The following is a 284,230-nucleotide window of genomic DNA, read 5'->3' as shown; positions in this document are numbered from 1 at the left end:
GATCAGTGCTGCTTGCCAGTCAATGCCTAAAATGTCAAGCGAAAAGCTTTAGTAACATGTTTCAAAATGCTTGTATTTCTCAAAGCCATTTTTATATTCTTTACTATGCAAAGATTGTTTTCAAACAGATGTAAAATTTAACTGACAATCAAGGCATTTATGTGGACTACATAACAATGGTAGATATCATTAAGGGGACAGATATAAATGCTTCGAAAGCCAAAATGCAATTTTTTTAGAAGAAATTTCAAAAATTTCTCTTCCTGCTGACTTAAATCTATGTACACGTTTAATACACAGAAGCAAAGACAGAAAACACATAAGAATTCTTCCTTAAGAATTCTATATAGAAATTACTTATTGGTGTGGTTGGAATGTAAATGGAAGATGTTCAAACATGAAAGAACTTACAAGAAATCAATTTCAATTTTAGGGTTCCTGAATTCTCTATAAAAAACACTTAACGGTAAGTGTTCTAGCACTCCAAACCACTCAACAATTGGCACCTTACATTCCCTTTCCCTTCACCCCATTCCACAAAAAAATTTCATCGGCAAATTTTCTTTTGAATTTTAATGCACATTACTTGAAAATGTCCCTAAAAATTAACATAAAAAATCCAGCTCTACGTTCACTTATCATATATCTATTCAGGTAGGCTCGTGGTATTATCAAATACGTGATTGAATACCCCTCTAAGAGTCAACTTACGCTAAGGGGCAGTTTTTCTTAAAGAACAAAGGAATGCCACATCATGACGAGATTCCAAATATCAAAACAATGTTCTACATGATATTAAAGAAACAATATCGATTTTGATGACGTGAAGTTTTATCTATATACTTTTGACTTGCTTTGTTCCTTCTTGTCAACTTCGAAGAGGGAAAATTGTTTGAAAGAAAGTTTTTTAAATGAAATGACGTAAACTTATTCAAATGATGAAACTAAAAATCTAAAAAATGAGTTCTTTGCATTTTAAAGAGGAAACAAAACAACCTTTTCTGCTTAAATTTTCGTTTCAAACCAAGGCAGAAACTCGATGGATCAAAGTCTAAAGAGTTCAAGTTGGTAAGTAGCATTAATCCATTTATGAATCACAAGAGCGAAACAGGTCATCTTTTCTAAGCTTGTTACTTCTTCACTACGGAAGGTTGATTTCCAACGACTTTGAGTAATCTTTTAAAGTCATTTCTATATATACAAACATTTATAAAACAACTGTTGTCACAAAGTTGACTTTTACGAGCTCGTGATATGCCCAATACAATTCGGCTGATTTTGATGTGGATCCCTTCCAACAAATTTGAATCACACAGCCGCCCAGACGATACATCAGGCTTGCTAATGATATTAAACGTGTCAACATTGTGATAATGGTAATCTGGATTGTGGGTATCTTATGTATCTTTTCCAGGAATCAAGTACACGTTAATTGATAAGAGTGCAAGGCCGCACATAAACTTTAACCATTAGCCAAATACAATATAACGTCTTATCATACTAGAAAATTACTGTCTCTATTTCTGTAAAACGTTTCATGTAGTCTGAACTTTCAAAATACTATAAACAGCTTCTTTTTTGTAAAATGAATTGCACTCCTTGTAGAGAAGTTTCCAGTATTTGTTTACTGCACAACGTTTTGTGAGGCCTTGAAACTTTAAAATATTACGATATATCTTCTAGAGATTAAAAGTCACTCATTTCCAACTGCCTACCATTTCTTGGGCCTTGAACCTCTAGATTACTTTTACACAACAACATCTCGTGATTAAAATTCACTGAAATACGACAATTTGTGGTTAAACTTTTTTAGTATTTCATACTGCCTACCATTTTGTGTGGCCTTTAAGATACTTTTCGCTACAACTTCTTGTGAAAGAATTTCACTGATACGCAACTGTTTGTGGTAAAGACTTCAACATAAACTATAGTAATAAGACAGCCTTACCAAGTTATTGCTCAACTATTCCTAATAAGATATCTAAAAAACATCGATAGGTACCATTCAAATCGATGTAAAATTATTGTTCCATTTCAGTGGAAATATGGTTTCAAGGGTACATTTTCACGAGAGAAAATTCTTAAGATTGAATGAGACAATGACATAGCACACAGAGACGTAAACAACATTAAAGCTGTTTTCTGTCACCTTTTATAAAATATATAAGCTGTATTCTTGATCTGGATATTAGAGATACCAAGACGCCACTAAAAAGTTTTTTGGCTGTTATGTGAAATGCAGAAAAAGTCAGTTTAAAGGGTATATCAGAGGAAAATGACGAAACCTACAGTACCAAGCACTTTGCTCTTTTCTGCAAATTATGAAACATTCTTGTACTGAAAGACATTTGGTATAAAAAACCTTCTGCCAGATGGCATCAGAGCATGTTAAATGTTTTCATTTCATAAAAGGTGTATAAAGAAATGAAATGGCAGAAATGAAGAGAAAGATAACGGTAGATGGCAGATTTCAGAAGATATCTCACGCACTTTTCACTTGTCTTTGCTTCATGTCTCTTACTGTTTTTCATTGTAGACTATCAACACTCTTCGACCATAGAGAGTGTCCTGACGTAGAAACATCGTTAGCACGGAACAAAAAATGATGTCAAGTCAAATACTAATTAAACAGGTGAAAACCAGGACAAATTTTATGTATGAACATCAGAATGTAGGATTTTAATTCAAACCAGCTGCACCACTTTTGCAATGATTTGCCTTCACTATTCAGATGCTGTATCATAATAGATATCTTTACGATAGCGAGCCCTGAAATGGCGTGAGATTTTGACAATACGAAGACTGACGAGGAAGCCTACATAATAAGTTTATTTTCTATTTATGATGCTCCATTCATTAACACGACACTGAGCATTATCCATGCTAGGTCACTGGCAAAATGGATCAATAAAATCAACATTTTCTCTTAAAAACTTTAAACGAGAGTGTTTAATCACTCAATAAAAGGAACCCGAGTCGTCAACTATACACAAAGCTATCAATCAACCTGAATACTGCATTGAAATTTTGTCTTTCAGCCTTGACTTTAAATCGTCGAATGAGGAAGGCTAGAAAGAAATTCTACTATCTTATTTTTCCGGAAAATCGCAGCTAATGATAATCTAACTCAGTAGAAGAATGAAGCATATATCTCCGATATCTAACTGTTTGCCTTTTGATGGTTTGTTTATCGCATTTTGAGATATACAGTATTTAAATAAAGCAAAACATTTTATCTCAGCAAGATCCTATCGATTTCTCATTAATATGTCGTTTGCAAAACAAGCTTAATGTCTAAATTCTTTTATGGAAATTGAAGAAACAAAGATGCTACCTCGTGAGCCTCCTAATCGTCCGTTCTCTGACGTGCATAGAGGCAAAATTCGACCTCCAGACTAGATCATAGTAATGAGTCTATTGTGATAGCAAGATGGTTTAAACGTTTATGGGAAACAGGTCGCACAGCATTTGAGCGAAATAGGATCTTTATTGTCATTTTCTTCAACCTGGCTTCTTTCAGGAATATTTCTTTTGACTTTTGTTGCCAAATTGGATGAATTTTTGTGGCAAGAGAGAATGACGTAGATTTTGGGCACAATTTTCTTCGCTATGTTCAAGGATTTGAAACGACTTCAAAATAACGGTCACTCGACAAAAGAACCACCATCAAATATCATTAAACATATGTTGGGTAATTTTCAAGAACTATCATGAAGCATTTAATACTGAAATACAAGGCACTGTCTTACAAAATACTGCCATAGAAGAAACTTTCATACAAGACACTGTCACAGAAGACACTGTCTCACGAAACATTGTCTTATAATTCATCGTCATACAAAACAAAATCATAGGAAAAACTTTCATACAAGTCACTGTCACACAAAACAATTTCCCAGAAAACACCGTCAAAAATCATCATACCAGAATATGTTGGATGATATTGAGGAACTATTATACATAGGTCATACACGACACCGTCATGCGAAACACTGTCATACAAAAAACTGTCATACGAAAAACTGTCATACAAGACACTGTCATGCGGAACACTGTCATACAAAAAACTGTCATACGAATAACTGTCATACAAGACACCGTCATGCGAAACACTGTCATACAAAACACTGTCATACAAAAAACTGTCATACAAGGCACCGTCTTACAAAACAATTTTATACAAAAAACTGTCATACGAAAAACTGTCATATAAGACACCGTCATGCGAAACACTGTAATACAAAAAACTGTCATACGAAAAACTGTCATACAAGACACTGTCATGCGGAACACTGTCATACAAAAAACTGTCATACGAATAACTGTCATACAAGACACCGTCATGCGAAACACTGTCATACAAAACACTGTCATACGAAAAACTGTCATACAAGACACCGTCATACAAAACAATGTTATACAAAAAACTGTCATACGAAAAACTGTCATATAAGACACCGTCATGCGAAACACTGTAATACAAAAAACTGTCATACGAAAAACTGTCATACAAGACACTGTCATGCGGAACACTGTCATACAAAAAACTGTCATACGAATAACTGTCATACAAGACACCGTCATGCGAAACACTGTCATACAAAACACTGTCATACGAAAAACTGTCATACAAGACACCGTCATACAAAACAATGTTATACAAAAAACTGTCATACGAAAAACTGTCATACAAGACACCGTCATGCGAAATACTGTAATACAAAAAACTGTCATACGAAAAACTGTCATACAAGACACTGTCATGCGAAACACTGTCATACAATAAAACGGTCATACAAGACACCGTCTTACAAAACAATGTCATACAAAAAACTGTCATACAAAAAACTGCCATACAAGACACCGTCATACAAAACAATGTTATACAAAAAACTGTCATACGAAAAACTGTCATACAAGACACCGTCATGCGAAACACTGTAATACAAAAAACTGTCATACGAAAAACTGTCATACAAGACACTGTCATGCGAAACACTGTCATACAATAAAACGGTCATACAAGACACCGTCTTACAAAACAATGTCATACAAAAAACTGTCATACAAAAAACTGCCATACAAGACACCGTCATACAAAGCAATGTTATACAAAAAACTGTCATACAATAAAACGGTCATACAAGACACCGTCATACAAGACACCGTCTTACAAAACAATGTCATACAAAAAACTGTCATACGAAAAACTGTCATACAAGACACTGTCATGCGAAACACTGTCATACAATAAAACGGTCATACAAGACACCGTCTTACAAAACAATGTCATACAAAAAACTGTCATACAAAAAACTGCCATACAAGACACCGTCATACAAAACAATGTTATACAAAAAACTGTCATACAATAAAACGGTCATACAAGACACCGTCATACAAGACACCGTCTTACAAAACAATGTCATACAAAAAACTGTCATACGAAAAACTGTCATACAAGACACTGTCATGCGAAACACTGTCATACAAAACACTGTCATACAATAAAACGGTCATACAAGACACCGTCATACAAAACAATGTTTTACAAAAAACTGTCATACAAAAAACTGCCATACAAGACACCGTCATACAAAACAATGTCATACGAAAAACTGTCATACAAGACACTGTCATACAAGGCACCGTCATACAAAACACCGTTATACAAAAGGCGAACACAACAAAGATGGTGAAACAAACGCCGTCAAACTACATCATACACATGTCGGATGATGTTCAAGAACTGTCATACACCGTCAAACATTATCAAACACCGTTATAGAAACTAACGCCAAACATTATCATCACAGAGCTACAGTACACCATATTATTCTATTTTTGTGAAGAGAAAGCATATATTGTTCTTGGCGATTGTCTAATACACGAATCTCGCAGATCACACAAATTCTATTATCATTCTCACTTGGGAAATCGTTCAGTACTTGAAAGTGAAATTTGACAAAATTAATTTAAAGTTTCTCAATGCTCTAATATCCCACAATCTGAGATGCCTCAGTATGTAAGCAAGTATATGCTTGAAGCCATTATTTGGCCTGACTCACAGGTGTTCGTTTGCTATCGATTTGGTTGTCCAGTTTCCACCAGACTCCAGTTGCCTGGCGCGAATAGCTTTGGCTATTGACTGGTTGAACCTAAGGCGTATTATCGTTTAAACATCAACATTGTATATTTTTCAGAAATTTCGCGACCTGGCGTCCGTCAATTGGAGGTGGTGATAAAAAAAGAGAAGCTTTTAACCAGACCTATTGCCATTATGTTGCGAGAAAGGTTTTTAAAGTTTTGCTATTTTGTTGTGGGATGCAGGAACATACTTCCAAACTGTGACAAAAACAATCAATTAAAGTAAGATCTCATAAACAGAGTTTTGATAACTTCCACACTTCTTTAAGATAGAGAAGTCAAAAAGCCAAGAGATATCAAAAAGACAAAGTTGAATGTGTCTGATAACCTGACAAAATATAGACTAACTCTCTTTAAATAGGGCTAGTATGACATGCCTTGTTCATTTAATAAGCAGATTGGCCAGTTAATTATGTACCACCTATGTAGTTAGAGACATGCAGACATTATATGAAACCATATTGGAGGGACAGCGACAATAACTCCTTCTTAGTTTAAATCATCAAGAAGTTGAAGTACTAAATTTCATTTAGACTATAAATGGCATTTTTTTATTGGCAAGCTTGAACTCTTATATATGTATGTCTTCTTAAAATGAATGGGAGAGACAATTGTAAAATGACTGAATATTTTCACAAATGTCGCCAAACAATGGATTAGCTTCTCGAGACACAAGGTATCTTATCACAGTTGATTTCCTTGAAGTGTCAACCACATTTCAAGTTTCTTTCTTTATTTAGCTTTCATCCTGTTTGCTTCTTTCTGAGATCAAAACGGCTGTCGAAACGACCGTCTCAGACAGCTGCTGCTAATTAAAAATCACTATAAGATATTTCCGTCAGCCAAAAGCTTCATTTAAGTTTTTCCTATCAAAGGATGCCTAAATCAGTTCCATTTAGTTTGTTGAGTCATAAGAGCTTTCCTAAATTATATCATTATTTCAATGAAATATAAGGCACATTGGCGACCGAAAACTGACACTTGGCGCAACTTCATGTCTGATGAATAAGTGTTATGACAACACAAGATGAACAAACAAACCTCGAGATGACATCTCATTTGATTTTGCTGTCAGACTTGCTACAATTCAATATGAACATGTCTTGGTGCAAAAAGGCATCGTCTCGACAGCCAAGTAGCTTTCATAACCTGTTTGTCACCAATAGTTGCCACTCTTCTCTTTATTCAGTCATCATTAAAGAAAGAGACTGATGGTTCTGGTTCTAGAAATGACCAAAAACATTCTTTTTAAAAGTTTTGTAGCAACATATATTGGCAGAGACACGACATAAGATAAAAACTTGAATCCACGAGCCAGTTATTGAAAGCTTTATAAAAAAAGCTTTTTGAAAATAGAGTATATATTGCCGCAGACTTTATATTGAGTAGACTTTATAGACTTTATAATGATATTGAGCCATTATATTGAGCACTATACTTTAAAAATGTACACACTTTTGCGTAATATTGATTTTTTGAGAGCTTCAATTCCAGACAAAAATAGTTGAGACTTTTCAAGAAAATTTTATGCTTTCTTTTTCCTTTGAAAAATAGCTTTTCCCTCTCCCCCAATTCAATGTTGAATGCATGGTTTCGAAGCAAAAATGATAGAACTACAAATCCAACATTGCTTCGGGGGAAAAGGGGGGGGGATTGGGGGTTCGAATTTACAGGGCAAGGTAAAATAGAAAATTAAAAAAAAGCATTTTGTCTCAACCTTTTTGTCCGGGATTGCTTGATAGTAAGACGTTGTTCCTTTTTCCACTGGTTTCATCAGTTGGAAATTCAAGTGGTAAGCTAACAATTTTGTCACGTCACTTTCGTAGCCTATTCTGAATTGTTAGGGTAATTTATAGTGTTATTAAGGTTAGGGTTATGATTGTTACAAGCGAAAGTATAGTACAGTATCCTCTCCAATTAGCGGACACCATCGGGGCAAATGCAAGTTGTCCGCTAATTGGAAGTGTCCGCCTTTTGGAAAGTTTTGTAATGTAAGTCCAAAATTTGAAAATAGACCCGAGTTTTGTATCTAAAAGGTTTGATCAGTGGTGGTGCCAGGGGAGGGCTGGGGGGGGGGGGGCTACAGCCCCTCCGTCGGAAGCATCTAGCCCCCTATCGGAGGAAACTTTAGGTTATTGTTGGAGCAAATTTGATAAAATAACGTACGAACACTGCATATACTGCATATTTCAGTCATTTTAGCCCCCCTGTCGAAAGCTCAAACCCCTCTGTCGGAAGATTTCTGGCGCCACCTCTGGGGGTAATCTGGGTAATCTGTTGCTATTGGGTTGAACTTAGACACTTAAAAAGAAAAAAATTACCAAATTGAACGTAACACAACTTTTTTACAACATTGGAAAGAGGTCGAATCGTGGAGGTGGCTATGGTCTGGAGATTCCAGTAATTTACACTTTCATTGACAAGAAAAGTTAGTAAACTGGACTGTAAAGAAGCTTGAAGCTGTAAAAAGCCAACTAGATTGTCAATTGTCAAAGTGTTAACTGATATATATCTGAACAAATATTCATTTGTCTCAGTTTTTAGTTCGCTGGCTCCTACCTTTTTGTACTGTCCGCTAATTGGAAAGAAAAAAAAGCCAAATTGACTATTTTGTGCACAAAATATTGTCCGTCAATTAGAGTGTCCGCAAATTAAGTGTCCGCTTTTTAGAAAGTTTCTTATGAGACTTTGAATAGGAAAACGATCGGGGAAAAAAATTTGTCCGCTAATCAGAGGTGTCCGCTTTTTTAGAGTGTCCGTTAATTGGAGAGAATACTGTAATAATCGGACCAATGCACGAATAAGTTCTGTTTACACCATTATAGCGGGTTGAATGAGCCCATGTGTTTGTTTGCAGTGTAAGTGCAACCTACCCGTGTTGAGCCCGGGTTACGACAACCAACCACCAACCTCTGAGTATAAATTGAACCCAGCTTACTCTTTAAAAGAAATATTTTATACATAATACAGGGTTGGTCCAGCGTTCGTTTTCTGCTTTTCGCGCGTTTGAATGTTGATAGGTATGCTTTAGCTCTTTAACAGGGTTTGAAGCTAGTTAAAGGTCCATATTATAACTTACAACAGTAATTTACAAGTTATTTCTCTAGCCAGTGATAGTTAAGATTAATAACTTAAAAATAAAAGCAGTAAATATTTGAAGATTTGAAGAGTTTGCATTTACTTTTTTTTGTTGCATTTTTTTGCATCAGGACTGCATTTTCTTGGCATTTGTCTCAAGCTCAGGAGTCATATTTATGTCATATATCAGTAATGTTATCTAGACATTTTGAAAACAACTCTAAATATTTTGTGGTAATCTTTGACTTTGTGGTTGATATTTTGCGATGTTTCTTGTTCGAGCAAATTTTGATGATTCACGCTATGACATTCACGCTATGACAAATTTTTGTTAAATTGTCCGTAAAGAGATCTTATAACCAAATTGAAGGAAAGACGTCATCTTTCATTTTGCCAGTCAAAAATCAGTCAGAGAACTCAAAATGCTTAACTTATGCGTAATTAACATTGTATCTGTCATCTATTGTGCAGTATAGTAAAAATGAGAAATGGAAAAGAGGGATGACTTCAAAATAAGGAGCTAAGCTAAGTAATTGATAACTCGACCTCAGATTGGACTTTGACATAAACAAATTAAAAGAAAGCACTGGACCCATTCGTCCCATGAGCATATCTAGACCAGCAAATAGTAGGTTCAGACATACCAAGGCAAAACATACCTTTTCTTTCAGTTTTCATACTTATCTATTTGCTTTTCCTTATTTTGATAAGGAATAATTTAATTGTTTGGGAAAAATATGTTTTTCTTGATAGTCAGTAATATTTAACACTTTTCCATGATGTTTAGTTCAACAAGAGAAAATGCCAAGATCCCTAACTGCATAAAGAAAAACTTTATTTCAACATAGGAAAGCCACGATTATTCGATTAAGTGCCTACTCCAAAAAGCACAAGATGAGATGGATTTCAAAGTGTCAAGTGAATGTTTAGTGCATTATATTAAAAAGAAAGGAAAGCTGAAAACACAAATTACATACTACACTGAAAACACAACTTATCTTGGTAGGTTTTTAACTATACTAACTACGTATGACAGTTCGTGAAATTTCACAGTTCTTGAACTTCCACTACCAACTACACATGTACGATGATGTTTTGAGTTTTTTGTAAGACGGCGTTTTGTAGTGCCACCCACCCGCGGTGGATGGGCAATCCGAAGTGTAAACCAAAATGGCGTCGAGTAAATCAGGGCTCAATCACAAACACCAATTTTGAGGCGCTTTCAAAAGAGTTTTTTTAAGAAGATTCCTAATTTTTTGAATGAGTTAGCTCCAAACCTTGTGAGTTTCTGTATCTTTAATAAGCACTCTGTAGATTAAGCACCCCCATGAATAATCACCCTCTCTTATTCAAGAACCAGAAAATATATTAAACGCCCAGGTCCTTAATCAAGCATCTACGGTTTGAAATTCTGTCTCTTGACCAAAAAGAGAGCATTTTACTGCAAAACAACCAAGGAGTTATTCACAGAGCTTCTCGAACTTCTTAACAAAGCCCCTTGTTCCATTTCAATATGTGCGGTAAATAATGAATTGATCATTTTTATTTTAGATCGCTTTAACAGTTGCTTTGTGACACTATTCTACTTGAAGAAACATCACAAATTAAAAAGGTCTCAACTTTGTAAGTTGGTACTATTAAAACTAATATTTCTCTGATGAATTTTCATTCAATGTAAGGAAGAAGCTTCAAGGTAAAGCAATCAGTGCTGGAATCCATTTTAACTAATTTTGAGTTGCTATTTTGTTCAACTTGGAATAGAGAATCCAATTTTATGTAAGACTTAAGCAAACCCAGGATCATAAAAGGTTAGCTTTGTGGTCAAACTGCAAAGCTGATCGATATGAAATAGTAGTGAAATCAACGAACAAGTTTGGAGAACTGCTCAATTTTTTATGATTCTAAGATAGGTAGTAAAGTCTCCTCTTAGTTTGGCCTCACATTTGGTTCGATAACAGCCTTCGTTTGCGTAAGTAAAATAAGACAATAAAGTTATAAGTATCCAGACTACACAAAATACTTCTTTAAGTAATAGCTATGAAACCTCAATCCAGAACAGTAAAGACTGAAGGCACCAAAAAGTTGAAACAACAATAATTTCCAGTTCCAAAAGTAGAAGCAGTTTTAGTTGCTTTATACAAATTTTGATACAATATTCTTTCTTGTTGATTGAATCAGTTAAAAATTTACATGGTCAAGTAACAAATCTTCTACTGTGGCTAACAAAACCCTTTTGCATTGTGTAAGATTACGTCACCGAATCAAGGATAACGGACTTTAAAACAACTTTGCTGACATAAAGGAGATTTCTGATCTTTACTCTTTACTATAGAATCAAATCTTGATATTTTAGCAAAAAATTCTCCATAGGTGTAACTGAAATTATTTCAAAGCACTGAAAAACTTAACATACTAAAAATGGATTTGAAAACAGTAAAAATTTTAAAACAAACTCAAGCTTTTTGTAATTAATGCTGGCATGTAAATAACATGTGTCATCGCGCTTTTAATTTGCTTATTTTGATCAACAATCCAGTTCATAAACATGTAAAAAGGAATAAACACAGGATAGGCTGTCCGCCGGCTTCTGTGAATTGTGCAATGAGAAACATATGAGACAAGGTGATAGCCAGGAACAATGCAAAACGACGACGAGAATCTCATACTGTATAATATAATTCTAAAATAAATTTGATGTATACTAATAATTCACCCCGGCTTACTAGGTTCATCAAAGTAAATGGAACTACCCTGTATGCCGGGACGAAATGCGCAAAATCAAGTAAAAGTATTGCAAATTGGCTAAGATATGGTAACAGGGGCACAGCCTCCTTTCAAGTCAAACCTCTGTGATATTGTATCTGTTCATAACTTTATGAACAGAGCCAAACTATCAGGACTCCGTTAGAAACTTCAAAGCCTTTCATTGGCCATATCTTACCCGATTTTTAACCTAATTGGCCAATTTTGCATATTTGGATGTATTTCATGGTGTTCTTTTAAGCTATGTGGTCAAAAATAAAAAAAATAGAAAACGTCTTTTTGATGTCCCACTTAGGAATTGAATTCGGTATATATATATCCTAGCTTAGATTTTTTTATTACTATACAAAAGTTCTTCAAATTTATTCACAATTTAATCACACAATTTATACACATGACAAGAATACAAGAAACAACTAATGGCTAGATAAAATGAAACTGTTGCGAAACTGAATATGTGCGATCTGCAAGATGATGTGAGAATTGTCGCAAACATACACAATTTGATGGAAAAACTGGATGTATTTTTGAAGAAGAAAATAGCTAAACAAAGTGAAGTAGGTTTCGAAAATATTTTGGACTCTTGATAGAATAAGACCCTGTTTACACGAGACCTACGGTGGCCCATAACTGCCACGCACTTAAATTAAACTGATTCGCATACAAACAAAACAGATTCACATTGAAACAAACCCATTCACGGAGAAAGAAAAACCACTCACACAAAATGCAAGTGAGTCGCACAAAAAGAAAAAAGACTCGCAGAAAAATGGAACTCGTCACACATATTTAGTTTCAGTCGCACAAAATATAACAAATCGGACATAAAACAGAATAAGTCAAACAATTAGAGAAGAGGTCGCACTTAAAGAAGAATGGGTCACACGTTGGAAAAGGGTAGGTTTTTCATTGAATTAAATGAATTTCTGTTCAGCCTCGGCCATGATGTTTTGCCCAAACTGCGGGAATTTCAGAGACAAGAGCCACTTTTTCATCACCGGAATAGAATAATATGCGCGTATTTTTGGATCATTGGGACTGACAGCACTGACAGTTAGATATTATAGCATAATATTAACACTCAACTCCCTTTTTTTCAAAAGAAAGTTCAATTTGATCACAGAAAACATGCAGACAGACGGGAAGTCCAAACTTAGCTAGTTACCCGGACTGCAGTGTACGGCAGTTTCCTACAAGATCTCGGGTGGGCAAGAGCAAAAATTCAAGTGTATAAATGTACTCTTTGGCATGAGTGTATACTTCTAGTGTACACACAAATATTAAGCTCTTGTATATACAGAGAAGTTAAGCGAAGTTAAGTGTATACAAATAACTTCGTGGGAAACTGATTCGGCGAGAAACTGATTTAGAGGGAATGTGGTTGAGACATACGCATACACACAACACAGCCCTGTTGTCAGAGCGTACTTCTCGAACACTGATCCCGAACCCCAATCCCTACCAGCATGTGTGGAAACATGAGAGACCCCCGCAGAATAGTACGTTAATGCATTCCTGTCTCGCAAGGGGATCAACTCGGCTGTGACTTGAATTGAATTGATGTTCTCGCAAAAAGATGCAGACGTCATGATTGAGAGGGTGTTCGGATGTCACATCCCCAATAACGTCTTAATAGGACATTTCAAGTAAAATATTTTGAGGGGTGAAACGTTTTATGCAATTCAGATGTCTTCTTGTCTTAAATCAACAAAGAATTAGGCAATAGAAGTTGCCGCGTACGGTGACTTACTCACTTTTGTGCCGTGCCTCAATATTTTTAATTTTTTTGCTTTGAGCCTTACACAATTCTTGAACTATTCTAAGCAACACAAGGTGTAACTAAGTTGCAAGACTCAAAGAAAAGATACGTCTATTAGCATAAAGTGCAAAACTCGCATTTGTTTTTCTTTCGAAAAAAACTCAAGTAACCAAAAAAAATTAATTCTTGATAAAGCTTGATCCTTGCACTATTTTTAAATCATTTCTTTAACTTCAGCGATTTTGAGCCTTGATATTCTTATAGACTATATTCTTGTATAAAAAGAGTGTATGATATTCCTGCAATATTTTGCTTGTGTTCCAGACCCCTAACTTGAAAGTAGAGGTCTGGAGCACATGCCATAAAAACTAAGCAGACTTTGCGGTAATCAGTGCCTCCTTAATTCAAATCAGTGCCTCCTTAGGTAAAAGAGTACCTTTTGTCCAATTTCCCTAAAGGTTTTACGGAAAAACCAGCAACTGCAATAACGGTTTTTATAAGAAACACAAAAAGTACACTGTTACAAACGAGCTTCTTTATAAACGAGCTTTGTTAAGGCCGGTTTAGATTACAATTATTTTTCACTGTTTGACTCATAAGCGCGACCCTTTTTCTAATCGTGCGATCCATTCTGCTTTATGTGCGATTTGTTTTATTTCGTGTGAATGAAACTAAAAATGTGTGTCGAGTTTCAATATTGTGCGAGTCTCTTTTCCATTTGGCGCAACTCGCTTGAATTTTTTGCGAGTCATTTTTCTTTTTTGCGTCTCGCTTCAGTTTTGTGCCATTAAAAATTATTTTTGTGCGACTTGCTTGAATTATGTGTGAGTAGTTTTTCTGTCAGCGGGAATCACTTTGTTTCAAGGCGAATCTGTTTCGTTTGTATGCGAATCAGTTTATTTTAGTGAGTGAAAGTTATGGTCCACCGTAGAGACCAGTTCCAAAAAGATCCGTATCCATTTGAGTTCTTGATCACACGAGACCTGCCTAACCGTACTAATTTGAGATCACCTAACCGTACTCATTTGAGTTCACCTACGAAAGCGCACTTATTTGGAGCCGGTCTCATTTGGTCTCGTGTAAACATTCGAAACTGGATCTTTTTGAGTACGCTACCGTAACGAGGGTAAATTCTCCGGCGACGGAGGCTATAGCAAGAGGAAGCATTTTCGATTGTTTGCTTTGGCGCCCTTTTTACCCACCATAGTGACAATCGCCAAGTAACAAGTACGCTCTATTCATGGAAAAATCGTTCAAAATAACGTTAAATTTGATGTCAGTTTTATGTGCGCACTCTGCAGCAGTCAGCAGTGGTTTCTTGTTCGCAACCGTAACAGGTTGGTTGCGTTAGCAGAGCAGAGCTTAAAACGACATGATCGTTTTGCACAAGCTGAGAATTGAAAAGAAATAGATGAGAAGAACTTTCTGGACGAGGCCTTGGAGCAGTGGCGGATCCCGAACAAATTTGAAGGAGGGGCAGTTGGTAGTGGGGGCGCTGAAAAATTTTCAGAATTGGTGATGAGAGTACGCTATATACAACAATTTCAGACCTTAACTACTCTCTATTCACCTTCTAAATGAAATTTTCATAATTATTGTGCCAAACCATTTCCAAAAACGGGCGCCAGACTTGCTTCAACTAAGCGAGGGAGGGGTAACTGCCTCTAATTGCCCCCCCCCCCTTAAATCCGCCACTGCCTTGGAGCACAGAAACCTGGTGGAGTAACTTTAGAAATATAGCGAAAGCGAAGCGAATTTGGCGCCTTTTCACCCTTGTTGTCAAGGTAATAGGGGCCTTCGACTCGAGTGTTTTGAGCTTTCTTTCACAAACGATCTTGAGTTCAGGTCTCGTGTAAACAGAAAGTGTAAGTGTAACTTTTTTGGAGACGGTCTCGTGTGAGCAGGAGGGAGTGAACTCAAATGGATACGGATCTTTTTGGAACCGGTCTGTTCGGTTTTTGACATTTAACTATGTTTTTAGCAGGACAAGCAATGAGAGCAATGATTTTTTGAAGCTTTTATCTAGCAAAAAATCGTTTTTTTATTATTCGTTTCAGACAAAAAGCTTAAGTAGGTTTTGAAACGTTTGCTTTTCAAAGCAAATTTGAATTTTGTACCATCATAAATTATTGAAATATACTAGGAAAAAGACCCTGTTTACCCTAGCCCGATCATTTTTTCACCCCCAGAATCTATCGTAAAAATTTGGACAATACATTATCCAAGAACAAGATGTAGCCTAAAAATTGTAGTAAAATTCAAGGCAGTAAAGATATTTAAGGTGATTCTGTACTTATTGGACTTGATAAGGAATACTTATCTGGGCCGAAAAATAATATATAACACTTGGCCAAGGCAATGGAGGCTAAGACAAAAATGCTATTGTAGGGGGGAATGTATTAAAAGGGAACCAGGGTCAACATTATGTAAATCAAATCACAAGGAATTCACAAGAAGGGGAAAACAAGACAAAATTGAGGGAAGCAAGAAGTCCAATACCCGATCACAGCTTCAATTCATGAGTTGCTGTAAGTGCACATTGGGAATAAGAAGAAAATTAGATAGAATGAAGCAGCATAGAGAACCTTAAAGTGTATATAAGAGCAACCAATGTACTACAAACCGACGCAGTGCATTTCTGGGGCTTCAAATCCGAGTCTCTTGACCATTTTTTGGCTGGTAAAATGACATCATTGGCTGATGTCACATGCTGATACCAAATTGTTTAAGATTATAATGACTTATGTTTTTAGAGTTGGTTCCATGCTCAGACCATTTGTAGCTCTAGCCAGAACGTCGCAAAGATACCTCTGCTTATTCAAACGGCAGTCTTTATTTAATAAGAAAAGACTAAAAGCTTGTTTGCAGCGAATACCTTGAAAATTCGTTCCCTCGTATGACAACAATCTTAGCAACTGTTTTGCAAATATTACGACTTTGATCAAGTACCTACTATATAAAATGTATTCTATAGAGCTAATGAACTAAAAATGGATTACAGATTGACAGAAGTAACTTCTGAGTTTTTATTTTAAGATAACGAATTTTGCAGTCGCTAGACAATAGTCAATATTTTCTGCTCTTCGTCTTTCATAATCTTCAACAGGAGAATATGGCGAATGAGGTCATGATTTTAAAGACACATTTTTAGCTTGTCAGTTACAGCCCGAAGATTATGCTACCGTATAAGAGAAGCAAATAAAGCAAAATGGAATATATCATAGTAGTGTTTATGCTAATAAATAAAAACATAATAGCCAAAGGTGTACTGATTCGAAAAAAATACAGAGCCAAATTCAAATATGTAAAGATCTTTTCAATCGTCATCAATTTCGTGTTAATTGCTAGCAATAGATTCAGAAATCACTAGTGGCGATTACGAGCATGATACAGAATGCTAAGACTTGAGTCTAAAATGTTGACATATTTGTTTCAAACAGCTGTGGGAAAAGTGCTTCATCATATTCATCAAGATCCTCTGATTTTAGATATCATCTGGAGATCTGTGTTGCGCTGCTCTGTGTCGCTTTTGTCACTCTGTAGGGCTCATTGTCACCCTGTGTCACTCTGTGCTGCGCTGTGTCACCTTTAGTCGCTCTGTGTCATATTATCTCGTTATGTACGGCTCTGTGTTGCTCTGTATTTTTCTATGTTGCTCTGTATTTTCTATGTCGCTCTATGTTGCTCTATGTTGCTCTGTGTTGCTCTGTATTTTTCTATGTTGCTCTGTGTTGCTCTATGTTGCTCTGTGTTGCTCTATGTTGCTCTGTATTGCTCTGTGTTGCTCTATGTTGCTCTGTGTTGCTCTATGTTGCTCTGTGTTGCTCTGTGTTGCTCTGTGTTGCTCTGTGTTGCTCTGTGTTGCTCTGTGTTGCTCTGTGTCGCTATATCTTATTCTATGTTGCACAGTATCACTCTGTTTTGCTTTGCTTTGATCTATGTCCCTCTGTCTTGATCTGTGTCACTATGTGTTCCTCTCTATCACTCTTAATTATGCTATGTCAATCCCTGTTTCACTGTGTACCGCTGTGTCCCTCTGAGTCAGACTAGGTAGCTTTGTGCCAAAGACATTTTTTCCTTCTACGTTTTCCAAAATAATCAAGTTCATTTCAACTTCCCTCAGTTGAAATATGCAATTAAGACAAGCTCCCAAATGAAATGTGCTATTCGATGACTCTATAGCAGGTTTCTCAATCTCGCAATTAAAACACATAAAAAGCCTCCAGATATGACAGAGCAGTTCCTCTAAAGGCCATGAAACTCTGTCTGTAGTATCTCTATTTCAGAAATTCCCATTATTTATTTTTCTTATAGTTTCCTCTAGCAATCCCAGAAGGGATCCTTTGTGATTTCTGATTCCTCCGCGAATACATTATTTGAATCGCCATCGAAAGTCTCTAGCCTAACCTCTTCTTCAGAAGATTGTTCAAGCAATGCGTAGACCTACAAAAAACATGAGAAGCTATATGAGATATAAACGTATAAACCCATAAACAAATGCACCCTTGAACTTAAAAGCTAGCAATGATAGCAAAGTCCTTCAAAAACAGTCCCATTGAAATTTTCAATTAAGGTGTAAGAACATCAAAGTTCATAAAAGTGTATTTAGACAACATTCACCTTGTCTAACGCTGCTTTGGACCTCATAGTCTCCTGCCTCTTATCCTGGCAAGGAATATTTTCATTTCTATCCTCTAATGTTGATCTGTCTTTTGTTCCAGTTACGTTCATCTTTATCAATTCTGCTCGGATCCGCTTGAACCTGTGAATATTTCGTTTGCTCTCTCGCTCCAGCATCATCTCTGCCTTTTTTTCCTCAGCAGCCCGCATTTTTTCCTTTAGTGCTTCCTCTGCATTCAAACAAACTTGCTTTTCTTTCTCGGCTGCGTTTGCCTTCGCCCTTTCTGTGCGTCTGGTTTGTCTAGCAGCCTTTCTTTCCTTTCTCCTCTTCAGTCTCTCTTTCTTGTCTGCAGCTTTTCGCTCCTTCTCCTCAATTTTTTCATTTAACAAGCGTTGTTTCTCGGCTTCGAGTCGTCCCAACATCTCCTTTGAAAGGGCAGATCTTTCTCGTATCCTTTCTGTCCGGTCTCTCAAGAGAGCATCTCTTCTCTCCACTGCTTGCGATAATCTAGAAAGTAAATAAATTAAGTTAAGATTGCTATAACTCTAAAGGTTTCTTTGTCAACAGTCCTAAAGCAAACATCGAGAGACAGACAATTTTCTTCACTTACTTTCTTTCGATCTCCTCTTTGGTGAATGTGGACAGCTCCGGCAACCTGCTTACCAGCATTCGCGGCCTACTCGCTTGCTGATCCATCGATAAGCTTGACTGTGGTCTATTCAGCATGTCCACTTCCAAAAGTTCAACATTGAAAGCGACAGATCTCGCATGACCGACTTCGTTCCTTTTTACAACGATCTTGCTCTTTACCGCCCTCCACTCTTCGAACTCTTCATCTACCGGCAACGGCAACTTAGCTGATGACGATTCAAACTTGTTTGGCTCAATTAGAACCAGTTCTGCAGACGAATTGACATCATCGTCGTTGCAGCCTTCAATTAGAAGATCCGATTCGTCTTTCAATTCATTTTCGCTAACCAACTTACGGTTGCTATTCTTTAGCGCTGCGTCTTGCGCAAGCGATGTTGTTGCCGCAACAGCATTTTTATCGTAACAAAGCAAGCTTCGATACCACTTCTTATTAGGACGACCTCCTGCTTTCAATTCAGATTCCTTCTGTCTTACGTTTAAAGGCGAAACTTTGTTGCTTTTCGAAAAAAGGTTACCCATTTTGATTCGTAATAACAAATGTTCAACAATGAAAGTAGTCAACTTCTTTTGACAATTGGGAAAATTCCGCGCAAGTATATAATAGTATGTACATTCCTTCTATCAAACGTCAGATTCATCTGTGTCTCGTTATGATTAATTGTTACGTCATGAGCTGATAAGGGAGGCTGCAGCGCCAATGACTCTTGAAAAACTTATCGAACATCATTATTTGTCATTATTATTACTAATACTTTGATTTAAAGTTGGCTGTTCGAAATAGCTAAAAATAAAAGCTGTGTTCAAAGGAAATACATAATAATTACAAAAAACCTAAACCATATAAAAAGTTTTGCAAATCCTACAGTTGCAATGTTTGCATTTTGTTTTCTTAAGATGTTTTTTAAAAACAGTCAAAGAGGCTGAAGTTTTCACTTTTATAGGTAATTTTGCCCATATTTTTTTACCCATGAACCTTACGATATATGTACCATAGCATGTGGTTCTCACTTTTTGTAGTTTTAAATTGCTCGAGCTTCTTGGTTGATACGGCATTGCCTTTTCCTCAAAAATTTCCATCATAAACGAGGGATTCAACTGATACCTTGTTTTGTAGATTTCAACCATGAGCAACTGTAGGTTCTTCTGATTTATAGATACCGAAGTATCATTTTCTAACAATTTCTCGTAAGAAGAAATATTTTTTTTCTCGTAATTTCTCGTAAGGAGAAGAGTGAACATACAATGCCTGCTATAAATACTTGGAACACCCAGCACTTTGCGTTGTATTTGATATCTTCCCGAAAAAATGTTTACTTTCAACCCCCTTCAGCGTCAGACTTTGTTGTTAGTTCAGACAAATATCATACAAGTAACATGCAAAAGCAGATACTCCAAAATATTCTACGCCGTTCTAAAGCAGTCCAGCATTGTTCACCGAGGGGGGGGGGGGGAGAGGGGGGAATGGCTGAATTTGACCTTGAAAACTGACGGCATTGTCGCAAGATTTTGGGTAGACATTGTAGCATATATATCTTTATCTAGCAGAGTAGAATTGAACTTACTGAGTTCATATTGCAACTTTGATTTTCAAGCTAACTGAGTCACCAGGCATCCTGTTCGTCATCAAGCACAGCTAAATGAGAAAAGCAAAGAGCAACTAATAATATATGAAATAGTGCTTTGTGATAACAAAATTATCTTACAGTTGCAACTGTCCTGCTTTGGTGAAATTAAGCCAAATACAATGCTTGTGAAACATAAGAGTAAATGGAAGGCGTATCTGCAAAGCAGTGTATTTGGAGAATGTGATTTGGAAAAGCAACTCTGAATTGCAGATGAATAAATTATACATAAGACGAAGAGGCATTACTTTGAAACGCTATTACTGAGAAATTTTATCTGGATGCCACAGAAGAGCTTTGCTTCCACCGAGGAAAAACACTTCCGCTTCCAATCAGTCAATCCAATCCAAGTCTATAATGAGTTGAATCGTCTTAAACGAAAGAAAACAGTGGGTGTCGATAATTTTCCATCTGGAATGCTAAAAGACGCGGCATCTTTTGTAGCTGAACCACTGACCTACATCGTCAACATGTCTATTGAAACAGGTTTGGTACCATCCGACTGGAAAATAGCAAAAGTTATTCCGGTGTTTAAATCAGGAAGCAAATCAGACTTAGATAATTATAGACCCATATCAATTTTACCAATTCTGTCGAAATTGTTGGAAAAGTTCATTCACAAACAGCTGATTGACCATTTGGAAAAGAATTGTATGCTGTTCAACTTTCAATTTGGTTTTCGTTCCAAGCGCTCAACAGAATTAGCAGTGACACTCTTGACTGATCATATACGAAAGGAAGCTGACAACGGCTCCCTCACAGAGGCCATCTTCATCGATCTGTCAAAAGCTTTTGATACGGTCAGTCATTCAAGCCTTCTAAACAAGCTGCCTTCCTTTGGGATTCATGGTACTGAGTTAAACTGGTTCACTGACTACTTGTTTAACCGGAGCCAGTTTGTTCAAAGTAATGGATGTGCCTCTGATATCACGCCAGTATTTTGTGGAGTACCACAAGGATCGATTATTGGTCCTTTGTTGTTTATAATGCATTTCAATGCGGCTCACACTGTTCTACACAATTCTAAAATCATAACATACGCTGATGATACAGTAATATTTGTGTATGAAAATGAACTACTGATAAACTTGAAAAAGGGAAAAACAGAATCAATGATCTTTGGCACAGCTAAACGACTAGGTAAAACAGAGAAGAAGGAGATGAAAGTTGAAATAAATGAAACATCGATTGCAGGGACTTTAAGTTACAAATAGCTTGGAGTACATCTAGATCAATCATTGAACTTTGCAACCCACTTTGACAAGGTTTTTAAAAAGGCTACAGGAAGATTAAATTTGCTTCGACGCATTAGGAGCTCCATTGACTCTGCGAGCGCTGAAAAGATCTATCGCACCATGATAATGCCTGTTTTTGGATATTGTGGTTCGCTGTCCCTCGGATGGTCTACATCATACAAGAGAAGAATTGAAAGTCTTGAGAGTAGTAGCCTTGATGTTATTAGATCGACCAAGGTTACGTCTGTCAGCTTGCGTGTGCCCAGTATCAATGCAGGAGTGAAAAGGAGGTCCTGTAATTTGGTGTTTGATACCTTACAAGGCAATGTTTGTGATGCAATGAAAGATTACTTCGTTATAAATGCTCATGGGAAAAATACTAGAAATGACAAACATCTAGCCAAGTTGCCTCAAGTGAAAACAGAATTTGGACGCAAAGGTTTCTACTATCAGGCAGGAAAGGAATTTAATGACTTGCCACTAAGTGCAAGAAAGATTAAATCTAGAACTATTTTTAGACGATTTTTAGAAACTCATTTTATTTGATGTAAAATTATTTTATCTTTAGATTGGACTGTATTGAACTTTTGTAATCCGTTTTTAGATCTTACCATTAATTTATCAAGTATCAGGACCCTAATGATAACAGTACATATTGTACTGATAGGTTATCCTGTTAAAACATTCGATTTTATTATTATTATTATTATTATTATTATTATTATTATTATTATTATTATTATTATTATTATTATTATTATTATTATTATTATTCAAAGCTCAGTTAACATCTCAAGGCTTCATCATTTCATTCCTGCTTGAGCATTTATATACAAAGTTAACCTCACTCTGGTCTGCAGCTCAAAGTAAACTTCCAAAAAACATCTTCAACTTTACGATAAGGTATCTCAACAACACACTTGCCACAAGGAACAACCTCTGCTTATGGAAAATTAGCTCTTCTCCAGATTGCTCATTCTGCCTTCAGCCTGAATCACTTCTTCATGTCGTAGCTGGATGTAACAAATACCTTGAGCAAGGGCGTTTTACTTGGAGGCACGACTCTGCCCTGCACTTCATTGCATCGTCATTTCAATGTATCCGAGATGTATTCATTTATGCTGACATTCCCGCTTATTTATCACCATGTATCATAACTGGCGATTCGTTCCGTCCCGACATGCTAATCAAAACTGCTTCTAACTGTCTGTATGTCATCGAATTAACTGTTGGGTTCGAGACTAACCTGGACAATAACGCTTCGCGTAAAGCTGAGAAGTACCGTTCCCTTCTAAAGGAACTACGCCCTAAGTTCAAAAAAGTAAACTTTGTTAATCTATCTATCTATCAGCTGTCTCGGTATCTTTGGTAACTCCTGTGATTCTTTCATCGATATGTGTGATGAACTAAAACTTGACTACCAACACCGTAATTTTATAATTAAAAAACTGTCAGCAATAATTATACGCACATCCTATTATATATTCTGTATGCGCAATAAGACTTGGACAAACCCTGAACTGCTCTCCTTCTAAAGATTCTTTGCACTCATATGATTTATTTAAATGTTATAACTTTTGTAAAATTAGTAAACTTGTCACCAGGCTAGCCGATAGTAACTACCTGTAAAGTGAGGTTACTGTTGTAAGTAGAAGAATATAAAATAAAAAATGTTTTCATTATTATTATATAAATCTTGGAATAATCCTGAACTTCTTCAGTTCTAACGATCTCTGCTACTGACGACTTCTAAAACAAACAATGACGAACATACTTTTTCCTTTTTTTGTTAATTTCTTTTGTTTGTGCTTGTAATAGTCTTTTTCTTTGTAAACCCAGGCTAGCCAATTGCAAATTACCTTCGTAATAGTGAAATTTGTAATTGTAATTTAAGTTGAATTGACAATGAAATGTTTCCATTATTATCATTATTATTATTGTTTAAATAAGCCATGGACAAATCCGGAATTACATCCTTTTTAACTTTAGTTGTTTTATTTTTTTTTCTCAGTTTTTCCTTTTACCTTACGATTGTTATAGTTTTTTCTTGTAAAACCAGGCTAGCCAATTGCAAATTACCTTGTAATAGTGAGATTTGTAGTTGTAGTTTAAGTTGAATTGAAAATGAAATGTTTCCATTATTATTATTATTATTATTATTATTATTATGTCAACTAGCACTACAACAGATGGTACCAAACTAGCAACTAGCAAAATAAAAAAGTTGAAGAAAAGTTAATGTTCTCAATATGTCTATTAAATATATTTTCAAGGCAGTGGCGGAAGCTAAATCACGCATTGGAAGTGAAAATTAGCAAAACATCGAATAATCGACTCTTCTGAGAGATGACTACATATTTATCAGAACATTTTAACTACGATGATTAGGCCTAATCGAAAAAAAATAAAATATTATTTGAAAGTTAAATATAGATGTTGATAGCCATTTTAAGTTGCGGAATCGAGAAAAATCCTCAAATCTCATTGAAGTGTCAATGTTTGCCTCGAAAACATTTGAGATTTTGCGGATTTCTGTAACAAACTCAAGGGTTGAATTTCAGATATTTTTAATGGCAATATTGCAACCTTGTTAAACGAGTTTTATTAAAAATAAAAAACTAATGTTTTAATCCAAAAAAAATATAAATACTCAAAATATTGGCTTTTGCTGCAAATCGAAAAAGCCTAGTATCATTGTCAACATTGAGGAAAGTTCAAAACTCTAAAAAATTTTATGACTTTCAAAACTATTTTTATGATAATTCAGAGTCATAAGATACAATTAAATAAAATTTGAAGATAATATCGCTGATCCTGTGGCAAAAATTTTTGTCAGTAAAGTTGCTATAAATAACATCATTTTTCAAAAGTGCTAGAAGTATCTAAAGTGTGTAAGGGCTCTTAGCTAAAATTTCTAGAAATAAATTTTCTGGTAACTGCTCTAATCTACTGCATCATTGCTGTGAGACGAGAAGAGCTCCCATCCCGACAAAAGTTTAAACACATTAACAATCTTTGCTGTAGGAAAAAAAATTGATTAGCCTACAGTCTGAAAAATAAAGGCTTTGTAGAAATTTTTTTTACAAATACCACTAATATTGATTTTGGTTTCTAAAAGATAAAGAGATTGTAAAATTTTGATGTACTTTTCCAGAAGTCTGGCTATTATCTATCATAAATTTTGCCTATAAACACTCATTGTTGAAAAAAATTGACCAGCCTTCAGTCCGAAAACAAACGTTTTGTAAAAACCTTTTTACAAATACCACAAATATTGATTTTGGTTTCTAAAAGTTATAAAGGTTGTAAAATTTTGATGTACTTTTCCTGAAGTCTGGCTATTATCTATAATGAAATTTGCGTATAAACTCCCATTGTTAAAAAAAAATTGATCAGGCCTCAGTCCGAAAACAAAAGTTTTGTAAAAATTTTTTTACAAATACCACAAATATTGATTTTGGTTTCTAAAAGTTAAAAAAGGTTGTAAAATTTTGGTGTACTTTTCCTGAAGTCTGGCTATTATCTATAATGAAATTTGCGTATAAACTCCCATTGTTAATAAAAAATTGATCAGGCCTCAGTCCGAAAACAAACGTTTTGTAAAAACCTTTTTACAAATACCACAAATATTGATTTTGGTTTCTAAAAGTTATAAAGGTTGTAAAATTTTGATGTACTTTTCCTGAAGTCTGGCTATTATCTATAATGAAATTTGCGTATAAACTCCCATTGTTAAAAAAAAATTGATCAGGCCTCAGTCCGAAAACAAAAGTTTTGTAAAAATTTTTTTACAAATACCACAAATATTGATTTTGGTTTCTAAAAGTTAAAAAAGGTTTTAAATTTTTGGTGTAATTTTCCTGAAGTCTGGCTATTATCTGTCATAAACTTTGCCTATTAACTCTTGTTATTGAAAATTTAGGTTGTATTTGGTGAAGGCTTTAAGACATTGTAGGACCACTTTCTGCCTAGTTTGAACAATGAAATCATACATCGTTTAATCAAGAGTGATATCTGTGTTACAGAGAAGGGCAAATGCTAATCAGCAATGGCTTCAAAAAGTTACAAAAAGCTATTTTATGTGTTGGCATTTTCTTTCTTTCTATTTCATTAATTTTCATATTTTGCTATTTCATATATTTCCTATTGAAGGAATGAATCATTTCTAGATACTGCAATGTTTACTTTTAACGTTTTAATTTTTATTCCAAAACGCTTTTAATACAATTTTACTCAAGAAACATGCTTTTCTCTTTCAATTAGGTAAGGCAATGTCTGAGATCATTTTTATCTCGTGAAAGGCCTCGAGCAATGCTGAGAAAATGTGTCAGCAACTTTCGTTTTAGTGTAATTCTGTGACGTTTGTACACTGACATTCAAAAAGTATAGAGCCTTAGATAAACAAAATTCTAGTGTTGAATTTTATTATGATGCTTATAAGTTTGAATTATAACCTTTGAACTTGAATCATAGCCATGAAAACGTAAGAACCTCGCGAATTATTGCATATATTAGCAAAGTAAGATCACAAGTTAAATGGCCTAGCATGAGTAAAGTCAGATGACATTAAAAGTTCCTCAGAATTAGGCCAACAAACCCAAATACTTTATGATGCATATGCATAGCAAAAAATTGTACACAAGTAACTATATAAAACATATTAGGTTTGCTGAATCAAACACGACAATATGAAGATGGTTAATTTTAGACTTTCACCCGAGCTGTGTTTTTTAACTGCTAAACATGCAAAGGTCAATATGATGAATAATATTTTGTAATCAATGGGTATTTTTCCATAGGTTCTTTGAAGATAAACATTGTTATGATTTTCTAGATTTTTTACCTTATTACAAAATGTAGCTTTTTTCAAAGGCATTATAATACCACAGAAGAGACCTTTCATCTTTGCAAGCGTCTTTGGCATACCAACTCTCGGTAGACTTTTTCGCATCTCTTGTATTGACAAACTTTTTTTGCATATGGCAAAATCTGTCATCTTGAGCAGACGATAGTTGACGAAATTTAGATTATTGTTCGCGTTATTCTATTAAAAAACAATTTTTGACATTTCACTGTTTAGTTAGCTCTTAATTTTTGAATTCTCCATGTTGGCATTCCAAGGTCTTAGAAATTTCTATGGTTTATTTTTTTCGAATCAATTGTCATCCCAACAATCTTCGAATAGTAAAAAGTAAAAATTATATGCAAATGTACAAGAAGGGATTAAAAAAGTCTCCAAAAACTCATTTCATGAAAAGCCTTCGAAATTTCGTAGGTGTCCCAATACTTTTTCAAACGAATCACATTTTTGCATTCAGTCTTCCATTCTTACAAAAGAAAAATAAAGGATATATGTCATATGAAAAATAGGATCTATTATAGCATGTTTGCTATGCGTGGAGACATTTTTCTATTTCTTCAAAATCCCTCTTTTGAATGAAAGATTGTTTCGAAAATATTAATCATTTTAGGACAAAGAGAACATTTGTTTCCCTATTGATCCTTTTTCTATCATTTTAATGTCATTTCCAATATCGTTTTGAGGAATACAGCTTTGCTTGCTAGTTTTATCGAGGCAATTATGTAAAGGTACCACAAAAGAAAATAGAACTAAATCGCAAATATCATAGGAATGACTATTTCAAAAAATAGTTGCTGATACAAAAAATGAAAAAGAATGAGCGTCATTTGCTTCACCACTCTTTCAGTGTTTATTAATTCAGGATTGATTGTTTGCTATAGATTCATCAATCCCCATTAACGATTACAACAGAACCCAAGCGATAATATTCAAATAAAGAGTGGCATGGCTCGAGTTGCCAAAAATTCACCAATTTATTTTAATGTAGATATGGTAATAATATTCTTTAACGTTCATCATATTTATCAACGTCGTTTGCATTTAAATCCCCTATCTTCTGAAATTTAGCGTCAATTTATGAGTCTCTGTGCCCCTCTGAACAATGATGCACGGCTTTCTATCATTGAATGTTGCTAGTTGTCACTTTAGGTGGCGCTCTCTGTCACTTTATACCATTCTATGTTGCTCTGTGTTTCTCTGTAAAGCTCTGAGCCACCGTCTGTCACCCTGTGTCACCCTGTGTCACTCTGTGTCACTCTGTGTCACTCTGTGTCACTCTGTGTCACTCTGTGTCACTCTGTGTCACTCTGTGTCACTCTGTGTCACTCTGTAAGGCTCTGTGTCATAATTTTTTGCTTTGTGTCGCTCTATGTTACTCCGTGCCACACTGTGTCTCATTTTGTTGCTTTTTGTTGCTATGTAACGGGCTGTGTCGCTCTGTGTCTCATTTGGTTGCTTCATGTTGCTATGCACCGGTCTGTGTCACGCTGTATTGTTCTGTATCGCTTTGCTCCATTCTGTGTTACTCAGCATCACCCTCTGTTACTCTGAATGGATATCAACCTGCGTTGCTCTGTGTCACTCTTCGTAGATCTATGTTGCTTTGTAATATTCGGAATTGCATTGCCCCACTGTGTCACTCTCTGTCTTTCTGAGCAGCTCTGTTTCACCCTTTGTTGGGCTGTGCTGCTCTGTTTTGCTCTAAAGAACAGTGTCCATCTGTGTCAGTCTGCCACCTTCCGCCTTTCTATGTTTTCAAGATTAATCAAGTTCAGTTCATTAACACTCAGTTGAAATGCAATTATTTCAAACCTCAATTAAGTCAAATTGCTATTCGATGTCTTTATTGCAGAACCCCTCTATTTCATCATTAAAAAATAACGTTCCTTCAAAACCTTCCAATTGTCCTAATCCAGATCCTCTTAGAGCTCTATTACCCCATCTGAAATATTTTCATTACTGAAAATCCCATTTATTATCTTTTTTATATTTTCCTCTAGCAATCCCAGAAGGGATCCTTTGTGATTTCTGTGATTTCTGGTTCCTCCGCGAATACATTATTTGAATCGCCATCAAAAGTCTCTAGCCTAACCTCTTCTTCAGAAGACTGCTCAAGCAATGCGTAGACCTATAAAAAATATGAGAATCTATATGAGATATAAACATATAGACCAATAAACAAATGCAGCCTTAAACTTAAAATCAAGGTCTTTTGCATGCAATGATAGCAAAGTCCTTCAAAAACAGTCCAAATAAAATTTTCAGTTAAGGTTTAAGAACATACAAGTTCGAAAAGTGTATTTAGACAACATTCACCTTGTCTAACGCTGTTTTGCACCTCATAGCCTCCTGTCTCCCCTGGCCAAGAATATTTTCATTTCTATCTTCTAATGTTGATCTGTCTTTTGTTCCAGTTTCATTTAGCTTGATCAATTCTGCTCGGATCTGCTTGAACCTGTGAATATTTCGTTTGCTCTCTCGCTCCAGCATAATCTCTGCCTTTTTTTCCTCAGCAGCCCTCATTTTTTCTTTTAGTGCTTCCTCTGCATTCAAACAAACTTGCTTTTCTTTCTCTGCTGCGTTTGCCTTCGCCCTCTCTGTGCGTCTTGTTTGTCTAGCAGCCTTTCTTTCCTTTCTCCTCTTCAGTCGCTCTTTCTTGTCTACGGCTTTTCGCTCCTTCTCCTCAATTTTTTCCTTTAACAAGCGTTGTTTCTCGGCTTCGAGTCGTCCCAACATCTCCTTTGAAAGGGCAGATCTTTCTCGTATCCTTTCTGACCGGTCTCTCAAGAGAGCATCTCTTCTCTCCACTGCTTGCAATAATCTAGAAAGCAAATAAATTAAGTTAAGATTGCTATAACTCTTAAGGTTTCTTTATCAACACTCCTTAAGCAAACATCCAGAGACAGACAATTTTCTTCACTTACTTTCTCTCGATCTCCTCTTTGGTGACTGTCGACAGCTCTGGCAACCTGCTTGCCAGCATTCGTGGCCTACTCGCTTGCTGGTCCATGGATAAGCTTGACTGTGGTCTATTCAGCATGTCCACTTCTAACAGCTCAATATTGAAGGCGATAGATCTCGCACGACCGACTTCGTTCCTTTTTACAACGATCTTGCTCCTTACCGCCCTCCACTCTTCGAACTCTTCATCTACCGGCAATGGCAACTTAGCTGATGACGATTCAAACTTTTTTGGCTCAATTAGAACCGGTTTTGCAGACGAATTGACATCATCGTCGTTGCAGCCTTCGATTAGAAGATCCGATTCGTTGTTCAATTGATTTCCGCTAACCAACTTACGGTTGCTATTTTTTAGCGCTGCGTCTTGCACAAGCGATATTGTTGCTGCAACGGCATTTTTATCGTAACAAAGCAAGCTTCGATACCACTTCTTAGTAGGACGGCTATTCGTATTCATTTCAGATTCCTTATGCCTTACGTTTAAAGGCGAAACTTTGTTGCTTTTCGAAAAAAGGTTACCCATTTTGATTCGTAATAACAAATGTTCAACAATGACGGTAGTCAACTTCTTCTGATAATTGGGAAAATTCTGCGCAAGTATATAATAGTATGTACATTTCTTCTATCAAACGTCAGATTCATGTATCTCGTAATCATAAATTGTTACGTCATAAGCTGATAAGGGAGGCTGCAGCGCCAAAAACCTTCGAAAAAATTAATCGAACCTACAATGCCTGCTATGAATACTTGGAACGAACACACAGCACTTTGCTTTGTATTTGATATCTTCCCGAAATGAAAACCTACTTCCAACCCCCTTCCGCGTCGGACTATGTTGTTAGTTCAGACAAATATCATACAAGTAAGATGCAAAAGAAGATACTCCAAAATATTCTACGCCGTTCTAAAGCAGTCCAGCATTATTCCCTGTGATAGAGGGGAATGGCTGAATTTGACCTTGAAAACTGACGGAAGATTGTCCCAAGAATTTGGGAAGACATTGTAGCATATATATTGAACTTACTGAGTTGAATGTTGCAACTTCGATTTTCAAGCTATCAGAGTCACCAGGCATCCTGTTTGTCTTCAAGCACAGCTAAATGAGAAAAGCAAAGAACAACTAATAATATACGAAAACGCACTTTTTGATAACAAAAGTGTCTTACAGTTGCAACTGTCCTGCTTTGGTGAAATTAAGCCAAATACAATGCTTGTGAAACATTAGAGTAAATGGAAGGCGTATCTGGAAAGCAGTGTATTTGGAGAAAGAGATTTGGAAAAGACAAATCTGAATTGTAGATGAATAAATTTTACATAAGACGAAGTTTCTTTGAAGTAGTGATTCTATCAACTAGCACTACAACAGATAGTGCCAAACTAGCAACTAGCAAAAAAAATTGAAGAAAAGTTAATTTTCTCAACATACCTATTGAATATATTTTCAAGTCAGTGGCGGAAGCTAAATCACGCATTGGATGTGAAAATTGGCAAAACACGTGCCCCTTCTAATTTTTGTTCAGAAAGAAAACTATTTATGAAACTATTTATCAATTTTGAAACTGGTAATCACAATTAAATTCAGTTGATAATCTATTGAAACACATACGAAATAATTTTTAGCTGCTTGTTTAAAATCAACATTGTTGATCAGAAATTTTCTTGAAGGTTTTGAATATTTTAATTCTTAATGAATATTAACTAGACTTTTAAGGACTGATGTTGAAGGAAAATACTGTGCATGAATCTTTATGCAAACAAATTATGTGTTGTTCAAAACTTAATAATTGTTATAATATTTTTGTTGTTATAATTTTTCATTCGTTTTATGTTTTTCTCGGAATTAAAAATAAATTCTATGAGATTTACAAAAAGAAAAGTAATGTGGCTTGACAAAATCTATGGTATTCTTATAAAAAACAAATGTAAGACACAGAATTAAATTTCTTTTAACAAACTGTAGTCTTAGTGGGATCTTAATTTCTCTTAATTCCTGTTGTCATAAATTTCTCTAAGCGACAAAATTTGCTAAAACATTGAAGTGGCATCAATCTATTCACCTAATAGAATTATAGATATATGCAGAAAGTTTTAAAAGAGTCAAAACAAGTGCTATAAAAGCTCTAATTGACCCACTAGATTGTTTTTTCACTAATTGTTCCAATATAGGTGTTGCCTTTGTTTCGATATAGTATCTTTTCAGGGATTATTCTAACGTGGTTTTGTTACCCTTTTTTAGTGTTGTAAATTTGATCGGTGGCGTTGTGATTTTAATTTCGTTGGTGTTGTAAAAAATTTGACTCACTTTTCGCAGAGTATAAGGAATCGTTTAGTAAAACTAGAAGAATTTCAAATCAAAACAAAAACTTAACACAACAAAAGAATTATAGTAAATAGTCAGCAGGGACGGATTTAAGCAACAATGATTGGGTGTTAGACATTAATTTGATTTCTGTACACACCCTTCAGGTCACTGGTAAATGAAAGATTCACCCATTTTTAAAATTCAGTTTTTACCTTTAAAGTAAAGTATATAAAAAGCAGTGGCGTAGCCAGAGTTGGAAGGTTGGATGGGCAAAGAGGAGAAAATTTTTGCTGATCACAACCTTCAGAATTTGGGAAAACATCCTGTTTTGAAAATCCGTTTGGAAAAGCTATGGCTTTTTCACGTGGCAATGAATGGCTAATCAAACAGTCATATGTAGCTTTTTGTGACTGACACCTACAACTGTCTGTTTCTTTCACAAATCCCTTAACCTTGGTGCCAGAGAGAGTCAAAGGATGAAGAACGGGGGAAAGGCATTGCGAATGAGGCTCTGGCACCCAGGGTACAATTCCTCTTACGCTTATATTCTGAATTGTGTAAGGCGAGACGAGTAGAAAGTGATTTACGTGTAAAACTGATTTTCTAAAGTAGCCAAAAAACAATAAACAGTATTCAAAAGTTCGAAACTAAGCCTGTTCACCTTGAAGCATAATTTGCAAAATCTCTGACAAGCATTTCAGAATCCAGGTTCTTTAAGGATTGAAGAGCTTTAGTATTTCAGTTTCCATTTTATGTCTATAAAAAGTAGAGTACTTTTCTATAGAGGCCCTGAAATTAGGGGATACTGTAAAACACTGTGTAAAGGGACGCTGCTGATAATAAGATAAATAAAGTAAAATCTTGGTGTTACTCGGGGATGTTTCTGCCAATAGCGTCTTTTTTGGCTGAAAATCCTGGGTGAGGGATATTTTTGTCTCCTTTTTTCTGGCAGAGGTATGCCCATCGAAGATACTTTTTCCAGAACAGGTCATATTTGTCATTAAAATTAAAGCCTTGTCCATTTTATACCTTTCTCACTTAAAGCTTAAATTTGGAATTAATTGTCTTATATTACACATATTACACATATTTATCTCAATTAAACATATTTAATCTGATATAATCGACTCTTCTGAGAGATTACAACATATTTATCATAATATTCTAACTACGATGATTAGGCCTAATCGAGAAAGAAAATATTATTTGAAAGTTAAATATAGATGTTAATAGCCATTTTAAGTTGCGGAATCGAGAAAATCCTCAAATCTCATTGAAGTATCGATGTTTGCCTCGAAAACATTTGAGATTTTGTGAATTTATGTAACGGTCACAAGAGTTACATTTCAGATATTTTTAATGGCAATATTGCAACCTTGTTAAACGAGCTTAATCAAAAAACAACAACCAAATAATGTTTTAAATCCAAAAAAATATTGAAACTCAAAATATTAGCTTTTGTTGCTGTCTCAAATCAATAAGGCCTAGAAATATTTTCAACATTGAGCAAAGTTCAAAACCCTCAAGAAACTTTTTATGACTTTCAAAACTATTTTTGAATTAATTCAGAGTCATAAGATAGAATTAAACAAGATTTAAATTTAATATTGCTGATCCTGTGGCAAATATTTTCGTCAGTAAAGTTGCTTTAAATAATATCATTTTTCAAAAGTGCAAGAAGTATCTAAAGGGTGACATAAGTACCTACAATTCATAGAAATAAATTTCCTGGTATGGCTAGCTGCTCTAATTTACTTCATCATTGCTGTGAGGTATGTAAGGCGAGAAGGACTCGCATCCAGACAAATGTTGAAATACATTAATAATCTTTGTTGTACGAAAAAAATTGATCAGCCTTCAGTCTAAAAACAAAAGTTTTGTAGAAATTTTTTACAAATACCACTAATATTGATTTTGGTTGCTAAAAGTTAAAAGGTTTGTAAAATTTTTGTGTACTTTTCCTGAAGTATATCATATTATCTATCATAAAGTTTGTCTATATTTTCTTTCTATCTATTTCATTACTTTGAACTTTTTGCCATTTCATATATTTCCCATTTAAGGAATGAATCATTTCTAGATACTTCAATGTGAACTTTTAACGTTTTAATTTTTATTCCAAAACGCTTTTAATTTAATTTTATTCAAGAAACATGCTTTCCTCTTTTAATTAGGAGATGACATGTCTGAGATCATTTTTTTCTTGTGAAAGATTTTTAGCAATGCTGAGAAAATGTGTCAGCAACTTTCGTGTGACTGTAGTTCTGTGAAGTTTGTACACTTACATTCAAAAAGTATAGAGCCTTCGATAAACAAAATTTTGGTGTTGCATTTTTTTATGTTTAGATTCTCTAAGTCTTTATTCATATAATATTTGTCCATGTCTTCTTGAAAAAATGCTTATAAGTTTGAATTAAAACCTTCAAACTTGAATTATAACCATGGAAACGTAGGAACCACGCGAATTACTGCATATATTAGCAAAGTGAGATCACAAGTTAAATGACCTAGCATGAGCAAAGTCAGATGACATTAGAAGGTCCTCAGAGTTAGGCCAACAAACCCAACTACTTTAGGATGCATATGCAAAGCAAAACACTGTACACAAGTAACTATTTTAGGTTCATACAAGGTTTGCTGAACCAAAAACGACAATGTCCATATGGTTAATTTAAGACTTTCACTCTCTGCAGACGTCGTTGACATACCAACTCTCGGTAGACTTTTTCGCAGCTCTTGTATGGACAAAACTTTTTGCATACGGCAAAATCTGTCGTTTTGAGCAGCCGGTAGTTGACGAAATTTCGATAATTATTCGCGTTGTTTTATTAAAAAACAATTAATTTTTTAATTCTTCCTGTTAGCGTTTTAAGGCCTACAAAATTTCTATGGTTTATCATCTTCGAATCACTTGTCATACCCAACAATCTTCAAATAATAAAAAATACATTGTAAAAATTTTATGCAAATATACAAGAAGGGATTAAAAAAGTCTTTAAAAACTCATTTCATCAAGAGCCTTCCAAATTTCGAAGGTGTTCCAATACTTTTAGAACGTAAATGCACAAGAGTCACAATTTTTGCATTTGGTTTTCCATTCTTACAAAAGAAAAATAAAGAAAATATGTCAAATGAAAAATGAGATCTATTAAAATATGTTTTCTATGCCTGTAAACATTTTTCTATTTCTTCAAAATCCCTGTCTTGAAAGAAGGATTGTTTCGAAAATATTAATCATTTTGGGACAAAGAGAACATTTGTTTCCCTTTTGATACTTTTTTCATCAATTTAATGTCATTTCCAATATCGTTTTGAGAAATACATTTTTGCTTGCTAGTTATATCGCGGCGAATATGTAAAGGAATCACAAAAGAAAATAAAACTAAATTATAAATATTAAATGAATGATTATTTCATAAAATAGTTGCTGATTCAAAACAATTTAAAAGGAATGAGCTTCAAATATGTCACGTCCCTTTCAGTGTTTATAAATTCAGGATTGATTGTTTGTAGTAGATTCAGTAATCCCCACTAACGATTACAACAGAACCCAAGATATAATATTCAAATAAAGAGTGGCATGGCGCGAGTTGCCAAAAATTTACAAATTTCTTTGATGTAGATGTGGTAATAACATTTGTTTAACGTACATCACATCTATCAACGTCGTTTGGACTAAAATCCCCTATCTTATGAAATTTATCCTCAATTTATGTCTCTCTGTGCCACTCTGAACAGTGCTGTGCGGCTTTCTATCGTTGAGTGTTGCTAATTGTCACTTTAGGTGGCGCTCTCTGTCTCTCAATACCATTCTATGTTGCTCTGTGTTCCTCTGTAAAGCTCTGAGCCACCGTCTGTCACCCTGTGTCACTCTGTGTCACTCTGAAAGGCTCTGTGTCAGTATTTGTTGCTCTGTGTCGCTCTATGTTACTCCGTGCCGCACTGTTTCTCATTTTGTTGCTTTGTGTTGCTATGTAACGGGCTGTGTCTCTCTGTGTCTCGTTTGGTTGCTTCATGTTGCTATGCACCGGTTTGTGCCACTCTGTCTTGTTCTGTATCGCTTTGCTCCATTCTGTGTTACTCAGCATCACCCTCTGTTACTCTGAATGGATATCAATCTGCGTTGCTCTGTGTCACTCTTCGTAGATATACGTTGCTTTGTGATGTTCGGTATTGCATTGTGCCACTGTGTCACTCTCTGTCTTTCTGAGCAGCTCTGTTTCAGCCTTTGTTGGGCTGTGTTGCTCGGTTTTGCTCCAAACAACAGTGTCCCTCTGAGTCAGTGTGCGACCTTCCGCCCTTCTACGTTTTCCAGATTAATCTAGTTTAGTTCATTCACACTAAGTTGAAATATGCAATTATTTCAAACCTTAATTAATTCAAATTGCTATTTGATGTCTTTATAGCAGAACCCCTCTATTTGACCATTAAAAAATAACGTTCCTTCAAAACCTTCCAATTGTCCTAATCCAGATCCTCTTAGAGCTCTGTTACCCCATCTGAAATATTTTCATTACTGAAAATCCCATTTATTATCTTTTTTATATTTTCCTCTAGCAATCCCAGAAGGGATCCTTTGTGATTTCTGTGATTTCTGGTTCCTCCGCGAATACATTATTTGAATCGCCATCAAAAGTCTCTAGCTTAACCTCTTCTTCAGAAGACTGTTCAAGCAATGCGTAGACCTATAAAAAATATGAGAATCTATATGAGATATAAACGTATAAACCCATGAACAAATGCACCCTTGAACTTAAAAACAAGGTCTTTTGCATGAAATGATAGCAAAGTCCTTCAAAAACAGTCCAAATAAAATTTTCAGTTAAGGTTTAAGAACATACAAGTTCGAAAAGTGTATTTAGACAACATTCACCTTGTCTAACGCTGTTTTGCACCTCATAGCCTCCTGTCTCCCCTGGCCAAGAATATTTTCATTTCTATCTTCTAATGTTGATCTGTCTTTTGTTCCAGTTTCATTTAGCTTGATCAATTCTGCTCGGATCTGCTTGAACCTGTGAATATTTCGTTTGCTCTCTCGCTCCAGCATAATCTCTGCCTTTTTTTCCTCAGCAGCCCTCATTTTTTCCTTCAGTGCTTCTTCTGCATTCACACAAACTTGCTTTTCTTTCTCGGCTGCGTTTGCCTTAGCCCTTTCCGTGCGTCTTGTTTGTCTAGCAGCCTTTCTTTCCTTTCTCCTCTTCAGTCGCTCTTTCTTGTCTACGGCTTTTCGCTCCTTCTCCTCAATTTTTTCCTTTAACAAGCGTTGTTTCTCGGCTTCGAGTCGTCCCAACATCTCCTTTGAAAGGGCAGATCTTTCTCGTATCCTTTCTGACCGGTCTCTCAAGAGAGCATCTCTTCTCTCCACTGCTTGCGATAATCTAGAAAGCAAATAAATTAAGTTAAGATTGCTATAACTCTTAAGGTTTCTTTATCAACACTCCTTAAGCAAACATCCAGAGACAGACAATTTTCTTCACTTACTTTCTCTCGATCTCCTCTTTGGTGACTGTCGACAGCTCTGGCAACCTGCTTGCCAGCATTCGTGGCCTACTCGCTTGTTGGTCCATGGATAAGCTTGACTGTGGTCTATTCAGCATGTCCACTTCTAACAGCTCAATATTGAAGGCGATAGATCTCGCACGACCGACTTCGTTCCTTTTTACAACGGTCTTGCTCCTTACCGCCCTCCACTCATCGAACTCTTCATCTACCGGCAACCGCAACTTAGCTGATGACGATTCAAACTTTTTTGGCTCAATAAGAACCAGTTCTGCAGACGAATTGACATCATCGTCGTGGCAGCCTTCGATAAGAAGATCCGATTCGTTGTTCAACTCATTTCCGCCAACCAATTTACGGTTGCTATTCTTTGGCGCTACGTCTTGCGCAAGCGATGTTGTTGCCGCAACAGCATTTTTATCGTAACAAAGCAAGCTTCGATACCACTTCTTAGTAGGACGGCTATTCGTATTCATTTCAGATTCCTTATGCCTTACGTTTAAAGGCGAAACTTTGTTGCTTTTCGAAAAAAGGTTACCCATTTTGATTCGTAATAACAAATGTTCAACAATCACGGTAGTCAATTTCTTTTGACAACTGGGTTTATACTGCGCAAGTAAATAATAGTACATTTCTTATATCAAACGTCAGAATTATCTGTGTCTCGTTATCAAAGATTGTTACGTCACAGGCTGATAAGGGAGGCTGCCGCGTTGATATAAAACAATTATGCGACATTAATATTTTGTGTTCAATTTTCGGCGTATTTTGCCCGGTGAAACCCGAAAAAAACATGAACATTAATTCTAATAACAGAAAATTTGAATAATTTATCAAACCCACAAGGCTTGCAAAAACTATTTGGTATTTCCAGCAATTTGCGTTGTATTTCATATCTGTATTTTTTCCGAAAATAATCACTACTTTCCTCTTGAAATTGTTGATAGTTTAGAAAAATTTTATACAAGTAATGCAAAAGCAGAAACCTGCAAACATTCTACGAAGTTCTAAAGTAATCCAACATTGTTCCCTTGGAGAACGTTTATTGACCTTGTAAACTGACGCCAGTCTTCCAAGAAATTTGAAAGGCATTGTAGAATATATATAGAAGAGTAGAAATGAAATTTTTGAACTTACTGTTCAATGTTGCAACTTTGATTTTCAAGCTAACTGAGTCACCAGGCATCCTGTTCGTCATCCAGCATAACTAAATGAGAATAGCAAAGAACAACTAATAATATATGAAATAGTGCTTTTTGATAACCAAAGTGTTTTACAGTTGTCATTGTCATGTTTTGGTGACACTAAACCAAATGCAATGCTTGTGAAACATTAGAGTAAATGGAAGACGTAACTGCAAAGAAGTGTATTTGGAGAAAGAGATTTGGAAAAGGCAAATCTGAATTATATATCAATAAATCACATTTAAGGCGAGGAGGCATTACTTTGAATTATTAGCACTACAATTTAGCAGTTCCTATAGATTCTCATATAGATCCAACTTGATCAAAATCTTAAAGTTGATCGACTTCAAACAGTTATCAAAACTTATTTTATTAGGTTAAGAAAAATGCTCCAGCAGCAATGACGGTTTCTCGATTTGCTGAGCAAAGAAAACTGGCATCAGTCTGGTTTCTTAAGATGCAGTAAAGGAAAAGTAAAAGCGGATGCGGATGTATTCGTAGAAATGGTTCTAGTTGGGAGAAGAAAATTGGGATTATCGTCGGACAAAACTCCGTTGCCAAAAGATGAAGATAACGACGATTGGAAGGTGGGAGAGAGGTTGTAAGAAATGATGAAAAACATGCAAAAGTTGTTGCTTTAGATGTTTTACTGGAGGACGAAATGCTAAACAGAACGAAGTTGAGCTTAGCAATTGGCGAACAAACGACTAGGACAGGAAGACCTCATTGCCTGAGTTGAAAAAAGTTGAAAAAGAGGAGATCAAGAAAAACTGAATATACAAGTTTACCTTGTTTTTCAATATTTGTACGTTGACCGCATATTGAAAAAAATTAAGAACTGTTTATCTTATCACAGCTTATCTTCTTTCTATGTCATGTCAAGCATTAGAAATAAAGGATTTTCTCTAATTTCCAATGGTTGACATGAGTCATCGATCTGTTAGGATCAAACGCACTGCTTTTCATGAGAAAAAAAGAAAAATACGAGCAAAATGATTTAGAAAAAAAAGATACAAAGGACAGAAAGAGAAAAGGCTGTGTGAAAAAGTAGAAGGAAAATGAGTAATTAAATCAACGCAACGGAGACAGAAAAAGCGATCTTGTCTTTTGATATTTGCTCAAGGGACGTTGATTAAATAACCTTAAGAGTTATAGACATTTATTTTGATTCAATTACTTTCCATATCATGTTGAACAATTTTTTCCTTGAGAACTTATCAGAAAGAATACAAGGCTCTGCCTTTTTAAAAAAGATGTTATCAAGGCTAGAAGCAAAGTTTAGTACGAGAAAAGATAAAGAAAGCAAAATGCTTTAGAGAGGTGAGAGAGATTGAACAGATGCAAGGCAAAGTTACTAGGAGAAGCGGACGCACATTGTAAGTAACCGAAGAAGGAAAAAAAGCGAGAGAAATGTCTTATTTTTTGACTTTCCTTCCATAGACACTTTATTAGTTTTATTTCTTAATCATCTCAAGCCCTTTAGAGAAGAGATGTTCTCGAGTAAGACGATCAGAAAGAATTTGACAAAAAACTGTCCTTTAAAAAGAAGTCGTACCCTGGGTGGCTGAGCCTCAGAGAGTCTAAAAATGAAGAACGGGGGAAGGGGATCCCTCTGGTACCCAGGGTAAAGAGGTTCTTGCCAAGGCTAGAAAGAAAAAAACAACGCTTGTTGAAAGAAAAACTGAGGAAAAAAAGCAAAATGCCACAGAAAAGAAAAAGAGAGAAGAGGGAGTAAAAAGAAGAGAGAAAGAATATGGAAAGGTACGTAGATATGGCCGATTCTGTAAAGCTCTAAGCCACCGTCTGTCACCCTATGTCAGTGTTGCTAAAATGTTTTAGCCATTTTTCTGTGTGTACAATAATTTGAAGTTTATTTAGTATTCTGGGTAATTTTTCTATCCAATAGATGCTGCAAAGCTGGGAAATATGAAGATTTGATGGCTCATTTATTTCAAAGCGTTATGATGTTTGCAAAGAAGGTTCTAAAAATTTGACCCAACTTGACAGAAATCGATAGAAACTTGTAGCTTTGACATAATATCAGAATTCACCCTTCCCTTAGATTTGGAGATATTTTTTAATCTGAATGACGAGATTCTATTCAATGATATTTTCTGTGTTTTTTAAAGAACTTCGACGCCCTTCCAGTATCCGTCGATATTGTGATCTGAATTGCGTTATAAGCGATATATGATGATATTCTTGTTATTGCGTATTCAAAACGAGACCTTCCCTTCATGTAGCAGTTGACTATTCTTAAATCCAATATGCAAGTGAAAAGGTCAATGCCAATAAAAAATATATATAATCAAATTCTTTTACAGAATAATCTATCAGTGCAAAAATGTTATCAGCGTTATCGCTAGATAGAGTCCTGTTCCTAAAGTTAAATGAAAAGTAACAGTGACTATTATTCGTCTTCTTGTTGTTAACACCAGGACTGTTTTTGCCTTTCAAAATATTAGGGTTTATTCATGTCCTGATGATCAATTACTTTTCAGGTTTACAAAGAAGAACAGCATCTATTATTTCCTGCTTATGTTCAATTAAATTTCAAGTCAGATATCCTATGATCTGGATTTGGCAATCTAGCCTTTTTCTCACTTCTTGACTGAAACTTCAAATAATAAATTTGATAGTACTAAAATGTTTTCTCTGAGATGCAACGTAGTATTTGATCAATTCTATCAAATTTTTTATGGATATTTATGTTTAAAGTAAAGAAAAATTGGAATTTGTTTCCATCCATCTTTGTTTCGATCAATCACATCTTTAGAAAATTAAGTGTGCGTGTGAGTGGGGGACTGGCAAAATGCTCTAATTTTTCCACAAACTCTGTACCCGAAGCTACCCCCTTTCCTCGATCACTGTGTCCCTGATGGAAACAGTGGCGGTGCCAGCTACTGCAAAGTGGAAGGGCAATGGGCTTTAGTGAGACCACGCCCTTTTTGCCTCGTATCAGTACTCTGAACCAGAAGAGTTTTTCTTAGGCGGAAATATGATCTACCCCCACCTACCGCTTTCTAATCAATTTCTAGAAAAGGAGTCCATGTTTTGGCAAAAATTGGGGAGGGTTAATTACCCCAATACCCCCTTGGGGCCACTACTAGATGCAGGAATTATTCGAACGTGGTTTTGTTGCCGTTTTGTGGTTTTATGAATCTAATTTGTGGTATTGTGAATCTAATTTTTGGTGTTGTGATTTCAATTTTGGGGTGTCGTAAAAAATCAACCATCTTGAGTATTTTTAGGCACATGTAGAAGTCGTTGGTAAAAACAAAAGGAGAGTCAAATTCCCTTGCATACTACTCCTTTAATTCGTCTTATTTTGTCTTCAATTTTATTCAGTTAGTATGCTGTAGCTTTAAATGTTTGATATTCTGTAGTAATGTATTAACTTGACTGTATTGTATGTAGAGGAATTTTAAAACATGACACTGAACTGAACTGAATCAGCTAACAATAGGCAGGGGCATCACTTGAGGGGGGTATAGGGGGTAGTAACCCCCCCCCCAACATAAAAAATTTGGCCTTGTTGCAGGGCAAAACCGATTCTGGCAGGGCAAATATTTTCTCCCAATTGATCTGCTTTAATGTTATACTTATGTAACTGTATCGAGAAGGTAGTTTATTCTTGGAAATTGTCTGCTCAAAAACTAACACGACAAAGACTACCAGTGACACGAAATAGGGATTGTTAGTGATAGCATTGTCTGGTGGGAATAGTTTTCTAAATTGGTTCTGATATTCTTTTACTTCAGATTTAAGTGTGGTTGATATTTGTGCCTTTTTTAAAATACCAACCGGACATTGCAACACTGCTATGTGGCGGGAGAGATCTGGAATCCAGTTTGTTGTTAAAGTAGTGTGTAAGTAACTTCATATACAGGCACATTTGGGGCTTATGATCAGTATGCTTCTTTACAACTGGGTTCCCCCTCATCCCTGCATACAAGGATAATGGCAGCAAAAGTGTATCAATGAATTAAAGCGTTGTTTGTAATACAACTGAATTCAAACTGAACAACTGTAATTTTGTACGTTTTTATTGGTATAGTGTGGCTGTAGAGGTATATAAAATTCTTCACATAACAAATAATACATTTCTGCACATATATCGCGTGTGGAACATTTGAGTTTAATATATTGTAATATGTGTTGCAGGGGTGTGGCAGTGAGATGGGTTGCAATAAAATGTATGACACAAAATTAGTTGTAGATTAACCAATCTCCAAGATCATTTTGCCTTTGTAGGACTAGAATGGGGGATTTGAGACCATTCTTTGTGCTTTGCAATAATCTCAGTGTGTTTTAAAAATATTTTTTATATGGATGGTGCGATTGTCTGGTAATCTTATTAAGGGTAAATGTGGCCAATAAACGTTGCAAGATCATTGTTTCCTGTTTTGTGCGGTTTAAGAAGTTTTGACTGTGACTTGGTCGAATTGCTGAATTATTACATTGATCTGATATTCCCTCATTATATTTGAGAATAAATAATAAAATTTGTTTGATGTAAAAAAATGCAGCCACCAACTCCCTCCCCCCCTCCCCCCCACACACACACACACAAAAAGTATGGAGTGGCGCCCCTGGCAACAGTTGCTGTCTCGCGGTCTCGGTTGCAGATACCACAGCACAACAACAATTAGACAGAATACCACAACAACAATCGCATAACAAGAAGAAGTTGCGTCTTCGCATCATAAAGCTGTTATCACGATAAAAACTTTCCTGCGATCCAGATTCTAAAACTAGAGAAATGGTGTGACTAATAATTGACGGTATGTACCCTATAGCGCTTCCAGAATATAATCTTTAAGTCTGGAAATGAATGAGTGAAAGCATAGAGTAGAGCTGTTTTTTAGGCCATTTCACTTAGTGCGTTGATTTTGTTATCAGTTTGAGGATAATTTGTCACCCCGATTTGCCTTTGCAATATATTTATAGCAGTGAGGATCTTACCTTGATGGCTTTTAATAAGTATGTTTTCAAATCCTTTTTGAAAGATCGAATACACATAAATATAGACTTCAGCTCTAAATGTCCTACACTTGCATGTCCTACATTTAATGATTTGCGACGCCATTAGCCAGTTATGGGAAAACGGCAGATTTAGCCAGTGCCTGCAAATTGCACAGGTGTTTTAAAACCCTCATCCTGCCAAGATATAGCGTCCTTTTATCTCTAAATTGTTGAATTTTGATATGAATTACAACACTTGAACATTGCCAAGAGTTTCTACATCAAAATAAATCATATAATTTCACCCTCTATGCACCATCAATTTTTACAACTTCGCAGCACCACATGTCGTCAAAGAACTTTAGAATTCGATGTGGCATCGTGAAACCCTGAATTGCCTATTCAATGTTGGACAAAGAAATGCTACTATGCATAGGAAGCTGTTAGTTTTCCAAGAGATTTTTCATACATAAGACATTGCTGTTGACTTGGCATAGTCTTGGTATTGTATTTCAACTGGATAAAGAAGTGTAGACATTTTTAGACAGATTTAATTAAATCAGTATTTGCATTTATCTGTAAGCAAACATTGCTTCTCTTGGATGTAAAAGCTGACCAGTTATATTTTGTCTCAAAATATTATAAAATAGTAAATAATATGTCAATACTCACACAGTAGTTCTGTTTTTATTGTAGCTGGTGAATATGTAGCCAGAAAGATTCGCCAGCTTTTCTCAAGATCTGGCAAAATTGATGAAGATCATACTGGCCAAAAATATGCATCTTGTGGTGGCAGCTTTAGCAATAACACCAATTACAGCTCTATTCCAGATGATGATACCCAACAAAGAAAAGATGATAGCTGGGAAAATGGTCTAGAACCAAGAAATGAATGCTCTCTCAAAGCAAGAAATAATGAAGATAGTTGCAAAAAATCTTCATGATAGTATGACAATCAAATTAATCTTGCCAGCGATAAGCAGGTTCACAAGATAATTTGATCTTAAATCAACTTTAAAGACTTAAGAAAATGTACCTTTAATATCTTAAGCACCTTGACCTAATAATGGCAAATATCACTTAATAACTAAATGTGCTTGCAAATTGTTTAAAAGATTAATATAAAAGCAAGATAATGAACACTAAAACCTTGAGAAAATTTATTTTAATTTTGCAGGCCTTGATGGCAAAAGAAGCACAAAAATCATAAAGATTCATAACTTTCGCCTTACAATCTCTTCCAAGTCCCTTTTAGTATCATAGTTTTAGAATTTGCTCACAATTTTTTTTATTATTAACCCTCATTTAATAGGAAATTATTTTAAAACTAAATTATCTGCTTTTTAGCATCTGCCAATATTTATTTTACTTATAAAAATTAACATATATGCACTTTAGGTACATTTGATTTGTTAGTGCAGTTTATGAAAGTTTCCTTCTCAACTGCATAATTGCAGGTAAAGAAACTTGATTTCATCACTGCTTAGCTACACAAATTTGTTGTATTTTATGTTCAATATCTATTCTAAAGTGCTGTTGTTAATGATATAAAACCAAGTCAAGTTTAAAAGCTCTTAAGGGTTGTAGAGAAATCTTAAGTGGTCTTCTTAGGTATTTCAACCAAAACTAAAACACACATTTTATTGCAGACAAAAAAACTGTTGCAAAGCAGTTCCAAAACTGTTCAAGATACCTTTATAGCTGTGTGCTAAAATTATTTCAAGCAACAAAAAAGGGGAAAGCATATTTCACTGCGTATAAAAATGGAATTATTTTTCAAAGGTGCCCGGAAAATGACATCATTGCAATTCCTGCAAGGATCTCAATTTTTAGCTAATTAAATGCTTTTGTTAGCTTTGAAGAAGGAATTACAAGGCATTTTCATCTATAACAGTTTTGCTGCTATAAGAGGCCCATTACAGCCAGAGATCTCTGGAAGTTGATCATGATTTACCATTTTGAGGAATTTCAAAACTATTGCAAAGAATATTGATTTTAGGATCAAATTTAATTATTCAAAGAACATTCATCATAAGCACTAATGGTTGTAAATGAAGAATGATTCACTGAACAAGAATTTATGATTTTTTTAAATGCAACGCATTGAGAAGAGAAAGATGACATTTCAAAGCAACTTCTTAAAATGTATCTAGAATAAGACAGGAGAAAGAAAGTTGAGAAACTAAAAAAAAGTTCCCAAGTGTTAGATAGTGCTAATGAAAGCTAGGGAAAGGAAAGCATTGAAGAAGGTGGAAAGAAGTGAAGAATTTGTAATGACAGCAGTGACAGTACCTTTGAGAAAGACAGCTAAAATTTCGGGAATACAAAAATAACTTCTTTCCGGGGTTGTCAGAAGAAAAACATAATTAATTGTTTAAAAACATTTTGTGGACTATTCATTGTTTTTAAATTGCACAGGCAAATTATATTTTTCATGCAGAAATCTTTAGAAAAAACTAGTCTCAGTTCTAATAACTCCGTCAAAACAGAAAATTTAATTGACATTTCTTTTCCAATAAATTATATATGTTTCACAGTCCTTTTATCCTATCAAGATCATGCAACATAATAATTTATTTTTCTTCTGGCTAAGAATAGGTAGGTATAGATTGGTCAACTGACAAAAGAGAAAGGGAACCTTTTTTCTGGTACAGAACTCGAAAATGGCTTTGAAAAAAACAAACATTTCACAACAAACTATAAAAGCTATTTTGTCTGACGCTCATCAGAGTATAAAACATCAGAATAAGGGTCTGAAAGACCATGGTTGAAAATATATAACCAGTTGTGGATCGAATTAGGCTAATAAGAAAAAAGCAAGCACATGGCTGGCATAGTTGTTCAATCAACGCTGTTTGCCTATAGAAAAATTACCACTGGAGTCCAAGAGGGAAAACAAACTATTTCTGTCTACACAATGGCAGCTTTTTTGTTCGTATGTAGATGGTCTCCAAAACTGCTAGATGAAAAGACGACCGGGCTCTGCCCATTATCTAAAATTTCTTTATTCTCAGACGAAATTCGTATTTCAGATAAAAAAGCTTTTAGTAGTATGTTGTGGAATGTTTGCTTTTTTCAGAGCCATTTTCAAAAGAGAAAGTGGTGAGAAAAGATATCTAAGAAATCACTTGGTTTTGGACATATAATTTATCTAATGAAAATAAACCACATAAGCACTGCAAATTTATTGCAAAGCAAAAAAAAATATTAGATAGTAAACTTCAGGACTTGTACTTGCCTTTACCTTACAATTTTGTACATTTAAAAAGTTTGTTATTGTTTCAAATTACATTGTCAAAATTAAAATAAAAAAGTAAGAGTTGGCAATGGCAAAATTGTTGTTTTGGAAAATGTTGTTTGCACACCACAAAATTTTTAAAGAGGGGTTAGCATCATGGATGAAATTATGACACATTTGAAATTCTAATAGGATAAATGTAATACAGAGAACAGGAAGAAGACAAGTTTAAATATATGTCTACGTATCAAAGCCTTTTCTAATTTCATTTAATTTCATTTTAATTCAAGCAGACAATTAGATAACAACAAGCAAGCATTAATTGCAATTTTACATATCAAATCAATTATTGATTGTAAAAAACTTTTTTGTTGTTGAGAATATCTGGAGATAACTCAAAGAGATTTAGGCCAGGAATCTTTTTCATAAATTGAACAAAATAAATAAGAAATTGTTGCAAAAAAGAAGTGTCAATGAATTTTGAGAATTTCTTAAACAATGCCTGCATTTGTATTTTTAATAAAAACATTGGAAGGATTGTGTTGGGCATATTCTATATGAAATATTCAATTCAGTATGACACTGACAAATTTTTGCAATTTTTTCATGGAATTGTTTTCATAATACCCTCTTTGTTTCTATAAGCAAACACCGGTTTTTTCAGAAATTTGTGTCCAAGAAGTTAAATTATTTACCACTTTTTACCTTTAGAAACATGTAAAATATCATCAAAGACAATTACACAAGGGGCATTTTTGCCAAGGAAAAGCTTAGTATCAATTTGACCTGACTTGAACTTTTTTCAGGAACTACTTATAAAATTCAAATTTTTTCGACAATCAAAAATATTGGTCACGCAGCACCCCTGGGCTCACACGAGGGTAATGCCATATTTCATAATAAACACTTGATGTAGAAAATCAAAGTGAAGGAACTACCTACCTTGCAAACTTTAACTCTTTCCAAAGCTCTTGAAAGACAAGAAAACTTCTTGGTAAAACTTCATTTGGAAAGTATACCACAAGAATCCCAGGTTGCAAATACAGTTTCCACTCGTCAGGGAAACATGCAGGAAACAAAACGAATGAAAGCGAGGCTATAATATGCGCGCGAAAGGGTCCAAAATGCAGAATTGCTGATGTGGCATTTTAGAATAAATGTCATGATTAGAACAATTATTTATGAACATTAAATGAAGAAAAATCCCTTTAAAAGAGATTGGTAGCTGTAAAAATAAGTGGCCCATTATTTCAAAAGTGTTAAGAAAGGAGGTTCTGATTTGCAGGGGTTCTAGCATCAAAATGTGTGTATTATTTGTTTGTATCTACTTGCTTGTAGATAACAATATGCTGAAACATTTATTAAACACATGGGCATTAACTTTAGACTATCTCGTGTATACTTTGAAGAACTCGATTAAATTCATACATACACGTGGAAGCCTGATGCAGGAAACCTGTCAAAAAATCTCGTGTCTCTATCTAATGTTATTTATAAATAGGTTGCAAAAGCTAATCTCATTTATAAGAAGACCCGATTAAGGGTTTTTCGGAAGAGCTAAATCTCCATTAAATTCCTTCATCATATATAAGTGTTTCTTCATTTTGATGTCAAGACAACTTTGAATACTTTAATCAAGATTAGAATATTATTAAAAATTTATAGTGTGTAACAACCATCATTGTCCAATATCTGGATACAAGGCTTTATAAAAACTAACAGTAAGCAATGTTTTGAATGTACATTGCTGTATACAATGGTTTAGAGCCATTAAGCTGTTTTTGCTCTAGGTTTTATATAATTTTATTTTGCCTATATAAAAGTTTTATGTAGCTAGCATTGTCTTACACTGTTTGATCCGATTCAATTTAAATAAAAGCACTCGTCTTTAAGACAGATTGCAAGGTAGATAGCAAATTCAATACGAAGTAAAGGAATTTCTGTGAAAAGCTGTAAATGAGATTTTCACGCTAATTTGGTGGTCTGGCGATGTTTATAACACAAAAGGAGTTTATTTAGGAAACTTTTGGAAACCAAAAGCCTGTATCATGGCAACTGAATTATAAAAAAGGAAAAAAACCCTGGATGCAGAGCTTATCCTAAAGCTGTTGCCCTTCAATAGCTCATTGGCAAGTCTGTGTGATGAAACTGGCTTTTGCTTTGAATGTAAATGTAAACTCTGATGAACAACTAAAACAGTACAGCATTGATATTCTTTGTCCACCCATTGCTTACAAAACTAAAAATGCTTTGAAAATGCCAACGACGATTGGTAAAGCCCGATCGTCGTTCCACCTAGCAGTTTTGGAATCTATCTTTATAAGCACGAAAAAACCGCTACTGTATAGACAAAAGGAGTTAGTTTTCACCTTAGGACTCCATTGGTAACATTCTCAATAGGCAAGCGGCACTGATTGGTCAACCTATACAGTCATGTGCTCGTGTTTCTGATTGGCCTATTTCGATCCACACCTGGGTATATATATTTCCTAGCGTAGAGTTTTCGGTCTATGTTCTGACGTTTTAAACTCTGAAGAGTGTCAGACGAAAAGCTTTAGTTTACTAAATGTTTGCTTTTTTCAAAGCCATTTTCAAGCTTTGAATTTTCCAAGCTTAGCTTTCTTATATCGAGTAGATTGTTTTACAGAGTGACTGCTAGAGCTCGAGTATATTTTCATTAGCCAAGGCAGGTCTTTCCAAAATAACATTGGTTAATATTCTTAGAAAGACCATCTTACTTATAAGAAATTGCTAATAAATCTATCAAAAATGATTTTGTCAGTGGCAGTGAAAATTGCCAACACAATTATATTGCAAGCAATTATATAATGGCAGTCAGCAAATACTGATAAAGATAGATAAATACTGAGCTGAACGCTAAAGAGAAATGCAGAACAACGAAGACTTGAGAGGTATCAAGCATAAATCTTTGAATTCAAATTTGAAAATTCTGGAGGCAACATTGAAATATATTCAGATTTCTGAAAGGTTCTAGTAAGCAGTTTTACAAATCTTCTCCCTTATATAATTTGTCTTTTGCTTCTTTGTTTTGTTTTGTCAATGTTATTTTTTGTGCAACTTGATCATTGCAAGTGTCATTTGTTATGAGTAATCTGTAACATGTAATTTGTACCATTTCATGTAATTCCAATTTGAATATGTTAAATGTACTAGTTACAGGGTTGCTATGACCGTAAATACTCGAATTGCCCCCCCCCCCTCCTCGAATAAGCCCCCACCCTAGAACTACAAATTGTCAATAGGCTCCTCCTTGAATAAGCCCCCACTGCTGCTGTAAATTCTCGAATTGAACCCTCCATTTGATGATTTTTGCCATCTGAGATTGCCTATGGCGTTTTATTGAATTTATACTTTTGGTAAGAATTATCTTTTTAATATATCTACAATAATTTTATAAGCCCCCCTCTCGTATAAGCCCCCCCCCTCGAATAAGCCCCCATCCAAAAATTTCAAAAATAAATAAGCGCCAAGGGGGCTAATTCGAGGATTTACGGTATTTCTATGCTCCCTGAGGTATCGTCTTGTAGTTTGTTTGTTTTGTAAAAATTTTACGAGAATATAAAAAAGCGAACTACAGCATATTCCGTACAAAGCAAATTGCGTCACCTACCAACCCGGCTGTAGATGTTTTGGCGCCACTTCGTGCAGCTGATGGGCGCGACCCTCATTGTTGGTGACCAGTTGTTAGCTACAGCGTTTCCAGGATGGAGAGCTGAGTTGAATCTGCGACTCAAGAGTTCAGATCGATGGTATGACGTGAAGGGGAATTGAGCCCGGGTCACTTGCGTGGTGCTCAACGGGCTATCCATTGAGTCACAACGGGCTATCAGAGCGTTTCTAATGCAAATATTCCTCTTGCTGAAAACGCATTTCTCTTCAAAGCTAAGTCATATTATAGCAACATTGCTTCTAAACACCAGACAAGAAGTAACTTGCATCTTCAATATTTCAACGTGAATTCAACAAAAATTTGAAATTCTAGCAAAGTGTTTTGAAAGAGGGACGGATATTTGAAAACCAAGCCAAGTAAATAGTTGCACGCACATTTTGATAGCAACGATGGGATAGAAATTATTTATTTGACAATAAGGTAATTATTACTGACTCGATTGGCATAGCAATAAAAGCTCTTTCTAGGTTTATTATATCAAAATATCAAATAATAAAAGTTAATGTTTTCGTTCAGTCAACTATAACCTGAATTGGTTATTTCCATATCTAAAAGGGATTTACTTAGCAGTGAAGGTACTTAACTGTAAACAAACGAAACTATAAAAAACTTGAAAGTGCTAAAATCACCAAAATTCTAAAATCTCGATTTCTATTCTTGAGCGTAATTTATTATCAAAAAGTGTTTAGCTTTTCAAGTTTCTCAAACAAGGTGCCATATCACATGCAGGTGCAAGCAATTTTGTAATTCATCTAATTCAGAAAGATCATGAAAATTCAGAGATTTGATCGTAGAAGGATGCTACGTTTGACCAAGAACAACGAACAGCTTAGATACTTTTACTTCTTGCTGTGTCAACTGTTTCTTCGAGAGGCTGTCCTATACTAGGATTGTTTACACTAGAATTGTATTGTATTGTATTGTATTGTATTGTATTGTATTGTATTGTATTGTATTGTATTGTTTTGTATAGATTACTTGATGTTAGTTTTTACAATAGTGAAAACACATTAATTAAGACTAACATAAAGCAATTTCAAGGATTGCATAAGACAGATTACTTACTGCAAAACGAGCACGCGCACTTGTTTTCAAGGAACCAAGTTTTGATCAAATTCTTGAATTGTCTAGTATTTTGTGCTGTCTAGAGTGACAACTTCAAGCAGTCAACACAACACACTTTTGTATATAATGAACTTTTCGATATAAGACGTTAACGAAACTTTAAAAGATTTACGAAACTCGAAAAAAGTAACCACTCCACTTTGTCCATGCATACTTTCAAGATAATGCCAATTAACAAAAAACTTTTGACAGCGATAGAATTCCTCTACTACAGGTACGTGCTAGCGCAAGTTTTAAAAACAAAGAGGCTTTTAAACATTGCTTCCAATCTTTGTTCACTTGATCATATTGAGGAATATGCTGGAATTAATTTGCCCAATCTGTGTACATGATAGTTGGACTAGAGGCCGCTTAGATAAAGTCAATTCCAGCCCCCATTTTGTCGTATACTTCTAACTTAACATTTTAATTTTGTCTAAAGTTTCAATGCCTGCATTGCAGTTTAATTTTTTAAAAAAGATAGCTTTTTACTTAAAAGCTAGATTAGTAAATGACTTTAAAGTTATTGAGCATCTTGTTTTTAAAATTAGCATAGAACAACAGAAACAAAGCAATGATAGTTTGTGATCGCTATCATAAACAGATTCAATGGTAATTCTTCTAATATTAAAAAACCAAGGAAAAAATGACAGGCTTTACATGTATCTCATAACAAAACCAATCAAAGATACCGTCCTTTTTCACCTTAATATAAAAGCTAAAATACTTCAAATTTATTTAGAGAGACTATAATCTCAAGCACCAACCCCGGGGCTCGCTATTCCTAAAAAACGATGCTGCAACAAAGACAAAATATGAAAAATATGTATCATTTCTATTTGATATCTAAAAATTTACTAAATTGTGGTCTTTTTTAGGTAAACTCGGGATTAAATGCCAATTAAATTTCAAACTTTCGTTCTATTTTGCTATTGAAAGTTATTTGCAGATTCTAAGTGCCTGTCTATATGAAGCTAGGTTTTCCGACATGCATACAAATTCAGTATTATCCCGGCTAAGTGTTAATAGAAGACAGGCAAATACCGCCATATAACCTGGTCCTAACTTTTACGGCAGTGAATTTTAGAATAATGTAAAACCATCATCCAGACAAATAAGGTTTCTAGAAATTCAAAATCTAAATCGTACATCATCATGAAAATTAAAGACACTATTCATTGGTAAAGGCAATCTACAAATGCCATAACCAACTTTTTGGTATAATACTACAGACTTTATGTCTCCACACAGGAGAGAATGCTTGCCTCAACGAATCTAAACATCACATTCCACTGATCCATTTCTTACGTGAAGATTATGTCCATTGTGTTGATACTTCACTGCCCCTGATGAATGACTATAATTGTTTAAGCCTGCCTCTTCTCCATGCACCGGTAGCATGCTTGATGTTTCATTCGAGGCCGTTGTGGTACCGTTGCAGATTCGATGGATAACATCATCACAGTTGCGATGTTCATCTGCACTGCTGTTTCCCCTGTGTTTTCCAGATCTCTTTCTCTCCTTTCCACGCCTTCTTTCCTCTTGTAAGCCATGACTGGTATTGCAATGTTTTCCATTTGAATAGCTATTGTTAGCCTTTTCAGCAGTTTTAAGTAAAATCATATTTGAGTCCAGTGTTGTGTCAGAAACACTGCCTTCTCCTGTTACATCTCGGAACTTGTCAGAAACTGAAAATTAAAAATGTGACTCTTATCTAAACTTTTGAGGAAAAAACTAGCCCCAGATCTCTACCTAAGAAATAGAAGTTAATCTAGTGCTACTGATGGTTGCTTTACTGCTTAAAACTATCGATCTAAGTTGCGACCATTAGACAGCTGTTGGAACTACTCTCGTAACTACTCTCGTAACTATTTTCGTAATAACTACTCTCGTAACTATTTTCGTAATAACTACTCTCGTAACTATTTTAGTAATAACTATTCTCGTAACAACTCCCGTAACTACTCTCGTAACTACTTTTGTAACTACACTCGTAACTACAACAGACTTATACTAAAACTATTAATTGCTATCAAATTTAGCAGTTGTCTGATGATCGCATTAAGGGTAAACTTGGAGTAGCAACTCAACGTCCAGTGCATTAGATTCCTAAGTGCATTCACATCTAAGTTTGCATATATTTTTGTGCTTTGCTTATATCTAAGAATGCATGTAGAATACAGCTAATAGAGTAAGAGAGAATCGTTTTACTTTTCTTACCGTTTTCAATAGTCAGTGGAATAGTAACAACAGCTGCATCGTTTCCACTAAAAACAAATGAATAGAATAGCTTAGAAAAATAGACATTCTCAGAAATGAACCTTGTCTGCATACAGTAAAGACAGATCATAGGAATTTTACGGAAAAAGCTAAGATTTGATTATCAAAAATTGAATCATTTTGAAGAAAAAACTGTTTCTCTTCCAATTAGGAAAGTATGCATGTGATTTCAAAAAGATTTGTTATTCTCTAATTAGTTTGTTTTAATGTTTTAATGAGTATTCAAAAATTAATTCAAATCGCTATAGTAGCAAAGGAATGGTATTAACACAATTTATGTTGGAATGAACGAAATCTTCTTATATCTTTTGTATCTTTTGTAATTTGTATCTTTTGCAATTTGCATCTTTTGTAATTTGTATCTTTTGTAATTTGTATCTTTTGTAATTTGTATCTTTTGTAATTTGTATTTGTATATTGGTTTGTGTTCAGTTCATCTAAATGCTAATAAATAGACTTTTGAAATTATATTAAATCTTGGGAAATTAGAGATTTAAAGTATATTGCAGAAATTTAAGACGTGTTGTGTGCATGAATGAACCTCAAGGCGTTTGTTCAGAGACTTGTTATGTGCCATGTTGAAATTCAGAATGGAGCTAAATTCAAGCGAGTTACAGCCGCTTTCATTTACAAACTGGCTCCATCCATTCAGATTAATGCTTAAACAAAAACCTTAATTTATTTGAAAAAAGCACGGAGATTTCTACCTTGTTTCTGGCTTTGATGTTTTGCTCCTCTTCTGCCTCTTTCTACGACTGCATATCACAACAACAATAACTATTGCAACTATAGCAACCAGAGCAAGTGCAACAGCAACGCCTGCGATGGTACTTGTTTTGTCATCCCGTACAGCTTTGCTGTAGCCAACTTTTCCTTGGGAGTTTCTTGATTTCTAAAATGAATTATGGAGCTTAGTTACTAAAAAAATTGTTTAAAAGATCTTAACCTATCTGAAGAAATAATGACTCAAAAATAATCTAGCATTTCATATCATAGTTAGAATTATCTTTACCCAAAAGTGATTTTTCTCTTGAAAAGCTCTTAAATAAATAAAGAAAAAATACCACATTTAAAGTAACACAATTATGACTGTAAAACCTGAAATTTAAGAGAATATTTGAAATCGAGGAGAGTTATTCTAAAAATATGCAATTGGAGTTGGAGCTGTTAAGAGGGTGAAGAAAAGAATTCCCCTCTATGAAAAAGCTATTAGTATCAACTTGGTGATCGTAAGAGACATCTTGAAAGATTGTTCAACTTTTATGAAATGTTGAAATTGAAAGTAAGAGCCAAGTCTAGCAAAGATTGTGACGCATACTTTTTATGAACTGAACTTTCTTTAAACATGTTATATTTCTTTAATTTTGTGAAGTCGTTCTTGTATTGAATTTGTAGCATTTTGTATTTTAGATCTATGTTAAAATCCAGATAATTTCCAGGTAGTCATGATAATTTGTTCATCTTTGTAGTCTTGTAAAGTACTTCTTTGGTTTGTAATTCTTTAGTGTAATAGAATCGAGAAAAAAAACATTACGGAACACGGTGCAAAATAAAAAAAGGGCTTAGTATGTTTTTAATTATTTTCTGATTTCGAAACTTTCTGTCTTCTTATACACTCTTTCTTTCTGCGATGTTTTAAGCAAAGTTTCAGAGTTACTGTGATTGCAAGTAAACTTCCAAATCTCGTATCCTCTCATTATTATCATCATAAGTGTTTTCGTTATTATGAATGTGTATTTTTCAAATCAAACAAAATTCTTTGTTATGAATCATTGCTGCAAAATATCAATCAATTGTTGAATACAATCTCTAGAAAATTAACTCTTTTTATTTCGTGTTTATAAACAGGTTTCACAATTTTATCGTCAGTTGACAAAGCAACCTCGTCTTTTTAGACCACACTTAAAGATTTTTGTTTTTCTTAACACAGGCGGCTTGTTGGCATTACAAAAAATAAATTCAAATTAGCCTTTGTCAAGAAAAACGTTAAAATGCAGGTTCCTGGAAAGAGAATGGCTGACGCATTTCATTTGCTTTTCCCATTGAGTATCTGCCGAAATTATATAGATCTGAATAGGTCGAACCGGACTTGTTGGAATTGTTAGCCTCAGAATACCGCCTCTCTCGCAAGCCCTGGCCAAACGAGCCAACATTTCGCCCAACATTTAACCCAACATCTTTCCCAACAATGTTGGGAGTTGTTAGGAAGGCTGGCCAAACGATCCAACAACTCACCCAACATTTGGCACAACCGTTTTTGGGACACTCGGATTGAGTCCAAGACGACCTAAGCCTGCCATCCCTTGTATATGCCCACTGTATGACTCTCCTTTAAACATCCGAGGATTCAGCCATGATGCTTTTAATTAACTTACCACCTCCCAAAAATATAATAAACCCGTATTCAAATTTGCTAGATTTACCAATCTCTTTGGAAAAACAGGACATCTAGCTGTGATAAAGATCACATACTAGACTGGTAGACCATCAATCAGAAATTACTTTTACAGTTTCCTACCTTTCGGAGCAAAGCTGGACGTAATTTCTACCAAAATGTGGATTTAAACGAGCCAATTCGAAAGGTAGTGTGCATAATTGATTGGGATAGGCTAATGAGCGAGTCAGACCCTAGATGTGGATGGAAAATTTTCTGAACAGTTTGCTAACACGATCTCCATTTATCTTGAATTTCAGACGCATGCATTTATCTTGAATTTCTTAGAACAGTTGAGCTGATAATTGTTGTTCAAATTTTGTGATATATTGCGTCATTCAAATTAGGTAGCTTTGAAATGAGCAAATGACCTTGAGATGCTTGGTAGAAGGAAATTTTTTTTCCTACTTTCATCTCCATGTTTATTAAAGACATCATTCATTTTCACGACGCTTGATACGAATATTTGCCTAATGAGACAGCATTTGTTTCACTTTTCTGCAAGGAATTTGATCAGAATAGCAAAATCGTGGCTTAGAGCAGCACAAAGCAAATGCTAAGCTGTTCGCCAAATTCGCTTCTAAAGCCAGCCTGCTAGTCCTGAAAGCGATGAAAATGTTTTCCCAACATGTCTGTTATCTCCATCGAAGTGGCTGAGGTCAAAGTAATCAATGTTGAAATAGAAAGAAATTCCAGCATTTCCATGGAATTAAAACGATTAATATAAATTATGAATTTAAGGAGGATTAACAGCGATAAATTATTCACAGTAGATAAGGCAATGAAAAATCTTCCAAAACTTAACAGTAAGCTCGTGTGCGGATTTGGTTTAGCAAGATGTCGTTTTAGAAATTCCATCACAACCTAAATTTTCTACATTTGCCATTTCAAACGACTTCTATATTCACAGAATGCAAGACACTAATTATGCAGGCAAAGCCTTGGTATAAATAGGTATCTGATTTAGGTGTTGCCAACTCACACATCGATTCCAGACAAACAAAGCTTTCTATATCACTAGATACTGAAGCCTGTTTCATGTTGCGATTTCGAGAACAATATAGACAAATTATCTGACAAAATTGATTAAGCTTTATTATGACTTTGACAGCAATAAATAAGGATTTTGATGATCTCATTCATAATTTGCCTCAAGCTACCAGTCATTTAGCATTTTGATTGTTGAAAAAGTCACCTCCATAAACAATCTCTAGTCATTAGGTTTCTTATAGCCTTATGCTACGTTCACACTACTCCGTATTCGTTTCGCTCTGTTTTCGTTGATGAAAACGATGTCCGTTCACACTGATCCGGTTTTCAAATGAATACGATGTGAATATGATAGGTGTTCACACTACTCCAACAAAAACGCTGTTGAGGGCATTTTTGAAAAGAGGCGTTCACGAATCCTCAACAAATTGGCGTCATTATAAATGAAATTAAATAAAAGCAAATCGAGAAAAAAATTGTTGTAACAGCTACCAGTCCATTGTGAATTCTCTATTTCAAATACTTTTTAGATTTGGTGTGCTAGAAAGCACGTATTGCCGGTGTTAGCGTATTCAAATGTCTCCGTTTTGGCGTTCACACTGAAAACGGATCGTATTCAATACGCACCGTATTCGAAAGTATCCGTTTTCATTAGCGTTTTCAAGCGACTCAGTTTTCACAGCAGAGTAGTGTGAACGCAAGGCAAAAACGGACTAGTTTGACTACGTGTTCATTTGAAAATGGAGTAGTGTGAATGGGCCCTTTGGTTGCCTTTACGATGCACAAGCATTTATTGGCGCCAACTTTCGCGTGACGATTTCTGCTATACAGAAACCATGATCCAATTAACGAGTACCAACCAACCAAATGGTCGATATTCTTTGTCCTTAATAAACATTCAACAAGCCATTTTTGGAAACTTTTTGTCATTGGAAACATGATCATTTCTTTTACAGTGTGATTTCTAATCAATAAAGTTGATAAAATCATGATCAATTAGTTACGCGAAGACCAATCAATCGTAACCTTCTTTGCTTATAAGCTGAAATCTAATCTTCAGTCAATGCCACTAACTTTGGTATAATGCCGTAGCAGCTCTTCAAATGTCGTATTTATCTTTATAGGTCGGTTGTTAATGCGATAGTTTTAGTTATTATACCACTTGAGAGTGTCTTCAGCTGCATTTTATTTCTTTATAAAAAATCTTTTTACTCATTAGAACAATTTAGTAATTGATTTGAAACTTCAGTAGTCCCTGATGCTAGTTATTGCTTGTATACTGATTAGTACGACAGAACGACCGTATCCAGTGCTCAAGAATATTGTATGAGATGTTGCGTTTCTGGAAATGCTTTATGTCAATACTGAAGGCATGATATGAAAAATTATCACTATGTCAGCTAGAACCAACCATGTGGCTTCATATCACATTTATTGCTTGTTATAAGTCGATTGCAAAATACGACGAATACTTTAGCTGAGCCAAAAGGCATCACAAAGTATCACCTATGATCACTAAATATAACAAAATTACTGTTAACGCCAAATCAATGTTTGATCGTAAGGTATCACCATCATATCACAAAATCACTGTGATCAAAAAAATCACAAGATATCACTAAACACTCTAGCTGCTTGCTATTAGCCGATCACACAATACTGCTAATTATTCAAGAGAGCCACTTTGCATTGCAAATGATCATCTTTGATCGTAAAGTATCACCATCATATCACAAAATCACTGTGATCACAAAAATCACAAAATATCGCTAAACACTCTAGCTGCTTGCTATTAGCCGATCACATAATACTGCTAATTATTCAAGGAGCCACTTTGCATTGCAAAATATCATCTTTTGTCGTATAACACCAACATCTTTTAAATTCATGCAGTAATACTCAGCATGGTGGCATTCTTTTGCTGCCTGAAACCCCTTTCAATCAAAGCATCCCTTTGCACTCTATTTCTTAACCACGTGCTCTCTTCGAGCAATGTTACGGTTATTCAAAATAATCTCTTCCTAAGAAATACTGACTCATCAAACTATTACAATAAATTTCTAGCCATTAAAGCTAATCTGAATGATTCGTTTTCAATAAACTTTACAAATTTCGCTCTTATCTCCGTTCGTTTTACCGCATAATTTTCCCGTACTAATTAATTCCAAAGATAAAACATTTGTTTATAATTAGCTCGAAAATATAAAATAAACTCCGTGAAACATCGTAGTGTGTTTTCCACATAATCTCATCTCCACATTCTAATCAAGCGGATTCTTTATTCCACTAGGCAACTGGCAATAAAACTCGAATCGATGATCAAAGAACGACAGCCACTAGTGAAAGTTTGGTTAACCATGCTGAGTTCATTTTTGCCATAAATTTGATCGCCTCACCTCGAGATTACAGTTTTATAAGTGATTGGTAAGATTCCTTGGAAAAAAATTTCTCTCAAGTAAGACGATTAGGCATGGCTCATGCTGTGTAATAAATCGCTGGCAAAACCAAGGAAAACTTTAAATGAAAAGAAGCTTAATATGCTGCTGCTCCTTACTGACATTCAGCCTAACGTGTTTTTCACATTCCATGATTTCATTCCTCTTTTGTCTCTTATGCAGTTGTACTAGAATTTGTGGCTACAGGCAATTTACCGGGATTTCTTTAGCTTCAGAAATGACAGAAACATACACTCCACGAATCACCTTACAATAAATTTGATACATATTTATGTTGTTTTTCACGACTAATCCACTTTCTCAAAGCTGCTTTTCCCGGATTATCCAATAAAGAAAGCGGGTCTTTTTACTCGTTATGCCTCTAACTCAGCTTCGCCCTTCACATCACAATCATGCTTTGAGTTTCAAGCTGTAACCTCTTCACTAGTGATATGCAAGGTATTATCACGGTTAAAGTTCAGGGGGGGGGGGGGGATCCAGCCATTATTCTCTCCGTCTTTAGACAATGCCGGTTTACTTTGAAATGACGAGGTTTTCGGGAACGAAAACTAAAAAAGCAAAAGAACAGCTCAAACTGTTGGGTGATTCCAAAGTATTTTGGCAGGCATTTAATGCATACATAGAATACATAAAAATGTTGTATATGTTATTCATTTGTTATTATATACATGTTATATATGTTATTCATTCAAATGCAAATGAAAAGTTGCTTTTTACCATTGAGATTCTCTATCAAAAAGAAAATCCCGATGTGTTCATCGGACAAATTTTAAAACATTTCAGGGACGGAAAATACTTGCAGAAAATTTTTTACTTCGAATCTTGAACAATCACCGGAAAGGCTAAAATCTGGCACCTCAAATTCTCGTTTTGCACACTATAAGCACTCTATGTTGCTTTTGGTACAAAACCTAGTGAAATATTTCCAGCAGACAAGAAAAAGTATTTGGCAAAACCATTTCAATCAGAAATTGTTTGATTCCATTGTTATCTTTCTAACAACTCTTCATATTAAAAACAGTTGATTGAATTTAACCTTGTGTATAATTCAATAAGTAAACTCAGTGTCATGCACTTAATTTCTTCTCCTAAGTCAATACCATTATCAAATAGTGTCCAGAAAGCTAAGATTGAACCAAGCAAGTCGAATCGATGCTACTGTCTTGACACCTAATGAGGATGTTGAAATTGCTGTAGGTTGTCGCAATGTAGTTTAAAAGCACTTTATCTAAGCTACTTCACTGTGAGATGAAGTAAATAAGAGATTCTGGCCCAGCATCTGTTTAGATAAAATAACTCTGAGGATTTGCTGCTGCAAAAACATCAGTAAATTTGTGGATTTGAGGCTTGATCCAGAAAAGCTCATTTTGATTTGCACAAACAGCAATATGTGAAGCTTTTAATTTTTGCTTGGCGTTTGGTAAGGCTTTGGGTTATTTAATAATGTTGCTTATAAAAGTAGGTGCAATTAACACACTTGAAGTTATAAATTGGACCCTAAGGGCCTTATCACATGAGAAGACTCGGTCCGCTTCACCGGGCTGGCTCGGTTTGCCGGAATCTCACTTTGAGTGACAAACTCTCACAAAACGCAACTTGCTATCACATGAGAACCGGGCTGGCCCGGATAACCGAGATCTCACTTCTGGCAAGTGGGATCCCGGCTAAACGGGCTGGACTTTTGCCATATGATAGCTCCAGCACGGCAAAGTGGGCTGGAAATACTAGAATTGCGCTTATTCCCAACAGCATATTGATCCACCATTGTTCTGTGCAATCAAGATGAAACAAAATAGTTATTTTCTTCTTCTCCATTTTTCGTTGGTTCAACATTCTTTTTCGTTTCAAAGGGCCTTCTTTTTGAGATAAAAGTTCACGTTGAATGCTGCCTGGTATTTGAATTATTGTAGCCTCCATAAAAGCAATAGACTGTGATTGCCATGGCATACTGCTTGTAGAAATGATAAAGTTGAAGCTACAAGAGCCGCAGATATGTTCTCCTTGTTGTCAGCCATTTTTTAAATCTTGGCGGTCAACGTAAAGAACGTAACCAGGCAAATGTCACGTGGCTTTCTTCAGCCCGTCAAAGCGGGCTGGGAAAACTTCATATGATTGCGAGCTGATTTTAGCCAGGTTAACCGAGCCAGCCCGGGCAGCCAGGCTCATATGATTGTGGTTTTAAGTCCCAATAAAAGAGAAGATACTAATATTTGTAAGGCATTCTTGGACCATGTTTGCGAGGCACTATCAATGGCCAAAGTCGTCAAATACTGACGAGAAGAGCAAAAGAAATGCGCATAGTCTTTGAAGATTTCTTCCCAGCTACTATGGTATTCTACAAGGCGGGTTGAAGCTTATTTCTAGAGACTTGACACATCCGTTGATAGCCATATAAAATGTTCGATTCGCACGTGTTCATTTCCTCTTATGGTCTTGAAGCCATTTCCAGAGATCCGAAATTACCATGTCACGCGATAGTCACAGAAATTTTGAAAGAGTGTCAAATATTTAACTTTATTACGGTATGTAGGTCATTCATAATGCCTAGTGTTGCTTGCGCATTGAATATAAGCTGTGTCAGTGAAGCGCCGCTTCCGTTTTGCATCGTGTAAAATATGTAAGTACTATGGTGGAGCAGATCGAAAAGGCAATCGGGTATCTCTTTAAAGGAGTATTGGTCGTTAATGATGATTATTCAATCGTGTGAAAATGAAGCCTCGTTAAGATGTTTCTAATCACAATAAATCATTTGCAAGAACGATGCGTCCATAAACCACTTGGTACTTTCTTTGCATATAGCCGTGTGTATCAGTTACGTTTAAGATATAGAAATTGGCGGCGATTTCATTTTTTGCGCTTTTGAAAGTTTGATTGCTATAAATCCACAGTTATATTGATGCGATTGATACTCGAGAGGATAAATACACACTAAACTAGCTATATACTTCAATTTTTCGTGACGTCACACTTGAAAACTCTATATTGGGTAGAATCATGCAGCATAATGTCCATCAGTGGACTGTCTTACAATATTTACTTAGCTCCCGCCCAATCTGCTTGCTCTAAAACGTGCTTAAGAGCATAATCTCATCAAGATTTATAAAAAAGAGAGGATTTCCCGTCAGCTTTTCATTGCCAATTCTGGTTTCCTTGAGAAACAGTCAATTCATTTCTTTATCTAATAAAAAAACGAAATAATTGACTTGCCTTTGACTAAATAATTTGCAATTTGCAATGAGAGATGCTGTGAATCAGAAACACCAAACACCTGTTTTTGGATTCCATTGTCATCCACAGCTTGAGACAACATCGAGGCTAGACTTGCTATTAAGTTCGATTGAATGCATTCATATAGGCCTATTTTTGTTCGAGTTTTGCATCGTTAGATACGCGAAACATTCATCCGGAAAAGGCTGTACGGAATTCATTCTGTTCTTAAGAATCCCATCTTTTTTTCATTTTCCAAAAAGGACTTTATGCATGTTAGCTAAAGCACTGAGCTGCCTCTGATACAGGAAACCTGACTCATTTTATGCCCAACTTCTATTGTATATATCAATTGACGTATCTTTTACTCTTTTACTGCATATATCAATCAATGCATTTATTGATGTATATATTTGTAATACGTTTTTGATAAAATCTAGAACAGTTTTGGTTTTTTCAGCACTGTCGTGGATAAAGATGGTTTTGCGTTTTATAAAATATGCTTTTGTGAATTCTGGATGCAACATAAATCTGCAAGTCTTCGCAGGTGAACCCTATGCATAAGTAAATCCTCTAATGAGGTCTTTATATAAATAGCTTTAAAAGAGTCGTTACGAACAATGATTGCTATGTAAACATTCTTCCCTTTGCATAAATATCGAAAGAACTTACATTAATGGTGGGTTGCCAGGCCTGTAAAGTTGTCTTGACTTTTTCAGTGAATGGAACATGTTTGGTCTTTTTCCCTTCAGTTTTATGTAGAACATCGATAGTCGTGGTTGGCCGAAGAAACGATTTCTCTGTGATGGTAGATGCAAACCTTTTTCTTTTGCTATCTGAAATCCCAAAAAATTGATGGCATTAAATGTAAAAGTATAATTTTGTTAAACCATGGAGTAAGAATAAAAACAATCCTTTAAATAAGAATATGCATAGCTATTGGGTGCAGAATAAAAGCTTTCAAACAAATTTCTCCTTTAGTTTAATCTTCCTAACACTTTATTACTACAGCGTACCTTATAATTTGAAGAAATTCTATCGGAACGCTTCTTAGCTCTCGACTTAGTCATCTTTATATAATTCTAAATTAAGACGGTTAGACACACGAAATTACAATTAAGGGCTAACAAAGAGCCTTTGAGTAAAACTCATAAATTTTTTTGCACTAGCCATTTGAAGAATTTTTACTAGATTTCTAATATCTTTGCCAATATCCTTCGCGAGGTCTAGGGCACTGTGGGTCATTGGAAGAGGGGAAATACCCCCCAAAATGTGACAAGATGCCATTTTCAGTCTGGATCTGATAAAACCATTCTCTTAGATCAAGCGATGCCCAGCCTGCTATAAGGCACACAGTTACACGTCTCAAATAGATACGAAATCAAGAGAACATGATCATCACTTCCTCTACTCTACATTTTTCATACATACAGCGAGGCTGGGATTGATTGAAATTTTTTCCAATGTATGAGATATAAGGTATATGGTATAAGTATTCATTATCGTAAATCAAGATCAGGGTCAGACAGTGGGAAGCTCTTCTAAACTTTTCTCTTGATTGAAATTTTTTATAACTTAGATAACAAAATTATTAATAGAGCCGTTTTTCAATGAATGGTAGATTTGTAATTTATTGCTACAGTTATAATGCACTCGAGATGACAGAAAAAAGAACAGTTACACAATGCCCTACAAATAGTGAGCAATGTTTTGCAACCGTCTTGTGCAGTTTGGTGCTGGGCACATCGGAATTGATTCATCTACGATGATAAGATCTTACAGACACGAACATCATTTAATCAAATTCTTGATAACCTAGTTTATTATGGGATCATATATACAATAAATAATCTAATTTAAGGTTTACCCAGGCCTTGTATGATATATCATCAAATGAGGGTAAAGAACAAAATGATATAACAAAACCACTAAATTTGTCAACCCGTAGCATGAAGGGCACCATTGTGGTCGAACAGAGATTCGATTATTCCGTACTTTGATTCAACACTATTAAGTTTAGAAGATGAAAAGAATGGTTTTATGGCGCACAAGTGAAATAAAGCCAGAGACGCCTAAGGATAAAACATAAAATGCCTTTATTTTACAAGATTCTAATTATCGGTCAGACTGTGGAGGGTCTCTTGAAAAGACCTGACTATGATATGCATTGTAATTTCAATACCAACCCAACAACTGCAGAATCTGTCTCTACTGCAAATATATTTTGAATAACTCTAACCATCATTGAATAAAGGAATATAAACAAGTACTTTTATATATTGTGTTAGAAAGTCAGTATAGGTATGAAAAGGTGATTCTTGCTTGTCATTGAATTAGCAAAAAAATGACTTTTACAAACATGAGAAAGAGATAAGCTGGTTTGCAGAAAGAATTTACAGAACATTGCCAAGATTTGTACGACAATTTGTAGGTCAAACTTTGAAATGCTAGCCAAGGTATATGATAAAATGATTTCAAATGAAAAGAGTTTCTATCTTTAGATCTTTAAGCATCAATAGGTAGGTATCTAAGCTTGCATTTGGAATTACCATCCTCAATGTTTTGCTTGTACGCCTATAGACAAATGCAGCTGAATTTGTCCTTCAAAATTAATCTTAAGAAAAGTCTTCGATAATTCGGGTAGTGATTCTTCCACCACCTTACTTGAAAATTGCGACAGTCGAAGGCCAATTTTATGATAATGTGCCTTAATGATAACTTACATGTCTCAGGCAGAATATACAAATTAAGAAGCCGGATAGGTAAATACAACTATTTACTGCCAAGAATCAGAATCATTAATCAGCCGAAGGATAGCTACATGGCGAAGGATTTTTTCTCTTCTCATCCAGCCACAGCCCCCTCTCTCTAACTTTGCGGAAGAGTTGATGTTGTGTCTCTTCGTTTCTTATCTGCTATGCATAATCGATTTTACCTTCGTTTTTCTGTACTTCGTTTGCATTCGTTGGATGCATCAATTTAAACTAGCATTTATTGGTGTGTGAAAGCAATTAATTGTCTATAAAATATTCAATCAAGGAGAAATTGGTTAATCAAAGCAATTTATAGGAACAAGCATGCCAAAAGAAAGAAAATAAATTTTTCGTACAGCACATATCTACTGTAATAAAAAGCTAGACAATGAATAAGATCATACTTATAGACAAAACGTATTGTCGAGTGTGTACTAATTTCGGCATGGCGTTTATTCGAAGTTTTGGCCGGTTTTGAGGTGAGGACAACGACTGTAAAAGTGAGGAAAACGACTTTCGTCATCTTCTCGAGTGAAAATTGCAACGCAACTGCTATGAAACACGTTTCACTCAGCACATCAAGAAAGATGCTGTAACTGTTAATGTTCACAGGAATCAGTCTCCATGCTGTTCTTGTCCCTCCCATCAGCGCAGATAGAAAGCTGATAAGATGTTCTAATAAAGTTAAAAACCAGCGAAAATCACATGGATTTATCTAGGTCAGTTTTAACAAGGCATTAACAGAAGGATTACTGCTGTCTTAGCGAAATTTTAGATGCAGAGAGAGAGCTTCGTAAGCAAATAGCTCGAACAGTTATTCCTAGTAACAACAAGCTTAGTCACTTATCGTTACAAACATGTTTTAACTATGTTTTGATAATTTTCTTGCTTAATCTAAGACTCTTTCAAGATTAGGCTTTGCAAAACCGTTGATAAACATATTCATTTTCATCTTTCAAAAACCATATTTTCTGGACGAATAACGTAACATTGAAATACCTGAGTCAATACACCAGCTTCTATACTAATTACATTAAATCAGCGAAGCTGTAATAGCAAGACATTAAATGAATGCAACTTTAGAGCACATCAAAGGTAATATTGGACATGCATAATTTGGCATTCTTGAGGATTGGTACAGACAAACAGTCATTAAGAGAAAACCTTTGGCCATGAATTTTCTTAAAGGCCAAAGCCATAGGAAAGTGTTTTCAAGTCTACTGATTATGTTAAGTCTTCAAGATAACATCTTCAAAAACGCAAAAGAAGAGAAGAAGGAATATAGTAAACGGAAATAAGGTAAAAATGAAAGATTAAATGAAAATAGAAGTTCAAGACAAGTATTAGGAGAAAGATCGAGAAGATTGAGAAAAAGAAGAAGAAAATAAAGATGAATAATAAGAAGAAGAACAACAAGAACAAGCTACTTTTCTCTTCCCACTCCATTTAAGACTTTTCTTTTCTCTATGTTCGTTAATCTAACTTGCAAAGGAAACAGGGTAAGAGATTTTAAAAGGGGAGGATCAGGATGAAATAAAGAGGATTTGATGATCTAAATAGTGTAAAACAAGTAGTTTAAATGCTACAGATTTTAATGCAAGTGTTAATTATCATCTGTATACTAACGAAACTTAGCTTACAAAAGGATCTGTACGCGATTACAGGTGAGGAAGCCTGAGAAATCGCATTAGTGGATGAATAAGGTCATTGTAGTTATCGATGATCGTCGCAAGGAAACCTTGTACAGTATCTATGTGGTTAGCAAAAATCAATTGCGTTAAGCGGCTGATGCATTTTTAGTTTATTACAGAGGATCTAAGCGAAATTGAATTTAACATGATTTGAAACCTGATGATGATGATGATGATACTGCGAAGATGAAACAGTACTTACAATCAATCTTTTGCAATCATTACAAAGAAGGAAGAGGACAGTTTAGTTCAATTCTAAGATTCTACGTTTAATGAATGCCCCAAGGCTCACCTCAGATCAATTGAAACTTTCTTTCTGATGATTCTCAAAGATTATCCATACAGAGAAGAGTAAGACAAGACTGTGCCTTGTTTTCATATTTATTTAACCTCTATAGTGAAGAAATTGGAAAGTACAGCCTAAGCCAATTAAAAAGATCAGAGGGTTTTCTCATTGATGGTTGCAAGTTGAATAATATAAGAGTTGCAGATGATAAAGCATAGATTGCAAAGTCAGACGAGAGACTACAAAAATATATAGTGACTGTGAGAAGAGAGGACTGTCAATAAATGTCATTTCACCAACAATGGGAAAATAGACTGACGGCTGCAGAGTTATGGTTTGATAGAAGAATGCTTAGGATATTTTAGATAAAACGTGTGTCAAATGAGGAGATTCTGAACAAAGCAGGGACTGATGGAACTTTATTGGAAGTGTCGAGCAGAGCTTCTTGGGGCATATGATGCTCAAGGGAGTATTTTGGGGGTATATATATTGGAGAATGTAGTGCTCACAGAAAAAATAGAAGGAAAACAAAGTAGAGGAAGGTCAAGGCTAACTAACTTCAACAGTTGTGTTTGATAAGACGGAGTTGTGAGTCACCCATAGGAAAATAAACGCTACATGTCAGAATTCAATATCAAATATCTTGCTGGAAGCTCAGGCCTGGGAAAAACCTGAGGATAGATAACAGATGCAATTAACCCATACGCGGAGGAAGCTCGGACGGGCCCTTTTAGGGGTCCGGGTTCTCAGATTTTTATCCCAGAAACGCTTTCGTCTGACCATTGACTTTCAACTAACGATACTGCTCTATTTGTTAATCAAATGAAGAACCAACAGCAAATTACCTAGGCCGTATTGTCTGTAAGTCTGCAAAAGTTTTGAGAACTCTACACAGAACTCTACGACCTTATTTAAAATTACAATTTTAAACGTGGAAAGAGCTACCAAACAGTGGCAAACGTGTAGATAATTTTGATTGGGTTACATTACATAACAGACTGCACTAGTTAACTATATTGAGCAACACCAAAAGCTTCGTTGGCGAACTAAGAGATACCAAATCACTTTTTGTTGCCCGATTACTATAAAAATATCAAAGTCGATCTGCATAAAAAGTGGTTAGTTTTATTGAATGTTATTTTTACTAGAAAGATTAAGGGGCTGATAATCTCATAACAAGACATTAAAGAAATTTCTGCTTTTCAATTATAGCGAAGCCTGAACAACTGAAAGAGGCTAAAGAGGCTGGTTCTTTGCAAATAGATGTTTAGAAAATAGAGTTAAATCTTTTCATCGAATCAGCATTGAGAGTTGTAAGCGTGTTTGGCCAGAGCAAAAATAAGTTTTCAATAATGTAGAGTAGGTCGGTGTATTTTTTCATCTCAAGATAAAAGAAAATCAGGGGAAATAAGGAACGCGTTGGGAGCAACATGAAAGAAAATTTCGATCGCTTTACTGATTGCTAAATAATTTCGAAAGCTGGCCAAATATTACCTAGTTATGAAGCAATCATTCGAAAAACTTGTTTTTTCATATTTCAAGATAATTTGAGTGCAGTAGGTTAATCGGTGACTTTCTGAGATTTATCTTAACAAAATATTTCTTGATGTAAAGGGGATTTGTCGCAGCTCACAAACAAAAAGAACTCTTTTCCAGCTACGCTATGTAATACATCGATCGATTTGAATAACTTTGGCATTTCGCAATTATGTAGCTGCTCTGCTGTCAAATATCATACAATAGATTTCATTGATTGTAATCCCACGCTTGATCAGATTGTCTCCTAACTCTTTCTACTAAACCAGAGAGCTAAACCCCAACTAATTGTAAATACAAAATCCCATTTTCCTCTTAATTGAATCTTGTTGCGAAATCGGTTCTCTGCGTGCATCAGATTTTCCCCACAACATAAAACTTAGGTCAACATACCTGTATTCTTTGGTTTCTCAGCCTTTTGAACTGTTGTGCCACGAGATGTTGGTGCAGCTTTGGAAACAATGTCTTCGCTGGTCATCGTATATGTTATATTCCCAATACATCCATCGTGGGCTTTACTGTAAACTTTAAAATCTTCCAAACAGCAATGACAAACGCAGCACCTATAATTATTACAGCAAGCTCGCCTTTGGAAGCAATAGTCTGTGTGACAAGCCGGCTTGCGGTACTGGTTATTCACCCTTGGGTTTTTGAATTTGTGCTTCAACATCTCGGATCCCTCTTCGTACTGACTACGCAATAAAAAGTGTTCAATCTATTGCATGCACGTCATCTTTCTCAAGCCAGTATTTCTCAATACACACACGATGGCTTCCACAACACACAATAGCAAACAATGTACCTGGCAAGCCTGCTCTATATGAAAAATCGTTATGATTCACTGTAAAACGAATATTGCTCTTACGACCTTAATCCGACTGGCCGACCACTTGCAGGATATTTCCTTGTAATTATGTTTTTTCTAGCATTGGTTACATCAATTCCCACGTGATGTGTTTTTAGTAACCAGTCTCTTGCTGATAGTCTCAAAGGGTCGGCGACACGTTGCTTATGTTATGCTCTAAACACATCTATTTGAATGCTACCAAAATCGGTGATTTGTTCGTGTACAATAGTCAACAATCGCCAATACAATATTTACACCTATACGACAAAACACGAAGGTGCTGCAGGGTTTTGAGACCGTGTGCGGTAGCTTGCTGATGCTCTCGAATATCCACTTGATCTAAAAACCTAGAGGGTAAAAAAACATGTAATGAGGGTAAATGAAAAATTCGAAATTCGTTCATTGCAAAAATCAGACTGATATCAACAATCTTTTCTACTTCGTACATTTGGCAGAATTGTAAGAGAACTGTCGATTGTCGAAACTTTTATACACTGTTTTGGATGTTTTGCGAACGTAGAAGATTGTTTTACATAGAGCTTTTATTTTCACAAAGGTTTGAGTAACCAATCTCTTCATTTAGATTCAGAGTGGTCTAAGAGAAATAACGACATCAATAACAATCAAACCGACTTTAAATTACAGTTTTCACTTTTAGTTAGAAGTAAAAGATGGCGACGATCACTTCCTTTATCGCAATTAGCAATCTAGTATTCTGCCTAATGTCTTCGAAGTAAAACGGCTTTTAACTCTTACGATAAACTACAATACGTTGTCAAGGATACTGACGCTGGAAGAAGTTGATTGCAATATTACTAGCTAACACAATCAGCTTTGAAATAACCAAGCCTTCGCTTTATCAACTATATGGACTTTGAGCGTGGAAAACGTTTAAACACTTTCAAGCAAATTGTTGTAAATCGTAACGCAACACAAGCTGTGTCAAAACTAAGGTAGTTGTCAAAAGTTTGAGCAGCCACATACATAAGTTGACTGTCTTAGAATGTCATTCCGTTTTCAACAAATAATTGAATCAGACGTTTGAGTTTTTAAAAACTTTATATAATACCTTAAATCTACCTCAAGTACTTCAGCAGGCATGCAGCAGTATCTCGAAGAAGCTCCTCGTTGCCAACCAAAAGCCACTCTTTTTAATAGCTTTTATTCGACGTCAAGTGAACGCTTTCACCATTTAACATGCTCAACAACGAGATGACAATCCGTTCGAGACTTCTAGCGTTTGTTTTTCTCCGTAGCCGATCTTGTTCGCGTATTCCAGCAAGTCCGCAAATCACTCATACAAGCAATTGTTTCGTGGACACAGAATTATTGTCAGAACAACGCTGGGACGAAATGAGATTATTGTGAAGAGAAGGCCTTTCATCCGTTCTGTATATATCACTGCGCGCAAAAACTTAGCATTGAAATCAGGTTAAGTGAATGACAATAACACAGTGGCGACCAGACACTGATAAGGTCTCGAATGAAAATAGCTTGGAGCTCTAAGTTCAACTGCAGCTGATAAGCATGCCCTGTGGTATTTCATTATAAAGTCCTTCACTAGGTCATTGGAAAGAGGCTCATCTTTAATTACTTAGATTTGCATACTACTCCGAGTTGCTTAAATTAAAGACAAGCATTTGCAAGGATTTCTGTACAAATCGTGCGAATCTGAAAGCTTTTGGAGAAAATTAAAGAAATAATAAAGTTACGAATAGTTGAGCAGATGTTTTAGTGTCTTAGAACGAGCTTAAACGTCGAGATTTCTTTGTTATTTTATAGAATTATTATAATTTCCCTTCCACAAAACCTCGACTTCTAGCTCCCCCTTCACATCTGCACCCGTGTTCTGGACTCTTAGGAGATATCAACTGTCGCTCTGACATATGAATAATCTAAAGTGATCTTTCTCTTCGATATGCCCTTGCTTATGGCTACATTTTTTGTATTTGATTATCTGTAAATCATCGAAGTGTGCCTATGGTGTGCCTCAGAAGCGAAGATGGTAGATGGTTCTTTGTAAATGTTGCAATCACTATCAAAGTGCTCAGAAATTCAAGATAGCTTCTACACATGTATTCACCCTTTCCCGTCCCTCTTCAAACAGTGTTTCCATATTGCAAAGTTAAGACATACTTCTGTGACAAACCTTTCTACACGATCAGTTCCACGACAGGGACATAGAAGCAGGGACAAAAATAGAAAACGTAAAATTTGACGATATGTTGGATATCAAGGGGATTTTTGCAGACAATGTACACTTTTTCATAATTAAAGTAAGCTAGTTTTGATACTGAGGTTTCGAGAACAAAATATCATAACTGGATCATTTAAAAGAGAGTTAATTTTGGGCAGTATTACTATATTGACCATCGGGTTTTGTATAATTCAAAGAATCGTACTCAGTACTCACGATTTCAAACAAGGGAAGATTTATGGAAGCTATAGGTTTTCTCTAAAGGTCGTGGATTGGGAGGTTTTTTAATCAAAGCTTTTAGTTATGTGTCTAGCATAATCAAAACCATTTGTTCTGGAATCGATTGTTTAGTTAGAAATATCAATTACGATAAATATGATGATATTTGCCTTAATATTCACTTTAATGTGGATTATTGTTTTCCTTGAAGAAAGCACTTTGGCCTTTGCTGAGAAAGGGTTGAGTTGATATACATCCTATATTCTTAATAAAGTATCTTTAATACTTTCTCCAAATTCTTTGGTCGAATGGCAGTCTATGTATGTTGCATGTCAGCTAACTTTGCTCAAGACCATTTGACGAGCCTCAAGAACATTTGTTATAGCTTTAATCGCCCATATTTCTTAAAGTGTATTGCAACGGATTGAAAAGTTATTCTATCTTCATCTTTTCGGCCACCTCTCGCAGACAAGAAACTTTTTGCCATACCTTTGATAAATTTCAAATTTCTTATGTTCATGTTATGCTTGAAACGATTCTTTAGTTTAAGAAACAGATTCAAGTCTTAAGAGAATCGTTATTGGAAACATTTTATAGTTGTCAAAGCTGGCTAAAATATTTCATTGTTTTAAACGCAAGCCGACAGAAATCCTGTTTGGATGCGATTGTTGCAGTGACTTTGCTTGATCAATAAATTGTGACATCCTTATGAATCATACATCACTTATGCCCTGAACAATTGATCAAGTTAGATAGCGTGTAGCATGCTTGATGTTATCTGCACAATTAGATATAGCTTGATTTGAACATGCAATGCAATTTCCGATATTTATAAACACACTGTCGATGTGAAATTAGGATAAAGTAACTTCCAACGACATATTCAGATTATGATAAACTCGGATTAAGACAATTCAGATTACTAGATAAGATTCCGTTACTAGCCGCCTCGAACCTTTGTAGCTTAACATTGCCACGCGTTATATATGATATATTTTGAATAACCAAATGCATCGGAACAATCTGATATTATTGGTGTCTCTTCGTCTCTATTGAACGTGACCAGGCCATTAGCGTTTCAACGGGTATTTCTGCCAGATTACGTTGGTCAAATCAACCAGTGGGTCCCCAAGAACAGTAAGTAGCTTGGTAAGCATTTTTTTCTTTTTTTCGTACCAGCAATAATTTGAATTTTTCAAATGGATATAATGGACATGGAACATTATCAATTATTTCTTTAAATACTTTTCACAATCTCGTACCAATCAAGTATTGGTTAGTTTGGCGCTGGAATCTTCTTGTGTTTCCTACCGGTGGCAAAACTCCATAGCCTTTAAGTGGCCAAAGCCAACAAAATCTTCAAACTGACACCTTGTTATCGTAAAGGGTAAAAGCAAGAACAGAGGAGGGATTGATAAAAAAATTCTAGTTTGACACCCCGGAGAACCCCATTCAAGGGCTACAGTGAGATTTCAGCTTTACATATCTCCATTGTCTCTAAAATTCTAAATAACCCTCTTCAAGACCGTATTAGTAGAGTTTGTTCCCACTACGTAGAAACATATATTAGCTAAAGTCTAAAACTAAGAGGTGGACAGTCCGAAGGATGGCTCTTTGAGAGGTCAGCTGATAAACGAGAATGCTTTTGCCCGTTGTAAAAGATTGATGTTACGGAATTTGGGACAGCATCACTTTTTCCATTCATGCGCTAGGTGGGAATATTCAAGAAAAAACTTTATCAAGGTGTCCCTTATTGTCACCAGAAATTTCGATCTGCCTACGGTATAAAATCCAGAAATCAACATAAACTTATCTATAGAATTCTGATAAAACATAAGATACTAAAATTTTGAATGTGTTGGTCGCCACATTTTGCTTGAAATCAAAAAGGTACTATCAGACATCAGGTTGAGCAAGTACACCGAACGCTTTAAACTTAAGATTCTGTAGAAGAGTAAAGCGGAAAAAGGTCAATCGATTTCTAATTCTGACATGCCTAAACATTTATTTTTTGTTAGAGAATAGTGGAGTGAAAAGAGTAAACCCATGGGCTCCGACGCGGGTTTATTCTTTTCAAGGGAAGGAAGAAGGGAGAATTGAACAATCATATTAATTAAAAGATTTTGAAAAATGCTCTATTGTTTTGCAAGAATGTTGGGAGCCATGGTTCCCCGGCCCCCCTAGGCTGGAGGTCCTTGAACAGAGATCTTTTCTTGGACATCTACAAATAAAGTTTTTGAAAAAAATGCTCCGTCTCTTCCTTTCAAGTCACACGGACGTAGCTGTATTGAGAGAACGGTTTCCATCCGTAAAAGGCAGACCCCAGTCAAATTCTTTTCCCGCTTTTCTTACCGGCCTTCTTGGGTATCCCTCTATATTGCCTTGAGGGTGGCGAGTAATCTTTGTGAAAAGTAAGACGAACAAATCGAATCCAGAAAGGTATCATGTGTTGCTGGATGTCATATTGGTAGGAGAGCGTTTCTTGGCCCTAAGCGAACTATGATTCGTTAACGCAGACAAAAAACTCCTCGACGTGTATGAAACGTGGATTATCGGATTATCCTATCGGATTCCCTAGTTTCGCCGTGACGTTCAATAACTTATTCTTGGAGTCTGTTCGCTTCAAGCAGTTTCGACGAGCCTTGTATTTTCCCATGGCACTGCTCTGTTTATTTTTCTTTCCTTTATTTCAAAAATTGAAAAAGCTCACTTTCAGAATGACGAAATGATTTCATGATTTCTTTCTAATGGAACTGTCTTTTCCGGAAAATAAGAATTGCCGAGGAAGGGCTGTTTCAAACATAGTGTTGATTGTCTTTGAGGACCTTGTTTAGGAATGAATTCATTCTCTTTAAAAGAACAAATAAAACTATACAGCGGATGCTTAAGCATTTGGTCAAAAACCGCCATGATTTTCTGCGTTTTACAAATCAAAAAGTCTGACTTCGTAAACTGTTCTGCAGACTGAACCATAAAACTAAGATTATATTATAAGCACAATGTTTTATGACAGAAAATTAACAAGATTTTTTGCCTACACGTTGATTTTCTATGCTAGCTTATTCTATAATTACCTTTCATAGTTGAAATTCTTAGAGAATTAAACAATTTCCTTGATGAAAGTCACGTAAAGCCCTTGTAACTTTCGATGTATTTCCTGTTGCTCGTTCCAGAACGATAGCATAATAACAGCAGTCTTTCTTGCACCAAAGCTAGAAAAAATATTCTATGAAAGAATATTTCGCTTCTAAAACTTTCTTGATGCTTATGAAATTACATTAACTATCAGTTTTGTATTGGATAGGTATCAAAGTAAAGTATTACCTTTTATAATATACGTCTTGCTTTTCAATTCATCCGCGACCGTGCTGTAGAAATACTCTGCTTCGCTTTGTGTTCAACTGCCTGCCGCTACAAAGAATTGAAATCTATTCTCAGACATCTAGCATTAAGATTTGCACCAATGTGCTACTTGCAGCCGCATAATGATTTATGAGGAAGCAGAAATCTGTGCCCAGATTAAGCTCATCTACGGTCGAGATCGCAATCAACCTCTGCGGTGGATAGGTTATTTGATCAAAGTCGACCGTGTTCACGCTTTCGTCTTTGGGCAGCAAAGTCTACTCGCTAATGAAATTAAATTTGTATCTATCTTGAAACCACTTTTTAATGAAGAACAATCACAACCGATTTGAAACTTCTAATTCCTTGCGCTGCTCGCCTTAATGAATTTTATTTTTAAAATTGCAAGCTTTTTACCGTATAAAAAAGCCACAACCTTATCCTACATAGGCCCGGACTGATCTTCAATCAAGCCAAAGGTCTCTAGATATTTGTGGAAATTTAACCTGAAAATGCTTTGGATTTCAGCTCGAATTCGCAGTGTACACTAAGTGTATGATGACAGATTTAACGAGAGAAACTTGGCCTGGAATAGAGTTATTGACGATGAGAAACAGAGGCTTTGGTATTCGCAACATTGTTATTACTGATAACGATATAGCTAAAACTCCACCAAGAAACTCCATCATTGGAAAATGAGATTTTATTATATATTTGACGGGAACGTTATTTTTTTGGAAATAGTGACTAGGGCCCCACTTTAATTTTGATTGCATCATTCTCAACACAACAGCAACTACTCCATATAAACTCATTGATAGACCATTTTTAGTTTGTTGTAGTAGGAAAGGCAATATTGGGTCAAAATTAAAGAACGTTAACCTAACCTTGTATTCAGGTAAATTTTTGTCACACCCAGGGCCGCCGAGAGCTTTTCTAGACCACTGGGTAAATAGAAAGATGGGCCTGTGATGATGTCATTACAAATGTAATTGTTTATGTTGTTATTGTCTTTGATGCCCCACGCTTCTCGGCGGGCCTGGTCACATCCCTAGTTGAGTAATTTCGACGAACACCCCCTACCAGCCAATTATATTAAAGGCCTGCTTAGTGATGCCTAGGTCGCCAAAGGGACCCCTTTGTAATCACGTTCTTTTGGATTTATGGTCAACTTATGGCTCTTAAGCAAAACTGCTTTCTTACGTGATTCACGATTTAGATCTAATAAATTCAATCCCTCATCAGGGATAAAGTAAGTAAACCAGCCTGTTATAACATGGATTTGCAGAACAATAAGCCGAAGCTTGCATTTACTAACGGAAATATCACAGTATAAAAATAACAAAAATCTTAATTAATATAAATTGAAATAATTCTAGGTAATGGTTATTTGTGTGCTTGCTAATATTAGCTTGCTCTTATAAATAGTGCAAAGTAACTGTTTGTATAAACATTGTTTACATGACTTGAAATCGCGGCAAACGGTGAACTTCCTAACTTGAGGTCAAGCAAATACCTCAATGATCATCTGATCCAGTGTTAGCCGCTCTTCTTAATGAGAGGCTAATGTTTTTAATGAGAGGCTTGTCAGACTAAGCATCCCATACATTGAAGGACGCTGGTGAAAAAATTATCAAGAAAATTCGGAATTCAAACGGAAGAAAAAAAGGCACTCAGGCTTTACAAGGCATTCTGAGATGAAGTCCGAGTCCAAAGCAGAGACCGGACAGTAGTCATTGTTAAAAAAACAGTCTACTTGACACGACTACTCGAACTAACAGAGGCAAAAAAATTTTCGATGATTCATGCCTTGAGTTGATCAGATTTATAAGGTTTCCATTTTAATGAACAACTATTTTATTTTATTATATCTTAGATTCAATTTCTGTACATAACTTATCTTTATCTCCCACATTTTATGCTATTTGTAAAACATATGATATACAATATAGTATCACATGTTTTGCACATAGTACCAAAACATATAATGCAACTATATGTTCCATATGAATACACTTGTAACTTATAACACTTGTATTCGGCCTAGAGTATCACATCCTTTTGCCACACTCTCTTTAAGTGGCAAAACTGCAATTCAAGTGATTAGTATTGCTGCAATATGGCAGAGTGTACGATTTTTTAGCCCTAACGATTCGAAATTTGAAAAGTTAATTCAAGTGAAACGATTGCTGAAATGGGCAGAATAAGAGAAAACCAAATTACTCTAAGTTTATTGCGTCTGATAAAAACTTATATTTTAATTTTTCATAGATGAGCACTAGGAACACTCATCTAGAACGCAAAAGGGTGTGGCAAAGGATGTGATACTCTAGGAAAGCATTTCTTGCCTGAGCTCAGTTCACCACATTGACAATTTGACTATGTCATTTGACTTTAATAGAAAGTGTTTCCGGGAAATAATGCTTTTATTAAAGCAAAGCCTCTGTGATAGAAAATTGGTGTAACCTGTTCCAGCTATTTGGATATTTTCATATTCTTGATCCAATTTGGATTTCCTGCTCACGTACAGAGCCGTTATTGTACCGCGCTACCGGGTTGAGGTTCAGAGTTAATCATGAACCTATCTGATCATGGAAACTAAATGACACGGCTTCATCCTGTATCAAAAACATACCTTGAGCACGAAAACCTCAAATAACTGTTCAAATGATCTCGTAAGTTGGTGTACTTCGAAATGCAAAACATAAGACAACTGTCGCCGAGATCCGATCAATCAAAGATTGTAGTAAGTTTTGTGTAGGAGGAAGCTCGGAAATTGTCTACCATAATTGGCCTATGCCGACTTTAAGTCGAAAATCCAACTAAACTTGTCCCTTCAAGTGACACTGAGCCAAGGATCGGGGCGGTCTGGGAATCTCAGAAACGTTGATTTCTAATGATTATTCTAGTAACGTTTATTTTTGTACAAGCAAAAGAGTTTGAATTAGATAGTTTTAAGGAGAACTTGTTTAATAACCGGAGGATTTCATTAGTTTTACATAACACAATCAATGCAAGTAGAATGAATGGATACAGAAAACTGAGAACACCAAATCAACGAATCAACAGTAGTCTTCCGTGGAATATAATACCCGTTGCTCGTCGCTAATCAACGTCCTCACACAGTTAGTCCTCGTACCAACATCCCCGTATAAGGATCGGCAGCCTGCCAGCGAAGATAATATTTTCTTCTTTGCCAACTTCTTATAAATATGGCGAAATTTGAGAAAATTCAACCATAGTTTGGAGTATGTATATTGTTTCATACTTAATAAATATATATTTATTTCTTGGGGCATCCTTGTTTACTACGCAGCATGATCCTTGAATTCAAAGATGCACTTGGACAACAAAGTATAATGAAAAGAGCTTCTAAATGGACTTAAAATAAATCAGCTTGCCTTATTTAAAATTGTTTTCTTGGGAAACTAGACACCCCGATGCAAAAATTAAGTTACTTTTAAGCGGGGACTCACTGTATCACAGAGCATTTCTTTCAGTTTGAAAGCACAGCGGAACCCTTCCTTTTCTGTTCTGTTACATTCAATGAGTCAGCCAACAAACTTGTGTGATTACTAAAATGATCTTTTGAAGAAGGCGATATCATTTAATCAGTGGATTTAAAGAGATGTGGTGGCACAGGAGCTGGTGAGGGTTTTGTTCTCTTGCTACTAATAAACAGACTCAAAACATCCTCCATTATTTTTTCCATGTTGTCAACCAGTGTCTTTTCGAGACACGATCAAATACAGCCAATCCGTTCATCCATCTGGTCTTTCTCAACATCGACTGTTCTTTTTATTTCCTAAACAGGTCATGTAATTTCCTGTTTTAGCTAGATCTTCATCTCATAAACGATTATTGAGGCTTTATCTGTGAACATTTTCGCTATGGTATTTCTAGGTGTTTTGATGTAACGTGTCACGCCTACCACGCCCAACAAATGCCTCCTGAAGAAATCATACATTCGGATTTAAGAGTCTGGAAGCTGGTATTCAAACAGTTGTTATTTGTGACTTTGATTATGTGAAGATAAAAAATAAATCTTTTTAGCAACGGCTAACAGTATCGAGTTTAACTGCAAACGACTTTGCTGTCTAGCACATTATTAGTTTTAAAACTTTATGCCGTCATGAAAGCAAGAGTAAATGGATTTGAGATTTATAGGCAAATTCAAAGGCTGATATGAGGGTCAAGTCCCCATTTGCGTAACTAGACGAGGTATCAGTGGCGGCGCCAGCAACTGAGCTTTGGAAAGGGGAAAAAGTTATAAATCTAGACCGCACCCTTTGTACTGTCAGAAAACGCCTTTTTACAAAGAGGGAATGCTAATTTCACTAACTACGAACTTCCATACCAAACATTTGGTTACATAAAGGCTGTTAACATATAACCATAGTACTTTGCAAAAAAATTACCCCTCCCACAACATTTTCTCGTCGAAATTGGACGAAATACAAAAATTGCTCCTTCTGAGAAGTAGGTGGAAGGGCGAGATGTGCCCCCATTATAGCATGGGAATTGTCTAGTTTCCATACTGCTCGACCTGTTAGTCATAAATAAGCATGATTAATAGTCAAAAATTAGTATGATTAATTATTTCAAGTAAAGGGTTAGGGCTATGGTTAGGGTTAGGGTTAGGGTTAGGGTTAGATTTAGGGTTAGGTTTTGGTTAAGGGTTAGGGTTAGGGAAAACTAATTACGTCATCAGGTCGAACAGTATGGAAACTAGACAGCTCTTATAGCATGTTCTATGATTATGGGTTGTAGCCCCGTTTCCATAGTAAGTCACATTGTCATTCATCACCGCTGAAGATCCCTCATTCTCTGACAAGACAAGCCATCTTGAAACATCATTGCGTTTCAAGACTCGTTGACCTTGGTAGCTTAGACCTTAGAAATCTGCTTCATTAGCAGCTTTCACTTAATTTTAAGATCCAGATAATTAAATATTCGTAGGCGTGTTTATTTTTACAGACAATTCATTTTCAAGGTCACCCAGGAAAAATTGATGAAATCGGATTATCGTTCTCGCAGCTTTCCAGGAAATTCAGTTCTTCAATGGCCGATCTTATTCAGAGTTAAGATAAATTAGGAAAAGGCAATGACTTGCAAAAGTACCACAAGCGGTGTCAAGAATTGCCATTTACCAAGCTAGTGCTGGCTAAGAAGTGCCCTATTAAGGTCATTTGAAGACGTGGCATTTGTTCAATTAGATTGTGTGCATGTATAGAACCATAGAATAACGTTAGCATCTGTATAGAATCATGCCTTGCAATAAGGTTGAGGTTTTCTATGCAACATGAACTAGAACCTAGCATTTTGCTAAACATTGAACAGTATTTTAAGACGAAAGAAAGTTCAATTAAACTTTTATTCTGTGTTTCAACCTATACAATCTATTTCTTAAATTTGTTACCTTCAACACTGCAAGTTTTTAAGCCAGGATTTATGGATATGAAAATATGTAAGATGGGATGAATGTTTGACAAATAGGCGGAAAATATTAGTGCACCGAAAGTAAATAAATAAGATTTAGCAACAGCGGCGTCGAGAGAGGGTGGTCCGGGCCACAAGGAAACCCAGAGGAATTTCATAAATGTGTTGGGCATACAAATGTAGTGTATTTACCCCAAGGTCTGAGATGGGTCTCAACGGCACTGGTAAAGCGGCATCTCACACGTATTGAAAACTTATGTAGAAACCTCTAGCAATACAAGGTAATGTAAAAATTCAAAGTATAGCATCATTCAACGGACATATGATTGTATAGTTATAATTCACACTGTACAATTGTGGCGAAACCAAGAAAAGGAAATGCGAGGGTGTATATGTCTCGTATAGACTGTGACTATGGTGAGTGTCTGCAAGAGAGGACACTCCTTGGTAAAGATCATGAAATAGTAATGTATCCTCCGGTAAAAAACACAGACAACAGAGACTTGATTTAGAATCTGGTAGAATAAAATACTTTTATCCAAAAGCCAGGATTCCATTTTTTCTAAAGTTACTTGTGAAAACAATCTTTCGGCGATTTATATGTATTTTCGTAGTATGACTTTACGATAAAAAAGAGAAAAGGCCAATTTAATTTGAAACATGCTCAATTAGCATTAGAGTAAAAAAGATAAACAACAAATGAACAGGATAAACTGACAATTACCTTAAAATTGGTGTATTTCTGCTTCAATTAGATTTCTTTGCAGTTTTAGAGGATTAACAATTTCTTGTTTTCTTCAAGGTTTTGTTCACATCTGAGGACAAAATCCTCCCAAATGCCTTCAAAGCGGTAAGCTGTTTGCATATAAACATGAAGTAAATCCTTTTGTGAGTTTCCAACAGAAATGTAAATTATGCATGAGAAAAGCGCGGCAATTTTTCTGAATGTACAAGTCTCAATAGCCACATCTTATGGTTACAATAGACCCACCTTGTGTATACAAATTTGAGGAAGTAGAACCCTGGAGCTAAGAACAGAGTAGATTGTTCAACTGTGGACTTAGATATTGAATGTCTCTTACATCGAGATTGACAATATGAATATTAGTGCATTAAAATATTTCTTTGGATAAATCTTTAGATAGCAACTGTAAGAACGGAAATTTCTTTATAATACCATTAGTAATGACATAAAATCGTTTATTTATATTACTGAACATCAACATATTTGCTTTATATTTAGTTTTTGTCTTGCGTTCTACAAAGAGCAGGAAATCGCTGAGTACAATACAAGATATTTTGATTCATTTCTTGCTTCCAAAACTTTTTATAAAAACATTTTCAAAATTATGCATTGGATTGTTAAAATGTCTTGTGAAAAATAAGACAACAATTTATGCATTGCTGTCCAATCATGTCAAAACTGCAAAGACATGTATCCTTATTGATTTACGCTTCCAAACAACTAAGTTTCTAGGATTCATCGAAGAGGGCTAGGTCCTTCTTTGGTACACGCCCTTAGAATTTGCCTGAAGGCATCAACAAACAAGATAAGATCATTTGAAAATAAGAATCTGCGGAAATTTTTTAGAAAGTTAAATCTAGAAAAAAAGAATATAGCTAGAACCCAACAAATTTGAATGTTTTCTTAGGGTATATAACATAGCTATTACGCTCAACTATTACACTTGACTGTTACCCTTCACTGAAAAGGACAGCCGCAAGTTGCGCTTACTAACTGTCAAATCATGGTAGTCATTCCCATCCTATCTTATATTCGAAAGCAATACTGTTACATAGATAAATATAGTTCAACGATTAAACCAATAATGTACGTAACCCCTCAGGTATCGGGATTTTGCCAACCCCTTTTCCCACTGCAAGTTAACAATTTTAAAGTAAATCTTCAGGAAAGGTTTGTACACAACACTGGTGCCTCGATATCAACAGTAGATATCACTTACCAAATCAGGACACTATTGAAGAGGATGAAAAGAATGCAGACCTGTTAAGTTGAGACCAAATCAACTGAAGTTGGATGTTAGATAGTGATGGAAGCGCCCATTTTTGAAATTCTGTTTTTAACTTTACGATAAAAAATAAACTAATAAATTGAGTGATTTTCTTGCATTTTTTGTTTCTAATGACTACCAAAAGATGCTTTTTACCGAATCGAAGCAGATTTTGGAGAATGATACAAAATCGTCATCCACTGTCGCAGAACCCCCCACACCGGCACCCCACGGTAGATCTTTTCCTGGATGTTTATGAATATTAGCAACTGTTTGCCAGCATAGTCATATTGCTAGTGACTTATTTCCTCTCTGCTTACTTAGCCTCACAAGCAAGATCAAGTATTTCGAAAAAGTAGCAGACTTAAAGTATGTATCCAGGATTAACGGATGGTGAGAAACTAACAGGCTTCTTTCTGCAATCAACACACGGTGAAATGCAAGGAGCCTGGAACAGAGTCCCCTTTTAATATGTAAGTTTATTTTTGGGGGCAATATCGAGCACAAACAGAATCAGACCACCTACAATGAATTCAATATCGTGCGATGAACCTCGTGAGCGATTTACCCTGTCTGGCAGAAAGTATGACGATTTCTTTGCTTGAAAACGATTTTCCTTACCATGTGCATATTTGCTTAACCTTTGTTTAGTAGTTCAAACAGCAAAGCTGCATGCAACTGTTTTTGGAAACTGGCAGGGGACAGCAAGTAATTCCTGAGCAAAGCCTTTGGCAATGTAACCTGGACTGTACAATGGCCTACAATATTTTCAAGCACAAATGCAAAGATATAAATAAAAGAGTAAAAGGAGATTCGAAAAGGTGATTGCAGGAGAATTTATACAAATAAATTTTTGCTATGGTTTTCTCTATAGAGAGTGGTCTTCAATCGTTTTCTTGGGTTAGTGGATAGGCTAATCCTTTTACCTTAAATGGATAGGAGTTCATCTTTAAAGTGCTCACGACCCAATCAATAAAAAGACATCCATTTTTCGTGATTTACTGTATCTACAATCCCGGACAAAAATAGTTGAGACTTTTCAAGAAAACTCTATGTTTTCTCTTTCCTTTGAAAAATAGCTTTTCCTCTCCCCAAATTAAATGTTGAATGCATGATTTTGAAGCAAAAATGATAGAACTACAAATCCAACATTGCTTCGGGAGGAAAGGGAGATTCGAATTTACAGGAGCAAGGTAAAGTAGAAATTTACAAAAGTTGCATTTTGTCTCAACATTTTTGTCCGGGATTGTAGTTCGCTGAAAGTTTTGCAATGCCCTTATAAAATTTTCTCTTCAGAATCTTGTTCTTTTTGCCTCCATTTTTTAAAACTGAAAATGGTACATATGCACATTGCTCTTTTGCGCGCTATGAAAGTGGCTGCGCGCTATGAAATTTCCAGCTGGTTACTGTTAGCGAAATGCAGGAAAATATCAAATAGAAGTATGCTAGAAATTTTATTTCAGTATTAAAAGGTAAACCGCATACCAGCTCACTTGAAGCAACACGGTATGGCCGCAGCGCAAGACTGATCTCATGCATATAATTACTAAGTATTATTTTATATTAATCATTTCTGTGTTTATATCATATCACTTCCAATAAGAGTGTTACTCAGATACTTCTAGCTTCGATACTTTTTATAAGAAAAACAAGAAGGTGTCATTACGGAAAAATTCTAAACCTTTTCAAGTCCTATTTGAGCTCTAGAAACTAAAAAAATTTTAAATGTGAACGATTGTTAATGAATGAGCGCCAGCTTCATGTAACTGTCAGTAGCTAGCTTCAATTATCTGAAAGCAGCTATCATCTCGCAAAAGCCAAGAACTTACCCCAATTCTTAAACACCTCTCTCTGCTCTTTACCTCCTATACTATCTGTCCTGAAAACTAGTAAACACTTTACAATCAAAAAATAAGGACAGGTCTGAATCCACTTTCATTATCTCTGAAAAAATTTAGACCATTATCACCAAACAACTCTTTATTTTCCTTGAAACTAAAAAACCTTTGTTCTGGTCACCAACAATGGCGGCGCCAGCCACTACGCTCTGGGGGGACAAAACAAAATATTTTGGACCACGCCCCTTTTAGCACCAGAAAACTCCCTTTTACTAACAAGGAACGCAATTTTTACCTGAAGGGAACGCCCATTACTCACTTTTGGCTATGTAAAGGCAGTTTGAAAATCATAGGATTACATCACAAAAAGTACGTTGCCAAAATATTACCCCTCTCCCAAAATTTTCTCATTGGATTTAGACGAAATGCAAAATTAATCCTGCCAAGAACTGGGAGGGACGTGTCCCCCCAGTCCCCCCCCCCCCCCCCCGTGGCGCCGCTACTGGTCACCAATGTTTTTTTCGTCAAGAGTTGTATTAATGATGTCAATTACCAAAAAATCCAATGTCGAAAATTTTGTTGGGTTGACTTACGCTGGAAAAAATTTTGGTCATATTTTTTTAAATTTCGGTGTAAATTTTGGTAAGAACTTAAAAAATTTCGGTGGAAAGAAAAAAATTCGGGGAGTAAAGAAATGAAACACTTTCTTTTAATTATTTCTATCATAGAGAAAGGATTATTTTTTATTATAGAAAGAAATAATTGAGAGAAATTATGAAGATCCGCTAGAAACATCAGTTTAGCACATGCATAAAGAGAAGTCAAATTTCTTGGATGTAGAGGGCGAAAGAGTAAAGATGAGCTGTGTATCTTATTTGTTGATGACAAAGAAGAACCAGAAACAGAAAACTGATTTGTATGGGAAGTATAGTAATACTCAAATAATATCAAGAAACAAAATTTTTGTAAAATGAGTGTAAAATGGTGTAAAATGAGATTTTTCTAACATTTGAAAATTTCGGTAAGAAAATATTCGGTGGGATAAATTTTCGGTTGCCCTGCTTCAATCACACCGAAATTGTTGGTACTTGATGTACGCTATGCTTGCTTGGTATTCTGCTCTGGAATCCTTTGGTGGCACATAGTTATCTCTTTTAGCATCTTCAAGGCCTTTGGTCGTGTCTGGGACACCCGTCTTCTTTATAAACTTTCTATGTTGTATCTGTATCACACATGTATCAGGTTGACCTTTTGATAGCTTTCTTTCCAGTCCTCATTTATTTTCACCCGGTGTCCTACAGAGTTATGTTTAATATCCCGTTTTATTTATCGTCTTCATCAAAGATCCGCTTTCTTTCATCAGTGTTCAGTTTTTGCCGATGTCACTTAACTATCTTCTTGCTTGACAAAAAATTCTCCCTTCTTAGCAATTATTCCCTCTCTTCCTGTCTTAGGGCTTTGTTTTAGGCCCCCTAGGCACCTCCATTACACAAAACAATAAAAAAAACCTTCGATCTCCGCTTGAGAAAGCTTCCGATGCCCCTTTACGAGTACCCCTTCCTCATCACGCTTGTTTAATTGACTAAAAGGATCCCATTAACGGTTTCTTGTCGTTGGAAAGAATAAAGGATAGTCTGTGCTTAACTTTAACAGTTCTTAGAAAGGCAACAAACCTCAATATGAACATAAATTACACTTGAAAATTCCATTAATGACAAGTTTTCTGGTGAAAAAGCGATTCTACAACTGTTTTGAAGCACTTATGAACCATATACAGCAAACATAGTAGAACTAGCCATCACAAAAATCTTAAACAAAGCTCTGAAATATAAAATTATTTCTACCAGGTACCAGGTACCAAAACTCGTTGTCTTGTATTGCTTGAAAATGCCAGTTCAAAATTTGATTAACAAAAATGCCTACCATTCAGTGTTGTTCCTTTCCTCAAAGCAATAAACCCATGTGTGGAACACACTCTTCAAAAGGCAGATCTTGAAATGATATTTTGTTTCTTCTTCCAGGTTTTGGGAAAGATCACATCCCGCTGATCTTTGTAGTGCAGATGTTCAATACTGTATCGCGAAATTTTCCTTTGTTAGAAAAACTGTACGCTCAATTTGAAGTCGATTCTTTCTCTTGATCTCCTACCATCTCATGCATATTTGATAATTCCACCCATGAATTTCAGCAGTTTTATCTCAATGTTTGGATGTTGATATTGTAGCGTTTGTTATCTGCTTTTCTCAACTGTCGTCTTTTAAGCTTTCACGGTTTAACATTGAGCAGCAGCTGTTAAAGCATATTTAAAACTTATTTTTTATTCCATATGTCAACCTGTATCTAAAAGATAGTTTGGATATCTTGCAAATGCTTGCGAAATTGGACACGGTTTAAAATGTTGTTGGTTTGAAGTTTCACTCTATTTTACAGCTTAAGCTAGCAAGATTGTCAGGCTATTTATGAGCATGCTGATGACATGTGTTCCCCTTACCATCGTGGTTATCAACTTGAACTCGTATCAATGGCAGCGTATTGCTTCAACAAGAATTTTCACCCAAATCAATGGCTTGTACTAAAAATTTAGGTTTGCATTTATCTACTCATCAAAAGCCAATAGTTTAACCAACCCTTTGATTTTTAAAGACAATGTCGCAAAAATTTGTTCCAAAATTATATCAACCACCAGTATAAGTTGCTCAAATATCGCTGTAGGTGTGGTAAACGTCTATTTAAAACTTTTATATCATAGAACAGCTTTCTGGAATAGCCTCCCAAAAAGTCATGGACCAGGATCCAGATTGCACTGTGTGTACTCAAACACACATGGCTTAATTTGAAATTATGGTTTGAACCTCTGCAGGCAATACTTTCGAAAATAGGCAACTGATATTGGTTTCGAAAGATTTAAGTAAAGCAACAAATTTAGAAGAAACAACGTAAAGAAGTACCACTGACAGCACCATCATAAAGACATTTTGCTCATGTTATTTTCTTTATGAAAATGATACTTCTTAAAATGAAACTGAAATCCTTGTTATCGGAAACATATCAGTGTCGTCGGAACAAAGTTTGAAGGGAGGACAGGGCTGAAAGAAGAGCAAGGGTTCTTTTGCAGCTCAAAAATTACCTTGTTATAATGAAGGAACCAGAAATAGCATGGTAAGTTTTAGAGGCTGGATCCTCTCTAGGCTCCCGACCCTATCCGTTTCTAAAAGCCCTTCATGTGTCCACTTAGCTGAGGCCATAACTTCGAAATAAGGGACCGCGCGACAGAGTGAACATACCGCTTGATAAACTATGCTTTTGAGACTAACAAGAGAAGAATAAACATAGGATTGTAACAAAAGTCCGTCTTTTTAATCGATTCTTATTTGCTGCGATATTAGGTGATTTACTTATGAAGGGTTGTAATTGGATACCAAAACGATGGGGGGTGTGCACTCCTAAGATTGTTTTGGTGAACCGGCTTTAGAAAAAAAAGCTAAAAATGACACCCGGCTTTAGAATTTCTGGAAAAGAGAACAAAGGAAAACAAAAGCTTTGGTGCCAGTTCCCATAGTTGCCAGAACACAGCAAAAACAATGGGTGGGCAGCTTCTTTGCTGTTATTTTTGAATAGAAAAAAAACGAAAATCAGGCAACCGGCTTTAGATTATATCCTTTTGAACAGATACCTGGCCTTAGAATAAATTGCTGAAAATGATACCCGGAAAGACGGTGCACATCCCGTCAGCAAAATATACTAAGTACCCCCCCCCCCCCCTCCCGGGCTGATTGCAAGGGAAAACCAAGAAAAGAAAGATACACTGAAAGAACTGTAAAGAGTTTCGAAAATAAAGATATTACTGGATTGAGAAATATAAATTAGGGTAGAGATATTTAAGCATCAATTGGCCATTGTCTAAGAAGCCAAGGGGATATTGAAGCGGGAGAAGTAGGGAAAGTTGCAAAAGTTATTTGCAGAAAGGAATTTACAAAGCCATCTGTCACCTAGTATTAACTAGAGCTAAAAACTTGACCAAAAAAGGACAGCATTTGCAAAATAACAAAAAATAAGTTACAGGAACAGAAACAGAACGAACTGAACTATACGATGACTAGGCACAGAACGGATAAAATTAAAACAGTTGAATTGGCAAAATTCCGTCGTAACATAATTACCTTGCAGTTATCGAGGTATTTCATTATGTGGTGGACTGTATGTTTTGCTGACCAGTGCAAATTAGCATCAACAACCACAAACACTGGAATGTCTTGGGTCAGTCTCTGTTCTGAATAGAGGGTGGTGTGTGTCATCGAAAAGATAAGAAAATCGCAGCAATTGTAAGTTTAATAGATACAACTTAGAGTTATTAATATTCATGCGATCTGTAATCTATGCCGAAGCATTCAGAGTAGAATTAAGTTAGCGGCCTTTTGAACAAGCAATATTTTCTTTTCCGTCTTAGCAATACCTCCAAAGCGCTTGCCTCCTTTGTTTGGGCCTACTGCTAAAATACCGTTTTGAATCCGAACCTTGGAATTCCATATGCATGACCATTAAAAATAGGATTGTTCATTTTGGTAGGAGAGCTTGCTCTGGACTGAAGCGAATTTTAAGATAATTAATCTTGCACCAGTCTGCATAAGCAGTGTTGCGTTGTTCATTTTTCACACACCCAGTCTTCCCAGCCCAGGGTGTCCCAGGACAAACAAAATAATATGAGCGAGAGCGCCAGAGATACATTACAAGTGCTAATTCATGCAGAGATTGTTTTCCAGCATTTTCCAACTGAAACAGGGATAGATTCCCGTCGTGAATATTGTTTCTGTAGTACAACATTTTCATTATAAAGTATGTTTGTGCCTTGTAAATTTGGAAAACCATGTTTGTATCTAGCCATCACGTGCAATGCATGCAACAAGGAGTATGTTTATGCAAATAAAATGTAATCTCCACTGGTGCAAAATAACTGTTTGAGCTCCACCCCAGACTGGAAACTTTGTTACGCAACCGAAAGATATTGCCAACACATTCAACTGCATGCTTTTGCATATTGGCCACGCAAAATCGCCAGATAATAACATTTCCCAATATTAAGGGTAAAAACGTTAAAAAAGTTTATGTTTTCAGGCACGCAGTCTCAAATTTTCAAAGTAAACTTGACCACGCAAAAGACAAAGTTTCCAGTCTGGGCTCTACCATCTTTTCTTCTCATACTCTTTGTCATTTCTTTTATCAGGGTCATCTCTAACAATAAAAGTTGGGTACTATACAAATGCCATGTATTTGTAAATTGCACTTTTCCTTGGCATCAGTTTTTTTGCCATGCTTTTTAAACTTGAGTAGATGAGAGATGAAAGGTTTGAAGAAACTTTGGTAAATGGCAAAATCTCGAGATACCCCTACCCATGGTGGAACAAAGCCACCCCTGTATTTTCTGTCTCTCTGTGAATGTATTGTCACAAAATAAATGGTTGCACCCACAAAATTGTGGCAAACTCAAAAAATGGGTCGGGGGGGGGGGGGGGGGGGGGGAGTGGGAAGGGATGGACAGGTTAGCGTGTCTTCCAGGTGAAAATGAATCAAAAGACTTGGGTCCAAACGGAAATAAAGCACTTTCAAATATTATTGTGTTTTCCAATGATTCTACTCTCAGATTGTTGTATAGGTTTGTATTTTCTATGCATAGAAATAAATGTTTTCATTTGAAAATATGTTCTTGTAGAAGGGGCCTTAAAAGTAACTGGATATAAAACCGAGTATAAAATGTCATCAAAAGATTAGTGGCATAAACTCTTGTACAAATCTTGTTTGATAATATGATATATAATAATATTATGGTCATTTGAGAGGATGGTTTAAGTATGATCAACAATATTTTAAAACAATATTTTGTTTTGAAACTATATTGTTTACATTTTAAGGTGCTCAATGAATTGCTCTCCATGGTTTTTTAAGGTGCATTTTAGGCGCTGTGCTTGTTCAAGCGCTTGCTGGGCAGGGCCTGTATTCTTTATAATTTTCTCTATATATTGAACATGTATTTTGTATTCTTATTGGCAGACTCTCATTATTTTATTTCAGCATTGAACTTAAGGAAAAAATTTTCCTTTGACTACAAGACTTTTGATTTGAATTATTGTGAACAGTGCTCTGTACCAATTGCATTTAAAAATGATTTAGCCAGACACAGATCATTTAATTATTTACGTTCTTTTGGTTTTTTCAGTGACAAACTTAGAAGAAATGAGTGCCTCACATCCCCCATACCCTCCTGTCAACTATCAACAAATGGCTTCTGCAGCACCAGGCTCCTCTTATCCACCACCAGGATACCACCAATACCCAGCTCAACCCCCACAGCAGGAAATTGCAAGGCCTGTCTCTCAAGTAGAACTGCATATATCTTGCAGGTGACCCTTGCTTATAATATATTTATATATTTATATCATCTGAAATATTTATATCATAATATTTATGATGTTTTTCATTGTTGAATAGGCCACAATATGCCTTCACTTTCTAAATGGCTTTAGTGAGTTTGAGAATATACACCATTTAATCTCAATATAGCAGCCAACAAAAAATATCTAATGATTTTTTATTTGCTTTTATTCTTTGCTTTTATTCTTTGCTTTTATTCTTTGCTTTTATTCTATTCCTGTAACTTATAACAAAAACCTCCAATCTAGGGATCTACTTGATATGGATACATTCTCAAAATCTGATCCACGTAAGCAATTTTTTCATTATGATGCTATCTAAAGTTGTATTTTTTGCATCTCAACCAATTAGTGCAAGTTCTATGATGGGAAAGCTTTTTGCATAGTGATTATTGATGTTATAGAAGTTTTCAATCACTTACTGACTTTTGCATTTTCGAATTTTGAATAAATTGATTTTGGTAAATTTTAATTGATAAATTTTGTTCCACTATTAGACATTACACACTAATTTCATATATGAATACAGATGAATGAATTGTTTCATACTAAAAAAAAATTCTAAGACAACAACAAATCAATATCTTTTCTGATCATAGTTGTGGTTATGTACATTTTGGATAAAGCATCTAAAAACTGGAGAGAGGTAATTGTTACTTGATAAAATACAAATAAATGAAAATTTTGTGCTTCGTTCTTGATTGCTTATACAAACTGTGTGTATGTTATCTTATGATTTGAAATTAATAGCTTTTTACACAACTTTTCATTCTGGCAGTTAAGAAAGAGGCTTATATCATTTGCATCATGTGTATTTCGACCTCAGAAAGTACATGTGTTTCTTGAACTGAGATAATTAAGTGCTCTTGATGTTCCCCAAAAATCTGTTCTGCATCAAAAAGCTGTCAGTGAAGGCTCTGCCCTTCTCTAAAAGATCACCAGCTGTATTTTTAGACCCCTGATTCTACTTATTTGATGCCAATGATAAAAATTGGCAATGACTGCCTTTTAAAATTGTGCTGGTTGCTGAAAAGACCATTATGGTTAAATAAAACTGTGAGATTTGCGTGAAAATTTAATTTGGTGACAAACCCGCGGTGGTTCTACCTTAAAAAGCTAGCTCTTCATATACCGCAAATATTTTACTTGACCTTTTGTGTTTAGATTCTAAATCGATGATACAAGTAATCAGTATGTGATAATTTTTAACAACTTTGTCGAATTGCGACTTAAGGTCAACAGGGCTGTTTCCGGCTGTGCTTTTGATAGAGCGATTAGATTGACAAGAACTTAGCAAAAACTTAGATTGAAATTTAAAAATCTTGTATAAAGTGCGAGTGACAGAAAATCTGACAGCATTTGGTAAAATCAAGAATTAACAAATACTAATACATCGGATGAAAAATTTCTATGTTTTTCTCATCAAATCTTAAATGGTTCGTTGAATTTGTGTACAAACATCTGCTGACTATACCTAATCGATTTTGCCGTATTTCTCTGTTTTGATTCACCCTTATCGTATTTTCAATATTCTATGAGTATTGATTGTCAACTTGACAGTTATATTGAAGATACACGAGAGGCAAAACTCTACGATATAACGTACTGACGAGTCATTCCGATGTTTTAAGGAACTGTATTCAATAGAATTTAATATCTGTGTAGAAAATTACGAGTTTATTAAATGTTCAATAATAAATGAAGTGGAATTTCAATAGATTTGTTCAAGAAGGTACTGTTTGTACACAGCTTTTTAGGAGAAGAGTGAGCATATATTTTTGGCATTTTGATTTATGGAGTTGCCTATGTATGCCATGTTTTCGTTTTTGTCTTTTAGTATGGACGAACAGAAGTGATAATGAACACATTAAATCCAGATTTTGTAAAGGCGTTTGTGATCGATTACTACTTTGAAGAAGTCCAGAAACTACGATTTGAAGTGTTAGTATGATAGTTTGTTACAGGTTGTTTCAAGCGGTGGTGCGCTGCTGTCGGTATTTGGAGACATTTTTTGAAAGACCCCTTTCTTGTACTCCTAATTTTGCTACACCCCTGCTGTTCCGTGCAGTTCATTTGTTTTCAATTCCGATCTGATAATATCCCCTAATCTGTATGGTTCATACACCTATTTAATGAAAAATACTGTTTTATAGTCTTTCATGGAGCGTTCGATGCCAATCTTTACATCAAAGTGTATTTATACCTATTTACAGAGTATATGAATATAGTTTCACGATACGTCACAGAACTGAACACAAATTAAGCAAAGTTACCCCCCTGAAATTGGAAAATTTTAAAGTTTATATATAGTGGACCTTTTCTATCGTTAGCTGCTTTAAGCTGCAAAAGAACCCCTATTAGATTAACTCTTGTTCTGGCTTTAAGATTTCATTGTTTATGTTATCGGCGATGCTGATTTTAGGGCACAAATTATCTTAGCTTATTTGGTATTGGAGTCCCACCCTGAGATCCATGTTTGAGTTCCTTTAAGGCTGATAAAAGTTTTAAACAATCAAACACATAGTGCATTGTCTCTCATGGTGCATTGGAAAATATGAAATCTAGCAAAATTTTGAGCATTTTCTGTAATCTGGTTCTACGTTTTGTGAATCTGCACCAGCCAAACTAGATTGCATTTATTTTAAAAATACATTAAAGCCGCAAGAAACAGTGTTGAAACCATGATAGTAACATCATATTAAAACGGATCATTATCTTTTTCATTTCATTAAACTTCTTCCAACCACTAATCTTTTCTAAATTATTTTCCTGGAACGATCTCACCATAGCATATTGAAGCTCTTTGGTGACCCACCCTTGATGTGATTTTTTAAGAGGATATTATTATTCCCCAGTTATAAAAAAGAATGCTTTGTTTATTAATGGAAACGAATACAACCGATTTTTATTTGTGAATTATTTGTTTTTAGATATGATGTTGATTCTGAGTCTTCAAATCTGAAAAGCCATGTAAGTAACTGATAAAATTCTGAGTTTACAGAAGCATAAGGGGTCTTGTCTCTCTTTCTTTGTTAGACACAGTATTGTACTTTGGCTTAAAAGTAAAACATTTTTTTGCCGAGTTAGTTTTAGATATAAGCAGATAATAAAACTTTATTCAACAGCAACTCCACTGGTAAAACCCTAACTTCAAATTTTAGCCTGAAAAGGTTTTCATGTATAGGAAGACTAATTTTTAAATTTTAGCCTTAAATGTTCTTATGTATTGGAGGCCCAATTTTGAAATTACTGTACTCCGCGAGCACAGAAATACGGGGGTTTTTCACTGAACTCCTCGAGCACAGAAGGCCTTTTAGACATATATTTTGTTTTTGCTAAACTTTATGTCAGCACCATTTTGTAAGCGTTAAATATTTCTTTTTTAAGGATTTCATCGGACACGCCGAGTGCACACTTGGCTCGATATTTGGAGAAAGCGGAGGACGCTTGCAGACGAAATTAAAGTATTTTGAGCATTATGCATTTCGATATTTCCTCTGAATTATGTTCCAATAAAGAAACCACTCACCTGTTACTCTGCTATCGTGAATTTGTCTTTAAATTGTTCCAGTTTGTTACTTCATTTTGACTTTTTTGGATGCAGGTTTTGTCTCATGTGCATTATCTTTCATTGCAGCAATCCAAAGCATGCGAAGTGTGGCTTTATCATTGGTGAGTTGACTCATGTAAAATCTCTTTGCGTTTAACCATCTTTAGAGAAGCGACATGATGTGAAGAATGAGTCTTTCATACATTAAGTTTGGCTCACCCTCTCTGTTTAAACTAGCAAGATAGATACAAACTCCTGAAATTTATGCATGTTTCGTGTCCTTTGTAAAGTCTCTTAAAATAGTTCCACGAAAACGAAAAATGCATAACATTTTTAAACGATTCAGAATACTATAAATAGCTTCAAGTGGCTTAAAGTCTTCTCTCTGTTCTACTATTGTAGCACTGTACCATTGGGAGGTTTAAGAAGCTCCCGTGAAGGAACGGGAATGCGTGAAAAGTTGGAATGCCTCCGAAAGGAGTAAACAAAGACCTTGTAAAACAGAAATGTACCATACAGGCGCTTCGCTTTCAAAGGAATTTTCGTTGTGCCGAAAATCCCATGTGTCGTAGAATGAAGAGAGCTACGTGTTCACTTTTTATTTGATTTCAGGAAAATGCTTGAAATTAAATAAAAAAAGCCTAAAATCTATGTAAAGCTGTCCGTAACTAAGCTTTTTGCAGCTTTTTTCATCTTAAGAAAGCTGGTTGAAAGAATCATACAATCCTTGGTAAAACCTACAGGAAAAACACAAAATAGTGATCCTGCTACTATTCCAGGCCTATTAACTGCATACACTGCAACACAACAAAAACGACGTTTGTTTTCAGTTTTTCGTATCTGATTTTACCTCAAATTTGTGATCAGTAGCCATGTTTTCAAATCACCAGCTTTCAAAAAAACCCAGCATTGTGTGGTAAAAGGTGGGGCCTACAATGCTTCGCCATGTTTTAGAAAAACACGATTAACTGGTCGAAGTCTCTACCAGTGATCTTGACTTGATATTACCTCATTTATATATAGATCAACCACAAAACGCAAACTTAAGCCTTGTAAATGAGTAACTGCCACCCTTTTCTTGAGTTTAAACTCTCATTGTGTAGCTTCTGGAATCTTGAGATTGTATATCGAAGGATCAATCTGTGGCGATGTCAATGAACGAGAATGCAGAAAGCTCATTGCTTTCAATCAATTAACCTTTGATATCAGAAGGTGAAGCTTCTCATATCATTTTTTTATCATTCTTATATCTTGACTTTTTTTATCATTTTTCTGATTTTCTATAGTTTCTGCCGAGGAGCTTCGATCGTGCAAGGTTAGTTTTAATATCCTTATTCAAAAAGGTCATTTCCTTTAGTGTTAGTCTTTTTGATATACATTTACCACACGCAACTCTTTCCTTTTTAGAATGACTAGTTGTTTTGATTTCTCAATGATTTATACTTTAAATGCAATAAGTTTTATCTGTTATTCTGTATGTTAAAGATGATCACACATTAGGCCATTTATTCGTCACCGAACGGACGGAAAGAGACCAGAAAATGCAAAAAGGGGAAGGTCTATTCAAGTTACCATTGCAGATACATTGTATATTTGCATCGCTACTGAACTCTTGAATGAACCCCATGTCATTAGCTTCAGTAAAATCTGCAGACTATTTCTGTCACAGCTGATCCATTGCGATTAGATATTGAAACACAATCTAAAGTTACATTCAAGCTTGTTCTTAAGAAAACAAACGTTTTCTTTTTGAAGACGAATCCGGATTATCACATATGAGGCCATCTTTTGATGTTGATCAAAGAGTACTATTGTCCTATCACCAGCTCTCTAGGTCAAAGATGAATAAGATTAAGCCCCTGCAAACGAGTTTGTAATCATGTATTATTTTTTATCTCCACGCAAGTGGGGGTCTAAGCCAATGTTTTGATAGCGCACTCCAGGCATTTTAGTAGCATTAAAACTACTTTTGGCCTTTGAAAGTGTACAAATTTTATGCTAAGGTTTTGATCTTTTTCTTCTGCAGAGCTACATTGTTTTAAAATTCTGTAAATCTGAAATACTTATATAGTACTGAAACAAGTTGAGGGTATACTTAAAGAAAGACGAAGGTTGCATGTTATACTTTGGTGTAGTGTATTTCCCTGCCAAAAATTAAAACCTTTTAGTGATGATAGACTTTAAAGAACAATAGCACAAAATGAATAAACCCAAAATCAATCACCATCTCCCGCTAAGCACGATAAGAGCTATTGCCTGATTTGGAACCTTGGTCCTGACAAAAAGGTCATTGGCTTGTCTCGTTGAAAATCTTTAAGGAATACAGCCTTAAAAATATCTTGAATCTTTCTTTCGTAAAGGGTGATGCAGTCCGTTCTGAGAAATGCTGCTGTTGGATTTAGAAAAATTATGTGTGCCAATCAATAATCAGTAGATCGAAAAAAGATCAACTGTTATGATCATTTTGTTTCTGACAGGACAGTACTCCTCCCTGATGGTAGCTGCTAGAAATTGCAGCTCCTGAAATGTTTTCATGCTGAGAATAAGACTTCTAGCTTTCGGGGTCTAGAAGCTAATTGGGACTGCTGCCCTGGCAAGGATTTGAAATCTGTTAGACTCCTCCCATACCCCTTTTGCATCCCCACTAAACACCTTCTACGCTCTTTTTGACCATTCCCGTACCCTTCACATATCCCACTTAAACTTCCCCAACACCCTTCTTAAACTCTCTCATACATCCCCCACAACGCTCCCACATCTTTCCACATCTCTCCCACAACCTTCCATTTCCCACAAACATCCTACCACACCCTTCCCACATCTTTCCACACGCCTCCCACATCCTCCCACACGCCTCCCACATCCTCCCACACCTTTTCCATATCCTCCCACTCCCCCAACATCCACTTCCACTCCCTCACTGCCCTCAAACCCAAATCTCACACCCCTCCCACACCCATCTCAAACCCCTCCTACATCTACTCCCATTCTCTCACATCCACGTCCACACCAATCTCACTCTCCTCTCACCTTCATCTCACACCTCTCCAACCCCCCCCCCCCCCCCCTCACAATTAATTTCCCACCTGTGTATGAACAATATGACTACGTGCATAGATCTTTTTTCCACTAGTTTCTATCAAATACACCCTTGGCCGGCGATGGTATTGAAGCCTTTGGAAGGAACCAGAACCAAGTCATCAAGGCCCATGGTATACATTAGAAGGATGAGTTCCTTCTTCTTAAAATATCTTCGGACTTGCGGCCTAGCAAAAAGGGCTAACGCACGGGCAAGGACCACCTGTGGCTACTAAATTGCTTTATGTCCATTTGCTTTTGGATAAAATACACAATACATGGAACATTCTTGTGGTTTGTAAATCATCTTACAAAAATCAATATATATATTTATTCCATACAACTGCTTTCTTTCAGGACATTGTGAATTTGCAGTTTTGTGGTCGTAAATTGGATAAAAAGGACTTCTTTGGCAAATCCGATCCATTCTTAACGATATCAAGATGCAATGAAGATGGAAGGTGAACACCTTTTGCAGTGCTTCAATATTTTAGCACCATGACGTTTAAACAAGAGAACAGTCAAATAAACTAAAAATGAAACAGAGGCTGCATTCAGAGCGCTACCATAGATCTTTAGAGTGCTTTGCAGCTTTTTGCTGGATAAGGAAGTCTTTCAAGTCAAGACTTCGCGTGCCATTTCTTTGAGTGCAGGGGATGAAATTATCACGATGAAACTGTTAGGGGCATTGATCCTCGGTCCCTCAATGGCTATACTTCTGATATGTAAATGCTTTAGTATTTCATTGTTACATTCAGGCAATTCCAGATTTTGGGCAACTTTTAACAATTAAAATTATTTTGGCAATCTCCTTTGGTCTGTTATTTGGTTTTGATTATGATCCTCGCATACAAAAGATATATTCCCATCGACCAGTAAGGAGGGGATGTAAAACTTCCATCTACATGTCAAGATGTGATAAGAAAAATTAATAACTATATGCGATTTTAGTACAAATATGTAAAATATTAGTGTATAAGAATTGGAATAAAAACTTTCATTGCAAGATGATTGGTATTTGTGTGGAGACCTTTTGTCATAGATATTCTACTATCACGATTTTGCTTCTGAATGCCCACGTCTCAGATTCATTCTTCATTGACAAAGCTGTACCAACTTAACTTAACTTAGTGAAGACTGGTTTCAAGCTGTAACTACGAGTTACTCCACAAACTAACATGCCTTCACAAACTAACAAACTAACTCCAGCACGTTAATGATCACCGCACGTTAGCTCAGACTGCTAACTTATCTAGCTAACATGACAGCAGTTTTTGAAGATTACTCATTTTATCATCAGTTAATATAGAAAATATAAATCTTTCACAAACATTGCTGCTTCTTTTTTCTAAGCTAATTTTTGCATTTCATTTCAGCTTTTCAGTTGTACATCGAACAAACGTGATTAAGAGTAACTTAAACCCAACCTGGTCACCTTTTAGAATTGCCTCAAGAACGCTGTGTAATGGAGATGATGTCAGGTATCATTCGATTAATCTTTACCAAAATAGACGTCGGAAATTATCGTTTAGTTAAATACGATTTTGATTACTCAGCGCAAGAAAGCAATAACATATAAAGATCACAGCTAAGGGATTTTGTAGTCAAAGCCCCTAGCTATGCATGTTAAATTCTGGGATAACTTATTCAGAAATTCCATTTAAAGAAACAATTTATTAATGCACGGAGTCCTTCAATTTTTCAATATTAGTTTTATGGTTTTTTAAAGCTTGTCAAGACGTTTAAGGAAATCTTGTTCAAGTTATATATGACATATGATTATCGTTGTCATATGACTTCATCTATTTATGAATTGATTACATGTCATTTTTCCATTGAAACAAAACTAAATTATTAATCAGGTAATACTTAGTTGTATTATTATCTTTTGTTTAAGATTTCTTATATGAAATATCATCACGAGCTTCAAGCTTTGATGTGTTGAACAGGATGGTTCTGAGTTACGTTCTGTACAGCATCGATTATTATTTAACAAATCGGTACATAGTTTTCATCATTGCCTCATGTTTTGACAAACTTTTTCTTTTAGCAGGACACTACTTATTGAGTGCTATGATTGGAATAATAATGGAAGGTACAGTTTCAGAATAACTAATTGCATTGACCATATTTCTCTGTAGAAAACTTACAGAACGTGAATCTTGTTTAAAAAAAGTAAAGAAAGTTTCAATTAGTTTACGGAATTTTATTCAACAGTTTATAGTTTTTAAGTGTGAAGTTTGGTTAATTCATCTCTGGTTGCTTTCTTTAATTGCTTTTAGCAATTTTTTTATTCAAAGTTTCGCAGAAATTCCAAAAGTCATAATTTTCCGTCTTGATTTCCTCTCTAGCCATTCTTTAATTGGAAAATTCGAAACATCACTAAGCCAACTGGCTAACTTTCGCACAGGAAAAACATCTTACGAGGTACTCTTTTCATCATTTTAAGATTAATTTATCGATTATCATAGATATATTATATTAGAAAAAACAAAACCCATCCCCAAAGAGAACAGCCACCTCGGTCTTGCAAATCTAAAATTACAACTAAAACCTGCGATTCTGCTATCGGGCAGCATTTGCTAGAAAACCCAGATTGTGCAAAAAACTATAATGGCGACATGTTCCGGATTATTGGTAAAGCCCGATCGTCGTTCCACCTAGCAGTTTTAGAATCTATCTACATAAGCACGAAAAAACCGCTACTGTGTAGACAAAAGGAGTTCGTTTTCACCTTAGGACTCCACTGGTAACATTCTAATAGGCAAGCGGCACTGATTGGTCAACCTTTACAGTCATGTGCTCGTGTTTCTGATTGGCCTATTTCGATCCACAACTGGGTATATATATTTCTTAGCGTAGAGTTTTCGATCTATGTTCTGACGTTTTAAACCCTGAAGAGAGTCAGACGAAAAGCTTTAGTTTACTAAATGTTTGCTTTTTTCAAAGCCATAGTATCGATTATCATAGATCTGTTTTGGAGTTATTAGATAGATCTAAGCTAGAGTTATTAGAAAAGGAGTTGTAAAATTTATATTACCAAAACAAGCTATTAAAGGTTGGAAATCCCACCCCTTCATTGTTCATTATTTAAAAATCTATCTACCTTTCAATACTTATAAAAAAAAAGTTACCAATAAATATTAAATTCCTCGACTTATTTCCAGTTGTAAGTTTTCTCTTTTGATTGGCACTCAGTACGCTAAGGATCACGGGTAGAAAAAGCCCAGTTTCATTTTTCCATAGGTAAGCTTTGTATCTATGCATATGTGTCTTTTTATAACTATGCATTTGAAAATGGCTTTTTTGAAAAAAGCAAAAATTTTACAAGATATTGGCTAAAAGCTTTTTCGTCTGACACTCCTCAGAGCAAAAAACGTCAGAACAAGGGTCCGAAAGAACACGATGAAAAATATATATCCTGGTTGTGGATCGAAATAGGCCATTCAGAAAAACGCAAGGACAAGACCGGTATAGTTGACCAATCAGTGCCGAGTGCCTTCTGTCCACACAATGGCTGCTTTTTCGTTTGTATGTAGATTGATTCCAAAACTGCTAGATGGAAAGACGACCGGGGTCTGCCAATTATCCGAAATATGTCGTCATTATAGAGTTTAGCACAATCTTGGTTGTCTAAAAGATGTTGACCGATGGCAGAATCACTTGTTTTAACAGTGTTTCTAGACCTACAAGATCGAGGAGGCTGTTCCCTTTGAGGGACAGTTTTGTGTCTCATGTTGGAAGGAACATGCTGTTTTATCCTATCCCCCAATCTTTGGGTTGTGCGTCCTACGTAGCCAGAATCACAGTTTCAAATAAACTGGGCACTTTGCGGACCAAACTTCTGAACAGCCATTGTGTAGACAGCAGGAGTTCGTTTTCTCTCTTGGACTCCACTGGTATTTTTTTTAGGCACGCGGCACTGATTGGTCAATTTACCGGTCTTATGCTTGCATTTTTCTGATTGGCATATTTCGATCCACAACTGGGTATATATTTTTCATCGTTTTCTTTCGGACCCTTACTCCGACATTTCATGCTCTGAGGAGTGTCAGACGAAAAAGCTTTTAGTTAATATGTTGTAAAATTTTTGCTTTTTTCAAAGCCATTTTCAAGTTCTGTATCGCTAAAAAACTGTTCGCATTAGAATAACGCGCACTACCGCATTTCACCCGCGTATGCACCCCATGTCGACATCCTCTTTACCGCGAGTCTGCTGCTCATTTCTTTCGGTTATATTATAGTAAGCACTCAATTGTAGAACGTGGTATGGATATTTGAAGTCAATAACTTCTTTTATTAATTCGACTTGTAGTTTGCTTTTATTGTCTATTGCATGGATTCCTGCATGGATCCTTAGTTTCTTTCCTGTTTTTAGCTAATAAATCCGAAATATAAAGCAAAGAAGAAGAGTTACAAGAATTCAGGATTGGTATGCTAACATTTTATAAATAAGATCTTGTATTTTCTTATTCAATTTTTAAAAAAATGCTTTTAGCAAAAATCGAACTAATCTTTGTCACATGCATTTGCATCGAAGCCTAATTATGACTGGCCTCAGCAGAACCAAAGTTGTAGAGAAACGTTTGTTCTCTGGGGAAACAGCAGGATAGACGTTTTAAGGCTAGATTGTTTGTCTATTGTTGGGGAGGTGTCCGATATTGGGAGGTGTCCAATATCGGGAGATATCCGATATGTAGTTTTGTCTGTTACCAGAGGGTTCACCCAATATGAAAGTAGGCACTATGTACTTTCAGTTATTCGTTCACGATAATAACACGCTCTGCAACCCACTTAAGTGGTAAGGAGATATTGCGGGTTTTTTGCCATGAGGCAACCAAGAAATGACAAGATGACAGTTTTTGACAAGAGGACTTAAAGTCCTTCTAGCAATGGCTCCCTTACAATTTAGGCTTTCTTTGATGGATTGGCTTTCCCTTGGATTTCTTGTTCACTGCCATAGTCCCTGTTTCTTGTTCCCCGTTCCTGTTTCGTCTCTAAACGCCAAGTTAAACGAGTGTTGATTGGGGGCATAAAACAATTGCCTATTTCATCATTCAACCAAATTCTTCGGGATGCTGGCAACCTTGTAATTGGTACGTATAATGAATCAGTATTAACTGAATTTTATTGTTCTTATTCACTGAAATATATCACCGTTCGTGAATTCTTCAGACCGAATTTAATTTATCTACAGATAAACGTCATTGACTGTAGAATAGAGCAAAGACATTCATTCTTGGACTTCATAAAGGGAGGGTGAGTTCTTTGTTTTATAGCTTTGGTTCTAAGTATTTTGAGTGCCGGACCAGAAAAACATCCGGATTTTCTTCGGGTGCCACTGAATTCAACTTTTACATAAATTGTTTCAAAAAGCTTCTCAAAATGAAGTTCACATACTTATCAGGCTGAATTAGAGATTGGATGAGCAAGCCAATTATTTCGTGTTAGATTCTTTATTCATTAAATCTGTTTAGTGTGAATATCTTCATGAAATGCGTTTTGGAAAGGTGGATGATAGAAAGGAAAGAGGGATAACATTGGAATTTCAAAAGCCACTTATGTCATATATCATATTTGAAGTTTTTTAAGTAATGTTTTGTCATGATTTTCTTTTACAGGACAGAGTTGTGCTTTGCTGTTGCAATTGACTTCACAGCATCAAATGGTAATTTTTACAAAATCTCGAGTTTGTCTCTTTAGGACTAATTGTATTAGATCAAAAAGTCTCAAGAATTTTAGTTATACGAATCAAAGCATTTATTAAAATTTAAGTCTTTTCAAGTAATTTTTCAAGTATATATTTTTTTATTTTTGAATAAAGATGAATCAAAAGCCGCGTAATAGGTTTTGAAAATTATCTTTCTTTATCTCAATCATATCAAAATATATATCATGTCTTTTAATCAAAAACTTACACTTAGAAGTTTATTCAGTGTTTTTTTTTATTTTCCATTAGTATCAAGTATTTGCTAATTTTGAACAAGAAAAGAAGCTCCATTTTGTTTAAGGTTGCCAGATACCAGCCCATAATAGCCCCAGGAGACGACACAACCAATGATTCGCTACTCAAATACAATTTGTCATATTACAGGGGCACCTAGCAATCCGTCGTCTCTTCATTATATCAATCCATATACGCCAAACCAATACGTGCAGGCATTGAATTCCGTTGGTGCCATCATCCAGGATTATGACTCGTAAGATATTCATATTATTTGTTTAATTTTACTTTTTTGAACTTCCTGTCATTCTATAGCCATTTATTTTTTCGTAATCTTATGTGGGGTTATTAGAAGCCTAATAACAACAGCCAATTCCATAAGGAATATGCTAAGAGGGTGTAAGCGAATGCCTTTTATTAAGGGTTTCAACTAGAATTAATGTAAATTGTTTATATCAAAGCAATTAGATTGAAGTTTGAATTTGGTATGCAATAGTATGTAGATTGTTATCACGGTAGATGAAAATGCATTAACTTTCAAAAGGTACTCAAAATATTGTGCTTCATGGACCAATTTTTGTGATTAGAAATTTTAAACAATTTTTGAGATTTAATGTTGCATCAATACATTCGTCGATCGCTGATGCTAGACATTTGTGTTTATAATATGGCTACTCCAGCAATTACAAATCCTGTTAGAAAGTAAATCAATTGAGTATTCAAATTCTCATAGGGCACTGAAATTTTCTTTATTATCTAGTGACAAGCTGTTTCCTGCATTTGGATTTGGTGCGCAAATTCCTCCAAATTTCCACGTTTCACATGAATTTGCTTTGGTGAGATAGCTTTAACATTTGATAAATACCTTATAACTGGAATGAAGAATTTATATGGCTGACAAAGATCAATTTTAAAGGTCGGACAAAGCCACCCCTCTCCCCCTTGAAACAATGCGTGTACAACCTTTCTTTGTACAACCTGTCAATATTTTAAAAGTTTGAGGTCAGTTAACACAGACGTAACTAAATCCTAACTGCTCTTTATCAAGGAAAAACTGTTTTGAGAAAAATATTTTAAATTGTGTTGAAATCTTTTTTGTACTTGGATTCAAATAGATCTATTTTCTGTAGAATTTCAATCCCGGGAATCCGAACTGTCCAGGTGTCGATGGCATCGTTGCTGCTTACTATAACAGTATCCACAACTGCAGATTATACGGTTTGTTTTAATTTTTTCGACGTTGTTATCCTTTCTTCCAATGTAAGCCCTGAAAGTCTAAAGTTTATTTCAAATTTCGTTCTGTTGCAAATTTCAAATTATCAACTTTTTTATCTAAACCAGGTAACGAAAATTCTCATTTTTACCCATAGAAGTTAAAAATTATGACATTTTATTAAGAAATATGATATAATATTAAACCTTACTGTTTTCGCCTTCTTTTAAAATTCGAAAACAAATTCCTAGTCCTTTCTTCATGGTTTAGTAGAGAGATATTCCCTTCACAATAACTGCATCAAAGACAATCATATCTGCGCGATATGATAGATGTAAAGGAGGTCTCTCGCTAAAATTTCCACTTATTCCCAACCTCAATAATGTCTCTGTATAATAAGAAAAAAAAGGAAGGAAAAGATAAGCAAATGCTCATTTCAACTTTAAGACCGAAGAAGAATTTAAATTTCCTAAATGTTTAAATATTATTTGAGGAAGAAAGGATCAAGTATGTTTAAGCTTCTATTTTGATTAGACTGTCTAATTTTTTTTTTAGGCCCGACCAACTTTGCTCCAGTTATCAATAGCACTGCAAGGTATATTTTTCTCCCTTTTCAGTCTTGTTATAATGGAATACATTTTACCGTTTTCGAAATATCAATGTTGGCTAATTCTTTTTCAAATGGCTTTGACAAATGCATATTGTTATGTTTGCTTTTTTCAAATCCATTTTCAAATTTTGAACGGCCAAGAAATTTTTCACATTGTTCAAGCAGAAGTACAATTATTTATTTCTGTATAAAACTGTCCTTTAAAAGTGACGCAAGATACCAATGAGTTCCAAGAAATCTTAATCAACTCATGGAGAAAAAACTTTTAGATACCGGTTTGCTGTTAATATCTTCTTAGATATGAAGAAGTTAACCCTCCCCCTTGTTGATAGAATTTACCAATTACATATTATGAAAAGCTAATTTTTCTGCCTATCGAGCTCATGTAGTATGTGCCTTCAAGATATTTTTTATTGATATTGTTTCTTGACTATGTTAAGTTAAATAGTATACGTTGTATAAATAAAGAGAAGAAAAGTCTAAATGCGGAAAAAAAGCTGGAGCTTTTAATTCCTCTTTAAAGAAAAGTGTAAGCAAGTGTTATTGCGAAGAAGAGGTTTTTTAATGGACGGTCGAAAGCAGCAAATCGATTTTTGTCTTAATTTTGGCACTCTCCGCCGCAGAGGCAGCAACCAACCTTCTGTGGCAGCAACCAACCTATTTTTGTCAGGGCTAGAAGTAACTCGTTTGAAAGCTCGGTTGCCAACAAACGCCTCTGCGATGGAGAGTGTAATATTTGTTGCATATACATTGTGAGCATGCCATCTTTGTGATTCATTGTTTCCATTCGGCCTTATTTGCATATCACCGCTTCCAGTCTGTCATGACATAATATTAGAAAGGTCGGTCGTGCAATGTTTTTCGGATGTAAATGTAATTGAAAACTTTAATATACGCAGGATTGCAGAGATGAGTGCGAGAAACAAACCAGGGTCTCAGTGAGTATTTCTCGTTATAAGTTAAATAGCACTCGGCAGTCATTGTAGCCATTATTGGACCTTGAAGGGACTCAGAAATGGATAACTGGAACTTGAACTTAAAAATTGTATTTACAACTTAAAAAGAAACTTGACGGAGCAATACGTAGCTTCCTTCTAATTTCCTCTAAATGTTTTGATTAAAACCTAATGAAAACAACTATGAAAAAGGCAATTTTATTTTATTTTATTTAATTTATCTTCTTGCTTAGAGCTGTTAATGCTATAACTGAAAAAGGGTAGCTTTTTAACAATACCACAAATTAATTCTTTAAAGGTCCTTGAAATTTTCAAATTTCTAAAATTTGCCCAGATTACCAAAGGTTCTAATGAAAACGTTGCTAAGAGAGTAATTTCTGATTTTGCCTCAATTTTCGCCATGACGTTATCCTGTGATATATTTTGCCTTTGTGTTTGTCCCTGTATCAGAATGCCTCTATGTATCATATTAACGGTTATTTTAAGGTACTACATTCTCCTCATTATCACTGACGGAATAATCACCGACATGGAAAGGACCAAAGACGCAATTGTCAAGGTATTGAATAGTCTAGCCTCATAACCCAATGTTCTGAATCACCTTTTAAAAGCTGTGAACCTCAGTGAAAGCGCAATGCTACTCTGAAGGCCTGCCCTGTTCTTAGAATCTCATGCTTTCGGTACCTCTGGTGTGTCTCTAATGAGGTTTCCTGGTCATTTTATTCTTAAATAAGAGCTTCTGAAAACTCTTCAGTATTTAATTGTACATAAAGATTCCCCACTTGCACTTAAACTTAAGTTCGTTTGTGCGTCAAAGCTAAGGCTTTTGGTGGAAATTAAATTTCATCCGTCTATTCTGAATTCATCTTAGCTTTTGGTAGATTCCCGCCATTTTTCAACGATTTACTGACGTAATCTGTTGATATGCAGGCAGTTGCCTAACTGACATGCATAATCTAATAACAGTGGCCAATGTCACGATTTTACTACCATTATTAATCAAGTACTAGCGAAGACTTTGATAAAACAACAATTCTTGCTCTTTTTAATTGCCAAAAACTTGTAAAATTGTTCGATTTTTGTAATACACTATTCATTATCAGGCAGCCTTGCTACCAATGTCGATAATCATCGTCGGTGTCGGGTCGGATGCATTTGAAGGTAAGCAGTTTCATCAGCAATTATGACTGTTATAATTTTATTGTTATTATAATGAATATAATCCGACGGGTGTATCAGCTTTTCCAAACACGGTTTTTAAGAATTTTTTTCGAAATTGTTATGCCCCTCGTTATAACCCGTCTCCTGGGAAAGTTTTTGCGGTTTTTTTTGCTCAAATGTAAATAATTTAGTCGTCGCTTAATAAATATACCCTACTGCTTGAAAGTGGTGGAGTATTATTTGTATAGTATTTTAGTATTTTATAAGGATTTTCAATGAGTTGCTGGTGCTGTATGGGGGGCACACATTAAATGGGGGCACTTGGATCATTTGTTTCGATTCTATAGAGCAGTTCGTATTTTCAACAAATAACAAAGCTTTATAACTAGACTCTCCAAGAGTGCTGTTTGTTTCTTCAATATCTTCTTACAAAAGCCTTTCCAACAAAAGGACATTTTAAAGTGGGGTGTTTTTTAGCATTTCAAGATCAGTGAATTCATTCGAAAGGGCTTTAAAATTTGGGCCGTTTACAGGAAGTAATACGGTATTGCTGTTCTTATAATTCAGTTCTGCTCACTGACTTTATAGGTTTTTACTGATAAATTAACAGTAAGATTTAATATAAATCACGATTTTCCAGCTCTTCAATAGAAGTTTATGGTATATATTGACATGATGTCGTGAAATAAACTGTAAATTGAAGTGTTTAGAAATTTGAAGAAATCTGTAAAAGGTTCCTATAGGCTCCAACTTGTATTAACAGTTAGGTTCCTAGGTAAAGTTACCTAACTTTTATATATAATACCTATAAGGAAGATGGTAGCAGTGGATGGAAATTATAAATAATTGTTATTTGCATGACAATGAAAAAATACTTGAATCCCATTTTCATATTTATCACAGCAATGGAAGAACTTGATGGGGATGAGGTTCGGCTTTCTGCAAATGGCGTCAGTGCTGCTCGCGATATAGTTCAAGTAAGCCTTTTTCTGCTTTATCAGGATTTGAGTTAGAAGTACTTTGGAGAGGTTGGCTTGTAAAAGGGCCTAGGTGAATTGACTGGATAGCAAAAATGGTGATGGGGTTAGTAAGATACGAGTAAGGAAGAAAGAAAGAAATAGGGGGAGGAAAGGACGGAGCCTTACAAGCGGAGAGGTCCAATGAAAAGAGGTTGGAAGAAGGAAGGATAACCAGATGGCAAAGAGAAGAAAGGTACAGGGGCCTAACGGAAAAGCGAGAAGATAGGGGAAAGAAAAGGGGCAAGAAGAAAACTTGATATTTTGTACGCAAATAAGAAAGCAAAGAAAGCAGATTTATTTTATCCCAAGAATTGAGATAAGAATCTTGATTTCAAAATGCTTTGCTTTCTTTTTATGACAGAGCTTGGAAAATATAAGGAATGTAAAGATGGTCACACATGCATTTACTTGTGTTCTGAGCTTTTAGGACTACTCTCGTTTGGTCTTTAACTTCCCAAAAGATATTGCATGTTATACATGTGGCTTTGAATTTGTAAGGTATTCGTAAATATATTTTATGTGTTATTACAAATCCTATGTAGGTGATGTTGGCAGCAAAATAACAATTTTCTTTCAACCAACAGTTTGTGCCATTTCGAGATTATTTAGGAAGGGACAACCAATATGATACAAGTAGTGGTGAACGGCTGGCCAAAGACGTCTTAGCAGAGCTCCCTGGGCAGGTTGAGGAATATATGACCATGAACAAAATTATCCCAAAGAAAACTGGGGAATCGTAGCCATTTCTATTTTTGTAGCTAGAATTTATTTTGCACACTCATATACGGTATAATCACGCAAAACTTTTGCATTCGTTATTAAAAACTATGTAATGGGTATTTTCTGTAACGGGTTATAATAGCATTACAAATATATTGGATATTTACACTACAGTAATCTGAATTCGGTTGTTAAAGGGTTGTATCTTTAAAAGTAATCTAAGGGCTGTATTCTTAAAGACAAATAATGTAACGTAGCTGGAATAGCTTGCAAAATCTTCCCGTGTAAGTTAACGTCTGGTAGAGACATCAAAGCAGGACTTTCCAGATGAGCTTACCCTATACTTAAGGATGACCTTATGTCAACATTTGGAATAATATGCTCCCAAATTGCACTTAACGTACATCCTTGAAGTAGGAGGACTTATGGTCTTGTAAAAGAACAAGTTATTTGTCGACAAACTTTCCCGAAACTTACCACAAAAATTGTGGACTTCATCACCCTAAAATCCACAATCATAAACATACCTGTAGAAAAAAAGACCTAAATACTTGATATGCAGTAAAAAAATATAGTGCAACTTTCCACCCCATCTCGCCATTCAGAGTTTTTCGGGGGATTGGAGAGATCTCACAATTATGCTGGGGAGAGGGTGAAAAACCCAACACTTTGTCTCTAGGATTCCGGATGGTTCCTATCCCATGGCATTATATGAAGTGGGCTTATTTATGCGTTTTATGTAGATGCTTTTTAATAAAAAGTAATAAACATACATCTAATTTCATAAACTTATACTGCAATTCAATATTTTTGGAAAAAGATAATGGCTGGTTGTTATTGTTGCTTAAATGTGTAGCAATTGTAGCCTGTAAACTATATGATAAAAAAGTCACTTATTTTCGATCGTAATTTATTCTTTATAAAATTTTTTAACGCTGTGTTTGCCTCTAATTTTGTAGTTTAATGGTACGGCTTTATATATATTACTCCATGTAAGCATTCCATGGAATTTCTCAAGCCATTTCTTTACATCGATTAAATTTGGCGAATTATAAAGAGGATTGATCTAGCGCTGCTCCTGTTTAGCAAATCAAGGGCAGACTCTGGCACGAAAAAATAGTAAAAATTTTCCATTTTAGTTGCTTTTGAGAGTGGAACAAATTTTTTTGTTTTTACGGTGTTCTTAAAATTTCTACAATGGGTCAACTAAGCGAGTGACGTAATAAGAGCCATAGTGTTTCTACATCGAAAAAACATTATTATTATTGTCAATTGTTTTTTCAACTTACTTATTATAACATGCTGTCAAATATGGATATGCGCACACGAGACGTACACATCAAAGACATGGAGATCATCTACTGGAGGGCATTATTAAAATGAAATAAACTGCAAAATTCTAAAACTGCAACTTAATGTGGAACCAAATAATTTCATATTGAGTGAAGAGTCGGATGCTTGAGAGCTTTACCTTCGAAAAGGGGTCCAAAGCACTGGCCATCATGAATGAAGCTAAGAACTCATAGTTGTTTATCACGTGACAGATATTTTAAGGCCTCCTTTACAAGCACAAGTAAAAGGGCTCGCGTTAAACCATTTGCCTCTAGTTAAACCCGCAACAAAACTCACAACTTGTTGCTTAACTCCATCAAACAAGCAGTTAAATGAGGCCGATTCAGTCCACGCAGAATATTTTCATGAATAGAAGAACTCCAATAACTATGCTTTAGTTTCTTGATTGATGCTGCCATGTGAAATTCCTATCCTATTGTGCAACAAGCAACGAGAGAGTCCCCAAAATGAATCCGTTAGTTCCGTTAGTCACCGTTATTTCCAATTGTATTCTTAAGAAGTATGATGGGTATGAAGCAAAAGTACTTTTGAAAAAAGCTTGCAGCATGAATGACCAATGATTAATTTTGCTCGCTATAAATTAAACTTCGAACTTTTATGTACGGAGAATAATTAGGTGTTACGGCAGAATATTTAAAGCATTTGCTTCAGATAAAATATTTGAAGTGCCTTTTTGCATTGAAACAGTTGAAAAGAAAATATGCCCTTTAAAACAGCGAGTGGATACACGCCCGGTGGATACAAGCTTTGCTTTTGAACAAAGGTACTTTTGCTTCTTGAAAATAATCATGCTTTAATACGTTGTTGATAGTAAGGGGTTACGAACATAGATTGAAGCATATAAGCTTTTGAATACTCCAGAAATTTCCAAACTGAATTTTGCTTGAAGAAGTTGATTGTATGTATAGAGACGTTTAAAGAAGCCACAGTTACTTGAGAAGGTTTCTTTATGGCATATTCTGTTGGAAAGTGATTTGAATATAGTAGACATTGCATGTTATGAGATATTAGAACTTTTAATTAAGCCTATCGTTGATATTCAAAATTTTACCCTGTCTTCTTTTAATCATTTTTAAAATTGGCACTTCAAATATATTCATTCAAATTTATTTAAAATGAATATACCAAGGCCAATTGTAAAGCGGTTTAATAGCTAGAGTTTTAACGTGTATCACAAAGTTTTAGATTTATTAAATTGATCAACAAGAATCGGTATACTTGAACATTTAGCAGTTTCCGTCGAAGAAAATTTGCAAAGAAGACAGGTTAAATCAAAGGTCTTTTATTTTCTTAGGAAAAGTTATTCAAACTTTTACTTTTATATTAGACATCGATATCTCTGTATCAAACAATAATTGCATAAAAAAGAAAGGGTGTCATTTTTTGGCTTTTATGGATTTCCAACGATCGTGTAGAAGAAGAAAATCGTCGAAGCGAACCAAAGAGTACATTCGTATCAGGAAAAAAGAAAACATGAAATGAGAGACTAAATAGCTGAAGGGCTTAAGCAATAAAAGGCTCAAGAAAATGGCCGCCCAACACAACTCTAACTTCGGTACAGGCAACATCTAAAACACACCCACAAAAACTTGCTAATTCTCTGCATAAATTGGGAAAATATTCTCCGTTACTGAAATAAAGCTACTAACAAACTAATTTATAATTAATGACAAGTTCTATTGAAAATATGTCCTCTCGATACCATTTATAATTTAACTACGATAATTAAGGTGCTTAAAATTGAGTTAACGAAAAAGAGAAATATTTCTATTTGTTTGAATGATTTTGAGCAGCCTTGAGCAGCTCACTCATTACGTCATAGACTAAATTTGTCTCGTTTGAGTTGTGAAGTTTTCTTTGTTTTGCATAAGCATCCAAAGTGGATTTGATTAGGGTCAAAACCTCGTTTTCACCCTGGTGAGAGTCCAGCCATGAAGAGTATTCTGATAATGTCCATCCAGCAACCTTAAATTGCACAAAGCAATCATATGAGGGAAAACTTTCTCGTGATAAAAAGCGGGAAGCTAATTGAAACTCAAACCGCTCAGCAAAGCATCAAAGGTAGTCTTGCCACTTATGTTGGACAAAACAAAAGGGTACTTTTAACAATAACAACCACGTGTCTTTACTTGCTACAACCACCACCGTTGATCGAGAAAAAAAATTCTGAAAATAGTTTTCCACAGTTGGAAGGAAAAAGCAGTAAAATGTATGTCATCAATTCCTGGCAAAAAAAATAGGCTATACGCTTGGAGAAGTGGCCACTTGAGTAAAAAACATATGCATGGCAGGATTTAGATTGGCCTGAAACTGGAGATTTTCCATAAAAAAGACAAGAGCACATGTAAAAAACTTCGCAGTGTATAAAATGTAATAACTTACTATGTGGGGAGGTCTCAAATCCAAAGGTGCTTTCGAAAAGAGGAAATGCAGGACAACAGTGTATGGAAGTGCTTCACCAAGAGCTGGGTTGCTTTGTATCTCGTCCAAGGATTGAAACAGCAACGGCCTAAAACGAATCTTTTTCAGTTTAGCACGAATTTAACAACCAATACTCAAGCCCAATATGCTAGACTTAACTTCTTGAAATAAACTCAATAAACGGTAGCTACTCTAAGCTTCATATTCATCAGCAGGGTAGCCTGACTTTGTCAGCGTTGATAAAAAAACGGTTTGCCATTAAATGTGCAGACGTTTCTGTGTACTAAATGCAATGTGTAGTCAACGATTCTGTGTGATCTAGAGTATTTTTTATTTAGTACTCCTTGCAGAATAAACATAATTGCACACACTTCAGTGTGCTAAGCTGAACGGTCCTAAGTTGCAAGCCTTACACATTAAACGATACATTGATAAAGATATTATAATCTTTTAAAGTTTAGCAGTTAAACAAACATGGCAACACTTAGATGAGTCTTTGCACAAAACAAGCATAACTTACTAGGAAACTGAAAAACATGCATCGCAAGACAAGGAAGAATAAGCATTTCAGGAAAAAATTAATGCTTTTTGATGTTACGAAAAGTCGCTCGCGTAAATGATTATTCTGCACACATGCTGCGATGGCCTCAAACATCGAGAAAGAAATGGCTAACGAGTTTGATTATTCGATTGCTGTGTGAAAACCTTAACTGCATGCTGGTAAATGGAAATTGCACGAAAAAGCAATGCAAGTTTATTCCTCCAGAGAGTTTTTGAATAGAATCTCTGAATTCTCAAAAGGCATTAAAGGCTCTTGTGCAACCGGCATGCTTAGCGGTAGCTGTCTTGAGAAATTGGCTTTATTTGTATTTTCATGTAGTACGATATTAGGCCGGTTTTTTAATTATATTTGCAAAGCATACCAGCTCCGAAGGAATGTTTAACAAAGTAAAAGAATTCGACGCAATATGTCGCGAGTACCACAACTAATATATCGTAGAATTGAAGCCTTTCATGTTTAAACGGCAATATTTTTCCGCGAAAACAAAATAGCTAATAAAAAAAGTTGTTCGTACAACAGTCTACTGCATGAACAAAAACACAAGCGAAAAAAATTGAAGAAACTTCTGGAAAATTTCGACAAAGGGTTACTTACAAATGAAGGTAAACGACAGCATTGGGTGAGAAAAGAACTTTCAGACAAGGGATTACCATGCCTTGATATCAGGAAATAGGGGTCTTGTCTAGAAATAATAACATTTGAACAAGCTCTTCGTTCGATTGATGCTTCATTTCTATTAGAGATTAACTGTGCAAATTTAACTGAAATCGCTTACAACTAGTTTAGAGAAGGCTAATTAAATTTAAAATTTAAAACACTAGCTAAAAAATAAGCATTCCAAATGACGTCACACTTACCTGAATGCCCTCAGCATTTTGTAGGCAGCGCCTAGATCTGATATTCTTTTGCAAAATGGGGATACAGCAAGCTCCAGCTGAAATAAATTTAGTTACTATATACCAGTAAAAAAAGAAGAGCAAAAATGATAGTCTTCCTTCAAAACTTCTCGATGCACAAGAAGATCCATGCAAAATGCGGACAAAAACAATCTAAAATTTGTAAGATGAATTGCACTAAAATCTAAATATTACTACAATAAATTGTACTCAAAAGAGCTTGACTAAGAGCCCTAAGCCCAGTCCCATCATATCAACTAAACTATGAAACAAGAGCAACACTGTATAGACATCAAAGTATAAAGACAGACCTTTGAATACACGCCGAGGGGCAATAGGCACCGACGCCCCCTAAAAATCAAATATTTGCCAAAAGTGTAAAGACATCAAAGTACAAAGACAGACTTTCGAATACACACCGAGGGGCAAGAGGCACCGACGCCCCTGAAAATCATATTTGCCAACAGCGTTGATGTTCAGAATCGTTTCAAGAAATTCTCAAAAAAAATCTTTCCGACTATCGATTATCAGAGCTTTGATATAGCGGTTCCGTCCTCTGCAATCATTTACAATAGCAAGTTCATTAATAGTCATTGAATGGGAGAGAAAGGTTTTGAGTATCTAGAATTTTAAATGGGAAACTGCTGACGTTTCAAAAAAGACCCTTTAACGTAAGTTTCATCCAATAATTGACTAGATTAAATTATTTCATTGGCGGCTTTGTTTAAAATTACAAATGGGATCACAGTTAGGGTGTTGTCTCACCCTGCTAACACTTCTTAAACTGCTTAAAATCATTTGAGAAATAATCCCCGCAACGGTACCACCATTTGGAGCTTCTAAAGACTCTCGTTATGACACAATCCACTTATGAGGGCAACTTGCGTCAAAGGGAATTTGGCCACAGAAGTGCCGCACACTGACAGGTGGACTAAATACCAGCATAAAAACACAAAAGTAACTTGCCGATGGCCCCTTAACAGAGACCTAAGTACGTCTAACAACAGTTTTTCAATTCCGCAAATAGTTTAAGCAATGTGCTTATCTAGCAACAACCAACGTTGAATGAAGTCTAGACAAGGTAAAAATGAGACTATGTATTCAGTACACATTAGACCTATATGGACAGGTTGACGCCCTTTAACCACTACTTCAATAGGAGTACGAATGCATCTTTATCATAGGGATGCATTGTCAAGAGGGCAGAAAAGAAAGAAACGAATTCACTAAAATGGCAGGCAGGAGAAGTTTGTACCTAATACTAAGACACTTCTTGTTTGTTTACGTATCAGGCCTTCGGTAGCGGTCGGGCATGGCAATGCTGACTACTCTAGTGTCTCTTATTAGCACCCCCCCCCCCTCCTTCTATTAAATTTTACAAATCTGTCATGACCAGAACAGGCAATTTTCACTTGTCAATAATTCCCTTTGTTATGTTATGTAGTTATTTTTTAATTTTCATAATTCGCCTTCTTATGTTTGTCTATCTTTATCTCTAACCATCTATCCATTATCAAGTAACCAGTGCCGCCATCCTACTAATTTCATTACCTTTTAATTAAAAGATTTACCAACATCCACTCCTTCTATTAGCTCCCCTTTGCTATTAATGTTTACTGACATTTTATTGAAAATTGGCCAAATCTGAGAAATGTAAGAGTTGCTCGAAATATTTGTATTTTGCTTATTTGGAGCGATTTAAGGGTTTCAGCATTATCTAGCATTATCCCTGGTATTCTATAGCATTAGCTAACATCCGAAGGGTTTGTGAATTTAGAAAATTTTCGATATTTTTCCAAGAGATTATAAACTGCTTTTAGCGTTGTTTCCACAGAGTTTTCGAGGTTTACGGAGGAAGCCCGACTATTGGATTCAATGAGTTCATTGCAGATCTTTCCGAGAAAATTTCAAGGCACGTGGAAGATATTTAAGAAACATTTTAATCACTTCAGTTGGATTTGTCACCGGTTATTCGATATAAAGAAGCTTTATTCATTTTTTCAAAAAGAAATCCTGTTAAACGTCCCTAGTTCCCAATTATTTTTCCGAGGGGCAAAACCTCATACAGAAAGGTTTTGCCGAAAATCCACAAATATTAAACAACTTGTAACGTGCCAATATAAGCAGTTTTTTTCCTTGTATGACATTTTCAGCCTGTTTGTCTGTCCTCCGGCAAACAGGCATATTTAAAAAATCGATATACAACTATAGCAAAATCCTGATAACTTGAATCCCCGATACTCAAACATTCGCTACGTCGAACTGACATTACATCACCCTTGCTCAATACATTCATATAAGAAAGCACCTGATAACTCAAAACATTCGCTAAGTCGAACTGATATTACATCACCCTTGCTCAATACATTCATATAAGAAAGCACCTGATAACTCAAACATTCGCTACATCGAACTGAAATTACATCACCCTTGCCCAATACATTCATATAAGAAAGCACCTGATAACTCAAACATTCGCTAAATCAAACTGAAATTACATCACCCTTGCCCAGTACATTCATATAAGAAAGCACCTGATAACTCAAACATTCGCTACATCGAACTGAAATTACATCACCCTTGCCCAATACATTCATATAAGAAAGCACCTGATAACTCAAACATTCGGTAAATCAAACTGATATTACATCACCCTTGCTCAATACATTCATATAAGAAAGCACCTGATAACTCAAAACATTCGCTAAGTCGAACTGATATTACATCACCCTTGCTCAATACATTCATATAAGAAAGCACCTGATAACTCAAACATTCGCTACATCGAACTGAAATTACATCACCCTTGCCCAATACATTCATATAAGAAAGCACCTGATAACTCAAACATTCGCTAAATCAAACTGAAATTACATCACCCTTGCCCAGTACATTCATATAAGAAAGCACCTGATAACTCAAACATTCGCTACATCGAACTGAAATTACATCACCCTTGCCCAATACATTCATATAAGAAAGCACCTGATAACTCAAACATTCGCTACATCGAACTGATATTACATCACCCTTGCCCAGTACATTCATATAAGAAAGCACCTGATAACTCAAACATTCGGTAAATCAAACTGAAATTACATCACCCTTGCCCAATACATTCATATAAGAAAGCACCTGATAACTCAAACATTCGCTACGTCGAACTGACATTACATCACCCTTGCTCAATACATTCATATAAGAAAGCACCTGATAACTCAAACATTCGCTAAATCAAACTGAAATTACATCACCCTTGCCCAGTACATTCATATAAGAAAGCACCTGATAACTCAAACATTCGCTAAATCAAACTGAAATTACATCACCCTTGCCCAGTACATTCATATAAGAAAGCACCTGATAACTCAAACATTCGCTAAATCAAACTGAAATTACATCACCCTTGCCCAATACATTCATATAAGAAAGCACCTGATAACTCAAACATTCGCTAAATCAAACTGAAATTACATCACCCTTGCCCAGTACATTCATATAAGAAAGCACCTGATAACTCAAACATTCGCTACATCGAACTGAAATTACATCACCCTTGCCCAATACATTCATATAAGAAAGCACCTGATAACTCAAACATTCGCTAAATCAAACTGAAATTACATCACCCTTGCCCAATACATTCATATAAGAAAGCACCTGATAACTCAAACATTCGCTAAATCAAACTGATATTGCATCACCCTTGCCTAATACATTCATATAAGAAAGCACCTGATAACTCGAACATTCGCTACATCGAACTGACATTACATCACCCTTGCTCAATACATTCATATAAGAAAGCACCTGATAACTCAAAACATTCGCTAAGTCGAACTGATATTACATCACCCTTGCTCAATACATTCATATAAGAAAGTACCTGATAACTCAAACATTCGCTACATCGAACTGAAATTACATCACCCTTGCCCAATACATTCATATAAGAAAGCACCTGATAACTCAAACATTCGCTAAATCAAACTGAAATTACATCACCCTTGCCCAATACATTCATATAAGAAAGCACCTGATAACTCAAACATTCGCTAAATCAAACTGATATTGCATCACCCTTGCCTAATACATTCATATAAGAAAGCACCTGATAACTCGAACATTCGCTACATCGAACTGACATTACATCACCCTTGCTCAATACATTCATATAAGAAAGCACCTGATAACTCAAACATTCGCTACGTCGAACTGAAATTACATCACCCTTGCCCAGTACATTCATATAAGAAAGCACCTGATAACTCAAACATTCGCTACGTCGAACTGAAATTACATCACCCTTGCCCAGTACATTCATATAAGAAAGCACCTGATAACTCAAACATTCGCTAAATCAAACTGTTATTGCATCACCCTTGCCTAATACATTCATATAAGAAAGCACCTGATAACTCAAACATTCGCTAAATCAAACTGATATTGCATCACCTTTGCCTAATACATTCATATAAGAAAGCACCTGATAACTCAAACATTCGGTAAATCAAACTGAAATTACATCACCCTTGCCCAATACATTCATATAAGAAAGCACCTGATAACTCAAACATTCGCTACGTCGAACTGACATTACATCACCCTTGCTCAATACATTCATATAAGAAAGCACCTGATAACTCAAACATTCGCTACGTCGAACTGATATTACATCACCCTTGCCCAATACATTCATATAAGAAAGCACCTGATAACTCAAACATTCGCTACATCGAACTGACATTACATCACCCTTGCTCAATACATTCATATAAGAAAGCACCTGATAACTCAAACATTCGCTACGTCGAACTGACATTACATCACCCTTGCTCAATACATTCATATAAGAAAGCACCTGATAACTCAAACATTCGCTACGTCGAACTGATATTACATCACCCTTGCCCAATACATTCATATAAGAAAGCACCTGATAACTCAAACATTCGCTACGTCGAACTGACATTACATCACCCTTGCTCAATACATTCATATAAGAAAGCACCTGATAACTCAAACATTCGCTACGTCGAACTGACATTACATCACCCTTGCTCAATACATTCATATAAGAAAGCACCTGATAACTCAAACATTCGCTACGTCGAACTGACATTACATCACCCTTGCTCAATACATTCATATAAGAAAGCACCTGATAACTCAAACATTCGCTACGTCGAACTGACATTACATCACCCTTGCTCAATACATTCATATAAGAAAGCACCTGATAACTCAAACATTCGCTACGTCGAACTGATATTACATCACCCTTGCCCAATACATTCATATAAGAAAGCACCTGATAACTCAAACATTCGCTACGTCGAACTGACATTACATCACCCTTGCTCAATACATTCATATAAGAAAGCACCTGATAACTCAAACATTCGCTACGTCGAACTGATATTACATCACCCTTGCCCAATACATTCATATAAGAAAGCACCTGATAACTCAAACATTCGCTACATCGAACTGATATTACATCACCCTTGCCCAATACATTCATATAAGAAAGCACCTGATAACTCAAACATTCGCTACGTCGAACTGACATTACATCACCCTTGCTCAATACATTCATATAAGAAAGCACCTAATAACTCAAACATTCGCTACGTCGAACTGATATTACATCACCCTTGCCCAATACATTCATATAAGAAAGCACCTGATAACTCAAACATTCGCTACGTCGAACTGAAATTACATCACCCTTGCTCAATACATTCATATAAGAAAGCACCTGATAACTCAAACATTCGCTACGTCGAACTGAAATTACATCACCCTTGCTCAATACATTCATATAAGAAAGCACCTGATAACTCAAACATTCGCTACGTCGAACTGAAATTACATCACCCTTGCCCAATACATTCATATAAGAAAGCACCTGATAACTCAAAACATTCGCTAAGTCGAACTGATATTACATCACCCTTGCCCAATACATTCATATAAGAAAGCACCTGATAACTCAAACATTCGCTAAATCAAACTGATATTGCATCACCTTTGCCCAATACATTCATATAAGAAAGCACCTGATAACTCAAACATTCGCTACGTCGAACTGAAATTACATCACCCTTGCTCAATACATTCATATAAGAAAGCACCTGATAACTCAAACATTCGCTACGTCGAACTGAAATTACATCACCCTTGCTCAATACATTCATATAAGAAAGCACCTGATAACTCAAACATTCGCTACGTCGAACTGAAATTACATCACCCTTGCCCAATACATTCATATAAGAAAGCACCTGATAACTCAAAACATTCGCTAAGTCGAACTGATATTACATCACCCTTGCCCAATACATTCATATAAGAAAGCACCTGATAACTCAAACATTCGCTAAATCAAACTGATATTGCATCACCTTTGCCCAATACATTCATATAAGAAAGCACCTGATAACTCAAAACATTCGCTAAGTCGAACTGATATTACATCACCCTTGCCCAATACATTCATATAAGAAAGCACCTGATAACTCAAACATTCGCTAAATCAAACTGATATTGCATCACCTTTGCCTAATACATTCATATAAGAAAGCACCTGATAACTCAAACATTCGGTAAATCAAACTGAAATTACATCACCCTTGCCCAATACATTCATATAAGAAAGCACCTGATAACTCAAACATTCGCTAAGTCGAACTGAAATTACATCACCCTTGCCCAATACATTCATATAAGAAAGCACCTGATAACTCAAACATTCGCTAAGTCGAACTGAAATTACTTCACCCTTGCCCAATACATTCATATAAGAAAGCACCTGATAACTCAAACATTCGCTAAGTCGAACTGAAATTACATCACCCTTGCCCAATACATTCATATAAGAAAGCACCTGATAACTCGAGCATTCGCTAAGTCGAACTGAAATTACATCACCCTTGCCCAATACATTCATATAAGAAAGCACCTGATAACTCAAACATTCGCTAAATCAAACTGATATTGCATCACCCTTGCCTAATACATTCATATAAGAATGCCCTCGATAGCTCGAACATTCGCTAATCCGGACCATTTCATCAGTCCCTTGGAGGTTCGAGTTTTCGGGACATAACTGCATTAACCTGAATTCCTTCATGAGAGTCAAGAAGACAAGAAATTAAATCACAAGAACAGAGATTGAATCACAAGAAGTTAATCATCACCTGTGCCATGTCATTAGTGAGTTTCATTTTGCCTGTTTCGGAAATATCGTGCAGGAGACTTGCATGACGCACAAACAGAGTCAAACAGCGTGCAGCAACCGGTTTTAACGATTCTTGCAAGACATCTTTGCACTCATACATAGAGAAGTAGTCATGTTGTATCCTTTGAATGAAATTCTACAAAAAAACAAGTAAATATTCACTTTTAAACTTTTAACAGCCGATGTTAAGAAAAATAGGGCTCACGAACGGAAAAGGAAAAAAGTTCCTTCAAGTTTGCCTTGAATTAAAGTTGCTGTGGGCTGAGTAGAAGACTGGTCGACTGGTGCAGGGATTGTGTCTCTAATTAGTATTAACACGGTTTCTTTCTCATAAAAATAACGACAATGCATACAATATTTTTTAAAAGCATTTGGGACCTCACTATGATTCCCTTAAATATCAAAACCCTAGGCCTGCCGATATTTGATTCCTTTTACATGAGGTAGTTCCCTTCAACACTGACAACACTTCTCGTTTAGCAAAAGCATTGTCCATTATTGGGTATTTTCCAAAAACAGGAAAAAAACAGAACATGAATCGAATCAGTTGTGATTGATAAGCATCTCCAATAACCGATATACGCAAAGCCCTGTTAGCATGGTTGAACGAACGAGTTACGTGGTATGCACAACAATTTTAAAATTCTGTACCCTTAAAACAGCATTCATTGCTGACTTAAAACTAGCTGTTTCATCAAAGAAGTACAGGCCAGGGAACCAGATTTCAATAAACTGACCATCAATCTCCAAACAAGGTAGCAGTTTAACGTTTGAGTGCAAAAAGAGTGGATGATATCAGCAATATATTGAATTATCTAAAAATGAAAAATGAGGATTTACCCTTATATCTTTGATGTAAGAAGATGAAGAAGAATCTCCTTGGTCATCGACATCTTCAACAGCTGAATCACTGTTGGTGAAAGAAATATTTTAGTAGCTACATGAGTCATTTGATCTCTTGCTTGAGAACAACTTCATCAAATGTGTTATAAAACTATCGAGTTACCATCTTATCAAGTTTGTTCTTCAACTTCTTCCGAATTAGAAGTTAGATTTGCATTCATTAGGCCCTGAAATGCAACTTGACAAGGAGATATGCGAAAAACTTGACACTGAGAAATGCAAGCTGACATAAAAGTTGCATTATCGTGACTGTATCATCTAATAAAGAATACAGCAACAAAAGAAAGACATTTAAGAAGATAGTTTATCACAAACATATCAATTTAAACAAATTATTGAAAGAAAACATCTTTGACCGGATACCATTCTTCTTTGGCAAAATTCATGAATAATAATAAAACCTGAGGCTCATACAATAGTTTCACACAAATCAAAGCACTTCTGTCTACTCTAGAATATTGAGAATATTACAAGACCCCGAAACAAGGAGAGAAGATAAAATGATAAAGAAAGTAGATAAATATCAGTAAAAGTAAACCATTGAAAAATGATATGTACAGTATATGGCTATGATGCTTCTTTTCTCAAAACACCCAGTCATCCTCCCGAGGCCCATCGGCAACAAACTCAACACACAAAGAAACCACAAGATCTTACATGAGGTCAAGAAAATTCTGAATTTAATCATATCCTAAGCCAACCTGATAAAATTTTCTGTATGAATACGAGCCATCTTGTTTTCTAGTGACGTCATCACAGCATCTAGTAACAAATTCAGCGTGGTTTCCATAACCAGAGTTACGTTCTAAAACAAATGAAATTTTTCGCTTTCTGATAATCTTGCATTTTTAAGCTCTGTTGCATACCTAAGAGAATCTTTGTAAAAATAAAACACCGCGGCATCCTTAAAAAGCAAAGAACAAGCATGCATGGGAAAACTTAGGAGCACAAGATATGGAGGAGAGCGAAGAGTTAAAGGCACATTTCTTCTTTGCAATCGATTTAACCGCAAAGCAGTACACTTAACTTTACTATACTACACAAAGGCTATGGCGGATTAAGTTATCGCCAGTCATCTGTCGGCACATGTTTCTCTGGTTGGCACACGCCAAAAAGAAGTATTTAATGCTAGTCTCTTTGGTTTCTACAAAACTGTCAAGTTTAAGCAGCTTTCTTAATCTGTAACCAAGATTCAAGTCTGGTTGGTTAAACACCTGTCTACTATTATTTTAAAATAAAATTTATTTCTAGAAAATACGTGCCTTAACTGACTGTCCTATAGCAACAACAGCTGCACTCGGAGCATCCTCTAATGTTGCTAGCACCTGCAAAACAAAAAGGCCTATATATGCTTGTTCGCAGTGTTTTGGTTTCTAAAATGCATGAACAAGTCTTCTGTCTTGTCTTTTAAGTATTGTTCTAACGTATACATTGCCATAAGGATGTTACTTTGAATGCAGTTTTGAATAAAGTAAACAATGTAAGAAATTTGACAAAATTGTTCCATGAGAATCGCGAAGCACAACAAAGGATACGAAATTGCTGATGTCCATATGCTCAAATAATTAACGACTGCCTATTACAGCGGAATTACTCCCTTTGTGATCATACTGTGCTAAAAATCCTTCTCAATGGTCAAGAAATCTTAGACGGACAGCTAAAATGACGTCTGTTTCAGTTGACTAGCAAAGGCAAAATACAAAAAATTGACGTGGTAAAAAAGCCTGTAGAAACGTCAATTTGCAATCAGAAGAAATCATCTTCCAATAAAAGCTTTCTTGAAAAATTTGATTTAGTGAATGAAATCTTCTTGTTCTTCATCTCTAAGATTCTGAACAGATGGTGATGACATTTTACACCCACCTCCCCTCCCGTGCAATGTTGATATCTCTGCTGCTGAAATACATACGCTCTAGCAAACATTTTATGTGGGGGGGGGGGTGAATTTTGGACTAAATATGCATTCTACCCTACGCGTGTTTAAGAGTTTGTCTCAACAGCAATGTTCAGGATTGTAGACAATAAAAACATGCAAGTTTCACTTGATGTTTGTTTCACGTTTAGTAGCTGAAAAGGTTTGTAATGAATTAAGGGAAGGCTTCTGGACGGATTTGACCTACGTGATCTGAACAGGAATTTACACAGCTTGACGCATAAGAAAGTAAGATGGGCTTACGTTTCTTTCACAAGATTTTGGCTGCATTCACAAGGTTTTCAATACTCCTTTAAAAGTTTTTTGAATTGTGGTAGAAGTGCGGGAATGTGGGAATACCACCCAAAATAGAGATTTTCAGGGATTAAACCAAAATTTTGAAATTTCATCAAATCCCATAAATCTTTAATCTGATTATTTCTAGCAAAAAGAATGCATCAAATTTGCGTGCAATGCAGGTTTAGTTGACAAATTTAAGGTGGTGCAAAAGAAAACACTTCAAAACATGCTAAAGCTTTTCGTCTGAGCCTTTCGGGAAATAAAAACAACAAAATATTATGATTGACAATTTTGAGTTAGAAAGTAAAGTTACCTGGCTGAGGATTGAAATAGAAATATCAGAAACGCGAGGACAAGGCAGGTAAGGTTAGCCAATCAATGCCGCATTCCCATAGGAAACAAATTACCGATAGAGACCTGGATTTTTTGGATTTGCATCCTTGAGTAAAAGGAATGCAATCCTTCTGAATGAATGGAAGGACTCGCCTGGCATTGGTAACAAAACATAGACTGACAGAAAGAAACATTGTTTATTGGAAAGTTTGAACTGACTTTCAAATTACAAGGAAATGGCAGCGAACAATGGCAGTTTTATTTGCTTTATTTGTCAGTTTTATTTAAAAGTGTTTCTTTGCTAACGGCTGACAGAAAGAAACATTGTTTATTGGAAAGTTTGAACTGACTTTCAAATTACAAGGAAATGGCACCAAACTATGGCAGTTTTATTTGCTTTATTTGTCAGTTTTATTTAAAACTGCTCCTTTGCTGAAAATGTCTCCCTTCCAACTAGCAGTTTTGGAATCGATCTACATAAACATTTTTTCTCACCCCTGGACCCGATTGATAATGTTATCTACAGGCATTCGGCACTGATTGCACAACTTTAACGGTCCTAAGCTCGAGTCTCTGATTGGCCTGTTTCAATCCAAAACCAGGTATATATATTTCCTAGTTTAGAATTTTCGACGTATCTTCTGACATTTAATACTCTGACGAGCGTCAGACCAAAAGTGTCGGTACTAAACAATGCTCACCTGATTAAGGCCACAGCTAAGTTGATATAGAGAGTTGGCAACTTCTGCATTGAGTATCTGTGCGTTCGTCAATCCACCACTTAGTTGGCTAGCCTCTGGGCTTGCAGTTATCTTTAACGAAAAGTATAACATTAACAGGAAGTCCATAACGTTTATGAATGGCGTCCTTAAAATATCACTACAAAGTATTAATTCTGACGCTTCAAAGCATCTTTAATCAGTTTGATATTCCCATATATTCGTAAATTTTGAAAAATTCAAACAATGAAAACTCCATCAACGTACATCTTCAAACAACGGTTACCCTACACATCCTACGCATATAAATATGTTCCCAAACTTTTCATCTCCGATCAAAGCCTAGATGAGAGACCTCCAAACAAGGAGCACTCTCCTACAACGAACTTCAACTTTAGTCAGATACATATCCGACATACGCTAGTTTCGGTAGTCGGATATCTATCTGTCCTCAAGGATCCGCAATACGAGATTTTGCCAAAAAACAATGAAGGTCTAGTGATATTCTCAGTTATGTCTCAAGCCTTTACGTTTAAGTCCTCGTCCGCATAGCTCTTTTCCCAAACTTTCCAAATTCATAAGCCCTAAGAGGAGGGGGGGGGGGCTAATTTGAAGTTTTACGGTAAAAGCGATATTCCATGTGAAACAACGTTATGGACTTCCTTAGCACAGGTCCAGCTAAGGTGTCACTTTAGCAATAATCAGGAACAGGAGATGATTGTTGACTCCGCAATAGATATGCATAAAGGACCAACTTTGAAAGGGTAGACGTACCCTGGGTTCCAGAGCGTCAAGTGTAGCAAGTGGGGCGTCGAGGAAGTCTTCCTCTCCTCCTCCGCACTCTCCCGCAACCCCCTATTTCCTCGACGCCCTACCTGCTACACTTGACGCTCAAGAACCCAGGGTAGGGTAGACGGCGAATGATAGATGCATGCTAGCAAGGATGTATTCAGGAGTTAGTCTTAACAACTGTGACCAAGGATGTAGATTCACTGCCACACTGAACAGCCCGTGTCATATAATAATGAATAGCCCGCAATGCAGTCCACGGAGAAATGCATGCCAATACAGACACACTAATTACACCGGCAGATCAGCAGAGCGTTCGACGTAACCGCAGACAATATTTTTCGGTAATGTATTCATAAAAAACCACTAGGATTAAAGAAGCTTTTACCAAAAATGGGATTGAGCAATGATAATACGTGGGGTTTATTAATAACAGGCTAACATATAAACGGCATTGTGGAAAAAGGTTTATCGTGGTAATTATAACAGCAACATTTACCTGGCTTGAAAAATCAAAGTTTGATTTTCAAATTCAAATTCTTTCAAAGTTGCCACAGACAAAAACCAGTCAGCAAGATTAGAAACTTCCATGGTTTTGTAAAGGATAGACAAAGTGTCTCTGAATTTTTGATTTCGTATCGATGACCAATAACATTCAAATTATGGCTATGGTTAGTATGACTACAGCCAGGTAGGAAGTCGTAAAATTTTAACAAGGGGGGCCCTACTGCAGTGTGGGAGGGTCATGGGCGTGGTTTGTGAGACCACGCCCCTTTGCCTCGTTTCAGTGTTTTGTGCCAAGTTAATTTTCCTTAGGAAATATGATATACCCCTACCTAACGCATTTTAAGCCCTGACAAAATGGCTAAACATATCACTAAACATTTCACTCAACTTTTATTTAGTGAAGTTGAGCGAAGTTTAGCAATGGTGGCAAAACGTGATTAAACGCTGCACTAAACTTAACTCAACCTTTTTTGAACTGTAAGCTGTCTATGACGCTGTTGGTTTGTATAGGAACTTGCATAGAAATTTGCTTTTTGTTTATTTTGTTGCATGCACAAGCAGTGGATAAAAATAAGAATTGGATGAAGCGACGGGGAAAGAAGACTTTTAAGCACAAAGTTGACTGTTGGAGAAGACACAGTAGCGTACACCGAAATATGCAGATGTCTCATAAAGGCTTTTCTGGTCACGTAGAGACAGGAAAACCAAGGATAACCGACGAAAACCTTTGGATTTCCACAGCTAGAGCTGTTCTGTGAAATAATTTGTGAAAAGCCTATAAATTCAATAGTGAAAATAGAGAAAATGCTACAAAATATAGTCTACGGCGCGAAAAGGAAACAAATGATGACAACGAGCGATATTTAACATATCAAACAAAGATATTTAACTGCGCTGATACTCAAGAAATGAAATATGTTGAGTTTTTGGCGATTATAAAAATATTCCACGCGTGGATTGTAACTTTAAAAAGTTATTATCATACCATTTAGACAGAGCCTTGCAGCTATTTTTTACATTTAGCTAAAAAGCATAATGTAAAGCCATATTGTAATATTTTCCGAAATCGATAATCCTGCCGAATGTGCACAACATGGGACTATATTGATGACATTTTAAAAGGAATCGATAAAGCTATAACCGGTTGTGAGGTTCGTTTTAAGGAACATTTGCCTCGAAACGTTCCACATCAAAATTTAAAGTTATTGGCTGGAATAATAACAAGCTCCTAGCATCAACCAATAACAACGAATGCTCAAAAGAGTTAATTTGATAAATTTTGTACTTTTTTGACGATAAAGTTGTTACAATATAGATCAACACATTGTTATTACAGACAAAGTTATTACAACATTGTTTATGGATGCTTTTGACACAAACCCCTTCGCCATCCTAGTTATTGTAACCCATTGAGAAAGAACCTTTTTCTGCTGGATTTCCTTTCTCCAAAACTGGATTTCCTTTCTCCCTGTACTTGAGAAATTGAAAATCTAGGCACTGGATAATAATTCCACAGAGAGAAATTGCGCTAATATGACACTAGAACCATGTGCCTTTGGAGCCACGCATTATAATTCGATGAACTTCTGAAATTTCCTAAATACTAGACGATTAACTAGTTGTATAGGGCTACTCGGTAGTAATGTTTCTGTACTTTTGCAAAATATTTCAAGCCAGTTTGAAAATAAGGGTAAATCTATATGAAACTTGAAACCTCTGTTTTTGTCTCAGCTGTTAGCGAAAATTACGAAGAATATAAGCCTGTACATGATCGAATGATCGAGTAAGAATAAAACTAAGATCGAATGAAATTGTCCTGATCATATAATTGCGTAATTCCATTGCTAGCAATGTAGATGACCAGATTGTTTAGCTACAGCACGTGTGAACGAATTTCAGGCTTCATCGCAGGAATTGCCGGAATACAGTTCAATCCGTCAAATAAAAATGCAAGAACAAAAACAAGCGTCGGTCTTATCAAATAGATAAGCGAAGGCTGAAAACTGAACAAAAATTCACAAAACGTACTCTGTTTCGTTGTACCTCCATAGCGGCGTTGCAAATTTTTCTATACAGCCACAACGCCTTTGACGATAACAGCTGCGTTTGACTGTTCCCAATCGTTGCGACAATGCAAATTGACGAAAATTTCGTATTTGCGAAATAAACAGTTTCTATAAGAGAGGAGCATAAAAGGAACTGCGATTCTGCTTTAAATCTCGGCTGTCCTTGATTGCAAGTGAAGTTCGATTTGAGGGAAGAAATCAAATACGGCCTAAACAAAGAGCTATGAGAACGCGAGAATGTATCTGTACTGACTAAAGAAGATCCTAAATTAAAAACAATTGGCAAAGGACATGTCATGGGAAAATAAAATCGTGAAATTCATAAAGATTTGCAGGTGAATTTAGAGTTTGAGAACATATTTTGAATTAAGCGCCGAAAAAAAGCTCGGCTTGAAAAGTCGAAATCAATTGTTGGTGTTCGTTGGCTGCAAATGTTCTTCAAAAGATGGCATGACAAAAAAGGAATGTCGTTCAGAAAGCATGCGGGATAATTTCCATGAAATATTGAAAAAGAAGAATGCATAAGCTGGAAAAATGATAAACTATTAATGACATTTTAATGAACAAGAAATGAAGGTTATATGAACAGGAATTGAATGATTGAAAATATAATGTTATAAATGATTAAATATGAGGGCTGTTTGGGGATGGTAATTAGCGAGTGACGCTTTTGTGCAAGGAAAAATTTACAAAACCTTTGTTTAAGAAGCAAAGTAGAATAAGCTGGCAAAGTCAGTTGTGTGCTTGCTGAAGAGTCTCGCAGGGACTAGCTGCTCGTTCAAGGACTATTTCCTCATTCAGGGACGAGCTGACATTTGAAGCAACGGTACAAATACCATTTTTGCACTCAAACCAGGCCATGTAGGTAAAGAGAAGAAAACTCAGAAAATCGATCGTAAGTGAATGCATATGCTTGGCTTTTTGAAAAAGATTTGGCTTGCATACGAATTGATAAAGAACAAGTAGCTGAACGCAAGATGCAGGCTACCTATCTCAAAGGAGTGCTCCAGAGGAAAACGACGCTGAATGATTATGACAGCCTTTACGAAGGAGCAAAGTTTTTGAAGGCTCAGAACCAGGAAGAAGGTAAGGTAGAAACATTAGAATTCAGTCCTTTAACAACGTTTGTAAAGTATCGTACACGAAAATTTAAAGGTCTTTGGCTTTCTATGGGACCCTGCATTGCACAATTTGGTCTTCAACTTCATTATAAGGCGTTTCATTCGCGTTTAACTTTTTTTAGATCAATATAAAATTGTATCGCAGCAATCTACATAGTACGAGCACAAAATCACGGCACAATACAACATAATACAATACAATGTAATACAATACATTGCAATACAATGCAATACAAAACTAAACAAAAGAATACAGAAACTGAATTTTAAAGGAAGAATGTTTCCCATAAAGCTATGTTTCAAAAATGATGTTTTATTCGTGAATTTGTTACAACTCCGTTATGTAAGAAAATGCAGAGGATGCGCAAAACCGCAGCCATGGAGGAGCATGCATTAAACTGTGCTCCGTGTACTTAGACGTTCGTGCACCTTTGAGCATGGAAAACAAAGTCGATCAAATTTGAAGACGAAAAAGAATTAGACAAAACTAGGATAGCATAACATAGGAATCTAAACGTTCCTATTGGCAGAAAATCGCAGTATTGATTCAGCAGGGGATCAATTTAAGCCCATTTATGCCAGTGACTTTAAGGCCTTGTTCCTCTACATCTATGTTTACTAAACAATAATTAAACCTAGCTAATTAGATTAGTATTAGCAACCATTTAGATTTGAAACTGATCGAGATAGTTCAAGAGCCAAATTTTTCTCTGGGCCTAAAATGTGCCGTATCAGAGAACTTTTGATTAATATTGCATATGAGATAAAGCCAGAAGATAGAAATAATTCATAGCGAGATTTTCAGGAAGAGAACAAGCACTTTTATAATAATGCCTAAGAACAGCACTGGTTGGAATTATCAACCCTTCGTTTGCGTGTAGAACTGGCAGCTGAAATTTGTATGCAAGAAGAGCATCGCTTATAGCCGAGCTTGGTATAACAAAGGTCAAGGAGCTTCTGCAATACCCTTTCTCTTACAGGCTGAGATTAAACAGTCGAGTGGTTAACGTGGAGTTCTCAACAAAATCTATAGTGAACGGCAAAAGAGGGCGGAGCTCTAAGGAAACCTTTTTATCAAAAACACGAGCATTTGAAAACAAGGAACCACAGCAAAGATGATTTCATTCGCCAAACAAAGGCAGATGTCCACAGCTTTAATCATTAAAAAAGCATATAGCGGAACTTTTACTATGGTAAACTTAGTGATTGATTGCATGAAGGGGTTTATTCAAAGCAGTGATCAGCAGATACAACGAAGATATTTTCATCGACTTGAAAAAGAACTTACTTTAAGCCAGCCGTTCAACTAAAACTATATATAAGATAATTCCTCGGAAAATACAAATGTCAACGGAGAACAGAATACACTGTTTTGATTCTGTAGAGCAGATTTATTACCAACCTGATCTCAAAGTCAGTTCCAAGCAAAATTATAGATAAAGATAATTAACAAAGAGCGTGTGTGCAGAACGGTTTTACGCCTGATCAGGGAACATGTGGTTATCCAGTGCTGGAAAAGGGAGTATTCGAATAACATCACGATGTACGTATGATTTCATTACCTGCTTCACTGAATGACAAACACGTGAATCAGATTAATCAGTGTCTCATAATATGTAAGAGATTATCTTTATTTTTAGTGTGCAAGAGTACTTTAGCAGCATAACATTACAGGTCAAAGTCACACATCGATCTCATGATTCAATTGCTAGTTTGAATATATGGATAGTCAATGTAGTTCAGCGTGTTGTACCTCGAGAAATGAGCAAAAATTAATATAGTAAAATAACGACTTTATACACGAATGAAAGATAAGAACGATGTTTAGAGCAAGAGGAGTTACGTTCGAAACGTTGTACTTATCGTGTACAAAATCGGTATTTAATTGTATTAATTTTTGCTCGTATGAATATATAGGATTGACTGTAATGAAGGTATCGTAATGTGCCTTTTAACACTGCAACAGCGTTGAACACGAATGAGAGATTTGCAATTTTTGGTTCAGAGTGAATTTCGCTTGAAGAGGACTTCACAAAGTGAAAATCAAAAACTTTTCATACGAAGCACACGTTGCACGACAGATCATTGAATTACAAAATTTATTGTTAGCCTACGCATATATTGAGACTGGATGCAGCTAAAATTCCACATTTTGGTTAGATATGATGCCCTCTTTTCCGAAAGACAATGACCTACGTCGTTACAATTCGACATCTGGGGAGCATCAAGCTTACATCAAACATTATGGCTCCTAAGACAAAACTTCTTCTATATCTACATACACTATATCTACATAAACCATAAATTAGGACTAAATTAGAATTTAAGGGAGTAACACTTAATGATTTTGCATTCTCAGCACTGATCAGAAAACTGCATAAGTGGTGTTGCTCAACAAGGCTCTTTACTATGCCCGTTTAATCAAACTTTTTGTTAAATTATATAATGACATCCTTGAAGAGATTAAGATATGCTAAGTGTTCGAGATTTAATTTTGATTCACAACTGACAACTGCTAGACAAAGCTTTGTTGTTTTAAGTCTGGAATCAAACAAGGCTAAAAGCTAGCTCTTGTTAAAAACTAGCGTTTCGTTGAATTTTTATGAATAGATAAAATAAAATAAAATTGTTTGCCAAAGAACTAATCATATCACCCCGATTAAAAAAAGGCATGCTTTATTGATATGCAAAAATGGTGATTTCAGCTAACAATAAACTGTTTTATTACCTAAAAACATTTAGATTGAATTCAAGAAACTTGCGACACCAATGCTTAAGTCAATAATCTAAAATTTCTTTCTGAAAATAAATTGATAAAAAAATGATACACAAAGCTCAAAAGTGAAGCTCTTCTCTTGGCTACAACTTTTTATGCTCAACGGAGAAACTTTTATCTTGGCAGACAGTTATGTCCGATTTGGACATGTTCAACCGTATCAGGTGAATACAATTTAGTTTTGAAAATTCAGCCTATTACAGTTAATAAAAATCCGGTAAGCTATATAAGGCCAATCAACCCTAGCAACACTTGTATTCATACAGCCTAATAAATTCACCATATTCGGATTCATGCTAGACCAATAAGGCTTCAAGTATCACCAAAATAGAGTCAAATACAGCCTTCGCGGGCTCGATGTTTGACTCCTAGGGGTAAATGCTTGACATGATTCACTATGAGTCGTAAAGCTTGGTTTGGAGATGGCAAGAAATGGCGGAAACCTGCCATACTGAAGCACACTTATTCTTCATATTCTTCAGAGTATAAACGTGAGTTTATGACCGAAAGAATGCAGAACATTTTTTATGCATCCAAGCGTGGATCGAGAACTTGATTTGGAAGCCCAACAACTATAAAAAGGGACATATGAGAGAAAGGCAGGTCTTGGGCTCTTCATCAAAATTCCGAAAAATCTATATGTTAAAAACGCAGTCTATGTAACCTTTATTTTGGGGGTTTTTCTTTCATACTTTTGACAAATCGATAATCAGTTTCTATGACGTCATGTTTAATCACGTTTCATCGTTTCTATGCGATTAAACAAGAACTTGAACATTGCTTGTGAAGATGAAGATGCAAAGAATATTCGCATATGCTAAAATCAGGTTATTTGTTACAGGCTAGGAATATTTTCGAATATCAAAACGAACTGCCCGCGTAATCACTTCATTTAGCCTGCTAAAATTTCAATTTCACTTGATCCTTGCAATAAAGTATTGCTGCAATTACGATTTAAATCAGAACTCTTTTATTAAACACAACATTCCGGTACTCTATTGTGTCAATTTATTCCTTTCAAGCAAAATATAGACCTAGAGCCTGAAAACCTAAACGATATGACTCTTGAAGAAGATAAGGACGTCCAGGCTATTTGATAATTGAAATCTCAAAAGTTTATTTGCGAAGATAAAACACAGCCGCATTGAAATGTTGAATTTGTTTGGATAACATTAAAACAGAATAGAACTCCTACGCATCGACCATATTTACTTGCCGGCAAAATCGAGCAGTAGCAACGAGACAATCAGAACTCTTTACCACCGACCACGAAAAACATGCCATCTGCGAATTGACCGGTGTTCTGTACTTCAAACAGAGTTATGTACTACAGGCGATAGCGAAGAAGAGCCCGGGAAGCTAGAAATTCTATTAGTTCTGATTATGGAATTAACAACGCACGCTCTGAACAAGTATGAATGGTAATTACCTAGTTCTTTCAAGATTAAAATTGGCGGTCATACACAAAACAAGGCAAGTTGAGTTAAGCTTGTTTGGGTGGAATACTGATAAACAGTTATTTAAATTCATATAAGACATGGCTATAGTTTTGATTTGAAGCAGAGAAAATCGGCAGCCGATTTTATAGGGAGAATTTGTTACCTAGAGAGACTGTGCATGATGTTAAGAATTTACGTTGACAATCTTATCTGAAGTCGTCAATGTAAAGAATTCATGCTGAGCTACTTAACATGCAGTGCCTGTTACTATGGCTGGACAAGTTATCAGGGAGCTATGACTGGTTATAAAGCAGTGGCGCAGAGAGTGCTTGAGCAGCCAAGAAGCGAATTGGTATTGGAAAATGATGGTTAGAGTGTGCAGAGTGGGCGTCGACCTTCAGAAAAGACGCCATGCAGGCGCTCTGAGCTGATAAAAGAAAACATTGGTAAATGATTCGTCTTGGTGCATGACGTTATTTTCATGGCATTACAGCTGAAGTAAAAACAATCTAACAATCTACGCAAGAAGAGAATAATTTAATTCTAGGATCACATGACAGTAAACACAGCTTTGCGAAATTTACTGTGGTGTTTTCAAAACGTCGAGATTCATATTAATCCTCTAAAGAAATACGACGATATTTCGGCAGAAACATTGCTGAATTTTCACATATATGAATGCTTCACAGCAGGGGATGGTGCTGAGGAAGTCTAGCAACCGATTGATCTCAGTTGCATGGAAAAGAACGCAAATGAATCGAGCAGATTGCATGGAAAAGAACGCAAATGAATCTTTGTGATTTATGCTCTACTTTCTTAAGAATTAGAAATAGATAAATACTGGCCATTACCAGGGACAAAAAACTTGCTGCTTGAGGCAATAACCATTGAAAAAATCGATGAACAAAACATTTTCCTATCGAGGAGTTGTTTATTGCGATCAACATGGAAAAGGATACCCTTTCAATGAAAATACTTGCATATTCTTATTCAACGTATTCGTGGCATTAAACGAAAGCTACAACAAAATTTGATTAAAATGCATTCATGTGAGGCAATGAGCAGATTATGACGTCATTATTTGATACACAGTTTCTATTTGAACATAGAGTTGGAATAGGAACAGCAAATTGTTGGATTATGCATTGCAACCAGCTGCTTGTATATTGGCTTTTTTGTGTGTATGGAATACTCTACCCTTGAAGAGTCCAGCTAACACCGTGATTCAGGAGAGCGCAAATTTCATCAAATTAAAGATATCCGCTTGTTCAAGATGTGGTGAGCGTTCTTTGAAATCAAGAATTTGCAGAACAGGGTTATATAACTAAAAACTCATCAAAACAAGTGAAAAAGGATATTCAATAATCAATTACATTAAGGAGTTTAAAGAAGCATCGAAGAAAGACAGTAGTACGGTATACAAAATACTTTGGATTGCTTCATACGACACATGGTTGCTACAAGAAAACCTGTTAGGACAGGTAAGTGGGCGGTGTACACTAAAGCACTAAGCAAATTTAATATTTAACTAACAGAGAAACATAACTCGACAATGCAGCTGTGTTTGGAATGCTTCAATAACATGATTAGACAACAAAGCTCCGTAAACTTCACACGTTCCCCTTCATAAAAAATAAAAGTCGAATAATTTAAGGAGTGGGAGTCTGCTGAATTGAAATAATAATATGACAAGCCAAATCAACATATTATGGGTCTAAAAACTATAAAGAAATTGGAAGTGCGGTTTTAATACTTAAAATGTTCATCGACATATAAAAATTATACTTTTCTTATTTCGATATGACTCAGATTTTTGATATATTTAAACTGTGAATGCATCAGAAATAAATTTGACATTGGTATACAAGGTTCTTAATATTTTGGTTTTTAAGAAATATATTTCAAAAGGTTCTCTAAAATATCGCACAAAGTTTTTTCTATGTAAGTCTTTTTTTTAATATTAGTATTTTAGTAAAATTGCACAAAGTTCTTTAATATTTCTCTGGAAAAATTTTTAATATTGGTTGAATATTGCAAAAGATTGAATATAGCAGGTATTCTGTTTTAGTGAAATATTTTGATTAAGGTTTTCAATATTTTTTCTACAAGAAATATATTCGATGTTGGTTTGATTATTGGCAAAGCTTTATATTTTCAAGTATAGAAATAGTATAAAGTTTCCTCTTAGGCCGACTTTAAAGACCTCCTCTAAATTCCACTGTTCAGAAGAAAACGATCTGTGATATACTTCTTTCATACTGGTTTTGAAGGAACTCAAAATAATGCTTGTAGCAAATCAATTTGATAATATGAGCAGCAAAGACTTTTATCAACATTTTGTCAATTATTCAACAGTAATTATCACATAGTTAATGTTAATAAATAATAAAAATATTAAAGGGGCACTGTTACATTACAAGCTACCACTGTCTATGTTTTATAGACAAAATTTGGAATTACTTTGACAGTGCATATACTGAGGTTTTGGAGACCTGCTTGCATAAAATATATTTGATAAGATTGCAAACACTTTGGCGCTTAATACGGATGAAATCTTCATGAATTTAGACTTTTACAAAGTCGGTCTTCATCCCTACACAGACTCTGGAAATTTTTTGCATACGTCAATAGCTGTGAATTGTAGGCAAGTTCATCAGAAAATCAATCCCCATAGTTTCAAACCGTCTTCAAAGTGAATACCACACACTGCTATGGTGGACTTAAATTACGTCAGTGAAGCTGTGAAGTGTCTGGTTTCAGCGCAGTTTACATCTGGGCAACCATAACATCTTCCCCTAGCAACTGCAAAGCTGTGGCTATTACAGCACAGTTACAAATATCTCGGCCCTTGAATGATATAATTCCAAGGACGCAACAACAGTCTCAACAAGGTACAGTCGACTCCGCTTAAATCCAATCCGCTTAACGTCACACTACTGTTCAAAGTCACTTAAAATTCAGACCAAACTACGCAAAACAGTTCAGTTGAAGCTCTGTTTACAGTCACACCCTGCTCACTGTAACTGATTTTAAAGCAAAATTGGGCGTGACTATAATCTGAGTATACTGTAGTCGGAGAGACACATATCAAAGCACTATTTAAAGTCTGACACAGGCTTTATATTTTTTTTGGAAATTGTGGGGTACAGTCGAGGATGTTGGTTACGATACGTTTGAAAAATGGGTACAAGTATAAAACGCAAAAATGAAATGTGTCATTAGCAATAACTTCAAATATTTTTGGGATTTTTGGGAGCTCTTTCGTACAAAATCATTATAACTAACGTTCAGTTGTCTCTTATGGACCTTAATTATTATTGAAAATATTTAGCATAAATATTTCTGCTATCCTTCCCAACCAATCATATAATTTAGGTATATATTGTCATGTGATCAATTGATGTCATTTCAGAAAACGGGCAGACAAGCTCCCTGGCATGTTAGACTTCTCAGATCTGTGTCTTATGCTCTACCATCGACTAGCACCACTTCAAAAAATAAGGGAACTTGACCGCGTAGCGAATTACAAGGGGCAAAGAAGACAAATAAACCCCTTGCTTCTCTCTGCAGTTGCATTTGGCGTGGTTTAGAGTTTAATAAAAAGAGACTTTTGAACTAAAGACAAGAATGATTAAATGTATTGGCTACGAGAAGGATAAACAAAGAGATGCTGCGCAGCTCGCTGACTGACGCAACGAAAGACTTGTAATACGTCAGGATATAATTAATGATAAACAGCGCAAAATAGAGAAGAAAAATAGCAGAGCATAAATTAGTCAACAGGTTCATCAACTATCATCAAGCCGTAAAATAATCTGCGACGAATATCATTCCAGAACAGGGCCTATGTGTGTATTTTCAAAAGAGGAAGCCGAGTTCTTTCATGAATATTTACTAATTTTTTTGAAGTTTATTCAAAGAAACTCGACAATGATCCGATGCGGCCACTTAAAAGAAAAACCGTTTACGTGAAACAATATAAAGGAAAATTTCAATCCCAGTTCAAAGGATTAATTGCACGGTAAACTGACAATGGATTGTAAAATAAAATAAACAAAAAAAGCTTCTAGTTATAAAAATCATATATTTTTCATAAGACGGTATGCTGCTGTAAGCATTTAGTAGGTATACATGCAGATGAAAAACGTAAATCTTGATCTGAGCTAAAGATTTGAAAACAAAGACTTGGAAATCATATCTGCAAAAAAATAAACACAATTATTGATGATAAACTCAAAATCCAATACCGGATTCCTAAACTTAGACCGCATTTCCCAAAATGCTTTGTTAACAAAGCCCGCAGAAGATAATCCTACTTCTATAAAAAGAATACACCACTACAGGAATAATTTCTGGGAGTTAAATGAGGGCAAATGACATCTTTACACCACTACAGGAATAATTTCTGGGACTTACTTGAGGGCAAATTACATCTTTGTTGATCAAAACGCAAAACTGAGATTCGGCGATCCCTATAAATTTCTAGTAAAGGTGGTCGTATATTATTTTGTAGCCCATTAATATACAGCTGCGTGGCTGCTCGAAGAAATCTACTTGCACAATCACGGCCCTCACGATAGTGGAGATGAGTTTGTCACCTTCTATAGTCGTATGAAGCGTTGTTAGTGAATTGCTGCAGTTTTCTGCCAACAGAGCAAATTTCTGCTTAACTGAAAAATCAATCCTAAGTCACACCTACGGAAAACATGCCACAACCATATAGGCAAACCTTTTACGCTACATGCACCCCTCAAGTCAAATTAATACCCAAATACCCTATGTAAACCTGATTCTTGCAGGATTACCGTGGTTCCTGTGACGCCGGCAAACTGAGTCATACCACAATATTTCGAAAAATCTTCAAAATTACAAATGATTATTCTTATAGCGTGTAGTACTTTCATCTGCAATTATTCAAGAGGGAATTTCTTTGCAAATCTTTGAAGGTTGGGATGTCCAACGGATGAGAAAGGTTGTGTTAGAAAAAAAACTTCTACTTTTCTAGGCATTGATGGCGAAATAATTGATGGCTTCTTTCTTCTATTAGCTAGGAAACAAGCATTATAGGGAAGCCTACTAATAACCGAAATTTTGTATCAAAACTTCCTTTAGGGGCTCAAGCTCTATGCAAAAACCTCTCTGCAACAGGCAATGCCACACAAAAGAAAATTCCCTAGAACGATGACCTTACAATGGAAGTATCCTTACAATGGGCATCTGTGAACAGCATAAAATCCCTCTGCAATGGACATCTCCTTACAAGATAGCTCCTTACAATTGACATCTCCCTACAACGGACACCTTCCTAAAATAGGCACATCTTTCTTACAAAAACCTCTCTACAAAAAACAATACGCTACAACGGACAACTTCTTACGACAGACAATTCCCTACAAAGAACACCTCCCAAAAACGGACAACTCCTTTAGACGCAAACAGCTCTACAGCGGACGGTAGCTTCGTTACGTAATTTTCTTCGTCGCCTTCAATGAATGAAAAAATGTCCTTTTGAAGCAGGTGTTATTTGTCTACCTACTCCAGCAAATCCCCATTTTTCTAATAAACCTTAGGTGCTTAGAGTTTTGATTGCAATAACCCAATTATATCCATAGTTACTAATAGATGTGAGTGTCATAAATAAAAGGTTGAGTTGTGCATTTCAAAGAAACATCGATTAACTGAACAACAAAAATATGAGTCAAGTTGCGATAAGTGACACTAATCAAGGCAAAACTTGTTTTAGTCAAAGCTATCTTTCTTTCAAAGATGACAGGAAAAAATGAGATTAAAATCTTCATCAATTACATTCCTTGAATGGAAAAACCAACGAATAAACTTATTGATTAGTAGCTGCTGCTAAACAGGCATTCAGGCCTTCTTAGCTAGAATTTCAAACCTTTCGAATTTCAAACTAATTCGAAATTCTCCAAGATGCAATCTCTGCTGCAATCCAAGCATAAGAAAATTGACTCATTGGAAACCATTGGCCTTTTACAAGCCTACTCAGACTGTAGAAAACCAACTATTTTCTGATATTCGCAACATATTCGCAACAGGGTCTGTAGGCAAGCCATGCAACTCGCACAATATTTTAACAACAGCGACAACAAGTGCGGTAGCAGCAGCAAAAACAACAGTACCGAGCAATGAATTAAAATGTAGTTTAACGTCTGCGTAAGGTTCGAAACCAAAAGAAAAACTCTTCCTTGATTTCAAAGACAGGTGTAAATTGAACGATACGCATGCTTTAAGAATTCCAAATAAAGATTCAAAGAAATCAAATAATTCTAATCCACAAGCAAACTGAAGACGCGAAAGGAGGCCAAAATTCATGGTATTGAATTTCGTTGCAGACCTTTCAGTAAATTATTCACGTGCACCAAAAAGCAATTAACAAGAATCTAAAAAACAGCAATATTTGGTATTTCAAGACAAAGGTGTTCCTAACCGTTTCTAGGAATCCTGGAGCCTTCAAATTGTAAGAAACTAAAACGTTCTTTTAACCTACATTGTATAATAATAACAGCAAACGTTCACTCTAAGTCAAGTAAAGCACTTCTTCATAGAAAGACCATATTAAAATCTTCATTCAGAAATGAGACTTAATTTGGTTTTATCACCAGCCTCCAAATGTTTTACCACCAGCTTGATGCCTTAACCATTCCTACAATCGTTGCCAAAAGTACTTGCAGCACCGAGCAATTTGCGTTGCATTTTATATATTTCATTACTTTTCCGAAAACAAATACTACTTCCGCCAACTTCCCCCAAGAACAATGTTGATAGTTTAGATAAATATCATACAAAAGCCAGCAGAAGGCACTTCCTAATTCCCTAACCAGTTTTATAGTAAACCAGCTATGTTAAGAGGGGAGGTGGATGACTGAAATTGGCCTTTGAAAACTGACGTTTAGGACTTCTCTCATAAGCAAGCCTTCATAATTTTTCTGCAGGGGCCAAGCAGAAGAAGCAAGAAGAGGGCGAAGACATCGAGAACACAGGGGAAATCAGCTTAAAGCCAGCGTTCAAAACACTGACGTTTCGGGTATTGGCATTAATTATATACATGTGCCTTGGGGCCTTGGTCTTCTGTGCCATTGAATTCCAAGATAACGACAAGACGAAATGGGACAGAAAGACTGTGCTGTTAAGGTCAATGCTTAAGAGAAAGTATAACATAACCAACGAGGAAATGGAGAAATATGAAGAAGCAGTGGCAAAAAGGCAGATCGAGTATAGAGCAAGCCATCATGAATGGTCATACTATCAATCACTGTATTTCGTAAGCACCGTTACGACAACTATAGGTGAGTCGGTTATAAAAGCACTTGTCTTTAATTGATTTCAAGTCATAAGTATTACGTCGGCTGGGTATCATATCAGCTGATTTTAATCACTCTCAAGTCAGCTGTAAGCTTTAATCACTCTCATATTGGCTAAAAAGTACGATGTTTTTGGGCTGCACCTGTAAACGCGTAACAAAACGTTTCTTTAACAGTGATGAGAGTGCGAAAGTATAAAAGATTAGAAAAGACAAGGACGATGTCAATTTTTTTTAATTCGATGTGTTTCTTAGATATCGTAAGATTAGGATCTCACTAATGCCATTTTATTTGGCTAAAACGCTGTCAGAGTTGCCACTAGGAACATACTACAAACTAAGTTAATTTTCTTTTCGATGTCACACCAAGAAAAATAAGGCAAAATTCACAGCAGATTCGACAACATAACATTTTCCGAAGGGCAGCAGTTGAATTTAAATTACATCCTTGATTTGGGTAAAATACATGTTTTGACGTATCACAATGAATGACAGTTTTTTGGAAGCAAGAAAATAACTTGCCTGGTATACATGCAGTCCTATTAAAAATCTATCATGCCATGTCTTCCATTCCACCTACCCTTTCGTTGGTTTTTCTATGTTGAAAAAAGTCGTCAGTGAATTCATTCATACATGCATAAACGAACTTCTTTTCCCGGTACAATGACGTTTACATTAACTACTAGTTCCTTGTGATTCTTAAAAAATAACACGTGAATACACAAAAAATAATTTAGACATGAAGGAAGCTATTTTCATATATGAGCGGGTAAAATATAAGATACCCGTCAAATTCCTGCTTCATTAAGCTTCTGCTTCAAAAAGTCAAAGAAAAAAGCTGCCAAGCAATTTATCTAGAAAGTTTATTATCTAGCCCCACGCAACAGCAAAATTCGAAAGTAAAACTCTCCTCTCCTAACTTCATCATAATATCCCGGCCTGCTAACCAAATTCCAATTCGATATTTAACAATATGCATGTGCCGCCATGATTATCTCTTCTCGTTTACAGGTTATGGCCATCTGACACCACAAACGCAAGCTGGGAGACTATTTCTCATCGTGTTTGCAGTTGTTGGCATTCCAATAAATATACTCGCATTGGCTACAGTTGGGGAACATATAACAATCGGAATATGCTTTGGAATATCGAGACTGAGCAGACTATGTTGTAAAAGACGGACCGTCCGCCATATTAATATCAAGGTCATGATAGTCTCGATAACATTAATGGTTTTCATGCTATTCATCGGTGGTGCATTATATGTTTCCACGGAGCAATGGACGTATATCGATAGCATATATTATTGTTTTGTTGCCCTGGCAACCATAGGGTTTGGAGACCTGGTACCAAACGACGGCCAGGCCCCGGAGACGTCCTTCGAGAAAGCTCTATGGGGTCTACGTGCATTGTATATATCGATTGGGCTCTCGCTTGTTTCAACTGTGTTTACAGCGATATCAAATGCAATCGAGGAGATCAACGCACTGCTAGGATGGTCAATGAAAGGTAAGAGCATTCAAGGTAAATGTAATCCAACTTTCAAACATCTGATGCCACTTTTCTTCAGAGTCTATGGGAATAGACAAATACTAAAGTGGCTCAAGCTATCTGTCAATCAACATTCAGCCAATCAAAAAGCGCGATACCACTCACACGGTCACCGATTGGCTAATAGTTCAATGAAAGGGGTTTAAACCAGAATTGCCTTGTGTATAATCTAATAAATCTGATCTGCAAAAGTTTAACCCAATCTTTGAATACTCATATGCAAAACTTACAAACAAGAAAATGATTAAATGTTACGAAATGATTTTATTGTGTTTAGAAGGTACAATCTTGGCAGAAAATAGCTGAGACTTTTGAACGAAAAAGGAATTCGCCTGTTTTTTTTATATTTTAAAGCTGACCTAAATCCCTCCTCCCCCCCCCCCCCTCCCGACGTCAATGTTTGTTGAGATGATTACAGCATAACTAGGGATACATGCGGGCTAAACTAATTTCATTAGAACATTGATTGTGGGGGACGGGGGTTGGATGTTTTTTTATTTTCTGCGAGTGTTTCGGCATTTTTTGCCAGGATTGTAGCTAGCTGAAGATATCTTCATTATTGGCCATGAAATAGTGGATAAAATGCTTATGTTTCATTTCTTGTTGATAGCAATGGCATCTCCATCAGGTTTTGATGAAATGTAATTCCTTGGATCACGCTGAATAAACAAAATCGCGGAATTTGAATTTTCTACAAAATATCTTGAAATCTAGTGTGATGTTGAACTGGGAAGAGCCTTGCAGTTACTTCTTCTTTTTAGCCTTGTTTACCAGATATAGTTAAAGAAAGCTGCTGAGTTATGCTATAGTTCACACTATATCAACTATGGTTATGCTTAAAGATAAATTTACAGAGTAAAGTTTGCGAACAATATCTTTCTATCGATAGGCGAGGACAAGGAGCAAAGACGGAAACTGAGTACCGTCGATGGTGAAAATGTGCCAGGGCTAAAGTCACGTGCAATAAAGCTACCCAATCATATCACATATCGGACAGCAGTCGATGAAATGCATGACAACCTTGGTTAGTGACCCTGTTTGTCTTTATAAACGTATCTATGTACCATAATTACAAATTGTTATTCTTGAATTTCATGTCAGCATGCTGAAGTATAACATATCGTTGACCATGAATCTTTTGCAGCGATAGTGTTCATTCCAACAAAGCGTCCGAGAGCTACAAAATTTCACCCGTAACCGTTGTAAGCATACAGACACATTTGTTTTATGCCGCCTAAAATTGAGTAAACTCCCAAGCTTTCAAAGAAAGAGTGGAATATTATGTTATCGTTGCCAATCGTTGCTATTAAAAATAATTTTCAAAAACAAGGCATAAAATTTTCAGATGGAAGTTTCGATGGTAAAAGGTTTAGGATACTAAAATATCCGTATTTCATTCTTTTAGCAATTCAGCACAAAGATATCGTCCTTTAAGGTTCTTAGTCCTTTAAGTTCAAAATGTTATTCAATGAGAGAGGGCAAGGATTTCAATATTCATATTTGAATTCTAGCTTCTGCATTGCCAATGCCCGGCTTTCGGCCCAGGTCGGATGCGAGCTGTAACAGTAACAAAAACACAAAGAACAAATTACTGCATGGAGATTTGTCTCGCAGTGCTGGCCGAAAGAGAGACAGTAAAGGCGTGGTCACCATGAACAATACGCCTAGCAAACCTCCAATAAAAGAAAAGAGTAAAATCGACTTAAAAAGGCCGGACTCGTCGTCACGAAGCAGTGCTGATATAGCGATTGATCTAGGATCACAAAATCACTATGAGCTATCAACAATCAGTTACAATGATTACGGCGATTCAGCTAACAGGCAGATAAACATAGGCAACGGTGCGGCGATACGCTTGAAGGAGATATCAATTGATATAGGCAGTGGAATAAACTATGTTGACTTGAGGCCTACACAGCCCAGAAGGCTTCGATCGGTGAATTCTAGCGAAAATGACGGGTATGAGAGCAGTCACTGCACCCAATCCGAGGCTAGTCTCGCACATCCTGAGCTAAAACTAAGAACTCGTCGAAATAATATACTTGATATCGAATCACAGATATCAGACTTTCCATACTGCGCTAGTAAAAGACGGACTACCAGTACCACATCGGCACCTCGTTTAGAAAGGAGAGAACGGTCTAATACAATGTCTAGTAAACTATCATGGGAAGATACAAATTACACCGCCTTGAAATTCAATGGGATCTGTATGCAAGAGGGTGGTCCAGCTTTTACTGAAAAGGGAAGAAATATCAAAGAGGTTTTCAACAGACGATAAAGAGCGTGTCAGCCGGCTTACATTGTCTGAAATGATGCAAATATCATTGGCAACTGGCTGCCCGTTGGATGATGAATAGTGACAAGAAAAACTACAGCTAAAAGGTTGAATACAAAAACAGAAAATTTGCTGCTAAGAGGCTCAGCAGTAAGGTTGTTTGGTTGTATGAATCACATTGGTTCGCTTTAATGCACAAATGGCTATAGCATATAGGAGATGTAACTGTCGCGTTCAAACAACTGGCTTATTCACCTTGGTACAAAACGGTACATTGCAACGTGGTATTTAAAATTTAAGAGAATTGTCAAAAATTGCTTTTTTGTTGCCAACGCTAAGAACGTGTATCATTATATCAGCATCTCTCCACAATTCATATTTGAGATTATCAAAATAGTGAAAAATATAAATACTTCCGGGCCCTGCAAGCCCCACATTTGTCACTCCAATTCATTGCAAAAATAAAACACACGACACGTAGGCATTGCTACTATCAGTGATGAAGGTTCCATAAATATGGTAATTTTTACCCAACATTTGGTACCCCCTTCTAGACAAAGATTTATTCCATTTAAAACTCCTCAAAAAAGGTTTCCTGCCTTTTTAGTTTAACAGTACAAACTAAAAAATATCTTCTCCGGTTCCTCGCATTCAAACAATACTTTTACACACCCTTCCACCACTTTAAAAAACATACTATTACACTGTAGTCTCCTGCATTATCACATTATAAAACTGGTTTTAACACATATGGTTTTGACAGTAAAACCACATGTGCTTGATTCGTATAAAACATCCATTACAAAACCCTATCTATTTTCGTGCACAAAAGTGTCGAAAAATAGATTGAAAGCACTCAGGTCTAATTGTGGCAAACTTTCTACCTTGTGGTAAAGCTTCATAGAAGCATTAGTTTTAATTACGCAGCAAAATTCAAAATAATTAACTTATCTCAATGCAAAATGAGATGATAGCTTGAAAATTGGGTTTTACTGACATAACTGACTCTGTCTGCTGACATAAAGAAAAGCTACTCTTACGGTTAATGTCATGTGCTGCTTAAGGTCAATATTGGCAGATTGCTATTATGAAGCAGTCAACAGACCATGCCGATTCATAAATACACGAAGAAATCAAATGAGTAAAACTGGATCTGTAAAAGTAGATTTCTAGAGCATCAATTGTAATATTTCAAGCAAGCGTTGAGTACGCTGTGTGTCTGTTTTCCCTTTTCACTTGAAAATGTTCTTGCTGAGCATCCCTATTTGCATAGCAGCTCTTAAATCATCTGTACATGGCCTAAAGACAATCGAAAGGTATAGAAGTGGCTTAAGCCATCTATCAATCAATATTAGCCAATCAATAAGCGTGTGAGTGGAATCACACTAGCTGGTTGGTCAACTCTTGATTGAAAGACGGCTTAAGCCCTTTTAGTATCTATCGATTGCCTTTAACAGACATATGCAAACAATCTTTTGGTGGTACAAAACTTGTAAATAGCTTTGAAAAAAGCAAACATTTAGTAAACTAAAGCTTTTCGTCTGACACTCTTCAGAGTTCGTTTTCACCTTAGGACTCCATTGGTAACATTCTAATAGGCAAGCGGCACTGATTGGTCAACCTTTACAGTCATGTGCTCGCGTTTCTGATTGGCCTATTTCGATCCACAACTGGGTATATATATTTCTTAGCGTAGAGTTTTCGATCTATGTTCTGACGTTTTAAACTCTGAAGAGTGTCAGACGAAAAGCTTTAGTTTACTAAATGTTTGCTTTTTTCAAAGCTATTAACAGACATAGTAAGTCATTAATAGAAGATATTTCCCTCAAAAACTTAGAAAAATCGTTTTGTGTGCCAGTGAGTAAATTCCTTTGCTGGACTGCACTATGGGTGTTGATGCCCTTTGCAGAGAATATGATTTGGTTTATCGTGAAGATTTCCATACACGACGCGTTACGAGAACCAAGCACAACCCCCCCCCCCTCCCCTCCCCCCACGAAAGGCTTCAATCTTACGATTTAATAACAAAGGAAGCATGGTACATAAACAAATTTGATGGATCGACTGAGTTAAAATAAAACACGAAAGAGATACCTAAAATTATAATGTTCTCTTGATAACTGTAAAAATGAGGTGAGGGCATTTCTGGGGGTGCTCCAAGAAGACATTGCTAGAGAGCTTAGGAGTCATGCCTTGTTAATTTTAGAAACAGGTCAATTTTTACTTCTTGTTATTGTTTACTGAGAGACTAAGTGCCTAAGCCCATTTTTCTTTCAAATTGCTGCAGAAACAAGGATGCAAGGAAATTTTGGGCTCCAAGGGGACATTCCTAGAGAACTCAGGAGTCAAACCCAGCTAGTAACAGTTTAATGTTTACTTCCTGCTATCGTGTTCTGTGAGATGCTAGTTGCATAGGACCCCTTTTTCTTTAAAATGTACTGCATCGCGGAATCACTTTTCCCGAAGGCATTGTGGTAATGTGAACTTTTGGAAAAAAAATGGATGAAAAGTCACTTACCAGCTGCTCACATTTGGTGACGTATAATTGTACGGTCTTGGCAATATTTCGTGCCAAAAGAATAAAGAGTTCTTGGTCAACAGTAGCAACGTTCAATTCACTGTGAAAAGAGAGTCAACAACATTAAGTCAATAGAGAACTGAAAGTAAAACCCTTTATTCTCTGTTCATGAGATGAAAATAAAGATTCTGGAATGGGACTTCGTTTTGATTGGAATTGTTTTGGCTAAGCAAACACTAAAATTAAAGTTTATTTCAAAGGAATAAGAAAGGTTTCGATCATACATAGACACGGATTGGGATAAAGTTTAACCGCGAAAACATTTCTGGTTTAACATTTAGCAAAAGTTTAGCAAGAAGTTTCTTCATTCCATTTATGACTTATCTACAATAAGAAATAAATCTTAAAAAGAAAGAAAGATTTCAGTATCACAGTATCTCCAGCAAAAGTTCTAAAGAGACATCTTTAGGCTGTTAAACCCTTAACCTCCAGCATATATTCTTTTTGTATGCTGAAATATCCTGGCTAAGAGCATTATTCAAAAAATTATAATTGTGCTAAGTAAATGATAATGCTAATATGCACAACATATAATTTTTCAAATAATGATTATTATAAGAACTGAATATTTATTCGAATAAAGATAGTTATTGACGTTAAAAACTCAGCAAACAATGAGAGTTGCTTTGGCAAGGTTAACTTTCGAAGGTGTGTTGCAACTAGACATGGATACCAACCCTTGCGTGTTAATCAAGAAAGGGCCTAAGACTGTGTTGCATATTAAAACTGCTTTTTCTACAAATTAAGTGAATAATGCCAATATAAAAACTCCTAAAATGTTCTCTGACCTGTATTAACTGCTTTCAAAGAAATTAAGAATAAGACTAATGAATTTGTAAGCTTCGAAGCTGTTTGATTTGAGAAAATCAGACCAAACAAAATCTAGACCAGACAATGCACCATTCTTCAAAAATTTATCTCGAGCCGATTTTGTCTTAGAAGTATATTTCAGATGCGCAATTGATCAAACAGTATTTCACATGATTGAGTAAATAAAGATAAGGCTGTCTGAAATTTCAAGACATGCGTAATTGATCATCACAAATGACGTAATGTTTTGAAATGTTTTGAAAAAAACCTCCAGTTAGTCACTGGGTTTTGTCGCCAAAGAGATAAACATCGGGAAAAGAAATTGTCGAATCATATGTGAGGAAAAGAAAACAAATTCTTCTGACATGTCAAATGCTACAAACATTTTGAAATGTTTCACTTAATCAATTTTAATTGGAAAGAAGACAGAATGGGATCAGATGAGGGGGTGACTATAAGTACGAAGGACTATATCAACATTTGTGAAAGTAAATTACCATTTGAGAGCAATAACTTAATAAGATCTTAAGGAACCCTTAAAATGATAATGTTACTTCCTCCTTATTATAGAAAATCAGCGAACACATTGTTCTCAATGCAATAGCTTTCATTTTGCGGTTTATCATCGATCCACATTGTCCCGTATAACTTGGGCTGAAACTTATCTTGTTTTGATGAGTAGAACTGGACGGTTTCTTCCTCAATTCAATGCTTGCCAAAATAAACTGAACACCTTAGTAGTTTTAATCAATTCTCGACGGTTTTTTGATTCACACATAAAGATGGCTTAGCTGCCCCGTCCTCACTATCTCCTAAGTAATGTTGATGACAAAAATCCATTTAGCGCATGAGAACGATTGGCAGGCATTGCAGCTGGTAAATTACTTTTTGGATAAGATAAAAATGGGCCAGAACATACTTGCCCCGTATATCTACATAAGTATTTTTTCATCCTGCCACTCTAGTAAAATAAACTAAAAATTACCTAGACATGGTTTTGATGATACTGTTCAGTTCATCTTTTGAAGGAACATTCTGTGCACCAGATGGAAACACCAGGTTGATGGGATCAAACAGTCTTGACAAGGATCTTGATAAATAAGCAGTTTCGAAAGTCATCAAAGAATTCTTTAGCATCAACCTAGCACTGAAAAGTAAATATTACGCTGTTACAATAGAGTAATTTTATAATGTGATAACAACAAAACGTATAGTCTTATTAACCAAAAATGAAATTATAAACAAAAGAAATTTCACATTGTTAACTTGTGAAATGATTTAGCTTAAGAAATTGATTTTACGTAAGAAATATTTATCAAGCCAACTCATAAATCATTGATGCATCCTTGTGAGGATAATAACCCAGATACTTATCCGCTGAAATTAAAACATTTAGGTTTTTATAAGTTACGTCATATCTACTGATACAAACGCAGGCCTTTGAGGGTGCAAGGTTCAGTATTGTACGGCATTCAAATGGAGCTACTATTACAGCAATAACCATCAAAAATGGCTTTGAAAAAAGTAAACAAATTTAAACATGCTAATCCATTTTATCTGACACTTTTCGGCGTATAAACCGTCAGAATATAGATCAAAAACTAAGTTGTATACCCAGCTGTCGATCCAGACAGGCAATTAAGAAACGCGAGCACATGACTGTTGACGCTGCCCAATCAGTGTCGCTTGCCTATTTAACATATTACCCATGGATGCCTAGGTCGAAAACGAACTTCTTCTTTCTATATAATAACGGTTTTTCATTCTAATGTAGACAGATTCTAAAACTGCTAGAAACAGCGGGGACCGAGCTCTTCCAATAATCAGAAATATGTCGCCATTATAGTTCTTGGCACAATCTGGGTCTTCCACTAAATGCTACATGGCTGTTGGCACAAATTTTTACTTCTTCGAAGCCAATTTAATTTTTGCACTACGAAAAAACGGTTCATGATGACCATTCGCTAATGTCAATGTTTCATTCTGTCAAGATAAAATGGGGAGAGGAGAGCGCCACAGTTATATTTGCTGCGATGCTTCACCTTTCCAAAGGTGCGGCGTATCATCAAGAAAATCCGCAGTAGGGTGAAGTAGGGGAAGTTCGTTGTCAGGTACACTAAATAAAATTCGGAAAACTCAAATAACAAAGCAACTACATCAGGCAGACTTTGCGTTCTGTTTTCAAGTTAATTTAAACAGACGATGACCCATTTACATACAAAAGATATATTACGTGCTCCTATCGTAAAAGTGACTTGACAACATCAAGTTTCATGATTCGTATTTACAACAGGCTACAAAAGCATCAAGGGGAAATGTACGTACTAATTCAAAATTGATCACATTTTTCCTCTAAACTTACTTATCACTCGCTAGCTAAACCTAGCAGCTTTAGATCCACGAGCCCACATAATACATAATCAAATACTTTGCATGGTTTTCAAGCACAATATTTGATCACCTGCAACGTTATTAAGTAGCAACAATGAAGTTAAGAATCTCTCTCCATGAGATCAGACCTTAAATCTAGATATGAAGACACTTTTTGATTTGCACATTTAAACCTCAACTCTCTGACAGTCTTAGCTTTTTGCCTGGCATTCTTCAGAGTTTAAAATGTCAGAATAAAAGTCGAAAATTCATTTCTTTTAGCATACAATTTTCGATCATCATTCTGATGTTTGAAACTCTGAACAGTGTATGAAGAAAGCGTTTGCTGTTTCAAAACCATTTTCAAAAAAAGAGCTAAAGAAAAGACGAGGAGAATTAAAAGGTTTTACTTTTGGCAACTGGAAACAGAACGTAGGTGATGAGAATCTGGAATAGGTTCCTTAGAACCAAAGAAACAAATTTTCTGAGCATATATTTAGCTAAACGATGAAGAATATGTACTGAAATTGAATTGAAATTAAATAGCTACAGAGTTGAATCGGATTACGTATACCTGCTCTTGGTACTTATGTCAGCGGTAATACCAATCACGTGATCGTTGCTTTGTGCAGACAGTGACTGATTTGATTTGAATTGAGCGACACGTGCCCACAGATCGTTGCATATTCGAAGAAGCTTCGGGTATTCCCCTTCAAAAGCTTGCTTTATAAACGTCGAGTCTGTGAAATATTGGTACACATTGGTTAGAATGAATCACTAAATTGTAGCTAGAGTGTAGAAAAACAACTAAGTTTTGGGTAGAAACAGTCTAATAACATTTACAAGTATGTTGAGCTGTTAGAGTTTTTCTCGTTACCTTCAACCTACTCTACATGATCGACAACCAACAAAATCGCTTCTAGAGAGGTTATTCATCACGAGCCAACAGATAGATGTGATACAGTGGCCACGCTTAGCCTCACCCCTATTGCCTCAAGGTGAGTGTCCAAAACATTGCTTAAGCCACTTTTCCAGCTTAGAGCCTTCACACCACAAATAGCAATTTGACAGAACGACCGCTTGCAGTCATAGAGTTCTAAAATGTGACGTCACCAAGAACCTATTTTTAGAATTTTTGAATTTTAACCACATAGCGTAAAAGATCACCATGAAATACTTCCAAATATGCAAAAATTAGTCAAATATGTCGAGATATTACGATCAGTAAAATCAGTTGAGATATTACCAATGAAAGATTTGAAGTTTGCTAACGAATCAACGAAGTTCGCTTTGTTTACAAGGTTGTGATCTGAGCCAATTCGTAGAGCATTTGACTGATTTTGCATACTTAGAGGTATTATATTATGCTCTTTCAGGCTATGGGATCAAAATTCAAAACTTCTAAAAATAGATTTTTGTGATGTCGTCCATTTAGAACTCTATCACCACAAAAAATATATACAGTAAAGCCCAGGGGCGTTAATGAAATGCTTGTTCTATTAAGGCGGTAAGTAGAATGGGGCATTAAAATATTATTCAGACATCTAAAATTAACATTCAAGCAGATGCTCATAGAAGATCTTCAATATTTACCTTGTGCTGCCCGGCTCAAGCCATCTCCTAGTGTTTCGATTGCCATTGTCCAAAAATTATTTAAAATGATACTTTGCCCATCTTCACTGAAGTTTTCAATAAAATAAGAGTGAGAAACTGGGTCCTTCTTTTTGGCCAAGACTTTTTCAAGATGATAAACCTTTTCACAAAGTTCGTACGTCTTGTTTACGAGCTTATCCATTCTTGTCCACAGACCAGCTCTCCAAGCAGCGCTGCTTCCAGTTGTTGGCATCGTTGATCTTCCTGGCCCAGGCCCAGTTGCTAGATCAAAGACACAGCAGGGTTTTGTATTATAGAGATTTTCGGCGTTAAGTAGTTAGATGGTCTTGCTTAACAAATTTTATCATCAACTAATAAAGCATAGGAATGGCTAATGTCTGATGACCGCTGTATGGCGTGAAACATTGAGTAACAACAAAGAATTTAAACTCCATTTTTTCTCTCAATCCTGTCTTAGCAATGGATGATTGACTTGTTGATATGAAACTGTCAAATAAATATTATCATGTCTCAATTGTGCCGTTTTTCAATGTACCAACTTTTGTTTCCATAGATTTTATGATTCTGAGGCATTCTTGCTGAACCCGAAAACGACCAGCTATGGCCACCGCTTCCTATTTTAATCTTTCTGTCGTATTAATTAAAAAGGTTATATACAATTCTTGCTTATACACCTTCAGCAATCTATAGTCTAAGCAAGCTATTTTCTGAAGTTTTATAGCTCTTTTCTTCCTAGCAGCTCTTTTGTAGTTTGTAGCCCTCCTATTTAAAGAATCAATAATGTCCCCATAACACAGAGGTGTTCCATAATGGATACTAAAACTGTTCACGTGGACAAGCACCTGTACACACAGGATAACCAGCATAAAGGAAATATTAAATGACTGAAGATAAACTAACCACAAAGTAATCAAAACAAAGTGTGTATCAGGACCGTTAATACTCAACAACAGCAACAGTGAGTTTTAAAAAGAAACAGAATTCTAGTTTGATATAGCGAAAAGTTCGTAACATACAGGGTTGGTAATAGCGGGAAATCATTACACAAGGAGTATTCTGAGGGACCACAAATTTGGTTTATAATAGCGAGACGATCGTAATAGCAGGGTTCGCAATAGCGGGGGTTTCGTCATTCAGGGAGTATTACCGTGAAAACAAACTTTCAGTTCGTTATCGCGATAAGCTCGTAATCAACAGGGTATGTAATAGCGGCAGTTCGTTACGCAGGGAGTATTACAGGGAAAGAAACTTCTAGTTCGTTATCGCGATAAGTTCGTAATTAACAGGGTTCGTAAAAGCGGGGTATGCAATAGCGGGAATTATTGCATTGGGGTATTCCAAGAGACGAGACCTTTAAATCATAATAGTGGAACGTTCGTTCGTGCTAGCAGGGCTCGTTAGATTAAGGGCTAGTTATACGAGTAACCCAAAATGGAAAATGGAACATTCAAAATGGAACTTTGAGTGAATGGCTACAAGTAAATCATTCATGGCGGCTATTTTTTGTCCCTAACTTGTGGTCGGGCACAACATTCTTCAGCAACTAGTAATTCTTTCGTGATTTTGGCATCATGAAAATAACAAGACTTTGGGCAATCCTGACACAAAACGAAGTTCTTAAATGGTTCGGAAATTTGGATCAAAAAGTGGCCAAAAAATGTTTGGTCTATTACTTATAAGAGCAAGCAGGTTGAATTTTGATTGTGACCCCTAGCTTGGCCACAAAAAATTGTTTCATTAAGAAGAATTTTAGTGGAATTAAACTTTCCAGTCTAAGATGGAAAAGTTTCGTAAAATTCACCTTGGTTTGGATTCATCTTTTGCGGATCAAAAGTATCAACAACCAGCTCCTGTAGATTTGCTGAATACTTGGAGACGACTTCATCGACTCTGTCTTGCAGTAAGCTGAGATTGTAAAATACCTGTAAAGCTGTACCAGTCTGTGTTTGATTCTATGCAAGGAAGAGAGTTACAAAAACACTATGCATATAAGAGGAATTGTGCGAGTTTATATATTTACTTAATGATTCTATGTTGAATAATGCAACATACGGGCTCACTGAACATAATTGTACAGGACTGAAATAATGGTGCACTAAAATACTATATACAAAAGACCTGACAAGAATAAATGTTTTGAGTGTGATACTTTATCTGAAAAGGAGTTAAGGTTTCGATCAAAAGAGTAATGGCATAAAATGAATTCCCTAACCGAAATCCCACGTTAAAAGGGCAGCAACAAGGGACGGGGGTTAAACTCTCCTATTCTTGTTCCAAAAGAAAGGGATATGACAATATTTATTAGGTAAAAAACCAGTTGTTGACATTTATGATATGTCTCTTTAGTTCTCAACATTTTCCCAAAGTCAATATTTTAATTAAGAAGATCGTGAGGACAACACGATACTTGTGTTAGCATAAGAGGCTGAACTAAGACAAATTTGGAGCAAAGAGGATAAAATCTTGCAACAGTTTAGATGGATAGAAGACAATTCCTTATGCAACAAAAAACAAAGTTAAAAGCAATTCTGCGGCATAAAAAGCTGACAAACTGATTACTAGAATCAGAGAGCTGGTTAACTGAAATAGAAAAGCGAATCAGTGATGCCGATCAATCATCTTAGAGCTTCTTGGGGCATGAAATGAAACACACTTGAAAGAAGAAAAAAAAGGAAGAAAACTTATCTAAAACCCTGGATTGTCACAGTAATCGCAATGCCATTTTATCTGTGAACCCCGCTTCTACACTTACAATGTACGAAAGCCATTCATACTTTTAACTACAAAATACGAATTCGCATGGCCAAATAAAACGTCAAAAACAAACTCCATCTAGTGTACCTGATTATCCAGACCTTGATCCAACATAAGATTTGCCTGGTTCTCGACTTCTTCCCTGGCTTTCTTTATCAACTCAAGATCATTTTTGATCAGCTGCAAAGCAAGTTTAAAATTTCAAAATTTAAAAAAGAAATTTTATCGAGAAGAGACGCAAATGTTTGAGGTTTTCATTTTCATCTAATATCAACAGAGGTGGGACAATACTAAGTACGGGAAACTAATTCAAAAAATAGTAGTACTTTGTTTGAAAATAAACAATCCAAATTGCACACATTTCAATTCTGTACAAATATATAAATTTATATATGCCTATTATCCACTTCATTAATTTTAGCATATTCTTCAACTGAGATAACTACGATAGCTAACATAGACGATGAAAACACATTGAAAGAATACCTGTATATCTGACAAATCTTCACCTTCGAGAACATGGTCTGCAAAAAATGACGAAATCAGTACTTTTCTTATATGCGAACAAAGAATAGAATCAAACAGAAACAAAAATAGAAGAAACATGAAATAGGATTAAAAAGCAAATCTTCAAGATTATTGTAACTTATTGGTTTTACGAGGCATTCATATTTGCATTCAAGTGTTAGAACAAATAAAATATTGTGTCCGAGAAATTACGTTGAACAACATGAAAATATTTTACTTCGTATAAAAGAGGAAGCACATCAGGATTCAAATAGCTAACAAAACAAATTAGATCAAAAAATGTTTATAACTCTTGAAAAGAAAATAGATTGCAAAATCAGGCTGAGATTTCAACAAAAATGTTGACAAAATAGCTGCTAGAAAAAAACATTAATATCACTTTTATATTTGGTCTGATTAAATGGAATTTTAGCTTTAAATGACTTCTTGATACCGTTGTGACACCGTTCTAAACAGTGCTACCACCATTCATAAACTAGCGGGCATACATTGGCTCTATAGCTACAACATTTCTAGTCATAAAAAAGATCAATAGTTTTCATTTGATAGAGTAAGTAAAGATAATTTTATAGTATTAATAAATTCGTGTTGAAACAGTACTCGGAACCCTTCCTATCAACGTCAAAAGACTGAACACCACCTAACTACCCTCTCTTCCTCTCTATCTTTATGCTCACTCTCACTGCTCACTCTACCATCTCTTTATGCTCAAAGAGATGTTTCACTTAACAAGAAAAGGCAAAGTACAACAACGAAATTCATACCGAGTTCATTCAGACTTTGAGCTGCCTTGGCAATTTCTCGAACGCCTGCTTTCAGTTGCATTTGTAGTCTCTTACCAAGATGAAATATCCGAATTACCCGACGTAAGATGTCACATGCATTCTAACAACATAAATAATAATCAGTCATTTTTCTGTAAAAAAAGCTTTAAAGTGCAAATGCGTCTTTTGTGGAATGCAAATCAGAAAAATTAAACTATATTAGACCTTAGTTTAAAAATATAAATCAAAGAATTGCACGAACAAAAACAGATAAAAATGTGGGTAAAGGAGGCATCTGGGGCCCTAAGGAAAATTCTGCCACGCGACCTCTACTTACAGACTGCAAGAAGATCCAATCTAAAGGTGTAGAGCACGTCAAACACAATTATTGCTAAGCAAAATGTAAAAATGAGAATTTTTTCTCGTTAGCTAGGGAGAGGTGAGTTATAGAGTTTCAGTTGAAGAGCTTTAGAAGTTTTGGAAAGTTATTGCACTTGAGCAAAGTTTGCAGTTTGCAGTGTGGAAATCCAACGAAAATTCACCTGAAGTCTTCTTAGCTGCCTTGTCCTAGACGCAATGCGATTGTAAGGATCTGTGATTTGAACTTGTACCCTAAAGTAAAAACATTAGAGTTACGTTTTATTTTCAAGATAGGCAGTTGCAAACAAACTTGATTCCTTGAAATAATTATAAAGAAAACTTACAGAAATCTTGATTCATGCTGAAACAGATTTAGTTTTAGTTAATCTTAGTATTTTCAAAGGTCACATTTAAGCCTACATTCTAGTAGCTATGGGAATGGGTATGGCCTTTTTGGAATCTATAAACTAAAACCAAGCTTTCTTTTCATAATCTGCATAAGGAAGAAAACATTGAATGGCCATAGTCTTGTGGAAAAAATATGATTAGTGAATTCATTTCAATGTTCCCTTTGTTATGTTAGCCCATAGCAGTATTCTTGGCACCCTTTCTTGCGAGCAATACCTAGCCAAAGTTTGGAACTGAGGATGAAACGAATGCATATGAATAAAACCAGACACTGCCTACCTTTCTACTGAGGTCTTTAGAGAATGTATTCTTCCTTGAATGCTCTGCAGTACACCTAAAAAATTCTCAGTTATAGATAACATGATATACATTGCACAAAATGAGCCATCAGTAGCAAAACCGTTTACAAATCAATGGAAACATGTAAATTTGAGCAAAAGAACAAGATTGTTTCAAGTTTCAGCTTGGCAACTCATTGACATCTAAATTGAGAATTGAATTCTTTTGAACTATAAATGTATAGTTACCATAGTTCAACCAATATGATATTGATTATTATCAAACAGACAAGTATTCAGTTACTGTGATATTTTTGATGAGCAATAAGGACATACTTTCCAATGTTTCAATGCCTGTTGCTTGGGACAAAAGATCTTCATGGTGTGAAGATACCTGCAAAATTGAATAAGTCTACAGTATGGACAGGGAAATAAACCTGATTTTGAAAGGGTGAGACTAACAAAATACAAAGTTCCATTGACAAAAATGGTTGATACACAATCCCCTGAAATTTAAAAAGTATATAATTTAAAATATGCTACAGCAATAAAACATATTGCATGCTTTTGAGAACTGAACTTTTGTCTAAAACACTTGAAAAAACATGAATTGCTGATAATATTACCTGATCTCTGATTTCTTTATCTAGAAGATTGATACCATCAGCTAACTTTGCAAGAGATTCCCCGATTGCTCTACTCTGTATGATTGTATTTGCATACGTCTTTGGGTCAAATGAATCCTCCAAAAACTTACTAAAGGTACCTAGAAGAACAATACAAAAAAAGATTTCAAACAAGGATGCTAATGCAAGCATCTAAAGCGCACCACAACCATTAAGAGAAAATTTTAAGGCAGTCTGTCCCCTCAATGATTGGCTTATCTGCACAATTGGTTTTCCCACCTAAACAAATTGCACTGCTTGCATTTGATGGCCTAGCTGCGGTAGTGGACAACATTTGAAACTCAAGCAAAAAGCTAATGGCAAGAGGATCTAGGTTACTGGAAATGAATGATGATAATGGAAACATTTCTTTTTGTTATTGACATATCTGTAGCACAAACCAAACAGGGAACAAAAATGTTTCATTTCCATTGGATGCAAAATGTTTGATATTTTTCACTGAGAAGACATACCTTGACTTTTCTAGGTACTAGGTAGGGTAGTAGGCTTTTCTAGCTTGTTTTAGGGAGCACCTTAATTTTGCCTAGAGCAAGGCCTGATGTCAAAGTATAATATTTAATGGAAACACATTTGATTTGAAATCAATTAAATCAAACCCTTCATTCTCACTTACACTACAACTTACAATACAGTGTAACATGTCTTTAACAAAAATAATTTCTTAGAAATTCTTTGAAGATAAATTTGATATATCTGTGTTATTATACAGGGAAAGCCATTTCAGATACTGCTTTGAAGTGCTGTGAATGGGTATTGAAGTGAAAAATAAGCTTTTGGTATGAAAACAAGAGGAAATAGAAACTTAGTTTAGTGCAGAAGAAAACATAAAATATTATCTTATTAAAGACTTAAATGATTGTTTGTGATAGGTCTAAAGCAGGGGCACGCACCGTGCAGCTGCTGGGCTAACACCCCCCCCCCCCCCCTGCCACTTTATTCAATAATAGGCTAGAAAATTTTTAGGAAGGTTTAATCTAACGCAACTTTGTATAGTTAACTCCTGTGTAGTAGCAGTTCTTTTTGACTGGGAACTTTATTTGTTCATTTTATAGGTGTTTTATCTTGTTTAATGACATGATGTATTTTCAAACTTGGTTAGCTGGTGTTTTGTTACCCTCGAGCTAATTTTATCTATCTTTATAGTTATTGATATCTTCTATGAACCAAAATGTTTACAAAAATTTACTAGAAATAAGCAAATATTTTGTAAAAGAGGTGTTTTCTGGCATTCTAGAGGGCGTGGCCTTTTGGTCACACCCATTTCAGCCTGGTGCGCTTTTAGACTGGTGTGCAGTCCCTAATCAGGGGTGTAAAGCATATGTAGGAGTTTGGGTTTGTTTATCTTCAAAAACGTGCAAAATTATTTTGCTGACATCATTAATTGCACTTTTTGCTAATTATTGTTGTTTCATTTTGTTCATAAAAGCTAGTATAATCTTTTAAAACTAACAGGATGTAAGTTGCCATTAGACCTTTGACTCTCTTTTTTTTCCTGCACCTCAACTTTAATGGACATATCCTTAGTCGGTTTTTTAGCTAAAACAACACAAACACCACAAAACGTTATCTCTTGTGAAGCTGAACTAGTTAAAGCCACATTCAAAGCTTACAGATGAACCATTACATGGCATTTTTCATGTGTCAACTACAGTCGACTATAGTAACAGTCACACCAAATGTTGCCTAAAAATTTGTGACTGTCAACAGAATGAACTTTAAACAAAGCAAAATTGAGTAGCTTTGCATAATTTCTAGCAACTGTAACCTGTAAAATTGTTAAAGCAGAGTGACTATAAGCAGGGTCGACTGAACCAGTTTAATGTGTGATATGAATATACTTTCTGCAAACAGTTAATTTAACATTTTGCATTGATGACTTTTTTCTAACAACTGTTTCTGCTTATTTTGATATAATTTTTCATGCAGCCTGTTTACCATCAATTTTGCAGACAATTTATGTAATTATCCACTTGACTCGCCTGATGTAACTGTGCCAAACATAGAAATATTGTTTAACCTATATAAACCTATCAACCTAGACAACCCTGGTCTAAAACACATAAAAAAATTTTTCGCAAACAAAAATTGAAGTGTACAGTGTGCATTAGTCAGCAAGTGTGTATTTTAAGAGTGCCCCTTCCTAAAGCTGTCAATTAGCATCCAACTAGGGTGACTTTTGTTCTCCAAAAACACCAGTGTCTGCAGAAGCAGCGAAGTCAGGTGCACACTTGACTGATTCTTGTCCAACAACTTTACTCTTAGCATGCACACTAAGCCCTTCAGTGAATCAGTTTTAACTACCTGTGCTTGCTGAATTCTCTTTCACCCGACCCAAAATTTTCAAAAAATTTTCTAAAATCTGATAGGTGGCATTTTGAAATTTCCAGAGCATTTTCTTCACTCAATTTTATTGTATTTGACAGACCACAAAGGCTAGAATCCAAAGTATTGTGAGCTACCATGGTTGTCAGCAACTATGGCATTCTGAGGATGGCCAGAAAATTTGCAACTATGGCATACACAAAATTTGCAACTATGGCATTCTGAGGATGGCCAGAAAATTTGCAACTATGGCATTCTGAGGATGGCCAGAAAATTTGCAACTATGGCACACACAAAATTTGCAACTATGGCATTCTGAGGATGGCTAGAAAATGGGTCCTGAAAATTCACAGCATTGATTGGGAACCATGGATCCTAGGCAAACATTCTATCATAATAATTCTCCATAGTTATTTTTGGTTTGATTATGACATGAGGAAAGAAAAACTTATAAGTACAAGAAATTGAACATGGTTTGAACGAAGGCAGGAATTGAAAAACACAACTTTATGGTCTCAGTTGTCTTCCAAAGCGTGACTTCAATGAAAGGCGCAAGACCTGCTTCATCCAACTTGCCAGGTGAGGGCCCCTGCCCCCAGTGCAAATTCATGAAACATTGAAATATATCAATCTACTTCTACGACAGTTAGTAACACTATCTTTGTAAAATTATTCATATCTATTCATTTCTTTTCTTACCGTCATCTTTCAACAATTCCAAAATATCAAGTGATTCTCCATCTTCCGCCATCTTGAAACATGGCACTTTTGTTGACGGTCTCGCTTTCAAAACGAGATTTGGGCTCGAGGGAACTAACACAAATCGAGGGGCTCATAGAAAATTTCCCGCTTGATCATTAGGCAGGTACGTACATAGCAAAGATTTGAATCTGAGAGAGCAATTGTAAAACATGAGAGAGAAAACTATAAGCGGTAATATTAGGCAATACCAGATTTAGGTCGAAGAGTAAAATCCGCCCTACCCAGAGTATGAATTTTAATAAAGCACAAATAAGTTTGCCTTTATATAGAAAGGTTAAGCCTGGAAAGAACGAATGGAAAGGATTTTTCTTTTATTTAGTTATAAGTAATTAAGTATCAAACCTTTCCAATAGACTTCTATAGAATAATGTATTGCAAACATTATGCATTATACATGGTCCCTCAAAAATGACCCTCGCATTCTTTTTTGGAACTGAACAAGGGGGACTTTTAATTTTCAAATCGGCTACTTTAAAAGATCCTATGTTGCTAGCCATAGGATTATTATTTTTGTCGAGTAGTTTAGTCTGGATTGGCTAAAATCTAATTTCAAAACTAGCCTTCTACAATTTGACTTTTGGGACGGGTGCTGCCCTTGGTTCTTGTGTTCTATCCCGGTTGGGATGGCACATGTGGCAGGTGGTGGCGGCGGTTTTCGTCTGCGGGTGGGGGTTTTCTGTTCCTTGTCCTGCATTTGTTTCTTTCCTGGATTTATACCCACTGATATCGTTACCTGACATGATATCTAATGTGAGACAGAAACTTAGCATTCCTTTGTAGTTTCTTTTTATTTAGAACATTGTCAAATTTTGAATTGTAAGTGCTTTTCATGGTGGGAACTTCGATGATCTGGAGTCTATTCCCGCCATGAAAGGCACTGTAGTTGTATGTTATTGAGTTTTCTTCTTTTAATGATTGCATATAAGAAAAATGATGGTTGCCATAAAAGGACACTTTTCTGGAAGCCTTTAGAGTTTATAACGCCACCACGATGTACAATCCTCGCAAAACTTAAGAAAGAAAGAGCTACTTATAAAAGATACTTATTATATGCAGCTGATAAGGAGACGATGATTTAAAACATTACTGGTTATCAAGAACTGGTTTGAAAACAACAGAAAACCATATCGTTGAAACTAAAATCTTTACACACCTTGGCACTGATACGGAAACAAGGATTTGAAAATAACTGGTTATCAAGAACTCGTTTTGAAAGCAACAAAGAAATTACGTCGATGAAACAAAAATTGAACTGAAATTGTCTGATTAACTACTGTTGCAAAAGTATGAAAATAAGCTCTACACCCTTATTCTTAGACGAATAAACATTTTTTTCTGTTTGTAGCTTGTCATTGTCAATTTTACAAGGATTCACTTGTTCCAACGCCTTTGGCGGGCTTTGCTGCTAAAATCTAAAACTTTGACTTTGAAACATCACTGCTGAGTAATACAAAAACTTGATACGTTAGCTTAATATAAAAAAATTAAAAACAGTGACAAAAAATTTAAACGATAAGCATATGATATATAGAAGATATGATTAAATATAGCACTTAAATGTAGTATAATAAATTAATAGCCAACAATAATCCAAACCAACTGAATAAAAATTACAAGTAAATGGTGAAATTGAATTAAAACTAATAAAAATCGTTCAGTGAAATAGAAATATCAGAAATAGCAGTTTATAAACGACATAATCCTAAACTTGCAGATATTACTAAAGTACAAAACTCTTTAAGGACACAGAAATCCCAGAGCATATAATGGATAAGGGTGTTTAAAAGTGCTAGGGAGGCTTAACAGTCGCCATGCTGATAGAAGCAAAATGATTCATTGTATGCATGTTTTGAAGGGCACTGGGTCCCTTGCTTCCGGGGTCTCTGCAACAGGATCACTACAGATCTCTATATAATATTTACAGCTCTTAAATCGTGAATGATGGTTCTTCACTTTCTAATGTAACATAATTACTCTCTTTAAAACTGAATTGCTGCGCCGTCTTGAAAAAAGCAATGTTTCCAAGGAGTATCACCGGATCACCTGACTATTTCAGTGCGAAGTAGGTACCCACGGTTACAAGTACAATAAAAGCAACTCCTCCGCAGGTGATGGCAACAATAACTTCCCACGAAAAGCCTTCATCTCCGCCTTGGCTGCTGTACCCTGTGCATTTTAAAAGAAAATGCGTAAATGTTTTTCTCTGAGCAAAGTTTCTTTGCTTAACAAGCATTTTGCAAACACAGGAGATATCAGAAATAGTTTAGAGAGTGCAAAGTAGGCAGGGAAGCAAATGTTGGTAAAATTTGTTTACTGTAGAAGTCATGGATGTTTTATAATTTTCAAATAGTTATTCTAAAATATATCACTGTTAGTCTAAAATTTTATATGCATTTCTTTTAAGTAGGTCTTATTATGTTTATATTTCACTTGCATCTCTATAAGTTCCATAAAAAGTTCCATAAAAAGTTCCATAAAAAGTTCCATAAAAAGTTCCATAAAAAGTTCCATAAAAAGTTCCATAAAAAGTTCCATAAAAAGTTCCATAAAAAGTTCCATAAAAAGTTCCATAAAAAGTTCCATAAAAAGTTCCATAAAAAGTTCCATAGAAAGTTCCATAAAAAGTTCCATAAAAAGTTCCATAAAAAGTTCCATAAAAAGTTCCATAAAAAGTTCCATAAAAAGTTCCATAAAAAGTTCCATAAAAAGTTCCATAAAAAGTTCCATAAATATTTTAAATATTATACTTAATCGATAAACGACTGAGTCATTCTTAATACATAGTTGTCTAGCTCTACCCCTTCCTTTCAGCAAATTTAGTTTTCTCGCTATATGCCATTACATTTTCTCATAGGGCAGCTCTTTTAAAATAGCTTAAATTATCGGCAAATAAACAGGAGATCTAAGGTATTTCGGTCAAAACCGTTGATCAGGGATAGGGCCTAAAACCCCTGAAACTAAACAGGATCTTACCTGCATTTATGTCCAAAGTAACTTTTGAAAGGAGGCTGCCAAACAGATTCCTTGCCATGCATTGGAAGACCCCACTTGTTGTAACGTTCGCACTCTTGACAACCAAAAACCCAGCTGAAATTTGGTAGGAAGTACTAGAAGGACAAAGAAATAAATACATTTTAGAAATACACTTTAAATTCGAAGGTCATATTGATATCTTTGTTTCTATTGTGAGGGCTCTCTTGGAATCAGCAAATTTTACACCAAATATATTCACCAAAAAACCATAGTCTTCTACATGCATATGTGAGCATATTAAACTCAAGTTACTGGTGGTTTGCATTTTATGCAACATGTTCGATTATTAAGCATAAGCTTTAAGGGCTACAATTCAAAGAAGCCTTGCAGCCCTACGATTGCTAGGACTATCCTCTCAAATGTCTTGTACAATCCTACTCAATGGAAATTGTATCTCGCAACTCATAGCAACTTGGGACAGCACATTTTCAGAAAAATATTGCAATTCAGGCTAGGTTATATCGGGTATTGGAGTCACTATAGAAGGAAGAAACGAAGATGACGTAGAGGAAGGAGGCGATACCAAACTTCTTAGATTTCTCAAAATAGATAAAGAACATTCCCATCATGTCACGGGAAATACTCTCATACAAGCTCTTTATTTTAGGTACATAGCATTCGATACTTTGCATAAAAGTAAAGACAAGGGAGGTAAAGGGAAGTAAAGATTGAAAGACTGTATATGAAGTCTAGGAACTGCTTCTTAGCCCGTTTTTTAACTGCAACATAAAATTGACGCTGCGAGCGTTCTAATAGCAATCAAAAGATTTTAAACCCACTTGGACCAAACTCTCTCGCCATTTCGAAACCACTGGTAGAAGATTGGCAAGGTTCCTGACGAAGCAGTACAATTCAGTTTAATGTCAACATTAGGTCGTGATTTAACATCGTTCAGCTTAAAATTTCTTGCAGGAGGGTCTAAAATTCAAAGAAAAATTGAGGTAATAGACTTACTAAAGAATTTCTCAAAGATACTAAAGAACATTTTACCTTAATAACAAGGTAATGGCAAAACAAGACAAAACTGCAAAACAATGAATGATGGAAATAAAATCATTTTAAAATCTTGATGTCACAAGATCTACTTTATTAAAAATCAGGTGTTTGGGTCAAACAACATAAAAGAGCATTACGAAGTACAACTAAATGTGCAGAATTAGCCAAACTTTTAACGAATTGGCTGAGATATGGTCTCATAAGCATGTATCTTTTCCGTTTTTTCGGTATCAAATCACTGTTATTTTTTATGGGTTGTAAGTTTAATGACAGGAATCTGTTTCGAAAGTGCATCTTTCATTGACCATATTTCACCCAATTACTAGCAAAATTAACCGATTATGCACCTTGAGATGTATTTTACAGTGATCGTTCAGACTCTTGTTATAATAAGAGAAACAAAATTCCTTTAGAAAAAGGATAGATTTCTGATGATGTCCTTCGGGGTAACATGAATAGGGCCTATCTCAATACAATGAGGAATCGTACAAAAATACTAAACCTGTCTTTATTTGAAAACCATTCAGCCCAAATCACATTTGATACAGACACAAGAACCCCCATATCTTGATGGAACGATTCACTATATACATTACTTTACCCAATAATCAATATTTGATTCTGGCAACTTTTAATTTAAATTTATTCTTCAGTTCAAATAACAATTTCGCATACCTTGCTTTATAAGGGGGATCTCAACAGTTAATGATATCAAGACTGCAATGACACATAAGGACTAACAGATATTGATGTCGATGGACAACTTTTTACCCGTAATTTGACTCTGATACTAATCGTAAAATAATTCTAGTTTTGAATTCTATAAATTAGATGAGCTATCGGTCACATGTGACCAGCCTGCACTGTGCAATAAGTAAATTGGCAAATCCGATAATAGTCGTCTCTGATACTTATCAGTTGCAACGCAATACAGTTGGCTTTTCAGAGATATTTCAGGGTTTTAGACTTAAGGATTCGTATAGTAAAACTTACATTCAACACTAAGCCGCGAGTCAGATCTGATTCTCCCAAGACGATTTTCAACCTGACAGTGGTACAAGCCAGCACTTGCTCTTGCGATTGTTTTAAGAGTCAGTTTTTGACCCTCTGGACTGATTGTTATCCCAGGAGTGTCGGTTCGAATAGCAACGTTGTTGAAATACCACAGGATCGAAGGGTTTGGTCTAAAACAAGAGAACATAGAAAACTTGTAGTCAGTAAAAAAGACAGTTGTTACTACACCGAGTACAAATACAATACTATTTAAACGCAGATTTGAAACAAAAATGGCAACAGAAGCATCTATTGAATAAAGGTTGCAGAATGTAACAGAGCAAAGGAAAGTCAAGAAAATAAAAAAGCGATGGGCTTAGAAGTCGCTTGAAAAAGCGGGGACCCAGGAGTTTTTAGCTTAGGGGGTGCTCTCTCCTCGATTAGTCTACCTACTGAGAGAGCTCCTCCTTAAGAAATTCCTCTCCATACGAAATTCTATGTACTCTTATTGTAAAATTTGTCATTTTTTGTCATCTGTTGTAATTTGTTACTCTAGTTAATTGTATGTATTTTAGAAAGATTTTTGTATGTAGTGGAATTTTAATATTAAACTGAACTGAACTTCGAGGCTCCCTCCCTGGGAAACAAAGAGAGATGTGGTCATTGCATAATTTAACCATGTTTCTCTCCTATCAATGCAATGTCAACTAAATTGCGTACAAAGAATGGATACCAAATGTGAAATTTTCAGATTACTGAAACGATCAATTTCACCAAATTTTTTTGGATATGACATTCTTCTACCGCTGCCTACATTTCGGCATTCACTGTATCGACAACAAGATTTACTATGGTCAAAAAAACAAGTGTCCTTCGCTTACGTAAAGTTTTTAATGCCTTTTAACAGCTTGCTAACATAGGTTCATTATCAATTAACTTTTAAAAAGGCAAGTTTGCACCTTTGTTCTAAAAAATAACCGTATTAAAAAACTTTAAGCAATGAATTAGAGCTTTTCCGCTTGAAAAAACAAATGTTAACTTACTTTCCTCCTACGGCACAAAAAAAAGTATACGATGAACCAATTCCAGCTCGAACTAACGTTGGAAGTTTCTCTCTGAAGACTGGTTGGAAGTCGGATACTATGGCTGAGAAGAGAAACAAGAGTAAAACCAATTAAGTACACTTGAAATGGTGTCAAATACGCACAAACAGACTGATATTTGAATCTCATAAAAGTGGCTGATCCTTTTTGGGTTCTAGCTAAAAAAGTGAATCAATTCCTGCTTAGTTTCCTCACGATACCAGCTTTCTCCTTTTAGGAAAAAGCAATGCCGTTGTGGAAGATCACTTCATTTATATGAAATTCCTAATTGCTTTGGTGCATGCTGGGAAACTTTCACTTCAAAGCTGTTTGCCAATTTCTTTTTTCTTTTACCTTATTTTTCTTTATTTTGAGTGAATATGTGTGCACTCTTGTTATCTAAACTTTCAATCACATAGCTCCAAAATTCAAACAAAATATTTATTTTCAATCCAACTGTTTTAATGTCCTATTTTTGGTGGCTGAAGAAAAGATATGCCCTAACAAACTCTCTGTAGCACTGCCCATTATTGCTCCGTTTGTAGTTATGCTGGAACATCGAAATATCGTAGCATTGCAAAAGTATTTATAAAACTGTAGTATTTTCTACAATGTGGTTAAGTTGTATTTGACACTGGTTAATATAAAAAACATCCAATACCCCTCCTTGCTTTTTTTATAGTCTTTATGAATTTCTAAAACTAAAAACAAAACAGAGGGCGGTATATATGTTCTCTAACACTCTACTGAAAATTGATTGCTGAATTCTGAAAAAATTTCATGTTTAATGCAATAAACTTCTTCTTTCTACTGCCCCGGACATCTCAAAATTTGGTAGAAACACGAATGCATCTATATGACGTCAGTTACCTGATGATTGCATTAAGCGTGAAACTTAGGGAGCAGCGTAGAACCGTCTTGTTCTATACACCAAATAGCGTGTACAGATGTGCCCATACGACATCGAGCACTTAATGACAGACCACTAAACGGTAATGTTCATTATATAACGTCATATACAACTAAAACAAGTAATTGTAGCATTATTGCACCTACCTCCTTGTTTCTTCAATCTGAATTTAACTGAAGGCCTGTACTTTCCAAGTATATACAAAATACAGCTCACTCCACCGAGTTTGTCATTGATTTCTGTTATATCAGACTCTTCCAAATACGAATAAAACAAATTCCCGTTGGATAAGACATATCTCCTACTGGTGGCATGCAAGATTACAGGGGTTCCAGCTTTAGGTATGCTGCCCCAAAGGAAATTTGCTGGAGAAGTGAATGAATGAGGAGGGCATCGTAATTCCACTGGACGCCCCACGGTCACGTCAACTACCTTGACTGGATCTATGTCTCGATTTGGTTGTGAAAAGAAGCCAAGAACTGTTAAAAGAAAAAAAACAATTTCAGATACTGTTCTTGGAATTTGTTCTTTGTATTGCTTTATATATTAAAGTAACATGGTTCCTCATAGAAATTTTATCACGCACAAACTGGATTCCTCATACCAAACAAGATGTCACCCAAAGCAAAGGCTGCAGGCAAATCAATTGCAATATTTTTTTGTAAACCATGAGTTAATTTTGACAACCATAAACATTTTTCTCGAAGTCCACACTAGGGCATAAAGATATTCTCTTCTTGAAAATACAGCAAGCTGAATTTAATGCTGAAAATCTGGTGCAAAAAATTATCAAGAAGCATGCAAATGCAGAGCTGCAAGATACATCAAAACTTTACAAAACGATACATTTAAGCGTTCTTAACAAATGAAATAGAAGGGTAAACATTTATTAGGTCAGAATCAATTCTATAATGTACAGTGAAACTCCCGCTGAAAAACACTTTCCGATAAAGGAAAACTCCCAATACAGAAAACCTTACAAAACAGACACATAGCATCCAAATATCCATAAATCCATGATATATTTCATATTGTCCTTTAGGGGTTTATGGTCAAAATTTTAAAATTCTACAAACAAATTTTACAATGCGTAGAAATAACGAGGAGTGGTCACATCAAAAGAAATTGACTCGGTGTCCAAAACCCTATTTCCAGATGCTTGCTAGGTACAAAAATCGTAAGACGTCGATTCTTAGTTAAATTAGAAAGGCATCTGTTACTTTCACATGGTTCTGCAGATTCTTTGTAGTAAAGAGGAGAAGAAAAAGAAAATAATATCTTTCCATCCTTCTTCTCTGTCAAAGAACTTTTATTAAAGCTAGTTCAGCTCGATATATACTAATACACTCCTATTGGTTAATACACATCATCTATTGGTTGCAAGCAACATAACAAGGGTTCCATCCATTGAAGCCGCATCTCAAGAGTTAAAACAAAGGAGACCGAATTACAAATAAAAAGTTACGTTATTACGGGGGTACTCTCCAACGCCAGCTGCAGGTAAAATCTGTCATAAGAAATATTATATCTGTCTAGAACTTTAAGGAAACTCCGAAGCTTACCCCTAATTTTTATATCAATTTCATCACTGAGGACTCCACCGTCTTTGTTTCTTGCTCTGCACTGGTACAAACCACTGTCTCTGGCGTAATCCACTCTTCGAATCCTTATTGAATTGCTATTTATCAATGTTGTTGTGCTTGCAACAATTTTCGTTCCATTTCTCAGAAAATCAATTGCAGGCTCAGGGTTCCCTGTGGCTGTACATTGCAACGTCAAAGTTTCGAGTTGGAATGGTATCAGATTAGCCGGCGGTCCAGTGAAGCTGGTTATTTGCGGTGGTCCACCTGTGATGCGAATGAGTATTAGAATAAAGGTAATGTCCTAAGGGCTGTTTTCAATATCAAAATTAATACAAGAGTCATACTTTTCTTGTTTGTAAGTAATTCTTTATTATCCTATTCGTATCTTATTTGGCCTGTGACCATATCTTCTTACCCATGAGTGCATGTAATTCATCACATTGTACTAGAGCAGTGGCGTAACGGACTGAAGTTACTTTTAGTTCGAAAACTAGGGGCCCCATCCTTTAAGGGCCCTCAGCAAAGATGCTTTCTGTGTTATTTTACTGTGAAGCTGGAATTCTGGATGTGATAAACATGTTCAAGGGGCCTCAAAATTGCATGATATCAGTGTCTTACTGAATGGAAGGTCTGTTGATTAGCATTTTATGTTATGTCTATAACGTTTTCAAATGCTTCATTTTATAAGTCCCTTAACTGAAAAGTCCCTAAGGGCTCCGGTTGCCTCCGTTACGCCACTAAATTAGAGACATTGTCACAAAACCACAGTTAGGTTGACGAGCAGAATGAATTACAAAAAAGGTTTATTCAGTGATTCTGTGATTATTCAGCTTTAGTGCCATATGTAACTCTAGCATGATGCACTACTGTTTCTCAAATAAACAGCGTTGAATAAAGTTATTTCTCAAGTAAAAGGTAGTCGAAATAGAGGCATCAAGGTGTATGACACCGTCCTATTGACATGGCAACTTAAAACCTCTCCCTAAAGTAAGATTTATTGACGTTAATAAGCACAAGAAAAGGTCACACAATAAAGCGACTCTTAAAAATTCACCAAGCTTGTCCCATGGTTGAAAAATCTCAATTAACACAACTTCCATAGTTCAAAATATTTTCCACTAGGCCAAATTGTTTTCTTTGCAATGTCTAATTTGACCACACCCGGATGGATACGCACTATTCCGGGATTTCCAGTACATTTGAAACCGAGGCAGTATGATATCAATAATATTCTTCCAATAATTAGTATTTTTTGTCTTCAAGGCAGTAGAAAAGTACTCAGCCACCTGTCAATCAATAATTGACCAATCAATAGGCGTGATACCACTCAAGTGTTTATTTATTGGCTAATGTCGACTGAGAGATGGCTTAAGCCGCTAAATATCTGTCGCTAAATATAAGTACAGCGAATCCAAAATAACTTAGGCCAAATTGATCAGAGCACGCGCACAAGACGGAAACTGTTCACAAGTTTTTCTCTGTGCGCAAATTGATTGGTCAAACGCTGTTGGTCGAGTGGCTGTAAGCCACTTTTACCTGTGTCAAATGCCTTTAAAAATAAACGATTCTTAGTTGTGAATAAGGCCCTGAACGCACTGATTTCTGACATAAAACTCTTTATCTTTGACAAAGTGAAAAATCGAGAAAACCTTTTCAAGTTTGACAAAAAGAATCCGATTTCCGCTTGGAAATTCGAGCGCTCTGCAGTTGGTGTGTAAAATGGTTGTTTGCTGTTTGGTTAATATGAAGAGGTATAAAACAAAGAACGATTTGACTTTGGGTATTCTGTAGCGCCAGAAAAATGCGTTAATTGCTAATCTTTCCGTTTTCCAGAGTTCTTCCTGCTCTGAGGCAGGACGATGGAGCCTTTGAGGGATTAGTGAATTTGGTTCAGTGGCAATTTGGGTGGCCGCACTGGAAAATCAGCGCTTGTTTGCTAACAATCTTAATCCCTTTTCTCTATGAACAATGGAGACTAAGTGTGTCAAAAGTTTTTCCTGAATTCTAGCTCGGTGCGTCTAGGGCCTAATGGAATGAAGCAACAGAGCTCATACCTTGAGCCGTCGATAGCAGCAAGAATGCCAATACTGGCAACATCTTTTTCATTATGTGTTAAGTCTGAAAAAAACAGCAACGCAATTACAAATAATGAAAGAAATTGACCTAAATTGTATGACAAACATGAATAATTTATTCGATTACGTATCCAAAAGAAGCACTTTAGAGCGTTCAAATCGTTATGATTTTAAAAATTTATGATAATTATTTCACTTAAGGTCATTTAGCCAACGCCCTGAAATTTTTATATCACAACATAATTGCTTAAATGAACTCTTTTTGTTACGTTTATGAGTATTTGCTTCTGCAGTATCAAAATATCTGGATTTTAGATAAGAATTAAAGTACAAAATGTCAACGAGCTCTTTTACTCCTTGAACAAGAAACGTATCTTTGAATCAATGGGATAAACAGCCTAAAAATAGCATTGTGTAAGCTTCGTAATTATATTTTTTCATGTATTTACAAAGAAGAAAGTTTGAATTGAAGTGGCTTACCAGGGCAGTGTGCCATTGGAGAGTTTTCTTGGGCTTTAAGCCAAACATATTACCACAGACGTTGGAATCGGGGACACAGGGTGATATGTCCCCACTTTTCAAAAAACAGAAGCAAAGTGTCTATTTGCAGCTGCTGGAGGTGCCCCTTTTGTGCCCACATGTGCCCCCCCCCCACTTTTGAAATGTTCATGCATATTGCACACATATTACATTTTTCCTTCAAGTTTAATACACGACCAACGAAACAAGAAAATCTGCAGCTTCTATAATAATTTACACTAAGACAAGCACTAAAGCGATGAAATTTCCTATAAATCAAGAAATCAAAATATAGGATACAAAGAAAAATTTATTTCAAGACGTGTATCACCCCTGTTGGCTAGGAAGCTACACGGTCTGATCGTGAAAGGCTACTCAAGTCGACGAAGGGGTAAAAAAACTCCTTGAGCAAAGGGAGTTTGCTTATTTGCACAAACATATTTCCATTTATCATTATGAGCAGTTCTAATGCTATCAACTTAGTCAATTATGAATAATAACAAAAACTGAAGAACTTATTGCTTATTAGTTGTTCTGCATTAAGGGAACTGTCCCCTTGCCCTTCCTCTAAAGGATAGGATACCTTCAGCCAATATGCAAAGTTTTCCGTAAAAATGATAGCGTGGTATGAACAGCTATGTCTCAAAATTAACGGACCCCTTCACGATCAAAAAAACCTTAAAGAAGAACTATCGAAGCCATTATGTTTGAGAGAGGAATGACTTTAACTTACCGTATCAAGCATACGCTTTAGGTCGTCTACTTCGTGTGATTTTCTAAGTCGAAGACATTAAAGTCTTTAATTCATCTACCGAGAGGTTATATTTGAGCGTCTCACGGTCAATTAATAACACAATTAAGGTACAATAATTTACCACTTAGGCTGCCTCATTAAAATACTCTCTTTGTTTTTACATCTTTATCCAAACTTTTTCACTCCAACAAAAAGCAAATAACATGTCCTTAAATGGTGTACACTTCTATACCTATTGATGGAACAACACTGTGGAGTTTAAGTGACATGCTCAAGAACACAGATATAATTTGAGAGAGCACAGTAAGTTTGGAATGAACGTGCAAGTAAACGTTTGTGCCGAGGTTAGTTTTACTCTAGATTAGAAACTCGTTAAGAATAGGCAAAGGCTATTCATTTGTAAAGCCTAAAGGCATTTTTTGGCCAGCTTCTAACCCACCCCTTTCTTCTTCACGTTGTTCACATAGACATGTCTATTCACTTTTAAAAACATAAGGAAAATCCCGCCCATCTACCGAAATAATTTAAAGACAAAACAATCATGTCAAAAGATATCATAATGTAAATAGCAATTTTCTGTGCAGAGTTTGGAGGTAATTTTTAAGTTTGTTCTTAAAGAAACAGATAATGACATTGAAGTCAAAAGAATTCGCTACGAATGAGCATTGATGCAATAAAAAGTTTCCCAGGACACTTTACCCGCAAGATATTTTAATGGTAACTTAACTAGAGCATAAAAATAAATTGCGGTTAAATGCTGTGTGAACTGGCATTTTGGACAAAGAGCAAGCAGAATGACTATATATGGATCGCAAGCTTTGATGACGTCAGATCCAAATTAAGAAGATGGCATCCGATAACCTCGGAAGAAGCTTGGTTACAGCAACAATGAACCTTCAGCATGACAATTCAACCAGGCTTGATATATGCCAAGTAAAGGACTTGAGTACTGTTTTTGGAGGAAGCCCTGATAACATCTTAATCCTAACGAGCAAAAATAAAAAACTTTTGAGACCCACCTGCCAGAAAACCAGGACTGGAACTTAAAAAAGCTACTCGACAATAAGAGAAGACTTTTCATAACATGTGTTCCATTACCTTCGAGATTGTAAACTATAATTTATTTGGATAATTTCACTAACAGTATCATAACAGTGATAACAGAAAAGGAAAAATTGTCCCCACCCGAAATATTTTCAACAAAGTTCAGATAGCCTGATGATAAATACATTAAAAAGACCAAGAAAAATATGTCCTATGCAAAGTCTAAACGGTAAACATCAAACTCACATCTACTTATTCTTTGAATTCATTTAATGGAGTGCTATTGATTGAATATGCCGTTTTAAACTTGGACTGGCAAGTTTTTTCTCTATAGGGTTGGATAGGTTTTTCTTCTCAAGTTATGTTTCATTCAAAATAACATAAACAAAATACTCAAATGAACGTGTTTCAAAAGTTCAAAGTGTACAATGATGTGTGTAATAAGATATTTACTTAAACGAATCGTCGATTATAATGAAAGCCCAGAAATAACAGCGGTCACACTTTAAACAACCGTAAGGGAGGCCAAAAAGAATAGCAACTGAGGGCCATACCCCAACTTTACATTAATTTAGTTGTATTACTGAGAAAGTTTCTATGGGCTTAGGGTTTTGTTCAAAGGAAAGATGGGAACTTTTCTGGGCTCTGTTATCAAAAAAGAATTAGGGATACCTATATTACAGTTAAAGTAAAAATCGATATCTATATTACAAGTGACTTCCCTTATAAGCTGCTTAACACAAATTCGGGTGATATCCTTGAAAAAATATACCCATAAATATGTCACATAATTAAGTTAAATCATCGAAAATAAAAAATATGATCGAGACTCTTAAGTACTGCTTGCACAATTACGCCTCTTTAAATCTTACTGAATTTAAACAAGATTCAGGTAGAGGCGTAGCTAGCAAAGGGGATGTAGGGGTTGTGACACTTCAATGAATTGGTCAGTTCATAATCAATAGATTGACTATAGTCAGTTAGATTTTATTTCGATAGTCGAAACAGCACCTAAATGTTACTTCTTCTATGTCTTCATCATTACATTTACTACTGATGACTCTTCATCCCTAGTCTGGAAGGTCAAACTACGCCACTGGATTCAGGGCAACATACGTTTTAGTTTACCAAAGACTGCCATAGAAATCCGTACTCAAATCTGTCTCATATATTTTCGCTAGGTTATATAAATATTCAAGGTTAATGATGGCTTCCTCCAGCAATAATTGATGCTATTTTTTCATACTGCATCCATCGTTAAGTAATAACCAGCAATGGGATCGGAAAGGAATTACAATTAGGCGAATCATGTTTGAATTGGGACAAATGTTGATTCTTATTGGTCCAGATCGCAACTCGTTATTCCATTGGCAGGTTACTTCAACCAATCAGATTCATTATCATAAAATCATGCAAAAAGTCACAAGTTCACGGAAATTTGTGCGGTACTTCGCAGCTTTTGGCGCAGGCTTTTCAAAGATCATTCCAGAAGCATGATGAATATTATAATCTGGTACTAGCCTGTAGCCTCCAGATTCAACCGTAATCAGAAATTATGCTAGTGTGTTTCCGTATTAAGCTAGTTTCAAGCAAAATACGAGTTTATAATATATACATACAGTCTCATTTCACACCAACTATCGGATGTGCCAGATACCAAGTCCTTTCACTCAGCCCTGTATGCTGTTATGTCTGCGTGCCTCGGTTACCTTTCAAACGACTGCATCTTGGGGTCGTGTGTCTTCTAAATTTTCCAAAGTTGCACTCCCTCCAGTTTCCTTTGGGATATCTTTCTCTACTTTTTCCTTAGCTGTATCAGATGCTTCTTCCGGAATCGCACCGACAGGCTCCGAATTGACACCAGCTTAAAAGAAAATCACAAAATCGAATCCCACCATAACTAGTGCAAGGGCAATTACTTCGTTAGGGCTTCTACAAAAACCTAAAGGGATCACCTAAAATGTATTCTGATATCTATACTGGTCAATGAGTGACAAAAGCTCTTGCAACACCCAAACATACTAGAAATAACATTTACCTCTAATGATACCAACCATCCTATTCAACCCCTCCCCTCTCTTGAAACAGTATCAATAACAAGTTTAATCTCGTGTATAGAAAAACCTATGGATTAAATACAACACTAGAAATTCCACTGGTGCTCATCTGCTACTCGGAATTAATGAATGTGTCTAATAAAAGGTATAAGAAAAGTACTGCCACCGTTTCAGTGGGAAGTACATGAAAAAGCAACTTGATAGACAAATACACAGTTACCAGTGTTTGCTGAAGGTGAATCAATATTTTCGTCAAGAAATGGCTGCCCTGCACCTTCATCAACCATCTCCACCTGAACTTCTTTGTTACCAAAACTAGAATGCATATTAATTCGTTAGAAATTCTACAATGCGTCTTAATTCATTAGAGATTCTACAAACATATTGAAGCTAAAAACATGAGATATAGATGCAGAAAAACAAACAGAAAACTAGAATATATCGGTTATAATCAAAGCCCAAAATGAACCCATCAATGGAAGTAGTGTTTACAGCAGCAAGAATAAAGGGACAAGAACGTAGTCTTGAAGGTTTTAAACTGATTCTATGCTACCTATTTCCAATATGCGACTGAATATGATAAAAAATAAATTTAACCAAGAGGCCAACATGAGTATAGAATACGAGTGATAATGAGTATAAATGCGATGATCATTATACAATATGATAATGAGGATTATATAATTTTATATAATGAGTATTAATTTTGACGTATAATGCAATAACATTGATTCAAGTATTTACAAAAACTTTTATAGTAAGAGAAAGATATTCTTGTATAGGCGTAATCAGTTGTATTGAGAAACTTAAAGCTAACACCCTATCCATAGAACCATCCTCACATCTCGTGCCACTGAAAATATCCATGTAAGGAAGAAGCCAGTTAGGTTTTTGAATACTGGATAAACATTATTCAAATTTATCCAAGGGTGTGGAGTTCGATTCCCTAATCTAATTCCAGGTGTAGGAATCATGAAGTGTGGTCACAGCGAGAAGAAGGAGAAGTACATTGTTTGAAAGGCCTGATTCATCAGTATTCCAGTGACAACAATTCGATGCTGGTTAGCAACAAATGCGGATAACACATCACAAAATATTATTTACTGTCTAGTGGCAAGGTACCATAATTGTGCTAACTACCTTTTACGCTTTCTAATAATTATGACTGCAAGTATCGCCACGATCACAAGAAGCAAACTTGCTCCGACACTGCCACCAACCACGTAAGCAGAAGACTTTCTCTGAAAAAAGGTCAGCTGAAATATTTAATATTCTAAGAATCAGAATAGCGAAACATGTAAAAGTGCAAATAATAAACACAAATTTATGGAAAACTTGAATTACAGCAAAACAGAGCTAAAAGGAAATTTGCATAATGTTACCTTTCATGCTAGCCCTGCTCAGAGCTTTCATGCTGCCTAAAACGAACTTTAAGCATTTTGGGCTTTTGAAATGATAAAAACCAAATGTAGGTCAATAGGCTTAAAAAATTGTTGCATGCCTAGCTCACTAGGTTAATTGATATAAAAATAATTAGAAATGATGAATTTTTAAATCAATTTTGAAAACATATAACAATTATTCTTACATCTAGTCGATAGTTATGTATATTTGAAACAAACATACCTTTGATGGTGTTGGTGGTACTGTTGTTGTTGGTGGCAGGTATGGAGGTGGAGGTGGACAAACAAGTGGGGAATGATGTGAGACAACAGGAACATCATCTAAAGTAACACATAACAAATCTTTTACAAAGAGGGCATGCAAATGGTCTTAGAGGCATGAAATCAACAACAAGACTCTTGCTTCCACCAGTGTTCATGGTCTTTGTTCATAGAAAGAAGTAGTAATGATTCAATTGTTATGCCCACTTGAAAGATTATTGGCTTGCAGTTTCTTTGGACCCAAACAGATAGATGTCATGACAAGCTCAAAATGTCTCAAAGATGTCATGACAAACTTTCTATAAACTGAAGTTATAGCCAAGGGTATCTGAAAAAGAAATATATCCAACTTCTTTCGAATGTAGCATCTTAATTGGAAAACTTTTTGAGACAACTCAAGTTTAATTCATTTAAAGATAAACAAACAAATGTGCCATAATTTCTCAGGTTCCTCTCCTCTCAAAGCAATTCATCCCCTGCCTCTCAATCAGCAGACCAATTACAACTAGCTAGCTTAACTATAATACATTGTTGCTGAATAGGACTCGCAATTTTGTACATGAGAAAGAGCAAAAATGTCTAAGCATGCATAGGTATAACTGAAGAAAATGGGTTGGTGTGACTTAAGCCCCAAATAATTTTCAAAGCTGTACTGACAATAATCTTGCTTTTGGCCTTTGGTTATATAGCCTCTCCCTTTTAAACCAAGCCCGAATCTTTAATGTGCTCTGTGGTCCTTGAGCGGGCATTCCAACCTTTTAATCCACACAGAATTATTTGGTGTGCACAACCTGGCATAATATATGAACACTAAAAAGAGATATGAGAACCCATTACCAAATGTCTTACAAAATAATGTTTAATATATCACATAAAAATTAGATATTTTGAAGAGGAATCCAAACATTTTAATCCATGCATGCAAGTGCATCACATAAGGAAAGTCAGACACATACCATTATAAGTACCATTGATCCGTAAAACAATGCAAGATGCCAGTTTAGTAGTGTTCTTAGCACCGCTCTTGCAAATTATCTCTATTTTCAAAAGTTTTCCATTTAGAACATTCCACTCTGATTGGTTTGATGGTATAAACTAGGCAAAAGCAAAACTTAAAAAAGGTTCATTAAAACATTATTCAAAGTTTTATTATACATAATTTAAAGTTTTGTAACCTAGTGCACTGGTTCCTTTCGAACTCAGTTTTCAAGAATGACTACACACAAATCAGTCCGACATAGCCATCATCAATTAAACATTTTGGCTCTAGCTAAATTCATCTTCAGTAAAACTTTAAAAGAGCAAAAATTAGGGGTTCAAGTATGGAAGAATAAAAGAATATGGATCATAAATCATGTGACTTGGCAGTAGGTGATAGAAGCAATCAGGATGTGAAGGACAACTAAGAAGAGTCAACAACAAAAATAATATTGAAAAAAGTGAATGTTTTTACCTTTAAATAACGATGAAATGAGCCAATGTCGCTGTTAAAAATCATTGAAATATCCATTGTCTCTAAGCAACTGTTTTCAAATATAAGTCTTTCTTTCCCAAATTTGGTCAAATAATATATCCTTCTTGGAAAGCACCAGGTGTCCCTTAAGCTGAGGATGCTTGATAAGGATCTGTTACTACTGCTTAATTTAAGATCTGTGCCACTTTGGTTAAGTTGCAAGGGGCCAGTAATAGTTGGAATTCTGCTGGCACCAAATGATGTCATATAGAACATACAGCCTTTTCCTAAAATGAGGAATGATGCATACAGTTTTAAAGGGAATACATTTCTCTAACTATATATTTCTATAATTTATTTTTCTAAATTCCAGGCTGCAATCCAATTTCACCTTCATGTGCCATTGAAATACATGACTTGCTAATACTAATTAATATTTACTAATGGATAGGTACAATTTCAGGTATCAAGTATCAAAATAGGTGGACAATAAAGAGCACCAAAAATATTGTTCTGTCTATGCAGGGACTGTATAGCATATTACAGACATAGGGGCCACCACCTAGTAACCAAGAGTAAGCCATTTAGCACATGGTTTATAATGTTTTCAGGGAACTATTAATCACCTAGCAAAGCTGTAGCTTGCTTGCACATTTTAAAAATTGGGGAAGTCCTAAAAGTATGTGTAATCGCACTAATTTGCCTGTATCCATTTCTACTACACATTTTTTCTATAAGAAAGTTTTTTTCAGCCCAGCCCTCAGACTTTCTTAGCTATTTCCTAATTTCAGCACTGAAACTTTTTTAACATTTCCTTAACATAAAATTGAAAAGTTTTATGCTACTAAGCATAATGGAGGAGATGAAATGCTATAAAATATGCTATATCTCTCAAAAAACCCTCAATGTCATACTGTATATGTCGTTTCCTGTTCAATACATTACTGTATTGTTGAAATATTTCACTCTTACACCACAATTTCCTTTGAAACTTTGAATATCTAAATTTTCAACTTTCTTAGGTTTCCAAGATCCAGCCCTGAACTTTCTTAACTTTTTGAAGAACCGTGCACAACTTTCTTATAGAGTACTTTCTTATAAAAAAACGTTTACAGGATTTTTAGGCCATCTTACTTATTTTGCAATCGTTTATTTTTGGCACAATTGCTTCAAACCAGTGGCGGAGTTGGGGGGGCAACTAGGGGCAGTTGCCCCTCCCTCAACGAGTTTTAGCAAGTCTGGCGCCCCTTTTTTGGAAATTTTGCGCCCCTGTGTTTACTCTGAAAAGGTATCTGAAATTTTTGTATACAGCGTACTCTTGTAACTAATTTTTCAGCGCCCCCACTACCAACTGCCCCTCCTTCAAATTTGCTTTGGACCTGCCCCTACTTCAAACTGAATATAATTATTCGTATAAAAAGGTTCTTTGCAAAGATGCCAATGGAACGACAACATTTCTCGTTCAATATGAGCAAACTAGGTAGAGGTATTACTGTTTAATAACAAGCTTTCAATTTATACACTTACGTTCAAAAAGTATTGGGACGAATTCGATAAACGAATTATGGCGTTCCGTTGGATTCGGTTTTGCAACGGAAACTTTTTCAGATTTGGGCAGTCTTTCTACAAATAATCTAGGCCTACGTTTCCCCAAAATGGAATAACAAGTTAGGAAAATGCTTCAACTTATGAAGCATAACCAAGAAAACAAAGGATTCTCCTGATTTTCCTGATTATAACAACAAAATATGCAGAAGGGTTGTATGGCCTAACAATGGCAAAGTCACATGACCTTTCAAAAATTTTAGAGCTGTCCAAACAAATACAACATTTTATTTTCACGTTTGAATAACAAGAAAAATTATCAAAGAAATTATAAAATCAAACTTTTAAGCTTAAAAAAAAGTTTACTTCATCGACGAAAATGCTACAATTTTATTAAATTATTGCATTTATTCAAGCTACTTTTAAAATTGCGCAACATTCAAGGAGAAGCCATTGAACTCATCGTCGATGATTAATTTTTACTTTGAGAGAGCATTTGTTTTTCTTATAACGCTGGAAAATTTGTATTTTTCATAACTTTATAGCCATGTTTTTGCTTATGTTCCATTATTTAGCTTCTTTTTACATGACAACACGATGTCTGGTAAGGATCCAAACCTATTACTTTGCAGTTCCCTCAGTAAAGGACTGTCGTCCCTCGGCGTCGTAAACTTCTTCGGTCTGCCAACCCTTGGTAAATTTTTTTTCTGTTCTTGTACGGAAAAACTTTTTACACACCAGAAAAGCTGCACTCATTGAGCAGCCGAGAATTGATGCAATATCGCAAAATCCATTTACTTTATTATAGCAGAAAGCAATTTGTATACGCTTCTCTTAACTCAGTTCTTGAGTTTTCAGAGCTTCCATGTTTTCGTCTCGAGACCTATAGAAATTTTATGGTAGATGTATTTTTAATTTTTTGGCGTACATGAAAGGCTTCAAAATATCAACAATGTCTTGTGAAAATTTCATGGAAATAACTGCCGTACTTTTTTAATGAGAAAGATTTTAAAAAAGTCTTTCCGAATTTGTTGCATAAAATGTCTTCGAAGTTTCGAAGGGTGTCCCAATACTTTTTGAACGTAAGTGTAGTAGTCTACAAACACGAGTAGGGCCAGGCATGAGAATATGGAGAAAAACGCACCTCCCATTTTGGTTTTTTCATTTGCTTCATAGCCTGTAGTGCACCCATAAAGAAGTGAATACAACAAACTCTTGTTTCCTTTGCATTCGCAGGAACAGCAATGGGAAATCTGTGCAGATGAGAATGGTTGGTAACAGTACCCTCTCAAGCTTGCACAGGTCCTCGCGCGAAAGCAACCTCCAGGATTCGTAAAGACATCAAATGCAGTTGTGATGTTGCTCGTTGACTGAAGGCGTCTTTCAATTATGAAATTTGAAGACAATACCTTCAAAACAATCTCTGATACAACTATAAATGAGAAAAAATAACATGCATCGCGAGACATTCTCGCTTCCATCCTCCATTAATTCCCGCCCACAGCTGAGGAATAACAACTGCAACAACAATAACAGATTTTTACACTCCTCAGTAAGAACTCTGCGGGCAAAATAAATTGAGGTTTGAATTGTAGAGGTATAAAATGGACCGAAATAAATTACCTTGATACTGAAACATATTATTTCCAGAAGGCAAGAATATTACAGAAAAACGTCTCTTAGAGAACCAAAAATTAAAACCCCCTCCACTGCGTCCCTGAGTGAGAGAAATAAAGTCGCTGCATGAATATGGATGGTTACTGTTTTTGACTCGTACATTGAGCCATTATTCAAATTGCAAGAAAGAGCTGTAAGTAAGAGCAATGCCACATCAATCTTATCTGGCTCACTCTCTTAAGATGATTCTATTAACCTTTGTTTTTGCTTTCATAACTACTTCTTCCCAAGTTCATCAGTACACCAACGTAACTGAAGACAATCCACAAGAGAAGATCAGTACATAGGAGCAAAACTATAGTCGACTCATGATTGTTGCTTTTGCTACTTGTTTCGTTGTTTAAATTCTTTGGCCATCACGCCTGCCATATTTTCATAACAAAATAGATGGGACTCTCTCCTTGATTAGTTCATCTATTGAGTGAGTTCCTCTACAATAAATTCCCCATATCACAATGCAAAGTTAGTTGCCATAGCAAAAACATGTACTCTATTCATTTAATGATATTGTAGTAATTTATGCTATAATGTATCATGGATAATTTTAAAATGAAAATAGAAAATGGCCAACACACGAAGTTTCAGCATTGAACCTGCTGTGACAAAACACTTGGGCCTAAGGCCTAATGAGAAGCCCAGGTAACCAAACAAAAAGGGATTTTTTGGAGCAAGGATAGCTCACTATGCATCAAAAGGCTGTTCTACGTACCAAGTACTCACTGATGGCTCGATTAGCTTGATTCTGGCTGATGATATTCAAACAAATCCAGGGCCAATAAAACATCCATGTTCTGTATGCCAAAAAGCAGTTGCAAAAAATCATCGAGCCCTGAGCTGTGATAGCTGTGAACTCTGGTGCCACATAAAATGTGGAAATGTCAGCCCAGCTCAATACAAACAGCTTCAACTAACAACTAACATATCTTGGAACAGTCAAGCTTGTATAAGGAGACTTAACCTGAATGCTCTGCCGATTACCAACGGGCCTAAGACACCACCTGATCATGACCGACTCACTCTCGAGGAGACAGTGGAGCCTCAGCAAAACGCAGTTGACCTTCTCCAAGCTACTTTTAGAAGATATGACGGAAACATGAAAATAGCTCATATTAATATGCAGTCATTGCTACCATCAAAACACATAGTTGAGCATAAAGCCACAAGAAAGCCCCAATAAAGAGCCTATTGAGATAATATCATCTTACCACCTTAGCCAGGTAATCTTTGAGGCAACAAGGGTAACTGCAGAAGCACAAACCGCTGATCTTTAAAACACATTACTTCAAGTCATACCAACTAACCAAGAGATCTTGTTTGTTGGGGATTTTAATTATAACTTCTTGAAGCCACAAGAAAGCCCCAATAAAGAGCTTATTGAGATAATATCATCTTACCACCTTAGTCAGGTAATCTTTGAGGCAACACGGGTAACTGCAGAAGCACAAACCGCTGATCTTTAAAACACATTACTTGAAGTCATACCAACTAACCAAGAGATCTTTGGTTGGGGATTTTAATTATAACTTCTTGAAGCCCAGGAAAGCCCCAATAAAGAGCCCATTGAGATAATATCATCTTACCACCTTAGTCAGGTAATCTTTGAGGCAACAAGGGTAACTGCAGAAGCACAAACCGCTGATCTTTAAAACACCTTACTTGAAGTCATACCAACTAACCAAGAGATCTTGTTGGTTGGGGATTTAATTATAACTTCTTGAAGCCACAAGAAAGCCCCAATAAAGAGCCTATTGAGATAATATCATCTTACCACCTTAGTCAGGTAATCTTTGAGGCAACAAGGGTAACTGCAGAAGCACAAACCGCTGATCTTTAAAACACCTTACTTGAAGTCATACCAACTAACCAAGAGATCTTGTTGGTTGGGGATTTAATTATAACTTCTTGAAGCCACAAGAAAGCCCCAATAAAGAGCCTATTGAGATAATATCATCTTACCACCTTAGTCAGGTAATCTTTGAGGCAACAAGGGTAACTGCAGAAGCACAAACCTTGATTGATTTGATTATTAAGACACCCACCCTGAACACAATCAAATCAGGGGTATATCACTCTTCTATAAGTGATCATTCATTGGTATACTGCATACTGCAGAGAAAGTGTCCCAGGCCAAGCACCCATCACAAAACAGTGAGATCTTACAAGAACTTGTATCTGAAAAGTTCAGAGCTTATGTCTCACAGCTACCGTTGAGGGATTGTCTCAAAACAAATGACATAAATGAGGCAGTTAGTAAATGGAATGAGCTTTACACAAATACATTAAATAAGCATGCCCCTTTGAGGAAAATAAAAATTTAAATCAAAACCAAAGCCCTGGTTTACACACGAACTACAGACTCTAATCAACAACAGAGACAATACCAGGAAGAAAGCAATAGCTACCAAATCTGAAATAGTGTGGAAGCAATACCAAGTGGAGAAAAAGAGCGTTATCAAGGCTGTGAGAGATGCAAAAGACTTCTTCTTTCAAAAGACACTAACAGAATTTAAAAACAACCCTAGACAGATGTGGAACTGCATTAAGCGACTTGCTCCAACAAAAAAGGAAAGTAACCCTCTTCCACCTGAGTGGTTGAACAAAGATCAAGCAAATAAACTGAACACTTTTTTCTCAGAAATTGGTAAGATGACCTAAAATAAATTACAGCCAACTGAACAGAGCTTCCTCTTTCCTTTGGACATAAGATCTAAGCTCTCTTTTAAAACTGTAAATAGTGCTGAGGTAAAAAATTGGCTGCTGAACATCCCATCTAATAAAGCAACTGGTGCCGATAACATTGACATCAAATCTTTGAAAATTGTGGCAGACATAGTGTCCCCATCCATTGCATCCAGATCAAACCTGAGCATTGCATCAGCACAGTTCCCTTCGATATGGAAATCGTCATTGATTACTCCAGTCTTCAAAGCTGGAGCTAAAACTGCAATAGGAAATTATCGTCCAGTGTCTGTGTTACCACTTCTCTCCAAACTGATGGAAAAGGTTGTAAACTCACAAGTGGCCCACTATCTGAAATATAACGATATTCTCACAAAATTTTACTCTTGGTTTCGCAAGAATCATTAAACTCAAACTGCCCTCATAAGCATAACTGATAACATTTTGTGTAACATGGACAAAGGCCTTATCACACCCACAATACTGATAGATTTTAGCAAAGCATTTGATAAGCAAACCATTGACCACCCATCGATGCTTTAAAAACTACTAAGGTATGGTTTTGACACCCACTCAATGTTTTGGTTCAACAGTTACCTCCAAAACAGACTTCAGTACGTTAAAGTCGGCAACATATTGTCAAGTGCAGCAAAGGTCCCCTGTGGTGTACCACAAGGATCTGTCCTGGGACCCATATCATTCAACCTGTACATAAACGAGATACCAGCCATGCTTAAGAAACTATCATCTAATGACTCAAATAAACATGGGTATGCTGATGACTTACAGCTATACTCCTCTTGCAAAGCTGAAAAGGTTGAAGAAACGCTCTCTATGTTGAAGGATGATATTAACTTGATACTTGAGTGGTTCTCTGCAAATAAGTTAAAGGCAAACCTTTACAAGTTTCAGTTTATCATATTTGGCACAAATAAGCAACTTGTGAAAATTCCACCATTATGTTCAAAGATTGATATTCAGGACAATATAGTTTAAGCTGCAGTGGAGGTTAAAATACTTGATCAAACGCATGCAGATTGATCAAACACTTTCTTGGAACAGCCACATCTCTCAGCTAAAGAAATTTTGTGCAGGGAAGCTAATTACAAATGAAGCAGATCAGAGACTGTATGAAAAGAGAAACTTTTTCAAAGGTTGTAAAAGCATGTGTACTCTCAAGCGTACAATATGGCGATATTGTCTATGGCAATGCGTCACAATCTCTATGCTTGTACATATTTTCTAGCCTAATTTTATTTAATATAATAAGGACTATACTTACATTTGGTGATATTTACTTATAGGTTCTTGTTTTATTGATTATTTATTTATTTTACTGCCAGTGAAAAACCTATATTATACTCAGGATCTGTGCAATGAATACATTACATTACATTACATTAAATTACAAAATGAAATGAAAGTTGAAAAGAACAAAAAATATCGTCATACTGCAAAGAAAGGTGAGACGATTTAACTTGTCTTGAATGGATGACGTTGTGGAATCGAAATTGTCAAATGTTCATAAGCAGAATTCACTAGTTTTGTTTTTAAAGGCATAATCTTATAGATTTGCTTTATTTGCAGCATGTTATTTAGCAATTAATTCATTTTCAGAAAAGAGCAACACACGTATCTAAACATTTGACACAATCGCATTTTGCTATTTCGTATATGAAGCTTTGTTGCAAATTCTTTTTAACTTTTCTTCAATTTTCAACATCCATCTAACTTTTAAACAACCATTAAAGCCCAATTTACTTGTGTTTATTACTGTTTGTTCTCGGCACGTTGCGGTGTTTCCTATTTTCTACATACTTGTGAAAACCTGTCAGCAAATTATCCATTTAAGGGTTATATGTTATCTTTCATATCTAACAGTTTAAACTAAATGTATAAAAGGCCCTTGCGCAATCGGCATGCTTAGCGGCAGCTGTCTTGAGAAATTGATTGTGTTTTGTATTTTCATGCAGTACGATATTAGGCCGGTTTTGAAAATATAGTCGCAAAGCATGCCAGTTGCGCAAGAGCCTTTAATAGCCAACGGTGGGTGTCGCCAAGGCAAGTTGAGTGATGTGGTTGATGCGATTAAAGTGTCTCGAGCGAGTTCCTTTGTCCAAAAAGCAATCCTAATGTTACTGGAATCGGAACTTTGCTAAATTTATTGGGGTCCTTCTAAAAATCAACACGAGGAGAGGATTTTTGAAGAAAAGCATTCCTAATATTACCGGCATGAAACTTTGCTAAGTTTATTGATGTCGTTCTAAAAATCAACGAGGGAAGAAGATTTGATGATGAAAAGGACAACCATGCCCACATGGCTACACTACCGTCTTTTGATACTGCATAAAGACTTTGACAGATACAGCAGAAAAAGGCAAAATAATGCCTGTAAGGATTTCGTTTTTTAAGAATTCTACCAAGATTACAAATGAAAATTTTCACAGCAAATTAAAAGTTCACTCGAGCGTAATTATTCAGCTTGAGTACCAGCAGGTAATCAAACAGAGGTTATTCTTTCCGTGAGAAAACCTTCTTTCTCAGAGATAGAATAAAGTTCATCATTGTCGATTTTTGATTCAAATATAGGATGCTTTTCTGGGCTGAAAGGTCCGGTTTTCAGGCATCTCATAGCACACAATGCCAGGGCACCAAGAATTAATGGCAAGCTAACTGAATAAAATAGCATTGTGTAATCTCCAAATTTATCCACCAAATGTCCTGGAAAAGAAAAATTATGAATCAAACTTTGAATTTCTCTATTGATAAAAATTTCAAATATTTCTTGTAGCCAGAAATGTGTAGAAAGCAAAAGTACACCTTCCTACCCCCTTCCTTCATTGAAAGTTGGTGAGTTGTGTACTTAAAAAATACCTGGTTGAAGGGGGTTCAAAAAGCAATTTCCGTCTTTCCAAGATTATACGTCTCGTTCTTACACAAGCATTTTATTTAACAAACTAAGCTTGGAATTACTACTTAGTCTGTTGGAAATCTTGTTGATTTTAGAACTGAAAGTATTCTACAAGTTTCTTAAATACCCAGTTATGCCAAAGAGCTGCTTTTTAGGAACACAGACATGCAACACAAAGTCACTAACAAAGAAGTCTTATTGTGATTTTGTGAAAAGAGGTTGTTGAAGGATGATCAGCACTATGGTTTCTTAATTCTTTGGTCATTTTAGAGTACAGTTTCTAATAAAATGTTTCTTATAATAAGTATACGAATTCAGAAGACCCCTGGGAACCAGAGCCACATAAAAAGCATACCGGAGAAGCAGAGGAGCCTCTGAGAGGATAGATTGCGAATAAGTTCTTAACGTCTGGAATTTTTTTGTTTTGAGCACATAACCCGAACGAGCTCCTTGAAATTTATTTAATTATGAAAATCAGTTAAATATTTTAGCAATTGGATAGGTTGTGTTTGATAAAAAATTTGAAGTTTGCTTACGGATTACTGTTTTGGCATGGTTCATAAAGTAATGAAGAGAGACCAAACTACAGTGGTTTGATGGGGAAAGAGCCTGTAGCCAGGTTTCCCCATCTCTTTACAGTGAAAATAATCAAACTGCTTTACTGCAAAGAAAATAAATTCAAATACGCTCCCCCTGTAAAGACAAATTGGTACATGATTGAAAATTCATCGGGATTAATGTTGGTTGGTCTGTTTTTAAGTGCAAAATACAGTATTGACAAAACTGTACACGCTTTAGTTTTTGGAACAGGACGGTTCTAATATTCAAGAAACTGCGCTGTTTTAATTCTAGGACAACAAGGACACATCTTGACACACGACGCTTCCTCTATAATGTCATGTTTTCATGCTTCTACTTACCTAATACAGGGGGTCCCGTCATTCTCGATATGCCCTGTACGAAAAGCTGGATGCCAAATGCTTCAACAAAAAAGTCTTTTCCGGATACACTCATGACCGGGACGGCGTCAAGGCCCTGGATTCCGCCGTCAAATACCATGTATAGTATCGAAAATGCTACGATGTGTGCGTATGTAGAAGACAGTGCTGATACCAGCCCAGTAACACCACCTAGTACCATCATAACTTGAAAAGACGTGACAGGATGCAGCAACCTTGAATGCAATAATTGTCCTAGTCCAAGCCTCCCAATTATATTTCCGATACCCATGTACATTGGTAGCATTGATGCTTTATCCCAGCTGATTCCAAACTCGATGGTGAATTGGGTCTGCAAGAAAGTTGATGACAAAAACATACATCAAACCGAACTGCGCTTGAAATTAAATCCCCACAAGCTTTATTCGTTAAATAAACCCATCTCTTGTGTACCAACCATAAACAGGCTAAATTTTGGGTAGGGGTCTGCAGCGACGCGACCATATAAAAGTGGTACCGTTGTCTAGGCTAGTTTTCATAAAAATCTTACCCTTGGCAAGAACACCTTCTACAAAAATTGCTCCATTTATTAGCTAACCAAAATGGCTTATTAGGAATGAATTCCTGCTTTGTTAATTGCGAATCGAATATTGTCATATTACCAATATTGTAAAATATATGATACCCTTATTGTCTAGACTTTTGCTGGGCAAAAAGTCCTAAAAAGTATACCCTTACTCGCGGCACATTCCCAGTTACCTTTAGTACGGAAGAACCGTAGTAAAAATATACATGTTGTTTGAAAAGATGTGGACTGACCACTGACAGCGTTACAAAAGGGCGCGAAGACTTGCGATGCGATAGTGTCACGTGTCAAACATATTTGGCTTATGGGGGGGGGGGGGGGGGGTTTGGACTACAAATTTAACTGATTAAAAATTTTTTGCCTGAAATTCTTTAGTTGCTGTCACAAACCTCTGCAATACATTTTTTCAATCTAACTCTGTATATAATTCGCAACTTATCGACCAGTAGATTATTGCCGGCCATGTCTGGTTCAATTTATCAAAGGTTGAAGGTTATCAAAGGTTATCATAGATTATCCAAGGTAAGGTTATTCAATTTTTCATGGTGCATCCTACAAAGCTGAAGGCTTTTAGTTTTTTTGCATTGCTTGACTTAGCGATGGATTGGCGCAATCTATTTCTCTTTAAAGTAACGAATTGAGTACCGAGGAAATGGCTTCTATTGGAACCGCACAAGTTTGAACTGAAGAATTAGAAAGAGTTTTTGCATAATGTTGTCTTGGATGGCCAGCACGCTGTCGACTATCCATGTTTTTAATTTCACAACATGCTATTCCGCTACATTTTGATCAGAATATAAAGCACTGAATATAAGTATAAAACGGTGTGGGAATAGTTTGAAGTTGTTCTAAAAGGCACAATGATGACAAAACGTCATTAAAGGGCACGTGTTGTAGACATGATTGGCTAATGCAAAACAATCATTACTTTTGTTTAGTACAAACACAAAGCATTGAATCGAGGGAAAGGTTTTTGTTGCATTATCTTATAGGAACTCACTATATTGTGAGTTACCGCCTACGCAGTAGGGAAAAGTCATGAAATAATGGGATTCTACTTCAAACTTCTTTGTTGCATAAGCCTACTTTTGCCGCGACATATGCCTTTTAATGCCATTTACCTGGTGACACTTACCTGGTGAACAGCCATTATGTCTCCCCCAAGGCGTGCAAAGAATATCCCTACGATCCAAACTCGAAGTGCTGGAATTTTCAAGACGCGGTAACATTGTTTCAAAGAATTATTCTGTGGTGGGCAACTACAGCGTTCTTTTTTCGGTGAAATTATAATTGTGCCTATAACCAGTATCAGAAAAAGAGGAATTGTGAGAATGCGTAGCAGGAATCTCCAGCCATGCATTTCCAATAATACTTTGAACGGATTTGTGAATAAGATTGGGCTGAGTGGGACTCCAGCAGATACAATTGCTACGATGGAAAAAGATTTAATGTTAGGAGAAGTGAACTAGCACTATGTATATTTCGCAAAGTTATGAAAAATAAATACTGTACTATATTTCAAAACAACTATATAACAGTCTATTAATATTTTGCTTGGAAAAGGCCAAAAGTACCTTTAGGAAAGTAAATTGTCATGAAGAAGAATTTTTACGTACTGTGTTGCTGGAAACAGCGAAAAAACCGACATTGCACTATTAGAGCATAGGCAGAAAATTGAATTTAGGTGCGGAGTGGAGCAAAAGCAATACAAGCGAAAGAAGGGGGTGTTTGAAATTTCAATGTCCAGAAATAGGCTTGACTCTCGATAAAAGATTTGGTTTTAAAAAAGAAATATATCCCTTAGTTCATTTTTCAACCCTAAGTGAACGAAAGGTATTCATTTTGCCTAATAATTGAAATTTCATACTCAGAAAATGATGTTGTTGTTGTGTATACTGTTTTCCGCTGCTGATAAAAAACATATCTAGAGAAGTTATGTAATATAAAGATGAGTCAGTTTAGCATTTCGCGAATGAACGTGTGCATGACAAATAGATGAATAAATCGATTAAGATTAATCGGATATGGTACAGAGGGGTACACAAAATATCGTGAAACTTAACATAAGATTGTTAATGCTATCAATTCTAGCAAAATCATAAGCTTGGCATCAAGTAGAATGAAAAAGCATCACTACAGTACAGCTACACCACCAGGAGAGGGATGGAAGGGAATTTTTATCCGCAAACAAGCTATCGACGTTTGAACTTAAAATTTCAGTACAGACTATTTATACAGACACAACGTCACGTGTGAGAACAACTTAAAATCACTATCATGCTTACATACGCAATTTTATTGTAACCTTCTTCAAGACTCTCCTGGGATTAAATAAATTCAGGAGGAGTCTAATTAACCCCAATCCAAACATTCAAACAGCAGGGTGAACAGTGACTTGAAGTCATTTGAAAACTGGCTGCATGGACAATAGATAACTCAGTTATGGCAAGAATGGTGACTCCCCCAAAAACAAACGCACTCTTTTTGTTATAAGAATAAAGTCTATAAGATATCCAGGCTCAAAATCACTGAAACTTAAGAATGATAGGTGTCCGCCTTTTGGAAGGTTTTTTACGAGACTTTGACCAGAAAACAATCGATCGGGGAAAACAAATTGTCCGCTAATCAGAGGTGTCCGCTATTTAGAGTGTCCGTTAATTGGGGGGGGGGAATACTGTACTTTACTGGAATACTGGAATACTGTCGCTTAAGATTAATTTAATAATAAATAAAACAGGCTCAAAATAAAAAAATTAAGAATATGAAACGCTTTCTTATAAAAGAAAATGTGTATAAATTTTTAATGGAAGAAGACGAGCAGGCAGTATGAATGCAAATCATTACCGGTTGCTAAGGATGCCTTCTTTTCGAAATGCTGGAACACGCCAGTATATAGAAGATTGGTCAAGAGGCTTGCACCAACGCCATACAATAACCCCAGTGTTACATAAAGAACTTCTAGCTTGTTAACAATGGAAGATCCTAGGAATGACGATGACAGTATAATGGTGGTGAAGCACATTGAGCGTCTCACACCAAACCTCTTGATCACTACGCAGCTTAGCGGTGAGGAAAGGAAGGTGACACTGTGGAGGATTGAAGCCACCATCGCTGGAAAGAAATGTTCGTGTTAATCCATGTAGATGCACCTATCAAGTGGAGAGGTAAGATTAATTAGACGAAGTACCAAATTTTGCGGTACCAAAGAATTAAGCCACATCTCCAGTGAGAAAAATATTTCACGAAATTTTGCTTCGAAATTCTTCATGTAAAAATTTCCTGTGATTGATTTTGTTTATAACACAACTGCAAAGTTCGGACCAGCGAAAACATTTTTTCAGAGAAATTCTTCGCGAAAAATCCCAGCGAAGTTCACTGCGCATGTCCATGACGTAATTCGCGCGAACTATTTCGCTGATATTTTTCTCACTTGAGATTAGGCTTTGTAAGAATATTCAGCTCACTGTTAAAGTACAAAATGGTTTCATGTCAAGCAAACAAAAGCATTGCAATTGTGGAACTTCTTTAAATCAGAGAACATGGCAAGAACAATATCAATATCTTTGAGTTTACCTCTCTCTTGATATAATTAAAATTACCATTTTACCAGCCTGTCATAAAGTGCTCGATGCCGTAAAGGCAGAACTGTACATGTATATGCTATTTCTAAATTGTTACTCCAAATTAAGATTACTCTTAATACGATCATCAGGCAACTATTCGCCACTCAGTCCTTAGCGGACGCTACCTACTCCTTGTCGTATTTTCTCTAATGAACGCCGCCCTCTGATGAACGCTGCCCTCTATTGAACGCCGCATCTTAGCCAACCCTTTGGAAAAAAACGCCGCCCTCCATTGAACGCCGCACCTTTAGCCAACCATTTGGAAAAAACACCGCTCTCTGATAAACGCCACCCTTCATTGAACGCCGCATCTTGAAAAGCGGCGTTCGCTAGAAAACACATCAAACCAGAAATGTGCTTACTATTCGAAAGCTATGAAAGTTTTTATGTCATAGTGACGAGGACTCTGGCGGAAACAGGGATATTGACATTCCTTGACATTGCCATAACGTGAACACATCTTATGTGAACTTTAAAACAATTTTCATACAATCTTTATTATGTGATTTTGGGAAAAATGTTCAAAGTCTATTTTTATATTTTTTCATCGCACTTTTCTTGTCATTTTTCATTTGGTAAACTTTTCATTTTGTATTGAGCGCAGCCCTCTATTAAACGTTCTTTAGAGGAAATACGGTAGTCAAAGCGTTGTTTGAGAGGTTTTTTTGTTAAGTATCTATTCTTTCGTAACACCTGCAATGTTTTTTCATCAGCATTCCCTTTTGCAGGCATACCTCATTTCTCTTGTCAAGAAATTTTTCTTGTTCTTACGGTGGCAGACTTTGCAAGATATATCCATTTCCGTCATTGTTGTGGTTGGGCCATTTCTTATTCAAATTCAAGGAGACGATAAAAAAGTTACATAAAACATCTTCAAAATTTTGCACGTTGACTAGCCTTGGAGAAGATGTAAATCATTTTTGAAAATCAATGCTGATAAAATACTATTCTATCTAAAATAAGGTCCCTAAATGTCCATATCGGTGTGAGCAAGGCAGGGGAGGATTTAACGGGGCAACTAGGAGAAGTTGCCCCCCGGGGCCGTCGCTAATCACTTTTACTTAGGGGGGTGCCAGTCACAAATTTGCCGACAAAATAGGGCATGGCCTGAGGTATTTTAATTTTTGGGCGTGGCTTTTTGACGCAGTTGATTTTGTTTATCAGAGAGTATGTTCTCCTCAGTCAATCATCCCTTCGATTTTCGCGTTGAAATTTTCTTTGCCGGAGTAACTGAGTACCTTTTTTGATTTTACTCTAGAAGTGTTCGTGTAGTCTTTTTCTTGCAATCGTTTAGAATGTTTTACTTCTTTTAGGCAAACTTTTGCTACGTTTTATTAAATTCGTTCTCAAAACGGAATTCATTACTTTATGAGGCCCCCTCGAGGTCCTTGGGCGCTTTGTTATCTTGCCCTCCTGCTTCCAGTACCTCCAGGATCAGCGTTCAGAGTTTTCCACTAAACTTTGACACTTCCCCAAACATTAGGTGGAAATTAGGTGACCCTGTAAATGCAGACAATAGTCTGCTAGGTTTTTGACCCTGTCTGCCGACAGGTTGTCATTTGAAATTTTTAGGGAATATTTTCCCCTCCGTGACACCCATAGCGCTATCTGTATCTTGAATTGCTGAGGGCTTTTGGATGATATACTTTTTCGGTCTTATCTACATCCCATCCACACTGTTTGCTAAAGCTATTGTTTTGGGAATTTTGAAAGCAAAACCGGACAAAACTCTACTTTTCGAAAATTTGCCGCAGAAAATTCCTTTGTAGGGGTATCGCATCCCCTGTACCCTGACCTCCACCACCTGCACCCCCACCCCCGCTAGCGACGGCCATGCGCTTGTTAAGCCCCAGAATCTTTCAAATTTCAACACGTGAGCTGAGCCCCCTAGCTCCCTGCCAAGGACACTCTGGGAAGGGGTGAAGTGCAGGTTAAGTGTTAACTCAGAAAGAAAAGCACATGCATGGCATCTTATGTTGATTACAGGTCATGAAATACGTCATCCAATCGATTTTCTCATCGAGGAAATCGATGTCTAGTCTTGGCTCTTAGCACAGTATTTGACTTGATTTGTCCCTTTATGCTATTTTTAGAATATGAAATTGCTACCCATGTCTCTATTTAGGCATTCTTCTCTAAATAACTACTCTCTTTTATATGAATATGAAATGTAGCTTTCTCCATTCTTTCAACAAACTGAAAAGTAATACGAAAAGATGTAATTGACAATCTTACCCGTTAATGCTATTTTTAAAATGGGGTACTGGAACCTAGTTCTCGAATTTGGGTTTTACCTTCATAGTCTAGGCTCTAAGCACAGTATTTGACATGAATTGTGCAAATTGTGGTACCAGCATGAAAATGGGTACACTGAGGCAATTGTACACGTTGATAATGATGCCGAACAGACACAAGCTGAAAAATGCCCCCAAGTGCTATTTTTAGACTGGGGTACTTGACCACATGACCGCAATAAGGGAGTGAAATTTCCACATGTTTCTAAGTGTTTTTTATTAGATTGCCTTTGTCATACAAACTACTCGCGCTGGCTGCCAATATAACATCGATCGTATTTGAAAGTAGCCTATAATTATAACGATTTTCGCCCCTCTGAATATGATCGAGTTTGAAAGTTCAGTAAGGGTATTTAGCATTTCTGCTACTTTGGATAGTCAGCATTTTATACAAATTGTATGAGATTTTCAGAAGTAGCGAAATGTGAAAGTCGCATTTTCCTGTACATGTGATAAATTGCATTGACCTTCAGAGGCAGGAAACGCGTACATATTTAAACATATCGCTTTATGCATATATTAACTGCGTTTTTCATAATATATTTCGGTGATTGAAAAGTTGTATGAAGCTACACTTTAGTATTTACATCAAAATTAGCGATATTTAACAGTAGATAAAAGTTTGAATGAGCTTGGATCTACGTATCCCATTCAGAAAAGAGAAACTAGGCGGAATTTTATCTCTCCGTTATATTTTAGTGTATCACAAAGTATAGAATGCTAGACTTTTTATGTTAAAAGCAGTAATGACTAATAACGTACAATAGAAACAAGTCTAAAAAGTTATAGCATCTAGAGGTAATATTCTACTTTTTTCTAAAAATACTGTTTGGTTAACCAAAAAGGTAGACAGCCATACTATCTTGTTTACGTCAAAAGCAAGTAATTGCCTGTAGAAGAGTGTTTACATAAAGGCCTAGAGGCAACAGCCCTAATCTAAAAATAGAATGAAAGGATAATATTGTTTCTGTGTTATACTTTTATCGTGTAGAATTGTGTTTGAACCTATACCTTCATGCTCAATTTAAACTTTAGTTAACTACGTAAAGTACCCCAGTCTAAAATAGCACTTGGGGGCATTTTTCAGCTTGTGTCTGTTCGGCATCATTATCAACGTGTCAAATTGCCCCAGTGTACCCATTTTCATGCTGGTACCACAATTTGCACAATTCATGTTCTAACAGCCCAGATTAGTCAGTTGTCAGCGCAAGAGAGACTAAAGTCCAAATTTTGATGAAAAACGAAGCACCCTTGCTTCGTGACAGATGCTAGGGTCTGAGACCTTGGAGCCCGGGCGCTTGTGTATGACATGTCGTCAAGAAAACCCAGTACCGCTGACAATTTGTCAGATTCATTGTTTGTCTTTTCATGAGATGCACCTAAATTCAAAACACAGCATTGCATCGTAGCGATAAGGTCTCGAGTATCTGTTAGTTTTCAAGACAAAAGGAGGGGACGGTTTCAGAGACTAGGCCTTTCTTGATGAAATACTAATAGCGAGAACACAAAACTGGAATGGTACATGATACAGGGTGCAAGAAAAATAAAAATGATATTGAGTTTGGCCAGGGGCGGATCTAGACGTTCGCACCGTTCGCACATGCGACAGTCAAACTTTTAAAATTATACTAAGAATCGGTCTCGAGAGAGGTTTTTGCTGAACAACAACTTTTTCGCTTATTGGCAAATTTCTCATTTGTGTTTTGATACTATTTACTCGGGAATTATGCTTCAGTTATATTTGACAACTGAACACCGTGCAGGTGCAGGAAGATCCAGGGTCTGAATCATGCATGATTTAAACCTGGTCATAAACAGAAGCAAAATCTTAAACACAATCTCTAATTTTATCTTGATCTTGATTCAATCTAATTCAAATCTTGAAGCATCCTGACTAAAAAACAACAGGGTACCAATGTAGTTAGATTAGGGCATTTCGGTGCACAGTATGATTAGTAGCACGTTCGCACCGATTCGCACAGCTTTTGTTTTAAAATATTTAGCCAATCAAATTGCTAGATAGTGCGAACTTCGGTGCACAGTATGTTTTTTAGTAAGGTCGCACCACTGGGCTAAGATTAATCCGTTCTCATTGCGTGTATTGTGCAGTTTTGAGCTTATTTATGCCTGGCATGGGCAAGCTTTTCACTGGAGAAAAGGAATTTTGTGTTATGGAGTCGGCTGGCTACATGTAAAACGAATACGTTAAACCTGGTAATTTGGAAGACAAAGGTCGCTAGATTTTCAGAGTAACATTCGACACGGGATATTTTCAAGTTTCAATGTTCATTACCTCCTCCATGGATCGAGGGCCTACTAATGTCAATAAATGCACTGGACTGGGGTGATAATCAGTGGGCGATACCTGCGATTTGGCTCTGGTGAAGAAATAATGTTCAGGACGTTGGCAGAGAAAAATTTTCACTTAGACAAAACTTTCAAAGTGAATCTTTTCAATGTGGATTTTCAGTTCTTTATCAGCTTTCAGATATTTCCGGGTAATGTTTACTTGCTTGGGTATTCCCCTGAATTTGAAGGGGTTTCTTGGGAGTAAAATACATGTTTACACGCTGATTTGGTTTAGCTATTAAATAATATTAGTTATTAATGCAGGTTTTATGAATATTTGTGTAAATTTGTTCTATTTGGTAGCACGGTAAATTTGTTCTGAAAATTCATTGCAATGATGTTTTTCATTTTTTGCGTGGCCTGGTTTGTTATCGTATACCATAAACAAATTGAGAGAGACGACTCGAATGTTTGCCTGATTATGAAAGGAAAACCGTCAATACGCTTTCTTGCTTTACGCTTGGCTAAGAAACAACACAAATGATTCTGTAGTATCAATTGAAAACTCAGATAAGGAATAAACAACGTTTGACAACGTTCTAAATAAAGCCAATTTAATGTGCGTGTCGATTGCTCAAATGAGAAGGGGGCGAATATCCTTAAAAACTATGGGTGTGGTCAATAATGATATTTCCGACCACACCCTTATGTGCGACAGTCAGAATATTTTCTAGATCCTCCCCTGAGTTTGGCCATTTACATGCTTAGACCCCAATAAAACTTTTTTCAACCCCTCCCCTCCAATCGCAGACCATGTGATAGGCTTGCCTTGTCATGTGGACAGAAGCCACATAATAAATTGCCTTGTGATTTTCCAGGGCACAAGGAGCTGTGTGATTACTATTTTCAGCATTTTGAAGTTCATTAACATCGGCATTGACTGCTAACATGTAAGAAGTCACACAGCACTGTCCCGTCAGTCATAATAAAGAAAATATTGTATTTTGGTAACAAAGAAACAATATCTCGGACATCCCTCTCTTTGGAACTGGCGGTATCGGGAGTAAACACTGCCAATCCAAAAAATGTTTATCTAAATCTTTATGGCAAGTGATTGCAAGCAGCTTATCGTAATTCAGTACGTATTTATTGCTTGTGTCGAAATCTCGGAGGTGCATACTTTCAGCATCAGCTCAACAGTGTTGTAATAAATATCATTTTAACAGTTCAATTTTCAGATATTCCTCACAACATTTTCTCTAGACTTCGAAACCAAAAGTACGGGGTTCTAGAACATAACTGATCGTTACAAAATAGCGTGTTTTAAGAAAACCATTCTTATAGGATATCTTTTTTACACATTCCTATAGGTCCTGTTTCGACTGTTTCCGCTGTTCACGCAATTGCCACTTTCTCCGTTCGTATTTTTGTGCAGGAGACTCGAACAAAATACCATTGCAAGAAAAAGTTATGCATCCAGACCAAACTGCAACGGTTTTTCGTGCGAAAAACAACACGTGGCGAAATAAATGATAGAATAACATTGTGATGATTGTGTTATTGTTAACCGTTTAAATAGAATAACCCCAAGGGGACCTTATGCTCGTGCATAGTTGTTCACGACAGTTTTTATTTTTTTTTCGAAGTTGAGTGTTCTGAAAATCAGACGCGTTGTTTTTCATGTCTCGTTTTGCTAGGCCATGTTTTAAGGAAACATAACAAACATCATCTACAAAAATGCGCTGCTAAGTTCTTTGCGCATGCCAAATCTTCGCAGCCAGGTAGGTATCTAAAGACAATTCGCCATGACATTGGCTTTGATGGGAAATTCCACCAAGCCACGTTTTGCAGCTCAGCGGCTGGGAGAAAAAAATTTCCATGTCGCGCGGCTGCTTTCGTGGCTGAGAACAGCGCGCTCCAGAAGATTTATAATTCAGGCAGGGGCAAACCAGGCCCGTCGGAACCGAGGGGCTGGGGGGCTGGAGCCCCCCAATAATTGTCGAACTGTAGTATGTTTCCTTTATAACAGTGCATGCAAACATAATGCTTCCTTTGTCAAAGGAAGCATTGCTAACGATATTTATATAATTGAAGTTGCAATTACCTGTTTTTGCTCGAGTTTCGCCAAACTCCTCTAAAAGGTATGTGTACAGCAGTCCAATTGTCAGTGAAAAACCATTGACCAGGAACATCATCAAACTGCTCACTACACAGACAACCCAGGCCCATCCCCCATCTTTTGCCCCATTACGAAATTCGTTGAATTTCTTGATACATTCAAGCATCTTGGATGGCTGCTTCAAAAGCCTGACGAGTCTCTGTATACCTTGTCAATGCATGGAAGGGCACAAAAATGATACGATAGCCGAGCTGGCTCAGTGGCAGATTTTGATACGATCCTGGCTCCAAGTTGGTGGCTCGATAAACTTTTCCAAACAGCGGATTTGTAGAATCACGTGACGTCTATTTTGGGGTTGACCTTTGTGTGAAATGACGGAAGCTGCCGTGGTACATTCTGATGACAAATGCTGCACCCTCTGAAATGTAATTATTATGGTGCGCCGTTGGGGCAAAAAATGATTAATTTTTGTGTATGCAGTTTTAAAAAAAATTGCATGCGGTTTTGAAAAAGTGTAAATGCACATTCAAAAAATTGCGTATGCACAATTAAAAATTGTGCATGCAAACATAAATTTTTGTGCATCCAAATTATTAACTGTTGTGTGTGCGGACTTCGCTGCGTATGTATCACAAATCGATGTGTGTGTGTGTTGCAAAAGTGGTGTGCGTGTCATGTAATTTGATATGCCTTTGACATTATGGCTACCCGCTGACATTTGTTCTGCCAAACAAAGCTTTATAGACATTTTCACGCAGTGTTTCTACTTTAAAGGAAATTTTCCTTCGATCAAGAAAACTGATACTTTAAAAAATGCCGGTTTCTGCAAGCAGCTATACTTTTCTCTCCATTTCCAGCTTCTCTGCAAGCAGCTATACTTTCCTCTCCATTCCACATCCCTAGGCTAAACTTTAATCTAAACAGCTAACATAAACAACGACGGTTCTCCACGAACTCTAGTACTAAAAATTCAATGAAATATATAACGAGGCACAGCACAGTCTTTCTCAAGCACTGCCTGTCCTAAATGCAAACTGGGCCGCAAGAGCTTTCGCAAGCCTCTTGGGCGAAACGGTTTGGTTTTTATCTGATGTTATGTCTATACCTTCTGAATTTCTCTCCGAATCTCCTTGAATCTAACTAACTACGTATATTTATATGTACAAGGAAAATAATGATGTAATCCTAATGAGGGGTAACCCTACGGAAAGGAAAAGTATAGCCGCTCGCAAGAAACTGTCATTCTTTAAAGTATCAGTCTTCGGATCATCTCTCGCGATTTTAAACCTCCATTTTACAATGGTAAAATAACAGCTGTATGGGTGGCGCTGTATTCAAGTTAATATTTTATTATGCTACCCCAACCTCGCCCCCCCCCCCCCCTCACACCTAGGAATACTCGATATCTTAGTAGAAAAATTCAACGATTTGCCCTCGGCACCAACACTGCCCCTCCTGCCCTTATCTTTTGCAGGCGTCCCCGTGCGAAATTATGGGTCACATTTTTTCAGACATGTGCAGAATTGTGTCCTAATTTTTTAACCAAAATGGCACGTCCGTGTTCAAAAAAGGGCTTATTCAATTCTCACTGAAGAACTTGAGATTTTATATATCTATTCTATTTACAAAAACACAGTGCCAATTTCACAAAGGCACAGTGCTGCCCCCGCTGTCCCCGTAGAGTCGGGGCAGGAGGGGCAGCTACCCCCGGGCTTTTGGCACACCTGATTGAAAAAAAGGTTTTTTTAAAAAAACGGTATTCAGTTTGATTCTGAGCCCTAATATTCTTTAAAAAAACTCTCAAAAAAGAATGTACTGGGTTTGGTGACAACGTTTACCTTTTGGAGTGAAGAAATGTGAAAACGTAAGTATTATTTGGCAGCTGCTAAAAATGACAGGACAAAGGAAAAAACCCAGCGGGTAGCCATAATGTCAAAGGCATATCGAAGTACATGATACACCATTTTTGCAACACATACACACACATCGATATGTGACACACACAGAGCGAAGTCCGCACACACAACAGTTAATAATTTGGATGCACAAAAATTTATGTTTGCATACACAATTTTTTGAATGTGCATTTACATTTTTTCAAAACTGCATGCACTTTTTTTAAAACAGCATACACAAAATTAATCATTTTTTGCCGCAACGGCGCACCACAAATTATGATTTTGAATCTAGAAATGATGGGTGTGTGTGTGTATGCAGGGCCGGTTCCATGGGGGGTATGGGGGTGTAACCCCCCCCCCCAAGAATAGGCATTTGTTTTTAGTCGGTAAAATTGGGATTTTAGTCGGTAAAATTAGGATTTTGACGGGTAGATAAACTTTATTTGTAGAAAAGTGTACTTCATGTAATTTTTAAAAAAATTCAAAGATATTAAAAAGTTCTGCAGTTCAGTTTTCCCGTTGATCCAGAAGAGAATTTTCAGGAACATCACAGAAGAAGAATAATCCCAAGATATTTGAAAAACAGAGACAATTTTAGTCTGGGAGATGCATTTCTAGCCATCCTAGAAACCTTAATTTCAAAAAATTTCTTCCGCACTAAACTTGATTCTTAGCCCCCCAGGCTCAGTTTTGTGGCCCCGTCCTCTGAAACTGCGAAGCACAATGCACCAGTCGTCGTCTACATCTCTTTACGCTAATTTCGTACGAGAAATACATTTCACAGAACTTATCTGTTATCAAGAAGTGGGTCCAGTAGAAGAACAGAAGAGTTCTATTCAGTGTTTCTAAAGGTTGAATAAACTACGTGACAACAAAAGCTTATTTAAGAACTTTCATAAAACTAATAGTTTTAAAGCTAAAGTTGCTTTGTAATGGCTGAAATTTAAATATTAACAATGCTAAAATATTCTGATCGCATTAACGGAGTGTAATGCTGCCAAAATGTACTCGGTAGATAAACACTTGCAATATATTGCTGGTTAGAGGTTGGGATGTTTTTTTGCGCTGTCTGTTTGAAAGTTTATTTGCCTTTGTCTTCGAGAAACGTTCTCCAGCACTCAGTGTGACCAGATCTAGCATTATATTATGTTTTTAGCATATTTTTGACCAAAAATCATCATTTAGCACAAAATCTGGCATAATCGGAAATCTAGCATAATTCTGGCATAATTTTTACATTATTAAAATAATGATATAATTCTTTTAATAAGTTTCGGGCCAACTGGGAAAATGGTGGATGTCAAGTATCTGCATGCAAACTTTTAACACCCAGTTAACATGAGTTCATAATAAGTGCCCCAATTTTGAACCAACAAAGTTCATGAAAAATAAAATGAACCAGAACATTTACACCAGAGTGAGTTAATTTTCCTTAAGACGATCTTAATTCAAATAGCGAAGATGAATGATAAGAATTTTCAGCAATTGACATTGTATGAACTAATCATGTTTTTGTTAACTTGAATTGGTTGTGCTGGTTTGTAAACTGTTCAACTTAAATCCTGGTTTTGTTTGCTATTCTGCACATGCGCTGGCCTCTCTTTCAAACGAGAGAGCCTCGATCTTAAATCTAGCATGAATTTTGTAAATCTGGCATAGTTTTATGACAATTTCAGCATAATTGCGAAATTGAGATCTGGTCACACTGCCAGCACTTGCAGCACACTCAAAACAGCACACTCCAGGACAGAGCTACAATGCCTGCCAAAAGTCTTGGAACACTGACATCAATTTCCAATGTCAAAACCAATCATCCCCCTCTCCCCTACAGAACAATGTTGGTGTACTATCAAACGGGTTAGGATTTTAGGAAGCATTTTCTTTTGCGCTACTTTTATGATATTTCTCTAAATCATCAACATTGTTTTAGGGGGAAGGGGGCGGAAGTAGAAATTGTTTTCATGAAAGGAATGAAAGATATCAAATGCAGCGTAAATTGCTGTGTGTTCCAAGTACTTTTGGCAGGCATTGTAGGTTTTATTCAGCACACAGTTTTTTGCACTGTTCAAAATTCCAAAAACCTTCTAGGTGCATGCAAGCAAACAACTAATTTTTGGTACAAAATAAAGTAATCTTGGATTTCAATTTTTCGTCCATTTTTCCAAACAAGCGGTTATGTTCCTATTTACAGCTCACAGATGTGCCCCTTTTTGCCGTCATGTTCCCCTACCCACTTTCAAATTACTTCCTATGTGCATGCTCTAATTCAAGCAATATTTTTTTGTTTCTGTGTGTTGCTGTGTGTGTTGATGAGTTCTGGGTGCCATTTTATTGTCAGCGTTTGGTCAAGCAGTTTAGTTGAGCGCACTGTAACACGCTGTAGCTGAACTAGGCAAGCATTCTACTACCAATTTTACATTGATTTGAACGCTTTTCTATAAATATACATGAAAGGAAATGAGAAGATTTTTCTAATTTCAAAAAGAAGGAAAAAATAAGGAAATTCCGTTCTTAGAAAGCTCTGTCTAATCCCGTCATCTCTCGGTCAAATGATAGTACAAGTGACACCAGCTACAGTCACTCTGAGAAAACACTACTATGCTACCAAATCAAAGAGATTATGCAACAACAACCGAAAATTCCGAGATTGTAATTACATCTAAGTCAAAGTTCTTAGTCCCAGCCAATCAATTAAAATTACAACAAGCTGCTCCAGTTGTGGGAATGGCCACTCCAAAACTGCAAAGACACTGATATAAAAGCAAGGGTTCGTGGAGTGAAATCACGACTTCATATTTGGTTGCGAGTTGGGAGTATTGCTATTACGTGAAACTGAGAATCTCAGTCCTAAATTGCAAAGCCAAACAATTATCAGCTGCTAAGGGAAATGCCATTGTATAGGATGTGATAAAGGTTCTGTGTAGAGATAGGGAAGAGCATTCCTTTAAATTATTTTGGGATAAAGTACTGTTGAAGAAAGAAGAACTTGATGCTGATGACCCCAAGCTTTCAAGAAAAAGAAGAATGCCCGCAAGACTCGATCCCAACAGTTGTTTTCCATCGAGTCCAAGGGAGAGTTGTCGTCATATTTACTTCAATGCTTTTAATGCGACTATCGAAAGTATAAGAGCAAAGTTCAATCATGCAAATTTCAAATGCTAATCCAATTTGCAAGACCTTTTGCTGAAGGCGGTTACAGGAAAACCACTCGAGAAACAACTTATCAAGCCACGTATCAAGTTTTTATGGAAATTATGTCAACCCATAGAGATTTATCTCTATGTGTCAACCATTTAACACTGATAGCACCAGCAGCCAGGGCTTTGGGCTTTGATACTGATAGCTTTAATATTTATGATCTAATTAAAATGTTTGAACAGCTAGAAGCACCAAGAAAAAGTGCACTAAGCGAAGTTTTAATACTTGGGAAGATTCTGTTGGTGATGCCAGCCACAACTTCAGTTAGTGAAAGATCCTTCACTGCTTTGGAGAGAATCTTATCTACAATCTACCACTACCAACGACAGGTTGAATCGTCTGATGATCCTACATGCTCATAACAGGGGCGGATCGAGACATTCTCAACATTCTCAATTGAGAATGTCAGATTTTCCCAGTTTGATTATTCTGATTTAAATGCTAAAAGTAATGAATGAGCTCAGGTTTAAGATTCAATATAAGCATACATATTTTTATTATGTATTTAGGGTATTTATTTCTACACAATCGCCGTATTTGCTATATTTTACTCCGTTTTGCCTTTGCGAAACATGTTTAGATCTTCTCCGATGAAAAACCAAATTCTCCTTCATTGAACCTAGTACCCAGGAGAGTAACAAAAGGCTGCGCCGCGTCCTGTATCTAGTTATGATTTTGAGAATGTTTATCGACTGTTGCCATGCATTTTCAGAAGTTCCTTCGCATTTTTAGAAAGTTGCACGCAGTTTTTGCATGCGCACGCAGAGAATTTCAATTCATTTTTGTCCCTTAGAAGGGGTCTACCTGAAAGATTTCAACGGGAGGAAAATTCGCCAGAATGACGTATTAAACCCATTCACTATTAATAGGGTATATCTGGCATATGTTTAACATATATTTTATGAGGTCTTGCCTACGTCGCAGTTTGAGAATCTTGAGAAGTTAGTGGGCTGGTCCAGAAAGTAGCGAAATTTGACAGGGAACACCAACTTCACGTGATCAAGAATCCACACTCCACCCCAGACTACAGTGGCAATGGCAGTGGCAATGGCAATGGCAATGGCAGTGGCAGTGCTTGGTAATGATATGTGTTTGTGCTTGATTAGAGAATAATTTCACAAGAACCCATTGCAAGTATGGATGTAGTAGAAGAATTGAAACAGTTATTGACCGATTGTGCTTTGGATACCATCGACATAATGATGCACTCCTTCTACCCCTTAGATTAATATTTGAGTCCTGCTTGACCCAAGGTGTGTTTCCCCAAGTTTGGAAACAAGCCAACGGAGTTCCCATCCATAAGAAGAACATTAAGAGTCTTAAGAACAACTATCGTCCCATTTCTCTCCTTCCAATTTCGGTAAAATTCTAGAGAAACTTATCTTTGACTCGCTTTATCATCACCTAGATACAAACAGTCTTTTAAACCAAAACCAGTCAGGTTTTCGTCCAGGAGACTCGACTGTTAATCAGTTACTATCAATCGTCAATTCCATTTTTTCAGCATTTGACTGCAATCCAACTCTTGATGTCATCAGTTCGGTTTATATAGATATTTCAAAGGCTTTTGACAGGGTCTGGCACCAGGGTCTTATTTATAAACTAAGCCAAATAGGTGTCTCTGGTAAACTACTGAGTTTAATACAAAGCTTTCTCAATGATAGAAAAAAGCGTACAGTTTTGAATGGTAAGACATCTACATGGGGTACCGTCTCAGCTGGTGTTCCTCAGGGTTCTATCCTGGGTCCTCTTCTGTTTCTCATTTATATTATTGACTTGACAGATGGTTTAAGGTGTAATGTGGAATTATCTGCCGACGACACATCGATCTTCACGGTTGTTCACGATCCACATACAGCTGCCCTCGATATAAACCATGATATGAATCTTATTGAGCTTTGGGCGCACAATTGGCGAATGTACTTTAACCCTGACCCCAACAAGCAAGCAGTTGAAGTGACTTTTTCTAAAAAGAGAATTTCAATGAATCACCCACCCATATTTTTTAATGATGGCTCTGTAAAGAACGTCCAGGAACAATAGCACCTTGGAATCATACTAGACTCTAAATTGTCCTTTACTGGTCACATCAAGTTAATTATTTCTAAATCTAGACAAGGAATAGGGATGTTGAGATTCCTCTCAAAATACCTACCACGACACACCCTCAACGAAATATACAAACTGTATTTCCGGCCACACTTGGATTATGGTGACGTTATATATCATATCCCTCATAAAACATGTGAATTTAGTCATAGCGTTAAATCAACTAATCAAATGGAGAAACTTGAGGCTGTACAATATTCTGCTGCATTAGCAGTAACTGGCGCTTGGAAGGGCACATCACGTGAAAAAATATATGAAGAGCTTGGCTGGGAGTCTCTCGACCTCCGTCGATGGAGTAGACGTCTTGTCCTCTTTTACAAGATTATGAAAAATTTAACTCCGGATTACACAAGAAATCTTATATCCCAACGCCAGGAGTCAAACCATAGTCTGCGCAGGCAAGCTACAATAGGGCAAATACGTGCAAGAACAGAGAGATTTAAATCAACTTTCTACCCAAACTGCTTGTCGGAATAGGAAAAACTTGACTCTGAAATTCGTGAATCCCGCTCAGTGAATGTTTTCAAGAAACAACTTCTAGGACTCATTCGTCCACCCTCCAAATCGGTCTACGGAATTCATGATCCAAAACTTTTATCTGTTTTAACGCAGCTACGCGTTGGACTAAGTAAGCTAAATTACCACAAATTTAAACATAATTTTAGGGATACTTTTAATCCCCTGTGCCTGATAAATGTTGGCATTGAGGATACGGAGCACTTTTTGCTGCTCTGCAGTGCCTATGACATACACAGACGTGATCTTCTCGACAGCGTTGATACAATATTGCGTCCTCGTGGCCTATCTAACCCTCCAAACAAAGAACTATTGCAAATACTCCTTTATGGCCATGAAAAGTTACCTTTTGATTCAAATACAAACATTCTTGATGCGACATTAAAATACATTCAGGCCTCAGAACGGTTCCAATAAGTTATCAACTTTCGCTTGAAAACCTCTCTCGTGTAAATTATTTTCTCTTTTGTGTAAATTTTATTCCTTTTATGTTTGGAGTGGTGTCGCTCATCATGTCTGGGCGCAAATTTGTTTGATTAGTAAGGAACATAGGTAGACTTGATATCTCCTTTCAAAATAGCTTTTCGTGGGTATTTGTCATATCTGCAACGCTATTGGAACGATGGGCGACACCACTCCAATCACTTTTGTAGCTTATTATTGAAATATTTGTGTCTCTATGTTAAGTGTAAGTCTTAGGGTTGTTGTGCATTTCCATGCTCCCTAGGCTTTTGTATTGTTATTGATTGTCGTTGTAAATTTTATGAGAATATAAAAAAAACAAATTAAATAGCTATTCAAACAAACTAAAATGTATCCATAAACATTATATTACCAAGATAGGCAACCATTGAATCATTGAATGAATATTCTAGTTCTAGTTAAATTCAGAACAGTGTAATTTTTGTGAATTCTACATTTAAATCACATTACACAAAAACAGAAAGAAAATGGTCAGGTATCGGTGTTAAATAAAGCATTTTAGCAGCATCCAGAGGGGCCAATCTGCAAACAAAACAAACTTTTTGCAGAATTTACCACCTGAGCCGCTAGGCCTAGTAGCAGCAGCACAAAAAGAACCCCTATATAAAATTTATCAGCTGTACCTTAAAGTCTGACCCTCTCTCTTTCAGCAAGGTTCAGTCAGCAAAATGAAACAATTCTTTTGCCTCAATAAACGTCGAAGGTTGTGTGTTACGATCTGGTTCTGGCGCCTAGGCCCTCCCGGCAGACTTGTAAGTAACCATTCTCTAGTCAGCGAAAAAAATACTCCTCAATGGTATCCAAAGCAAAATCGGTCAATAACTGTTTCAATTCTTCCAATACATCCATACTTGCAATGGGTTCTTGTGAAATTATTCTCTAATCAAGCACAAACACATGTCATTACCAAGCACTGCCACTGCCACTACCGCTGTAGTCTGGAGTGGATCACGTGAAGTTGGTGTTCCCTGTCAAATTTCGCTACTTTGTGGACCAGCCCACTAACTTCTCAAGATTCTCAAACTGCGACGTAGGCAAGACCTCATAAAATATATGTTAAACATATGCCAGATATACCCTATTAAAAGTGAATGGGTTTAATACGTCATTCTGGCGAATTTTCCTCTCGTTAAAATCTTTCAGGTAGACCTCTTCTAAGGGACAAAAATGAATTGAATTGTCTGCATGCGCATGCAAAAACTGCGTGCAACTTTCTAAAAATGCGAAGGAACTTCTGAAAATGCATGGCAACAGTCGATAAACATTCTCAAAATCATGCCTAGATACAGGACGCGGCGCAGCCTTTTGCTACTCTCCTGGGTACTAGGTTCAATGAAGAAGAATTTGGTTTTTCATCGGAGAAGATCTAAAAATGTTTCGCAAAGGCAAAACGGAGTAAAATATAGCAAATACGGCGATGGTGTAGAAATAAATACCCTAAATACATAATAAAAATATGTATGCTTATATTGAATCTTAAACCTGAGCTCACTCATTACTTTTAGCGTTTAAATCAGAATAATCAAACTGGGAAAATCTGACATTCTCAATTGAGAATGTTGAGAATGTCTCGATCCGCCCCTGATCATTCCTGTGGAAGGAAAGATTATGAAGCCAAAAAATTATATTCATTTTCTTTGGCAATAGAAAATGCCTCTGAAAGCTAAGCAAAGGGAAGTTTAGTATAAAGTGCCAGGCCTCAGAAGATTCAAATTTAAATTTGATGGATCTACTAAATAGACAGTCATCCCAAAGTAATTCTTCTTCCATGTATTTCCAAATGATGAACAATAAATCTAAAACAGATATACAGACTTTGACTTTGATGCAGAAATATTTTACTCTAAATCAGTGCAATTATCATATGCCAAAAGATATGATGCATTTAAGAGAGTTAGCATCCAGGAAGAAGTTGAATAGCCTTAGCTGTCTATTTTTGTTACTAGAAAAGGTTTTTACCCAATTCTTTGTCCAAGTTTCTATGGCTTGTATACTCTGAAAAGTGCCTGCATTTTTAGTAATTTCATTGGTCAACTTTCGTTAATAATTCTCTTCTATGATGAGTCTTGTGCCCTTAAATTTTAATCAATGATTTGGATGTCTACAAAACTACACTTCTTTCTATAAAATTCCACATGTTAAACCATTAGAAAACCAAGCACCATTTGCCACACACATTTTGTATTGATCTTTGTGTTATTTTTCCCTGCATTACCCAATTTTCAATTACTAGTGTTGATATGCTTATGAGAAATTCTTTAATGTTGCATCAGTGTTTTTTTTGGGCAATATTATGAGGGGGCAAGCCTATTGTTTTGACAAGGTGACATCACATTTGTCCATTCTTTTCAGAATAAAAGACCTCTGTCTTCCCAAAATGTTGGGGGACAATTGCCTCCCTTCATCCCCTCTGGGTGTCTGCCACTTTTTATTGTTTGTTTCTATTTCTCCTCTTAAAATTACAATAATTTTGATCATCCATAAAAGACAGAAAACAATTTCTTGGGCGTTTCCAGGATATGGGCGTGGTCGCTCAGTCATAATGGGTTTTGAGAATGTCAAATTTTTGTCTGTATCCGACCCTGGCTCATAAGGATAAACTCGATCAACTAGCCTTGATCAAAGTGGCTAACGAATTTGTCAACCGAATTGATAGCCGTAACCAGGTGTTTGGAAAATTTACCATGCATGATACCATTAAGAAGGCCGAGGTCCAGCAGAAGGACACGTAAACAAACTAACTTTGTTAAGATCAAAATTTTGTTATCAAGTTATCAATTTTCTTTATCATCAAATTTCTCAAAGCTGACTATTTTCTTGTTTTTTTCCATGTTCTAGCAGGATTCTTATTACATCCTTGAGAAACAAGCCGTAACAAGTTTGTGGGTTTGGATGTTATTTTTATTGTGAATAACCCCTTCATACAAAAGATTTCTTTTTGAAAAAATGAACATAGAAATATAAACAAATATGATTTAGGGAAAAGGGTTTTCGAAAGAAAATGGACGTTTCTGAGAGAGAGAAAACCTCAAAATTTTCCCCTTTATCGTTCCGTGCCCCCCCCCCCCCCCCCCAATATCTAAAACCACGCTACGGGCCTGATGTTATGTGTGTTTATTTGAGGGTGGGAACTTAATGGCAATATTGGGAATAAGAACTATCTATGATGGCTATTATGCTGTTATGAAGTCAGTCACTACCAAAACATAGTAATTATTTGATCCTTTGATTACTGGGGTCTAATTTAAGGGCTGGGTTTTTTAAAGGTTGGGGCTTATTAGGGGAAATACGGTAGTAAGCTCCAATGGTTAAAGCCCTGAATGTTCTAAGAATTCTTCATTTCATACCACATTTAACGAGGAGCACAAGCAAATCTTGAAAGAAAATGAACAGATTCTAGAGGCAAGCCCCATCTTTCATGATCGAGCCCTTTGGATTGTGTGATATCTATTTTTTTTATTTTGTAATACATTTCAAGCGATATAAAGCTGCTACAAAGAGGTTTTGTACCGGAGTTAAATTTTTTGTGTGTTAATTAGACAACGGACTAAAAATAAAATTCTTTTTAGGAATATTCAGAGTGTAATTGTTCAATTAATATATAGGTTGGAGTAGCCTACCTCCCCCCCCCCTCCCCCCTCCATTTTATTCATATTTACCTTGATCGTCTTAAAAGCAGTAGATTTGTCGGTTAGTTCCGACGGCGTAATGATTAAAATTGGATAGAAAAAATCATTGGACCAGGATTGAGAAAGTTTTCTGGACGATATAATGAAAATTCTTTAAAAATGTTATGACAACACAACCGCTTACTAGAAACTGTTAATAATCTAGAAATACTATTGAACACACTTCACGTGGAAATAACTTTTGCTTACATTATTAAGGCTTGTTTTGGCCTAAAAATACTTCTTACACAAGCAGAAGTAAGAATTAAGGACGGGCAAATAAGCATTTGTAAATTAGCATTGAAAAGTGTTACTAAAACCAATCGGCAATGATTTCGAAAATCTACAAACTTTCTTGAGTGAAAAAACTTTTCAAGAAACTGCTTGCATGAATACGTTGTCACACAACCAGAACCAGCCGTTTCGATTCAATGCTCTTATAACATTACAAAAAAAACTTCTCATAAATAAAAAAGTCGAAAGTTAAGAAATATTAATAATCAAGTTGACTTAAAATGACAGTAGTTACCTCAAACATGCAGTGGTGACGAAGCCTCGCCAGTAACAGTAGCAAAGATAGCAAAGATATGAAAACTTTTCGACCCTTCGACCATTAGACTCGATTTACCATTCGGGCGTGTTTTATATTGTAGACAGTTACAGGTACCATATCGCTACAAGCTGCGTTTGGACATTGGTGTTGGTGCTGCGGCTTTAGGCTATGTGGCACAATGATGTAACAGGTGCCGCAAAAAAGGGCCAGGGACAGTGGCGTAACGGGCAAAAGTTACTTTTAGTTCGAAAACTAAGGGCCCCAACCTTGAGAGGCGCCAAGCAAAAGTTTTGTCTATGTAATTCTAATTTAAAGTGGTATTGTGGTGTGGGTATAATAAACGAGTTCAAGGGACCCCAAGCCTGCATGAAATGCACGTACAAATGAAAAGAATGTATACTGATCAGTTTATGCAGTTAAACTACTGCTAATAATTTAGGGTGGTACCTAACTGAGAAATCCCTAGGGGCCCCGGCTGCCTCAATTACATCACTGGCTAGCGACCATTTAGCATTGTTAATATCTAGATATATTGCAAATGTGATATATTGATAACCAAGTCTTCGATAATACTTTTCTCAAAAAATTTACCTCCCATAAATAATAAATTTGGTGTGTGATCGGAGATAATTAATGCTAAATCACTCAAAGAAACTCAATTTAATATTGTGAAATCGATTTAGACTGGCTATTGCACGGTAAACTGCGCACAATTTTGCGCAGATTGTTCGCTATAGAACGACAATTAAACAGGTCTCTTTAGAGAGGGTCTATATTTGTGGTTATACGGCCTCGACCATATGACTGCAGCTTACGGATTTTGGGTCAAATTTGGTTAATTGCGGCCTTTGCATCTTGGGGATATCGAAAGGAATTGCTAGGTGAACTCAATACCGCGGTTGCGATTTTCAGTGACTTGGGAATCTATGCTGAGGTTAAAGGCTGGAAGATACGGCTCAGCATCTACCCGTCTCAGAACCCCGGAAGGTTGAAAAACAAAAGACCTCACGGCTAACGATTTTACGCGATTTGGTGCTTTTGTCCCTATAACAGACAAATCTTATAGATGTTTAACATTTTACATTCTGATGTCCACTCTGTTTATAATTCCATAGCTTTTCACTTCAACTATCATTTGTCAGGAGGTATCAGAAAGTCTTATCTGATAGAAAACGCGCATTGAAAATATTTAGGATATTTGTAAACACCATGGATATGTCGATGTTTATAACTGAAAGATGCAAGAAGCAGAAACAGGTTTGTAGCGTGTCTTCAGCTTCAAATGATGATCGAACAGCCAGTGCTGAGGAGAGGGGGGTCAATTAAAAATATCACAAACTGTCTTTTAAAGAAACAATAATGACAAAAGTATATGAAAGAAGTAAAGTAAAAGAGGTTTGAGTCTTTGACTGCTTGAGTGTTAAGAATTTCTTAACTTTGTGGACTTGGTCTAAAGAAGTTGAAAAGCTTCTGAATGTTACCAAATAATGTGTACCCCTTAGAAGCGTCTGTCTTTACTATATATCTTTTGTCCTCACCCGGGGCCTATAAATCCTTTCTGCAGCCCTGCAAACAAGCAGCTTTGTTTTCAAAACTTTAGTTACTAGACTTTCTGTAGAATCGCGACAAATTAGGCACTTTTAAATATGGTCTAGTATTCTGACTTTTCTAGTGACAACTCCGATCTTACATCCAATTACTTGGATTTTTACAGCTTAAGTTTTCATATAATATTATTTACTATTAACTTTTAACCGACATTATTAGTTGGTTTTTATTAGCTATTTGTAAATTTAGTATGTTCTATGTCTTGGCTATTTTTACGGCCGACATGTAAATACAGTGATAATGGTAATGAATAAATAATAAAAATGGCTTTGGTTACGCATGGTCCGGTTTGCCAGATGTTTGAGATGGATGTTAGCCAAAAATTTCAAGATTCATTGCCTACTTTGTTTTATTTGACTAATTATGCGGAGCAAAAGTGTAATCAAAAATGGCTTAGTAAGATAAATTCTGCCAGCTTGTGCAACTTGTGCGCTTTGGTCCAAGAGTTTTGAAAAAAAACAGCCTATAGACAAATTTCGGCCCTGCGGACACGTAACTTGAAATGGATGTTTAGATCTGCGGTCAATAAAAGGTGGCTATTCCGAAACTACCTACGTGTTTTCAATCTCACGCGGAATGCTGTATTTCCTAGACAAGAAATGAATGTAAATAGACGAAGTCACTTGTATGAGCTCCTAAATTTATTCCTAAAACGCGTACAGACTGGTCATTTGAGAATGTAAACACCCATTTCAGGTCACGTCACAGCATAACAACAACAGAGCAGAATATGTTTACCTAGCTCATGGCAATTGCGTTTAACTAAGGGGCTGTTGAGGTTACAGTTTTTTTAGGAAGCAAATGAGCTTTGAAAAGGAGTTTCATTATACTCATGTGAATGCAAATAGATAAAAAAAATGCTTGTTAATCAGTTTAGACATCAGTTTAAGATTCCATACATTAACGAAAAAACAAATTTTCAAGCCCAGCCTCCTAAATTGTTTTAAACTGATAAATTGCTTTGAAGTAATAAATTGGCCTTTTGTAGAGTACAAGGTGCAGGCAGAAAAGCATACCAATTAATGCAAACGACCTTCCATATGTTCCTGACGAAACAAGCCTCTACCTCTCTGGTCGTGGTGCTATGCTTTTGAACGAGGTACAAACGATGATCTGAACAACCTCAGGCATCATTGACGGGGGAATTGATCATTTAATGTAAACAAGCCTGAATGATATCTAGATTATCACCAAACAGAAAAATGACGCTTCGAGATTATAAAATATTTATATGAAACATGGAAAAACCAACAGTGTTTGTAGTATATGCATAACTGGCGGGTTGACTACCTGTGACGGGTACAGAGCCATAACTGGATCTGCCTGACTGTCGACCGTTTCTTTCCTTATTCGAACGGACTGGGATTTTAACAGTTTCCGAGGACAATAAACATTAAAATCATCAGAATACATCACATTCATCTAATTCACCATATAGTAGAAATTTCAAGCAATATATTCTCCATGTAAAGATAAAACAATACATTTACCAATAAAAACTTGACTTACAATTTACAGTTCATCCTTCAGCTTTTCTTTTATTTCAATTAGTTTCTTGTTTCGTTTCGGTTTCCATTTCATCAACTTTGCATACCTTTTAAGAAGTTGTTTCCAATATTCTTGGATATCTTTCATTCGTAGATGAGAGAGAATGAATTCCCTGCCCCTAAAAGAAAGAAAGGGGATGGTTAAAGCGTAGTTTTTTAACAGTAGCGAATGCACATGAGAAGGTTATCGGTAACAGAATAATATCAAAAGACACACCCATACCACGCCCACGACACAGTTTGTTTTCACTGTTTTTCCGAGTGACGTTGTTAAGATTTTGGCAGGAGGAAAGATGAAAACCTATCTGGACTCATTACAACTATTCTGTGATTCTATCTAATGGTAGACTTGGATAAAACCCTTCCCTACAAGTCATCTTATCTTTTGGCAGGCCCAGCACGGTGCCATAACAGGAATATTTGATACAGAGCTCTTAAACATGGAAATATATTGTTTCACATTCCAAATTTGCAATTTCCTGGCCTAATTTAAAACATCAACAAAATGCAAACAAAAGCATTACCATTCTAGATAAACTTTGTCGCTGCCGTCAACATATGTCTGGCATTTAAGAAGTTGGTTAGGTGGTTACGTGACTACCTTTACAAGCCCAATAAGATTGAATTTTATCACGATTGGACACGATTAGACAGGTTTTTAGCATGCTTATGCTTAAAATGTCAATAAGAAGTATGACAGTGAATATTAATAATGGGTTGCCAATACGACTAATTGCCAATATTCAATATCATATAATGGAAGTTTTAACGAAATCTATCACAAAGAAGACTCGGGTTACAGCTAAGCTGATCCATTTACCAGACTTTCAAAGCGTCATATTAGAACCTTTTTCATTATGCAACATCTCGCATCTTCAGGACTGGAAAGTCATTGGAACAATAACTTTTCTTTGAAATTAAAATTTAATCTAAAGTCGTATTGAAAGCTTCTTTCAGATAAGAAATTAGTTCAATTTTTAATGAATCTGTCAAAACACAGTCTAGTTATAATTTCCAAGATGGTCAAGTTACAAGAGGCCATGAAAACATGTTTTGAAATGCAAGCATCGAATTAGAGGACAGTGTGAATTGAGAAATAGACCTGCTTCGAACTCTTATAATTTACAAAATATGACTGGCTAGAGCTCTTTCGGATATAAAATAATACCTGCAGTAAAAGAAAATAAAGAAAAACATAAGAAAAAACTAGAAAAGTGAAAGGGCTGATTAAATTTATGTTCTTAGCTTAGATAGTAAAAAAATACAGAGAATGTAGCTAAATACTCATATCTCAATACCAATGAGCTCTGTCTAGAAAACTGAAGATGTGGCTTGACATTTCAGTATTGATGACTCTATCAATCGGTTAAACAGCTACTTAAAGCATAGAATCTGAGATTCAGAAACGAAAGGGCACCCTTAAGATCTGAGCAGATCAACATGTCTTTACAAATTTGCTAAGATATCTGCCCTCACTCACCTTTTGGCTATTTCTCTGACCATGTCATCGTTTGCTCGTGCGAATTCAATCAGATCACTGTGGAGATAAACCAGACAAACAATAATCATAAACAAATTTTCAGCAAATAGAAAAAGAGTAGGTATGTTTCCTCTAGGTGTAAGATCTACAGATAACACTGCTGGTTTTCATTCTTGAAATACAGTATAAAATAAAGAATAGATTTTTAACTCAGCCTGTTAAGGTTTTGATGGCATGGTCTCAAAATCAGGGTGTATGCAGGGGTGGACACTTAATCAAATATTGAGGGGGCAAGCCTATTGTTTTAATAAGATGACGTCACATTTTCCATTGTTTTAGAACAAAAGATCATTGTCCTCTAAAAAATTGGGGGGCGGTCGCCCCCCCTCGCCCCCCCCCCAAGTGTCTGCCACTGGGTGTATGTTCCTAATATAGGGTCTAAAGCAACCCCCCAAAAATACTCAAATTTGTAAAGAAATGTAACAAGTAACGCAGAGATTGTTATATAAAATACTGTCTTTTCGTCCCTATGGTTCTACTTTATTACACACAATATACGCGTGTGTATATAAGCTACAAAAAGTTCAACAACGTTTTGATTGAGCTTCCTCCTTCATTATTTACAAAAAAGATTACAGATCAAATCGCACAAAATAATGAGTAGATGAAACTTAGTCACCCCTTATAAAAGGGGGATTAGAAATTGTTGTCATAATGACGATTTCTTAGAAAGATGAAAAGGAACATTCCAACTCTTCACAAAAGGTTGCAAAAGTAAGATTTAGAAATTACAATGACGAAAGCGTGGAGATTCCAAAGTCTTTAGAAGCCACAGAGGCCAAAGAATCAGACACTGACTGTGATGAGGAAGAGAAAAGTGACGATGTTTTTTAATTTTTGCTAATTATGCATCGTGAGAAATCGCCACTCTCTGTCCTTGTCTTGAATATTTGGTAGTAACGACGTTTTTATAGGTCACTGTGAAATTTAATCCGCATTGGATAAAGATTCTTTTTCTTTCACGGCTGAATCACACACGCGGTCTATTTTGTGTAATAACATATTTATCATCTCTGGTTCATCCGAGTAACTAGACCTTTTAAAAACGTTTTGTTTAGGAATTTCTTATCTTCCCTTCAATTCCCCCATATCTACATTATCATGGACTTATCACAGTTCGATATGCAATGTTTTGCTGTTCTTATGACTAGAGTTAAAAGAGAACATCAGGCTGTATATTTTTAAGTAATGGAATGCAATAAAATAGCAAAATTACAAAGATGGCCCAAAAGAATACGAGCGGAAAAAATAATTGGATCTGTTGACTTTAGTCATAAGCAGCAATTTCTATATGCAATGAATGATTTATTCAAGGTTGTTTGTAAGGTAATTGACGTAATTATCATAAAGGAAAAGGAGCTACTTACTCATCCAGGGATCTACAGCTGTAGCTACGATTTCCTGCATTGTATTTGTTTAAAAAAATAAAAATAGCTGGGAAAATCGACAACTAATACCTGACATTTGAGAGATCTGTGTCTACAGGAATAAAATGAACCCAAGGCTTCATGGCGGGGTAGAAGAACTCTTTCCATTCATCACCAACGTGGAAGACGACCGAATCACATAAAAACAAATGCTTGAATCGAAAACTAGCTGCTACCCCACGAAAGTTGAAGAGATACCTAGATAAAAGAATACTCGTTTAATTACTTGAAAACTTTACAAGCTGGTTGTTCCCAGTTTGTTTCAGAGGAAGTTGAAGAAGACCAACTCCAAGTAAGTCAAAGGTTGTAATTAATGATAGGGGAAGTTAAGTTCCAGGTATTTGCCCATCTAAAAAATAGGTCTGTCTAACATAGAAGGAATAAATATGCGAGGCATTTGATTTTTTCGTAGGATATGTAAGAGAGAGGCCCAATCTAGCTATTGCAATGCTCAAAGAGAAGGAGGGAAATGCTAAAAATTGAGGGAATGCTGAGATCAAGTTTGTTTAAAGTAGTTGTGAAAGAAGACAGGTAATTAAAGTCTGGAACGCATAAAGATGGTTTTCCTTTGTATGCATACTTCGGGAAGGAAAGATAAGCTGTGGAACCGAGTATGTGAATTTGGCAAGGAGACTCAAATAAGGTAAGCACGGGCGTATATATTTTCTAATAGACCAAAGGCTATGTATAAACCTTCTGTTGGATAATCTTTAACAAGTTTCCCAGTAAGTTTGTCGCATTTGCTAAAGCATCGGTTTTCGTGCAAATTACATAAATATTACATAAAATGACAATTACTTGTATTTGCAGTGTTCTTCAAGAGGAATCTCCTTCGCAGGGGGTTCATATAACGTGTCCTAAAAGATTGAAAAAGACATCCAACTAAACAAGTAATATTATTTTCGCAAGGAGTAAGCTCTGCTTTATTTAATCAATTTATATCTTCGGATCTTGTTATCAAGACTTTTTTCGAAGTACAGTCAACTCTTGTCATTACGGACACCATTTGGACCAAAAGATTGCGTCCGCAATAACTAGAGTCCGTAATAGCGGGATGCGAAAAAAATCACAAAGTTAGTGGTTGAAAAGTTTTTTTTAAATTTGGCAATAAACAGCAATCATACAATTATATTAAAAGATTTGAAGTTCTGTAGTTTGTAGTTTTATTGTGGCAAGAAAGCGTCGTCTGATGTGATTGTTTTTTAAGTGCATGTGCTGCATTACTTAAGCTTGCAAAATCACTCGCTATCGTAACAAGATCATCATCATCATCATCATCATCATCATCATCATCATCATCGTCGTCGTCGTCGTCGTCGTCGTCGCCGTCGTCGCCGTCGTCGTAGTCGTCGTCGTTATCATCTGAAATGACCACTTCCTCGTGCCCATATGTCGCTAGGGAATCTACGAGTTCCTTTTCATTGTCGATGCAGTAACAAATAGGAAGCTCATTATCTGATAGCATTTATGTATCTGCGTTGATGGCGGTTCCTAGGGAAACTTCTTTAATAAAATTTTCAAGATCTTCATCGAAGTCGCTGAAGGGGTCTAATCTTCCTCCTATTGTCCTCCTATTGCTAGAAATTCCCCCAGAGTTGAAACACTTACATGTGGTTTTCACCTTAACCTTATATTGTCCGTGTTTCTTTAATAACGAGAGTCCGTTATAGCCGGAGCTAAATTCGGTCATTTCTTTATATTTTCAGTTGGGGATTTAGTTATGTCCGTAATAGAAGGGTGTCCGTTATATCGGGGTGTCTGTAAGGCGAGAGTTGACTGTAAACGCCAAAAAATTATCGAAAGATAATAATACCTTAATGTCAAAATTTAGCTATCAGCATCAAAATCATTGAATTAAAACTACTATCAATGACTTCAGACTAGCGCAATACATTTGAATGATAAATTAATTACTCTGCTTAATTCAGTTTGAATTAATCTCTAAGATTTTGAGAGCCTCTTATTGCGTATGAAATCAACTTTTTAGATACATATGTCAGACAATAAAGCATTACAGAAGCCATGTCCAAAAACTCTTATAAATTTGTTTCAGGTGCAGTAATATTGTTCCATGTTATCGAGTTTTACTAAAATAATATTATGGCTCTTTACACTGAAAACGATCCAATTGTATGGGAAATACTCAAAGAGCAATCCCATAAAAAATTAGTCAAGATGCAGTAATGATGTTCAAAGTTTTGAGTTGTACCAAACTACAAATGTGGCAAAAACTTCTCGACACTGAACTGAAACTTTGGCTTTCATCAAATAGTCCAGAAAAAGAGGAAGTCCCCCCTTCTCACAAATTCAATGTTTGTATCGTATACGAGCTATGACTCGAATCTGCGATGCAATTTCAAAAGTATTGACCAAGATTTTAGGTATGTATAATTGTTGTGCTGAAAATAACTTCCATACTCTCTTTTACCAACCAACATCTTCAATAAACGCGGCTTTTAGCTACTTAACCAAAGAATCCGTTTAAATAAAGCTCACAACAAAAGCAGTAGCTGTTGTTGGAAAACCTCCTTTGAAAATAGCTTTGTGCGTTTCAGATTCTAAGATATTGAAAATTCAACGTTGAGAGATGATAGGGGAGAGATCTTCTCGATAGTGTAAATTTAATGTTGCAACTGTAGGTTTGCTAAATCTTAAAAACGCTCAATTCTTGATACGATACTGTATGGTGATGAAAGGTGGTACGTTGATTCCAATTTAAAAATCTAAAAAGCGTTTTGAATAAAATGGTGCTATTCAGACTTAACAAAGAAAGCCACTACTGCAAAAATTGAAAATGTCACATGGTTTATGAGATGGGATTCAATGCGTTTTTCTTCATATGGTTTAGTATGGTAATAGAGAAGTGGAAAATACTGATCAGTTATTATGGTCATAGTAAAAAGATAAGCAGAATTACAGAAACTTACTGCATCAGATTTCCAGGCTTGGTTCTTTGTATACTGTGCGTCGGCAAGGTCAGGGTGTTTTCTCGACAATAAAATCAGCGGATCTCTTTCGCTACTTGTTCTGCAGGAAAAAAACATACAACACTCCCTTAGAGATAGAAGCTTTAGTACGGTGCTTTGCCGGCAAAAAGTTTAGCGCGGCATCATTTTAGAATAAGATCTAAATAAGAATAGAATTAGATAAAAGCAGAGCTGAATGAATTTGCACTGAAAAGCTTTTCAAAAACTGAATAGTTTGACGCGAATCAAAAGAAGGCAGTAGACAACAAGAGCATATGTCTATTTTCGTTACCATTTCGTCCCTGATCTTCCTAAAGATCCCTAATTAGCAAACAATTCCTACATTATGTGCGGTAATAATCAAACTATATCCTTAGCCTGATCATTTGAAATCTTTAAGCCTACAAAGTAACAACTGCTCTTGACGAGGATCAGAAAGCCCACGTGCATCTGAGATGCAAATTAGAAAAGAAGGGGCTAACACTGAATCATACAGATCGGCCCATAGTAGAAATTTTTCGTAAGAATTCATCTTATAATATGGACTACAGGTAACAAGTAAACAATGATTCGGGTTACCTTGAGCCTCTAAAAAATGCCTTGTTTTCCTTTTTCTCCCAAGGCCATTCTCTGGCAGCTCTAAAATGAATAATTTTGCATTAGCAATGGGCATCCTTCAAGTCACGATATAACAACAATAGCATTTATATGAAACAATTTGTAAATAATGATGATTGCAAATGGAACATGACAGCCTATCAATGACAAAACACGAATTAATTATAAACATCTGACATAGTCTTCGTCCAGTCAAAGGGGATGTGGGAGAAGGAACGGAGACAAAAATTTCCTGGCTTTTTCCTGTCAATTTTTTTGCATTATGCTGGATGAATTATGAATTATGTACAATAAACTTTATCCAATTTAGTATAATTTTTCAATGAACAATCTTACAAGTGGTTAGATATAATATTTGATTTCTGTCTTTTGTCCGTCAGGTAAGTAAACATTACTACGTTATTTTTGGCAAAAAAACATCGCCTTTAAAGTGGATGTGACGATTTCCCCCTCAACAAAACTAAAGCCATAACGTACTTGCTTCGAGTGCTTAATAATCTAAAGGGTGTTCCAAGTAAAATTTGTTCCAAATTTCAGCATACTGCAATTTTCAGCATCTGCCAAAGACTATTGATTAAGTCTCACAGCTCAATATTATTATCAAAAAAGCAAAACAGGCATTTAACTGCAGGAAATCTTACTGAGAGATTTTATCAATCTGAATGTCCCATCTTCCTAAGCCTGTTGGATAAATAGGCCAGACTGCAGGCCCACCTTCCCAGAAGGTCCATGCTGGATACATTATGTCGCGCTCATTTGGTGTCTACAAGCAAAAGCACAACTTCAAGAGCACAACTTTAAGAAAACACTAAAAGTAAAGATTAGAACTTTTTAGAAATACTTGTGGGCAAAAATTGTTCTTGATGATCTGCAAAAAGGTTCACAATGTTTCCTTTTTTTTGCAAGGTCCACATAATCCAATTTTTTAATGATATCAAGAAAGAAATTGCCAGCATTCTCTACTACATACATGCAAAGAAAGATGTTTAAACCAGTCAGCAGTAAAGAGATGTTACCAATTTCTAAGTCATCTTTTGCAAACCTCTTTGACTCCAAATACATCAAGCTTCTAACATATTTCAGACTTTTTAAAAAAAATGCAAATTCGCATAAACATTATAGTTGTTATTGGCTTATATGGTATTTGATATCCAAATAACCTGCTATAAAACTTGGATATATGCTGCAAATTGTTCCCCAATAAAAGGGCGGGCAACTTTTGGGCAGAGTGCTACAGTCCCGAAGGCAATTTAAGCAACGTTGAAACTGAGCCTTGTCATTTAAATGTATATACAAAATGGATTTTTTTGTTTTTGACATACACTATTGTATTACATAAAAATAAAGAAAGCACATCTTTTAGTATCTGAAAATGAGGTCTGTAAGAAAAATATTGCACCTATCTTTGTTTAAATAATTTTGGAATTTGCTTACAAGGTAGGTTTGTGAAATACAATTACGAGTAGAGAGTGTGGGAAAAAAACCGACCCGAGCGAGGCTCTTGACTTTGTATGTCAAGTGCTCTACCGCTGAGCTATCGGGTTGTGCTTTCAAGCCACACTTTGAAATACAATTAAGAGAAAATTAAAAAGACAATTGGTACCTTTCATTCTTGAGACTCTATATGAAAGGTTGAATAGTCATCTGATGCATTTAGAACTTACATTGCATGAGACTTCAGAGCCAGAGACATGAAACACACAAATAATCTTCAAATATCAGAACTAGAAATGTTTAAGTTCTCTTAAAACACCATACCTTGCTAAAGGACAACACTGGCATTGTTTCATCAAAGTAGGGGACCTAGAAAAAGATTAAAGTTGAAATCAATAGTATTATATTTAAAATAAGACTCTATGTAATGAATGTGATATGCCTAATTTATCGTTATGTCACATGTTCTGAAAGAAATCAAGGCAAAACAATTTTTTATATGCATCTAAAATGTTGATACCTTTGGCCAATCATGTGAATTTATTACCAACTCCATATCTGGTAGTTTTTTAATCACTTTCAGGATGAAGTGTTCATTGCCACTGCACCTGCAAAAAGGAGGCACTGCATAGAAAACAGAAAAAATTATTTTCAGCATATGTAACAATAGATTTTGGCTTTAAAAGAATGGTTCCAATTTAATTACCACAATGTTTACAATGCTGTCTCCTTCAAACCCGTTGTGCAATACTTTTGCTCACCAAGTGAAAAACTCAATAAGGTTATCAAAAGCATCGAGTCATGGTAGATAGGCCTACTCTCTTGAAAGAAGCTGTTTTGAAAATCAGAATGAGATGTAACTCGCAATAACTCAAACCTCCCAAGGGAATAATGAATTTGTTCTTGATAGAGAATTTTCGAGCTATCGGGAACATTATTATATAACTGTATTGGGCAAGGGGAATGCAATATAAGTTTGACTTAATGAATGTTTGAGTTACCAGGAGTTCGAGTTATCTGGAGTTTACTGTGTTTTAAGTGTTGTAATGGGTGTGTATCAGGAACTAGCCATTATCAGAATATTCATGTAGTGTCAGTCCAGCCTAAAGCATTGCAGCATGAACATCACGGCTTGGTATATTTGGGAATTAGCCTCTTGAAAGGAGCCCTAATCATCATGATTTCATGCCTTTAAGCTTAAGTATAGCTTGCTGATATAGTCAGCCCTTGCTTGGGTTGTTATTTTTTTATACAGAAACAAGCTGGTGCAGGTGGCACTATTTCAGGTGCAGACATGAGTAAGAAGCAAATTGGAAAAAACAATTCTCAGTATACAAGTGAAGCTTAGAATAAGCAACTTTGCTAAAACCAGGTGCATTCTTTTCAATCCCACCTAATGTGGACAAGAGAAAAATATGATAATAATTTCATGGCCAATGATAGTCTGTTCTATTTGATCTGGTCCAGATCCATTTTATGCGACTCAATTTTCTGTGTTATCAAACAAAAACTGAAACTGGATTGAACTGTATCATTGGCTGTCATCTGAGCTAATAAACCTAGTTTCGTGAAGCACAGGCCAAAAAACAGGCCTGAAACGAGTCTGCTCATTAAGTTAGCTTTCATAATATGACTCCAAGGAACTTCTGCAAGTTTCACAGGTTGATATTGTGAAGACTGTGAAAAAGATCAAAATGTCCTAATATTGCGAGTTAGGAGTGTGTGTAGAAATGGGACAGCTATAATTACACAAAAAACAATTGCAGCAGAAGATTAAGTTTTTATCCAGCTAAAATGAGCAAAAATGCTTTCCATTTGCCTTTTGTTTCCAATAAGCTTTTAATATTCAAAGATACATATTATTAATTGTAAGCAAGAACGGATGAAAATATGAAACATTTGTGAATTATACATACCTGAAAGAAAATATGCAATTTTCTTGTCTGTACAATCTATGATTGATTATTTGATAATGTTCACCAAGTTTTCTTTTTATTGCTTTGTCAAGATCAGATTTTTCTATGCCACCTTTATCTTCCCATATTTTAAAATCTGCTTCAATTTGATTCTTATAACAACCAATTTTCACATTAGGACAATCTTTATACCCTGCAACTGCCTTTTCTATTTTTGCAATATACTCTTTCCATGATTCTAAAATATGAAAAGTTGATGGTGTTATATAAAGGTTTTGGAAAAATAAGACCTAAACAAGTCGAAGACAGAATGAAAGGACCATTTCATTGTAACTTGAAAGAGAGCCTAACAAGAAAAACTGCCTTACAGAATTTACTAGATTCTAGTAATAAATAGCCTTGAACATAAATGCAACTTTATTGGCACCTTACTGTGAGCTTTGGTATCAGACTTCTCTAAAAGTCGTCTATTTTTGGGCCTAAGATAAGCGTGTGAGCAGCACAGCATGAGCAAACATTATAATAAATAATAAGAAATGACGAACTAGTTAAACTGGCTTTGGAAAATTGAAGAAATTTGAATTTACCTCTTGTTTCCTTTTGATTTTTGCCAAGGACATTATCCTTTTCTTCCGAGAAAACGCGAGAAACAAGGCTAAAAACTAAAAGCAACACTAACAGACGAGCCACCATCTTTTTAAGCATGGCCGTCCAAACAAAATAGACTCTTCGAAAATGACGCGATTCTGCGAATTTGAATAAGAGGCTAGCTTTCCAAAAATTTGCTAGCTCAAAACATTGACTGTGCTCAAATTGTGCGAAAAAACATTGTAAAAAAGATTTTATGCTAAATTGTCGGCTTGAATTTGAATAGGTTTATATTTAGAAATGAATAAATGTTGAGTAGTGTTTAATCTGTAGGTTACATCAGGGGTGGATCCAGAGCAAATTTGAAGGAGGAGCAGTTTGTAGTGGGGGTGCTGAAAATTTTCAGAATTTGGTGACGATTTTCAAAGTGATTGTTATATTCTTTGAGGTAATCCTTGAAGTAAATTAACGTATAAATCTCAGAAATTTTTCACCTGATTCTCATTCTTCAAAAGGGGCGCACAATTTCCGAAAAGGGGGGCCAGACTTGCTTCAACTAGTCGAGGGAGGGGCAACTGCCCCTAGTTGCCCTCTTAAATTTGCCACTGGGTTACATTATCTCGTATGTAAGGGCTTTTCCTTTATCCATTAATATAAAATCCCTCGCACTTCTATTTCACTGTTAATAAATGTGTTTATATTAGTAATTAAAGCGAAGAGGGGGCGGTCATTAAGCATGCACCATATGAGGTTTGACTATTTTCCAAAAATCTTAAAAAGTTGTTAATGTCCCATACTAGATCCTTTTTTAGTTTTTGTGGCCCAATAGCAAAATCAATATATTTTTCATGACCCCATAAAACATCGTCTCCCCTACCCACAAGCCTTCAAAAAATTTTAAAATGCATCGAGTTTTCCATCCTTGCCCATCATAGCAAATTTGTTTGTTTGCTTTGAGGAAAAGTAGTGGGTAAATCTTAGTTTCGAAACAGCATTGTTTCGTGTGGGGGAGGTGCATTTGAATTAATGTCGATTTATTGAGATACAAAGCGTGTTTACAGAAAACAATTTTATATTTAATCCTTCACCAAGAAAGGAGAGACTGCGTTTAGTGTTCTTCCATTCCCCAGCAAAGTACTGTTGTTTGATTTGAGAAAACGTAGTTGGTAGACCTTAGTTTCTAAACAACATTATTTTTTGTGGGGGAGGGGCATTTCATATACGTCATTAAATTGAGCTTCAAAACGTTTTGTATTTATTCTTTCACCAAAAAAGAAGAGACTGCATTGAGTTTTCTCTCTTTTCCCACCACAGCAATTTTGTTTATTTAATTTCAGAAAATGCAGTTCTTAGTTTCACAACAACATTTTTGGTGTGGGGGAGGCGCGTTACAATTAATGCCGTTTTATTGAGATACAAAACGTTTTTTACAGAAAACATTGGAAACGTACGTCAGTGGAGACAGGTCTCAACGCATTTTCTGAAAGATTGCATTACATCAGTTTTTAGAAGAACCATGTGAATAATGTTTTGACAACAGTCGAGAGTGATTCATCCCAAATATTTCTCTGTTGCCACCCACTGGAGGGCAAAATACTTTTTTTGATAATCCGTTCTTCCTGGAAGATTCTTTAAAAATTTAAATTAGCAATAGGCATTACTTGACCACTAAAATAACATGTTCAGCCAGAGGGCTTTCCAAGAATGCTTAATCGGCATTTTTAACGCTTCCTACCACTTTTGAAAGAGAAAGAACTCTGCAGATACGATTGTACTGATAGCCTATTCGAAGGGAAATTAGCTGCAGGGGCAAACCTTTGTTTATAGAAAGTCATTGGGGGTTGGAGGGGCAATTGCCCCCCCCCCCTAGTTAGCATGTTAAAAAGACCCTGATTTTACTGTTGCTTGGTATTGTCTCCAACTAGTTACCATTGATCCACTCCTTGTCTCTTGATTAAATTTTAGCATGAAAACTTCTTCAAAGTACAGCTCCATTTTCATCCCCATAGCCACTATCACTATTTCATCTAGTGTAATAACATTTTATGTCGGGAGGGAATGGTTTTGCTTTTCATAACTACCCTCTAGTGTGTTGACTTGAATAATTGGCGCCAACTGCATGGGGGTTTGGGGGCTCAAGCCCTCCCTGGGAATTGTAAATGGGATTGGTGGCTAATCTACCACTACCAGTTTTGCTAGCCAGGAAAAGAAATTGGGAGAAAGCATGTCCGCCGTATAGTTTTGCTGTTTAAGAAGCGCAGACCAAGGGAGGTGATTTTTAAGGCTGCAGTTCTCTATCAAAGAGATCGTTTTGATACGGTTATGCTAAGATGGAAACAGGGGCACGGTGGCCCACCTGGACTCGGGAAATTTCCCGGTAGGCTCCTTGAGACCTTTCATGTAGGCTCGTTGGATTATTCTTTCTTTTAAGCTTTAATTATTTGTAATATCAGATTTGGATAAAAAACAAGTGAAGAAAAGGCTCATGCTGTCTCCGCTCCTAAAAACTTGACTTTCCCGGCCCATAAAAATCCCCATCATGCCCTTGGATAAAGAGAATTATTAATATATTCTGAAGGATTCCACCCATATTTAAATAACAGCATTTTCATTACGAATATTGAGCAATCTCAAGGAAAATTAAAAGTCTACAACTGTAACGTGAATATTGTAAGGCACCTAGATAATCATTTTCTTCTTCCTTCATCTGTCTTCCTTCCAAAATAATCATTTTCATCTTCCTTATCTTCAAATCATGCTGGCTCTCTAAATACTACCTATGAATCTTAATTGACATAATTATGCTATCATCTAGCTCTCTTTTCTTCTTTCCTCTTGTCTATTACTCACGCGAAGGTTTAAACGATGATTCGCATATTCATCAACTTGTCTGGATGGACATAATAACGAACATAAATAGCTTGCCTTACTTAACTTCTCTGCGTTGCATTGCATTCTGACTTTTTTACCGTTTAAAGAAAATTTTATTGCATGTAATGATTCTAATATGATACTGCATATCTCATTGATCAAATATTTAAATCTATTTTCATTTCCCATAAGTATTATAATTTCCCATACATTTAGATTATGGGTGCCAATAATTTCACAATGTCTGTGGTCCGGATTATTGTGATGCAAGTCATTGCAATTCCTTTATATTTATCTACAAGCTATATGTATATTTATCTATTGTGAGTTACAATGTTAGCTACGATGAAGCATGTTTCAGGAGTACAATCACTGCCAAAATTACTTGGAACACCCAACACTTTGCGCTGTGCTTTTCCCGAATACAACTACTTCCGTCCCCCTTTCCCCCTAAAACAATTTTGAAAGTATAGAAAAATCTCATACAAGGCACACGAAAAAGTGTACTCCCTTCTTTGGGGGAGAGAGGGGTGGCTAAATTTTCCTTTGAAAACTGACGTTAGTGTTCCAAGACTTTTGGCAATGATTGTAGGTAGAGCTATGAAAAGATGTTGATCATACGATCAATAACCATGACAGGCGCATTATTACAAGGGTGCAAAGGGGGCCCAAGGGACAATGCTTTTGTTACATAAAAGATTTGAATTTTGAATGTTTTTCCAAAGAAGGTTTCCAGAGAAAACAAGGCTTAGGGTTATTGCCTAGAGAAACAATAAACATTTGCCCGGGCGCTGGGGATATGACACCCACTATACCAAATATTTCTGCCTGTGAACCGTAACCTTTTCCCTCACTTTTATCCCGTCAATTTATTTTGGATCAGCTCAATAGCAGTGCTTTCTTAAGCTTTAACAAGACAAAATGCACCGTAGAGACTAAGGTCGACCGAAAGTCTAGTTCTGCGAAAATGATGGAAATCTTGTTTTGAAAAGTTAGTTTGATGAAATAGGGAATGCCCGAAAAGAGAAAAATATTGCACATAAACAGGCTCAAAGGCTGCTGGGAAGATTTCATTGCAAATTTGATACGTTCCTCAATTTTTTACAGTAAGACTTTTTGTCGAGTGAACAATTTTTATATTGATTTTTATACAACAGGAGCAATAAGTACTTATATTCGTTTCTAGAAGAAGACAATCATGAAACTATAGCCTGAAGCCTTACTGTCTCAATAGAAACTTAAAAGTGATCTAAGAGAAAAACCCTATGTTTGGCATTTCTCATCAAGAGCAACTGTAAATTCACCTCAATGGAATTGCTATAACATGAATTAAATGCAGGGGCGTTGAAGGTAACCATGTGACAGCTAAACGTATATTGCATTTTATCTGCAAAGAGTCAACCAGTAGAAAAAGCAGGAAGTAATTTGATGATGTGCATAATCGTTTAAACTTTTATTGGCTGAAATAGTTAGCCCGCAACTGAAACGAGCATTTTATGGCGTTTTTTAATAATCTGACCTCCACGAGGTCTAATCGCTCATTTTGCCTGCATCCCGTTTTTAATTGCTTTTAGGCTACTTTAAATACTTGAATGTATTTGTTGCTTCTCAAAATGTAGCAGTATGGAAAATTTGAAGTAATTAATTTGCATCAATATCCTTCTAATTTGGGTGTCATGCGTTATTGTTATATGAAGTTGAATTACCTAATGATTATTATCCAATTATTCATTAATGGTGTTATTTGGCCCTGTAAAGATAGTTAAATGTCTGGATTGTGAAATGAAGCTCAATTGTTAAGTGATAGGGAGAGCCTTGCAGCAATTTTTTGCATCTAAAGAAAGAGTTGCACGATTGCTTTTTGCTTGAGAATCTTGATTCTAGTCCACTGACATCCAAACCACAGAATAAGAATTAAGAAGAAGGGGAACTCCTGCCTATCAGGAGAAGCCTGAAAAAATAGCGCATGCGTTAACTTGTACCAGCATGTATCTGTCGGGGAAATTTTAAAAAAGAATGAAAGTAGACAACTTTATTTGAGACGAAATGCCCCATGATAGTGAACAAATTCAATTATGTATCATAATTCGTTTATATCTGATTAATAAATGATAATTTGTCATGGCTAAGTTCGTCTAATGAAATCAAGGTTAAAGGGGAATTTAAGGGCCTTTCCAGTTTTCTATAGAAACTATTTATTCTGTTGTCGAGGAATTGCAAATCATGTGTGTAATACTGTATTTTGTAATAAGTACACTAGAGTTTCTGTCCACAGGTGACAAGTTGCCGATTTTGCTTTTCCGCGACATACAGCTTTAGTCTGTTTTCCTCTACCTTACTTGGACCAACATTGCTTGTTCTAAATCCCTAATAAATCACGCCCAAGTTGAACATGCCCTTATATTGGAATTGTTAATATGTCTTCTCTTCTGCAAAATTAAAGCCTGTCATTAAGGGTCTTTATTCAGACCACAATGAAATTTATAAGCCGACAAAGTCTAACAGTAAGCATTGCTAGCAATGGGAAATAATTCACTGTCATATTAATTCAAATTAATTGAGGAGCTAGTTGATGAGATTGCTGTAAGAAAATATATGATTAGAGTTATGCATCATTTTCGCTTGAAATAAGTATGAAACATCACTCAAAACTTAGACTATCAGTAGAGCGTTGAAAAGATACCCATTTATGTGCTAGTGCATCTTTTGTCTAGGGCAAATCTTGAAATGGAAGGCAACAGGACCGGGAGAGCAAGGGTGCTTTAACAAAGAATTTCCCATACAACAGTGGCGGGACTAGAAAATACTTACTTTGATAACCTAAGAAAGGGGGACTCAACCCTCCGCGAGACCCCTAGCTCCACATTGTCAGAGAACACAGGGGTGAAAAAGGTTGTTCATAGAATTCAATCGATGTTTATGTTTTTTTGGAGAGGCAGGAGCCCTGCTAAGAATGATGGTAGCTTCTGCCCAGAACAACAAAGAAACCACGATAATAGATGCATTTCTCTATGCAATGAAAAGATACACACCTACTACCTATTACGTTGCCTATAACCATTTCTGCTCAGTCAAATGGAACCCCCTCCCTAGATGAATGTACGTTACGTATGACTTGTGAAATAAACAAATGATGTAAGCATTATTGTGTTAAATTGAATTGTAATTCTAATGGTCTTTTTATAGCAAGTAATTAATAAGTAATAGAGTGTGTTTTGCACTGTTATATATACGCCGCACGAAATGAGAACAGGCCAGTCACCACTTGCACTGTCAGACCACAGATGAAAATGAAGCAGTCCGTGGGCTTTATACTATTGGTGTTAGCGGCAGTGGCCATTTGGAAGAATGAAGGTGCGCCTTGAATACTCAATTATAATCGTTACTAGTTAAAATAATGTTACTTGTTTTATTGAATTGAGGTTACATCTCTGCAGAATTCGTAATCAATTTTGTGCCACTAATCTTAACAACCCTGTTTGTCGTCTTTTCAAGGCTTTTTAGACATTTTTTAATGTCATAGTTGCAACTAGGCTCGACGTCCATTTGTTTCTATCTATCGTTTACATAATGAATAACATTTGTAAGCTGTTTTTCCAGTACAGAAGCTATTCATTTTAACTCTCCATATCTTTGAAACAAAACCTGTTATTACTTTGCATTAGATATTGACGAGCAAATGATTAAAATCAAGCTAACGGGGTATAGTGTGAAGTAAACCCAAAAGGCGAAATTCAGGAGCAAAAGATGAGAGGGCGAGAGGGCCTTTGCCCTCCAATAATCTTCTTATGCCAGCATTGGTCCCTTTTTGTATTAAAACACTTTTCGTTCGCTTTGTTTGATATGCTATCCTGCTCCCTTCCCTTCCCCCCTCCCCCCATCCTAATCCAAAATGTGATCTTTTCACCTTGCTAAGTTGACCTCTAAGCGATTAACGCTTTAACATTAAAAAATTTCTCTCAATTTCTAGCTACATATAGCAAAATGCCTTCCGTTGGCTACACAGCTTGGAGAATCAGAAGAACGTTCCTTTCATACGGAGGAAAATTGAGCTATGGCAAGCATTTTTCAAGTAAGCAAGTTCTTACTAATCCAATTCATCAAATTTTAGATGCTTAAACTTGTTTTCAACTTCCATAGTTGAAAACTTCCACGTTGTATTCATCGTGTATAAAAAGTTTAATTTTTCTTACCAAGTGATCATGTTTTCAGGATAAATGTGGTAGATACGGAGAAGATGAATCGTAGAAAATCGCCGAATTAATCGTAGAAAAAGTTTGATAAACATACAAAGAGAGTACCCAATAGGTCCCCTAATTCCCGGTTTCCCGCTTCGTTTTTAGCCCGATTCCCGATACCCGACCATCAATTCCCGAATCCCGGTGTTATCGATTCCCAAATTCCGCTCACAAAACCTTACCAATTCCAGTTTCCTGACTCCAAAAAATGACGATTCCAGCTTTCCCAAAAAACATGTTGGGTACCCTCTAAAAGCGGATAAAGTAAAAGTTGATCTGCTTAATGATCAACAACATCCGCTGCATTGTCAATTCCGATACTTTTGTACACTGGGTCTCCATTATCTAGTCTCAGAGATATAGTTGGAAGCCAGCTACGTAGGTGTAGATGCCGGCTAGGGTGGGCTCGAACAAGAACCATACCTGAGGGGGGCGGGCTTTAAAACAAGAAAACAAATATGCAACAAACATATATATTTGGACTAAATCAAGCATATGGAATTATAATTATGCAAACTTTTTCAAATATCATTTGAAAAAACTGCAGCCAGAGGGGCAAGTTGTTGTCAAAATTTTCACACAGCCCCCCCCCCCCAGGCGAAACTAGGCGCAGACAATTTTTTGGACATTCCTTCCCTTCCTCCGCATCCACTCATTCTTGTCACCGCAGCTATTTACAATACTTTGTCCTCTGATTCATGAGGCTCTGGTACCCAGGGTAATACTTCAACAAAAGCAAGTTTCAAGCGACAAAGATATGAGGGTTTTATTGAAGACATTTCCATATTGTAGTGATAACATATCATTTTTGATAAAATTTTGTATTTCTTATCAGCCGTGTTTCTTAAAAAGCGGCAATAAGATGTCAGGCTGAACCTTTGATTATGGACTTGATACAGTTTTTTAAGTTTATCCAAAAAAGAATTTTCCTGGCTTGCTACAAAATTTCTTTAATGAATTTCAGGCTTGAAGAAAGTTGATTTGTTGTTCGTTTTGGATCGATCCGGAAGCATCGGGAAGAACAACTTCAAATATGCTCTAGACTTTATTGCAAGCCTCGTCAAGCATTTCAGCATTTCTCCATCGACAACAAGAGTGGCGCTTATTTCATACGCAACAACAGTCAAAGTTGAATTCAACTTCAAAGAACATTTGAACAAAGAGTGTCTATTGAAGGCACTAAAAGACGTACAGTAAGCTAATTTTTTTTAATTTATCTGAGTTAGCCCTCGGCTAAACCCTAGGGGTGATTAACGTTTGCGTACGTGCGAGATTTCCATCAATACAAAAGGATTTCTACGGATTTTTCGATAAAACAATAGGATTTCCATCAGAGGTGTACGAGACTTCCATGGAATGATTTGCCTTTCACGCTAAGCTTCATTCGTTGAACTTAGATTAGCCCTAGAAATATTTTTGACGTGTAGAAGAAGCTATGAATCGTTTTTAAATACCCTTGTTTTGAAGCCTGTCACCCTACCCCTAGGTTGTACCGCCATCTCTAGCTGCAAAGCAGTAAAGAATCCCAGTTAAAGATTTTTCTCTCCGCTTCATGAAATATATTTAGTAGTTGAATCGAACCAGGAGTGTACACCACAGAATGTCACTGTGACGTCATTTTCATCTATGTTAGCAAACACTTCTGAACTCTTGATCATACATACTTCTGGGGTTAAGGTAAATCTCCCATATAGCACATAGGGCGCTAGTAAAATCATTGATTTCCAGGATGTGAGCGTTTGGTTGAAAAGCGTTAAAAGATGGGTGTAAAAAATTAGTTTAGGCAACAAAAACTTTAATGTAAAAGAGCAGGGTTGTTAGGAAAAGCAAAAGCGTTGAAAGAGGGTGGGGGCCTAAACAGAGGATTACACTTACAGTATGGAACTCTGTTTAGCCCGAAACATAAGAATATTTTCCAAATTTGAATCATAGATACACTGGTGGAGTAACGGCAACTGGAAATGCATTGCAGAAGGGCATCGAACTTTACCAAGATCCAAACTCGGGAGCTAGGCCGAACGCCAAGAGAATTGTCTTCGTGATTACCGATGGCAACACGAATGTAGGCGTGAAACCGAAGATCCCTGCCGACCAATTACGAGCTGCCCCATTAAAAGCGAAGGTGTTCGCCCTTGGCATCGGCACCAGCGTGAATGAAGCAGAACTCATTGATATTGCGGGTTCCTCTAGTCATGTATTTCGGGCTAAGAATTACCAAATTCTAAAGAAGATTGCTCACTATTTGGGAGGCTGTAAGTTTATTTTCTATTTAGCCCAATACCATCAAAATGAATTCGCAGTTTGACAAGAAAAGCAAGATTGAGATATTTAATGACGTTTGACGATCAATGAAAAATTTATTAAAGCTAGAAATACGAGCAAGGTAGTTCGGGACATACCCAAGTTGAGACTTTAGACAAAGTAACAAACTTAGAAAAAGTGGATGCAAGAAGCAATGGTAGAATGAAGCAATGCAAAAATTTAGGTTTAGAACTTCAAACTGTTTATTGACTTGAGTGAATTTAAAATGAAATCATTTCAAGCTTAGTTTCTTGAATATAGAAAAGTCTTGTATAGAATTTAACATCATACACTGCATGTTCCTAAAGATTTATTTCGTCGTTCCTCGACTGGCAATTGCTTTGCTTTGCGTTCTATATTTATAAACAATTTTATATAAATACAGGCCACTTTCTTCTGCAAAAGTCTTAGAGGCATAACTCTCAAGGTACCATTAATTGTACTATCTCTAGGGTCTTTCCACTCATGCTATGGATGCGGTATTCGTTATGACGAATGTGGAAGAAAATGTGAATGCAAATATGGCAAGCTAGTCAACTGCTGTCGAGTGCGAAAGGATTTTACTTCGATGTCAAACACAGAGAGACGGCGATACATTTCGGCTATCAAACTTGTTTCAACCACTCAGCCATACAAGGCAAGATACGACACTCTCATCGGCATTCACAGACAAAATTTCTTCATTCGCATCCACACAGTAGACGAGTTTCTTCCATGGCACAGATGGTAAGTTCATAACTTCTTAAAGTGTTTGTAGGGAAAGCCACGCTCTGACCTGATATTGACAGCAACATCTAAATCTAAGTCTTCCTTTTCATTGCCAAAACCTTTTCTCTTTGCACGAGCATGAGATTTTTGTATTTTGACTAAGGATTGATGTCGTGCTTAAAGACAAACATTTTAATAAATGTTGGACTTCTTGTTTGACCCAATACTTGGTTAAGTGGGGTACGGTTAGCCTACACGTAGATCCAGTAATGACTCTCGATTTAAAAACCTTTTAATCATTCATCTTAATCATACTACATTGTAGTTGCTAATGGTTACCAGAAAGATAAATATTACGTAAATGTTTATATAAATATATAAAATAATAGTGTAGACCAAGTGGGAAAATACACCTACGAAAGTTCATGTTCTGGCACAAACGGGGGTCGCAAGATGCCCAGGTCTGCGATAAGGAATCTCTTTTTAAAAATTTTTCATCCTTCATTTGATCCAGGGACTGGAGATGCAAGAAGATGGGGACCATCTGAAATAAGCCCTTCAGTGATCCCCAAACCGTACCTGGTGTATATAGTGTACCAGACTGTACCATTTAGGATTCTGGTATCATGCAGTGCAGTGACTGATTTGCTTTTCTGCAATTATTGCGTAATTGCATTGTAACGGAAGTGGAATTGAACCAGAATTTCTTAAACCTATACTAGCCTACTTCCAGCCAACAAATCAACCAATCAAAACTGACCGGGGTTAGTCACTACTCGACCAAGTCTTCAATATAGTAAAGGGTCGCCATACTGTCAGAACTAACAATAGTAGATCAAAGGTCCATTGCAGCGAAATACTGCATCACATTAAAAATGTGATTTAGAGAAGGACGTCGGGACCGGGGGAGCTAGAGAGGCATGGCCCAAACTTTGAAAAAGTGTTTCTTTCTAAAAGGTACTATCTTCTTTACGGAAATTTCCCTTTTTTCTGAGACGAGGTGCCCCGTTCTACCTGTTTCCATCCAGCTTTCAAATGCTCCCGACGTTTATTACCAAAGAGTAGCCATTAAGAAAGGTCTTTCTCTCCACGCACACCTATCGTTGCAGATGTAATGCTCAGTAAAAGCTTTCAGTTCAAAGCAATACGTGTCAGACTAAAATGATAAATAGCCAAGTGTTTATTTAAACATGTCCGAAATATTTCATATCACTTAGGTACATCTGGGAACTTGAGAACCTGCTTAGAGAAGTCGACTGTCGTGTTACTGTTCCTTATTGGGACTGGAGTCTTTGGGCGCATGATCCATGGAGTCCAAACCTGCCCTCGCTTTGGCATGCATCAAACCGAGGATTTGGCGGTAATGGTTCTCCTCCTGGTGGCTGCGTCAACACTGGTCCATTCAGGCAAGCCGTTTGGTCGACCACCACTGGCGTATGCTTGAGAAGAAATTTCAACGGAATTGTGCCTGATGCCGCTCAAGTGCAGTTTGCTTTGAACATCAACAATTTCAATTCATTTGAGTCATTCCTGAGGATTAATCTCCATAATCTTGTTCATTGCTTGATAGGTAAGCTTTTACGCTATCTTAAATTAAGGTACTCATTCAGGAGCGTACTTCGACACTCTGGACTGGCGGGATGTTGAGTCGGGAAAAGACATAAATGAAGATAATATTGTTCCCATTTTACGGACCAATCAACAAATTTGCTAACCAACTCTATCGATAAACTCTTGAAAAACTAAGGGCTGTCGCACCTGCTATATCCCAAGCTACGCTCCTATATGTAGTATGTATTTAAAAATCAAGGGTCACAAAAATTTTGACACGGGAATTTTAAATTGACTATTTTTGCATGGTTTGTTTGCATGCTATGAAACAAGGATTTTAGAACCTCAACATAAAGGTTGACCCAGTCTCGAACTGACCTAAAAACGCACTGGTAGTCCGGAAACTAAGCAGAAATGCTACAGGTTAAAGCATGGAACGATATCTGCTAAAAGAAATCAGACCAGAGGTGCGATATTGCAGAGGCTTAGGGTTTGCTCTTCCTTTAGAATGTAAAAGATGGGTCATTTTCTCCTCTTTCTTTGTCTACTGAGTTAAATTGATGAGAGCAATCCAAATGCAACAAGGAAGCTTTGTTGAGTCATAAACATAGTGGCCATTCGAGTTCTTCATGCAGCCAGCTGAGGGATGCTCTCTGGCTGAAAGTCGCTTATCATCAGGATGAGGGGGTGTCAGAACCCATAGTTGATTCAACCAGCTTGACTGAAACGAAGTTATTGGGGTTTTGATTCCTGCTTACGGTAGAATTCAACTTATTCCAGCACTGACTCGAAAATAAGACCAATTCAATTCAAAGAAAATAAGACCTAAGACCAAGTCTTCAAGCACTATTTCCCTTTCATATATTGGCCTATACATATATATCCATTGATTGATCATTCCGTATTAATTGATTGTACTCTGATGGATATAGTTCAATGGCCTTTCACTACCATTCACTGTAAGGAAATCACTTCTTAATTAATTACCTCTACTCGTTGTAACAATTAACGATTATATATTTTAGACGGCACGATGTGTACCATTGACTCGGCAAATGCACCAGAGTTTTTTATGCACCATGGATTCATTGACAAAATCTGGTATGACTGGCAGAAAAAGAGTGCAGTTAACAAATACGCTCATTTCCTCAACATCAACCAGAAGCTACAGGCGTCGCCATATTATCCACGTGACTTCATTGATATTGCCGACCAACCAAAATGCGTTAAAGTTTGTTATGCTGAGCCACGCATCCACAAGGCCAAGATAGTGAGACAATATTTGTCTGGTAAGTTGACAAGTGCAGTATAACGACTCTGTAAAAGCTGTCGCTAACTACACCTTGGACTTTACAATTTTGTCCCTTGGGGCCCGTAAGACTCCTTGTATACATTGCAAAGGACCAATTTTATGTGAAAACATAGTGAGAACGACGTTTAACTGGCGACTTAAGGACTGTTGATCCTTCGTTCGATCATATTACTGATATTAAATCGCTGGCAATCCATAACATCTTTAAAGACTCATTGCTAACAATGAGCCATTGCGCTACGCAAGCATCCCATAATGCATTTTTAGACTGTCTGAAATCAATTTTCGTTAATCCGTAGAAGTTTACTGCCATTGTTTGGACTGTCGCCACGCTCGCAAAGGCCCATTGTTACCAATGAGTTTTTAAAGGATTGCTCAAGATAAACTGAATTTCTTCGGTATCGAACGTTGGGGTTTAGACAACAACGACCTGTATACCAATGTGGTTCTTTGATAAAAAAATCGGTTTATTGTTTTAAACGATATAATTTATACCTTTGTAGGTTTGACTAAAAGACAGGTAGTTGGCTTGCGCAGACTGCCATTCTCAAAACTCTCTGACAAAGTTTTGGATGCATTCCATGTTCCTATGGCTGAGCGAAAGACTGCTTACAAAATGGAGAAACAATCTTGGATGGGAATCAGTCACACGCAGGCGAGAAAGTACATCAAGACGTTGAAAGGTGTCGAGCGTATCTTGGGTTTCAAACTTCCAAAACAAAGTGCCTAAATGGTTCAAACGACGAAACCAATTCACCATGGTTCATGTATTCTTTCAAACTCAGCGTAACGAGACATACTTAATTGTAGGATTACCTTGCATGAAACAATTAATCATTTAATTTTATTTAATTTATTTAATAATTTGTCTATAACCCACCATCTTCACTTACGGAGTCTTCTTTGTTACTTTCCTTTACTGGTAAAGCTAGGAATCTGATTAAAAAACTAAGAGATTTTCGATCAAATCTTCAAAACTATTTTCTTTAAAACCTCTACCAGATAGCTGGATTCAAATTTTTCCTAACTGACTTAAAAACAATGGGTAAAGATAAATGACCTAAAATTGTATAAAGATATCACGAAAATCAACATGGTAAGATGTTTGCAATCGCCAGTAGTACCCCCAAAAGTTACTTTGCCTCAGATGTTCTTTTTATACAGATGAGTTTAAAATTTTTGCAAAGACTGAAACTATTGTTGACAAAAGATCTTCAAAAAATCTTTAAAAAATGAAACATCTTGTTGAAATTCCAAAATAAATTTTTGCTCATCTCTGTTTTGGATTTAAAGCACAAGGCAATTTGTTATTTATAACCTCGTGCAGAAACAGACAATTTAAATCTAAACTCCATCAATACTAAAGGTGGAGAGCGGCGACACGCTCTCAACTAAACTCACATATTTAGATAGAGAATTCGGAAATATTGGGAAAATGCATGTTGTGGGCCCAAGTTAAACTGTCCCTGAAAGTTCCTTTTGTCATTGTAATAAAAAGTGCATAACTTGTGTAAAAATTGTGTAAGGAAATAACATCATGTGCGCAGCTCGTCAGTAGAGTGCTATAAAGCGTCGCTAGAAATGCGATGCACCGGATTAGTTCTGCATACATTCGTCAGTCTCTAATATTCCAGTACTATGTTTCGGTCAAGATGCAAATCACTCCAAAAAAATCTCGTACAGCTTTGGTGGAAATCCTATGGTTCTATCTGAAAATCCCTGGAAATTCTTTAATCGCCCTTCTGTTTTAGCACTATGTCACGGTCTCCAAGAACTTTGAAACGGGTGATCCCTATTGGTTATTACAAGATAGTTAACAGAGTCAACTCAAAAATGGACGAATAAAATGTTTAAAGGGCAAATATAACGACATTCCAGTGACCATTAATCTACCACGCGCATAACTGTTTTCTAAGCATGGCAAAAAGCAAAGATCGTTTTCATGAAATTAGTTCATTTTCAAATTTTTAGGCATCTTTAAATTGGAAACTTACTTCCAATAATGCGTTTTTACTAAATTTCCAACACTTCGACAAAGTTTTCAATTCTTAATGTGCTCCAAATTCTTTACACAGAACGACGTATCCACAATTTTTCAACAAAATTCACTGACAGAGATAAGTTTTAAAATCCTATGTTTCGTTTTCCTACAATCTAACACGATTTACGCGGCCTGCTTTTGCAACTCCAACTTCCTCTTCAAGCTTTCAGGCATCTCTGGTGGTGGTGGGCGTGGCAAGCGGAAGGCAACCTTGACTGAATCGTAGATGAACCATTGCAGGGCAGTCAATGTACCAATCATAATGATACGGGGTCCAAGACCTTTCCATAATCCTGCAATAAATAGGAAGCTCAATAATTTTGTTGTAGGACATTATTCATATATCTTGTGTATCTTATTTATCTCTCAGGGTTTGAGGGAGAGCTACTAAGAAAGCGAGGGTTTGAGGGGACCCCTAAAAGTTTCAAGATGTTTTTGAAACCATACAATGAATCGTTTGCTCTTGTTTTTAGCATGTTGAACCTCCAAGAGTTTTAATCCCCTAAGTTTGTAATATCATCAATAGTTCCTAGTCAATCCATCTCATACGTAAAAATATATCATGGAAGTAATTTGTTCCAATGTGATTAGAATCTAGCATAAGTTTGGTTCTCTTTTAGAACCAGCCAAAAGTTTTACTTAAACATGAATGAAATGCTACAGATCCTACAATCTAAGGCACACACCTAGTATCGACAATTGACCACAAAGTTTGGGCCTTACCTTTCATGCCAAGCTCTCTTGCTGCTTGGATTGGTGTACTGCCGACATCATTGTTTAGTTTTGAGACAACTGTGTCAGCTGGATGGGACACAACGGCACAGAAAACACCAGCAATGTAACCAGCTGCAAAAGTGACAACCAACTGTTCTCCTTTTGTGCAATCTGATCTTGGTTTGGGGACGACATATTTGTACAAAGCTTCAACAGTTCTTTCAAAGCATGCAAATTTCATCATGGTGTATGGGATCTGTCTCATCCAAAGGGGTGGAAGGCCCTTGTAAAATCTGTTAGCGATAAATTTTTGTGTTATTTAATCTAGAGCTCCTCTGCAAAAATCACTTTTGATTAAGAATCAGGGACAGGTTTATTTTAAACTAAATAGCACATATGTCGTGAATATTACTGTTTGGTTGTCTATAATAAAGTGGCATTATGGGCACTTTACATGTTTGGTCTACAAAGCATGAAAGCCCTACGCTATAATTCTAAATTTAACACTTTTTTTGATCATCAGGGAACTGTTGTAACAGAATTAATATATGTGACAGAATTCTCTCACAAAATTTTCCATAAATAAGGCTTGACCATTTAAGGTAAGCAATAGCCAATGCTTGCTACAACACACAACTTGCAAACTGAGACAAGCTGTTAACCACCCACTAAAGTTCAAAACAAAATAAAAGCTACCCTGGGATTGAAAACTGTTTTGGTTCTAAGTTTCATTGAAGATGTGTATAACAAAAATGTGCATTAACAATTCTAAAAATTTTTGGCTGTGTACAACAAAAAGTATATGACTTTGACTTAAAAACCATGCTGTGTTGCTGTCTTAATTTACCATATCCTTGAATTTTAGGAAGTCTTATATTTTATATGTGTTAAATTGCTATTCCATAACAAAGCAAAAAAAAACCGACAAGCAATTCAAAGCCCACCAAGAAAAACAGGTGAAGAAGTTGGTACATTACTGAATATACATACGTCTATAGGATATACCTGGGCCCTGGGTATGATATTGTGTGGTATTAATTTCTATATAGTATTATGTTACGGCCAAAGAAGTTGGTACAATGCTGGATAAATGTCCATAGGACATAAACCTGGGCCCTGGGTATGATATTGTGTGGTATTAATTTCTATATAGTATTATGTTACCGCCAAAGAAGTTGGTACATTACTGAATATATGTCTATAGGACATATACCTGGGCCCTGGGTATGCTATTGTGTGGTATTAATTTCTATATAGTATTATGTTACGGCCAAAGAAGTTGGTACATTACTGAATATATGTCTATAGGACATATACCTGGGCCTTGGGTATGATATTGTGTGGCCAAAGAAGTTGGTACATTACTGGATATATATATGTCCATAGGACATAAACCTGGGCCCTGGGTATGATATTGTGTGGCCAGAGAAGTTGGTACAATGCTGGATATATGTCCATAGGACATAAACCTGGGCCCTGGGTATGATATTGTGTGGCCAAAGAAGTTGGTACAATGCTGGATATATGTCTATAGGACATATACCTGGGCCAGTGGCGTAGCGTCCGGGTATTCAAGGTATTCAGTGAATACCCTGAGATTTCTCAGAAAAAATATTAATACGACGTATAATTGTAATAAGTAAAAAATGTTTTGGGGCTATTGATTCTGGTTGAATTCGTTACCTTCAATATTCTACATTTTGTACAAGTACAAAATATCACGAAATTCATGGAAACAATAACGCTGCGAAGCATAGAGAAGCTGGGAGATCTTTGAAGCTAATTTTGAAGATTGAGCTACTTCATGTTGTATGGAGATTGGTCATGAATACGCAGTGAATACCCTAGACGGTACTTTAACCAATCAAAATGCTCCTTTCCATGAATAATATTTGCCGTTAATCAGCTAAAACAATGGTTCTGTACGCTGAGAAATATGCAGCGTACAGCCTCAAGTTGGTTCAAAATAGTCTCGTTATGAGATCGATATAAACAGTTAATGGACGTCGGAGCGGTTGGAGTGATGGAGCTGCATCGAAAACAGTAAACATGACTTAATTAAAAAACTATTGCAATGTCTGTATTACTGTTTCATAATCATTCTCTCATTTGACCCCTAATCTTAATCTACCAACAGCAAAGTGGAAAGGTAAGGTAGGCTGCTACATAATACTACACTGATTCAGATCTGTTCCCTCTTGAAATGCCATTTTGTTATTGCTTGCCAATCAGGGATGTTTCTGTTTGTATTATGTGATAGAATTAAAGTAAATGCAGATAGGCCTGGATAATATCCTTATAGTTGCCTGGTGTATTCAGTTATCTTGTTGGCCTATTTTGTTTGCATTATTCGAGCGCATTTATTTGCATTATTGTGCAGTCTCATCTCATTACCTTCGATTCTTTCAAATATTAACTTGTATTGAAAATATCACGATTAGACCATGAAGAAAAAGTCTATACTGCATACCACAAAATCATTTATAACTCATGTAATGCCCTATGTGAATAATTTTGAAACTTTCGAAAGCCCTTTTGTATTAAAAGGTATTAAGAGTAGGTGTTTACAGTTACTTCCTCTTTACATCAGTGCAAATGTTAGACGATTTAACAACAACTATTGGGACATATTTCGACCAGTAAAATTTTTCTGGCTTTCAATGATATGTTTTGATTTGAATTACTTTTGATGAAATGGTTAATAGTAATATGATGCAATGAATGAGTTCGAAGAGTATATTTGAAGGGTCCTTTAGCAAAGTATCGTTTTTATCATAGCAATGCCCTGACAGTGCAGTACTTGCCAACCGAACCAAAAAGAAAATTAGATAAAATGTCAATAGCTAGTCCTCTTAATCTTCCTATTATCCCCCTATTTTCATCAAGCCGCATCGAGCCACACCCTGCCCCACCCTTTTGATTAATAGAGAATACCCAGTTGAAAAAGTCACGCTACGCCACTGACCTGGGCCCTGGGTATGATATTGTGTGGTATTGTTAATATATAGTATCATGTTGACAGGTCTCAGGTCAAATCTACACACGTATGTTTTCAAAAGTTTTTATTTTTTTCTAAATGAAAACAAATCAAACATTTAGCACCCAAATGGAAACAATTCATTTTCAAACATTTTTCTAAATGATTCAACTCTCAAATTCTTTTAACATGTTTTGGTTTGAAAATGTATTATTGTAGATGTGGCCTGAATAGAAACTGGATGTAGAATCAAGTATAAAATTTAATCAAAGTATTAGTGGTATAATAAACTCTTGTAAACCATAATATTGCAGTCATTTGAGAAGATCGTTGAGAAGTTTGATCAACATTATTTTGAAAAAATATTTTGCTTCGTGGCAATATCGTTTTGTTCTCAATGGTGCTCGTATATTTTAAGGTGCACTCTACCCGCTCGATAAAGTGCCTTTCCAGGCAATCTTAGGTAGAATATTTCAAGCATATTTCTCAGTAACAAAACTGAACATAAAATAATCAAAGGCTTTGTAGAATAAAACTTATCTGCAAAGCTTTTAATAAAACAGAGCCTGACAAAAGTCAAGAAGAAAAAAAGCACAAAGAATGACTGATTACAATAACATACCCAGAAATTCCTTCAAGTTTCCATAATTTTGGGACACCTTCTCTTAGGGTGTTAGCAAATCCTTCTGAAGTTTGAATTCTAACTTTTATTGCTTCCATAGGTGCCAATGCAATGTCAGCAAAGAATTCTGCACTAGCAGATGCAGCAAGGTATAATGAAGTTCTGTACAAATAGGTATTTTCCTGCAAAGATACAAAATAGATAAATCTGCAATAAAAATGCAAGTAAAATTGGAAGACAACAAAGCTAAACTGAGCATTTCAATTTGGCCAAATAATCCACACCATTATCTGGAGATAAGTACATTAGCAACCATTCAAACTTTGATTAAATTTATTTAAATCTTTACTCCCTCTAATATTTTTACTTTTCCTTATTTGTGCCCTTCCCATGGAAAAAACATGTGAGAAACAAAAAGATTTATTTATAAATATATATATATAAACATTTGTTTATATGACTGTATGGTGGCTGTCAGGAAAAATAAAACTTTGAAGATTAACTTTACAAAGCTCAAGGAGATAAACTTTCGAGTTATCTCTGAATAAAGGTTATTGAAATTTGATGTCAGACATGGCTCTACAGAAGGAATTACAGCAGAAATCACAGATAAAAGCCAGCATGTAGATTGACTATAATTATATACAATTAAGTTTTCAAGCTTTATACATAAAGACACATCAACATACCTCTCCAAGCATATCACTATATAGAATCTTGAAAACTTCATAAAATCCAAATTTACATAATCCTTGCATAGAATAACCAATAAATGTTGGTGCCCATCCTTTGGCTAGGCCTCTTGTGCCTTCTTCTGCCATTGTAACTCTAAATCCATTGAAAATGCTCTTGTATTTATCAGGACTGACCTTTTACAAAAAATAGCTTGTTTTAACAGGCAATACTCACAAAAGCAATGTACCATTGAAAGCACACAAAAAGAAACAAACTCTAAATACATATATCATACAGTTAAACACTTAAATTCTGTTCAAAGTACACTCTTAAGGTGAAGTCGTAAATAAAAAGTAGCATCCTTTACTAAAAGAGATAATTTTCCAAGGCCTCTCAGGCTTCTCAAAAATAAGCAATATTGCGTGCCTCAGCCATTTCCATTAGATTAATTTGTGATCAGAAACTTTTCCTTGTTGCTTCAGGAAAAATCTTTTAATTACAGCATTCACTATTTAGGGAATTGCTAGCCTGCATCACAGATCATAACTTCTCCTCAGTTATTGTATGTGATATAGGCTAGGGAACCACATGACACAATATGATTTTAAACAATGGAAAACACTCTGTGGGGCTTGAGTGTAAGGAAAGAACCACTCTAAATCTGTGTCGCCACTCTTACCATAACAAGAACAAATTTTTTAGATTGAAAGGTTGTTTAAAGTCTAGTTATGCTTGTTCAGTAAATTAATGTTACTAATTTATGTTTGGATCAAAATGATAGAAGTTAATTTTTTGGCTTCTATAACACTTATAATACTGAAAGAAAATTGCTTTATAATACCTAAAAATCGTACGGAAAAGTAGTAACATCAATAGTGCTGTTATTATCAAATTTTCCAAACGTTTTGAACAGATAGTTATGAATTGTGTGTCTCAATAAAAAATTCAGCTTTGAGTCCCACGATTTGCCATGCACTTACTAAAATCTTTATGGAGAGGCTTGATTTCCTAGACAAATTTTTCAGCTGACTGTTTTATTTAATTCTTTGAAATCTATTGCAAATATATGATTATACACACAATTTTTAATTCCTTCTTCACTCAAAATTGAAACCCATTGTTGGTGTTTCTTCTATCCTAGCTAAGATTTTCCCTTGACTAATGAGAACTGGATAGAAAAACTTAATTGTTCAAATCCTTGGATCAATATTGCATGTTATTTCAGGCTCTAAAGCATTTGTTTTGCAATAGAACAAAAGCTACTTGAAGATTCTGATGACTGTTTATTCCCCAAAAATTTGCATTCAAATTTTAGTTATTCTGCCAAAATTTTCAGAATAGCTAAATTTTAAAATTTTCAGTTTTTTAATTTAAAATTATATACTTGAAAACTTGTGGGTAAAGTTACTTCTTGAAAATGACTTTAAAACTGATGACAAAACAAGCTAGCAATGATACTTCTAACTTTCATATCAACAATTTCAACAAGGCAGTCTTTCAAAATTGTACTAATATTCAATAGTCTAGGGTTTGGATACAAAATGATCATTTAACATTTCTTTCCCAACATCAGAGAAAGAGGAAGCTTCCAGAGACATAACCACTAACAAGATGATTGGAAATATAATTAATATCATGCATTACTTACTTGAATTCTGCATTTCACTAAATCCAAAGGAACAACTGCTGTATGTGTTATGCCACAACTAAGAATTCCACCAAATCCACAAAGTGCATAATACTTAGCAGATCCAAATTCACAACTTATGTCCTCTAGAAGAAAAGTTTTTTTCAGAATTCAAATTTTTCAACAAGATGCAATTCAAATCAAGCAAAGGTAAAGCTTTTTTCAACCCCCCCCCCCTACCGCCATTGCAATGTTGTTCAATTGGGCTGTTTTGATGCTGAAGGTAAATTTTTTCACTGAAACCTGTATGAAGGTATTGAGAAAATAAATCAACATTGTACGGGGGCGGGGTCAGAATTTTGGAAACAGCAGTGATATTTTGGTAAGGAAGTTCAACACTTGCTTTGTTTATTTGCATGCTGCAATGGGAAGATGTTCCAACTATTTTGGGCAAGGATTGTAGCTCTGGAGCTACCCCTCCAGATTGATGGGGTAAAAGCGATTGTTGAAGCAAGGTTTTTACATAGGTATTCTTTGACATTGCATGTTTGGACAAATTTGGCATTGTTGCAACACAAGGCTAATTGTACCTAAAGGTGAAAATTTCTTGGATATTTTGTAAAACACCCAATAAAAGAAACTTGTAATGCAAGTTACAAGGTATTGATTTGAGATTGGAAATTTGGGTATGCGATACTTGTCTGCACATACACAGGTTTTTTGGCCTGATTATGAAATTGTACCTCCTCTAAAAATGATTGTGGAGCCCTGGCACATGAATGAGTGAAAGACAGAGAGTTTCTGTAAAAACTGTCTGTTGCAACAATTTGGCCTAGCAGTTACAAATGACCATCCCAGACTGGAAACTTTGTCACATGCCTGATATATAATGCAGCGCACTCAAATTTTCTATCTGCTTTTGCATATTGGCCATGCAAAGTCCCTATTTACTAACATTTTACATTATTAACAATACAGATTTCCTAAAAGTGTGTGATTTCAGGCACGCAGTTGCAAATTTTTATAATGAGCTTGTCCAGGCAAGAAACAAGTTTCCAGTCTGATGACCATTTTGGAGCTCAAAGTGGCAGGCAGAAAGCAAACTGGACCTTATTATTGATTCCTCCTATGTTCTATAAACAAATTTGTTTATTTTTATTGTTTCCAAACTAGAACTCATTTTTGCTAAAATCATATTTAATTTCAGCTCTGAAGCCACCCCAAAGAATAAAAACCACCTGACTATTCTGTTAAATCTAAAATTTAAATTTAAGTTATGCTAATTTTTAGGGGCTATTGCAGTTTCGCACCTCTCAGCGTGTGGTTCCATGCATAAGGATAGGGTTTGGGTAAGGATCAATGTCCAAGAGGTGCGAAACTGCATTAGCGCCAATTTTTAAGAGCAAACCATATATATGAAGATATATTTTACAAAAAGTGCTTCAAACCATATAAAGTTCTACTGCAGGGGTAATCTGTTATGAAGAGTGTATCTTGTTTAAATAAAAAGAACGCTCTTCATACTATCACCGTGCCAATTTTGCTGGCAACAGTAAACTTTGAGGCAAAACCGATGAACAACTTTGCGAAAGAATATAGTCCTAATTTTTTTTTCTTGCTGAGAAGGCAAAGTTGGGTCATTTCAAGACAGAAAATCAGTCGATAAGGTTCATTATTATAAAGTTTGCGTAAAGGTTTTTTGGTTGCCTACTAGTAAAATAGCTTTAGAAAACAGAAACGTTCGAGCTTTGCCAACCCCAAGTATTATCTTAGGCCAATCTTCACTGACTGATCATACTCACCGGCCGCAGCCATTGCAGGTCTGCTTGGCACTATCTGCTTGGATGATTCGCTCTCCTGACATGATGCCACAAAAGGGCGCCCAAATACGTTATTCTGGGCTGTTTCGACAAGCTTGGAAAACATGTTGTAACAACTTCGTGCTTTCTCCTCAACAACCTCTCAACTTGTCCTCAGTCGGCGTGTAAAAGGAATCTTTTAGGAGGATTGATCACACGCATAAACTGGTGCTCCTTCCCAGCCCTTCAAGAGTGAGGTCAACCATCTTGGACCTTTTCGGACTTGGAAAAATGAGGCTAGCCTCTCTCTTCACATTTTGGCCTAATTCGAGAAAGACGGTGGATAAAGTCAATGCAAAATTCTTTGTAAACTGCAGGAAGAGTTAGATTATTTGGACGTATTCAAGCCAACACAAGGATGGCACCTGTAAGATTTTTAAATGCTTTTAGCTAATTTTCTCTTGGTTTATAGGCTAATTTTTTGCAAAATCTGTCCCTCATTTTTTAAATAGAAATGCATTATGCCCCAAATGTGGTCCAAACCTTGGATGATGGTAGCCGATTAATGTCAGTCGTCTGAAGTATATACCTCCAAGATCTGCTCACAAATAAATTGACCCTATATCTATAAAGAATGTTTGTGTTATATCGAAGGTAGAAGAACAAATATTGGGAAAATTAACAGCAAGGAAAATCATGAATTTGACAACGAACTCCCAAGCGAGGGGTGCTCATAATTTATTGGGCTTTCTTGTAGAATAGACGAATAGTGGATTGATCAGCCAGTAGGTGAAAACAGCAAAGAAAACAGGATATGGCAGGGTAGACATTTCCAGGGTTGTACAAGATTGAACATGCTAAAATTCACTTGCATAAGCAAAGAGATTGGTCTGGGAAAGAGCCTGTGCTTATATCATATATATGTGACCATACTTTGGTCAATTTGTAAATAGATTTCAATGATACTCTTACTTGAGAATTCTTTTGTGTGGGAAAACAGCCTTAAGTCATTTTTGGAATATTAACATCGTCAGAAAACTGTATCAGTTACAGAGAAAGTGAAAGAGAAGATTTTTCTGAAATACATAATTGCTTAAATGCATGCTGAGTTAAAATTTTCTCAGCCAAGGTAATTACCATGTCACATCAGTTAGAAAACACATCAAAATATAACAGTGACTGAGGTTTAAAACTTTTTTCTGAGTTATTTGTCTGAAAATTCAGATTTTGCTTTTTAATATTCATTTTTTTCTATTCCAGTATTCGGTGAGTTTTAAAGAAGAAAATGGTAAGATATTTAAATAGATTTTCTCTGAAATATTTTCTCTGAATCATGAAACTAGTAAATTTAGCCCTTTTAATTGTAACAAGGTGTGTTTATTTCTCAATGCTTTAATGGCTTTGTTACATGTTACTGCATGTCAACAATCAAGTTCATATTATCAATTTCTTAATGTTGCTGGTTCTCTTGAGATACCTGTGTCTAAATTCTTGCTGTTTCTTTTGTATTAATCAGTGTCTTCAGAATGAAATTTATATTGGGGGCTGTCCATTGTATTGCTTTTCATTTAGTACATCCCTATAGAAGATATAGTAAAATTTTAGTACATCACTTATTGAGGGTGGGTCTCCAACCCCCGAACTGGGGCTGCATGCCATATGTGAATTCACTGTGTTTTCTTTGCGTTAGCTCATGAAGCAAGTATCTGGGCTGTTGCATGGAGGAAAAACGAGAAAGATGGAAGTGAGAATATTGTCAGTGGCGGTTTAGATGATTTTGTGAAATTCTGGAAATGGTATGGACGTTTGCAATCATTGCTTTGAGCAAATGTATTCAATGTCTAGCGATGTTTTTTGTAATTGAAACAGGTTAATTGGTTATAATTTGGTTCTAAGTAGCTAATACTAGATTTTTCTAGCAAAAACAACAATGGCATCAAATTTAAAGAAATGCGGTGCAGTAAATCAGATTTTAAAAAGAACCTGCAGTTTTTACTGAATTGTTTTTCAAGAAAGTGCCATAAATTTCAGTTAAATCAACATATGCCAAGCATTTATGGATAGAAAATGCACAAAATTGATTTACTTTTAACATGTGCATGGCTACCCTTCAATTCTAAAAACGACCTTAAAAGTTTGTTGTATTATGAAAATATGATATTTCTTTCAGGCAAAATGGTCGGCTGGAGCACCAAAACACTTTTGAAGGTCATCAACTTGGCATTGTTTCAGTTGCAATCAACAGTGCAGGAAACTGTATCCTTTTTATTGCCACTTACTGATTTTATTTCCATCGATCTATGAAAAAATTATAACTTAGCAAATCACTTACTAATAGAAGATCTTACCATTTATTAGCAAAAAACCTTAACATTATCCAGTGGCTGCCTCAAGCTCGGTAGACAGCTATGTCAGGATTTGGGATTTAGAGCTTGGAAAACAAATAAAAAGTATTGATCTTGGACCAGGTGAGCATATCTCTTAACATCTTTATTGTGTATTAGTCTCTTTATTGTCTTTATAATGTCTCTTTGAATATATAATGAGTATAAGGCAATGTATGATTTTTCATGCTTTCAGAAGTGTTGAATTTATGATAAGCCTTGAAAATGCATTGTTTTTAAGTTGCTTTGTTATGTTTTATCTGCCTTTTTTAAAAAAGATTGTTGACTATTGTAGACTGAAAGTTAAGAAACTATTTTTGCTGAAGGATTAATTGGGTAATTTGTTCTTCTATAGTTGATACTTGGACTGTCACATTCTCTCCTGATTCAAAACAAATTGTCACTGGAAGTCACCCTGGAAAAGTTAACTTTGTTGGAATAGAAAGTGGTAAAAAAGAGGAGTCCCTTGATACAAGAAGTAAATTTACTATGAGTATAGCATATGTAAGTGCAATTCCTATTCTGTTTTCCAATTTCTTTTTCATATTTGTACAATCTACTGGCACCTATTGAAAAAACTTGGCTATGAAATCCAAAGGAAGAATATAATCAAATGTCTAATTATTATGTTGGTAACTAAGGATTAGTGTCCTTGATAACTTGCACATTTACTTCAAAATAAGCGCATTAAGAGGCTAATATTTTCCATTCACATTGGATTTAAAACTATTTGATACCAAATTATGTGGCCTAAATCTTTTGTTTCCAAAATTTTGTATTTATCTATGCAAATTTCTTTTTGCCCCCAAATAATATGCACTCCTTTGCAGAGTCCTGATGGTCGATATGTTGCATGTGGTGCTATTGATGGTATTGTGAATATATTTGATATGCCAACAAGAAAATTACTGCATACACTCGAAGGTAAGCTTTTCTGAGGCAAAATCATAAGAAACACAGCCTTCTGAATTAACCAATTTTTTTGAAAAGCTGGGATTTGATGTCAAACTGTATTTCAAATACCATGTATATGGTTTATGTAAACATCTTAGTTAACTGGACTTCCCTTTTGAACATTTCTTCATTTGAAGACTCCTAAAGATTTTGGTTATGTCTTCTTTTAAGCCAATGAAATTCTTTGAAAGAATTTGAAATGAATTAACATAAAACAACAATCATAGAGCATTGATTTTTAAGTAATGTTTTGAATTTCACTTTAAAAAAGTCCAACCTCAAGGTTCTTAGATTTGTTTCATGATGCAAAGAGTAGATCTTGTTTCTAAATGCATGATTTTCTGTTTTATGGTGTTTCTGTTTTATGTATGGTCAATGAACCTTTTATGTATTTATCTATGGTTCCTATATGCAAAGATACAAACTGGGCTTCAAAGTTTTGAATGAAAATTTATTTTAGTTCAACTTTATCTGTCTAAACTTGTAAAAAGATTAGATCTAAAAAACATTATTTCCTCACAGGTCATGCAATGCCAATTAGGTCCTTGACATTTTCTCCTGATTCTCAACTGCTTGTAACAGCATCTGATGACGGACATTTAAAGATGTATGATGTGCAACATGCTAATTTGGCAGGAACCTTGTCAGGACATGGATCTTGGGTCTTGAGTGTCGACTTTTCTCCTGATAATACTCATTTTGTCTCTGGGTAATTCCATTCAATTTTTCACCTGATATTATTCACAGAAGACAAACAGATAAAAAACTGTTCTCATAGCAAGCCAAATGAGGCAGGGGTTATCTTAATTGGATTGCTTACTATAATCAAGAATGTTTAATTCATGTTCAATAGTATCTAATTATAAATTGATGTTGAAGATTTCTTTTATTTGGCACATCATTTTATTTATCGTTTTTTCATGAATGTGATTTATCAATCAGTCAATCATTCCAGCCTTGATTATTATACCATGTTAATGAATATGTACATGGTCATCGAAAGATTATACATTTATGTACACATACACAAGTGTTTGATGCATATTCTTTTTCCATGTTATATAGACCTTTTGTATTTTCACCATAGTTCTATGTAATGTGATTTTTTATACTTAGTTAGAATATAGGTTTTAAGCCACTGGGAGCTTATCATATCCAGTGTCACCATAGTTAGTCACAATTCACATTTAAAGTATTAAGTGAGTTTGTCTTTCTGGCCTGTGCCTCCCCCCCCCCCCAAGTTTTACATGTTGACTCTTTCTATGATTGAATTTATGCCCGTGTTATGGGAAAAGTAAAATAAGCAACATTAATTTGTTATTATATTCTGGTATTAATATTCATTGTGATCTTGTTTTAAGCTCCAGTGACAAGTCAGTCAAAGTATGGGATGCTAGTAGTAGGCAGTGCATACAAACATTTTATGAACACAGTGATCAGGTGAATAAAACATAATTCAGAGTTCTGTTGATGCTGTTTAAAAATTTGAAAATCACTGATAATGATAACTGTATTTTCATTATTATATTGCTTAATTTTTGCATGTGAAGAAAAAGAAAACTTTCAAGATTCTGAAATTCCTTCCAGATTTCTAGAGGTTATAGTTGTACACAACATTTGTGATAGATTCAGATTTTGTCTGAGACTATGCATATTTTCATTCATTCAATCTTGTTTACAATAAAAGATGCTATTTGTTTTTATTTTGGTTTAGGTATGGGGAGTTAGTTACAACAACAATGGATCAAAGATTGTATCAGCATCAGATGATAAATCTCTTGTGGTTTATGATGTACCGTTATAGAAATGGATGAATCTAGAAGAAAGTGCCTGATACTAGAACATTCAGATGCACCACATGCTTCTAGTGCAGGTTCATGACTTTGCACTACAAGCCATTTGGAGACATGATGTGTCTTTAATCATGTGATAATTGTCTTGACCAGAAGGTAAATTACAGAAGGAGCAGGTTGTGACAATTTTTGAAAGTATTTCAAGACTTGTTTACAGTAAGGTTTATTTCAGATTGTTAGACAAAAATGCCTTGTTTCAAACTTTGAAAGAAAAAATCATAATTGCTACATTTTGATAAAATATTTTACACCTTTGATAAAAGAGCAGATGCTTACAGTTTAGAAAAAAAGTAATATTAATCTAAAATGACATTTCAGAATTACTATTAACTGGTTTAGGGGTACTAACAAGCTCTAGCCTGCGTGCACACCCAACTGGTTTTCCGAGAGATGAATCTAGCTGATTGGAAATTTAGTTGATGGAAAAATTCCTTGTTTCTGTCCCAGTGAAACCCTAAATTTTCCATTCAACTAAATTCATCTCCACATGAAAACCAGTTGAGTCTGCACACAGGCTAAACAAGCTCTGGTTGAATTCACCAAATAACCATAGGAGTCCAGTTGAATTTATTTTTAATTTGTAAAAAACACTAATATTATGTAAAGGGAAGTGGCTGTATTCTTAATGTCTTCCTTTGGTGGCTATTTTTTTCAGATACAAAACATTTCAACCTTGGTTTTAACCTTCAGGATTTTGACTTTATTAACATTTTGCTTTATAAGAAGTTGAACCACAAAGCTATAATAGTTTTTACTGGGTAGTTTGTACAAAGTGTAAACTTTTGCTATATCTGCTGTATTTAGCAACATCAAAAGTATCAATGTCATTGGAAATTGTGTTTCTGTTTTCAACAAATATTCAACTAGTTGTCCCTTTTCTTGAAGTAGGGGTAGAATTAAACTGGAAATAATTGTATCCTTTGAGATAAAAATAGTGGGGCATTTTTGATTACTCAAATTGATTTGGACATTCAAGGAGGAATCTTGTCATATATGTGTACGTAGTTCTCTAAAAAATCCATGGTTTTGCATTTTTAATGATACAAGGCTTATTAAAATTACAATGTGCTAGCAAAACAAGTTAACTTTCATGCTTGATAATTTGTCATCATCATCACCATTGTCATAATAATTTTTCTTTAACAACCATTTGTGGTTTTAATACTGGCTCAATAAACCAGGGTCGATGTGCAATAAAAATTATGTTTTAGTGAAAATTAGTCTCAAATTAAGTACTTTGTATAAAATATTAAACATAAATGTAAACTGAGTTTCAATTGTCTCCTTCCATTATTTGTTGCCATATTCACTTCATAAATATTAAATAAATAAGCTCTTTGCATATGCGTTGGTCTATCATTTAATTATCTTTTCAATTTTGAATGTGCAAAGCAACACATTGGTCCCAAACCTTCAAGGTTCTGTCATATGCTGGGTAGATAGATACCATGTTGAATTACTATTTCTGCATGCTTGGAGTTGCCAAATGCCCCCACTAAAAGCATATTAGGAAAATATAGAATACAAATTTGTGAAACTGATGGCTGGTTCCTCTACTCAATAGCAATTCTTGCAACAACCATCAAATGGTCTGATGGAAACAGTTCTTCTGGTATTTGTGAAGATACTAAGTTTATCACATCTGCATGGCTCCATTTGAAAAATGTATATGTAGCAAACATTCCAATGATCATTGTTAAAATAAAATATTTGCTTCCAAGTACAGACCTGCTCAGTTGTGCACAAATTCTTGGCCTTGCATCCAGTAGGACACACTTTGAAATAAGGATAAACAAACTGAATATTGACAGTAATACTAAAATGATGAATATTGCCTGCAAAAATTGATAGTATCTCAGACGAGCTGGTCCACAGGAAGAGCAAAAAATTTCATCACATTCATCATTTCTTTTCTGGACACAAATGCCACACCTACAAATTCCATGTGGTCCACAATCCCAATAACAAGAGCTGTCAAAGAATTTTCCTTCAGTCTGGAAGCGAGCAGCATTGTGTATTGAGTTCAAGCGGGCAATGTAAAGATTTTTCTGATAATCACGCCTGTATTCACTACCATGGCCAAGAGTAAATACTGCATCAAGCTTGAATCCTGGTTTTGATAAAAGTATTCTATCTGGGCGACTTTTGAACCCAGGCTGTGGCTGTAAGATGAAAACAAAAATGAGATGATTGGTGAAAGAATTATCTAGCAAAAACAGTGGATTATAAAAAGTTTTCTTATCAATGAATAGCTATATGATGGAACAGCTTGCATATATTATTTGACTGATCAACAAGAGCATAGGTAATGGGGGTATAGGGGGTGTGACACCCTTAATTCTTGATAAATCTTCAGTTGGTCCACAAATTCCTTTAATGGACAGTTAAATTATCTATTTGCGAGTAAAACAGCACCTAAATTTTTCCTAATATATGTCTTCATCAGTACATTTTACACTTTATGACCCTCTACCCAATAGTCTGGAAAGTCAAGCTTCATCATTGCATACAATCAAGAAGTATGAAATCGTGACAAGGTGTGCCAGTAAACATCACTGCTGCTCACTGGCAGCTCTTGAGGTCAGAAATGAATGTGCTTATTTCTACTGTAAACATAGCATCATGATTACATTATCTACGAACATATTAAATTGTGGAGTTTTGCTGCTTTCCCAATGTCAGAAGCATGTCTTTTATCTGTTTTGCAAATTCTTAATGATAATGAAGCAGAGACTGTTAAAAGTTTTAGGCTTTCTAACACGCATCTTACCATGTTACTGAATGTGTACCCATTACTTCTTGGATGTAGATCAGTCCATGCATCTTTGAATTCATAATCAGATTGTCCATGGAACCAAGGTTTCTTTCTAAGTTTACAAACAGTTGGTGATTTTGGATCTACTTTTCCAGTAGCCAATAACTTCATTGGCCATTGGTAATTGTTATAGATGTTGAAGTCCCCAAGGACAATCATCTTGTCAGCTTTCGCATTGTGAAGATACCCTAATACATCCCAAGCATTCTGGCATTGGGAGATTCTATCATATGAGAAATGAGTCACTGCTACAGATATCTCTTCCCCTTCAACTGAAACTTGGGCACTAAGAACTGCCCTTTGTGTGGAGTCTTCTCCTTCACTCTTTGACAAGTTCACTGCATGATATGATAAAATCCTGTGTCTGCTTAAAATGCCTATGCCTTCCACCTCCCAACCAGGTGGGCGAGAGACACCATTTTGATCTACTACACGAGTTGGGTGGAAGAGACTCCATTTGTACTTGGGAAGAAGTTCTTGAAGATCATGCAGTTGGTTGTGTTGTGTATCTTTATGAGCGCGTACCTCTTGGAAGCCAATGATATCAATGTCATGTGTGTCTATCTGTTAGAATAATGGATATAAAGTCTTTTGAGAATGGCATAACGGAAACAAAAACTGTAACTTGAAAATTAAATTACGCTACTGGTATTAAACAATCCAGGTTCAGTGAGCTCAAAATGAGCACAAAATGGAGGGAACTCCAGAATTTCATTAAAATCCAACAATGTAACCAGCTGGTTGGCAAACAGCAAAGAACAAAAAAATGCTTCACTCATCCAAATACAAAAGTTTCAAACAGCAGGAAAATCTCTTTTTTTAGAGAATGCTACAATAAAAGTTATAATATTTGTAGCTATGAACCCCGCCCCAACACACCTTAGTTGTTATTATACTAGTTTGGTCCTGTTCTGTTACCATTTTTGTACTAATTCTTAGGATGAAAAGTCTCTTATTTAGTTTCTAGTAAGAAGCAAAAAAATTTCTGGTTGGAAAAATAAAAAATAAGCGCCCTGAAAAAATATTGACATCTAAATTAAGAAACTTTTAAGAAACAAACAGTACTTAAATTTGCCTTATAAGAAACTGGAGTGCTATATGTTTCATATAAAAAATGTGTGAATTTTGTTTTGCACTCAGCAATCTTCTGCTAATGGGTGAAATAAAAATATTCTACATACTAAGTCAGCAATGTGCAACTTTCTAACTTCCCAGTGAAACATTATATTCCATATGTTGTATGTTGCAACAGTTAAGTCACTCGGTTCATCTCCGTTAATCTGCAATAGACGCCTTTCTGATACTACTACGTTCTCTTTAAGGGGCCTAACCACTCGACGGTCCGATGCAATTATTTCGAAACAAATACATAATATTAACACTGTAAGAGCATACATTGTGATAGTTTATGTCTTTCCCATTCAAACATTGTCCTAATTCTATAGACTATGATTCAAAATATGCATTCTTAGATGCATTCTTTATCCTTTATCTTCACTTGGCGGCAAATGCCTCGTAATGAATTACTTAAACGAGGCTGGACTGTTTATTGGCAACAACTGTTCGTTGCAACTCACTATAAATTAATAAAAATTAACAATTGTTGTTAAAAACAGTATGATTTTGAAAACACATAGATTCAAAGTCACAACATATCAAGCATACCGAAAAAATTGCTGCTTGAGAAATATTTGAACGTGTATCTCGTGGGAAAACTGTAGGTAGAGATAACTAGTTTCACTGTCCATTGAAATATTACAAAAAAGACACTGAGAAAAAAGCGTGACAGACCTCAGAACAGTTTTATCGACCATGCATTATAGATCATACCATACCTCTTCTTTGAAGAAATGTTAAAGACTTTAATCTCATTGTCATAAAAAAGCAAAATAAGTCACAGCGCAAAAAGAAAGCAATTTTATAAAAGAAGGCTTCAATTTTCAAGTGATTTAGTTTACATTTTTGGTTTATTCGTTCTTTTACTGAAAAACAACTTTATTTAGGGGTTCGATTTTTACCTATTTTTGTAAACAGTTTTTTGGCGGTACAGAACTTGAAAATGGCTTTGAAAAAAGCAAAAGACTTTTCGTCTGACACTCCTTAGAGCATAAAACGTCAGAATAAGGGTCCGAAAGAACACGATGAAAAATATTGTATTGCTTTTGAAGTTTATTTTTGAAAGTCACATTCTTCTGTTTCTAAGTGCTGACATCAAAATAATTGAAATTATATAGACTGAAATGAAATAGAAAAATAAGAGAGGGTACATCCTATTTCTATTTGTTAAACATTTTCACTACAAATTAGCTTTCAACTCAGATTAGCCTGATTAATCTCTCCCTGGTCATCTCTATAGCCTGATTGCAGTTCAGCAACTGTACAATTGGAAACGTTTCGATGACAAAGGTCAAAATTAAAGTAGGAATATGAGCATAGTTTAAAATAAAGCAAAAGAGGCAATAGATGGAACATAATTACTAGCTTTAATAAACACAGACAGGTTTTTGATAGTTTTAGAAAGGCCCAGTTGTTTAAACATTAGACAGGAGTTCTCGTGCAAACGTTTATCAAGAGACACTTTAACTTTCTCGTTTGTTTTCAAATTCGGTTTAAGCTTCTCATGCTAAGCCTTTCCCTTGAGTGCAAGATATGGAGCCCATGATATGGATAGAATGTCCTAAAACCTGACATGGGTTAATTTTCTTATAGGTATAGCTTTTAATGTCTAATCCTCAACTACAGTATGTAATAATATAATATTATAGGGACTGTACAAACATAAGTTTTGAAGTAAAGATCGCATTAATTATATGCATAAATGATTATACACATAATTACACATAAATTTAGCCTGCGTGCAGACTTTGCAAATAGAGGAAATTCTAATACAAATTTGTAGTACAATTTCCTCTATTTGTAAAGTCTGTACGCAGGCTAACTTCTGAAGCACAAATAAAATTACGCACAAATAAATTCTGAAGGCAGATCATTTCACAAAGTACGTCCCACCCATCGAGAAGAAGGAGAACTAGAGTCTTACGTTTGAATTGGGGCACGACTTGCAGTAACGCATTTGTAATGAAATTGAAATTTTAATAATCCAAAATATGGCCAATAATCAAATTTTATAAGTTAAAAGTCTTGTTCAAAAAGGAATATGTCAAACTGCTGAAATCCTGTGAATTTGGGTGTAGATGTTAATTTGAAAATGAGAAGGCCTAACTTTGATCTCTTTTCTCCCATATTTTATAATATTATGCCGATGTTGCTTGAATATTCATTTCGTATCTGGTAGAAAGACGAAAGGACAGTGAAACAATGTAAAAAATTTGTGTGACGGTCAGGTGTCTACGAAGAAATATTCATCAATCCTTCTAGATATTTGAAGTAAAAAGGAGCAACTGATGAGATTAAAGTTTCTAGTGTTTTGTGGGTTTGAAGAATGAGAAAAATGGGAGTCAGGAAAATTCCTTGAAAGCCACAATGCTTACTTGAAAACTATTTCTAATCGTAATGTCAGATAGGATGGTACGATTCACATGAAGCTTTTTTATTTGGAAATTTAGGTAGTTCATGTAATTTCCACAGTTTCTAGGGTTTTCCTTGAATTATCGAATCTACATTGCCCTCCATCTTTTCCAAAAGGTATTCTCCTTTTTTTGGTATTGTTCGAGCACTGGCACCGCAGAGCGCTGAAAAAAGTGGGGGTCTGAAAAAAATGGGGGGGGGCTAAAACCGTATAAAAAGAGGCTTTGATGGTAGTTTATTACTTGATATTTGGCATTTTATGCAAAAAGTGGGGCTCCGCGGTGCCTGGCTTTTTAATAAACAATATCCATCCACATTAATGTGAAGAGTTTCGTCGTTATTTGTTTACTTTTGACTCACTAAACATAAATAACCCGTTGTCTGCGTTGTCTTTGTGAAGCTTCCTTCTCATTTTTATCTCAACGCCAGACTAAGGGAATTCTTTTAAATCATTATTTTCCATCTATCCCCGATTACTGAAACGATAATCATTAGAGGGAAGTTTTAAGTATTATAATCACGTTCTATAAATCTCTTCTATCTCCCTTTTTTATTTTAACAACCCTGTGGCAATATGCAAACAGGAGCAGCCCTCCAAAAATTCTGAAGTGTTTCGAAGCAAAAATTTACAAAGAAATGCATTTGGACAACTCTAGGGGCCCCCTCTAGTTCACGTGTTTCATTGACGGTCAAGTCCTCTGAGAGATGAAATACCTTTTTATACACATGCCGATTTACTACAAAAGTGCTTTCTCGCCATCTAATACCAAGAGTTGCGTCCTCAACTTTATCATGTGTCTTGGGGCCTGGGGGCCAGTGTCCAAAGAAATTTCCTAACATGGTATGTTGCAAATAGCTATACCAAGATCTGCTCCCTCCCCTCCCTCCCCCTTCCCTATTCTATTCAGAATATGCACGCTGCGCTTTCCTTTCAGATTTAAATGCGAGGATGGCTCAGTTGTTAGAGGCGCTGACTACAGATCCAAGAGCCCAGGGTTCGAGTCCCTGGCATGACCAAACTTTCACCCAGAGTGGGAAGAGTTGCCAGCTCACAGTAATTCCAGGCGTAGGAATTATTAGGTTTGGTCACATAGAGAGGAAGGACCAGGACACTGCTCGATAAGCATAGCCTCTCAGTGTCCTAAAAACTACCTTCGGATGCTAGGTAGAAACAAATACAAATATCAGGTTCTAGACAAGTTAACAGCACCCCCTTATAGCCAAAGACGCATGCTGTGGTTCTAATTTTAGCATGAAATGAAGGTTATATAAAAACAGGGAAATTAATCTTAAGTTTTTTCCTGGTTTTGCATCTATTGCGATTACCGATAAAGCTCACATTGTATCTTAGGATATATTTACCGTGATTTCGTATTTATGATTCTTGAGTAAATACCTATTAATTAGAAAATCGGATGTCAATTTTTCCTTGTCTTTTCAAAATATCAATTATTGCGTTCACATGTAATGCTTTGATTCTTCAAGAGGAAATTCCAGTGACATCCGTCAAAAATAGGTTTTATTGCTAAGCCAACGTGGGAATTGGAATGCTCAATTGTTGTTTGGAATCAAGGAAAACAATTATGTTAGTAATTAAAGGATTCTTAACACCTACGATGTAATTAACTGCGAATTAAGTGCAACATGGAGATAGCCATGTATGGATGTTTAATCAGAAAACGAGAAAGTTATGTTCTTGGGAACGGCATGCAATATTCAAAATCAATATTGCGATTTCTCTTCAGAGATCAAGTAATCTCGCTATCCCAGAATGCACAATCCCTGCCTAAATTATTGATCAATACACAAGTTTTTGAATACTGTCAATAACACCCTGATCATAGGGGGTGGGGGTGACGGTCTTTCATAGGCTTTCCGAAGAAAAGTTACCAGAGGCAACGCTTTGTTTATATGAAATGTTTAACGAAATATTGTTTAAAGAAATTGCAAGTCAGAGGGGCTGAAGGGATTATTGCCCCCTAGTTGGTATGCTAGATAAGGCTCTGTGGTCTTTTTTAACGTGAACTGCTTATGTTTTCAAAATGTGCCGAAGCAGCAGAGCGTTCTAAGGAATTTTTTTAGGGATTTGAACTTCGATTCTCACATTTGCGAGAAAATTATTAGAATGTGAGAGAAACAGCTGCATTTCGGGCAAAATTTTCAGGTATGGAGTCTAAAATGAACTCTCAGGATCTTGAAATTTCTTAGAAACCCATCTGGAAAAAAGGTAAGCATTGTCATCCTTGAAGGAATGACATTGTTCGATTACGGGCGTAAGAAAGATAACAGCAGAACAGAAACGTATGTAGTTAACATGCGTAGGGCTGAAGATTGGGATAGATGGCGGGTGTGCCTCACGGCAGAAAACCAAGCACAGGAGAGGGGGCATGTCCTCAAAGATTTTGATGAAATTTTGTTGGGAGAGATTTTGTCCTGATTCCTACAAATGTCTGTACAGAGACGCTGGAAAAGGTGTGGGAAACGGGGATTGGGTAGGAATCGTCAAGAAAAGGGAAATGCGATTTTAAAATAAAGAAAATTGCTTAATTTGTCGTGGGCCATGGGACAACAACCTCCGTGCATCCCCGCGTGCCCCCTTGCCACGTCGTCCCTCTCTCGATAACAAGCTCCTTCAAAGAGGATGTTGCGAAGAACCCCCAACGTCGAAGTGATTACACGAATGACATAACCCTGACGACATGCGGATGTATTGTGTAAAACCAAAAGGTCTATAACGTTGCGTGGTAAACCAATCTTTTATTACAAAAGGCAACTTATATTGTCAAGGGCATTTAGTTTGATTATTGTTCTGCAAGTCATAAATTGGCAGACGTATTCAAACTGAAGGATATCATTCTTGAGAATGGAAAGTAATTTAGGTAATGAGTTGTCAAAAGCAATTGCACAAGGAAAAGGTGTCAGTTGTGGACTCACCAGGGAGAAATCAAGATACCTCTAGAGAACGAAATTGATTCTGAGATGCCTCGAGTTTTTCTAATTCGAAGACATATTGCTGATCTGATTGAATTCAATGAAGACATTTCTGATAATGACTTGCCCCAAGAAACGTTGATACAGAAAAGAATTTTCGAAGGTAAGAATTCTTTCAATTATACTTGCCTTTTACGCTCTTTATACGCTCTTGAACCCTATGTTGATTTATCGTAAATCCTTTTGAAATCTGATTTCTCTGCTTTTTATGCGAGGAGAGGGGTTGGGGTGCTCTCTCTATAGTTTACCCACTTACTTAAGAGACACTCATCCTTAATCCGTCTATAGCCTATAATATAGAAATTATGAAGATGATCGTTCAGTTATGCAAAGTCTTTTCTTTTTGCTAATCTATAGCTATGTCTCAGCGGATATTAACTTTGTTCGTATTTTTTTCTGCTGTAATTGTTTGTTTAATTTTATGCAGTACGATTTGATTGGCCTGGATTTATTTGACTCGTAACGAAAAAATTTATCAATAAGAAGATCTAGCTTGAATTGTTGTGTGCTCTTGTATGCTATTATTTCAGTCTAGTCTATAATCCGAGAAAGAGAAAACATCCTATCAGCTATGGGAGATAATACATTCCTTCGATAATTGTCAATCCTTCGATCGATACTCAAATTACGGCAAAAGCTTTTTGTTTTTAAGCCAAAACCCCCTTCTTCCTAAATTCACTCGAGGGGCAATTCACTCTTGCAAATAGCGTACGAGATTTTGCTTAAAACCAAAGGATTTCTGGGGATTTTCAGATAAAACAATATGATTTTCACAAAAGGTGTACGAGCTTTTCTTAGAGTGATTTGCTCCTCGAACTCACTCATTTCGCTCTCTATAATCTTCGTAATAAACAACCAACTTTTCTGCAAAAAAATGGCAATTGCCTTGGCATGAAACTTTTTTAATGTAATTTGCGTCTGCTGACCTATGTTTTGGAAAAAGAATTTCCGCATTGGCGCATTGAAAGAAAATTCTTCCCAGCCTACTTCATTGTTGTGAGTAGACGATGACGTCAGTTGTTAATGAGCTTAAATGAACTTTTCTTCCGTGTACGACCACGTACAAGACTTTGTTCAAGAAATTATCAAGGTTTCTCGGCCATTTAAATTATCTAATTAGTGATGATTCACTGTCTCTAATGAACTGTAAATAAGAGATAATTGTTTAGAGTTAGTACGCTATTTTCTTCCTGGTTACTGATTGATGAATCAATTGATTGCTCTCCTTTTTAACTTGTCAGCAAAAATACTCAATTATCCATTTGAGAAATTCGCTGGAATACTTTTGGGATTGATCTCAGTATTTGAATTAAAATTTAATGATGCATTTCTTTATTCAATCCATTAAAGCTAATTCTCTCTAAAGATGATTTCTTTTGTGTTCATGTTGTGGCAATTACCTTCATTCCATAAAACCTCTCTTTACTAATTGACATAATTCATTGCTAAGTATCGTAATGCTGTAATCACGCCGCCCTTAAATCTTCTAGCCAATTGTTTTCTACTTTGTTTTATCACTTTGTATTTAGTACCACAATATTATATTAAGAGATTTTAAATATCTTTAATCAAATTGATCAATAATTTCAATCAAAATTGGAATATTGAATGATTGAAAGTTTTTCGCATAATAATATCTCTCATTTCTTCAAGAGAAGCACATTGCTAAATTTTCTATAAACGGGGTTTTATGGAGAATGTCTAAACATTTCTTAATGTTTTTTAAATGTATAGGCAAGTTAACCCTTTGCTCTCAAAGGCGGGTGGGGTGAAAGGCAGTAAGAGCAAACGCGCAATCTGGCAGTGTCTTGACCCTTAACGGGCGCTTCCATACAAAACTCTTCTCATGTAACGGTCAACAGACTGCGTTCACCTAATAAAACAAAACTTTCTTTATAGGTTGCCAAATCCCTTCTTATAAGCACGTGGACAGCGAAGATTCTGGGTCATCAAGTGAAACTTCATCATGTTCTTCACCCCACTCTCCTCTTAGTGGCGACCTTGTGCCCAGTCTACTTGAAAGCCAGTTTGATTCAGACGACGAGGTGGAATACGAAGTTATCATACCTCAACCATTTATCAAAACCAAAAACAGAAGTGCGACTAAATTTAATTGTAAAATTTGTGGAAAATATTTCAAAAGAATGTCAAGTTTATCTACGCATCGCTTGATACATACAAACGTCAAACCATTTCAATGTGGAAAATGCGACAAGAGCTTCTTGCGAAAATCTGATATGAAAAAACATGAACTGATGCATTCTGGGGAAAAACCGCACACATGTGACGTCTGTGGCAAAGTCTTCAGCCAATCATCGAACATGCTGACCCATGCGCGAAGACATTCAGGCATCAAGCCTTTCGCATGCAAGGTTTGCGGACGAGCGTTCTATCGAAAGGTCGACGTGAGGAGGCACAGCTTACGTCATCGGTAGTAGCACGAACCTTTGAACCGGGCTATTCATTAAACGAAGAGGCGTAAATTCCAAGATTTCTAATGCACTTCTACAACAAAACAATAGCGACATTGAAAAATATCGTATGTTTACGACTTGTGCTGATTCCCTCCTGTCTTATGCAAGCTTGAAAGTCAGAAATAGCATCTAAAGAATGGGGGTATTTCAGAAGAATTTATTCGAGATCAATTGCAAGAGTTGCATAAACACCCCCCTTTTCGAAATTAAAAACCAACTGATAATTTCATTCTAAGTTCCCAAGATAAAAAAGATTCTGTAACGAAAATCTTTTTAAGTACCATCCTTGAAACAGAGATTCTATTGTTTTAACTCTTAAAAGCAAAAACGCCATTAATTTAGAAAATTGGCTCTTCGAAAGTTCCTTAATTAATAGCCCCCAATTCATATCCCCCAAGTGTCATGACGTTAAAATAGGTGGTGCAGCTGTTCATTTTGTCCCCTTTTTGAAGATATTTATATATACTAGTGTTAGTATAGGTTGAATCATTGCTGCAGGGCAGTAGTGCACGAGTTTAGGAACACGTATATACTGTACTTTTTAGATAATAATGGCATATTTATTAAATCCTTCCTTGGTATAGCTGGAAATCTTAATGAGGGTAATGCTCTTATTATTTGTCTCAGTTTCTGAAGCAGGGTGTAGTTCTAGGAGCTCAGTGGGCAGCGCCCTCTTAGATGACCAATTTTTTAACTTCTTGCTATTTTTCAAAGATTTTTTCGAGTGTGGATCAATTACCCCTCAGAGTCCAGAAATGTTGTTAACCTTCCTCCAGACAAAAGCATCCCAGAAGGCAACCCTTCTTCACAAAACAATAGAAAGTGGGCGTGGCTTGGGTGTGTCATAGGAGCTTTTATTCTTTTTCATGGACCTTCCTCCGGTCATTGCCCGTGCGATCGTAATGTTTTGCTGACTCTGTAACACCCCTACCTCCTTTCTCTCGTATTTTCTGCAACTGGTTGCAGCAAGACCATGTACTGACCATTGTAATATTTAAAACAGTAGGAAATTTTTGATTTGAATTGATAATCTGTACATTTTATTAATCTGTTGTTGTATCAACGCATTATATATAACTTAACTTACAAATACCATTATTTTTGTCAAGCAAATATATTTGAATAAATCTAAACTTTATTTAAATTTGAATACAGGAAATTATCAATTCTGTTCATATTAGACGTTTATGTGTGACTGAATGGATTTCAGCATCTTTATTAATCCAGCGTGTTTTTTTCTCTGCTATTCTTTGACAGTTGATATTCGAAAGCATAAAACGTTCAAAAACTTTGATTATTACTGCAAAATTTCGAACAGTAGACGCATCTTGAGTCATTTCTCGAGCACTGCCAAATAGAGTTTTAAGAACAACGTATTTCGGTGTCTCCAAAAGTGATCCTAAAATCATAAAACCATAATATTCAATACGGAACTAAAGTACTGCTTGAGCATAATAAGACTTGAGCATAATAATAAGAGTTAATTGTTTAATGGAAAAAAGATATGCAAAGGCAAGGAAAGCAACGCATGTGAATCTAGGACTGTTGCTACTTTGAGGCCTGTGACACTCTCCTTTGAAAAAAAAAATAATTTGCAAAGACGAGGAGCTTTTTGTCGTGTACTGGTGTTTCGTAGGCAAATTTCCAGTTTGTCAGCAAATAAAGGCTAGCTCACCCACATTTTTTGCAAATTGGATCTCATCACCCCCTCCCCCCCCTCTTGAACACAAAAACCCTGTGTTTATCTATCTATCCTCTGAAAAGCAAGAAAGTGTGAAAGAATACAAATGCAAAACTAGGGTGTCAATTGTCGATTTGCTAGTTAAGTGCAGATCGAGGTATCAAGCTCGACCCAAACAACGTTTTCTTGTATCAAGATAGTCAAACAAGAAATGCCTTCTGTAAATTATTGATTATCGAATGGTATCTAACAGCAGAATTATATTTTCACTAATTTCTCTAAAATAATAATACTTAAATATTTCCTATTCATTTACTCCATGCCCTTCCTATAGCAGAGGTGATCCAAGCTTGAAGTCCAGAATTCATAAGAAAAATTTCCTTGGCTTCACTCAGGGGCGAAACTACCGGGGGGGTGTGGGGGGGGTGTGACACCCCCCCAATCCAAAAAATAGTCGATTTCGCAGGGCAATCGAAGATTTCGCAGGGCGCCAAGAAGAGCTTTATTGCCACGCAGAAATGCCACCTCTGAAGTTCGTAAAAAGCCGTTTAGGAATTTTGAAATGGAAATATCGTATTTGTTATGAACCTCCCTTCCTGACATTGCATTTTAGAGAACGGAACAGGTATGTAAGGAAAAGCTCCGTTATTTGCAAAGCGAAAGCATTTCTTACCGAAAGTCATAGCCAATGGATGCAATGATTGATGCATATGTTTATGAGGGCAAGGTTGAGTCATGCAAATTAATTTAAGTTGTAAATTATTTTCATGACAAGCACGGCTTCACTGGGGGGGGGGGGGGGAATAAAGGGCTGAAGTCCCTCACTTTGGTCAAGATAGAAATTTTTTTTATCATTTTTTCTATTACTTTTTAACAGTGCATGAACTAAAAAACATAATAAATCGTTAAGATACCGTTTCATCTAATTGCTAACTTTTTCACGTATATTTTTATTATTTTTCTTTTATTTGCATTAATTCAGTAAATCATTTTCTGTATCATTGCAATGTTTTAATTTTGGATGTGTAAACATGGCCTTCTTGATACAAGAAACTGCACATTTCTGTTCAGGAAAAAAAATTCTCCCAATCAAAACAACATCTTCCTTCTGTCATTCACAACTTAGTGCAATCTGAAACGAAAGGTTGCCGTTTCTTTCCTTCCCCAACGTCTAACACTAGAGTTTTAGCATGACATCCCCCTCCCTATTTTTCCCAATAAACAATAATATTTTCAATAAACAATCACTTCTTTTAGCACAATAGTAATTTGGTAAATTTTTGTCTGAAAGATGCTTTTTAGCCCTTTTACAACATATAATTTCAAAAAATTTCTTCACGTCGGACCCAACCATGGTGGGTCCTCCTACCTCACTAAACTCGACTCTTAGCTCCACTGGGCTAAATTTCGTTGCGCTGTCTACATCATGTACCTCCCCCCCCCCCCCCAATTAGCTGTTTATTAGCTTAATTTTGCAAACCAACGTTAAATGAAGTGAATTTAAAAAAAAAATTACGCTCACGTAGAGAAATAAAAATTTCATAGGCAATGAAGTCTCAAGTTTGTTTTTATTGCTTAGAAGTTTGTCCATGGTAAAGACCAGTGTACACTGGTAAAGCTTTCACTAGTAACCTATAGACAAACCGTTGCTACGAGGTCTGCAGGGCACCACTCATTTTTGCAGGGCAGAAACCCTTTTCACCCCCCCAAAACTATTGGCCAAGTTACGCCCCTGGCTTCACTCCCCATATTGATCCCCATTGTTAAAAAACCTTTGAATGAGAATTTAAATTTTGAGATCCTCCGGGTTTAGATTTAGAACCCTCTTTGAATCCGATATATGAAAGAAAACTTAACAATGACGTCATCCTAACTCAAAAAGTTGAATAAAGTGCCCCCACAGATTTGGCGTATATTGTAGAAACAGGCACCGAGGAGAAGGGGGCTGGAGGGGCTACAGCCCCCACTTTTCGCCTAAAATGCAAAAAAATTAACAAATGAATCACCAGTCAAGCCACTTGTTATTCGGTTCTAAACTTCCCCCACTTTTTTAGACCCCCCACTTCTCTCAACGCTCCGCTGTGCCGGAGAACGAGTGAAAAACAGAATGCGCCATATTAACTAGACATCACGCGTGTAGCTTGAAAAACACACCTACGTTATAATGCATAGAATATTTGTACCTTTAGTATGACGTAACTGAAGGGCAATAGAAATACCACAGTGGGACTTTAGAAACCTTTATGCTAATTGAGACTAGTCATTATTATAAGATTACTGAAAAATCACACAAAAATCACATCCAAGAAAGAGGAAATAGCTGTTGAGTCAAAGTATTTGATCCTTTGGGTAGCTAGGTCATTGCATTCCAAATTATTTATGTCATATAGTTATTGGACTTGCTATATTAGCTCATTGGATAGGTAGAGGCCATTTTAGAAGTAATAGAATGCTTAGTCATCATCCGATTTCTTAATTTTACATGGGCTCCGACAAAGGTTGAAAAGTGAGGAGGCCAAGGGAAAATTTAACACCCATACCAAAAGATTTTGAAAAAACTCTATTGTTTTGCAAAAAAGTGGGGGGGGGCCAAGGCCCCCGGCCCCCCCCCCTTCATCGGAGGCCCTGAATTATTAGCAATATCAGTATCGTTAGGAAATCTGAACGCTCGAGGGCGTGAAACAACCAGGAAGAAAAAAATAGAAAACATAAAAGCTGGGACTGTATCCCTCTCTGCAATAAAACGTATTCGAAACAAAGATCTAGATCAATACATATCTAGACCAGTATGTTTATTTTAGCTTTGTTAAAAGCTATATCTTTAGGCTCAAAGCCTCGCCGGCTTTTGTAGAGAAGCTTCTTTGGAAAAGAATGAGGTAAATCAGGTTTCAGTATTCATGCCCACAGCATGCTTTGATAAGTTTCGTGAAATAGCAAATGATTTTAAGCTTTATTCATTGAATGCGCTAAAAACTTAGGTTTTAGCGTTTGTCTACAATACATTCAATCCTGTGATAATAATCTGCGCACGCTCAGTATGACGTCATTTGTTATTAAAACTTATCGAATCGAGACTACCCGAACGCCTATCAAAACGCCCCCATGTTTACGTTGAGCTCTGTTTACAATTTATTTACGTAAACGAAAGTAAGGGTTTTATTCTGAATCTGAATTTGATTGCAGTATTGCCCAGGTTTACTGTGACCTTGTTATTTGTTTGAGGGAAGACAAGCGTAGGTTATAAGTTATTATTTGTAGGTTTGCACAATACCTACACAAATTTTCAATCTAGAGATACCATAAACAACAAGAGGAAATGTTTTAGAGCATGTATTATGCAAAATACCTTTCTTATTTCACGTGTATTTTTGCTCAAGTATGATGCCAATGCATGGTGTTTTTGGACAGTCGAATGTCACATAAACATCGTTCTGAAAAGATCAAATCGAACTTAGATTATGCCTTGCTTCTGCTAAGTGCTAATATCGGGGGAAAATTCGTACTTTATTTCAGCTAAAAAAGAGGACTTCTAGGGGTTTTAGGATAAAACAATAGGGTTACAAAAGCTACATGAGATATCCAAGGAAAGATTTGCCCTGTGGTTGCAATGAGGAAGCATTTTTACGTTCCACAAGAAGAATAGAGTTATTGGGGGATGCACCATTGTACGCTTGTAAAATTATGACTTATAACCTACACTTGTCGTCCAGTTTTTACTCCAGCTCTTGTAAGTTTGATCCTTTTGCTTTATATTTAATTTTAATAGGACCGTTGTTCAATGGCGGCGCCAGCCACTAAGCTCTGGGGGGATAAACCAAAAAAATTTAAGCCACGCCCTTTTAACAACCAGAAAATGCCCTTTTACCAACCGAAAACGCCAATTTTATCCGATGGGAACGCCTATGACTAACTTTTGTTTGAAAATTGGCAGTTTGAAAATCATAGGATTACATCACAAAAAGTACGGTGGCAAAATATTACCCCTCCCCCAACATTTTCTAATAGAATTTAGACGAACTACAAAATCGATTCTCCTGAGAACTGGGGGGACGTGTCCCCCCCAGTCCCCCCGTCCGCGAGGTTTTCCTGTACATATTATCATTATGCGAGCAATAGTAATAACAGGGATTGTTTAATGAAAACAATTGATTTCTATTATTTTTTGGGGTGCAAGCGCACCACCCAACCCTCACCCCACCCCCTGTTGAAGCAATACTACTTACGGCCCTGTTATCTCTATGTATGTGAATTGCCTTTCTTTTCAAAAACTGCACCATGAATAGCATTTCTGTATTTCATGTCAAAAGCAAGTTTTCTTAACTATTTTTGGAACATAGTTTTGTGAAATTTTCTATAAATTGTTCAGAATTGGTGTCGAGGTATTGGAAGATGATATAGCTATTCAGTGATTAAATATTTTACTGGGTTTTCTCATCTGTCTTATATCTTGATACCCTGGGTACCAGACTCACTATATATAAAATAAATTGCATATAGTGAGGCTGGTACCCAGGGTAATATCTTGAAAGCCCTCACTACACAAGTAATTTGTTGAGTTGAAAACCTTGTAGGACTAAGGAGACTTTCACAATAATTGTGACGTCGATGTTGCCAAACAGTGTACAACTAACAATGAATACTAGGAGAAAGGGTAAAATTTTGTCGTTTTGAGGTTTTTTGCCAAATCAACCAATAAATTACTGCATCATCAAGGGTGCATCTGTTCCCACAAACCCACATTTGTTTCAGCAGTAGAGCAATGGTGAAATTGAGTGTGAAATAAGAGGTACAGTTTAACTGGACTAGGACCAGGAGCGTAGGGGGAGCAACCTTCAGCCCCAGCGGAGAACCTGTTTTAGGGGTCTGGAGCACAAGCTACCGCGGTGTTGCTTTTTTAGTTCAATTGAACATTGACACTATTTGATAAGAACATATGACAGACCCCATGCTGAACTCTCTAAGCAAATTCTACGTTCAGTAAGATTTTAAAAATACATCTCTCATCAGCATTTAAAGTTGCCCATATACACTCAGCGGCAGATTTAAGGGGGGGGGGGGCGACTAGGGGCATGAACGTCTGGCACCCCTTTTTGGAAATGGTTTGGCATAATTATTTTGAAAATTTGCTTTAGAAGGGGAATAGAGAGCTTTCTGCCAGTAGTTAGGGTCTGAAATTGTTGTATAAAGCGCCCCCACTACCAACTGCCCCTCCTTCAGATTTGTTCTTGACCCGCCCCTGCATGCACTGTTTTTTATAAGAACAAAGAAATTCAAAGGCATTGAGTCATGATAAAATGGCCAATACCCAAAGTGCCAAAATCCGCTGAGTCACGATTTTCATGACTGCGATACTATTGGTTGACCTTAAACTGGTCACATGAACGCACCTCGTACTGATTAACAAAAGAGTTTCCATCAACAGCCAGTGCCGTCGGAAATAAATTCATATTGGGGGGGGGGGGGCTGTCCATTGTTTTCCTTCTCATTCAGTACACCGTTATGAAGGAAACATACTACAGTTTGACACTTACTGGAGGGCTCCAGCCCCAAAAGCACCAAACATGGCTGAAAATCCTCGTTTATGAGACAAAACATTGTTCAAAATTGCATTTTATAGTAGCTCAGCCTCAGCTTGATCTTAATTCATTGGTCCTGAATTTTAACCAATTTTGAGGCTCGTGTTCTTATAAAAAAAGAGTGTACAATAATAACAAAGTATTTTGGTGGGGTCTTGTTTCTGTTGTTGTTGTTGCTGTAAATCACGTGCCCATCGGTAGTGTTTTGGTTGCGATGAAAGAAACTTGAGACATTACTTTTTTCGTGAGAGCTGTTCTCCCAAATATGTTTATTTCTTTTGATCGAAGTAAAAAGAAGCTTGGCATTTGAAAAAATATGGCCTTTAAGTTATCAATAGAAGCGGCTGAATTTGTACCTGGACCAAAGAGGAACGCGCCGCCACAAACCGACGCTAATCATGGTGGTAGATCCGCTTTTAGCGTTAGGCCTAAACGCGAAACACCTTATCCAAGTATAGGGATGTCTCATTTTGAACACCCACAGACAAATATGAACCCGATGGGTCATTCATGGAACATGTCGGCACCAGAATTTGTACCAGCTTACATATGCCCAACTCTGATTAGAGGCTGCCTGCCACAGAACCAGACTTTTGGGAACCAAAGCAAACACCACATGTTGCAGGACAAACAACGACCTAGAGACTACATGTTTGAAAGTAAACGAAATGAAAAATTTGCCAACGGTACTGCTTCTAAAGGACCAAGAAAGAGTGCTAAGGTAGATGCTGTATCACTGTTTTTGTGATCAAGCACCACCCGACGGTTGTCGTGTCTAATCATGAACCAACTTCTTTTTGTCTGTCTTTTCAAACTCAATGAGAAGTTCATTGTGTGTGAACTTCTACACCAATTCCTAGAAAGAATAATTTCTTTTATTTATGGTTTGGGCTTGGTTCTAATGATTCAATAATCAACCATTTCATTGCAAGCTTGAAAGCAGAAGTCATCAAGTATTCATAAGACAATCCTAGCTTTGGTTGTATAATAGTCATCAAACACAGTGAACCATAATATTCTGCTATTGAGGCTTGAGTATTGTCGAGTTAGAAACATTTCTTTAGCCTTGTGTCACCCATTTACTTTAGACAGAAAATAATATGAATGGGTCCTGGGTCCGTCTCAGATTACCTTCAATGTTTATTGTGGGGTTTTACAAGGTTTTGTCATGGTCCTTTTCTTTTTTGAATTTTTATCAATTATGTATGGTCCTCAACCTGAAAAACTGAACCATCAATGTATTTTCAGACAATTTTAACATGAAATATGGGTCTGAAAATTTTTGCCACTTTAATTTAATTTTTTGGCCCCTGAGTTGTCCCTGTAATTCCACGAGTCATGACTAGTCATTTACAAAACCATTTTCTTGAATGTTCTTGGAGTGGGCCGTTAAATTTTTTGTAACCTATTTTAAAGCCAGGTTATCAATCATCACTGTTCCACTCAGATATGATCCTGCCTGTCTATCCTGCATTATATCAAAAGTATAGTTATATTCAAACAATAATGTCGGAGTGGCTAGGTTCCCAGACTATCAATCCAAGGATCTGTGTTTCAAATTTCTGACATGACCTAACTTTCATTAAGAACTAGGATAGTTGTCAGCTCTTTATGATTGCAGGTGTAGGAATCATGAAATGTGGTCTCATCAAGAGAAAGGTCCAGAAATCTACTGGATGAGCACAACTACTTACTGTTTTTAAAGTGAATACAAGGAGCTAGTAACTAATATAAAAATGTATACAAAATAGAATAAACTGTATTTTTATAAATAACTCCAAATTGTCCAAATTGAATGAGTTGTAGCCATTCATCATTGTTTCGTTGTTTCAGATACCATTAGAGAGGCTACATGATAGCTTTGTAAGCAAAAATGATTTGCAAGACATCTCTTGCTAGAACCTTTTTCTCTTTCTGTAAAATGGTGAGTCTCACAGCTGTGGACAGGGAAGTCTCTTATTTTCATGAGATGATTTTAAATGAATTGCAAGACCAATGCCATGACCAAATGGTTCGGCTTGTTCCGGCAATTTCTTCAGCTAAAATTTTTTTATTCAGATCTCAATATCTGATTGATCTGGACAGCCCTTTTTAGTGTCATTGTACCTTTTTTCTTTTTGCTCTTTCTATGATAAATTTTCCTGTCACATAAAGTATCATGCTGGATTGATAATCCTATTACTTTTCTTTAAGCTATCAAACTTTTAATCCCTCTAAGAAAAGATAAAACCTGATGGAAACAGATTTCAAAGAAGTAAATAACTGCAATACATAATGCCACAAGGAAGTATGTGTAGAGGCTAAACACCCAGTCATCACCTTTAGCAGCAACTATAAGCTGTACATCCTCTTTCATGTGAATGCCACAAAAACCCTTCATCTTGCATTAACAAAATCATAGTCCATTGCTCCAAATCTCCCCTTCTCTCAAACTTTTGCTCTAAATAGAACATCTTGTTAAATATCAATATCATCATTGAATTTATCTTTGAATAATTTTATCAAATTTTTCTCTCATAGAAACAACCAAAAGATGAGCCTGCTCAACCCTTAGGTAGGATATTACTTGAAACACATGAATTTGGAATTTCCTTATTTTCACTTATTTTGTTATTTTGGCTGCAATGCCCCCCTCTGGTCTGAGAAGTCCTCCCTTGTGGCAGGTCCAGTTTCCAGTGGGCTGGATGCTGTGACAGCTCCCCTGAATATCTGATAAAGTAGAGTGTTAGTGTGTCTGATTGGTACAGCTTAGGCTCAGATTTGAAAGTGTGACTGAGTGGCTCTGCTGGTAGAGCATGTACAGTGTCACTGGTCACAGGCAGTGGTGTAGTGCTAGCTAAATAACAAGGGGGGCTCTTGCAAAAAATGTTGCGAAAAACAATAGCAAAAGTAGAAAATTTGCCAATTTTCGGCATTAACATTTCGGCCTCAGCCCTCCTGAGCCCCCCTGAGCCCTCCTAGCACTACACCCCTGGTCACAGGTTTGTGTCCTGCCCTAGTTAGGTCACTGGATCACGTTTATTGTCAACTTTGTATTTACTCTTTATAACAATTGATCTTCTTACCCTTATTTGTGAACATACTTGCCCAGTTAAAAAACCCACAGGCTATAAATTTAGATCCGCAACCCTCCTTTGTGAAGATTCAATTTTTGTATCAGCTAGATTACTTTTTGCCTGCAAGTATTTTTTGGAGCCCTTTAGATGTATTTCTTTTAGATTTTAGGGACGTTTTTAAAAGAGTACCCTAGATAAACTTGCCAAAACACCAGTCTCAATAGAAAAAGTTGATTTTCCCTGAAATTTTCATCCCTCTACTGCTAATTAAATTTTTAACCTGCTTTATATGTCATGATTAAATGGACTCCTCTCTAAGCTTTTGCTAAATTTTTTTGTTTCTTCAAGTCAACTCTTGAGAGAAGTTTCTTCAACTTCTTGTGACAAACGTTTTCCTGGTGTTTCAATGAATGTGACTCAGAAATTTTTGTTTTTTTTTCAGAGTCAAGAAACTGGAGGGTAATCTCAAGCAATAATCCAAATAACACAAAATCAAAAGCTCATGGAACAAATCATGGTACAGTTGATAAGAAAAATGTCTCTTTTTCTAATGCTGGGCTGAAATCTGAAAATACAAAGGCTGTACAAGCGACCTCGTCCAGTCTTGATTATTCTGAAAATTTCAGTAACATGCATGCAAAGAGACGTGAAATTGGAGAAGGTACTAGTATGAGAGCAGAACATAGCAAATCGTCGCAAATATCAAGCATTAAGTCAGTAAACAAGGCAGAAGAAAGTGGAAGAGTTGGTATGAGCTGGAGCAAAATTGTACAAAGTAAACCAACCAGCAAACAGATAGATACGAAACCTTCTATGGATAATAAAGACAGGATTGCAGTTGCTACAAAAACTGATGCCAGGAGACAAGATGGACTTATTCAGGGAAAGAATGGAGTTAGATTTAAGGATCGAGGTGACCATTGGTCTAACAAGGTCGCTAGTAATGTTCATTCCGAAAGTAGAGGAAATTATGCGAAACAAAATCATCATTACCGCCCTTCTGAGTGGCGAGGTCAGAGGAGAGATATAATGAATGAGGGAACGAGAAATCAAATCAGAAATTCGTGGGGTGATGATTTAGAATGGAGAAGGGATTCTGCTGAATCAAAAAGGGAGGTTACAAAAAACAGACCAACGTCATATTACGATAGGGGTAAAGCTGCAGATGGAAATTGGAAAGAGAAAAAGCTACTCTGGAAAAAAGCGGGGATGGTGACAGAAAATTATCAATACAAATTTGTAACAAGAAAGTTCAGTGAAGAAGTAAAGGAAAAACTACTTGGGAACACTCGAGAGTTTTTTGAACATGAATACAATGACAGTCATAAAAGTCATGCTAACAAAACAAGAGGTTGGTATAGCATGGATTGGGGCTTAGAGTCACAATGCAAGCAAGCAGTAGATAACAAAATCCACGATGATGAAATTTTAGATGATGATAAAGTTGCCAGCACGTGGGACGCTTGTGACGGGTCAAAATCTGCTCAAAGTTTAACAAACAGGCCCATTATTACCCCAGATAAAACATGCATTGGTTGTGGGCAGACTAAACCGGTACCCTACAATATGGCTGCAAGACAGACCACAAAGAACATTGAAGATGAGAAATATTGTAGTATTTGTCTCAAGAAAAATTCAAACTTTTTGTCAGGAAATATTAAAATTACTGGTGCTGAAGGAAGATCTTTTTCTGATATTGCTAATGATGATAGGAGGCGTGTTCAGCCAGCAGCTATTTCTGTAAAAAGTCATTTACGTACTGGGGAGAATGGAGAAAACCAGGAGACGAAGGTGAGGCTTAATGAAAAAGAGATTCTGACTGATGAACTTAAAGATCTCGATGCTTGTAAGGAGATGCATAAAAGTGATACTTTTGCTAATAGTCGTCACGAATATCTTCAGGATCTTGAAGAAGATGACTCTGATGATGGCTGGGTTACGGTCGAAGTGAAACCTAAAAGAAAAGCTACAAGAGAACAAATTGTACATGATAACAAACACAAGTCAAGCCCCTTTAAACAAAGGCCGTCTGATAAGGTTGACAGTAGTTCCATGATAAAAACAACAACAGGGTCTGAATCTGTGGGCAAAGGTGCTAAGAAAAAAACCGGTGTTAAAAGTTCTGCTGAAGACAACAAACAGACCCAAGAAAAGGCAAAAAGTAATGCGAAAACCAAGAACAGGAAAAAAAGCTCAAAACGGAAAGTAAATACGCTATATGAAAATGATCAAAAGAAAATCAAAGAATTTAAAATGAGACAAATGATAGAAGAAAATTTAAAGCTTGATCTATTAGAAATGACGAGAACAAGGCGACCTAACGATGCTCCAGCAACAACCGAAGTAGAGGTTGGGAAGAAAGAGGAATGGCCTGCAATCGGAAATCCAAATATCTCATCTGTAAATATTCTTTCATTTTCTGAAGCATTGAAGAAAAAAGCCCAACCTAAGGTATGTATTTTGTGCTTACTTACCATCACAACTACAATATCTATATATATTCTAGATATGCTTTAAAAAGTTTAAGAAATTTGCACGTTATTTGACAATACCATTGTAACAAATTATATTGACATGCTTCAGCTTATACCTATGGACAAAAATGTTGAGACAAATTGCAATTTTTGTAATTTTCTACTTTACCTTACCCCAGTAAATTCAAATACCCTTTTTCCCCCGAAGAAATGTTGGATTTATAGTTCTATTATTTTTGCTTCAAAGTCATGCATTCGACTTAGAAATTTGCCTGGTGATATTTCCGTAGCACAGTGCTCAATACGTTTGCACGTAGAGCGTGATACAGCATAGAGTGAGTTACTCACGAAACAGGCTTGTAGAGATAAAACGTGTAGTTTTATTTACTTCAACTCTATGCTATTAATTTATTCTTGTATATTCGATATTCTGTTAGCAAAGTATTCTAAAGCAATGATTCTCATGTTACAGAGTAGTTATCACTTCTCATTGATATTCAAGGTCAAGCTCAGGTTCTAAATGACGAATATTTCTTTGTTATGCTATCAATTTTTGCAGCCGGCTCCTCAAGTAGTGCAACCAAGGAAAGCAGGGATGCTCGTTGTCGACCCTTCGAAGCTTACTCCGGAACAGAAAATGGAGTTGAAAAGGAAGAAGATGAAAGAGAAACGAAAAGTGAAGAAGAAGGAACGCAAAGAAAGGAAACGAACAGAGAAGGAAGAAAATGCCGAAATTGATACGGAAAAGACTGTTTTTGAAAATAAATCATCATTTAAACTGGACCTTGGCGATATGTTTGATATGCTGCTGAAAGTAAGGAGCAACAAATTTTGTGTTTTGTTTTTAATACAAAAACTGATTTGATCTTTGTATTCTAGCATCTGCAATGAAATTGAATTGACAGTTCTGACCTGAAGACGTACCTGAAAGCTATTAGTATTACCAAATTCTTCATCCCTGGTTATCCCTTGCCAGAACCTGACCCTGAATTGGTGCCAATATTTCAATTATATAGGAGTTCCATGACAACAAATTGATCTTCAAGTTTGCTATCTGCCTGCGTTTAGGCTCTTGGGTTATGAAGAACCCTCTCGAGTTGCAATATTTTTTTTTTAATAAAAAAAACTCATGGTCAGTGTCCAGGGTACCTGTACCTGAAGGCCTGTATTGTATGCGGTTGATTCATTCTTCGTAGTTTGAATCTGGCAGTTTAACTATACTTAAGGCAACATACAAGCTATCTCGCTGAACTTAGAATCTTTACTTTTCAAGTTATTTGTCTTATCAAGAAACTTTAGTGTTTACGCAACGGAAATAAAAAAGAAGTACAATTCCAAAGTAGAAATTGAAGCATGCAAGGAACTGTTGCGATCAATTCTTAATTACAGATTTATTCTGTCATTAATTTTAGCTTTGCTTTTTTAAACTCTTTCTTCGTTATATATAATTTTTTTTATGAGAAGGCTATGGTGTCTGCTAATACTTTCCTGTTATTTCTATCATACCAGATGGAATCAGAAAACTACCATGCATAATATGCTATGATATTGATAAATAGAAAATAGAAACCAAAGGCGGAAAATGTTAACTTTTAAATTCTTGTGTATTTAGAGAATCGAAATGCATTATAGTACGTTTTCTTACTTTCTCCCGTTAGTCATCGGCTGAGAAAAGCCAATCATCAAATGCACAAACAAAATCATCGAGGCACGTGGTTTTTTCTGCTGGAGTCGTGTCCGTAGCAAGTGGCCTAGCCAAGAAAAATAAACCTGACGGAAGCAAACATGAGTCTACGAGAGGAAGGGTAAAACCGAGCTTTCAATTTCTCAAATTACTGGAATACAGCTTAGCAGAATTAGATTAAAGGATTCCTAACAGATATTTTGATGCCAATTTTTCCCATAAGATTACCGAAGAGCCACAATCATAACAATTCGTTCTGTTTTTCTTTCTTTTAGTTGCTAATAATATTAAATACCATTGCCTTTTTTTAAGAATATTTTTTGTTCTGGTTGATGTCTGTAGAGAAATGTTTTGGTTCTTAAAGCACCATCGTTCATTTTAACTTTCTTTTCTCAGTTGTCTGGCAATGCTTTAGACTTCAACCAGCATATGAAGATGAGTGGGAAAGAAAGAGAAACGCCGAAACGAAAAAGGCCAACATTATTAAAGAGGGTACTTTAAAACTTATTTTCCTATTCGGTAGTAGAAGACATGAGATAGATGAAAAATTTATAGTCTGCCATCCTTGGGTCTATCATTACTTAAATCGTTATTGTGCGTACTATTAATGTTGTGTGCATAGAGAAATGGCCTTTTGTTTTTGTTCTCATTTGAGAGTTGGGTGTTGTGCCTGGACGCAGGGTTTTGTTTTGTGTTTCTGCTCGTTGTCTTTGTCGACATAGTATTTGCTGTGCGCTCCTAAGGGATTATCGTAGATTGTTGTTTACGAGCGTTGATGTTTTTGGAGGGCTGCGTGTAGAGAGATTTTTTGCGTTTTTTGCGTTTTCACTTACGTTTCCTTGCGTTTAAAATCGTTTACGATTCAACTACAATTAATACATTTGTTACTCTCTTTTCATTCAATGAATCGTTAATTTATATTTTGTTTGCAAGGGTATTTGGTGAATTTATCCAATGTTTCAAGTTGTTTCAAGGTTCTGTTTCATTTGGAAAACTTATATCAATTTTATCTTGTTTTTTAAGGTCATTCTTGCTGCGAGAGAAGCAAAGAGGAAAGCAAGGGAGGCTAAAATGAACGGAGATGTTGCAGCAAGTGGCAATAAAGATCCCGTTCCATCAACATCATCTCAAACTGAAGAAGCAACTCAAGACGATTCAGAATTGCCATCTAAAAAAGTATTAAAAACAGAAGATGGTGCTGAAGAGAGTTATAGGTTTGTGCCATCCTCTGTTTTCGACTGTTCAAATGTTTGAACATAGCAAAAAGTGTGTAACTTAGATCACCAACCCAAGTGTAGAGAACCAGTTCCTGTTTTAATCACGTGGGATAACAACAACTGTCCCTTACAATGCCTTGAAGTTATTTGTCGTAGTTTCTGCATTATTGAAAAAGTTTTACCAAATTTATGATACGTTAAATTTTTTTTAACCATGTATCCTACAAGACTGACATTTTCATTTGAATGTTTCTAGCATAAAACAAGAGGAAGAGCTGGAAGCGGAAGCAGTTCAAGGTGTGTAAGGCCGTTTCTTCATTTCTAAGCCGATGTATGAGTGTTTTCATTTTCACCTAGGCATAGAAAACCTAATCAATAAAGAACTTTATTTACGCTCTAAAATTTGAATGATTTTCCTTGTTGTTTCATCCAACTGCACTTCTGGTAGAACTTTTTGCATGCGTGTAAGCATCAAAATGCTTTGGTTTTTCTAGAAACAAAAGACATGGCAATCGCTGCTCCACTAACAGATCTTCCAGAGGAAATTATCGCCAGACTCCATACTAGGAAATTTAGAGAGTGAGTAATTATGATTTACATAGAATT

General features: G+C 36.0%; 15 protein-coding genes and 3 long non-coding RNA genes across 31 annotated transcripts in view; 7 read left to right on the top strand and 11 right to left on the bottom strand.

Moving 5' to 3' along the window:
- Positions 1 to 20,482: 20,482 nt before the first annotated feature.
- LOC148960494 (uncharacterized) lies at positions 20,483 to 44,454 on the bottom strand. The gene is made up of 3 exons (XR_016144562.1): positions 44,321 to 44,454; positions 38,637 to 38,706; positions 20,483 to 20,652 (listed from the first exon to the last, which is right to left on the bottom strand). It is a non-coding gene; the product is annotated as an uncharacterized LOC148960494 (long non-coding RNA).
- LOC135692688 (uncharacterized) lies at positions 35,318 to 37,861 on the bottom strand. The gene is made up of 2 exons (XM_065210935.2): positions 36,874 to 37,861; positions 35,318 to 36,685 (listed from the first exon to the last, which is right to left on the bottom strand). Exons 1-2 carry the CDS (start codon positions 37,291 to 37,293, stop codon positions 36,554 to 36,556), a joined length of 552 nt encoding a protein of 183 aa, XP_065067007.2. The 5' UTR covers positions 37,294 to 37,861; the 3' UTR covers positions 35,318 to 36,553.
- On the top strand, positions 43,287 to 45,144 carry LOC135692738 (uncharacterized). The gene is made up of 2 exons (XR_010516889.2): positions 43,287 to 43,467; positions 44,345 to 45,144. It is a non-coding gene; the product is annotated as an uncharacterized LOC135692738 (long non-coding RNA).
- Positions 45,145 to 52,259: 7,115 nt separating this feature from the next.
- On the bottom strand, positions 52,260 to 82,310 carry LOC135692503 (uncharacterized). Of its 6 annotated transcripts, XM_065210652.2 has the most exons (8): positions 82,083 to 82,310; positions 75,902 to 75,988; positions 71,231 to 71,504; positions 69,708 to 70,508; positions 63,721 to 63,884; positions 54,669 to 54,853; positions 53,902 to 53,948; positions 52,260 to 53,369 (listed from the first exon to the last, which is right to left on the bottom strand). In XM_065210652.2, exons 4-8 carry the CDS (start codon positions 69,982 to 69,984, stop codon positions 52,957 to 52,959), a joined length of 1,086 nt encoding a protein of 361 aa, XP_065066724.2. In that variant the 5' UTR covers positions 69,985 to 70,508; positions 71,231 to 71,504; positions 75,902 to 75,988; positions 82,083 to 82,310; the 3' UTR covers positions 52,260 to 52,956. The 6 variants fall into 6 exon arrangements, with proteins under 6 accessions (XP_065066724.2, XP_065066726.2, XP_065066723.2 ...); XM_065210654.2 differs by lacking the exon at positions 71,231 to 71,504; XM_065210651.2 differs by lacking the exon at positions 82,083 to 82,310 and having other exon boundaries at positions 75,902 to 76,297.
- A 3,605-nt stretch (positions 82,311 to 85,915) lies between these two features.
- Positions 85,916 to 95,647, bottom strand: LOC135692506 (uncharacterized). The gene is made up of 3 exons (XR_010516874.2): positions 95,163 to 95,647; positions 89,369 to 89,478; positions 85,916 to 87,497 (listed from the first exon to the last, which is right to left on the bottom strand). It is a non-coding gene; the product is annotated as an uncharacterized LOC135692506 (long non-coding RNA).
- LOC135692502 (copine-9) lies at positions 89,397 to 110,793 on the top strand. Of its 2 annotated transcripts, none has more exons than XM_065210650.2 (25): positions 89,397 to 89,530; positions 91,420 to 91,603; positions 91,883 to 91,923; positions 92,233 to 92,279; positions 93,471 to 93,574; positions 94,564 to 94,603; positions 95,021 to 95,097; positions 95,271 to 95,305; positions 96,470 to 96,498; positions 98,619 to 98,722; positions 99,638 to 99,742; positions 100,315 to 100,356; positions 100,613 to 100,688; positions 102,640 to 102,693; positions 103,459 to 103,520; positions 103,883 to 103,929; positions 104,356 to 104,461; positions 104,966 to 105,041; positions 105,336 to 105,423; positions 105,974 to 106,013; positions 106,928 to 106,966; positions 107,471 to 107,543; positions 108,088 to 108,145; positions 109,049 to 109,122; positions 109,749 to 110,793. In XM_065210650.2, the coding sequence occupies exons 2-25, from the start codon at positions 91,437 to 91,439 to the stop codon at positions 109,902 to 109,904; spliced, it is 1,740 nt and encodes a 579-aa protein (XP_065066722.2). In that variant the 5' UTR covers positions 89,397 to 89,530; positions 91,420 to 91,436; the 3' UTR covers positions 109,905 to 110,793. The 2 variants fall into 2 exon arrangements, with proteins under 2 accessions (XP_065066722.2, XP_065066720.2); XM_065210648.2 differs by having other exon boundaries at positions 100,312 to 100,356.
- A 2,032-nt stretch (positions 110,794 to 112,825) lies between these two features.
- LOC135692498 (conserved oligomeric Golgi complex subunit 5) lies at positions 112,826 to 162,651 on the bottom strand. 2 transcript variants are annotated; one of them, XM_065210641.2, is made up of 21 exons: positions 162,546 to 162,651; positions 159,465 to 159,604; positions 159,175 to 159,232; positions 158,840 to 158,894; positions 158,335 to 158,404; positions 157,793 to 157,913; positions 156,987 to 157,024; positions 156,588 to 156,680; positions 155,548 to 155,698; positions 153,726 to 154,007; positions 152,707 to 152,872; positions 150,748 to 150,909; positions 148,893 to 148,992; positions 126,509 to 126,619; positions 124,525 to 124,587; positions 123,964 to 124,067; positions 123,200 to 123,272; positions 122,319 to 122,495; positions 115,078 to 115,154; positions 113,620 to 113,746; positions 112,826 to 113,202 (listed from the first exon to the last, which is right to left on the bottom strand). In XM_065210641.2, exons 1-21 carry the CDS (start codon positions 162,595 to 162,597, stop codon positions 113,005 to 113,007), a joined length of 2,418 nt encoding a protein of 805 aa, XP_065066713.2. In that variant the 5' UTR covers positions 162,598 to 162,651; the 3' UTR covers positions 112,826 to 113,004. The 2 variants fall into 2 exon arrangements, with proteins under 2 accessions (XP_065066713.2, XP_065066714.2); XM_065210642.2 differs by having other exon boundaries at positions 123,200 to 123,269.
- On the top strand, positions 129,721 to 147,813 carry LOC135692499 (uncharacterized). Of its 3 annotated transcripts, none has more exons than XM_065210643.2 (5): positions 129,721 to 130,974; positions 142,178 to 142,531; positions 143,557 to 144,054; positions 144,986 to 145,120; positions 145,608 to 147,813. In XM_065210643.2, exons 1-5 carry the CDS (start codon positions 130,866 to 130,868, stop codon positions 146,375 to 146,377), a joined length of 1,866 nt encoding a protein of 621 aa, XP_065066715.2. In that variant the 5' UTR covers positions 129,721 to 130,865; the 3' UTR covers positions 146,378 to 147,813. The 3 variants fall into 3 exon arrangements, with proteins under 3 accessions (XP_065066715.2, XP_065066716.2, XP_065066717.2); XM_065210644.2 differs by lacking the exon at positions 129,721 to 130,974 and adding an exon at positions 131,321 to 132,552 and having other exon boundaries at positions 145,608 to 147,811; XM_065210645.2 differs by lacking the exon at positions 129,721 to 130,974 and adding an exon at positions 132,594 to 136,705 and having other exon boundaries at positions 145,608 to 147,807.
- Positions 162,652 to 164,297: 1,646 nt separating the features above from the next.
- Positions 164,298 to 175,036, bottom strand: LOC135692782 (contactin-5). Its single transcript, XM_065211080.2, has 9 exons — positions 174,533 to 175,036; positions 173,260 to 173,323; positions 171,185 to 171,469; positions 169,769 to 170,101; positions 168,674 to 168,776; positions 167,631 to 167,821; positions 166,421 to 166,559; positions 165,582 to 165,715; positions 164,298 to 164,774 (listed from the first exon to the last, which is right to left on the bottom strand). Exons 2-9 carry the CDS (start codon positions 173,309 to 173,311, stop codon positions 164,656 to 164,658), a joined length of 1,356 nt encoding a protein of 451 aa, XP_065067152.2. The 5' UTR covers positions 173,312 to 173,323; positions 174,533 to 175,036; the 3' UTR covers positions 164,298 to 164,655.
- A 947-nt stretch (positions 175,037 to 175,983) lies between these two features.
- LOC135692722 (uncharacterized) lies at positions 175,984 to 185,315 on the bottom strand. 2 transcript variants are annotated; one of them, XM_065211001.2, is made up of 8 exons: positions 184,703 to 185,315; positions 183,461 to 183,725; positions 180,772 to 181,058; positions 180,275 to 180,413; positions 179,281 to 179,378; positions 178,795 to 178,910; positions 177,875 to 177,969; positions 175,984 to 177,461 (listed from the first exon to the last, which is right to left on the bottom strand). In XM_065211001.2, exons 1-8 carry the CDS (start codon positions 184,814 to 184,816, stop codon positions 177,310 to 177,312), a joined length of 1,266 nt encoding a protein of 421 aa, XP_065067073.2. In that variant the 5' UTR covers positions 184,817 to 185,315; the 3' UTR covers positions 175,984 to 177,309. The 2 variants fall into 2 exon arrangements, with proteins under 2 accessions (XP_065067073.2, XP_065067074.2); XM_065211002.2 differs by having other exon boundaries at positions 178,795 to 178,895; positions 184,703 to 185,310.
- A 1,314-nt stretch (positions 185,316 to 186,629) lies between these two features.
- On the bottom strand, positions 186,630 to 214,168 carry LOC135692934 (monocarboxylate transporter 6). Of its 4 annotated transcripts, XM_065211283.2 has the most exons (6): positions 213,834 to 214,159; positions 201,418 to 201,850; positions 193,952 to 194,218; positions 192,243 to 192,535; positions 190,504 to 190,873; positions 186,630 to 189,393 (listed from the first exon to the last, which is right to left on the bottom strand). In XM_065211283.2, exons 2-6 carry the CDS (start codon positions 201,596 to 201,598, stop codon positions 189,173 to 189,175), a joined length of 1,332 nt encoding a protein of 443 aa, XP_065067355.2. In that variant the 5' UTR covers positions 201,599 to 201,850; positions 213,834 to 214,159; the 3' UTR covers positions 186,630 to 189,172. The 4 variants fall into 4 exon arrangements, with proteins under 4 accessions (XP_065067355.2, XP_088967772.1, XP_088967769.1 ...); XM_089111646.1 differs by lacking the exon at positions 193,952 to 194,218 and having other exon boundaries at positions 213,834 to 214,168; XM_089111643.1 differs by lacking the exon at positions 213,834 to 214,159 and having other exon boundaries at positions 201,418 to 202,755.
- Positions 214,169 to 216,873: 2,705 nt separating this feature from the next.
- Positions 216,874 to 227,658, bottom strand: LOC135692932 (protein O-glucosyltransferase 1). The gene is made up of 11 exons (XM_065211282.2): positions 227,501 to 227,658; positions 226,914 to 227,151; positions 225,518 to 225,605; positions 225,322 to 225,366; positions 224,205 to 224,326; positions 223,525 to 223,584; positions 222,907 to 223,006; positions 220,778 to 220,836; positions 220,010 to 220,177; positions 218,493 to 218,549; positions 216,874 to 217,131 (listed from the first exon to the last, which is right to left on the bottom strand). The coding sequence occupies exons 1-11, from the start codon at positions 227,616 to 227,618 to the stop codon at positions 216,978 to 216,980; spliced, it is 1,209 nt and encodes a 402-aa protein (XP_065067354.2). The 5' UTR covers positions 227,619 to 227,658; the 3' UTR covers positions 216,874 to 216,977.
- A 5,504-nt stretch (positions 227,659 to 233,162) lies between these two features.
- On the top strand, positions 233,163 to 241,370 carry LOC135692930 (uncharacterized). Its single transcript, XM_065211280.2, has 8 exons — positions 233,163 to 233,726; positions 234,343 to 234,444; positions 235,575 to 235,803; positions 236,543 to 236,862; positions 237,364 to 237,637; positions 238,837 to 239,189; positions 240,196 to 240,459; positions 240,986 to 241,370. Exons 1-8 carry the CDS (start codon positions 233,657 to 233,659, stop codon positions 241,210 to 241,212), a joined length of 1,839 nt encoding a protein of 612 aa, XP_065067352.2. The 5' UTR covers positions 233,163 to 233,656; the 3' UTR covers positions 241,213 to 241,370.
- Positions 241,371 to 242,326: 956 nt separating this feature from the next.
- On the bottom strand, positions 242,327 to 251,138 carry LOC135692935 (solute carrier family 25 member 3). The gene is made up of 6 exons (XM_065211285.2): positions 250,941 to 251,138; positions 249,160 to 249,284; positions 247,526 to 247,705; positions 246,837 to 247,018; positions 243,247 to 243,530; positions 242,327 to 242,816 (listed from the first exon to the last, which is right to left on the bottom strand). Exons 1-6 carry the CDS (start codon positions 251,062 to 251,064, stop codon positions 242,647 to 242,649), a joined length of 1,065 nt encoding a protein of 354 aa, XP_065067357.1. The 5' UTR covers positions 251,065 to 251,138; the 3' UTR covers positions 242,327 to 242,646.
- Positions 251,139 to 251,222: 84 nt separating this feature from the next.
- Positions 251,223 to 256,408, top strand: LOC135692936 (uncharacterized). The gene is made up of 10 exons (XM_065211287.2): positions 251,223 to 251,364; positions 252,198 to 252,225; positions 252,628 to 252,733; positions 253,108 to 253,193; positions 253,319 to 253,405; positions 253,677 to 253,825; positions 254,152 to 254,245; positions 254,798 to 254,984; positions 255,637 to 255,715; positions 255,990 to 256,408. Exons 1-10 carry the CDS (start codon positions 251,356 to 251,358, stop codon positions 256,077 to 256,079), a joined length of 915 nt encoding a protein of 304 aa, XP_065067359.1. The 5' UTR covers positions 251,223 to 251,355; the 3' UTR covers positions 256,080 to 256,408.
- Positions 256,409 to 256,875: 467 nt separating this feature from the next.
- On the bottom strand, positions 256,876 to 260,677 carry LOC135692931 (uncharacterized). The gene is made up of 3 exons (XM_065211281.2): positions 260,125 to 260,677; positions 258,899 to 259,507; positions 256,876 to 258,290 (listed from the first exon to the last, which is right to left on the bottom strand). The coding sequence occupies exons 1-3, from the start codon at positions 260,338 to 260,340 to the stop codon at positions 257,682 to 257,684; spliced, it is 1,434 nt and encodes a 477-aa protein (XP_065067353.2). The 5' UTR covers positions 260,341 to 260,677; the 3' UTR covers positions 256,876 to 257,681.
- Positions 260,678 to 265,223: 4,546 nt separating this feature from the next.
- On the top strand, positions 265,224 to 272,160 carry LOC148960493 (uncharacterized). The gene is made up of 2 exons (XM_089112322.1): positions 265,224 to 265,565; positions 267,362 to 272,160. The coding sequence occupies exons 1-2, from the start codon at positions 265,451 to 265,453 to the stop codon at positions 267,895 to 267,897; spliced, it is 651 nt and encodes a 216-aa protein (XP_088968448.1). The 5' UTR covers positions 265,224 to 265,450; the 3' UTR covers positions 267,898 to 272,160.
- A 3,221-nt stretch (positions 272,161 to 275,381) lies between these two features.
- The window catches only part of LOC135692826 (uncharacterized), a 16,894-nt gene continuing 8,045 nt past the window's right edge, over positions 275,382 to 284,230 (top strand). The window contains exons 1-9 of the mRNA XM_065211145.2: positions 275,382 to 275,914; positions 277,714 to 277,747; positions 278,692 to 280,700; positions 281,283 to 281,537; positions 282,382 to 282,528; positions 282,804 to 282,899; positions 283,431 to 283,621; positions 283,881 to 283,921; positions 284,119 to 284,203. Coding sequence (XP_065067217.2) covers positions 275,510 to 275,914; positions 277,714 to 277,747; positions 278,692 to 280,700; positions 281,283 to 281,537; positions 282,382 to 282,528; positions 282,804 to 282,899; positions 283,431 to 283,621; positions 283,881 to 283,921; positions 284,119 to 284,203 — 3,263 coding nt within the window. The 5' untranslated portion in view covers positions 275,382 to 275,509. The remainder of the gene's footprint in view (positions 275,915 to 277,713; positions 277,748 to 278,691; positions 280,701 to 281,282; positions 281,538 to 282,381; positions 282,529 to 282,803; positions 282,900 to 283,430; positions 283,622 to 283,880; positions 283,922 to 284,118; positions 284,204 to 284,230) is intronic.

The sequence above is a fragment of the Rhopilema esculentum genome, chromosome 3 (genome assembly GCF_057945365.1).
Source record: "Rhopilema esculentum isolate cy_ngs chromosome 3, ASM5794536v1, whole genome shotgun sequence".
Lineage (NCBI taxonomy): Eukaryota > Metazoa > Cnidaria > Scyphozoa > Rhizostomeae > Rhizostomatidae > Rhopilema > Rhopilema esculentum.
This window is presented reverse-complemented; position numbering and strand designations above follow the sequence as displayed.

Bases quoted from the DNA above. Each gene is read 5' to 3' on its own strand.
- LOC135692935 (XM_065211285.2), bottom strand. From the start codon at position 251,064: ATGTTTTCCAAGCTTGTCGAAACAGCCCAGAATAACGTATTTGGGCGC. The intron at 247,706-249,159 runs GTAAGTAATGCA...TTTTTGTAAAAG, and splicing joins TAGTGAAATGCAGAATTCAA to GTCAGTCCTGATAAATACAA. The intron at 247,019-247,525 runs GTATGTTGATGT...GTATCTTTGCAG, and splicing joins ATAGTGATATGCTTGGAGAG to GAAAATACCTATTTGTACAG.
- LOC135692932 (XM_065211282.2), bottom strand. From the start codon at position 227,618: ATGCTTAAAAAGATGGTGGCTCGTCTGTTAGTGTTGCTTTTAGTTTTT. The intron at 225,606-226,913 runs GTATGTATAATT...TCCTTTTTGCAG, and splicing joins AATTGCATATTTTCTTTCAG to GTGCAGTGGCAATGAACACT. The intron at 225,367-225,517 runs GTATCAACATTT...ATCTTTTTCTAG, and splicing joins ATTCACATGATTGGCCAAAG to GTCCCCTACTTTGATGAAAC.
- LOC135692688 (XM_065210935.2), bottom strand. From the start codon at position 37,293: ATGTTGGGACGACTCGAAGCCGAGAAACAACGCTTGTTAAAGGAAAAA. The intron at 36,686-36,873 runs GTGAATGTTGTC...TATTTTTTATAG, and splicing joins GCAAAACAGCGTTAGACAAG to GTCTACGCATTGCTTGAACA.
- LOC135692498 (XM_065210641.2), bottom strand. From the start codon at position 162,597: ATGGCGGAAGATGGAGAATCACTTGATATTTTGGAATTGTTGAAAGAT. The intron at 159,233-159,464 runs GTAATATTATCA...TCAATTTTGCAG, and splicing joins ATAAAGAAATCAGAGATCAG to GTATCTTCACACCATGAAGA. The intron at 155,699-156,587 runs GTACACTAGATG...TTCCTTGCATAG, and splicing joins ATCAAGGTCTGGATAATCAG to AATCAAACACAGACTGGTAC.
- LOC148960493 (XM_089112322.1), top strand. From the start codon at position 265,451: ATGCCTCGAGTTTTTCTAATTCGAAGACATATTGCTGATCTGATTGAA. The intron at 265,566-267,361 runs GTAAGAATTCTT...CTTTCTTTATAG, and splicing joins ACAGAAAAGAATTTTCGAAG to GTTGCCAAATCCCTTCTTAT.
- LOC135692722 (XM_065211001.2), bottom strand. From the start codon at position 184,816: ATGATTTTTTGCAACTGCTTTTTGGCATACAGAACATGGATGTTTTAT. The intron at 180,414-180,771 runs GTAAAAACATTC...GCTTTTGCCTAG, and splicing joins CATTTCATCGTTATTTAAAG to TTTATACCATCAAACCAATC. The intron at 178,911-179,280 runs GTATGTTTGTTT...TAAATATTTCAG, and splicing joins TACCACCAACACCATCAAAG to CTGACCTTTTTTCAGAGAAA.
- LOC135692931 (XM_065211281.2), bottom strand. From the start codon at position 260,340: ATGTATGCTCTTACAGTGTTAATATTATGTATTTGTTTCGAAATAATT. The intron at 259,508-260,124 runs GTATGTAGAATA...TTATTCTAACAG, and splicing joins AGTTGCACATTGCTGACTTA to ATAGACACACATGACATTGA. The intron at 258,291-258,898 runs GTAAGATGCGTG...TTCATCTTACAG, and splicing joins GGTACACATTCAGTAACATG to CCACAGCCTGGGTTCAAAAG.
- LOC135692502 (XM_065210648.2), top strand. From the start codon at position 91,437: ATGAGTGCCTCACATCCCCCATACCCTCCTGTCAACTATCAACAAATG. The intron at 105,042-105,335 runs GTGAGATAGCTT...TATTTTCTGTAG, and splicing joins TTTCACATGAATTTGCTTTG to AATTTCAATCCCGGGAATCC. The intron at 109,123-109,748 runs GTAAGCCTTTTT...TTCAACCAACAG, and splicing joins CTGCTCGCGATATAGTTCAA to TTTGTGCCATTTCGAGATTA.
- LOC135692934 (XM_065211283.2), bottom strand. From the start codon at position 201,598: ATGCTTGAATGTATCAAGAAATTCAACGAATTTCGTAATGGGGCAAAA. The intron at 194,219-201,417 runs GTAATTGCAACT...ATTTCTTTCCAG, and splicing joins CGAAACTCGAGCAAAAACAG to CGATGGTGGCTTCAATCCTC. The intron at 190,874-192,242 runs GTAAGTGTCACC...ACTTTCTTGCAG, and splicing joins ACATAATGGCTGTTCACCAG to ACCCAATTCACCATCGAGTT.
- LOC135692499 (XM_065210643.2), top strand. From the start codon at position 130,866: ATGCAGGCTACCTATCTCAAAGGAGTGCTCCAGAGGAAAACGACGCTG. The intron at 130,975-142,177 runs GTAAGGTAGAAA...ATTTTTCTGCAG, and splicing joins GGCTCAGAACCAGGAAGAAG to GGGCCAAGCAGAAGAAGCAA. The intron at 145,121-145,607 runs GTTAGTGACCCT...TTTGAATTCTAG, and splicing joins TGAAATGCATGACAACCTTG to CTTCTGCATTGCCAATGCCC.
- LOC135692930 (XM_065211280.2), top strand. From the start codon at position 233,657: ATGAAAATGAAGCAGTCCGTGGGCTTTATACTATTGGTGTTAGCGGCA. The intron at 234,445-235,574 runs GTAAGCAAGTTC...AATGAATTTCAG, and splicing joins CTATGGCAAGCATTTTTCAA to GCTTGAAGAAAGTTGATTTG. The intron at 240,460-240,985 runs GTAAGTTGACAA...ATACCTTTGTAG, and splicing joins AGTGAGACAATATTTGTCTG to GTTTGACTAAAAGACAGGTA.
- LOC135692936 (XM_065211287.2), top strand. The intron at 252,226-252,627 runs GTAAGATATTTA...TCTTTGCGTTAG, and splicing joins GAGTTTTAAAGAAGAAAATG to CTCATGAAGCAAGTATCTGG. The intron at 254,246-254,797 runs GTAAGCTTTTCT...ATTTCCTCACAG, and splicing joins ATTACTGCATACACTCGAAG to GTCATGCAATGCCAATTAGG.
- LOC135692782 (XM_065211080.2), bottom strand. From the start codon at position 173,311: ATGAAAAAGATGTTGCCAGTATTGGCATTCTTGCTGCTATCGACGGCT. The intron at 171,470-173,259 runs GTATGAGCTCTG...TTCGCATCACAG, and splicing joins GCTGCTATCGACGGCTCAAG to GTGGACCACCGCAAATAACC. The intron at 165,716-166,420 runs GTGGGTTTAAAA...TTGTCCTTCTAG, and splicing joins GGCGAGAGAGTTTGGTCCAA to TACTTCCTACCAAATTTCAG.
- LOC135692503 (XM_065210652.2), bottom strand. From the start codon at position 69,984: ATGTTGAAGCACAAATTCAAAAACCCAAGGGTGAATAACCAGTACCGC. The intron at 63,885-69,707 runs GTATGTTGACCT...TTGGGATTTCAG, and splicing joins TGAGAAACCAAAGAATACAG to ATAGCAAAAGAAAAAGGTTT. The intron at 53,370-53,901 runs GTAAGAAAAGTA...TTTAATTTTCAG, and splicing joins TCCACTGACTATTGAAAACG to TTTCTGACAAGTTCCGAGAT.